The 288358-nt window shown below is 41.6% G+C and overlaps 2 protein-coding genes across 7 annotated transcripts; one reads left to right on the forward strand and one right to left on the reverse strand.

The window, feature by feature from the left end:
* The first annotated feature begins 4182 nt into the window (after positions 1-4182).
* Positions 4183-169273, forward strand: LOC139392740 (Cbl proto-oncogene B, E3 ubiquitin protein ligase). 5 transcript variants are annotated; one of them, XM_071140955.1, is made up of 20 exons: positions 4183-4237; positions 4576-4642; positions 5793-5970; positions 6322-6572; positions 51812-51958; positions 69789-69945; positions 72276-72397; positions 84423-84560; positions 90962-91049; positions 98993-99124; positions 106802-107005; positions 121890-122075; positions 128874-129239; positions 146667-146758; positions 153703-153846; positions 154205-154269; positions 154626-154733; positions 164029-164178; positions 164884-165012; positions 167193-169273. In XM_071140955.1, the coding sequence occupies exons 3-20, from the start codon at positions 5803-5805 to the stop codon at positions 167450-167452; spliced, it is 2907 nt and encodes a 968-aa protein (XP_070997056.1). In that variant the 5' UTR covers positions 4183-4237; positions 4576-4642; positions 5793-5802; the 3' UTR covers positions 167453-169273. The 5 variants fall into 5 exon arrangements, with proteins under 5 accessions (XP_070997056.1, XP_070997054.1, XP_070997059.1 ...); XM_071140953.1 differs by lacking the exon at positions 4183-4237 and having other exon boundaries at positions 4296-4642; positions 121887-122075; XM_071140954.1 differs by lacking the exon at positions 4183-4237 and having other exon boundaries at positions 4399-4642.
* Positions 169274-169465: 192 nt separating this feature from the next.
* On the reverse strand, positions 169466-231969 carry LOC139392499 (activated leukocyte cell adhesion molecule a). Of its 2 annotated transcripts, XM_071140495.1 has the most exons (16): positions 231261-231969; positions 207427-207533; positions 204238-204457; positions 203481-203545; positions 192910-192997; positions 189498-189668; positions 182748-182872; positions 182312-182444; positions 181466-181578; positions 180880-181006; positions 180399-180520; positions 174134-174263; positions 172669-172698; positions 171762-171876; positions 171331-171448; positions 169466-171156 (listed from the first exon to the last, which is right to left on the reverse strand). In XM_071140495.1, the coding sequence occupies exons 1-15, from the start codon at positions 231316-231318 to the stop codon at positions 171364-171366; spliced, it is 1689 nt and encodes a 562-aa protein (XP_070996596.1). In that variant the 5' UTR covers positions 231319-231969; the 3' UTR covers positions 169466-171156; positions 171331-171363. The 2 variants fall into 2 exon arrangements, with proteins under 2 accessions (XP_070996596.1, XP_070996597.1); XM_071140496.1 differs by lacking the exon at positions 169466-171156 and having other exon boundaries at positions 171330-171448; positions 231261-231504.
* Between the last annotated feature and the right edge of the window lie 56389 nt (positions 231970-288358).

The raw sequence follows: 288358 nt of genomic DNA on the forward strand, positions 1-288358 counted from the left end.
GCTACTGTAAATGGATGACGGAGGTAGTAGTTTGTGTACATCTGTGACGAGCCAGCTATTTTTCAGGGTTTTGGCAGCATTGTTGCGAGGGTGTTCACTCCTATCGGCTCTTGACATGTGTACCTTGAAACACAGGGGAAAACAACGTTAGCTAATAGTTAGGACTACAAAACGACCGGTTATATTGTCAGGCAGGGTACACTTAGAATGATGTAACTAGCTAACTAACAGTTACATACCATACGTATCCATTCACTGCTTTGTCGCATCCCTCAACTTTTTAATTACGCTGAGAGACGACACATTGTTGCGCCTTGTGATTTCGGTATATTCCATGCCAGACTGAGATGGGGTCATTGATATGTCGGTTCAAATCCAGCGGCAGTTTAGCTGCTAATCCCATTTTTTTCGCCATTCATGTTTCTCACTTAACCATAAAAGTCCCGTAAAATGACTTTCAGCTCCATTTTGGTTGTATTCACAAACTCACAATGTATCCCTTGTTCGGCGCACCAGTCAGTGAAGCGGGTAAGTGCCCACTTTGTTTGTTTCACAATTCGTTTCGGTTTCTCCAAATTCATTTGAACTTTTATTTTCTACATCGGCATGTGGAACTATTGTTGCTGTAGCCATTTTATCGAGGTGAAAAGGCGCAATGATATCATGGTGACCGTAAACAGTCTCACATACACGCGGCTAAATGCTGTTTTTAGCCAATCAGCATCCAGTATGCAAACTACCCGGTTTATAAAGAGCTCTATACTAAGAATAACGCTTCTGACCGAGAGTGTTGCTTCTGACCTGTAAAGTTTCTGACTGAGGGACCTTTTTATTCAACACCTCAGTTCAGATGTGGACAAGGAGTCATCAGACCGGACATCCTGGTACCTGGTCACATCCAGCTGTGACCTGTCAATCAAGGCAGGTGGGGCGGAGCTCCACCTGTTTTGAGGGAGGCCCAACATGTTTTGCATGTTATTCTGACATTAATACCTGCCACATATCAGTTAAAAAAAAATGTGAATAAAATAATTGACTTAATATAGCCACATACAAACTTGGTCTCTTGTTTGCTTTCTTGAGTAAGGCATCTCCAAAATGCAGGTGTTTTAGCCTAGTTCAGTGCTTTTTGTGGTGGTGGGGCAGCCAGCGGAAAATGCGGAGCGAAGGGGTTGGTAATGTTCTCCAGTTGCGCCGTGATTGGGGAATGTTCTCCAGTTGCGCCGTGATTGGCTCAGTGTTCTGTCTCATGGGGACACGACATCACCGCAAAATCTAAGTACCCATCCAAGTAGGCTCAAGGTTATTGGCCACAGATACAATGACGCCAAATTACATTATATCTACAGTAGCGTGGTTTTCCTATAGGAGGAAGCAGAATGCAGAGTACCTTTAATTTATATATATATATATGTTGAGACTGGTGTTTTGTGGGTACTATTTAATGAAGCTGCCAGTTGAGGATACTAGAGGATACTCTTCTCATACTAGACACTCTAATGTACTTGTCGTCTTCTATTCTGGTTAGAGACAGTTTGCTCTGTTCTGTGAAGGGAGTAGTACACAGCGTTGTACAATATCTTTTTAGTTTCTTTGCAATTTCTCACATGGAATAGCCTTCATTTCTCAGAACAAGAATAGACTGACGAGTTTCAGAAGGAAGTACTTTGTTTCTGCCCATTTTGAGCCTGTTTCAGCTGTGCTAACATAATTGCAAAAGGGATTTCTGATGATCAATTAGCCTTTTAAAATTATAAACTTGGATTAGCTAACACAATGTGCCATTGGAACACAGGAGTGATGGTTGCTGATAATGGGCCTCTGTACGCCTATGTAGATATTCCATAAAAAAATCAGCCGTTTCCAGCTACAATAGTCATTTACAATATTAACAATGTCTACACTGTATTTCTGATCAATTTGATGTTATTTTAATGGACAACATTTTTTGCTATTCTTTCAAAAGCAAGAACATTTCGAAGTGACCCCAATCTTTTCAACGGTTATATATATTCATTCATTATTTCCCCCTAACCCTCCTCTAATTGGAGTAAACTAATGGATAACTACACTTAGGCTTCTACTTCCAGCTTATACATACCATAGACATTTTATGGACACAGTATATTTTACAATAGTTACCTTTTTGTTTGTTTTTAGTCCCCTCCCATCTACAGTATCTCTGAAGACCAGACAGTTTTGATTTCTGGATATTTTTCAACTGTGCTATTTCACAAAAGTTCTGAACCTTTCTATTCTCATAGTTTCCACAGATTGTACATTATTATTTTTTTTGCTATAAGTAATATTATATTATTGATCGATTTGACTTTTTAAATCACCCAGCCATACTATTTACAGAGTTAGCTCCAGGTAAATGTTACAATTCTTCAGCCGTTCCTGAACCTGTGACCAAAAACCAGCTATATATGGACTCAGAACCAAAACAAATGATCTAATGATTCTGTGTCTACGCAGCAAAATTTGCAGATCTGGGATGGTTGTATCCCACATGTATAACATGCGGGATACAACCATGGTTGGACGGGACAGTGCATTTCCTCAAAATCAAGTTGATCCCTGACAGTTGGATGATGGACATGAGTGAGATCTTAGAATCATCCAGCAGCGAGGAGGACACGGAAGGAAAGGAGAGTGAAGAGGAGGTGCTAAGGGTGGTCACACCATTGTGGTTTCCTACCTCCTCAACTACCCCAGCAACATCCTGTTGGTCCCCGAACCAGACCTATTGCAGCTCATACCCCCCTCACATGACACCTCTCAGGTAGGGACCACTGGTTTAATAAAAGACAAACAACTATTGTACAAACATGTTTGTTTATTTGTCTGGATGGAGTTGTATTGACACCACATGTTGATACCAAATATACTTTTGTAATATCTCCTTACATCTTACCTAACCCAAACAGGCTCCACAAATTACATTCCAAGCCCTGGCCATGGTGGTGCCTCGCTATCAGCCAGACAGAGTACCATCCAACATCGCAGCACCTCCACCCATCATCGCAAAAGTTCAGTCCAACAGTAATTATATAGGTCTAACCCTGACCAAGTTGACAACTAGACACCAGCTGACTGCACAAGACATCAAAGCGTTACAGGTCATGTCCACTGTAGGGTAAAGCCTTGGCTGTTGTCTTGTTGGCTGTCAGGCGGCTCCAAGCAGAGGCTAAGCCCACTACCAGGGTGGTAATTCCGTTGCTGCAGATGGTCCAGACTAGAGGTCGACCGATTATGATTTTCCAACGCCGATACCGATTATTGGAGGACCAAAAAAGCCGATACTGATTAATTGGCCGATTTATTTATTTATAATAATGACAATTACAACAATACTGAATTAATACTTATTTTAACTTAATATAATACATCATAAAATCAATTTAGCCTCAAGTAAATAATGAAACATGTTCAATTTGTTTTCAATAATGCAAAAACAAAGTGTTGGAGAAGAAAGTAAAAGTGCAATATGTGCTATGTAAGAAAGCTAACGTTTCAGTTCCTTGCTCAGAACATGAGAACATATGAAAGCTGGTGGTTCCTTTTAACATGAGTCTTCAATATTCCCAGGTAAGAAGTTTTAGGTTGTAGTTATTATAGGAATTATAGGACTATTTCCCTCTATACCATTTGTATTTCATTAACCTTTGATTATTGGATGTTCTTATAGGCACTTTAGTATTGCCAGTATAACAGTATAGCTTCCGTCCCTCTCCTCACTCCTCCCTGGGCTCGAACCAGCAACACACCGACAACAGCCACCATCGCCAGTATAACAGTATAGCTTCCGTCCCTCTCCTCGCGCCTCCCTGGGCTCGAACCAGCAACACAACGACAACAGCCACCATCCGGCGAAATACTTATTTTCCACCATAATTTGCAAATAAATTCATTACAAATCCTACAATGTGATTTTCTGGATTTTTCTCTCTCATTTTGTCTGTCATAGTTGAAGTGTACCTATGATGAAAATTACAGGCCTCTCTCATCTTTTTAAGTGGGACAACTTGCACAATTGGTAGCTGACTAAATACTTTTTTGCCCCACTGTAACTCTCAGCTGTATTCTGGATGTAAATCTGAGCCAGATGCTGGATGTAAATCTGAGCCGGAAACTGGATATAATTCTCAGCTGTATTCTGGATGTAAATCTCAGCCAGATGCTGGATTTAACTCTCAGCAGGATGCTGGATGTAACTCTCAGCCAGATGCTGGATGTAAGTATGTGAATAATGCTGGATGTTAATGTAACTCTGAGCCGGATGCTGAATATTGTAACTCTGATTTGGATGCTATTCTGGATGGAACATCCAGCTAAGTGTTACAGCTCCTACTGGATGTCAGGGCAGAGTGGGACGTATAATAATTTTTGTCGCCCACAACCATTTTACATTTCCACGTAGAGCCAACTGGCTCCTTCAGTTCGGGAAAATTTGATTCGATCTATAAACATTGATTTTGGAAAAGCAAAAAGTGGGATGATTGATAAGCAATGACCGTCACACGCGATCTGTGGTAGTTTCCACGTACATTTCCTCTCCATTTGTCATTTCAGTCGGGTTGTTTATTCCACGAGCCTCGAAACAGGATCATTCCGTCGACATTCTCCTGCGTGGTGCGCAGTAAGTCAATGATTTATTTTTCTGTAGTTTAAAAAAACATTATTATCACGATCATCAATACAAGTCATAGCACTACGCTTTACGAAACCATTGTCTTATGTTGCCTATTTGTATTTATTATAGCCGCACAGGACTCTTTTGTAGTCTTAAAGTTTGATACAGCCTATGCATTTGTGAACGTCAAATGCGCTCATGAATTGGTTGCATATGATAAAGACACAGTCGCCACACTTTTGTCAGAATTGGGAGCTAGCCTACTTTCATTTCGTGTAATAGACTCGTCTACTCTTTCTATATGCTAACGATTTAAAACTTAGGCCTACTCTGTGCCGTTTTTGATCATTTAAATTAGCCTAATGATATACCCATTTTGATTATTGAATAGCATACTAGATAATGCTCGATGATTTTAGCTCAACTGTTTAACCCCACCATTATACATTCCCCATGGTCTTAGTTCACCCCATCATAACCCAAATATTATGGCTTAGAAAAAATAAAAACGAACTACCCACTGGGCTAACACTGGCTGAATCAACGTTGTTTCCATGTCATTTCAATTCAATTACGTTGAACCAACGTGGAATTGAAGTGGATTTGATGTCTGTGCCCAGAGGGTAGTTTCAAAATATGGTTAAAACTTTCATGTTTACCTAATGGACTGCTAGTCCTTGCATTCATAGCCATCTATGAATTTGAGATCGGTTACATTTATTCAGCTCTATCCCTCAGCTTTAAGGCAAATCAAGTGGCGGGGCTGCTCTTTTTTGTTTTTCGAGTTAAGGAGCCGGCCTTATATTGAAGTTTTCAGCAGGAGGTCACTAGTCAGGCATGCCACTTTGTGACCGTGATGATATAATAGCTTTGGCTACTACACATAGACTAATGCATAGCCTACTTGGCCTTCTAATTTGCATGGTTGTCTTGCGTTGTACTTTTGCATTAGTGGCACCTTGCAAAGAGCTAACACTTTTCTTAAAACTATTCTTTATCATTTGTTATAAGCAGTATGAGCCAATTATGATAAGGTTCATGATATGTAAAGTATCTATGTATCAAGACACAGGATTATAACCACATCATAATGCATAATACCTGCAGTAAAATGTCACCATCTTGTAGACCCTAAGATTATTTGTATTTATCTCAGTGTATAGACAATGGCAACTGCTCTAAGTGGCCATAACCCAGGTGGACGCGGACCAAACCAACGCAAAGGTCGGATTTTAGGCATTATTGATGCAATTCAGGATGCAGTCGGACCACCAAAACAGGCTGCTGCTGACCGCCGAACAGTTGAAAAAACTTGGAAACTTATGGACAAAGTGGTACGTTTGTTTCAATTCAATTGCATAATTTATGCTTTGAATGAGCTTATACCTGCAGTAGACTGACTTTTCCTCCCTATTTAATCGAATGCTTTCCAGTTTTAATAACGTAAACCTAAATGGCCTTTCCCCCTATGTGTGCAGGCAAATTAGGGGTTGTTTAATCATTAGGTTTTAAGCATTGGTCAAAATACAATGTTGTTATTTTAGTTAAGATTTAATATATTGGGATGAACATGAGTCAAAAGGAAATTGCAATTGTAACTCAGTTAGGCAGAATGCAACAAACAGAATTAACATGTCTGAACTATCCTCCTAATAACTCATGGTATTGCAAACTTCTCTCTGCAGGTTCGTCTCTGTCAGAACCCTAGACTACAGCTGAAAAACAGCCCCCCATACATCTTGGATATCTTACCTGACACGTACCAGCATCTGCGGCTAATTCAGTGCAAATATGAGGAGAGCCAGAGACTGACTCAGCTCAGCGAGAATGATTACTTTAAGGTCTACATTGAAAGCCTAATGAAGAAATCGAAAAGGGCTATCCGGCTTTTCAAAGAAGGCAAGGAGAGGATGTATGAGGAGCAGTCCCAGGACAGGTAAGGAAAAGAAGGTCTACGTGTGTTTTGAGTATAAGTTTACCATGCCTCTGTTTGGTGAATATCCTATGTTACTGTTGCTATTGGTGTTGTTTCCATCACTTGAGGCAGGCGCACATGGTGTAAATACAGAGCATTCAGAATGTATTTACACACATGGACTTTTTCCACATTTTGTTGCGTTACAAGGTGGGATTAGAATGGATTTAATTGTCATTTTTTCGTCAATGATCTACACAATACTCTAATATCAAAGTCTAAGAAATTCTAACATTTATAAAAAATAATTAAAACACAAATATACAGTATCTTGATTAGATAAGTTGTCAACCCCCTGAGTCAATACATGTTAGAATCACATTTGGCAGCGATTACAGCTGTGAGTCTTTCTGGGTAAGTCTCTTAAGAGCTTTGCATACCTGGATTGTACAATATTTGCACATTATTCATTCAAAAAGTCTTCAAGTTCTGTCTAGTTGGTTGTTGATCATTTCTAGACAGCCATTTTCAAGTCTTGCTGATTTGACTCAAAACTGTAACGAGGCCACTCAGGAACATTCAATTAGGTCTTGGTAAGAAATTCCAGTTTATATTTGGCCTATTTGGTTTTAGGTTATTGTTCTGCTGAGAGGTACATTTGTCTCCCAGTGTCTGTTGGAAAGCAGACTGAATCAGGTTTTCCTCTAGGATTTTCCTGTGCTTAGCTCTATTCCATTTCTTTTTATCATTAAAAAACTCCCTTGTCCTTGTCGATGACAAGCATACCCATAACATGATACAGCCACCACCATGCTTGAAAATATGAAGAGTGGTACTCAGTGATGTGTTGTGTTGGATTTGCTTCATTCATAACGCTTTGTATTCAGGACACAAAGTTCATTTCTTTGCCACTTTTTTTTTACAGTTTTACTTTAGTGACTTATTGCAAACAGGATGCATGTTTTGGAATATTTTTATTCTGTACAGGCTTCCTTCTTTTCACTCTGTCTGTCAATTTGGTTAGTATTGTGGAGTAGCTCCAATGTTGTTGACCCATCCTCAGTTTTCTCCTATCACAGCCATTAAACATTAACCTAATGGTGAAATCCCTGAGAGGTTTCCTTCCTCTACAGCAACTGAGTTAGGGAGGATGCCTGTATAATTGTAGTGACTGGGTGTATTGATACACCATCCAAAGTGTAATTAATGACTTTACCATGCTCAAAGGCATATTCAGTGTTGGCTTATTTTATTTTTTACCAATCTACCAATACAGTAGGTGCCCTTCTTTTCGATATCTAGCATCTGGCTACAACAATATGTAGAAAAAGTCAAGGGGTGTGAATACTTTCTGTAGGCACATTACATGTATGCAGTGTGATTAACACTAGCAGAGCTCGTGCACGTGTTTATATCGTGTGCGCATGCCTCAGATGATAGAAAGAAACCAGTAAGTGCCAGCGTTTTGAAATGTTGGTTTAATTATACTTTCCTGTGGATATTTTGTCTTAAATGTAGAGTAAGTTCTATGGACAGTGACAGGGAATATAGGCCTAAATTGGGAAAGGAAATACTGGTTTGAGCCAGTGGTCCACCACGTATGAGCAGTGTCACCCACTTTAATTGTTCTTATGGTATGTGCTATGCAAAAACAGCTCATTTGTGCATCGCACTGGGCACACATTGGTTTAATCAACGTTGTTTCCACGTAATTTCAATGCAATTATGTTGAATCTATGTGGAATAGACGTTGAATTGACATCTGTGTCAAGTGAGATGTTACCTCCCATAAATACTAAATTATTTAACTGGACTTCACTCCATGATCTGCAGTTACTAGTGAAATAATTGACAATTGTGTGGTGTAGGGATTGACCCGAACACACAGGGACCATAAATAGGCAGGATGATAACTGCACAAATGCTATTGAGACAGGTTTCAGTGAAAATAAAGGCTTTAAATTAAAAACATAGAAATACACTACATGCTCAAAAGTGTGTGGACACCCGCTCGTCGAACTAATTCCAAAATCATGGGCATTAATATGGAGTTGGTACCCCTTTGCTGCTACAACAGCCTCTTATGGGGAGACTTTCCTGTCTTAGGTCTCTCTTTATGTAGTGTTGTGTTGTCTCTCTTGTCGTGATGTATAGATTTTTTTTAAATTCCAGCCCCCGTCCCCACAGGAGGCCTTTTTTCCTTTTGGTAGGCCGTCATTGTCAATAAGAATTTGTTCTTAACTGACTTGCCTAGTTAAATAAAGGTTAAATAAATAAAATAAATGTTGGAACATTCCTGCGGGGACTTGCTTCCATTCAGCCACAAGAGCATTAGTGAGGTCGGCACTGATGTTGGGTGATTTGGCCTGGCTCGCAGTCAGCGTTCAAATTCATCCCAAAGGTATTCGATGGGGTTGAGGTCAGCGCTCTGTGCAGGCCAGTTCTTCCACACCGATCTCGACAAACCATTTCTGTTGGACCTCGCTTTGTGCATGGGGGCATTGTCATGCTGAAACAGGAAAGGGCCTTCCCCAAACTGTTGCCACACAGCATATAGAATTTCATTGAATGCTGTAGCATTAAGATTTCCCTTCACTGGAACTAAGGGGTCTAGCCCGAACCATGAAAAACAGCCCCAGACCATTATTCCTCCTCCACAAACTTTACAGTTGGCACTATGCATTGGGGCAGGTAGAGTTCTCCTGCATCCGCCAAACACAGATTAGTCCATCGGACTGCCTGATGAAGCGTGACTCATCACTCCAGCCGACGCTTGGCATTGCGCATGGTGATCTTAGGCTTGTGTGCAGTTGCTCAGCCCTTGAAACAGTTATTGTGCTGACATTGCTTCCAGAGGCAGTTTGGAACTCGGTAGTGAGTGTTGCAACCAAGGACAGACGATTTTTACGCGCTACGTGCTTCAGCACTCGGCGGTCCGGTTCTGTGAGCTTGTGTGGCCTACCACTTCGTGGCTGAGCCGTTGTTGCTCCTAGATGTTTCCACTTCACAATAACAGCACTTACAGTTGACCGGGGCAGCTCCAGCAGGGCAGACATTTGACAAACTGACTTGTTGGAAAGGTGGCATCCTATGACGGTGCCACGTTGAAAGTCACTGAGCTTTTCAGTACAGGCCATTCCACCGCCATTGCTTGTCTATGGAGATCGCATGGCTGTGTACTCGATTTTATACACCTGTTATACACCTCGGCTGAAATTGCCGAATCCACTAATTTGAAGGGGTGTCCACATACTTCTGTATATATAGTGTACATGATTAAACTTCCCTTAAAAGGCCTAGCTCTGTCTGGGTATAAAATGACTTAATCATCAACACTTGACTCAAACACTAAAGTTAATTGAGCTGTGGAGAGCCTTCAGCAGGCCATGCTAGTGTTCTGGTGCCAAGCTCTCAGTGCTGCACAAGCGCTGCCAACTTAGCCCATAACTAGGTCAGGTGACCTGTAGCACAAAGGATTATGGGAGCTGTAGCTGGTGGCCATCTTTGGTCAGAACCCCCCCTTGTGACACCACAATTGAAAATACTGAGAAAACAAGTGGCTTTTACTATGCACTTCAACCAGTCTTTACATCAAATAGACTTGTATCAATACAATTTATTGCGGAAGAATACAAACTGTGTGATTGTATTGATCATATCGACCCTGATAGTCGTTACATTTTTTGGGGGGAAAACCAGGAGCAATTATTTTGTATCGGGGTCAGTGTGCTGGTAACTGTCCCATATGGCGCTCAAACCAGTGATCCTAAGTTTCACAACACACGTGACCGCCCTCCTTGACAACGTTCCAACTGGTTGAGCCACGCAAATTCTGCTTTGCAATTGTAACACCAGTGTTCCATTCCACTGGGCGGCAAATCTGTATGCAGACAAAAACAGGCCTTTCGCAATATTTCAAATACAATCGCGGGAAAACTAAGGTTGGAAAGCACATGGCTCCTAATGAGAGGGAAGACTCTAATCAGTGTGCTGTAGGCTATCAAAATATTTGGTCAACTTCCAAATATTGTTTTACAAAGTAAAAACAGGAGTGAGAGAGAGAGGCTTTTGTTTCGAGTGCATCGGCCATCACCAGCGAGTGAGCTGTGCATCACTGGAAAGCTTTTTTTAAGACTATAATTTCCTCCTCATATTGTAGCCTACAATGTGTCTCCACACACCTAGGCCTGGGCTATCGATGGATTCAAGGCCACGTCGTTTTCATTGATCTCAGTTTCTTAGTGTCAAAGTTGTCTTGTCATTTCGATGTGGGATATTGAATAAGATTCTGCGAAGGTCTCCAGTCGTGTAATATGACATAGAATTGCATGAAATGTGTTTAAAAAAAGACTTCGAAAAATGTTCCCCGTGGTGTGCAACTTCTGTAAGTGCCACTACTCTATTGCTCTTTGGCACTACGCAAGTTTAATTACATGTATGCAATGTTTTATTATAAAGGCGATTTTTATCATACATTCCGGTACTTCAGAGCTCCCCAGGTCACCCCCTCTCACGCTCACTTTTTGTTCCGGCACCTACCGATTTACAAATTAAGCACTGGCTGGGTGTTTTTTTTTAAACGGTAACATCAACAAGCACTATTGCACACCTGTTCAGACCCATTTAGAAGTGCAACAGTAAGTTAATATTATTTTGTTTTCTGGGGGGGGGGGGGGGGGTGGTTACACCAAGGTGCGCTTTGAAGAAATAGGTTTTCAGACATTTTTGGATGCTACTGTTCAAACCTGCAGCTTTCAAACATACAGCAACCCTGAGTCTGCCTAGTGAGTGCATCATCTTGATCGCTAGGTGCTCCGTTACAGGGACATGAAGTCGGGTCTAGGATATTTTTAACCTCAGCAAACAAGATCCAATCGTGAAACAGGAAGCACCTGGCTGGCTGGGTAGAGAAAACTCCCAGCTAGCACATATCGTTCCGAGAACCATATGTTTCTTAGAGCTTGGTGAAAGCGTGATTGTCGGCTGTCTCATCATTGTTGGTTGTGGGTAATCTATGGTTCTATTTAAAGTCATGTTCTTAAATTGTTCTGAGAACGTTAAGAAACAACATTCTGTGGGAATTTCAGTACTTCCACAGAACATTCCACACAAGTTCCAAAGTAGTTTTAGTTTTATGTCATATTTTACTACATTTTGGGAATGTTCACAAAATGGTGTGACTTAAGCCATGTTCTCAGAATGTTCAGAGGTTGTAGATTCTCTTTAATGTCAGTTGTTGGCAATATTCTGGGAATGTAAAAAATATATATATTCCACACAATTCACTTTAAAACATTTCTCAGAACATGAAGAAAACTTTAATAATGTTCAAAAATGTTTAAGGATGTTATTTAAAAACATATACATTCCATTCTTAGCATCAACAAAACTGTTTCCCTCATGTAATTTCATTCCTTTGTAAGGATCCCCATTCGGCAGCAGCTTCTCATCAAATCAAATTTCATTTTTCACATGTGCCAAATACAATAGGTGTAGACTTTACCGGGAAATGCTTAAGAGCCCATTCCCAACAATGCAAACTTAAAAAGTATAAAAAATGAACCAAAAAGGAAGTAGGAACAAAATAACAATAACGAGATTTTATACAAGGACTACCAGTACCGAGTCAGTGTGCAGAGGTACGAGGTAGTTGAGGTAATTGGTACAAAAGTTTGTACACCTACTCATTAAAGGTTTTTCTTTATTTTTACTATTTTCTACATTGTAGAATAATAGTGAAGACATCAAAACTATGAAATAAGTGTTATAATATATAATTATAATATATAATAAAGAATCTAAAAAATATATTTTAGATTCTTCAAAGTAGCCTCCCTTTGCCTTGATGACAGCTTTGCACACTCTTGGCATTCTCTCAACCAGCTTCACCTGGAATGCTTTTCCAACAGTCTTGAAGGAGTTCCCACATATGCTGAGCACTTGTTGGCTGTTTTTCTTTCACTCTGCGGTCCAACTCATCCCAACCATCTTACTGGGGTTGAAATTGGGTGATTGTGGAGGCCAGGTCATCTGGTGCAGCTCTCCATCACTCTCCTTCTTGGTCAAATAGCCCTTACACAGCCTGGAGGTGTGTTGGGTCATTGTCCTGTTGAGAAACAAATGATAGTCCCACTAGCTGCAAACCAGATGGGATGGCGTATCGCTGCAGAATGCTGTGGTAGCCATACTGGTTAAGTGTGCCTTGAATTCAAAATGAATCACACAGTGTCACCAGCAAAGCACCCCCACACTATCACACCACCTCCTCCGTGCTTCACAGTGGGAACCACACATGCGAAGATTATCTGTTCACCTACTTTGCGTCTCACAAACACACAGCGGAGGGAACCAAAAATCTCTCATTTGGACTCCTCAGTCCAAAGGACATATTTCCACCAGTCTGATGTCCATTGCTCGTGTTTCTTGGCCCAAACACGTCTCTTCTTCTCATTGGTGTCCTTTAGTAGTGGTTTCTTTTCAGCAATTTGGCAATGAAGGCCTGATTCACCCTGTCTCCTCTGAACAGTTGATGTTGAGATGTGTCTGTTACTTGAACTCTGTGAAGCATTTGTTTGGGCTGCAATTTCTGAGCCTGGTAACTCTAATGAACTTATCCTCTGCAGCTGAGGTAACTCTGGGTCTTCCTTTCCTGTGGCGGTCCTCATGAGAGCCAGTTTCATCATAGCGCTTGATGGTTTTTGCGACTGCACTTGAAGAAACCTTCAACGTTCTTGAAATTTTCCGTATTGACTGACCATGTCTTACAGTAATGATGGACTGTCGTTTCTCTTTGCTTATTTGAGCTGTTCTTGCCATACTATGGAATTGGTCTTTTGCCAAATAGGGATATCTACCTTGTCACAACACAACTGATTGGCTCAATTGCATTAAGAAGGAAATAAATGAACTTTTAACAAGGCACACCTGTTTAATTGAAATGCATTCCAGGTGACTGACTACCTCATGAAGCTGGTTGAGAGAATGCCAAGAGTCTGCAAAGCTGTCATCAAGGCAAAGGGTGGCTACTTTGAATAACATAAATATAAAATATATTTAGATTTGTTTAACACTTTTTTGGTTACTACATGATTCCATGTGTGTGTTATTTCATAGTTTTGATGTCTTCACTATAATTCTACAATGTAGAAAATAGTACAAATTAAAAAAAAACTTGAATGAGTAGGTGTGTCCAAAATTTGACTGGTACTGTACATGTAGGTAAGGGTAAAATTGACTTGACAATCATGATAGATAATAAAGAGTAGCAGAAGCGTATGTCAATATGCCTATGTTTGCATGTTCTGTGTGTGGGTTTGTGTGTTGGAGTGTCAGTGTAGCACGTGTGGGTAGAGTCCAGTGAGTGTGCATAGAGCCGGAGCTAGAGAGTCAGTGTAGCCACTTGATTAACTGTTCAGCAGTCTTATGGCTTGGGGGAAGAAGCTGTTCAGTAGCCTTTTGGTCCCAGACATGATTCTCCGGTACTGCTTGCCGTGCGGTAGCAGCGAGAACAGTCTATGACTTGGGTGGCTGGAGTCTGACAATTTTTAGGGCCTTCCTCTGACACCGCCTGGTATAGAGGTCCTGGATGGCAGGGAGCTCAGCCCCAGTGATGTACTGGGCCGTACGCACTACCCTCTGTAGTGCCTTACGGTCGGATGCCAAGGAGTTGCCATTCAAGCGGTGATGCAGCGGTCAAGATGCTCTCAATGGTGCAGCTGTAGAACTTTTTGAGGATCTGAGGGCTAGCCTTGGGCGAAATAATGTTTATACCCTATACCGGTGTATTTCGAAATACCGACGCTATGATTTTCAATACCACAGGCTGTGGGGGTGCGTGCTATGCCACCGCTTCTAATTATATGTTAAATATAACTATAAGAAGTCTAAGATAAATACATTATTTATTTAACCCAGGGCTCCAGCTATGCATTTGGTTTGCTAACTTGCTAGATAAGTGTCTAGATGTCAAAATCAAGCTTCTTGTTTACAGCAGAGACCTTCAGTCCTCTCCTGGATCAAGATCCCTGTTGCTTAAACAGTTTTGTCCATAACAAAAATGGTGAACTTTGTGTGTACATTTGGTAATACCGTATACCTGGTATGGTACAGAAACAGAATGACAATCTGGATACCGCCCAAACCTACTGAGAGTTCATGCCAAGTCTTTTCAGCCTCCTGTCGTTCCCTCTTCTTGACTATGTTGGTATGTTTAGAACATGATACATCCTTAGGGATGTGGACACTAATGACCTTAAAGCTCTCGACCCACTCCACTACAGCCCCTTCAATGTGAATGGGGGCGTGTTTAGTGCTGTTACGGTGACTGTATTTCCGCCACACCGGTGGTCACGGGTCATGATGGCAGTCAAATTCCATGTGACCGTTTAGACACGGTAATTAGTCTTCTCCAAGCTCTGATGCTGCTGATGGTCATTAGTAGACTACCAAACTTGCTAACTGCCTTGTACTCAGCACTCTATTGTCCCTTTAATCACTCTGACATCACTGCAAATGTAATCAAAAATCTAATCAAACACTTCATGAAAGCCCATGAATTCATGTTGCGCAACATTTCTATAGGCTATACAATTGTGTTAGGAAACAGAGCGATGGCCTCTTAAAAATAGGAGGATCCTATCAGCTTTCTATAGGCTAGGCCTACTATATTTATTTCTCAACTTTCCTAATATTAAGCACATTGCTTCTCTTTAAAACAGGAGTATAGCCTACCTGGCTGGTATGAAAATTAACCACGGGAACAGCGTCCTCCTTTCGCTATGGATTACATGTATTTTTTTCCCGCTGCCCCTGATTCGAGATACGTGCATAATAATGGTCCATTCAAAATCAAAACAAACTTCACACACATATTAATTAGTATGTGTAAAGACAAGATTCAATCAAGAATAGTGTAATTGGTGACAATATTAGCCTATCACTTGTGAAGGCAAACAGTGCATGCTTTTTCAAATCATAGTTTCACACCTCATGTCGCCTAGCCCATATATGTTTTGATAAGGTTTGTATCAAGTGGCCAAATAACTTCTTAAAATGAAGCCCATTAATCCGGTTTAGAACGGGTGTAGAGTCTAACTGGCATACATACGCAGCGCGTGAGTTTCAAGTTTGGGCAAGATCATTTTCACCATAACAATGCCCCTTTTACAATAAAAGCATTACATGCATAATCACATTTGTGTTCATGGTGTTTTCCTGCTAATAGAACATTCTCTCTTATTGCTGTGTGGACATTGCTGCGCTTATAATGTGAAGAAATAGCCTATTAGTTTATCAACATTTTAAGCTAAACGTTCCCATCTGTTGCGTCAGGCTCATTGCTTAAAATATTTTTTTTTTATGCTAGTGGTTGTATTAATTCGGGATCTATCGCATCCCACAACTGTCCTGGACTATGTTCAGAATGTTAATTGTGTTCAGCCTGCGCAAAAAGCAAAGCAGAGCTCATGCCTTTCATGCAACTTTCAGATCATCATTAGAGTCGCATCATGCAGCCTTGCAATGTATTAAAAATCAGAAAATATAGCCCAGCGTTTGTAGAACAACTAAAGTTACATGAATAACTCTACATTAAGCATATAGGAGCATATAGCTCAATATACATATATAAAATAATGCCATGGAATTCTAAGCAAATCTGACATAGCCACATCAGGGCCTAACATAAGGACAACTCAGAGTGTTCTGTTCTTCTGAAATAGACTACATTTTCTTCGTATCATGTTTCTTTAGACCTGTCTAAAATAAATCATGGGTTTATTGTGATGGTGTAGGCTATATTACATGGATTTATTAGCCTTTTTAAAATGTAGCTGTTCCAAAGGTCTGTATCAGTGGCTTGTAGGCTATGCGTGGAAGCCAGGAGATGCTAAATGTGTCATGTCCGCCACAGGTCTAGGTGTGCTTCAACCTTCCGTTTCCTGTAGTCCACTATCAGCTCCTTTGTCTTGCTGACATTTAGGGAGAGGTTGTTTTCCTGGCACCACATTGCCAGGTCTCTGACAACCTCTCTATAGGCTGTTTCAGTGTCATTGGGAATCAGGCCTACCACGATTGTGTCATTGGCAAACTTATTGATGATGTTGGAGTTGTGTACGGCCACACAGTCGTGGGAGAACAGGATGGGGCTAAGCAGGCATGTGTTAAGGGTCAGCGTGGCAGATGTGTTGTTGCCTACCCTTACAACCTGGGGACGGCCCGTCAGGAAGTCCAGGATCCAGTTACATAGGGAGGTGTTCAGTCCTAGGGTCCTTAGCTTAGTGATGACCTTGGTGGGCACTATGGTGTTAAATGCTGAGCTGTAGTAAATAAACAGTATTCTAACGTAGGTGTTCCTTTTGTCGAGGTGGGAAAATCCAGTGTGGTTTGCAATAGAGATGCGTCATCTGTGGATCTGTTGGTGCGGTATGCGAATTGGAGTGGGTTCCGGATGTCTGGGATGATGGTGTTGCTGTGAGCCATCACCAACCTTTTAAGCATTTCATGGCTACAGATGTGATCGTCATTTAGACAGGTTACCTTGGTGTTCTTGTGCACAGGAACTATGATGGTCTGCTTGAAACATGTAGGTATTACAGACTGGCAGACTGGGTCAGGGAGGGGTTGAAAATGTCAGTGAAGATACTTGTCAGCTGGTCAGCGCATGCTCTGATTATCCGTCCTGATAATGCGTCTGGCCCTGCGGCCTTGTGAATGTTAACCTGTTTGAATGTCTTACATCCGCTACAGAGAGCACGATCACACAGTCATCCGGAACAGTTGGTGCTCTTATGCATGGTTCAGTGTTGGTAGCCTCAATAAGCCGCCAGCTGAATCTAGTTGATGATCCCTGTCATTGTATGTGGACACCAGTTTATTTTGCATCATTGAAGTAATGAAGTAGAAGTCATACAGTTGAAGTCGGAACTCAGTTTTTCACAATTCCTGACATTTAATCCTAGTAAAAATCCCTGTCTTAGGTCAGTTAGGATCACCACTTTATTTTAAGAATGTTGAATGTCAGAATAATAGTAGAGAGAGATTTATTTCAGCTTTTATTTCTTTCATCACATTCCCGTTGGTCCGAAGTTTACAAACACTGAATTAGTATTTGGTAGCATTGCCTTTAAATTGTTTAACTTGGGTCAAACATTTCGGGTAGCCTTCCACAAGCTTCCTACAATAAGTCAGAGCTGGTGTAACTGAGTCAGGATGTGGACCTCCTTGCTCGCACACGCTTTTTCAGTTCTGCCCACAAATTTTCTATAGACTTGAGGTCAGGGCTTTGTGATGGCCACTCCAATACCTTGACTTTGTTGTCCTTAAGTCATTTTGCCACAACTTTGGAAGTATGCTTGGGGTCATTGTCCATTTGGAAGACCCATTTGCGACCAAGCTTTAACTTCCAGACTGATGTATTGTTGCTTCAATATATCCACTAGAGGTCGACCGATTATGATTCTTCAACACCGATACCGATACCGATTATTGGTGGACCAAAAAAGTCGATACCGATTAATCGGCCGATTTTTAAAGAATATTTGCAAAATGACAATTACAACAATACTGAATAAACACTTATTTTAACTTAATATAATACATCAATAAAATCTATTTAGCCTCAAGTAAATAATGAAACATGTTCAATTTGGTTTAAATAATGCAAAAACAATGTGTTGGATAAGAAAGTTGAAAATTCATGATCGGTCGACCTCTCGTAGAGTGTTGCTAGCCCTGCTATGGCTAGAAAGGAGGATACTTCCTAGCATTTGTACCAATTTGTATTGTAAATTGAAGCCACTGCTGTCTCAGGTAATGCATACTATTATTACATCTCAACGCCAACAGTGACAGATACACAATATATAGGGCGGATTGGGGTCAATTTTGACAATTTAATTTCCATTGCTATGCAGCCTTTGGTTATCAATAATAGGTTGGGAAGTAATGACCCAGCTTTTGTTGACACTCCAGGTGATTTCAAAGCCTGAAAAGCTTTGAAATTCATGCACCTAAATGTTTGCAGCCTTTTTCCAGAAAGGGACTACATCAAGATCTGGGCTGACCAGGGGGATCCAGATATTTGTATTTGATCAGAAACATGGTTTTCTGAGAATTGTGGATTATGAGGATTTACTATTGATGGTTTTAAAGTTTTCAGGGCTGATAGAATGGGCAAAGGTGGTGGTGTTGCTATCTATACTAAAAGTAACCTTTCTGTGTCTCTTTTAAAGGCTTGGTCCAGTCCTAAATAATTAGAATTTATAGCTTTAAGTATTCAACTTGGTTCTAATTCTAAAGTAACTGTTCTGGGAGTCTACAACCCTCCCTCTGCTAAGAAATGTTTGTTAACTAGTTTCACTGACTAAATAGCTTCCTTTTCTACTTCTGAAATGTTGGTCATGGGTGACTTTAACCTGTCCTGGGGAACTCAAGACTCAGACTGTTTAAAATATTTGTGTAATAACCTAAACCTTACTCAGTTGATTACTAAACCCACATGTCCAAATCTGAGGGATTCTACTAAATCAACAATAATTGACCTTGTGTTGTCAAATACTCCAGAGAGATTTGTGGCTAGTGGTGTTTTCTCCCTTGATATTAGTGATCACTGTCCTATTGCTTGTATTAGAGATGTTAGGACTCATAGGGAAAAAAACATGTATTATTACCAGGATACATTTTTAACTATTTTGTAAACAAGCTTTTTTACATGATGTCTACCATTGTGATCTTAATGGTATCTTAGCTATACCTGTAACGATGAGAGTCAGGAAGCAAGTTCAGGGAGTGAGTGATTCAATAAATAAACAATACAAACCACGAACAATGCACAGACGTGAAACAGAAACAATAACGCCTGGGGAAGGAGCCAAAGTGAGTGACATATATAGGGAAGGTAATCAAGGAGGTGATTGAGTCCAGGTTAGTGTCATGAGGCTCTGGTGCGCGTAATGATGGGGACATGATGGATGGATGAGCAGCATGGTGACTTAGAGGCTGGAGAGAGAGCACACATGACAGTACCCCCTCCCAGACGCTTCATCCACAGGACGCCAACCAAGGGACATTCCCTGGGATCAGGGAACCTGTCAATCCGGCTGAGTCTCGCGAGCATGGTGACCTAGAGCGCCGGAGAGAGAACACACATGACAGTACCCCCTCCCAGACGCTTCATCCACAGGACGCCAACCAAGGGACATTCCCTGGGATCAGGGAACCTGTCAATCCGGCTGAGTCTCGTGGTGACCTAGAGCGCCGGATGGTACCCCCTCCCAGACGCTTCATCCACAGGACGTCAACCAAGGGACATTCCCTGGGATCAGAACCTGTCAGGCTTAGTCTCGTGGTGACCTAATGTGACAATACCGGATTCTGAATAGGCTCCAGGTCACTTTAAAACTGTTTTTAACAACATTGTAGATAAGCATGCCCCATTTAAAAAATGGAGAGTTCAAAATAGATTGAATTCTTGGTTCACACCTGAAATATCTGAGTTCATACGCAAAAGAGATGTTGCCTGGGCCATGGCTAGAAGTACTGACTCTGGCCGGGACTGGCAATCCTTACGAAAATTCAGAAATCTATGTGTAAAACTTCTTTGAAAAACCGAAGTCTAATTATTATATTAACACTCTAGCTGACTGTACTGGAAATCCATATAAATTCTGGGAAACTCTCTTCCCTTACAAATAAATGTAGCGTCTGACACTATTACTGATTAAAGTGATATAATTAATTTAATCAACATTTTACTTTTGCAGGCTCTCTCTTTGATATAATTCAAAAACCTACTCACTGTGACAATGTGCTGGATGTTGATGGGGGAATTTTACTGAATAATTTTGAAAATGTCAGATAGGGTTTTTCCTTATGGCTATTCAGACAGACATCCTTGCTGTGATGTTGACATTAGACATTAAGAAATCTCCAGGGGCCGACCATTTGGATCCACGTCTGCTCAAGTGTGCAGCGTTCCTTATTGTTGGTTCAATAACTCACATCTTTAATGTAATATTTATCAGGAAAAGTTCCAAAAGTGTGGAAATCAGCCTATGTGCTGCCCCTACATAAGGGAGGTGATTGTTGTGATCTTGACGACTATCGTCTCATATCAAGGCGTTCTTGTCTAGCTAAGATTCTTGAAACCTTGGTGAATGTGCAACTTCGTTCTGTTTTTATCTGTGAACTGTATGAATTTTGCTGCCCTAGTTATAGATTTTATAATTCTATCTTATTGAGTAAGTTGTCTGTGTTAGGCCTTGGCACTGATGCCTGTTTGTGGTTTCAGAATGATCTTAGTGACAGAACCCAAGCTATTATGATAGACCGGGTTAAATCCACATTTCTTGAAGTACTTAAAGGGGTACCCCAGGGTTGGATTTTGGGGCCATTGTTGTTCACATTGTATATAAATTACATTGGAAATACTGTTAACACCTGTAACATTCATCTCTATGCAGATGACAGATATTTATTCAGTGCGACAGGCCATTGGTGACCTTCAGCATGTGACCTTCAGCATCAATCCTAAAATCACTTACTGATGTTAAATTAGTGTTAAATGCAAATAAAAGCAAGTTTATGCTGTTCTCTAGGTCTTGACCCTGAGGACTTGTGTATTTACACTCCAAATGGAGCCCAAATTGAGCAAGTTTCTCACTATAAGTACTTGGGTATCTGGTTTGAAAACAAGTTGTTTTTTGAAACACACTTTGAAAACTTGACAAAGAATCTGAGATCTATGATGTTTTTTTATCTAGAAATAAATCCAGCCTCAGTTTTGAAAATAGAAGGAACATTGTTCAACACTTCTCCCTGTAATAGACTATGGTGACATGATTTATATGCATGCGGCAGCCTCTGTTTTGAAACCATTGGACTCAGTATTCCATTCAGCAATACGTTTTATCGCTGTGGATGGTTTTTAGACTCCTTTGCGAACATGTGGGATGGACCTCTCTGTCTGTAAGAAGAGCTGTGCTCTCTTTTATTTATTTACAAAGCGGTCTTGCAGAAACCTTCTCTGTACATTACTTCATTGATTCATATTAGACGTACAAATTACCAAACCCGTTCTCAGGGATGGATAACTCTGGAGATCCCACAGAATTGGGAAAATCTGCTTTTAGTTTTTTTGCCCCTTGTGTGGAACAATATGCAGAATTCCTTGTAATTAGATATTCTGGTGCTTTTCAAGCATTTTACATTAATGATTGGAGACTTGTGTTATAGAATAGGATTGCTTTTCTTAAATATATTTAATGTTTTGTATTATGTGTTTTATTATAGTGTGTTAGCACAAACAAACTAAGACTAAAACACATATCTACATATCGACAATACATAATTTATTATACCACCATACATACGTGTGTGTAGAGTGCTTGTGCTAGCGTGTGTGTGCCTGTGTGTTTGTCTCTTCACAGTCCGCGTCGTTCCATAAGGTGTAGTTTTATGTTTTTTTAAATCTGATTTTACTGCTTGCAGGAGTTACTTGATGTGGAATAGACTTCCATTTAGTCATGGCTCTGTGTAGTACTGTGCATTTCCATAGTCTGTTCTGGACTTGGTGACTGTGAAGAGATTTTGTTTTGTGGGGTATGCATGGGTGTCTGAGCTGTCTAAAGTCTAAAGACTGTTGACATTAGTAGAAGCCATAGGAACTGTAATCTGGGAGCTATTTATTTGTATATCCCATTGACAAGCGGTGAAATGGACAGTGAATTAAAAAAAGGAAATTCTGGATGGATTTTCCTTGGGTTTTTGCCTGCAATATCAGTTCTGTTATACTCACAGACATTATTTTAACAGTTTTACAAAACATCAGAGTGTTTTCTATCCAATGCTACCATTATATACATATCCTAGCTTCTGGGCCTGAGTAACAGGCAGTTTACTTTGGGCACATCATTTATCCAAACTTCCGAACACTGCCCCCTAGCCCTGAGCGTAGAAAACCATCTGAGTTCCATTAGATAGCTCTCAATCCATGATACAGCAAAGTTACTCTGGGTTTTCTAATGATCAATTAGCCTTTTAAAATTATAAACATGGATTAGCAAACACAACGTGCCATTGCAACACAGGAGGGATGGTTGCTGATAATGGGCCTCTGTACGCCTATGTAGATTTTCCATAAATAACCTGCCGTTTCCAGCTACAATAGTCATTTACAATATAACAATGTCTACACTGTATTTCTGATCAATTTGATGTTATTTTAATGGACAAAAAAATGTGCTTTTCTTTCATTAACAAGGACCTTTCTAAGTGACCCCAAACTTTTGAACGGTAGTATATGTGTGTATGTGTGTATATCTATCGATCTATCGATCATAAGCATTCCTGTCTATTCTATAGATGTTATATCCTTGTATTGCTGCTGCTGTAGGAATTATCTAAGTGAGTCTCAGAAATTGCTCATATGTTAATGTTATCTAATTTTATCAAGTTATTGATTATGAACCTTATTTCTGAGGCTACATATATTATGAGCTATTTTCAGCCCTTTCCTGGGTAGCTTCTCAGAGATCAACATAATATGGAAAAGAGCAGACAAAACATACATTCAGCAGTCCATTCACCCGTTGGTGTGTGTGTGTGTGTGTGTGTGTGTGTGTGTGTGTGTGTGTGTGTGTGTGTGTGTGTGTGTGTGTGTGTGCACAGCGGGGTTAAAGCTACAAACCCATAGGCTTGGCTCTCTCATCCCTTCCAGGCTTCTGGGAAGGAGGGTGGACAATGAGCCTGTCATATCGGATGTAAGTCTCATGTGGAGATTCTGCAATTCCGTCTACAATCATGTTGTTCCGCCTTGATCTTTCCTCGAGATAATCGAATTACTGTCATTGTCATGTATTCACATACAGAACTGATGTCCTCTCTCAATGACTTACAGATTGCTGTCATCTTTCCGTTCTCCTGTTTAAACTCATTGATATGACCCTGGGAGAACTGCATTCTGTTCTTCAGGTCCTGGACCTCTCTGGTCAGGTCGTCCATTCTTTTATTAGTTGACTCCATCAGTATTTGAACAAAACACTATGTTCTTGTTGTTGTAACAACTGCTTGTAGAATTATTTTTGTTTGTTTAAAAGATCCTTCACCTGTGATAGAGAGACACCCCTGGGTACACACTTTCCTGTAGGCTTAGATTTAAGAGGTGGTAAAATAGTCTGCAGTCATCCTCAGAAATTGTCCATCCAAGTTGTCAGACCCAGTGACTTGTCATTGTTGATGGACAACATTTTTTGGGGCTCTTCCACATTATACAGTGCGTTCGGAAAGTATTCAGACCCCTCAACCTTTTCCACATTATTCAAAAATTGATAAAATCGTTTTTCTCCCCCTCATCAATCTACACACAATACACCATAATGACTGAGCAAAAACAGATTTTCAGAACATTTTGCAAATTTATTCTTATTCTGGTAAAAATACACCTTATGGAACAACAGGGACTGTGAAGAGAGACACATGCATACACATACAATGTGATATTGTTGTATGGTAGTGATGTAATAATGTTGCACTGTTTTATATTTTGTCTTATATGTAATGTAAGTGCTTTATTATGTTTGGACCCCAGGAAGAGTAGCTACTGGCAGGAACTAATGGGGATCCATAATAAATACAAATATGCTATAGGACCACATGGCTGTCACAATCAACATGGATTAGTCTATTTGAAACTTTTTAAATAGCTAAGACAGAGGTTTCATAAGATTTCTGTTTTTACAATTTGTGCTGTTTTTATTCTTCTTTAATATCTCAGAGACAGAAATGGAGTTAATGAAGGGGGGAGTAGAAAAGCCGTAGTTACATCCTGTTCATGTGTTTCCTTTTTGCATTCACTCTCTTAATGATCACATCACAAAGAAGGGGCTGTACTGGGCCTCTGATCTGTCTCTTCTTCTAGAGTCTGAGGGACTGGTGCCTTCCTCCCCTCGCAGACAGAGCCAAACACCTCCCCCCTCCCATCATCAGCCACCCACCCGCTTATTTTTTTTCCCAAAGGGCTATCTGCCTTTTGCGGAAGCCATCTAGATTGACCACAATACAAAAGCTCACACTGTAGACACATTTTGAAGAAGTACATATGTATATCCCGTTAAGTAATGATTTATGTTGAGGTTTATTTGTTTCATGCTGGTGGGTTTTTGAGTGTCATGAACATCGGTTCTCATGTCCTGCCCTCTTCCTTTTCGGGCTTTTCTAGCCGTCTTTCTTTCATTATCTTACTCCCCCCAACCTGCTAATCTATCAATTTCTCTGTGTCCTCAGTTTCAGGTACTCTGGGTTCCTCTTGTATTCATACCTCATGTGGGCGGATGTCATCATTATTTCCGTAGCACTCCAAACGTTCGTCTTTGAAACCTGAGAATACCTTCTTTTGTCTCGTGGGCCTTCGGTTAAAGCATTATCGCGACTTGTGTGCGCTCACTGGAATGTACAGTATGTTGGGGATGAAGAAATATTTTTTTATTACATTTCTAAAAACATAATTCCACTGAGACATTATGAGGTATTGTGTGTAGGCCAGTGACAAAAAAATCTAAATGTAATTTGTTTTAAATTCAAACTGTAACACAACAACATGTGGAAAAAGTCTAGGGTTGCGAATACTTTCTGAGGGCTCTGTTAAATGTTGACTGTGTCATCCATTCTTGTTGTAATTTTGTGGAGGGCTGTGAACCTGATTTATACATATACTTAGGAATTAACAATATGGTCAAAAATACTGCTCAACCTAAATCAAGGTCATGGGGACCAACTGTTGTCAAATAGACGTCCAGATGTGTCTGAGAACAATTAGCTCACTTGTATTTTATGAATGTTTAGGCTTGATGCCTTTATGTTATAGTTTTCTCTCTCTCTATGATGGAATGATACCCAACTAAGATCAGCGTGGCTTTTAGAATGTATCTTTAAAGTCTAAAGCAGGGGTTCCCAACTTTTTATTTTCCCGGGACCGGGATGTCCAGATCACCGTCAAAAGCTCTTGAGGTCCGCCATGCGCAGTTGGAATCGCGGAATCTTTTAAAATAACAAATCTTAAAGGGAGTCAAATTTACCCGTGAATTTACAAGATGAAAGGCCTATTATTACAGATTGATATTTGTTAAATATTTTGCATTGTGATAAGTCATGTATAAAATTGGTCATGATACCATTACTAATCCCAACTTTTATAGTTTTTCACACAAAAAAACTACTAATTTGTGGACCACCTGCAGTAGTGGTCCGCGGACCACAGGTTGGGAACTGCTGGTTTAAACAAAAAGAAACTTGCAACAAGTGGACTACACAAAACGTTTGTCCGACATACACTATATATACAAAAGTATGTGGACACCCCTTCATATTAGTCAATTCGGCTATTTCAGCCACACCCATTGCTGACAGGTGTATAGAATTGAGCATACAGTCATGCAATCTCCATAGATGAACATTGGCAATAGAATGGCCTTACTGAAGAGCTCAGTGACTTTCAACCTGGCACCGTCGTAGGATGCCCTTTCCAACAAGTCAGTTCGTAAAATTTCTGCCCTGTTAGAGCTGCCCCGGTCAACTGTAAGTGCTGTTATTGTGAAGTGGAAATGTCTAGGCCACACAAGCTCACAAAACGGGACAGTCGAGTGCTGAAGCACGTAGCTTTACACTCACTACCGAGTTCCAAACTGCCTCTGGAAGCAACGTCAGCACAAAATCTGTTAGTCGGGTTCATGAAATGGGTTTCCATGGCTGAACACAAGCCTAAGATCACCATGTGCAAAGCGTTGGCTGCAGTGGTGTAAAGCTTGCCTCCATTGGACTCTGGAGCAGTGGAAATGCGTTCTCTGGAATGATGAATAACGCTTTACCATCTGTCAGTCCGACGGGCAAATCTGGGTTTGGCGGATGCCAGAAGAACGCTACCTGCGCTAATGCATAGTGCCAACTGTAATGTTTGGTGGAGGAGGAATAATGGTCTGGGTCTGTTTTTCATGATTCGGGCTAGGCCCCTTAGTTCCAGTGAAGGGAAATCTTAACGCTACAGCATAAAATTACATTCAAGACGATTCTGTGCTTCCAACTTTGTGTCCACAGTTTGGGGAAGGCCCTTTCCTGTTTCAGCATGACAATGCCCCCGTGCACAAAGGGAGGTCCATATAAAAAGGCTTTGTCGAGATCAGTGTGGAAGAACTTGAGTGGCCTGCACAGAACTGACCTCAACCCCATCAAATACCTAGGGGATGATTTTGAACGCTGACTGCGAGCCAGGCCTAATCGCCCAACATCAGTGCCTGACCTCACTAATGCTCTTGTGGCTGAATGGAAGCAACTCCCTGCAGCAATATTCCAGCATCTCGTGGAAAGCCTTCCCAGAAGATTGGAGGCTGTTATAGAATCGTCTGGATTTAAAGTGCTGTGTTTTTGACTGGAAGTAGAATGTTTCTGTGGGGGAACAGGACTTGCTTGTTTTGACCTCTCTCAAGGCTGACTGTGAAATGGCCGTATACAGTATAAACCACCCCCTACTGTGGCTTCAATAGGGAGCCAGTGGAATTCCGGTGTTTTACTGATTAAGTATGGGTCCAGGACTTTGTGTGACTGCGTCTAACTAACACTAGACTTTCGAGTTACAAATACGCTACTTGAAATAGCCTGCTAGGAATAACCCTTTGAAGTCTCGACAAGTTAATCCTTTTATTTTTTAAGTCACTGTCACAAATATAGGCAGTAGCCACATTTAGGAGAATGTCCACAGAGGATAATTTGTCAATTTTAAAGAGAGCTTCCACACTTCCACACCACTCATGAAATAGTAGTGTGGAAGTGATGGCAAAACACTCCTTTTAAGGATATCCCTTACATCAGAATATCCTCAGAATGGATGAATATTACTCTCTTCAGTATACTGGGCTTTCAGATATTCTAATTTGTAATCCTGAGAGGACTGATGTCATTTCCTGTGTTGTATCCAGCTGATTCTCAATTACTTCATTGCAAAGTAGTTTATATTTAAGCTTATTAGCAAAGCTGTGTGCACAAGAGAACACAATATTTTACAGCAGCAAGGATTGTTGTTTGAATGCTGACAAGAATAGTAGGCAGAATGTATTGATGACATTCACCTATCCTAACAGTCTCTTGAAATGTACTTTACCTGTTGCTTCTGGGGAGATATTGTGGGACCAGAAGTGGAAGTGATCGTGCCCAGCCAGGGCCCAGGATGCATAGGGGCGGACACTCTTCTTACTCAATCCCTCCCTCGCACTCTGACTAAGGCCCCACGGTCGCAGTGCACTGTCTCAGAGTAGACAATTGCTCATAAATGCTGCACATAGACATTTTACTCCTACTCTTATGGGTAAAAATAAAAGCTATGTACGAAGCCTCTTTAGTCATAAGAGTCACACCTAGTAGACAGATATTTAGGACATGCCATGAGCTGTTCTAACCAGTTAAGCGTTACCAGCAGGTGTCTTGATTATAGAAAACGACAACGAGTCAGTGGTTCCTGCACCATATACAGGCAATTGCTTTGGAGTTGGAAGAATATTTTGATATTTCTATATGATCAACCCATAATTAATCTAGACCTACATGCAACAGTACCTCTTGCGCTTAGCCTCTTGCGCTTAATTCCTAATTCACATGATATATGCATAGCTACTTATAACCACTAGGCTAACAAATAACTACATTTTTCTTTCAATTATTTCATTAACCTACAGTACATCATGTTATCTTAAGCAGAATATCACCTTGTTAAAAAAGAAGCCTAAATTGGTTATTCCCATAAGTGGGCATTTAAAAGCATTTCATTGTGTTCTGTAAAAATCTTATACCTTTCAAATGTTTTCTGCAACATTATCTGCAAGTAACTACTGTGTCAATTCAAAGTATTTTAGAGTTGCTTAACGGGAGTGATGAGTGTGTGGATATAATGGTAATATTATAAAAATTCTACTGTACGATTCCGTGCAAAATGCAGATCACATTATTCAAAATATCAGAATTGGTAACAAAGGTTATGCATGCCATATTAGGCATGAATTAAGAGTAGGCAAAATAAAAATGATATCCAACGTTTTACCATTGCAATATTTGATTCACCATGGTTGTCTGAAATGTGCTATACATTTCACAGCTGGCGATGCCTCCTTGCGATTGGTTATTCCCCATCATTTGCAACATGTCAATGAGCGTCATCACTATCTTTCCTTTGCGGTACCTCAAATTGTTGTGATTACTAGTTAAGATAAACTTTTATGAGTCGATTTTCACTTCTGGCTCAGTTTGTCTGAGCAGTGTCTTAACGTCATCCTAAAACCTATTCTGAGCTGGGAGTTCTTTTGTTGTCGTCTTAAAACTGGTTTAAACAGGATTCCTAGGACCTTTTCTGAGATGGGAGTTCTTTTGTTGTCGTCTTAAAACTGGTTTAAACAGGATTCCTAGGACCTTTTCTGAGATGCTTTGTGGATACGGGCGCAGGCCTAAGGAATGAGTTTCCCTATTTCCATTACTCCAGCCATGTAGGAAACAGCAGGACTTTACCGAACATTCCCACTTACTCACTCTCACCAAAGCCATCTGATGACAAAGCAGTGGATCACTGCAAGCAGGCAATCCTAGCCTCACTCCCCACTTCACTGCTTTCCACCTCCTCATCCTCCTCTTACCTTTGCACATCATTGCAAATGGTCACCTAGACCAGTGGAGGCTGGTGACTTGAAAAATTGCGGACCATGGGAGACATACGGTATAGGCGCTGAACGCACGGAGACGACAAAGTGTGTTTAAAATAATTTGTCTTTGACAATTTTTTATTCTAAAGCATTTATAGTACAATATCATGGGGACTGGAATGAGAGGGCTACTTACACCGTGTTGGAAAGGGATCACAGCAGTGATTGAATGAGGGTATGAGGCATGAGTTGAGGGGTTCAGAGGCTTGACCAGTGCAGGACAGGATTTGACTGGGAAGACAAAAAACAATAACACAACACACTATACAGTCAGACAAAAGAGCTAAGAATGAGTCCAAACAACGAGTAAAATCATTGACGTGTAATAATGACTGTGTTTGTGATTGACTCTACATACATTAATGAGAGAAAATTGATCGGTGTACTTACAGTGCTTGGAGGGGAAACAGTCAATGTGCCAGTGGATGAGCGGGCACATGAGACGTGGCTTCAGTTCATGTCAGGAGAAAGTTGACAATGGTAGCGGAGGGGAGTAGTCATCACCTCTTAATCAGGAAACAGGATGGGTCTTAGCTGGAAATACAAATAGCAGATACATTCCATTACAGTTGTGCCATCGTAGGTTTGGACAACAATTTTCACTTTGAAGTTAAACTCAAACATCTCAAAATTCATAAAGTCCAACACAGACCTCGCGTCTCGTCCACTTGACACATCAAAGTATCCCTAGAAACGTTCCTGAATAAATCCCTGATCATCCACATACCCGATGATAACTGACAACGGCAAGCAGACTGGTAGCTCCATAGGTCCTAAAGCAATTTTTACCCCCTGGTGTCTGGATGTTTTCTTATGCTAACTAGGAAAACTCTGGACCCTAGAAGGCAGTCATTAATGAATTGTAAAAAGGTTTTGAAAACCCTGTCAAACTACAGCTACCTTATATTTGTTTATATAAATTATATTTAGACTAGATTAGGAGGGGGATTTCCTCTACCAAGACACATAGACAACAACTGACAGACAATAGAACCCACAGGGCTGAGCTTGCTTTATGCATGTTTGCATCATGCAGGCCGATGAAACTTTAGGCCTAATAAAACATTTACTCACATCTGTCATCACTATTATGTTGATTGATTAATTCCAGTTAATAATTTGGTATTAAAAACGTATAGGCAGTCTAGCCAGACCAATTTTGAATATAAATTAAATTTGATCACATTCACGTTTTCTCCTGACACACAAATGGACTATAAATACATAACGTTACCAATTAGTTACCCTGACCGGATGGACAGGGTGCATAGGCTGTATGCAGCTGCTCTTATTAGTAACCTACGGTTGATCAGACTGAAAAAATAGTATTATTTTCAACACATACAGCGCGTCAGATTTCTAATGTTTAGGTGTATCCTAGGCTGCCGTAACATTTATTTTTGCTGGTCTCTGTCCAGAGTGATTGTGTTATCATCTAAATAAATAGCAAAAAAAATGCTCTGCGTCAACCTCTCTCTTTAATCTTTTTTAATTTTTAAATTTGACCCCTTTTTCTCCCCAATTTCGTGGTATCCAATTGTTAGTAGCTACTCTCTTGTCTCATCGCTACAACTCCCGTACGGACTCGGGAGAAACAAAGGTTGAAGGTCATGCGTCCTCCGATACACAACCCAACCAAGCCACACTGCTTCTTAACACAGCGCGCATCCAACCCAGAAGCACCAATGTGTCGGAGGAAACACCGTGCACCTGACAACCTTGGTTAGCGCGCACTGCACCCAGCCCGCCACAGGCGTCGCTGGTGCGCAATGAGACAAGGATATCCCTACTGGCCAAGCCCTCCCTAACCCGAACGATGCTAGGCCAATTGTGCGTCGCCCCACGGAACTCCCGATCGCGGCCGGTTACGACAGAGCCTGGGCGCAAACCCAGAGTCTCTGGTGGCACAGCTGGCGCTGCAGTACAGCACCCTTAACCACTGCGCCATCTTCTCTTTAATCTTTTAATGGATGATGCATGGAAGCTATCAAATCATTCAGAATTGTTTTCGACAGAAAAGGCAGTCAAAAGTTTGATACGTTCAGCAAGTAAAGCATCGTGACGTGCAATTACCTCTGCAAGCTCCTTGTAGTTGCCCTTGTCGGCAGAACTTTCCCTCTCGTCGTGTCCTCTAAAAGCAAATTATTGCATGCACAAAAACGCAGTGGTGTTGATAAGACGCTTGAGAACATCCCTGTTTCTTCTTACTTTCTCGTTGCGCAGTTTGAATACGCAGACCTTCGTCATAATCGATGCAGCTTTTTCCCAGAAGCTTGAATTTGATGTGAGCATTTTTATGCTCCATGCTTTTGTTTTGCCATTTAGCTGAACGATCAATGTTCTTCAGGTCACTGTACCCACCTTTCGACCAAGGCTTTCCAAAAAGCAGGCAAGGCCAGCAATACAGGCGGCTTGATGAAAGGTTCCCTGTTAACCAGATATACCTATATAGTTTTGATACCAGTTGGTATTGAACACCCTCACCTTTTCATCCTTCTTCATGAAACTGATCTCAGGCAGAGGTCGACCCTCGCTTTTAATTCACACCTTTTCCGTGTACCCCAGAGAATGAAAGGGGTTCTTAAACAAAAAGTCCACAACATTTTCGGCAGTGTTGACCATTCTGCCAGAGAAAACTGCACACTCGCACTGGTAGCTAGCTAGCTACTGAAGGTAGCAGGGCAAATTTCAATAAATTGCACTAACTGGACACAAAAATAAAGTTCTAAAACCAAGAAAATAATTTATAATATACCTCCTCCATCTCCTGTAATTTGAAAAAATTAATTTGAATGTCAGAATATCCAAAAAAGGCTAAACTTTCACTCTTAATCTCTATTCAACAATGTAAACAAGCTTCTCAACACATAGAACCCCCATAGTGCTCTGTGGCACAATCCCAATACAACACACTAGGTTCATTCTCTGATCCTAAATAAATGATTGGATGGACAACATATCAGTTCATACTGCAAAAGCTTTGATTGGTTGGAGGACGTCCTCCGGAAGTGGTCCTAATTACCATGTTTCTCTATGGAAGGGGGTCAGGCCTACGAGCCTCCTAGGTTTTGTATTGAAGTCAATGTAGCCAGAGGAGGACGGAAGCTATCTGTCCTCTGGCTACACCATGGTGCTTTCCAAAGACAGTGCTGTTGAAGTTACTGTAGACCTTTAAACCTCTAAACCTGTTGATTCTAGGAGGCACTATTTTCATTTTTGGAAAAATAATATTCCCAAAGTAAACGGGCTATTTTGTCAGGACAAGATGCTAGAATATGCATAGAATTGACAGCTTAGGATAGTAAACACTCTAAAGTTTCCAAAACTGTAAAAATATTGTCTGTGAATATAACAGAATTTATATTGCAGGCGAAAGCCTGAGAAAAATCCAATCAGGAAGGGACTCTTATTTAGATAGCTCTGCGTTCCTATGTGTCCCTATTGAGCAGTGAATGAGATATCAACCAGATTCCTTTTTCTATGGCTTCCCTAATGTGTCTAGTGTCACAATACATAGTTTCAGGCTTTTATTTTAGAAAAATGAGCCTGAACGTCAACATTGCGTCAGTGGTCAGCTGGAGTCTCTCAGAGTGTTTTGTGCGTAAAAGACAAATGCGGCCATTGTTTCTCTCTTTCCTACTAAGAAGCCACCTGTCCCAGTTGATATATTATCGAATAGATAATTGAAAAACACCTTGAGGATTGATTATAAACAGCGTTTGCCATGTTTCTGTCGATATTATGGAGCTAGTTTGGAATATTTTTCGGTGTTGTCGTGACTGCAATTTCCGGTCGAATTCTCAGCCAAACGTGCAGAACTAACGGAGTTATTTTGGCTACAAAAATAATATTTTTGGAAAAAAGGAACATTTCATCAAAGGTAAATGATTTAATTTGATTGCTTTTCTGATTTTCGTGACCAGGTTGCCTGCTGCTAGCTAGGCATAATGCTATGCTAGGCTATCGATAAACTTTACACAAATGCTTGTCTTGCTTTGGCTGTAAAGCATATTTTCAAAATCTGAGATGACAGGGTGATTAACAAAAGGCTATGCTGTGTTTCAATATATTTCACTTGTGATTTCATGAATATGAATATCTTCTAGTAATATTTATGTCCGTTGCGTTATGCTAATTAGTGTCAGTTGATGACAACGCTCCCGGATCCGGGATGGGTAGTTACAAGAGGATCAGACCCTTTTTTTTAAATGTTCGCCTAAAATGACATACCCAAATCTAACTGCCTGTAGCTCAGGACCTGAAGCAAGGATATGCATATTATTGATACCACTTGAAAGGAAATGTAGGAGAATATAACACGTTAAAAAGATAATACAAAGTAAAAAAACATGCGTTTTCAACTTTTTGTTTTCTTCCAGTCATGGCAGCTTCATTAAATAGTACCCGCAAAACACCAGTCTCAACGTCAACAGTGAAGAGGCGACTCTGGGATGCTGGCCTTCTAGGCAGCGTTCCACTGTCCAGTGTCTGTGTTATTTTGCCCATCTTAATCTTTTCTTCTTATTGGCCAGTCTGAGAATGGCTTTTCTTTTTCCTTCCAGGATACCCGGGCCAGGTCGATTAGAAAGGCCTGCTCGCTGAAGTGTTTTAGGGAGCGTTTGACAGTGATGAGGGGTGGTCGTTTGACCGCAAACCCATTACGCACGGAGGCAATGAGGCAGTGATCGCTGAGATCCTGGTCGAAGACAGTAGAGGTGTATTTGGAGGGCAAGTTGGTCAGGATGATATCTAAGAGGTTACGGATTTAGGGTTTGACCTGGTAGGTTCCTTGATAATTTGTATGAGATTGAGGGCATCTAGCTTAGATTGTTGGATGGCCGGGGTGTTAAGCATGTCCCGGTTTAGGTCACCTAACAGTACGATCTCTGAAGATAGATGGGCGCAATCAATTCATATATGGTGTCCAGGGCTAACACAACGTGCTATTGGAACACAGGAGTGATGGTTGCTGATAATGGGCCTCTGTACGCCTATGTAGATATTCCATAACAAATGATCAATTTCCAGCTACAATAGTCATTTACAACATTAACAATGTATACACTGTATATCTGATCAATTGTATGTTATTTTAATGGACAAAAAAGTTGATTTTCTTTCAAAATCAAGGCCATTTCTAAGTGAGAGTGGATTCTCTGCCCTCACTAGTATGAAAACTAAATACAGGCGCAGACTGTGTGGAAAATGATTTAAGACTGAGACTCTCTCCAATACAGCCCAATATTGCAGAGTTACTGTATGTGCATCCTTTCCAGCACACCCTTCTAATTAACCTGTGGTGAGTTGTTCACAAAGGTTTTATATGTAAGATGGCTAAATGAAGAGCAAAAGGATTGATTATTATTATATTATTATTTGTGCCCTGGTCTTATAACAGCTCTTTGTCACTTCCCACGAGCCGGGTTGTGACATAACTCACACTTGTGTTCTTATGTTTAATAAATGTATCATATAGTGTGTGTGGCAGGCTTGCAATGATGGCAAAAACAACATTTGAGAGTGCGCTGACCCTGGTGCTAGAGGGGGTACACAGCTGGAGGTTGAATGTTTGAAGGGGTACGGGACTATAAAAAGTTTGGGAACCACTGTCGTAGAGGTTAATTGCAAAACAGTGTATTTTAATAAATTATTAGGTGACATATGAATATATTTAGTATAGTTTTATCTAAAAAGGATCACTTTTTTAATGTTTCACAATAAAAAATAAAAAAATTGAGTAGGATGGTCCTCCCCTTCCTCCTCTGAGGAGCCTCCACTGCCCTAGACCTTGGCTTTCATGAACTTGGTGAAATAACTAATATTTTTCATATATCATTAATATTGTAACCAAAAATACTATTCATGTATACTATTCAATACTATTTCCCATACATTCTATCAACATGATTATCACATATTTCATGGTCCCATTACGTCACTATATTCTGCACTGTTGTATTGTGCTACACTGGTTGACATGGTATTTGACACCTGGCTTCACTTTTGATTAACTAACCAACTTTATGTTTTTTTTTATTAATGGAGTGAACTACAATTTACCTCCTTCTCAAGGTTATTATGTGTTGGGGTTTTGAAGAGAAAATAATAGTATTGTTTCTAGATCTCTTACGCAACTGAAGACCTACATTACCAAACAATAATTCACAGGTCTTTCTGGCAGGCGCATTATTGCTTTGGAATATGAACAGAAGTTGATTTCCTATCACATCAAGGCAGGTGGAAGTGTTGTTTTCTTTGCGACTTCAAGCTGTGAAAATGATATCCTGTTAATTCCCTACACTTCCTAATGCCCTCTCTCTCTCCTTTGCATTTGCAGTAGTTGCATTTTCTCTTGAAAAGCCATGAAAGCTTCCCCCTCAGTGAACATGAACTGATTCCCTACCCCCCTTCCCTGGAGTATTGTCAGAGGAAGAAGAGACTATATATTGTAGGATCCAGTGGAGCCATTTCTCTTGCAGACAATTAGCCTCCTATAAACAGCCATCCTCTGTGTTTGAATTAGAGGTTTTACAGCTCAGTCACAGATGAATATGTGGATAAAAGAGAGCAATGAATGAATAGTTCTCAATTAATACATAGTCCTGAAGAGTCCTGAATGATTCAAAGACAATAGTCCTAGATTAAAGTATGGAGTGGCACATCCAAGCGGTTAGTGAGGAATAACTCGCTGTCTGATGCTCCTGCAGTTTTTTGATGATTTAAACTCTCACTTTCAAAGAGGTGGTTGAGTCAAATTGCTACTGTAAGCAGTGATGTAGTCAAGTCACTAAACCTCAGGTCCGAGTCGAGTCCTAAGTCCCTAGTGTTTGAGTCCAAGTCCTTTATACTTGAGTGACGAGTCGAGCCATGACTCGCTTGAACCTGCCACATTTGTAGATTCTATATTTCTGTGTGGGTGGCTCTTGAAGGGATACTTTGCTTTTATTAAAATAAAAAAAAATATGAATGCAGCGGATTGGAGGTATGCACCAGGACAACCCATCAATATGGGGATTGTTAGCATTAGCATCAGCTTTTTAGGAAAGGCGTGGAACATAATGAGACGCATGAACATGGCTGAAAATGGTATATGACCTACATCATTGTCCGATTTATTTCCATCAAAAGTATAAGTCAAGTCAACTATTGTTAGATTAGCATACATGAAAAGATGGACCTTTTAAAAAAAAATTGTATGACAATCGTCATTTGTTGTCATTCATCAGGCAACAGATGACTCCCAATAAAGAAAAAATTGTCTCATCCTCTTTAGTCGGAGGTCTGCAATATGACAGCCCCGTGTTTTCTGGGTCCTTATAATTTGGGGGTAAAAGTCAACATGGCCACACATGATGAATACTGGCTTTCTCCTCTTCGTTGCGAAAACAGTAGCCATGTTTTTCTCTTTCTCTCTCTTTCTCTCAAGCTAAGTGGGGTCACCTAACCTAACCACCATGTATTTATTCACCTGAAGTTCATGTTCACATTGACCAAAACAACTGACAGAGGCCCTTGAAGTATATCTGATACAGAACTTTTTAAACCATGCACATCCCCCTGCAGATAGCTAATTGCTGTGGTGGCGTAATGACTTCTCATTAATTATTCATGTATAAAGGCCTTGTTTCTTCATTCACATTGATATTCTCTCATTCACAATTCTCTCTCACCCTTGTCATTCTCTCACAACTGTCGTCACTTCCTGTTGACCGCTGAACGAGGGAGAGCTCGGTTTGTTGTTTTGGGAAGTTTTGAAAGTCTATTGAAAAAGTTTGGTTACTAGCTAGCTACCTTTTGAGTTTGGATCCCGCGACGCTGCCTATCAAGCTGCAGGGTTTTGTGGTGGGACCGTGGACTGTCTCTGGCTTGTGGCTGTCTAGATCCCTGCTGTTTGTTGTTGTTTTCAATCTTCCTTGCGACCTGCCCTGTCTGGAACTGCGAGGAGTAACAGCGTAACCTACATTGTTACCATGACAAAGACCAAAGCTGGGGAGAGTACCGTTGAGGACAGTGGGGTCTCTCGATCACAGGTGAAGGATATTTTAAACAAACAAAAATAGTTCTACAAGCAGTTGTTACAACAACAAGAACATAGTGTTTTGTTCAAATACTGATGGAGTCAACTAATAAAAGAATGGACGACCTGACCAGAGAGGTCCAGGACCTGAAGAACAGAATGCAGTTCTCCCAGGGTCATATCAATGAGTTTAAACAGGAGAACGGAAAGATGACAGCAATCTGTAAGTCATTGAGAGAGGACATCAGTTCTGTATGTGAGTCCATGATAACAATGATGGAGAAATCAGATTATCTCAAGGGATAATCAAGGTGGAATAACATGGTTGTGGACGGAATTGCAGAATCTCCACGAGACCTGGATGGACTCTGAGGACAAAGTGAGGGAAATGATCCGGAGAAACTGAAGAGACCACAGGAAGATTGAGGTGGAGCGAGCCCACAGGACTGGAAAACCCACCACCGGCCCAGGTGACAGGCCCTGGCTGATAGTGGCCAAGTTCCTGAGGTTCAAGGACAAGGTAGCTGTTCTGGAAAGAGCCAAGAATTTGAGAGGAACATATATCCTGAAGCTGTGTGCCGGAAGAGGAGAGAACTAATCTCAGCCATCAAAGCTTCTAGAGCGCATGGGGACATTGCTTACATCCGCTATGACAGGCTCATTGTCCACCCTCCCTCCCAGAAGCCTGGAAGTGATGAGAGAGCCAAGCCTATGGGTTCGTAGCTTAAACCCCACAGCACACACACACACTTACACACACCAGCAAATCTAAAAAGATTTGGCATGGGTCCTGAGATCCTCAAAAGGTTCTACAGCTGCAACATCGAGAGCATCACTGCCTGGTACGGCAATTGCTCGGCCTCCGACCGCAAGGCACTTCAGAGGGTAGTGCGAACGGTCCAGTACATCACTGGGGCAAAGCTGCCTGCCATCCAGGACCTCTATACCAGGCGGTGTCAGAGGAAGGCCCTAAACATTGTCAAAGACCCCAGCCACCCCAGTCATAGACTGTTCTCTCTACTACCGCATGGCAAGCGGTACCGGAGTGCCAAGTCTAAGACAAAAATGCTTCTCAACAGTTTTTACCCCCAAGCCATAAGACTCCTGAACCGGTTACCCGGTCTATTTGACTCCTGAATGGTTACCCGGACTATTTGCATTGTGTGCCCCCTCCCCCAACCCCTCTTTTACGCTGCTGCTACTCTCTGTTTATCTTATATGTGTAGTCGCTTTAACTATACATTCTTGTACATACTACCTCAATTGGCCCGACCAACCAGTGCTCCCGCACATTGGCTAACCGTGCTATCTGCATAATTTGCAAATAAATAAATTAAAAATCCTACAATGTGATTTTCAGGATTTTTCCCCCTCATTTTGTCTGTCATAGTTGAAGTGTACCTATGATGACAATTACAAGCCTCTCTCATCTTTTTAAGTGGGAGAACTTGCACAATTGGTGGCTGACTAAATACTTTTTTGCCCCACTGTATATGTAGCCTTAGAAATAAGGTTAATGAAATCAATAACTTGCTAATATCAGATAACATTCATATATTAGCCATTTTTGAGACTCACTTAGTTAATTTGATGATACAGCAGTAGCAATACAAGGATATAACATCTAAAGAGACAGGAATGCTTATGGGGGAGGTGTGGCTGTATATATTCAGAGCCATATCCCTGTAATGCTTAGAGAAGATCTTATGTCAAGTGTTATTGAAGTGTTGTGGTTGCAGGTTCACCTGGCACATCTAGAGCCTTTTCTTTTGGGGTGTTACTATATGCCACCAAGTGCTAACTGTCAGGATTTGGCCAGGGTTGTTCCGGTTTTGGTCACTAGATGCCCCCATTGTGCTTTTTGACCCTTTTGTTTTCCCTTGTTCCCAGTTATTATTTGCACCTGTGCCTCGTTTCCCTTGATTGTATTTAAACCCTTAGTTTTCCTCAGTTCTTTGCTCTGTGTTTGAATGTTAGCACCCAGCCCCAGTGATGCTGTGAACATTTGTTGCGCCTGGTGGACGCTCTTGTGGTACTCTGTTTTTGTTCTTGTTTGTTTATTTTTGATTATCTTTTGAGGCTTTTTTTCTGCTGTACCTACCACCTTGTGGATTTACCTTTTTGACTTGGAGGATTACCTTTGTTCTCTTGGAATTACTTTTGATGTTTTTGCCTGAACTTTCCTTTTTACTTTATTAAAACACTGTCTCAAGTACTGCTGTGTCTGCCTCATCTTCTGGGTTCTGCCGACTATTCGTGGCTCAGTTTGCTACGTGACTGTTTCTCACACCGGAGACCCGGGTTCGCAACCGGGTCCTGACAGCTAACAGTCAGTATCTAAATAATGTGTGGAATGCTTGATAGGGTGTGTGATTTAAACAGAGGTCTACTTTCTTGGTGACATGAATATTGACTGGTTTTCATCAAACTATCCGCTCAAGAGGAAACTTCTCACTGTAGCCAGTGTCTATAATCTGGTTCAGGTTATTAATCAACCTACCAGGGTGTTTACAAATACTACAGGAACAGGATCATCCACATGTATCGATCACATTTTACTAATACTGTAGAACTTTGTTCTAAAGCTGTATCCATACCCGTTGGATGCAGTGATCACAATATAGTGGCTACATCCAGGAAAGTTCCAACAGCTGGGCCTAAAATAGTGTATAAGAGGTCATACAAAATATTTACTCTTATGTGGATGATGTTAAATATTTGTTGGTGTGATGTGATTAATAAGGAGAATCCAGACGCTGCACTTGATGAATTCATAAAAAAAAATATTCCAATTTTTGGTAAACATGCACCTGTTAAGAAACTGACTGTTAAGGCTCCATGGATGATGAGCAATTTAAAAACTGTATAGTTGAAGGGGATGGGCAAAAGGAGTGGCTAATTATTCTGGCTGCACATCTGACTGGTTGACATACTGAAAATTGACAAATTATGCGACTAAACTCAACAAAAAAGAGGAGCTCTATTATGAAGCCAAGATCAATGATAAAAAGATTGATGGAAAAAACTTTAGAATACTTTAAATGAAATTATGGACAGAAAGACAAAATCAACTCCATCTTTCATCCAATCAGACGGCTTATTCATCACAAAACCATTTGATGTTGCCAATTATTATAATGATTACTTCATTGGCAAAGTGGGCAAACTCAGGCAGGAAATGCCCACAACAAACAGTAAGCAGTCGTACTCATAAAAAAAAATAGAAATTAAAAAAAGCATTGCAAGTTGGAGTTAGTGTGGGAGAGGTGCAAAAAGTATTGTTATCGATCACTAATGACAAACCTCCTGGCATTGACATCTTAGATGGAAAGCTACTGAGGATGGTAGGAGTGCCTATAGAGTCAGCTATCTGTCCTATCTTTAATCTGAGCCTAGAGGAAAGTATTTGTCCTTAGGCCTGGAGGGAAGCCAATGTAATTCCTTTACCCAAGAATGGTAAAGCGGCTTTTACTGGTTCTAACAGCAGATCTATCAGCTTGCTGCCAGCTCTTAGCAAAATTGTGTTTGATCAAATACAATGCTACTTCTCTGTAAACAAATTAACAACAGTCTTTCAACATGCTTATAGAGAAGGGCACTCAACCTGCACTGCACTGACACAAATGACTGTTAGATTTCAGTACAGCCTTTGAAATTATTGACCCTTAACAAGAAGTTGCAGTCAGTTTGGAAATGGGTGGCCAGTAATAAACTGGTCATAAACATCTCTAAAACTAAGAGCATTGTATTTGGTACAAATCATTCTCTAAATTCTAGACCTCAGCTGAATCTGGTAATGAATGGTGTGGCTGTTGAACAAGTTGAGGAGACTAAATTACTTGGTGTTAACTTAGATTGTAAACTGTCATGGTAAAAACATATAGATTCAATGGTTGTAAAGATGGGGTGATGTCTGTGCATAGTAAAGATATGCTCTGCTTTTTTGACACCACACTTCACAAAACAAGTCATGCAGGCTCTAGTTTTGTCTTATCTTGGTTTATTGTCCTGTCATATGGTCAAGTGCTGCAAAGAAAGACCTAGTTAAGCTGCCCAGAACAGAGTGGCACATCTTGCTCTTCATTGTAGTTAGAGGGCTAATATTAATACTATGCATGCCAGTCTCTCTTGGCTAAGAGTTGAGGAAAGACTTACTACATCACTTCTTGTTTTTTTTAAAGAAACATTCATGTGTTGGAAATTCCAAATTTGCATAGTCAACTTACATACAGCTCTGACACACACACTAACCCCACTAGACATGCCACCAGGGGTCTTTTCACAGTCCCCAGGACCAGAACAAATTCAAGGAAACGTACAGTATTATACAGAGCCATGAGTGCATGGAACTCTCTTCCATCGTATAGCTAGCTGTCTCTATTGGCATCAGCTAATAGGGATCCTAATAAATCAAATCAAATATCCTGTTTCCAAGGGTTCCCCAACTGTGTTTTATTTGAGCCCCTCAAGTTCTCTTTCATTGTTGGTCATAAAAGACTGTAAAAATACCAGGAGATCAGCTCCAAGTGATTTTGTTTCCAAGTATTCCCTTGCATAATAGAGAGACGTGAACGTGTACACTGTTCCAAAAGTTGTTCCTAACGGGTTCTTCGGATTTCCCCATAGGAGAACCCTTTTTGTTTCCAGGTAGAACCCTTTTGGGTTACATGTAAAACCCTCTGTGGAAAGGGTCCTACATGGAACCCAAACAGGTTCTATCTGGAACCAAAATGTTATTATAAGGGTTATCTTATGGTGACAGCCGAAGAATCCTTTTTAGGTTCTAGATACACTCTTTGAAAAAGGAGCTGTCAGGTTTTTAAGGTAAGACCCAAATGCAGACTGTTGAAGTAACAATGTTTATTACAGCAACAGGGGCAGGCAAATGACAGGTCAAGGCAGGCAGGGGTCGGTAATCCAGAGTAGTGGGGCAAAGGTACAGGACGGCAGTCAGGGTCAGGGGCAGGCAGAGTGGTCAGGAAGGCGGGCTCAGGGACAGGACAGGCAAGGGTCAAAACCAGGAGGGTGAGAAAAGAGAGACTGGGAAAAGCAGGAGCTGAGACAAAAATGCTGGTTGACTTGACAAACAAACAGAGAACACATGTATAAGTACCCAGGGGATAATGGGGAGATGGGCGACACCTGGAGGGGGGTTGAGACAAGCACAAGGACAGCTGAAACAGATCTGAGTGTACAAATGTAAGCGAGGCTTGAAATAATTATGTTTTAGCCAAACATATATGTTTGGACTTCTTACGGTCAATTTGCAGTCTACAAATGATTTGTAATTATGCTCCGGCCCCCTGACCATCTGCTCAGGAAAATAAATTGGCCTGTGGCTGAATCTAGTTGATGATCCCTGCTCTATCCAATTGCCTCTCAAGACAGTATCGAGAGCACTCCTGATTACATTTGGACAGTATTCAGTTATTTAATCAATAAAGCTATGAGCATGTAGTGTTTATGACATGTCTTCCCCTTTTGTGTTAATGAATGGAGAAGCAAATGAAACGTCAACCAATGTCTAAGAAGGCATACAGTGAGCAGTCCTAAGCATGCCTTTCATAGTTGCGCTCTCTGTCACAGCTTATGTAATGAGCTTGAAATGTCAAACATATGGTGAGTGTTGGACAGGGAGCTGTGGGGCAGCCAGCATCATCCATCCATCCATCGCCCTTGGGGACCATCCTACCTTCTCCACGTCTTCAATTAGGATGGCATGTAGCATGGTTTGGCACAAATAGCTTTAATACAAACACACACATAAGCAAACTAGCCCCATTTTGTTTCAATGTGATTGATTAAGCCGTCTTGCCAAGTGATAGTCATGTTGTTGTGGTTGTTGCAGAATTTGACAGTTAGTATTTGGGATGTGTTTGTATTCAACGTTTTATTTACTGTGACACGGTCGTGACCAAAATGAGGGCATTGTTTTTTAGACAAAACATTGGTGTGTGGATGAATATGTTGAAAGGATTTGCATATTTCTTGATATGCTCTGAGCATCTGAGAGCAAGTTATTTGCACGAGACGGAAATGGGTGAACATATTGTGTTGCCATGTGTCCGTAATCACCCAGATGTCTACATGTTGTCAGAACTCCACAATGATGGACATCTGAAATGCCTGATCTGCCCACCAATAATACACTGTTGATGATAATGCCCATTTGTACTGGATTTCCCTAAAATGCAAGGGTAAGACTTATTTCAAGGTGTATCTATGAGTTATCCAGTTGACATGTGGCACAGTATCACTGAGAGAGGGAGTCTATTTGTCTGGTCTGGTGGAGGTGTATTGTTTCCAGCAAGAGAGAACCCAGGCATTTCCTCTTCATACCCCCATTAATGGTCCAATGGTCCAGGCAGACAATGGAGATAAAAAAAAAACCATTGAAGGTGGGCTCCTCTTGTTTCCATTTCTCCCTCTTTCAAACTTGCTTAATATTTATTACATTGGGGCAAAAAAGTATTTGGTCAAGCCACCAATTGTGCAAGTTCTCCCTCTTAAAAAGATGAGAGAGGCCTGTAATTTTCATCATAGGTACACTTCAACTATGCCAGACAAAATGAGAAAAAAAATCCAGAAAATCACATTGTAGGATTTTTTATGAATTTATTTGCAAATTATGGTGGAAAATAAGTATGGTGGGTTTGGCGACGAGTATGAAGCGAGGGCCAGCCAACGAGAGCGCACAGGTTGCAGTGGTGGGCAGTACAGTGAGGGGGAAAAGTATTTGATCCCCTGCTGATTTTGTACGTTTGCCCACTGACAAATAAATTATCAGTCTATAATTTTAATGGTAGGTTTATTTGAACAGTGAGAGACAGAATAACAACAAAAAAATCCAGAGAAACGCATGCCAAAAATGTTAGAAATTGATTTGCAATTTAATGAGGGAAATAAGTATTTGACCCCTCTGCAAAACACGACTTAGTACTTGGTGGCAAAACCCTTGTTGGCATTGTTGGATTTTTTTGTTGTTATTCTGTCTCTCACTGTTCAAATAAACCTACCATTCAAATTATAGACTGATCATTTCTTTGTCAGTGGACAAATGTACAAAATCAGCAGGGGATCAAATACTTTTTTCCCTCACTGTATATGGGGCTTGAGTGAAAAAACGGATGGCACTGTGATAGACTGCATCCAATTTGTTGAGTAGAGTGTTGGAGGCTATTTTGTAAATGACATTGCCGAAGTCAAGGATCGGTTGGATAGTCAGTTTTACGAGGGTATGTTTGGCAGCATGAGTGAAGGATGCTTTGTTGCGAAATAGTAAGCCGATTCTAGATTTAATTTTGGATTGTAGATGCTTAATGTGAGTCTGGAAGGAGAGTTTACACTCTAATCAGACACCCTGGTAATTGTAGTTGTCCACATATTCTAGGTCAGAACCGTCCAGAGTAGTGATGCTGGACGGGCGGGCAGGTGCGGGCAGCGATCGGTTGAAGAGCATGCATTTAGTTTTACTTGCATTTAAGAGCAGTTGGAGGCCACGGAAGGAGAGTTGTGTGGCATTGACGCTCATCTTGAGGTTAGTTAACACTGTGTCAAAAGAAGGGCCAGATTTATTCAGAATGGTGTCGTCTGCATAGAGGTGGATCAGAGAATCACCAGCAGCAAGAGCGACATCATTGATGTATACAGAGAAGAGAGTCTGCCCGAGAATTGAACCCTGTCTGCCCGAGAATTGAACCCCCCATAGAGACTGCCAGATGTCGATAAGAATGTGGTGATTGACAGAGTCGAAAGCCTTGGCCAGGTCGATGAATATGGCTGGATATCGTTTAGGACCTTGAGCGTGGCTGAGGTGCACCCATGACCAGCTCGGAAGCCAGATTGCATAGCGGAGAATGTACGGTGGGATTCAAAATGTTTGGTGATCTGTTTTGTTAACTCGCCCTTCGAAGACCTTAGAAAGGCAGGGTAGAATAGATATAGGTCTGTAGCAGTTTGGGTCTAGAGTGTCTCTCCCTTTGAAGAGGGGGATGACCGCAGCAGCTTTCCAATCTTTTGGGATCTCATATGATATGAAAGAGAGTTTGAACAGGCTAGTAATAGGGGTTGCAACAATTTCGGCAGATAATTTTAGAAAGAGAGGGTCGAGATTGTCTGTCCCGGCTGATTTGTAGGGGTCCAGATTTTGCAGTTCTTTCAGAACATCAGCTATCTGGATTTGGGTGAAGGACAAATTGGGGAGGCTTGTGCCAGTTGTTGTGGGGGGTGCAGGGCAGTTGACCGGGGCAGGGGTAGCCAGGTGGAATGCATGGCCAGCCGTAGAAAGGTGCTTATTGAAATTCTCATAGACCTTTTGTTTTATTTTGTTCTACTGTATTATTGACTGTATGTTTTGTTTATTCCATGTGCAACTCTGTGTTGTTGTATGTGTCGAATTGCTATGCTTTATCTTGGCCAGGTCGCAGTTGCAAATTAGAACTTGTTCTCAACTAGCCTACCTGGTTAAATAAAGGTGAAATAAATGTTTATGCCCATGTTTACAGATTTGGGGTTGTATCTGGTAGGTTCATTGATAATTTGTGTGAGATTGAGGGCATCAAGCTTAGATTGTAGGATGGCCGGGGTGTTAAGCATGTCTCAGTTTAGGTCACCTAGCAGCACGAGCTCTGAAGATAGACAGACGGGGGGCAATCAGTTCACGTGTGGTGTCCAAGGCACAGCTGGGGGCAGAGGGTGGTCTATAGCAAGCGGCAACGGTGAGAGATTTGTTTCTGGAAAGGTGTCCATGCACTTTGGATATCAAATGTGTATTTGCTGCTGCTGGTATCATATTACAATTTTCAGGAAGAGAAAGTGTGTGCATGGACAGTCATTTGTAAATAAAGTCACTGTGTAAACATTGCTGTGCCATGCTTGATTGGGTTCCAGCCCCTGTTATCATGGGGGGGAATGTATGTCGCAGTGACCTCGTTGGGAACATGCTAGTCACAGAGACTGGGTAGTGTCGTCTCACAGGTGACAGGAAAGCAGGAAAATATCACATCGACTGTTAAGCTACACCAACGCAGGTGTCACCGCGACAGTGATGGTAAAGCGTTGTCTTGTATCGACTTAACTTTTAACCTCCTCTGACTCTCAAACAGAGAGGAACTTTGAGCTTGATCTGTACAACCCAGGTCAATGTGATTTGACTCTGAAAGCTAATTGGGCAGGTGGGACTAGGGCTGTTATGAGTCATGACCGCAGTCAAATTCCATGTGACTTGTCCCGGTAACTAGGCTTCCAAACTTGCTAGCTTCCAGTCAGAAATGGCCTGGTACTCAATGCTTTATTGTCCCTCTAATTACTCTGACATCAATGCAAATCCAATCGAGATTCTTATCAAACACTTGAGAGCCCTGGCATTCAGAGTTTGAGCAGAATAGGATCACCTGTTGCACAACGAGAGACAGCTCCTCATATCTGGTTAATGCATGGATTTTAATACGTGTTCCTGTAAGCCCAATTTGCGCATCATTTCTATAGGATATGCTATAAAATTGTGTGAAAACAGTGATGGCTGCTAATAAAAGGAGGGTGATCCCATCAGCTTTCTACAGGCTAGGCCTACTATATTTATTTCTCAACATTCCTAATATTAAGCACATTGCTTCTCTTCACAACAGGAGTATAGCCTATCTGGCTGTCATCAAAATGAACAACAGGAAGAGCATTCTCCATTCACTATTTAAGTGTGTATTTATGCCCCTGCTCAGAGACAGGTGCATGAAAATGGTCCATTCTAAATCAAAACTAATCTCACATATTTTATTTAGTATATGTAAAAACAACATTCAATTAAGAATGGTCTGACAGGTGACAATATTAGCCTATCACTTGTGAATGATATAGTATCACTTGTGAATGATGTAGTATCCCTTGTGAATGATGTGGTATCACTTGTGAATGATATAGAATCACTTGTGAATGATATTGTATCACTTGTGAATGATGTAGTATCGCTTGCGAATTATGTGGTATCACTTGTGAATGATGTAGAATCCCTTGTGAATGATATAGTATCACTTGTGAATGACTTGTGAATGATGCCCAGCTTGTGTAGTAAGGAAAGAGACAGCTGTGACAATGGAGAAAGAAACAAACAAGCTAAAAGGTACAGTCAATATGATTGAAATTTGGAAGTTAAAAAGGAGAGCATGTTTCTGAGAGAAGCCTACATACAGACTTGATCTATGAGTGAAAATCTGGTACTTTCTGGTATCAAAGAAAAAGAGGGTGAAGATTCTCGAACGTGTACACCGTTTCGGACAGAGGACAGAGATATGAGAGCCCAATCGTTTCCAAATTTGCATTCTTCCATGATAAAATAAAGGTTAAAAGCCTGGGTAAACGACTTGCTGGATCGAAAATAGGGATGAATGATCAGTTCCCGAAGGAAATTACAGAACGTCGCAGAGTTCTATGTTTATAATAGATTCAAATGGAAACGTGTAGCTCTCATAGTCGATAAACTGTATATTGATAACCACATGTTCCTAGACACCAAGACCACTCCATGGCTATTTGAAATAGTGGGGCAAAAAAGTATTTAGTCAGCCACCAATTGTGCAGGTTTTGCCAATTAAAAAGATGAGAGAGGCCTGTAATTTTCATCATAGGTACACTTCAACTATGACAGACAAAATTAGAAAAAAAATCCAGAAAATCACATTGTAGGATTTTTTATGAATTTATTTGCAAATTATGGTGGAAAATAAGTATTTGGTCAATAACAAAAGTTATATATACCCTTTGTTGGCAATGACAGAGGTCAAACGTTTTCTGTAAGTCTTCACAAGGTTTTCACACAAGGTATTTTGGCCCATTCCTCCATGCAGATCTCCTCTAGAGCAGTGATGTTTTGGGGATGTTGCTTGGCAACACGGACTTTCAACTCACTCCAAAGAGTTTCTATGGGGTTGAGATCTGGAGACTGGCTAGGCCACTCCAGGACCTTGAAATGCTTCTTACGAAGCCACTCCTTCGTTGCCCGGGCGGTGTGTTTGGGATCGGCAGGGTAGCCTAGTGGTTAGAGCGTTGGGCTAGAAACCGGAAGGTTGCAAGTTCAAATCCCTGAGCTGACAAGGTACAAATCTGTCGTTCTACCCCTGAACAGGCAGTTAACCCACTGTTCCTAGGCCGTCATTGAAAATAAGAATTTGTTCTTAACTGACTTGCCTAGTTAAATAAAGGTAAAATAAAATAAATACCCTAGAGACCCATACACTAAGGAGAAGTCCTTATCTGTTTTATGGGCCGACTCGGCCTAATCAGAAAGATGAATGTGGTCAGAGGCAGTACTGCCCGCTCAAGATTCTGAGCCTGCCTGGCAGGGTTGGTCCTACAAAGCCAAAGCCCCCTGATGGGAGAGCATAATATACAAGTCACTGCCAACCAGGTAGTGGCAGTGCTGGCAACACTAGCTGCAGTAACCCATGGCTAGGACTTCCTATTGGTTAATCAAATACTTTGCAGGCCTTCTCAAACAGCTGCAACTGTATATGCATTCGCACATCAAGTCTTTTCTTGAGTTGGGCTCGTAGATGGACCTGTTGAACAGCTGAGCTTGTGGTTGTTTTTGGGGGATACGGGTTGTGTGTGTGTGTGTGTGTGTGTGTGTGTGTGTGTGTGTGTGTGTGTGTGTGTGTGTGTGTGTGTGTGTGTGTGTGTGTGTGTGTGTGTGTGTGTGTGTGTGTGTGTGTGTATATATCCCACATCTGTTGCTATGGGGTAATGACTTTAGGGACAATATAGGATGAATCACAATAACTGTTTGCTAATATCATGGTACAGCTATATGGACACTCAATCACTATGGTACTTTTTAATGGTAAGTTTACAAACATATATTATGATAAATAGATTAGAAACTTGAATCTCATTATGGTAAATAGTGAAAGTATAGTCAGTTATAATTGTAATGGCTCAGCAGATAATAAGAAAAGATGACCAGTATTTACTTGGATTAAAAGAGAAGGAATCTGATATCTATTGTTTACAGGAAACTCATTCAACAATTTTAGATTAAGTTGTGTGGAAAAAGGACTGGGGGGTGAAATATATTTCTCCCATGGGCAAAGAAACTCAAAAGGGGTGAATATATTCAATAACAATAATTTTGATCCAAATGTGCAAATTGTCCAACAGATCCTCAAGGTAGATGGATGATTTTAAATATGTTATTGGCCCATAAACAGATATGGCTTATTAACCTATACAGTCCAAATAATGATGATCCAAGCTTCTTTGAAAATAAATAATGTATCAACTCTACAAGCAATACAATACTATTATTATGGTGGGAGATTATAATATGGTTTTAAATACCTCAATGGACCGTAAAGGAAATCACATTAAACTATCACCCTCATGCACTTAAGGAAATCATGAATGTCATGGATATAAAAGAACTAGTGGCTATATGGAGGCTTAAATATAATGACCTAGTTAGATATACATAGCAGAGGCTCAATCAAGCTAGTCATCTTCTTTTGTCATTCTCGCTGGCACCAAAAGTTTAAAAAGTGTTTATATTGGACAAAATGAGGTCGGGTCATCAAATAATAGGCATATACATTACTCTTACAGAATTTCCACGTGTGCGAGGATATTAGAAATGTAATCAAAACCTATTAGATGATAACTTGTTTATAACTAGGACAGAATAATCCATAACTGACTTTTTCCGACAACATAGGAACAACAGATCCCCTTACTGTATGGGACACTTAAATGTGTCTTTAGAGGTCATGCCATTCTGTACTCATCTCTAAAACAAAAGCACTTTAGGTCAAAAGAGGCCGTATTAACAAAGGAAATGGACTAACTGAACAGATAGTTATAAAACTGTAGCATAGAGGCACAGAATAAGTTAGAGGAAAAACAAAAAGAAACGGAGGAACTTATTCAAGAGATCCAGTGTAATATCTTATAAAAATAAAGCCAACTGAATGGAATATGGGGTGGGGGGGGAAATGCACCAATTTTATTTAAAGTTCTTGTTTTTCAATCAACACATACAAGACATTCCACATTCTCATATTGTGACAGACATAAATAATATAATTAAATAAAATATAAAACAAACTTGCAGCAGCACTATCTGTGATCATGTTAGCGTTTTCCAGCTTTAGCTGAGACAACGAGCAAAGAATTCGCTTTTACAGCACCTGACACAACATACAGTTGAAGTCAGAAGTTTACATACACCTTAGCCAAATACATTTAAACTCAGTTTTTCACATTCCTGACATTTAATCCCACAAAAAATTCCCTGTTTTAGGTCAGTTAGAATCAACACTTTATTTTAAGAATGTGAAATGTCAGAATAATAGTAGAGAGAATGATTTCAGCTTTTATTTATTTCATCACATTCCCAGTGGGTCAGAAGTTTACATACACTCAATTAGTATTTAGTAGCATTGCCTTTAAATTGTTTAACTTGGGTCAAACGTTTCGGGTAGCCTTCCACAAGCTTCCCACAATAAGTTGGGTGGATTTTGGCCCATTCCTCCTGACAGAGCTGGCGTAACTGAGTCAGGTTTGTAGGCCTCCTTGCTCGCACACACTTTTTCAGTTGACATGGGTCTAGGGTGTCAGGGAAGATAGAGGTGACACGATCCTTGATTAGTCTCTCAAAGCACATCATGATGACAGAAGTGAGTGCTAAAGGGGCTATAGTCATTTAGTTTAGTTACCTTTGCTTTCTTGGGTACAGGAACAATGGTGGCCATCTTCAAGCATGCGGGGACAGCAGACTGGGATAAGGAGTGATTGAATATGTCTGTAAACACACCAGCCAGCTGGTCTGCGCATGCTTTGAGGACAAGGCTAGAGATGCCATCTGTGCCAACAGCCTTGCTAGGGTTAACACGTTTAAATGTCTTACTCATGTCGGCCACAGAGAGGGAGAGCCCACAGTCCTTGGTAGCGGGCTGCGTCGGTGGCACTGTGTTATCCTTAAAGAGGGCAAAGAGGGTGTTTTAGTTTGTCTGGAAGCAAGACGGTGTCCGTGACATTGCTGGTTTTCTTTTTGTAGTTCGTAATTGCCTGTAGACCCTGCCACATACATCTCGTGTCTGAGCCATTGAATTGTGACTCCACTTTGTCCCCGTACCGACATTTCACTTGTTTGATTACCTTACGGAGGGAATAACTACACTGTTTATATTCGGCCATATTCCCAGTTATCTTTCCATGGAATACATTGTGTATTCCGAGTCACCTTTCCATGGAATACATTATGTGTTACAGTCCTGTTTCAGCTGGTATTTTCTGATATATTGTGTAGAAACAATGGGTACTTTTGGGTATTTACTTTCTGTATTAAGAATTCAATGCAATGAGTTACAACCTAGTAATAGGCCAGCACAGAATTGATTATTTGGTCATTATTATGTCATCATAATTGTACCACGTAAGTTTGACTTTCCGGGTTTCAAGTCTCAGACAAGGTTACTCATGTTAATATTTTACAGGGTTACTCATCTCTCCTTCTCTGTCTCTACTGACAGGCGTAACCTGACCAAGCTCTCACTCATCTTCAGCCACATCCTGGCAGAGATCAAGGCCATCTTTCCTGGGGGTCAGTTCCAGGGTAACACGTTCCGCATCACCAAAGCAGACGCCGGCGAATTCTGGAGGAGATTTTTTGGAGAAAAGTATGTTTCATCCTTATATTATTTTGTGGTTGTACGCAAGTTATCAGTTCAATTACATAAATAAAACATCAAAATCTCCTCCACCATAAATGTGGTGTACCAATGGCAACAATTTTGTGACTGAAATTTTACCATTGGTTGTACCATTGGATTGTTTGTTTACACTAAAGGGTAAAAGAAATATGCTGAGCAAATTAGTGTTATTTAGACAACCCCCCCCCCCCCCCCACACTTGTGCTGTGTCATGACATACCTGGGTGTTGTGTCCAATTTTTGCTGATGGTGGCACAGTGGGCCAACAGGTTGAACCCCCAACATTGCTGCTTGCAACTATATTTATTAGATGTGCTTGCTGAAGGCAACATTTTCATTTTCGTCAAAAAACAACTTTATATTGAACGAGTGTCTTTGATTTGACGGCCTGAACATGCGCAGTTTGGCCCGAGAGGACAGTTAGATCCAATGACGTGTTTCTGCGAATGAGCTTAGCTAGCTAATGTCGCAATGACATCCCTACAAGCGTGAACGGGGATTTCTATTGGAGAAGCAGTTTCTGCATATCTTCATACTGACATTTGTCTACTTCTCTGCTATTCAGATCGGGAATCAGAACAAAATGATCTGCTACCAATCAAAGTTACAGCTGTTTGTTGGAGTTGAGTGACAAAAAGTAGGTAGCTAACGCCAACTAACATCTCTCTCATGTCTCGTCATTCAGCAGTCGAAACGGAGCTGTTGCTATGGATACCAATGCATTTGAGTGTGCAAAAAAGGGCCATAAAATCTTTTTCTTTTTTTATCAAAAGTTCTGCACCTGGGGCCTGAAAAAGGGAAGTTTCTTTTTTGCTGAGTTTATACGGCAACGTGTTCCGATAAGCTTGCGTTGTTAGTGTTTTTATTAATATTGAGGCAGAGATAATCAAAACAAAGTTTGTCACGTGCACCGAATACAACAATGAAATGCTTACTTACAGGCTCTAACCAATTGTGTAAAAAAGGTATTAGGTGAACAATAGGTAGGTAAAGAAATAAAACAGTAAAAGACAGGCTATATACAGTAGCGAGGCTACATACAGATAATGCAGTGCAACTGGAATTTTGCCATCAGCTAGAAGACTGTGCCCCCTTTTCTTAGTGGAGAGAGGGAGAGCGGAAGGACGGTGAGAGGCAGCCTGTTATCTATTACAAGTGTGATCGTATACCGTTTTAAAAAATATATAATTTCAAAATGAGAAAAAATGCATTGGTAGGGCAAATCAAGCACAGCTAATATGCTCTGATAATGTATTGGGCTTATAGCCAATGGCACAAACCTTGTTGCTACAGAACTGTTTTTAATTGGTTAATGTTTCATAGGCGTTGGTTTTTTAAGTCAGGTAAAAATATATTTTGACTCAGAAAGTGATCTTATACCATAGGGCGGCGAACAATTGGCCCAGCGTCGTCCGGGTTAGGGAAGGATTTGGCTTGGCGGGGGGCTTTACAAGTAGGCCGTCATTGTAAATAAGAATTTGTTCTTAACTGACTTGCCTAGTTAAATAAAAGGTTAAAAAAAATTATATCCTCTATTTTCACTACTTAAGCTAGCAACACCAAACCAATGTTAAGATGTTCAGACTGACCTTAGATTTTTTTGTCAAAATATTTTGAATGCTATATATACACTTTTTGAACTATAACCATTTAAAAAGTGTATAAAATGTCTTAGAATCTTTATTCTTGAACCGTTCAAGCTACAGACACCAAACCGACTTTTACAAGTTCAGGCTATCCTAACAAAAATGTTTTTTAAACTTGTATCAATTATAACTATATACAAGATAACCCATCAACAGTAATTCCACTGCTCTCCAAATCAGTGATGCCAACAAGATTTAGGAACTTCAGACTACCCTGGCAACTTTTTTTTCCAAACAGCACCTAGCAACAAATGTAGCTACTTTTAGAAATGTATTTGGAACTTTTAGCATCTTTTGAAAAGTGACTCAAACGCTAAAATGCACGCAATTTCCCTCTAAATGACACAAAAACGATGTTCTCGGTCACACACTCAGTCACAACACATGTGCCTGGCTGCAAAAATGCGTTGTGAGTGACGTCAGCAGCAGGCGCTCAGCTCGTGCACAGGCAGCAGCAGGCCAGCAGCAATTTCAGCAAATTGCAAATCATTGTTGGCTGACTGCAGCAGCAGTACGGGTTCGACGAGCCAAATCCAATGAATATAGTTGCTCACGAATGTTTGATCTTGAACAGAATTTACAACATCAATCAAAATGTCTCAATCAAAATTGTACAGCCAGATATACAGAAAAGAGTGGGAGTCTGTACCTGAACAAATGTCAAATCATATTTTTTGCCAAGCTGGCCAATCAATTTGAGTAACGTTATTGTGTATTCAACTTAATGACATCACAACATCATTTAGCAACAAATCAACCTGCCTCTAGCAACTTAACCTGAAAATTAGTTGGCAACACTGTATCCTATGCTACAAAAATACTTTCAAAGAGCTGAACAAGTCACAAAAATGTTCATGGAAAATCACCATCTAGTTATGATTATATTTCTTCAGCCCACTCTAGAGCTTAAGAAGATTTAAGCTATCAACACGAAACTAACTTCGAAATGTCCAGACTGCCCCAACTTAGATTGCTTGAGAAAATATTTGATTTAATTTATACTTTTTGAACTACAATAATATTTAAATTAGCTCCCAATGCATTTCAGTAGCAAAAAAAGGCCCCTAGGCTTGGTTAAAAATTATAAAAAAATTTGATAATCTATAACCATCTTGTAATGGCCGTTGGTGGAAGAAGGTGAGGACCAAAGCGCAAAACTGAACACTAAATACAAAGTAACAACCGAAACAGCTCCGTTAGGTACAAAACAGAAAGCAACTACCCACAAAACCCATGTGGGTAAGAGCTACCTAAGTATGGTTCTCAATCAGAGACAACCATAGACAGCTGTCCCTGATTGAGAACCATACCCGGCCAAAAACAAAGAAATACAAAAACATAGAAAAAGGAACATAGAATGCCAAACCTAGTCACACCCTGGCCTAACCAAAATAGAGAATAAAAGCCTCTCTATGGCCAGGGCGTGACACATCTCCTCTTTCACCAAACAAACGTTGAGATGTTCAAACTGACCCAATTTAGATTGCTTGCGTTCAGAATTTTGATAACATTTATTTGTTTTTAAGTATAACCATTTTAAATGTTCATAAAAGCTCCATTGGTTTGAATGGGAAGTATTTCAATTTGCTACTGCTCTACACCGTTCAAGCTATTAACACCAAATCAACGTTGACATGTTCAGTTTGACCCAGCTCAGAGTGCTATTAAACAGATTTATAATACTATTTATACTTTTTTAACAATTACCATTTAACATTTGCATAAATTAACATGGGTTAAACAAAATGTTATACATTAGTATAAATTAGCGTAAAATTACCCACCAATAGTAACTATTGAATTGTTCAAGCTTGAGACGCCAAACCAACTTTAACCTGTTCAGGCTATCCTCACTTCAAATTCTTCAAAACCTTTATAAAATATGAACAGTGGTAATTATCATAAATTAGTATAAAAATTCCTGGTTTCAATACCAAAAATAAGAACAAAGTGGTAGACACTTTACATGTGACTGCTCTTCAAACATTTCAGCTACAAACATTAAAACAACGTAAAAAAAATTAAAACTTTTAAAACCATAAATACTTTAAAACAAGCACACTACATTTTTTTTCAGGAAATTCACTTTTCTAGTTTGATTAGCTTTTGTTTAGCCAATTAATCCAGAATGTGTATCAAAATGCCTTTGACATGGTCAGTAAGGCCATGCATGATGTGTTTGGTGTACTACAAAGAAGTGTCTTGGTTAGTAGTGATGATGTGCTTAGTGTGCTGGGTGCAAATCAAATCAGAGTTTATTTGTTGCATACACGGATTAGCAGATGTTAAAGCAGGTGCAGTGAAATGCTTTTGTTTCTATCTCCAGTAGTGCCGTAAATGTCTAACAATACAGTATATATAGTATATATAGTATTTACATATGAAGTGAGTAATCAATTAGTTACATTTTTCAGAGATCAAATTACATTTTAACAGAACAATCTAGCATTGTTTACGGTGAGGAAGCCGGCTAATAACAGATTAACAGTCTGATCGCCTGGAGATAGAAGCTGTTTTTCATTCTCTCTGTCCCAGCTTTGATGCTTAGTACACAAGAGGGTGCCAAAAAACACATAAGAAGCCGATTGAGCGTCTTTTAACGAGAATGCTAACAAAATGAACACATGTAATAACGAATTTCCATGGAGGCTGCTAGCTAAATATGCTAACAAGTGCATAGGAAAAAAGAAAAATTTTGGAAAAAAATGCGAGGAAATCAAAAGATAGCAGTGGCAGCTGTACAGATAACTCATCCAAAGGGCTTTGACTTCTCAAACATAGTAGAAAGCCAACACAATATGATGACCCGTCATTAATTCAGCCACTTACTTAGATAACTAACAAGTTAAACTTAGGGGTCGTGTTAGTGCAGAATTCTTTGTTTTTCACGCAGGAAAAAAAGATAAAAACGCATGATAAATATTTTGCTGCTACAATGCTTCTTATTGTAATTTCTGCTCGGCATCAGACAAATTCTGTGCTTCAGTTGCACTTCTCTACTCGGATGAGAATTCACGAACGGGCATTCAATCAGCAGACAGTAATCTGACTGATGTGTAGCTACTTTTCTTGGTGTAGCCAGCCTGCTTTTCTCTGGTAAAATGCAAGATTATACCCTGATGAAGACAGCTTGTCTGTCGAAACGTTGGACATCACTTTTTTGCATCTGTCTTCTAGGGTATGCGGCTCTCCTTTATTTTTCAAAATGCAAGATTAACTTTAAGAAAAACATTAGGAAATGTAGCTGGCTACCTTCTGTCTATGATTAACATAAATATTATGGCCACGCATAGGTTTTGCAGAAATACCTTGCTTTTTCATTGTAAGCTCATTTAGCCTACTTGTGTGGCTGCCAGCCAAATATTTTGCACTTGTCATCTAATGAAAATGAAGCTATTTTCTGCCGAATGTGTTGCACTAATGTGTTTTCTGTGCAGGAAAACTATAGATGTACGTCCCTGATCAATCTATTGAATATAAAACACTACCCCTGTCAATACACATCTGGAAAGCTCCCACTTTCTCCAGTTGTGCTATTTACAAACAAACATGTGATTGGTTAAATTGTTCTGGGGAACTACGGTAAGCTTCATGACACCAGGTACTGTAGATGTCCTGGAGGGCAGGCAGTGTGCCCCCAGTGATGCGTTGGGGCAACCGCACCACCTTCTGGAGAGCCCTGCGGTTGCGGGCAGTGATACAGCCGACAGAATGCTCTCGATGGTGCATCTGGAGAAGTTTGTGAGGATCTTAGGGGCCAAGCCGTTATACCTTCTTCACCACGGTGTCAGTGTGGAAGGACCATTTCAGGTCCTTAGTGATGTGAAGTTCTTTACCCTCTGAACTTAAAGCTTTTGGTCAATGTGGATCTGGGCATGCTCTCTCTGCTGTCTCCTGTAGTCCACAATCAGCTCCTTCGTGATTGAGTTGGAAACTTGCATAGCCAAGCAATCATGGGTGAACAAGGAGTACAAGAAGGGGCTGAGCATGCACCCCTGTGGGGCCCCCGTGTTGAGGATCAGCGTGGGCTACCTTCACCACCTGGGGTCGGCCCGTCAGGAGGTCTAGGACCCAATTGCACATTGAGGGGTTGAGATCCAGGGCTCTGAGCTTAGAGATGAACTGTGAGGGCACTATGGTGTTGAAGGCTGAGCTGTAGTCGATTAACAGTATTCTCACATAGGTATTCTTCTTGTTCAGGTGGGATAGGGCAGTGTGAAATGCAATGACGATTGCGTCGTCCATGGATCTGTTGAGGCAGTATGCAAATTGTAGTGTATCTAGCGTGTTTGGTAAGGTGGCGGTGATTGGGTCCTTAACTAGCCTCTCAAAGTACTTAATGACAGAAGTGAGTGCTATGGGGAGATAGTCATTTACCCTGAACAAAAATATAAACATAACATGTAAAAGGGTTGGTCCCATGTTTCATGAGCTGAAATAAAATATCCCAGAAATGTTGCCTTCTCTCAAATATTGTTAGTGAGCATTACTCCTATGCCAAGATAATCCATCCACCTGACAGGTGTAGCATGTCAAGAAGCTGATTAAACAGCATGATCATTACATAGGTGCATCTTGTGCTGGGGACAATAAAAGGCCACTCTAAAATATGCAGTTTTGTCACACAACACAATCACGTACTCGCTGATGTACTCACGTGACAACATTCCACAGACCACAATCAACAGCCTGATCAACTTTATGCGAAGGAGATGTGTTACGCTGTATTAGGCAAATGGCGATCACCCCAGTTACTGACTGGTTTTCTGATCCACGCCCCTACTTTATTTTGTATTTTTACGATATCTGTGACCAGGTATCTTTAAGGTATTAAATCCATAGATTAGGGCCTAATTAATTTATTTCAACTGACTGATTTACTTATATGAACTGTAACTCAGTAAAATCTTTGAAAGTGTTGCATGTTGCGTTTATAGTTTTGTTCAGTGTAGTTTAGTAACCTTCACTTTGGTACAGGAACAATGGAGGATGTCTTAAAGCAAGTGTGATCAACTGAATGGGGTGGGGAGTGAATATGTCCATAAACACCCGCTGTTCTGCACATGCTCTGAGGACGCGGCTTGGGATGCAGTCTGGGTCGGCTGCCTTGCGAGGATTAACACGCTTGAATGTCTTAATCACGGCGGCCATGGAGATTGGGAGCACACAGTCCTCATGAGTGGCGGGGGCCCAAGTCGGCGGCTAAGTGTTGTTTTCCTTAAAGCAGGCGAAGAAGGTGATTAGCTTTTCCAGGAGTGAGGCATCGATGTCTCTGACGTGGGCCTTCCCCAAACTGTTGCCACAAAGATGGAAGCACAGAATCATCTGGAATGTCATTGTATGCTGTATGCTGGCCTAGGTTGAACCATTAAAAACAGCCCCAGACCATTACTCCTCCTTCACTAAACTTTACAGTTGGCACTATGCATTGGGGCAGGTAGCGTTCTCCTGAAATCCGCAAAACACAGATTCGTCCGTTACCAGGTGATGAAGCGTGGTTCATCACTCCAGAGAACGCATTTCCACTGTCCGGAGTCCAATGACAATGAGCTTTACAGCCGACGCGTGGCATTGCGCATGGTGATCTTAGGCTTGTGTGTGGCAGCTCAGCCATGGAAACCAGTTTCATGAAGCTCCAGACAAGCAGTTCTTGTGCTGACATTGCTTCCAGAGGCAGTTTGGACCTCGGTATTGAGTGTTGCAACCATGCACAATTTTTACACGCTACACGCTTCAGCATTCGACAATCCCATTCTGTGAGCTTGTGTGGCCTACCACTTCGCAGCTGAGCCGTTTTTGCTCCTACATGTTTCCAACTTCACAATATCAGCACCTACAGTTGACCGGGGCAGCACAAGCAAGGCAGAAATTGTATGAACTGATATGTTGGAAAGGTGGCATCCTATGACCAGGGTTGGGTAGGTTACTTTCTAAATGTAATCTGTTACAGTTACCTGTCCAAAATAGTAATCAGTAACGTAATCTGATTACATTCAGTTACTTTTAGATTACTTTCTCCTTAAGAGGCAGTTGAAGAAGACAAAAATGTATGTTATCAATTGAACGACATCTATTGCAGGATAAATCAATGTTAAAGTTTACATAGCTGGCCATATATGGATGTTAAATTTTACTTTATGGGTTGGTTATGTAGGCATCTTCTAACCCATCGCTTTATACTTCATATAATAATGTAAAGCTCAATGAGTGAGTGGGTGTGGAGTCAGGCGCAGAGAGCAAAGGATGCGGGAAAAAACACGCTTTAATGTCCAAAAACTCACAGGAACAAAATAGTATACCCAACACAGGTGTAACTATAAAACAAAAATAGTACCCTATTGTGAAATACTAGGACAGCGAGAAAACCCAACAAAACACTAACACCTCTCACAAATACAGAAGAACAAGCCCGAACTTAAATAACCCCACCCTAACAACCAACCAATGAACAGGTGAAACCAATTAGACAAAACCAAATGAACATAGTACAAAGGATCGGTGGCAGCTAGTAGACCGGCGACGACGACTGCTATGGACTGCTGATTATGCTCATTCATTCGAGTCTAAAAAAATAAATGCTGCGCTCATGGGATGGCTTGCTTTGAGCACTAATGAAAAGTGCTATTTACACGTGAAAAATGAATGCCATATGCTGCATTTGCTAAAGGCCTATTGTTTACCTTTTTGTTGGCGACACTTTGATATATTGATAATATGCAGCTGTTTAAAGGGCAAATCCTCAGATGAAACAATAACAAAACGGATGCCCCTCCTCTGTTTTGGTAAAAAGCGGAGGGATGGGCCTGGAGAAATGTAACCACTCAGAAACCGAGCTATAGATGCAAGGACTGACCATCCATGATATCAAAATGATTGTTTTAACCATGTTATGAGGCTATACATTGTTTGTTTACATTTATAATGTTTACAAATATTAGAGAAAAACAAGCTTCTATTTTGGGTTCTCATGGAGTGTGACAGTTGAACTAAGCTCATGAGGCATTTATATTCTTCAAGAATCAATGGATATATATATATATATATATATATATATATAAGTCCAAAAATGGATGTAGCAACTACAGATTGCCCCTTTAAGTCTATCGAAAGTGTCTGAGTGTGAGCATGTGTCCATTAGGCATATTGATAAAAAAAAATGTATCACCATGAATTAGATTCAGAAATTAAAGCCCCACTTTTATTATATAGGTTGGTATCCGCACTATGGAGCTGTTCCAAGAGCGCATTTTTCACTTGTTGTCCACTAGTTTCAAAAACAATGACTGATAGGCAGCTTAAACTTCTTGAATTCAACCATTAGTGGGTTCAAATACACATTTAGATTTGTGAACAGCCATCCACAACAAACACAATCCGTAAGGCGCAAATAGCTAAATGAGAGAGCATCAGTGTGATTCACATCAATGCGCTATGTAGATATCAATAATAAGTGATATCCGTATCACAGTAGACTACACCACTGCTGTCATCCTTACCTCCAAGCGTTTAGTCAAGTTGGATAATCTTTGGATGCCGACAGCAGTCGCACCATTGGAAGACATAGCTTGGACTTTAGCCTACAAAAGCCTATTCCTGCTCTTTTCCCGCGATCTATCAAACACATTTAGTGTGTCATCATAGTGGTCTCTGACTTGTGGTCAGACTCGCTCAGGTGGAACAAACTTAAACTTGCGCCTTTTTTCAATGCTGAGTTCAATGTCATTGAGAAAACAAGTGTCAATTACCAGAAACTTAATTTATAAGTAATCCTCAAAGTAATCATCTAGTTTTTCAGAAGTATCTGTAATGTGATTACAATATTTTTTGCTGGTAACATAACAGATTGCTGTTTTTTGTAATCCCTTACATGTTGTTGTTCCCCAACCCTGCCTATGACGATGCCAAGTTAAAAGTCACTGAGCTCTTCAGTAAGGCAATTATACTACTAACGTTTGTACACACCAACTCATTCCAGGGGTTTTCTTTATTTTAATTTTATTTTCAACATTGTAGAATAATAGTGAAGACATCAAAACTATGAAATAACACATATGGAATCATGTAGTAACCAAAATAGTACAAATCTAAATATATTTGATATTTGAGATTTGTCAAAGTAGCCACCCTTTGCCTTGATGACAGCTGTGCACACGCTTGGAATTCTCTCAACCAGCTTCATGAGGTAGTCACCTGGAATGCATTTCAATTAACAGGTGTGTCTTGTTGAAAGTTCATTTGTAGAATGTCTTTACTTCTTAATGCTTTTGAGTTCATCAGTTGTGTTCTGACAAGGTAGGGGTGGTATATAGAAGATAGCCCTATTTAGTAAAAGATAATGCCCATATTATGGCAAGAACAGCTACCATAAGCAAAGAGAAACGACAGTCCATCATTACTTTAAGACATGAAGGACATTCAATCTGGAACATTTCAAGAACTTTGAAAGTTTCTTCAAGTGCAGTCCCTACAATGAAACTGGCTCTAATTAAGAATGCCACAGGACAGGAAGACCCAGAGTTACCTCAGCTACAGAGGATAAGTTACCAGCCTCAGATTGCAGCCCAAATAAATGCTTCACAGAGTTCAAGTAACAGCCAGATGTCAACATGAACTGTTCGGAGGAGACTGCGTGAATCAGACCTTCATGGTCGAATTGCTGCAAAGAAACCATTACTAAAGGACATCAATAAGAAGAAGAGACTTATTTGGGCCAAGAAACACGAGCAATGGACATTAGACCAGTGGAAATCTGTCCTTTACTCCAAATTCGCAATTTTTGGTTCCAAACGCCTTGTCTTTGTGAGACGCAAAGTAGGTGAACGGATGATCTCCGCATTTGTGGTTCCCATCGTGAAGCATGGAGGAGGTGGTGTGATGGTGTGGGGGTGCTTTGCTGGTGACACTGTCAGGGATTTATAATTGAAGGCACACTTAACCAGCATGGCTACCACAGCATTCTCCAGCGATGCACCATCCCATCTGGTTTGTGCTTAGTTGGACTATCATTTGTTTTTCAACAGGACAATGACCCAACACATCTCCAGGCTGTGTAAGGGCTATTTGACCAATTTGACCATTGAGTGCTGCATCAGATGAACTGTCCTCCACAATCACCCGACCTCAACCCTATTGAGATGGTTTGGGATGAGTTGGACTGCGGAGTGAAGGAAAAGCAGCCAACAAGTGCTCAGCATATGTGGGCCCACCTTTAAGTTTTTGTGGTGATTGTGGTGCTGAAATTGTAAATTATATTTTTGTTTGTTTTTATTGTGGTTGGGAAAATATTTATGAAGCGTTGTCCTCGGGGCCCCATTGAAAATGAGACCCTGGTCTCAATGGGTTCCCCTGAATAAATAAAGGTACGAAAATAAAAATGTGCCTGTGAGCCTGCTGTTCATGTAAATTGAGGTTTACAGTAGTATTGACTTGGTTTTAAATTAAACTCTCATGTTTAATGATATAATGCCCTAATGTATGTATTCTAGGCAGTCTGAAAATAGTCTACATCTACAATAAAGTTGTGTTAGTTTCTAAAACAGTCATATGCAGACACAGTAATGTCTGCCCCCACACGCACACCCACATGCACCCCCTAAGAAAACACTGACTGTGGAGAAGTACTCATGAAGTATGAGTCAAAGAAGAAAAAGAACAAAGAGGGTAAATCACCCAAATCTACAATGATGGTTTCACTGTGTACAGTCCCAGTACATAGCTAATATGTTACCATACCATTTCCACCTCCCAAACAAATTCCACTTGGATGAAAAAAGGAAGCAGGTCAACAATTTTGAGCTAATAACTATTTCTCAAGCAAGAATTTTGATAGGACTCTGGGAGTGTCCTGCTGAAAAGTGAATTTGTCTCCCAGTGTCTGTTAGAAGGCAGACTGAACCTGGTTTTCCTCTAGGGTGTTGCCAGTGCTTAGCTCTATTCCTTTTCTTTTTATCCTTAAAAACTCCCTAGTCCTTGCCGATGACAAGCATATACATAACATGATGCAGCCACCACCATGCTTGAAAATATGAAGAGTGCTAGTCAATGATGTGTTGTGTTGGATTTGCCCCAAACATAATGGTTTATATTCAGCACAAAAATGTATTTATTTGCCTTATTTGTATTCTGTATATTGTGGAGTAACTACAATGTTGTTGATCCATCCTCAGTTTTCTCCTATTTCAGTCGTTTAACTCTAACTGGTTTAATATGACTATTGGCCTAATGTTGAAATCCCTGAGCGGTTTCCTCCCTTTCCGTCAACTGAGTTAGGAAGAACATCTGTACCTTTGTAGTGAATGGGTGTATTGATACACCATCCAAAATGTAATTAGTAACTTCACCATGCTCAAAGGGATATGCAGTGTCTGATTTTTACCCATCTACCAATAGGTGTCCTTCTTTGTGAGGCATAGGAAAACCTCACTGGTATTTATTGTTGAATCTGTACCTTACACATAATTTTATGTGTGGGGTACAGAGATGGGGTAGTCATTCAAAAATCATGTTAAATACCATTATTGCACACATAATTAGTCCATACAACTTATTATGTGACTTGTTAAGCAAATGTTTACTCCTGAAGTTTAGGCTTGCCATAAGAAAGGGGTTGTATACTCCATGACTCAAGACATTACATCTTTTCATTTTTAAAATGAATTTCATAATTCCACTTAAAAGGCAAGTCAGTTAAGAACAAATTCTTATTTTCAAACGGCCTAAACAGTGGGTTAACTGCCTGTTCTTTGTACCTTTGTCAGCTCGGGGATTTGAACAACCTTTCGGTTACTAGTCCAATGCTCTAACCACTAGGCTACCCTGCCGTTGTCAACTTTGACATTATGGGGTATTGTGTGTAGATCAGTGACACAACATATAAATTAAATCAATTTTAAATTCAGGCTGTAATGCAACAGAATATGGAAAAAGTCAAAGGGTGTGAATACTTTCTGAAGGCACTACAGTAAACTTAATTACTTCCACATAGCAGGGCCTTGTGTAGGGTGATTTGCCAAATGTGACATAATCCACTATGTCATCATATCCCAAAAAGACTGCTTTATGACAAGTGAAATGTGATGCTGATGGTGACATATGTTACCTAGCTTTATTTAGAAGTTTTCCCAGGGAACATTGACTGAATGAGACCCAGACTATTCAAAGGCATGGGGTTTCATCATCTTAGTGTCCCTCAAAAGCCTGCATGGACTGACTGTGTCACTCAGTGGGTGCCACTCATTTTGAAAATGACACCTGTGATCATAAACATCAGAAAAGACTCCTGGTGACAATTCTGTTGTGACTTTCCCCAATGGCTGCAGCTATCCCTGGCTTAAATATACAGTGGGGCAAAAAAGTATTTAGTCAGCAACCAATTGTGCAAGTTCTCCCACTTAAAAAGATGAGAGAGGCCTGTAATTTTCATCATAGGTACACTTCAACTATGACAGACAAAATTAGAAAGACATTTCTCCAGAAAATCACATTGTAGGGTTTTTAATGAATTTATTTGCAAATTATGGTGGAAAATAAGTATTTGGTCACCTACAAACAAGCAAGATTTCTGGTTCTCACAGACCTGTAACTTCTTCTTTAAGAGGCTCCTCTGTCCTCCACTCGTTACCTGTATTAATGGCACCTGTTTGAACTTGCTATCAGTATAAAAGACCACAACCTCAAACAGTCACACTCCAAACTCCACTATGGCCAAGACCAAAGAGCTGTCAAAGGACACCAGAAACAATATTGTAGACCTGCACCAGGCTGGGAAGACTGCATCTGCAATTGGTAAGCAGCTTGGTTTGAAGAAATCAACTGAAGGAGCAATTATTAGGAAATGGAAGACATACAAGACCACTGATAATCTCCCTCGATCTGGGTCTCCACGCAAGATCTCACCCCGTGGGGTCAAAATGATCACAAGAACGGTGATCAAAAATCCTAGAACCACACGGGGGGACCTAGTGAATGACCTGCAGAGAGCTGGGACCAAAGTAACAAAGCCTACCATCAGTAACACACTACGCCGCCAAGGACTCAAATCCTGCAGTGCCAGACGTGTCCCCCTGCTTAAGCCAGTACATGTCCAGGCCCGTCTAAAGTTTGCTAGAGAGCATTTGGATGATCCAGAAGAAGCTTGGGAGAATGTCATATGGTCAGATGAAACCAAAATAGAACTTTTTGGTAAAAACTCAACTCGTCGTGTTTGGAGGACAAAGAATGGTGAGTTGCATCCAAAGAACACCATACCTACTGTGAAGCATGGGGTTGGAAATATCATGCTTTGGGGCTGTTTTTCTGCAAAGGGACCAGGGTGACTGATCCGTGTAAAGGAAAGAATGAATGGGGCTATGTATCATGAGATTTTGAGTGAAAACCTCCTTCCATCAGCAAGGGCATTGAAGATGAAACGTGGCTGGGTCTTTCAGCATGACAATAGCCTACCACCTATAAAATAATGACATAGATATTGAATTACAGCGATCTGACTTTTTATAATCCACCGTGTAACAGTCGTATAAGCAGGGCTACTCGTGACAAAAGGCTCAGTATAGGTGTAATGTTGTCTTGTTAGCTTCCAATTCCCCTAAAGGGGCCAACCACCGAAACCTCCCTTGAGGGTTGTTTAGGGTGTATTGTGAACTATCTTTCCATGCTCACACAACTCTGTATCTATTACACTGAGAGTTATTTGTCTTGTGACAGGAAGTGCACCTTTCTGTCTGTCTCACAGCACGCAGCCGTTTTACCTCACAGTTTTGATTTTGGTTCCCCTTGTTTTATTGCTGGCTGATTTAGAAAGGTCATGGGTGACTGCCGTCTTTCCATTATGTTGTTCTAAAGTGACAGCCATAGTGTTCAGCACGCCGAATTTTACTGTTAGTTTTTTAGGATGACAACATTCCCACCATTTTGTTTTTGTTAAGCAAAAACTTCAAATATAGAGCCACCCCTCACGGGTGGTGCTGGAGAAATAAAATCACTCTCAAATTCATTGGTGGAGCTTTGGATGCAAGGACTGACTCTATATTTGAAGCTATACACTGTTTGTTTATAACGACATTGTTTAAGTAAAACAAGCTTGGGTTGTGATGGAGCAAGGCAGTTGAACTAAAGCTTGTGAGGCATTTATTTACCAGTTATTTTCTTCAAGAATCAATGTCTATACTATTCATTTAAACGTTTAATAAAAATGGATGATCAAGCCCATTTAATTAGGTTTATGATCAGGGGTGAAAGTAGATTTAATTTCTTAAAGGTACGGGACACCCAAGTGTGTGCATGCATTTTTTTATACTACAAAAATGACAGGGTAGCCTATTCTGCTGACACTGACAAACAGATCAATAAAAACGATGATCCATATATTTGGCTTATGTAAAGGGGAGACTCAAATACAATATGACGTCCATCTAACCTGGAGGAGGAAATGATTGTCCAAAAACAAACAAAACTGGCATTGACCCAATGACAAAAACGGTGAATATGCACACCCACCAGGGATATGGTCGATGTTCTCCGCTGGTTTTAGTCATTTTGATGACTCAAAGAAATATTGGAGTCTTTTCATTTTCATCTCTTTACAGCAATAGCTATTCACTTTACAAACAGTTTTTCCGCGATTGTATAAAAAAAAATGATGATGTGCCTGGCTGAGACTCTGCTTTTCACTGACAGTTGCAACAATCGTGTATTTGGTATTTGCTGTGCGCTACCCAAATTGTGGGTCCTTCCGACTGTAGGTTTAAAACAATTTTCTTTTTTAAGAAGCTAATGATCCTCTGTAGCCAAATCATGCTTTCTGGTGTAGTAGCCTATAATGAATGAAGTTTTCAAAACAATCGGTAATCGTAATTTTTGGACACTGATCATGGCGGATTGCATTGAACTCCACGAGGAGACTGAGTGGCAGGCTGACTACCTGTTATGCGAGTGCAGCAAGGAGTAAGGTGCTAGCTAGCATTAAACATATCTTATAAAAAACAATCAATCTTAGCATAATCACTAGTTAAATACACATGGTTGATGATATTACTAGTTTATCTAGCTTGTCCTGCGTTGCATATAATCGATGCGGTGCCCGTTAATTTATCATTGAATCATAGCCTACTTCCCCAAACGGGTGATTTAACAAGCGCATTCGCGAAAAAAGCACTGTCGTTGCACCACTGTGTACCTAACCATAAACATCAATGCCTTTCTTAAAATCAATGCACAAGTATATATTTTAAACCTGCATATTTAGTTAATATTGCCTGCTAACGTGAATTTCTTTTAACTAGGGAAATTATGTCACTTCTCTTGCGTTCTGTGCAACAGAGTCAGGGTATATGCAGCAGTTTGGGCCGCCTGGCTTGTTGCAAACTGTGAAGACTATTTCTTCCTAACAAAGACAGACAACTTCGCCAAACGGGGGATGATTTAACAAAAGTGCATTTGCGAATAAAGCATAATCGTTGCACGAATGTACCTAAACATAAACATCAATGCCTTTCTTAAAATTAATTCACAGAAGTATATATTTTTAAACCTGCATATTTAGTTAAAATAAATTTATGTTAGCAGGCAATATTAAACTAGAGAAATTGTGTCACTTCTCTTGCATTCATTGCACGCAGAGTCAGGGTATATGCAACAGTTTGGGCCGTCTGTCTCGTTGCGAACTAATTTGCCAGAATTTTACATAACATTGAAGGTTGTGCAGTGTAAAACTGAGGATGGATCAACAACATTGGAGTTACTCCACAATAGCAACCTAAATGACAGAGTGAAAAGAAGGAAGCCTGTACAGATTACAAATATTCCAAAACATGCATCCTGTTTGCAACAAGGCACTAAAGTAATACTACAAAAAATGTGGCAAAGCAATTCACTTTTTGTCCTGAATGCAAAGTGTTATGTTTGGTGCAAATCCAATTCAACAAATTACTGAGAACCACTCTCCATACTTTCAGCATAGCGGCTGCATCATGTTATTGGTATGCTTGTAATCGTTAAGGACTGGGAAGTTTTTCAGGATAAAAAAGGAACGGAATGGAGCTAAGCACAGGCAAAATCCTAGAGGAAAACCTGGTTCAGTCTCCTTTACATGTAACGATTCTCGTTGGTGGAAGAAGGAGTAGACCGAAGCGCAGCGTGGTACGTGTTCATGATGCCTTTAATAAACTGAACACCGAATACAAATGACCAAAAGAATAAAGGAAAACCGAAACAGTCCCGTATGGTGAAAACACTGAAACGGAAAATAATCAACCACAACTCAAAATGGGAAAACAGGCTACCTAAGTATGGCTCTCAATCAGAGACAACGATAGACAGCTGCCTCTGATTGAGAACCATACCAGGCCAAACACATACAAAAAGAAAACCTAGACCTACAACATAGAATACCCACCCACATCACACCCTGACCAAACTTAAAATGGAAACATACAAAGCAATCTACGGTCAGGGCGTGACATTACACCAGACACTGGGAGATGAATTCACCTTTCAGCAGGACAATAACCTAAAACACAAGGTCAGATCTACACTGGAATTGCTTACCAAGAATACAGTGAACGTGGCCGAGTTACAGTTTTGACTTAGATCTATTAGAAAATCTAGCGCAAGACCTGAGCATGGTTGTCTAGCAATGATCAACAACCAATTTGATAGAGCTTGAAGAATTTTTGAATTAATAAATTGCAAATGTTATACAATCCAGGTGTGAAAAACTCAGAGAAAGACTCACAGCTGTAATCACTGCCAAAGGTGCTTACACAAAGTATTGACTCAGGGGTTTGAAGACATATTTCTGTATTTCATTTTCAATACATTTTCAAAAATGTCTAAAAACATGTTTGCACTTAGTCATTATGGGGTATTGTGTGTAGATGGGTGAGAAAATGTAATATATTTAATCCATTTTGAATTCAGGGTGTAACATAACAAAATGTGGAATAAGTCAAGTAGGATGAATACTTTCTGAAGGCACTGCACATAGCATGAAAAGCTCTGTCTTTATTGTGATATTCCACAGAAGGTCATTGCTATCAGTAAAAACTAGAAAACCCCGTTTCTTATTATGAGCTACCACTCGGTTTATTTTGGTGACTTTAGACTGTTGTTTAGCTCCACTGACTTTTGGTTTGTGGTCTGGTTGTGCCCTCCAGGACCATCGTGCCTTGGAAAGTGTTCCGACAGTGCCTTCACGAAGTGCATCACATCAGCTCTAGCCTAGAGGCCATGGCCCTTAAGTCCACCATCGACCTCACCTGCAACGACTACATATCTGTCTTTGAGTTCGACATCTTCACCAGGCTGTTCCAGGTAAATTTCACTTTGTTAATTTTCTCGTGCTTTTTTAATACACCCCCCCCCCCCACCTTCTTTCTCTTTTAGTAGAATTCTGAATGATCCTCCCCCTTTCCTCCTCCTCGGGTTACCCAAATAACACAAATAGACTGTCATAGCCATTTGAGAAAGATGAAAACTGAAATGAGGGTTCACTCCACACTCGCCTCCCCCACCCCATTTCATAAAGCAAGACAATAATGTATATAGATCAAAGCGACAAGCCGGGTGCGTTCAGAGAAACAATGTAGGGCCAATTGTATGCCGCCCTTTGGGACTCTCGGTCATGGCCAGTTGATGACACAGCCTCAAATCATCAAATCAAATGTTACTGGTCACAAACACATGTTTAGCAGATGTTATTGCGGGTGTAGTGAAATGCTTGTGTGTCTAGCTCCAGCAGTCTAAAAATATCTAACAAGTAATATCTAAAAATCTCCCAACAATACACACAATACACACACATTTCGAGTAAAGGAATGGAGTTAAGAATATATAAATATTTGGACGAGCAATGTCAGAGCGGCATAGACTAAGATAGACTAAAATATATACATATGAGATGAGTAGTGTAAAATATGTAAACATTATTAAAGTGACTAGTGTTCCAATTATTAAAGTGGCCAGTGATTTCAAGTCTATGTATACAGGGCAGCAGCCTCTAAGGTGCTAGTGATGGCTATTTAACAGTCTGATGGCCTTGAGATAGAAGCTGTTTTTCAGTCTCTCGGTCCCAGCTTTGATGCACGTGTACTGACCTCACCTTCTGGATGATAGCGGGGTGAACAGGCAGTGGCTCAGGTGGTTGTTGTCCTTCATGATCTTTTTGGCCTTCCTGTGACATCGGGTGCTGTAGGTGTCCTGGAGGGCAGGTAGTTTTCCCCTTGTGATGCGTTGTACAGACCGCACCACCCTCTGGAGAGTCCTGCGGTTGAGGGCGGTGCAGTTGCCGTACCAGGCGGTGATACAGCCAGACTGGATGCTCTCAATTGTGCATCTGTGTAAGTTTGTGAGGGTTTTGTTGCGCCTTCTTCACCACAATGTCTGTGTGAGTGGACCATTTCAGTTTGTCAGTGATGTGTACGCCGAGGAACTTGATGCTGCGGTCCCATCGCTGTGGATAGGGGGCTTCTCCCTCTGCTGTTTCCTGAAGTCCACAATCAGCTCCTTTTTTTTGTTGACGTTGGGGGAGAGGTTACTTTCCTGGCACCACACTCCTAGGGCCCTCGCCTCCTCCCTGTAGGCTTTCTCGTCATTATTGGTAATCAGGCCTACTACTGTTGTGTCGTCTGCAAATTTGATGAATGAGTTGTTGGCGTGCGTGGCCACGCAGTCATGGGTGAACAGGGAGTACAGGAGTGGGCTGAACACCCATCCTTGTGGGGCCCCAGTGTTGAGGATCAGCGGGGTGGAGAGGTTGTTTCCTACCCTTCACCACCTGGGGGAGGCCCGTCAGGAAACCCAGGACCCAGTTGCACAGGGCGGGGTTCAGACCCAGGCCCCAAAGCTTAATGATGAGTTTGGAGGGTACTATGGTGTTTAATGCTGAGCTATAGTCAATGAACAGCATTCTAACATAGGTATTCCTCTTGTCCAGATGGGATAGGGCAGTGTGCAGTGCGATGGCATCGTATGTGGATCTATTGGGGCGGTAAGCAAATTGAAGTGGGTCTAGGGTAAGGTAGAGGTGATATGATCCTTAACTAGTTTCTCAAAGCACTTCATGATGACAAAAGTGAGTGCTACGGGGTGATAGTAATTTAATTCAGTTATCTTTGCTTTCCTGGGTACAGGAATAATGATGGACATCTTGAAGCATGTGGGGACAGCAGATTGGGATTGGCAGAGATTGAATATGTCCGTAAACACTCCAGACAGCTGGTCTGCGCATGTTCTGAGGACGCGGCTACGGATGCCCTCTGGGATAGAACCTGGGTCTGTAGTGACACCTCAAGCACTGAGATGTAGTGACTTAGACCGCTGCGCCACTCGGGAGGCCCTTCTATGCACTATTATTAATAATTTGGCTTTCTCCCGGCTCCAAGAAATAGTGCCCTTGAAGTTGATGCATACTCTGTACAAGTGATCCTGGTTTAGTACACTATAAGAATGGAAGACAGGATGGAATCTGATGCTTCCTCATCACTTAAGTTGTCTTATTTGATAAGTTATTGTGTTATTTGAGTGGACCATCTGTGACCTCCAAGAATTAGGAGTCCTTGCATGCACAATGTTTCATTGTTGATCGAAATGGAAGTATCTGGGTGTGTGTGTGACTCCTCTCCTTATTCTCTCCTCCCTATCAGCCATGGGGCTCCATCCTGAGAAACTGGAACTTCCTGGCTGTGACTCACCCTGGTTACATGGCTTTCTTGACCTATGACGAGGTTAAGGCACGGCTACAGAAATACACCAACAAACCCGGCAGGTATGTACATGCCACAGGAAGGTGTGTTGGTGTGCGTGTGTAAACATGTGTGCTTGCGTGTGTGTTCTTAGGGACATGTGGTGAGGGTAAGTAGGGCTCTTATTGGAAACAGGTTCACACTCTTTTAAATCTATCTGTTTATCCGTGATTGATTCTCCGGGCCTCTTGATTTACTCTCAGACAGACTACTCCTGCCTGAATTTTTGGCCATCAATGGGCAGGTGTGACATGGAAACATTTTATTTTTGTAAAGCTTGGAAGTTTGGACACACCTACTTACTCAAGGGTTTTTCTTTATTTTTACTATTTTCAACATTGTAGAATAATAGTAAAGATATCAACATTTTGGAAGAACACATATGGAATCATGTAGTAACCAAAAAGTGTTAAACAAATATATTTTAGATTTGAGATTCTTCAAAGTAGCCACCCTTTGCCTTGATGACAGCTTTGCACACTCTTGGCATTCTCTAAATCAGCTTTTCCAACAGTCTTGAAGGAGTTCCCACATATGATGAGCACTTGTTGACTGCTTTTCCTTTGCTGTGCGGTCCAACTCATCCCAAACCATCTCAATTGGGTTGAGGTCGGGTGATTGTGGAGGCCAGGTCATCTGATGCAGCACTCCATCACTCTCCTTCTTTGTCAAATAGCAATTTCACACACTGGAGGTGTGTTGGGTCATTGTCCCAGCTAGGTTCAATGTTAGCTAGCTAACATTATGCTATAACTAGCAAAGCAAATGGCTCTGAGATATGAACAACATTACTGCACAGATCATACACGTAACGTTAGCTCGCCAGCTAACAGTACACTTTAACTTGAATTGAAAATTACTTTCTGACCAAATTAGAAACGTTTAATATCTGAAAATGTAGCTAGCTAGACTCTCTCACCCATATACATGGATGGACGATTTTCCCTCTCTGTCACAGATGCTGTGTTTGCCCTTAGTTTGAAGATGTAATCCGGAGACAAGGGTTTTCTCCATCACCTTAGCTATCATAATCTAATTCCACTAATTACAAAACTCGGTCCTCCAGAAAGTGGAGAGCAACACTTATGCAGTTCTACTATGCAATACATATTTTTTAAAACAGTGTTAGACAGGATTACCTACACATGACCAGCTCAAATAGACAGAAGCGTGCTACATGTCAGACCAATCTAAACTCATCTCTCTGCATTTCCAGTCCACTCATTATCTCAGCCAATCATGGCTAGCTGTAAGGCTGCTCTCCTTTTCTGTGGCTTAACCAAGTGGGCAGGGAATTTAATCTATTTTGCCATGTATAAATGTGTTTCTATGGGCTAATATCAGTAAGGCCAGTTTTAATGTTTCATCAAATCATTTTTTAAAATCATTTTTTCATACCTATAGTGGTCTTAAAATGTACATTGCTAAATGGTCCATGGTATGACCATCTTCTGTCTAGTTAAAACAATTCCATATGTTAGCCTATATATCGCCATCTAGTGGCTTAGACTCTAGGCCAGGGATGGGCAGCTCAAATCAAATCAAATTAAATTGTATTGGTCACGTACACATATTTAGCAGATGTTGGTTAAACACAATTTCTTCCCAAAGTTTACCAAGGGTTGGTAACAGGATGATAGGTTGGCTATTTGAGCCAGTAAAGGGGGCTTTACTATTCTTAGGTAGCGGAATGACTTTTGCTTCATTCCAGGCATGATGGCACACACATTCTAGTAGGAGTGGCAATATCATCCGCTATTATCCTCAGTAATTTTCCATCCAAGTTGTAAGACCCCGGTGGCTTGTCATTGTTGATAGACAACAATTGTTTTTTCACCTCTTCCACACTCACTTTACGGAATTCTAAATTACAATGCTCGTCTTTCATAAATTGGTCAGATATAGGCAGAGCTTGTTGCTGGCATGTCATGCCTAAATTGGCTAATCATGCAAATTAAAAAAAATTAAAGTAGCTGCCAATATCAGTGGGCTTTGTGATGAATGAGCCATCTGGTTCAATGAATGATGGAGCTGAGTTAGCTTTTTTGCCCAAAATGTTATTTAAGGTCTTCTAAAGTTTTTACTATCATTGTTTATGTAATTTATCTTTGTTTCATAGTGTAGTTGTTTTTATTTAGTTTTGTCACATGATTTCTAAATTTTCCGTACGTTTGCCAATCAGTTGTGCAGTCAGACTAATTTTCCGTTCCTTTTGCCTTATCCCTCTCAACCATACAATTTTTCAATTCCTCATCAATCTTCAGGGATTTAACAGTTTTTACAGTCATTTTCTTAACCTTTCTGGTGCAGGCATTCCGCTAGCGACCCACCTCGACGAAATTGCAGAGCCCCAAATTCAAAATACAGAAATAGTCATAATAAACATTCATAAAAAATACATGTGTTATTGTCACGGCTGTCGGTGGAAGAAGGTGAGGACCAAAGCGCAGCGTGGTACTTGTTCATATTATTTATTTAAACTGAACAAGATCAAACAAAGAAACAAAAAGCACAGCCGAAAAAGCTCCGTCAGGTGCAAAAACACACTAAACAGAAAGTATAATCACCCACAACTCAAAGGTGAAAACAGGCTGCCTAAGTATGGTTCTCAATCAGGGACAACGATGACAGCTGCCTCTGATTGAGAACCATACCAGGCCAAACACAGAAATACCAAATCATAGAAAAAGGAACATAGACAACCCACCCAACTCACGTCCTGACCATACTAAAACAAAGACGTAACAAAAGAACTAAGGTCAGAACGTGACAGTTATACATCGGCTTAAAGATGAACTTCTTGTTAATCCAGCCGCTTTGTCAGATTTCAAAAAGGCTTTATATGCGAAAGCATACCATGCGATTATCTGAGGACGGCGCCCCACCTACAAAAGCATACAAACATTTTACAACCAAGTAAAGAAATTACAAAAGTCAAAAATAGCGATCAAATAAAATTAATCACTTAGCTTTGAAGATCTTCATATGGTTGCAGTCCCAAGAGTCCCAGCTACACAATAAATGTTCATTTTGTTTGATAAAGTCCCTCTTTATATCCCAAAAACAAAGCATGCAGACGAATACATCCTAATAGTACCGGTTAAGTTCGTCGAAACATGTCAAACGATGTTTATAATTAATCCTCAGGTTGTTAATTGTCTAAATAATCGATAATATTTCAACCGGACAATAGCGTATTCAATAGAAAGGAAAAACAACGAAGGGCGTGCACTCGGTCATGCGCACAAACCAGCACTGCATGATTCTACAGTCCACTGACAGAAAGGTCTCATTCTTTTTAATTTTTCAGAAAACAAGCCTGAAACAATGTCTAAAGACTGTTGACATCTTGTGGAAGCCATAGGAACTGCAATCTGGGTCCTAACCCATTAGCTACTCTATAGGCATTCAATTGAAAATTGCCACATCAAAAAAATCCCACTTTCTGGATCGATTTACCTCAGGTTTTCGCCTGCCATATCAGTTCTGTTATACTCACAGACATTATTTTAACAGTTTCGGTAACTTTAGAGTTTTTTCTATCCAAATCTACCAATTATATGCATACCCTAACTTCTGGGCCTGAGTAACAGGCAGTTTACTTTGGGCACGCTTCTTTTCCAGATGTCAAAATACTGCCCCCAAGCCATAAGAAGTTAATGGGTGCATGCTTATTAGTAACTGGGATAAGCAATTTCATAAATGTGTAAAGTGAAGCGTCTGGTTGGTCCTCATTACGCACCACGAACCAACAAATATTCTTTACATCAGGAATCACTACAGAACTTCTTGTATTGGTTTTCCTAGATATGGCTACTATATTGTGATCACTACATCCAATGGATTTTGATACAGCTTTAAAGCAAATTTCTTCAGCATTAGTAAAGATGTGATCAATACATGTTGATGATTTCCTTCCTGTGCTGTTTGTAACTACCCTGGTAGGTTGACTGATAACCAGAACCAGGTTGCACTAGTTACAGTTTGAAGCTTTGTCTTGAGTGGATTGATGCCCTAATAAAAGCCTGTCAATATTTAAATCACCCAGGAAAATATACTTCTCTCTTGATTTCACAGTGCATTGCGAAAGTATTCGGCCCCCTTGAACTTTGCGACCTTTTGCCACATTTCAGTCTTCAAACATAAAGATATAAAACTGTATTTTTTTTGTGAAGAATCAACAACAAGTGGGACACAATCATGAAGTGGAACGACATTTATTGGATATTTCAAACTTTTTTAACAAATCAAAAACTGAAAAATTGGGCGTGCAAAATTATTCAGCCCCCTTAAGTTAATACTTTGTAGCGCCACCTTTTGCTGCGATTACAGCTGTAAGTCGCTTGGGGTATGTCTCTATCATTTTTTCCCATTCCTCCTTGCAAAACAGCTCAAGCTCAGTGAGGTTGGATGGAGAGCATTTGTGAACAGCAGTTTTCAGTTCTTTCCACAGATTCTCGATTGGATTCAGGTCTGGACTTTGACTTGGCCATTCTAACACCTGGATATGTTTATTTTTGAACCATTCCATTGTAGATTTTGCTTTATGTTTTGGATCATTGTCTTGTTGGAAGACAAATCTCCGTCCCAGTCTCAGGTCTTTTGCAGACTCCATCATTCTTCCAGAATGGTCCTGTATTTGGCTCCATCCATCTTCCCATCAATTTTAACCATCTTCCCTGTCCCTGCTGAAGAAAAGCAGGCCCAAACCATGATGCTGCCACCACCATGTTTGACAGTGGGGATGGTGTGTTCAGGGTGATGAGCTGTGTTGCTTTTACGCCAAACATAACGTCTTGCATTGTTGCCAAAAAGTTCAATTTTGGTTTCATCTGACCAGAGCACTTTCTTCCACATGTTTGGTGTGTCTCCCAGGTGGCTTGTGGCAAACTTTAAACAACACTTTTTATGGATATCTTTAAGAAATGGCTTTCTTCTTGCCACTCTTCCATAAAGGCCAGATTTGTGCAATATACGACTGATTGTTGTCCTATGGACAGAGTCTCCCACCTCAGCTGTAGATCTCTGCAGTTCATCCAGAGTGATCATGGGCCTCTTGGCTGCATCTCTGATCAGTCTTCTCCTTGTATGAGCTGAAAGTTTAGAGGGACGGCCAGGTCTTGGTAGATTTGCAGTGGTCTGATACTCCTTCCATTTCAATAGTATCGCTTGCACAGTGCTCCTTGGGATGTTTAAAGCTTGGGAAATATTTTTGTATCCAAATCCGGCTTTAAACTTCTTCACAACAGTATCTCGGACCTGCCTGGTGTGTTCCTTGTTCTTCATGATGCTCTCTGCGCTTTTAACGGACCTCTGAGACTATCACAGTGCAGGTGCATTTATACGGAGACTTGATTACACACAGGTGGATTGTATTTATCATCATTAGTCATTTAGGTCAACATTGGATCATTCAGAGATCCTCACTGAACTTCTGGAGAGAGTTTGCTGCACTGAAAGTAAAGGGGCTGAATAATTTTGCACACCCAATTTTTCAGTTTTTGATTTGTTAAAAAAGTTTGAAATATCCAATAAATGTTGTTCCACTTCATGATTGTGTCCCACTTGTTGTTGATTCTTCACAAAAAAATACAGTTTTATATCTTTATGTTTGAAACCTGAAATGTGGCAAAAGGTCGCAAAGTTCAAGGGGGCCGAATACTTTCGCAATGCACTGTATATTTTCAAACATGTTATCCAGATACTGACTGTTAGTTCTTGGTGGTCTGTAGCAGCTTCCTATAATGACACAGGGCGAGACCCAGATGCGTTCGTGGGAGGCAGATGGTTTGAGTCTCTGATATTTATTGCAATACAAGGGGCAGGCAATAGACAGGGCAAGGACAGGCAGAAGTTCATTAACTAGATCAGATTCCGAAAGGTACAGGGGGGCAGGCAGGCTCGAGGTCAGGGCAGGCAGAACAGGTCAGAACCGGGAGGGCTAGAAAACAGAGACTAGGAAAAACAGGAGCACGGAAAAACATGCTGGTAGGCTTGACAAGACAAGACAAACTGGCAACAGACAGAGTACACAAGTATAAATACACTGGGGATAATGGGGAAGATTTTTTTTTTTTAACCTTTATTTAACCAGGCAAGTCAGTTAAGAACAAATTCTTATTTTCAATGACGGCCTAGGAACAGTAGGTTAACTGCCTGTTCAGGGGCAGAACGACAGATTTGTACCTTGTCAGTTCGGGGATTCGAACTTGCAACCTTTCGGCTACCCTGCCGCCCCAGGTGGGTGATACATGGAGAGGGGTTGAGGACCACGATCAGAGACAATGTCGACAGGGAGTCCATGGATTCCGAAGACGTGCTGCACCATGAGCTGGTCCGTCTCCTTAGCTGAAGGTAACTTGGGGAGACGGATGAAATGGGCGGCTTTACATAACCTATCCACTACTGTCAGGATAGTGGTGTTGCCATCAGAATATGGAAGCCCAGTGACAAAATCCAGGGATACATAAAACCAGGGGCGATGAGGAACAGGGAGGGATTGAAGGAGGCCAGCCGGAGCTTGCCGCGGAGTCTTATTCTGAGCACACACCGTGCATGCGGCAACAAAGGCTGAGACGTCAGGAACAATAGTGGGCCACCAGAAGCATTGTCCGAGGAAGGCCAGGGTCCGACGGGAGCTGGGATGGCAGGTAAGCTTGGAGGAATGAGCCCATTCCAGGACCTGAGATCGGGCCGAATCAGGGACAAACATTCGGTTAGCCAGGGCTCCCCCCTGACAGACTCTGGGTGGTAGGTGATGGTGAAGTTGAACCTGGTGAATAACAGGGCCCAACGGACCTGCCTAGAATTAAGGTGCATGGCGGTGCGGAGATATTCTAAATACTTATGATCAGTCCACGCCAAAAATTGATATTCCGCCCCTTCCAGCCAGTGCACCCGCTCTTTCAACGCAATCTTGATCCATTAAACATGTCACGGAGCACATCGTTGACCAGAGCCTGGAACACTGCGGGAGCGTTGGTGAGTCCAAACGGCATGACCAGGTACTCATAGTGTTCACTAACTGTGTTGAAAGCCGTCTTCCACTCGTCTCCTTCGCGTATCCGAACTAGGTGGTAGGCATTCCGAAGGTCCAACTTGGAAAACATGGTGGCCCCTGGAGAGGTTTGAAAGACAAGGAGAGGAGTGGTAGAGGGCAGTCTCCATTCTGACTTAAACCTGCTTTAAAAACAGAGACAATGTTTTAATATTGCTGTCCCATCCATAATTCCCAAATTTACTGAGCTTAAGCAATTTTAACAAAAACTATGTATATACTGTACACTGAAGGTATTACACATTAGAAACACCTTCCTGTGCCTGCATGTGAGTCAGAAGGACGAATGCTCCCAGCAGCCAGAGTCCTCAATGTACTCCTCCATGCCCTTGGTTTCAGGGCCAGACAGGGAATATAGCCCCCCACGAGGCGGTGTTGTGCCCGGGAGGAGATCAATAGCACAATCGTTGGGATGGTGCAGAGGGAGGGAGGTGACGCGAGCCTTGTTGAACACCTCCAGGAGGTCCTGGTATTCCGCGGGAATGGGGGAGAAATCCAAGCATTTACCAGAGCCTGCAGGAGAACGTCCTGTGCCGCCTTAAGGCAATGTGAGTGGCAGAACGAGCTCCAAACCAGGAGGGAACCAGTGGTCTTACGGAGACCTTCCATAAGGCTCTGAAGTAGCTCCTCATGTTTTTCAATGGTGGCTCCTTGCAGGGAGACAGCGTTGCGGAGCTGGTCCGAGGCTGCTGGGTCAGTCATGGCCAGTTTCACACTATAACAACACAGGGCGAGACCCAGATGCAGACACAGGAGGCAGATTGTTTGAGCCTCTGATATTTATTAGAATACAAGGGGCAGGCAATAGGCAGGTCGAGGACAGGCAGAAGTTCATTAACCTGTTGAGTGTAGGGGGCAGTATTTTGATGTTTGGATGAAAAACATACCCAAATTAAGCTGCCTATTTCTCAGGCCCAGAAGCTTGAATATGCATATAAGGATATAAGGTCAGATTAGGATAGAAAACACTCTAAAGTTTCCAAAACTGTCAAAATATTGTCTGTGAGTATAACAGAACTGATATTGCAGGCGAAAACCTGAGGAAAATCCAACTTGGAAGTGCCTCTTATTTTGAAACCTCCCTGTTCCATTGCATGCCTTCCCTCCATTTAAAGGGATATCAACCAGATTCCTTTCCCTATGGCTTCCACATGGTGTGAACACTCTTTAGACATAGTTTCAGCCTTTTATTCTGAAAAATGAGCGAGAATGATCACATTGCGTCAGTGGACGGCTGGGTGTCCCCAGAGTTTTACATGCGCCAACAGCTTGGAGCAGACATTTTTTCTCTCTCTCTCCTATTGAAAAAGCTACGGTCCGGTTGAAATATGATCGATTATTTATTGTAAAAACAACCAGAGGTTTGATTATAAAAAACGTTTGACATGTTTCTACGGACTTTACGGATACTATTTGGAATTTCATCTGCCCCGTCGTGACCGCTCGAGCCTGTGGATTACTAAACAAAATGCGCCAACCAAATGGAGGTTTTTGGATATGAAAAGAATCTTTATCGAACAAAAGGAACATTTATTGTGTAACTGAAGATCATCAAAGGTAAGCGATTCATTTTATTGCTTTTCTGACTTTCGTGTCCAATCTACTTTGCTGCTAGCTGTTTGTAATGTTTTGTCTGCTGAGAGAGATGTCCTTACATTAACGCTTGGTTTGCTTTCGCTGTAAAGCTTTTTTGAGATCTGACACGCCAGGTGGATTAACAACGAGCTAAGCTGTGTTTTGCTATATTGCACTTGTGATTTCATGAAAATTAAGTATTTTTAGTAATTTAATTTGAATTTGGCGAGCTGCAATTCAGCGGATGTTGACGAAAATGATCCCGCTAACGGGATGGGTGCTCCAAGAAGTTAACCAGGTCAGAGTCAACAGCCAACAGACTAACAGAGAACACAGGTATAAATACATGGGGAAGATGGGCACCATCTGGAGGGGGGTGGAGACAAGCACAAAGACAGGTGAAACAGTTCAGGGTGTGACAGTTTCCCACCAGAATGGGCTTTAGGTGGGGCAGATGAACCTGTAGCCATATTACTTCAACAGTATTTAACACAAGATCCTCTCTAAGCTTTACAGGAAAGTGGTTCTGAATATGAATGGCCACACCTCCACCTTCTGTCTTTTCGGTAGATCTTATAACCATGTATTGCTACCACTCTATCATCAAAGGTGTTATCTAAGTGAGTTTCAGAGATTATATGAGAGACTATGAATGTCATCTGTTACTAGCAAATGATTGATTTCATGAACTTTCTTAACCTGTTGCGACGACCAAACCCGGATCCGGGATTCTATTTATAGACCTAAGCTCATTACCATAACGCAACGTTAACTCTTCATGAAAATCGCAAATGAAATGAAATAAATATGCTATCTCTCAAGCTTAGCCTTTTGTTAACAACACTGTCATCTCAGATTTTCAAAATATGCTTTTCAACCATAGGAAAACAATCATTTGTGTAACAGTAGCTAGCTAGCGTAGCATTTAGCGTTAGCATTAGCGTTAGCATTTAGCAGGCAACTATCACAAAAACAAGTAAAGCCTTCAAATAAAATAACTTACCTTTGAAGAACTTCTGATGTTTTCAATGAGGAGACTCTCAGTTAGATAGCAGATGCTCAGTTTTTCCAAAAAGATTATTTGTGTATTAGAAATAGCTCCGTTTTGTACATCACATTTGGCTACAAAAAAAAAAAAAAAAAAAAAAGAAAAAAAAAAAAAAATTCAGCCCTCAAAACGCGAACTTTTTTCCAAATTAACTCCATAATATCGACTGAAACATGGCAAACGTGGTTTAGAATCAATCCTCAAGGTGTTTTTCCACATATCTCTTCGATGATATATCCTTCGTGGAAGCCTGGTTTCTCCTTGCTCTCAAATGGAAAAATAATTGCGCCTGGCTTTGCGCTCCAATTTCGACGCAGGGACACCAGGCGGACACTTGGAAAAAGTAGTCTCTTATGGTCAATCTTCCAATGATATGCCTACAAATACGTCACAATGCTGCAAACACCTTGGGGAAACGACAGAAAGTGTAGGCTCATTCCTTGCGCAATCACAGCCATATAAGGAGACAATGGAAAACAGAGCTTCAGAGATTCTGCTCATTTCCTGGTTGACGTATCATCTTGGTTTCGCCTGTAGAATGAGTTCTGGGGCACTTACAGACAATATCTTTGCAGATTCTGAAACTTCAGAGTGTTTTCTTTCCAAAACGGTCAATAATATGCATAGTCGAGCATCTTTTCGTGACAAAATATTGCGCTTAAAACGGGAACGTTTTTTATCCAAAAATGAAATAGCGCCCCTAGAGATCCAAGAGGTTAAGATACATATGTTAACATGGGCTATTTTTAGCACTTTTCTGGGATGCTTGATGGTTTTGTATTGCTTTACTAGGAAGGTAAAAAAGTTATAGGAAAACCCACCTCAGTCTTCTGAAAATCTAACCCTAGGATAGAGTTTTATTTTTCAACGGTTCTATTACCCAAATTGTAATGCCAAAGACACACCAGAATGGCTTTCCAGGAGGTGTTGATTGTTCCAGAATGTTCCAGTCTCCATTCTGACTTAAACCTGCTTTAAAAACAGAGACAATGTTTTAATATTGCTGTCCATCCATAATTCCCAAATTTACTGAGCTTAAGCAATTTTAACAAAAACTATGTATATACTGTACACTGAAGGTATTACACATTAGAAACACCTTCCTAATATTGAGTTGCACTCCGTTGTTGACCTCAGAACAGCCTCCATTGGCCAGGGACTGGACTCTACAAGGTGTCTAAAGCGTTCCACAGGGATGGTGGCCTGCGACCAGCGAACACGTTTCCACTGCTCCAGAGTGCAAAGGTTGCGAGCTTTACACCACTCCAGCCAATGCTTGATATTGCTCATGGTGATCTTAGGCTTTTGTGCGGCTGCTCGGCCAAGGAAACTCATTTCATGAAGCTCCCTAAGAACAGTTATTGTACTGACCTTTCTTCCAGAGGCAGTTTGGAACTCAGTAGTTAGTTTTACAACAGAGAACAGACCATTTTTATGTGCTATGTTCTGTGAGCTTGTGTGTCCTACCACTTCGCGGTTGAGCCGTTGTTTCTCCTAGATGTTTCCACCTCACAATAACAGCACTTACAGTTGAACTGACATGTTGGAAAGGCGCTGAGCTCTTCAGTAAGGCCATTCTACTGCCAATGTTTGTCTATGGAGATTGCATGGCCGTGTGCTCTATATTTTACCCCTGCCAGCAACGGATGTGGCTGAAGTAGCCGAATCCACTCATTTGTATTTATTATGGATCCCCATTAGCTGCTGCTCTTCCTGGGGTCCGGCAAAATTAAGGCAGATATACAATTATAAAAATATTACAATACGTTCATTACAGAATTCAAAGCTGTTTTATTCTGTTTGTGCACACACTAACAGATCAGTCGATAGATGTAATTAATCCTGTGCCAAGGAGAGACGAATTAGGCTATGTGTTCCACCGGTATGCTGTAGTCCATTGGGAGAACGAGCGAAAGAGCAGGGTAAAGTAAGCAGACAAGCTGGGTTTAATTCAGACAAAGTGTGAATCTACACTCATAAAAGATAAATACACATATAAAATAATCTTTCATGCTTGTCAATTAATGGAGAATTAATGCAAATATGGCAATGCGTTCACAGGTTCAGACGCTGCCCGTTCTAATCAATGATAATAAAATCACATATCACCACGTATAATGTGCTCAAAATGTGTAATTCCAATTTAACATAGATTTTTTTTGGTTGAAAACAGCAATGTTTTAGTGACGTGTGAATATCTGACCCAGAATGTTGTCAAATTCTGAACTTTTTGTTGAAATAATGTCTATTTTTTCAGTTCTTTAAAAATGGCCTTTTTGGAGATACAAGGTTTCCATCCGACAGTGACAATATTACTGTTTTAATGTTTGATTTGTCTGACCTCCCTGTTTCCCATCTCTCATTCTAGCTACATCTTCAGACAAAGCTGCACACGACTGGGCCAGTGGGCCATTGGCTACGTCACCAACAACGGGAACATCCTGCAGACCATCCCCCACAACAAGCCCCTCTTCCTGGCCCTCATCGACGGATGCAGGGAAGGCTTGTACGTAAAAACCTGGGAATTAAGTTCTTCACATTGCATTTTTCTGTAGCACAAGTTGCATTCCATCTAAATTCTAATAAAATAAATCTAGCTGAAGCGTTCAAAATATAATGAAAACATCCAAATACATAATCTATACAGCTAAAAACAACAATGTGATGTCAAAACAAGTTTTCATTGAGTTTAAAGAAAGACTGCTTCATCAATTTACCTGATTTTGATAACCGTTACTTTGGACAAAATCAAGACGTGAGTATTCTTGTATAAAAAAAATCTTAAATTACTGCTCAATTTGAGCAAATTTTGAATTTGCGATTATTTATGATTTATCACATCAAATCCTGTGATTAAGTCAATTAAATGTTTTTATCGTTTGACAGACCTAATTTAAAGACATGCATATTTAAGAATTTTATTTTAAATATTTATTTTCTGTGTATTTTTGTATTTTCAAATATATTTTAGTAATTGTATTTATTATGGATCCCCATTAGCTGCTGGGGTCCAGTAAAAATTGTGGTAGTAATACAGTTGAAGTTGGAAGTTTACATGCACCGTAGCCAATTACATTTAAAATCAGTTTTTTTTTTAACAATTCCTGACATTTAATCCTAGTGAAAATTCTCTGTCTTAGGTCAGTTAGGATCAACACTTTATTTTAAGAATGTGAAATGTCAGAATAATTAGTAGAGAGAATGATTTATTTCAGCTTTTCCCAGTGGGTCAGAAATGTACATACACTCAATTAGTATTTGGTAGCATTGCCTTTAAATTGTTTAACTTGAGTCAAACGTTTGGGTAGCCTTCCACAGGCTTCCCACAATAAGTTGGGTGCATTTTGCCCCATTCCTCCTGACAGATCTGGTGTAACTGAGTCAGGTTTGCAGGCCTCCTTGCTCGCACACGCTTTTTCAGTTCTGCCGTCACATTTTCTATAGGATTAAGGTCAGGGCTTTGTGATGGCAACTCCAATACCTTGACTTTGTTGTCCTTAATCCATTTTGCCACAACTTTGGAAGTATGCTTGGGGTCATTGTCCATTTGGATGACCAATTTGCAACCAAGCTTTAACTTCCTGACTGATGTTGTGAGATGTTGCTTCAATATATCCACGTAATTTTCCTACCTCATGATACCATCTATTTTGTGAAGTACACCAGTCCCTCTTGCAGCAAAGCACCCCCAAAACATGATGCTGCCACCCCAGTGCTTCATGGTTGAGATGGTGTTCTTCGACTTGCAAGCCTCCCCCTTTTTCCTCCAAACATAACGATGGTCATTATGGCCAAACAGTTCTATTTTTGTTTCATCAGACCAGAGGACATTTCTCCAAAAAGTACGAGCTTTGTCCCCATGTGCAAACCATAGTCTGGCTTTTTAAGGAGGTTTTGGAGCAGTGGCTTCTTCCTTGCTGAGCGGCCTTTCAGGTTATGTCGATATAGGACTCGTTTTACTGTGGATATAGATACTTGTACCTGTTTCCTCCAGCATCTTCACAAGGTCCCCTGCTGTTGTTCTGGGATTGTTCTGTCCAACCTGACAGAGCTTGAGAGGATCTGCAGAGAAGAATGGGATAAACTCCCCAAATACAGGTGTGCCAAGCTTTTTGCATCATACCCAACGAGACTTGAGGCAGTATTCGCTGCCAAAGGTGCTTCAACAAAGTACTGAGTAAAGGGTCAGAATACTTATGTAAATGTGATATTTCAGTTTTTGTGATTATGGAGTATTGTGTGTAGTTTGATGTGAAAAAAAAAACATTTTATCAATTTTAGAATAAGGCTGTAACATAATGTTGGAGGAAATTATAGTTGAAATGATTAATTATGTATACATTTATTAGAATTCCTCTAACACATAACAAAATGTGGAAAAAGTGAAGGGGTCTGAATACTTTCCAAATGCACTGTATGTTATTTGTGTGTGACTCTTCACAGTCCTCGCTGTTCCATAGTGTGTATTTGTATCGTTTTTTTAAATTTGATTTTATTGCTTGCGTGAGTTACTTGATGTGGATTAGAGTTCCATGTAGCCATGGCTCTGTTTAGTACTGTGCACTTGTCAGCTCAGGGATTTGATCTTGCAACCTTTTGGTTACTAGTCCAAAGTCGCCGCCCATTTTGGAGGTGTTCAGAACAAGGTTAAGGGGAGAGAAAGCTTGTTGGACACTAAGAAAGTTTTGTTGTAGAGCATTTAACACAAAATCCAGGGAGGGGCCAGCTGAGTATAAGACTGTATCACCTGTATATACAGTATATCACAAAAGTGAGTACACCCCTCACATTTTTGTAAATATTTGAGTATATCTTTTCATGTGAGAACACTGAAGAAATGACACTTTGCTACAATGTAAAGTAGTGAGTGTACAGCTTGTATAACAGTGTAAATTTGCTGTCCCCTCAAAATAACTCAACACACAGCCATTAATGCCTAAACCGCTGGCAACAAAAGTGAGTGCACCCCTAAGTGAACGAACGTCACTTCATGTGTACCTTTTGATAGAGGCGCGTAAACCAGAAAAGTAGCGTCAGTTTGTTTTGCTCCTGTATTGAACACAGATCATCCCGTCTTCAATTTGATCGATTATATACATTTAGAAATACCTAAAGTTGTATTACAAAAGTAGTTTGAAATGTTTTGAAGTTTTACAGGTAACTTTTGAGATATTTTGTAATGACGTTGCGTAAGTTGGAAGCAGTGTTTTTCTGGATCAAACGTGCCAAATAAATGGACATTTTGGATAGATAGACGGAATTAATCGAACAAAAGGACCATTTGTGATGTTTATGCGACATGTAGGAGTGCCAACAAAAGAAGCTCGTCAAAGGTAAGACATGATTTATATTTTATTTCTGCATTTTGTGTCGCGCCTGCAGAGTTGAAATACGCTACTCTCTCATTGTTTACTGTTGTGCTATCATCAGATAATAGCATCTTATGCTTTCACCGAAAAGCCTTTTTGAAATCTGACATGATGACTGGATTCACAACGAGTGTAGCTTTAATTTGCTATATTGCATGTGTAATTTAATGAATGTTTGATTTTTATAGATATGTATTTGCATTTTTCCTGGCTATTGGCCATGTGGGACGCAAGCGTCCCGCCTACCCCAGAGAGGTTAAGGCCATGAGGTTAAGAGTTGTAACCTGAGTGAGGTGCACATGTACAGTACATAAACAGATGCATGTGCCATATTTTTATGTGGATGCGCCATATATTTATGTGGTGGACACTTGATACTGTTCTAAGTTCTAATTTTCAGAGTAAATAACTCACGGACACCTAGAAGCTTAACCAAGTTGAATTCTTCCCAAAGGGTTGATACCGCTGGATTCAGACAAACCGACATTTCACACAAGCACTGATATTTAATCCTTTCTCCTAAGCTGAGTCTCCTCCTCCACAACTGAACAGCGAATGCATCTCTGTTGCCAGGCAGAACCTTAGTGATTGATATCTGTTCTTCCTCACTTCATCTAACCTGACCTCTACCCCAAAGTGCTCACTCCTCCCCAACTCAAGGCTTTCATGTTTATTGATACCAGACTGTGTCTCTTCTCCTCCCAGAGTATCCCTGATGGCCAGCAATAACATATCCTGACATAATGTAAACATTATACATCACCCTCTCTCCCTCAGTGACATTGTTAGTTTCTAAGATCTCCACCCGTCTCCCCTTATCAATGCCTGCCACATGTAATCTCTTCCTTGCACTCAACACATTCCAAGCTTAGTGTAACAAACTTCTTCGTCTGATGAGGAGTAGGATAGATCGGACCAAAATGCAGCGTGGTATGTCCATGTTACATTTATTACAACTGAACACAAAATAACAGTTTTGTATGGTGAAAACACAGACACAGAAAACAACTACCCACAACCCATAGTGGGAAAACATGCTGCCTAAGTATGGTTCTCAATCAGAGACAATGACCGACAGCTGTCCCTGATTGAGAACCATACCCGGCCAAAAACACAGAAATACAAAAACATAGAAAAAAGAACATAGAACGCCCACCCTAGTCACACCCTGGCCTAACCAAAATAGAGAATAAAAAGCCTCTCTATGGCCAGGGCGTGACACTTAGTTGCACACACTATATACCTTCCTCCTATAACCCTTAACTTCTGGTGTAGACCCTCAACCTTAGCACTCCATCAGTGACATGAATAAGTATATTTTATATTCTCAGAACCCAACAATATGGTCACATGATATTGTTGTGGTATGTAACAAAATCATGTTATGACCACACATATCAATATTCATTTTATATATCAATATTTTGCTAAGTCTTGCTAAGTGGATGGATCTCTACAGAATGTGTAAATGGTACAGCCAAATGGTTACTTGCATATTAGCAATATCAGAAATAGATAGTGTTAAAATAATACACAGTACAAGAACAATATCAATAACAATATCAGTGATAGATGAGGTAGTTAGTTATATGCATACAGTCAGGGGAAAAGTGGCTGAGCAGCAGGATAAAAAAAATAAAAATAGTAGCAGCAATGTATGGTGTGCATGTTAGGAGAGAGTCATTTGAATAGAGGCACTGCAGATTGTGCTGATGACTGGTCCGTCAGAACCACGCATGAACAAGGCAATCTATATTCGGAGAACCTGTTTCTGTCCTGCCCTTGACTTTGGTGCAGGGCATGTGATGTCCATAGCCTCTTCATCGCAAAACTCCCTGATCTTCTCAAAAAGATAAGTTTGTCTAGCTGTGTCCAGTCCAGGTGGGGCTTGTACAGGCAAACCATCTATTTGGTGAAGAAATGGTGAATGGAGGATCTCCGCATGTGTGGTTCCCACCGTAAAGCATGGAGTTGGAGGTGTGATGGTGTGGGGGTGCTTTGCTGGTGACAGTCAGTGATTTATTTAGAATTCAAGGCACACTTAACCAGCATGGCTACCACAGCATTTTGAAGCGATATGCCATCCCATCTGGTTTGCACTTAGTGGGACTATAATTTGTTTTTCAACAGGACAATGACCCAACACACCTCCAGGCTGTGTAAGGGCTATTTGACCAAGAAGGAGAGTGATGTAGTGCTGCATCAGATGACCTGGCCTCCACAATCACCCAACCTCAACCCAATTGAGATGGTTTGGGATGAGTTTGACCGCAGAGTGAAGGAAAAGCAGCCACAAGTGCTCAGCATATGTGGGAACTCCTTCATGAGTGTTGGAAAAGCATGGTGGCTACTTTGAAGAATCTAAAATCTAAAATACATTTGGTTTGTTTAACACTTTTTTGGTTACTACATGATTCCATATGTGTTATTTCATAGTATTGATGTATTCATTATTCTACAATGTAGAAAATAGTAAAAATGAAAGAAAAACCCTTGAATGAGTAGGAGCATCCAAACTTTTGACTGGTACTGTATGTTTGGACTGCAATTCAGGTTTTATCTGCCAGTGTTGTACACTGTGACATAAACTAAACCTTATTATTTTGCTTCTACTACAAATCTGCAATCATTGACGGGGTAGGGAGGGAATTGGGGCCTGCAATGCAAGTGCACATTTTGGGAGAAAGGTGGGGAATTGGGATGTAGCCATTTACACAGTCTTATTTCCTCTCTGTCTTGACCCCTCAGGCGACGAGGGATGATTACCTCTGTAAATGTAGTTTGATCTCTTTCGCCACACTTGAGTGGTTTCGGTTCAGAGCGCCTTTGGGAGGCGAGCAAAGGTGGCCCACTTCTGCAAATATTCTAATGGAGGATTCCTAGGATACAATTATGCATGAAAGCACATTAGGCTCACTGCCTGTGTGTGTCGGTGGACAAAGCAGTCAGATCATGGGGACTCGATTTGGAGAGAGCACTTCATGACTTCACTCTTCATAGTGCTGTCATAAGAAATGTATTGCGGTAAAATACAAATTGCAGAAACAAACTACCTTGGGCTCCCGAGTGGTGAAGTGGTCTAAGGCACTGCATCTCAGTGCTAGAGGTATCACTAGAGACACCCTGGTTTGAATCCGGGCTATATCACAACCAGACGTGATTGCGAGTCCCATAGGGCGGCGCACAATTGGCCCACTGTCGCCCAGTTTGGCTGGTGTAGGCCGTCATTGTAGAATTTGTTCTTAACTGACTTGCCTAGTTAAATAAAGATCACAAATGCATTCATGTGCCATGCTCCATGAAACAAAAATATTTCTCCCAAAAAGTATTCTGTGTCAGGATAATGTCTCTTTTAAAGTGGTCCTAAATGGAGATGCCATGCAATGTCATTTTTATGACTGTGTTATGAAGATGTTTGATAACAGATGTTAAATTTAGCTTGTTGTGCCTTCTGTGACATCTCTGTGTCGTTCTTAGTTTTTGTCAGCAGTCTGCAAGGAATGCTGGGATATCTAAGCTGTCTATCTTCTGTCCTCAGCTACTTGTTTCCTGACGGACGCAGCTACAACCCTGACCTTAAAGGCTTGTGTGAACCCACCATCCATGATCACATTAAAGTCACACAGGTCAGTGTGTGGGGTGTGTGTGTGTGAGAGAGAGAGAGAGAGAATATTGCATTTTTGCAAATTGCATTTGTGTCCCACCCAGCCGCCGGACAGGCCGTTTTGATTCTGCAACAATTGTTTTCTAAAGCCAGTGTGACATGTTGAATTAGTTTTCTTCCTATGAATTTGGCTCTAGGGTTGGTTTGGGCTATTAGCTATTATGAACCCATCACTGAAAGCTAACACTCTCAGGAACATGTGTTGTGTTCTGTTTTCCTCTAAAACGCTCACAGGTCACACAGTACTCGTTAGAAGGGATAATCACACAAAATGACTGGGGGATATAAATTGAATGCAATTGTGATCTTGTTCCTATGAATTTGGTTATAGCGTTCGAACGGGCTAGTTAAGCAATAAGGCACAAGATGGAGTGATGTATCAGGAAAACAGTCACAGGTAAAATGGTGTTGTGACTGTATTTACCTTTGACTGTATTCATGATGCAGCACTGACTCAAGTGCCTTATTGCTTTTATAAAACATTTACCAACATATTAAAACAACAAAAACCTTATTTTGATAAGTAAATTCATACAATTTCAATCTTCCATCAGAGGAAATAGTCTGGACAGGTCTTTAGTTTGTTTGGTCATGTTGCTGCAGACACGCTCCAGTCATTAATTATTTTAAAATTATTCTTAAAACCTCTCGTCAACAGCCAGTGACGGGGCGCCAAATTAAAAACAACAAAAATTCCATAATTAAAATTCCTCAAACATACAAGTATTTTTCACCATTTTAAAGATGAACTTCTTGTAAATCCAGCCACAGTGTCCGATTTCAAATTGGCTTTACAGCGAAAGCACACCAAACGATTATGTTAGGTCAGCACCTAGTCACAGAAAATCATACAGCCATTTTCCAGCCAAGGAGAGGGCTCATAAAACTCAGAAATAGCGATTAAATTAATCACTAACCTTTCATGATCTTCATAAGATGGCACTCACAGGACTTAATGTTACACAATAAATGTGTGTTTTGTTCGATAAAGTTAATCTTTATGTCCAAAAACCTCATTTGAAATTGGTGTGTTATGTTCAGAAATGCATTGTCTCAAACAAACATCCGGTGAAAGTGCAGAGAGCCACATCAAATTACAGAAATACTCATCATAAACATTGATAAAAGATACAGGTGTTATGCATGGAATTATAGATAAACTTCTCCTTATTGCAACCGCTGTGTCAGATTTCAAAAATGCTTTATGGCGAAAGCACACCTTGCGATTATGTCAGGTCAGCACCTAGCCACAGAAAAACATACAGCTATTTTCCAAAGAAGGAGAGGTGTTACAAAAGTCAGAAATAGCTTTATAAATATTCACTTACCTTTGATGATCTTCATCAGAATGCACTCCCAGGAATCCCAGTTCCACAATAAATGTTTGTTTTGTTCGATAAAGTTCATCATTTATGTTCAAATACCTCCTTTTTGTTCGCACGTTTAGTTCACAAATCCAAACTCACGAGGCGTGGGCAAGTCCAGGCGAAATTTCAGGCGAAAAGTCCAAAAAGTTATATTACAATTCGGAGGAAGATGTCAAACGATGTATAGAATCAATCTTTAGGATGTTTTTATCATAAATCTTCAATAATGTTTCCACCGGACAATTCCTTTGTCTTTAGAAATGAAAAGAAACGCAGCTACCTCTCTCAGCCGTGCGCATGATTTAGCTCATGGCACTCTGCCTGACACCTGACTCAAACAGCTCTCATTCTCTCCCCCTTCACAGAAGAAGCCTGAAACAAGGTTATAAAGACTGTTGACATCTAGTGGAAGCCTTAGGAAGTGCAATATGACCCCATAGACACTGTATATTCAATAGGCAATGACTTGAAATACTACAAACCTCAGATTTCCCACTTCCTATTTTTTTTCTCAGGGTTTTGCCTGCCATATGATTTCTGTTATGCTCACAGACATCATTCAAACAGTTTTAGAAACGTCAGAGTGTTTTATATCCAAATCTACTAATTATATGCATATTCTAGCTTTTGGGCCTAAGTAGCAGGCAGTTTACTCTGGGCACCGTATTATCCAAGCTACTCAATACTGCCCCCCCAGTCCCAAAGAAGTTAAGAACTGTACTTTTTTTTTCAAAATTACATAACCAAATCTAACTGCCTGTAGCTCAGGACCTGAAGCAAGGATATGCATATTATTGATGCCATTTGAAAGGAAGCACTTTGAAGTTTGTGGAAATGTGAAATTAATGTAGGAGAACATAACACATTAGATCTGGTAAACAATAATACAAACAAAAAAAACAGGCGTTTATAATTTTTTTAAATAATCTTTGAAATACAAGAGAAAGTCAATCATGTATAGTTTAGGCACAATTTAGATTTTGGCCACTAGATGGCAGCAGTGTGCGCGCAAAGTTTCAGATTGAGCCAGTGAAGCATGGCAATACTAGTCAATATTTTGTATCAAGTCTGCCCAAATGTGCCGAATTGGTCAATTGATACATTTTCAAGTACGTGACTACAGAGAACATACAAAATTATATGGTAATACAACATTTAAGTTTACACACTCCCAGGAATATCATACATGATGGATCATTAGCTTATACTTAAAATATGTTATATTTTATTTCTGGGACCCTCAGGATGACAAATCAGAGCAATATTACTGAATGTGAGTACATTATTTACCTTCAGAGGTGAATGTATTAAACCAGTTGCCGTGATAAAAGTTCTGCTGTTGTGCACTCTCCTCAAACAATAGCATGGCATTTTTTCACTGTAATAGCTACTGTAAATTGGACAGTGCAGTTAGATTAACAAGAATGTAAGCGTTCTGCCCATATAAGACATGTCTATGTCTTGGAAAGGTTGCTTTTACTTACAACTGTCATGCTAATCACATTAGCTCAACCATCCCGGAATAGGAACACCCATCCTGTAGAGGGCTGGTCTTCCGTTCTAACAAAAGTGGCTGCTATGCAGGCTGACTAACGTTCTTGTCACTCCCAACTTCAGCTAACTCCGTCACGTCAAACATTGCACCTGGAATGACAGCCCACTAGCTGCATTTGTCTGTTTGAGCTTTTTTTTTATTGTCATTTACTTGGATATATCCATAATAATGATGATGATGGGTGATTTCGGGCTGGCTCAGAAAAGGTTTTGTCTTGTCTGGACACCTCTCTATTGTATTTCTATTTGTATTTATTATGGATAACCATTAGCTCCTGCCAAGACTCTTCCCAGGGTCCGGCAAAATTAAGGCAGTTATACAATTTTAAAAACATTACAATACATTAATTACAGAATTCCCAACACACTTAAGTGTGTGCCCTCATGCCCATATTCCACTACCACATATCGCAACACAAAATCCATGTGTACGTGTGTGTATAGTGCGTATGTTATCATGTGTCTGTGCCTATGTTTGTGTTACTTCACAGTCCCTGCTGTTCCATATGGTGTATTTTTACCTGCTTTTTAAATCTGATTCTACTGCTTGCATCAGTTACCTGATGTGGAATAGAGTTCCATGTAGTACTATGCGCCTCCCATTGTCTGTTCTTGACTTGGGGACTGTGAAGAGACCTCTGGTGGCATGGATTGTGGGGTATGCAATGGTGTCCGAGCTGTGTGCTAGTATTTTAAACAGACAGCTCCGTACCTTCTGCTTCTCAACACCTCTTACAAAAACAAGTAACGAGGAAGTCAATCTCTCTTCCACTTTGAGCCATGAGAGATTGACATGCATGCCATTAATGTTAGCTCTCCGTGTACTTTTAAGGACCAGCCGTGCTGCCCTGTTCTGAGCCAACTGCAATTTTCCCAAGTCCCTCTTTGTGGTAACTAGGGCCTGTAGGACCTGCCTTGTTGATAGAGTTGTTAAGAAGGCAGAGCAGTGCTTTATTATGGACAGACTTCTCCCCAGCTTAGCTACTGTTGTGTCAATATGTTTTGACCATGACAGTTTACAATCCAGGGTTACTCCAAGCAGTTTAGTCACCTCAACTTGCTCAATTTTAATTACGAGATGTAGTTGAGGTTTAGGGTTTTGTGAATGATTTGTCGCAAATACAATGCTTTTTAGGTATTGGAAATATTTAGGACTAACTTATTCCTTGTTACCCATTCCGAAACTAACTGCAGATCTTTGTTAAGTGTTGCAGTCATTTCAGTTGCTGTAGTAGCTGACGTGTATAGAGTTGAGTCATCCGCATACATAGACACATTGGCCTTACGCAATGCCAGTCAAATGTCGTTAGTAAAGATTGAAAAAGGCAAGGGGCCTGAACAGCTACCCTGGGGAATTCCTGATTCTGTTGGAGAAGCTCTGTGACCCTCTGTGATCTAGCCTAGTGGTTAGAGCGTTGGACTAGTAACCGAAAGGTTGCAAGTTCAAATCCCTGAGCTGACAAGGTACAAATCTGTCGTTCTGCCCCTGAACAGGCAGTTAACCCAATGTTCCTAGGCCGTCATTGAAAATAAGAATTTGTTCTTATTAACTGACTTGCCTAGTTAAATAAAGGTAAAATGAAAAAGGTCATTCTTTGTCCACATTATAGCAGTGGATGTAAAGCCATAACACATACATTTTTCCAGCAGCAGCCTATGATCGATAATGTCAAAAGCTGCACTGAAGTCTAACAAAACAGCCCCACAACCATTTTATCAATTTCTCTCAGCCAATCATCAGTCATGTGTGTAAGTGCCGTGCTTGTTGAGTGTCATTCCCTATGAGTGCTGAAAGTCTATTGTCAATTTGTTTACTGTATCTGGTCAAACACAAAGTTTACTAAGGGTTAGTAACAGACTGATTGGTCTGCTATTTGAGCCAGTAAAGGGGGCATTACTATTCTTGGGTAGCGGAATGACTTTAGCTTCCCTCCAGGCCTGAGGGCACACACTTTGTGGTAGGGTCCAGGGGAGTTTGCATTTCAAAAGTGAAACAAATCTTCAGAGGTCAGACAGGCAGCCAGCTTATATTACCCCAGCTGTACCAAACTAAATGCTAGGCTACAATCAAGGGGAAATAATGTGCGAGTTGAGATAAATAGAATAGATGCAAATTCTTATGATGGTGAAATTCTGATGGTAGTGCAATGATAATTGATGGAACTGTTAGTAGGCATAGTGTGCCTGTAACAGCCAATACAGCACAGCTTGGAACGCTGCTCCTCCAATCAGCATCTAGGATCCAAACAACCTGTTTTATAATGGCAATTGTGACCGCATTGCAGAAAGCTAAGACTCTCAGGAACATAGTGCCGTGGAAAAAGTATTTGTTCCCTTTCTGATTTGTGCATATTTTTGACACTGAATGTTATCAGATCTTCAACCCAAACCGAATATTAGATAAAAGGAAACTGAGTGAACAAATAACACAAAATGTTGATACTTATTTCATTTACTGAATTAACAAAAGTATGCAACAGTCAATACCCCTGTGTGAAAAAGTAATTGCCCCTTTATACTCAATAACTGATTGTGTCACCTTTAACTGCAATGACTGCAACCAAATGCTTCTTGTAGTTGTTGATCAGTCTCTCACATTGCTGTGGAGGAATTTTGGCCCACTCGTCCATGTGGAACTGCTTTAACTCAGCGACATTTGTGGGTTTCCTGAACTTTCCAATAATTGTCTGATGTATTTCAATCACTTCAAAGCCTACTTCATTTAGACTAATTTAGGCATTACCTGATTTGACATGTCTTTGTGTTATTTATAAGGCCAGATTCAACATTTTCATAAAGTACTTTTTACACATTGGTTTCGGATACCCCCAAGAGTTCTAAAGTAGAGAATAAAATAGTCTGATGGTCCATGTTATCACCAACTTAAAACAAATATGTGTTAAAAGGGTAGTAATATAATAAAGAAAACACTTAGTATTCCGAGGAATTCACTGTACTTCAACATTGTAAAGGTCTGCCACATCTGTTTCTGTCTCTCATCATCCCTAAAAAGTGGTTATCAATCAGAGCTTGTCAAACCTGATAGACCAACATTATCACAAAATGCAGCCTAAATCACATGAATCAGCCAATAAGTCCGTCGATCATATGCTGAGGTTATGAAACAATATCTTGTTCAAGTTGAGCTTTAACCAAAAACTATGGATAGGGGCAAACTCACCATGTTCAAAATTACATGACCAAATCAACTCAATGACTTGGTTTGAAGTTACTTAGAGGTGATTAGGCCATAACTTTTGAACATGGTGAGCTTGCCATGTTAGTTTTTTGGTTATTTTGTCTACAGTTCACTCAAGTTGGCAGTGGATTTTGATACAATCTGAACCATGGATGACTGTCTCTCCTGCCCCCATAGATTACTTTCTGGGTAAATGACAAAACAGGGGAAGAAAGTAAGGCATTTGTCTGTTGGTCCTGCATTAAAGACCATTAAAGACCACGGCTCTGGCCGAACTTTCTGACTTCACAACGGCAGTCAAGCACTCAAGCTAACTGGCTAACATTGGCTAGCTTGCTAGCTACTTCCAGACACAATTGAGAGAACACCCCACTCTGACCATTTTACTCGCCCTAGCAGAGCTGGTTAGGCTGTATTCATGTTAACTGTGTTGCTGGCAACAATTTAGTTACCTTTTTTTGCCAATGTTTACTGACACCGGCCAGATTCAACGGACGTTGAGCGTTTGTAAATTCATCAGTTATTCTGCGCTCTGGCACTCAGAAAGCTTGCTAGCTAGGTAAACAATGTACCTAGCTTGGTAAACAAAGTGTAAGTTCACACATGTCACATAACGCGTTAGCTAACGAGCCAGACAGCTAACGTTAGCTAGTCAAACAACAATGAATAGTGCTAACTATCCATGTTCAATGTTAGCTAGCTAACATTAGGCTCTAGCTAGAACAGCAAACGGCTCTGAGAAACAAATAATAACATCAGCTAGGGAGCCAACCAGCTAACGTTAGCTTGAAATGAAACCACTTTCTGTCAAAATTAGAAAACGTTTAATATCTGAAAATGTAACGTTAGCTAGCTAACGCTAGACTTTCTTACCTGAATGCATCATCGTGCATGGATGTGTCTCCCTGTCAGGAATGCCATATCACGGTTGCCCTTAGTTTGAAGATGAAATATGGAGACAGGTGTTTCCTCCATCTCTTTAGCTATCATGCTATAATTCCACTGATTTCAAAACTTGAACCTCCAGAAAGTGGACGCCACACTTATGCAGCTCCACTACACAATACATTTGTAAAAAAGCCGCGTTCGACTGGATTACCAACACAGACTGACAAGCTTTTATGGCAGACCAATCCGAACTCCTCTCTCGGTATGTCCAGCCCACTCATTATCTCAGCCAATCATGGCTAGTGGGAAGGTCGCTAATGTTTTCTATGGCTAAACCAACAAGGCTTGTAATTTAACAATTGTATTCATATTTACAGATGGCATATGAGTTTGTTAGTAAGGCACATGAACGTTCACATGTTCAAGAAGGCATTTCTGCCCCAAAAACGCATTTTGATTAAAAAAACATTTTTTACGTTCAAACGGCTCTCCTGTTAAGTCGTAACATGCGACATATGCCTAGTTTCCTGAATCGGTGTGTCCAAACTTTTGACTGGTACTGTATGTAAATGTGATATTTCCGTTGTTTTTCTTATTATAATTTCGCAAAAAAGTCCCAATTTTTTTTTTGCTTTGTCATTATGGGGTATTGTGTGTAGATTGATGAGGGGAAAAAACAATTGAATCCATTTTAGTGTACGGCTGTAACGTAACAAAATGTGGAAAAAGTCGAGCAGTCTGAATACTTTCCCGAATGCACTATACATCTCACTTGACTCAAATTCACTTCCTTTAATTCAAATTCAATTAACATTCTGCTTCATGTGTGACCAATTCTTATTTTAATTCATGAGTTGTGTGTGCTGCCTCATAACTGACCCCTCTTTGGTCCTAAAGGAGCAGTACGAGCTCTACTGCGAGATGGGCTCCACCTTCCAGCTGTGCAAGATCTGCGCAGAGAACGACAAGGATGTAAAAATCGAGCCCTGCGGACACCTCATGTGCACCTCCTGCTTGACTGCCTGGCAGGTAATCAAATAAAATGTTGACGGTGCATTGCAGAGTGTATTTTGTCATTGTGAGTAGGGTTTGAATCTCAGGTTTACATGACAGGGATGGATCATGTTACACTAGCACAATCTATCTTGGCATTGCATGCGTGCCAATTGCTAGGCTAGTGCACAGAAAACCAAACAGCCTTTCCCGTATTTGTTCGATTGAGCCACAATTTATTTCAGCATCTGTGGTGCAAACAAGGCATTTCTGTGTTTCCACTGTTAATGCTTTTCCAAAAGTGTTCTTCATGTCTACTTAGTTGTCATGACTTTCCCTTCTGGGTGAGGATCAGAGAGAGCCCCCCCCCCCCCCTCCAACAGAGAGGAAGTTGGGGAAGTAGGGGAAGTTGGCCAATACCTTGCAGGAACTCTCTTTCCCACTTTGCAGAAATGGAAGTTAAAAATCCCATTGTTACAGCAGAGAGATTTTGCAGTAGTGTAACATCAAAAGGTTGGACATTGAAACAATATTTCTTACCTAATTAATGTGGGAAATGGATGGTGGGGTCCAAACAATAATAATGTCAAACCAGTTGTTGTTTGGTGATATCATTAAAAATGTTATAACGGAAACATTGTAACTTTAAGAGCTTTCACAATATACATGTCAGAGTCACATCTAAATGTTATAAAACTTATATGATTAAATATGAAACTATTGTTGAGAAGATGTGATTTTAGCCTTCTAGAAAAGATAATGGTTTTTCATATAGACTTTGCCAAGTTAGTAACCATGCCCACGAGAGCACAGACATTGTGGCAACTTAGCCACCCCGGATCCGGGATCATGAATACAGACTCAAGCTCATTACCATAACGCAACGTTAACTATTCATGAAAATCGCAAATGAAATGAAATAAATATGCTAGCTCTCAAGCTTAGCCTTTTGTTAACAACACTGTCATCTCAGATTTTCAAAATATGCTTCTCAACCATAGGAAAACAATCATTTGTGTAACAGTAGCTAGCTAGCGTAGCATTTAACGTTAGCATTAGCATTAGCATTCAGCAGGCAACATTTTCACAAAAACCAGAAAAGCATTCAAATAAAATAATTTACCTTTGAAGAACTTCAGATGTTTTCAATGAGGAGACTCTGTTAGATAGCAAATGTTCAGTTTTTCCTGAAAGATTATTTGTTTAGGAGAAATGGCTCCGTTTGGTGCGTCACGTTTGGCTACCCAAAAAAACTTTTTCCCAAATTAACTCCATAATATCGACTGAAACATGGCAAACGTTGTTTAGAACCAATCCTCAAGGTGTTTTTCACATATCTCTTCGATGATATATCGTTCGTGGAAGTGTGCTTTCTGTCCTGAATCCCAGGAGAAAATGACCGCAACTGAAGATTACGCACCAATTTAGACAAAGGACACCGGGCGGACCCCTGGAAAATGTAGTCTCTTATGGCCAATCTTCCAATGATATGCCTACAAATACGTCACAATGCTGCAGACATCTTGAAGAAACGACAGAAAGCGCAGGCTCGTTCCTGGTGCATTCACAGCCATATAAGGAGACATTGGAAAACAGAGCTTCAGAAATTCTGCTCATTTCATGTTTGAAGTTTCATCTTGGTTTCGCCTGTAGCATGAGTTCTGTGGCACTCACAGATAATATTTTTGCAGTTTTGGAAACGTTAGACTGTTTTCTTTCCAAAGCTGTCAATTATATGCATAGTCGAGCATCTTTTCGTGACAAAATATTGCGCTTAAAACGGGCACGTTTTTTTATCCAATAATGAAATAGCGCCCCCATAGACTCAACAGGTTAATGGAACCGCCCTCCAAAGCGAGTGCTTAAAAGGACTAGCTGAAGAATTAACATATTAGACCAAAACATGCCGGGTTGCTGCCGGTGAGGACAGTGGTCATAGCTGTAACCTGAATAATCAACCATTTAGACCAGTACATGGCCAGGTTGCTACTGGGGTGTAAAATGGTTAGACTCTACCAAACCAGAAAATGGTAAGACCCTCAAACTCTCGACTTAAGAAGATAAAGACTACATCGGAAAATTCAGTCTGCAGCTGTTTAAGTACTTTAGTCTAGTAAACTCAACTGAGGACCACCGCGTGTGTACCTTTGAAGGATCCATTCTAAGGAAGACGAGAAAATAAGAACATTTTCCGATCAAACGACCATTAGTATATCAGGTGCTTCAGTAGGTGCTAGTGATTAACATGGGTAACCGGAATCCCGGGACTGTCCCGGTAACACTCTTTACATTTCCCGAAAAAATAAAATGACAAGATCTGAGAAATTACAAAAACAATTATCCAATGTCAGCACTAATGCAGGCCCTACACAACATGCGCAACCTCAGATTAGCAACAAATAAAAGAGCACATTATCCAAACAGCTTTTTGCATGGAAACCTTTTACATCACACAAAGTCGCCATAAATTCAAAGCGCATGCATAGTTGACAATGGCGGACTGCACACGCGACCCAAATGCAATTAATAAATCCTACAGGGAACCCCTCTTTGAGCTGTCATTGTGAATCTTCAGGCAGTCACACATTTGATAGGCCTATGCACAATTCACTGTCACATGAAGTCTGTTATCAATTCAGAGAGTCATGAGGGAAAATTCTATCTTCTCCTGTCCTAGAGTCTAGGCTATTTTCCTATCCAGTCCCAAAATCTTGACTCATGTCTCGCATGAAAATCCTGACTTTATTATGTAATCCATAGGTTGCATTATCAGAGCACGTCTCTCGTGTATGCCTGTCAAAATACCGCTATAACTATTTCCACTCTTCATCTCCCAGTTATTCGTGAGCTGATCTGCTATCTGTATAATCATCAACTCGATTTAGCCAAATATAGGAGATATTCTGTAATTCGTTGGAGGTTATCTAGCAAGTTTAGCAACTTTGGTCTTTTCACTTTCGTTTGACTGAGTAAGAATGACTATACAACGCTATACTCGGAGTGCGCTCTTGTGCATTGAGATAGCCTACTGCTGAAATGCGCTGCCGAACAAAGATAGTTACTCTATCATTAGTAAATACTGTTTAATTTGATCTGAAATCTGTACAGCCAAGCCGACAGGGTGGCACAGCGCCCCTCTTATCTGGGGAGAACCCTGGCATAGTGACCATATCTTGATTTTAAACGCTTTAAATGGGCACTTCCAGGATAACTATGAATTATTACCGGTATTGAAACTTGGTAGATTTTCTTGAAAATATTCATCCTTAGTAGGTGGTACATCTGCAGATAAAGCAAAACCCTGCTTGAATGGAACATTGGTGTGTGTGTGTGTGTGTGTGTGTGTGTGTGTGTGTGTGTGTGTGTGTGTGTGTGTGTGTATCAGATGGGACGGCAATGTGTGTATGTTTGTAATTACTGTCCTAATAAGTCTCTATTGGCCTCCTCCCGTAGTGGGACATCTGTGCTGCTTTTCCCAAGTAAACAATCTATTGTGTCATCTTATTGATATTCAGCAGAAACACAGACTTGCTTACAGGAGGTACTGTTTTGCACTGTTGGGTGTCATATATGTGTTATGGATTCATTTGTTTATTTCTTTCAGCGATGTGTGTTAATAACCCTTTCATATTGGAGGTGGTCCTGATATACAGTAATTACAGATACACATCTATAGATACTGTACACATCACAAACAGACAGCTATGTATCATGTGCAAATACTGTAATATAAACCTATGAACTTGGTAATGCAGGAGATACAGAGACACATAAGAAATGATCTTGGGCACAGTTAGTTTTTGTTCTGTTTTAGTACACAAGCCTTACCCATCTCCTCCCTGTATGTAGGGCCCTATAAAAATCCGCTTTACAAAGAATGCGGACAGAATCACGGAATCCAGACATTAAAAACGGAATTCGACAATACTGAAAAATGTATTGAACTCAAAAGTGGTGTCCTGGAGTAGTTTAAGCATTGTTGTGGACTTAGAACATCTAATTTTGTTTTTCTATTAAAAAAGTGTGATTTTGAGAGCGAATATCTGAAAAAACAAAGAGAAACAGAGAAAATATTCACCCAATTTTATAGGGCCCTATGTATGGTTGATGTCAAGTTAGTGATGGTTTTAGAATGGTAGAATGGCTTAGCCCATCCCTTAATATTTCTCTGTCTATTGCTCCACCAGTGATTCCCATGGCTCCATCTGAAGTGGGCCCAAGGGCACGTATCTGTGTGTATGTGTGTGTGTGTGTGTGTCTTTGTCAGCGCAGTGATGTCAGGTGTGGGCCGTGTAAGTCATAGAGGGAACCTCCGTTCTCTCTATTTTATGACTAACTGAAAACCCCAGATATGTTCCAGTTGAGTCAAAAACGGGGGGGTTCCCTCGTCACATTAACCTACTCAACAAGGACTTCTGGTACTACTTATTATTTAAAAAAGTTCAAACATCTGCCATTACTCAAAGATTCTTGATCACATCCTGTTATTTGAACTTAAGAAAGTTTCTTAAGGCAGAAGGGGTGGGCCCTGGGGGGATTTGAATGGCCATTCTGTTTTTTGGAAAGGACGTGTTTGCGGGGCTTCTCTTCTGTTGTGATCAGATGTGGTTGTTTTTGGCCAAGAGCGGTGATGCATATATTTTTACACAGTTACTGTAATGTACAGTATGTACATACATGGCTCTGCAACTCTGAATCTTCTGATTTGATTGATCAGATTAATATCTAACCTAGGACCAAAATGTACATGTCCAATGACTGGGATCGTCTGCATTTACTATACCTAGGGTTGCAAAATTCTGGGAACTTTCAATAAATTCCCTGGTTTTCCAGAAATCGTGATTGGAGGATTCTGGATTTCCTGCTTATTCCCGCCTGATTACTGAATTGTACACCTGATTGGTGTAAAAATTACCCAATTGTTATACTTGAGTAAAAGTAGAGATACCTTAATAGAAAATGACTCAAGTAAAAGTGAAAGTCACGCAGTAAAATCCTACTTGAATAAAAGTCTAAAAGTATTTGGTTTTAAATATACTTAAGTATTAAAAGTAAATGTAATTGCTAAAATATACTAAATTATCAAAGTAATAGTAAAAGTACAAATAATTTCACATTCCTTATGCTAAGCAAATCAGACTGCTCTATTTTCATTTTTTCTTTAAATTTAAGGATAGCCAGGGGCACACTTCAACACTTTGACAATCATTTACAAACAAAGCATGTGTGTTTAGTGAGTCCGCCAGATCAGAGGCAGTAGTGATGACCAGGGATGTTCTGTTGATAAGTGTGTAAATTAGACCATTTTCCGTCCCTGCTAAGCATTCGAAATGTAAGGATTACTTTTGGGTGTCAGAGAAAATGTATGGAGTAAAAAGTACACTATTTTCTTTAGGAATGTAGTGAAATAAAAGTTGTCAAAAATATAAATAGTAAAGTAAAGTACAGATTCTCCCCCCCCCCCCAAATACTTAAGTAGTCCTTTAACCTTTCTAGGGCAGGCGTTACGCTAGCGGAACCCCTCGACGACATTCCGCTGAAAAGGCAGTGCTCGAAATTCAAAAATATATTTTTTGAAATATGTAACTTTCACCCATTAACAAGTCCAATACAGAAAATGAAAGAAACTTCTTGTTAATCTACACATCGTGTCCAATTTCAAAAAGGCTTTACAGCGAAAGCACAACATATTATTTTTTTATTTTCAAGATGTCGATTATGTTAGGTCAGACCACACAGCCATTTTTCCAGCCAAAGATAGGAGTCACAAAAAGAAGAAATATAGATTAAATTAATCACTAACCTTTGATGATCTTCATCAGATGACACTCATAGGACATCATGTTACACAATACATGTATGTTTTGTTCAATAATATGCATATTTATATCCAAAAATCTCAGTTTACATTGGCGCGTTACGTTTAGTAATGTTTTGATTCCAAAACATCCAGTGATTTTATAGAAATACTCATAATAAACATTGATAAAAGTGTTATTCACAGAATTAAAGATAGACTTCTCCTTAATTCAACCGCTGTGTCAGATTTCAGAAAAACTTTAAGGAAAAACATAATCTGAGTACGGTGCTCAGAGCCCAATCCAGCCAAAGAAATATCCGCCATGTTGGAGTCAACAGAAGTTAGAAATAACATTATAAATATTCACTTAACTTTGATGATCTTCATCAGAATGCATTCTCAGGAATCCCAGTTCGACAATAAATGACTGATTTGTTCCATAAAGTTCCATAAAGTCCATAATTTATGTCCAAATAGCCACTTGTTGTTAGCGTGTTCAGCCCAGTAATCCATATTCATGAGGCGTGAGCACTTCGTCCAGACAAAAACTCGAAAAGTTCCGTTACAGGTCGTAGAAACAAGTCAAACGATGTATGGAATCAATCTTTAGGATGTTTTTAACATAAATCATCAAAAAGGTTCCAACCGGAGAATTCCATTGTCTGTAGAAAAGCACTGGAACGAGAGCCAACTCTGTCGGGAGCGCGCTTCACGAGCCTGAGACACTCTGCCAGACCCATGACTCAATCAGCTCCAATCGCCCCCTCCTTTATTGCAAAAGCCTGAAACAAGTTTCTAAAGACGGTTGACATCTAGTGGAAGCCTTAGGAAGTGCAGCTTGACCCCATAGACACTGTGTATTTGGTAGGCCAAGCTTTGAAAAACTACAAACCTTGGATTTTTCTCAGGTTTTCGCCTGCCATATGAGTTCTGTTATACTCACAGACATCATTCAAACAATTTTAGAGACTTCATAGTGTTTTCTATCCAAATATACTAATAATAATATACACATGTTAGCATCTGGGACTGAGTAGGAGGCAGTTCACTCTGGGCACGCTATTCATCCAGAAGTGAAAATGCTACCCCGTATCCCAGAATGGTTAAAGTATTTTTTCTTAAGTACTTACACCACTGGAATCCTCCAACCAGAATTTTGGCAAAACCAGGGAATCTATACTACCAGAAACAATGTGTTGCGTTGTCAGCCAATGCTGAATGTGTCTTTAGGGCTGCCTGCGTGAAATTTGTCCGTGGATGGACAGGCTCACGGGAGGCCAGTTTTTGAGGACAGGGGATTTTTCTGCAGTGTCAGTGAGCCTGACCAGCCTCCCACTCTAATTAGGATTGGTTTCCAAAAATGCTTTGATGCCTTTCGCAAGTCCCCAACCAGATATGTCTGCCACAATCAGGCTTTTGTTCTTGTTCTTCTTTGATTCACTAAAGTTGAAACAGAGGATAACCTCATCATGAAAGATGGAAGCCTTTTATTTATTTATTTTTAGTGCTGATTGTTTTCCTCTGCCATGTGAAATCTGTATTCGGGGCACTGAGGCTTGTAGATTGTCAAAATGGCTTCCTTCTTAATGTGTGTGCATGTCTTCACTTTACTCTGCCAGTGCTCTTTTTAAGGGGGGAATGGAAAGATGTCTTACCAAGGCCTACAGGTTCTTCTGAATGAAACCATGTGTCCCAGCTGTCTACAATTGCCTCTCTTGCTTTAGATCCCACAGTGTCCGTGCGTGTGTGTGTTGTATGCCTGAATGTGTATAGTTTCTGGGCATGTGCATGTGGGATTGCATTTATTTGAATGTTTGATTCATTTACTTACTTACTTATGTATGTAGGCCTATATACTACAGTGCATCTTTTAGCTGCAAATGTACTAAAGCTTGATGTGTGTTTCTCGACAGGAGTCGGACGGACAAGGGTGCCCTTTCTGCCGGTGTGAGATCAAAGGCACAGAGCCTATCATCGTGGACCCTTTTGACCCGCGCAACACAGGGGCTAAGTGCTTCTTCCTGGATGACTTTAGCTTGCCTATGCTCGACCTGGACGACCTGGACGAGGATAGAGAGGACTTTCTGGTCATGAACAGACTGGCCTCCATCAGGAAGGTACTTCACACTCTTAATTTACTATCACTTTTAGTCAATCATTATACTCCGTAATTGTGTGAATTCATTTATTCATTTGAAAAATATAAAATACATATAGAGTTGCCTCAGCCATGTGAGTACAACAAAATACACACATAAAACATTATAGAGGATTTAAAAATCAAGGTAGCGCTTCATAATAATTCCACGTAAATAAAGCATTTATAATGGATTAGTAAATCGTTTCTTTATCATGTATTAATCATTACTCCCACATTGGTAAATGCTAGTAGCGTAGTTATTCACACATAAACAACCTTTAAAGTATTTATGAATGATTCATAAGATCATTAATAAGATGTTTTATATAGGTCCTTACATTATAAACCATTTACTAACTAATCATTAGTCAAGTCTTTTTGTGTGGCCTCATCTAAAGTGTGGGATATTTTTAGTTGATAAATACTTTAAATCAAATCAAATTTTATTGGTCACACACACATGTTTATCAGATGTTTATGCGGGTGTAGCGAAATGCTTGTTTTCAATGACCAGTGTAATTTCATAAAAAAATATGGATATGCCATTGGTAGACATTCAAACAGTAACTGATGCTCCTAAAGGTCTCACAATGTCCCTTTGAACATATCAATGGTTAAACAATAAGCATACAATACAGATGATGTCTTTGTTTTTATTCCTAAACAGTCACACTGTTGTAATAGTGTGATTTGTAACTTCAGACACGCTTAATGCTGAGTAAAACAATGTTTTAGTCCAAAAATGCTAACATAAGTGTTTCTTGACTGTGACTTTTCTACCAAAACCAAAGTGTGGATTGCAGTCACTCTTTAGATCAGTCTAATCTTGGTTAACCCAGAACTAAAATATTGCGTCATTTGGTCAGCTGTATGATTAAGTTCTGGGTCCATACGTGTTAGAAACCTGGAGTTCCAGTTGGCAAAGTCTCCACCCACGCGAAGGGAAACTCGCAGCACCCTCTACCTTAATTGCATATCAGTAGTAATGAAGGAATAGAAATCCACTGGAGAAAACTGTCCAGCCCAGCCAGCTGTTGTGTGTAGGCTACATCTCTTTTCTGCGTTTTATGATCAGTTCAATTAGTTATTTAACTAGGCAAGTCAGTTAAGAACAAATTCTTATTTACAATGACGGCCTACCCCAGCCACACCCTCCACTAAACAAGACGACGCTGGGCAAATTGTGCGCCACCCATATGGAACTCCCAGTCACCGCCAGTTGTGATACAGCCCGGGATCGAACCTGGGTCTGTAGTGACGCCTCTAGCACTGCAATGCAGTGTCTTAGACCGCTGCTCCACTCAGGATCCCACACAGGTTGCTGGCTCGGACTCAGGTAGTACTCAGTAGTCAGGACAGGGCCATAGTAAACACCATTTTATTTATTTATTTATTTATTTATTTCACCTTTATTTAACCAGGTAGGCAAGTTGAGAACAAGTTCTCATTTACAATTGCGACCTGGCCAAGATAAAGCAAAGCAGTTCGACACATACAACGACACAGAGTTACACATGGAGTAAAACAAACATACAGTCAATAATACAGTATAAACAAGTCTATATACGATGTGAGCAAATGAGGTGAGATAAGGGAGGTAAAGGCAAAAAGGCCATGGTGGCAAAGTAAATACAATATAGCAAGTAAAACACTGGAATGGTAGATTTGCAATGGGAGAATGTGCAAAGTAGAAATAAAAATAATGGGGGTGGAAAGGAGCAAAATAAATAAATAAATTAAATACAGCAGGGAAAGAGGTAGTTGTTTGGGCTAAATTATAGGTGGGCTATGTACAGGTGCAGTAATCTGTGAGCTGCTCTGACAGTTGGTGCTTAAAGCTAGTGAGGGAGATAAGTGTTTCCAGTTTCAGAGATTTTTGTAGTTCGTTCCAGTCATTGGCAGCAGAGAACTGGAAGGAGAGGCGGCCAAAGAAAGAATTGGTTTTGGGGGTGACTAGAGAGATATACCTGCTGGAGCGTGTGCTACAGGTGGGAGATGCAATGGTGACCAGCGAGCTGAGATAATGGGGGACTTTACCTAGCAGGGTCTTGTAGATGACATGGAGCCAGTGGGTTTGGCGACGAGTATGAAGCGAGGGCCAGCCAACGAGAGCGTACAGGTCGCAATGGTGGGTTTGGTGACAAAACGGATTGCACTGTGATAGACTGCATCCAATTTGTTGAGTAGGGTATTGGAGGCTATTTTGTAAATGACATCGCCAAAGTCGAGGATTGGTAGAATGGTCAGTTTTACAAGGGTATGTTTGGCAGCATGAGTGAAGGATGCTTTGTTGCGAAATAGGAAGCCAATTCTAGATTTAACTTTGGATTGGAGATGTTTGATATGGGTCTGGAAGGAGAGTTTACAGTCTAACCAGACACCTAAGTATTTGTAGTTGTCCACGTATTCTAAGTCAGAGCCGTCCAGAGTAGTAATGTTGGACAGGCGGGTAGGTACAGGTAGCGATCGGTTGAAGAGCATGCATTTAGTTTTACTTGTATTTAAGAGCAATTGGAGGCCACGGAAGGAGAGTTGTATGGCATTGAAGCTTGCCTGGAGGGTTGTTAACACAGTGTCCAAAGAAGGGCCAGAAGTATACAGAATGGTGTCGTCTGCGTAGAGGTGGATCAGAGACTCACCAGCAGCAAGAGCGACCTCATTGATGTATACAGAGAAGAGAGTCGGTCCAAGAATTGAACCCTGTGGCACCCCCATAGAGACTGCCAGAGGTCTGGACAGCAGACCCTCCGATTTGACACACTGAACTCTATCAGAGAAGTAGTTGGTGAACCAGGCAAGGCAATCATTTGAACCACCCTCCATTGTCGCAATCACTTCAGCTGGTTAGAGGGGATGAGGCTCACACTGTTCTATGTCGATCCCTTCCATAGTTACCATCTGTTGTCACCTTCGCCATAACCTCGAGAGAGGAAAGACCAGAACAACAGCTTAGTTTAGGGCATTTCTGATTCAAGATATCCAGAAGAACTATTCACTGTCTGACAATATTACGTCTACCAATATTCTTAATACAAATGTCTAAGACAAATGTCAAAGAAAATAACAATACACAGTTGAAAATATTTTTGAAAATTGGCTTATATTCCCCTATCATCTTGGCGATCTCAATGCAGAGTTACAGGTCAGGGAGTTAGATGGCTAATCCTTAGGGAGAAATCCTGACCATCCAGCAGACCGAATCTGGTGAGATTTGTACTGAAGCAAGACAAAAAAAAATAAAAACACAACAACAACACAAAAACAAACCACAACAAAACAAACAAAACAATAACAGCAATACAATCATTGCCAAAAGTTTTGAGAATGACACAAATATTAATTTTCACAAAGTTTTCTGCTTCAGTGTCTTTAGATATTTTTGTCAGATGTTACTCCTTAATACTGAAGTATAATTACAAGCATTTCATACGTGTCAAAGGCTTTTATTGACAATTACATGAAGTTGATGCAAAGAGTCAATATTTGCAGTGTTGACCCTTCTTTTTCAAGTCCTCTGCAATCTGCCCTGGCATGCTGTCAATTAACTTCTGGCCCACATCCTGACTGATGGCAGCCCATTCTTGCATAATTAATTCTTGGAGTTTGTCAGAATTTGTGGGTTTTTGTTTGTCCACCCGCCTCTTGAGGATTGACCACAAGTTCTCAATGGGATTAAGGTCTGGGGAGTTTCCTGGCCATAGACCCAAAATATCAATATTTTGTTCCCTGAGTAACTTAGTTATCACTTTTGCCTTATGGCAAGGTGCTCCATCATGCTGGAAAAGGTATTGTTCGTCACCAAACTGTTCCTGGATGGTTGGGAGAAGTTACTCTCGGGGGATGTATTGGTACCATTCTTTATTCATGGCTGTGTTCTTAGGCAAAATTGTGAGTGAGCCTGCTCCCTTGGCTGAGAAGCTACCCGACACATGAATGGTCTCAGGATGCTTTACTGTTGGCATGACACAGGACTGATGGTAGTGCTCACCTTGTCTTCTCCGGACAAGCTTTTTTCTGGATGCCCCAAACAATCGGAAAGGGGATTCATCAGAGAAAATGACTTTACCCCAGTCCTCAGCAGTCCAATCCCTGTACCTTTTGCAGAATATCAGTCTGTCCCTGATGTTTTTCCTAGAGAGAAGTGGCTTCTTTGCTGCCCTTTTTGACACCAAGTCATCCTCCAAAAGTCTTTGCCTCACTGTACGTGCTATTCCTGAGCAAGCTTTTTACTGGTGGTGCCCCGATCCCACAGCTGAATCAACTTTAGGAGACGGTCCTGGTGCTTGCTGGACTTTCTTGGGCGCCCTGAAGCCTTCTTCACAACAATTGAACCACTCTCCTTGAAGTTCTTGATGATCCGATAAATGGTTGATTTAGGTGCAGTCTTACTGGCAGCAATATCCTTGCCTGTGAAGCCCTTTTTGTGCAAAGCAATAATGACGGCATGTGTTTCCTTCCAGGTAACCATGGTTGACAGAGGAAGAACAATGATTCCATGCACCACCCTCCTTTTGAAGCTCTCAGTATGTTATTCGAACTCAATCAGCATGACAGTGTGATCTCCAACCTTGTCCTCGTCAACACTCACACCTGTGTTAACGAGAGAATCACTGACATGATGTCAGCTGGCCCTTTTGTGGCAGGGCTGAAATGCAGTGGAAATGTTTTTTGGGGATTCAGTTAATCTGCATGGCAAAGGGAGACTCTGCAATTAATTGCAAATCATCAGATCAGTCTTCATAACATTCTGGAGTATATGCAAATTGCCATCATACAAACTGAGGCAGCAGACTTCATTCTCAAAACTTTTGGCCACGACTGTACACTTCTTCATATAAAACACGTTATCCTTTAGCCAATCAAGCTCTCTGTCTGTAAGGTTACCTGCTCTTGTCCACATGACATAGTCTCAGCACTGTCTGGTAACAATCCACATACCCAACAATCTGATTCTGTGGTACAGAGACATTACTAGCTATTTGTAAGAAAGTGTTTGACCTGCGGAAAACCTCAATCCATTTGGAGTAACTGTCAACCATTACCAACATATATGTGACCGGTTTCAGGAAACTATTTGTATGTTGCGGGTCACTACTTCACAGGAGAGCAGTTTGAACGTAGCTTTTTTTAAACAAAACATTTTTGGGGGGCAGAAATGCCTTCTCGAACATTTGAACTTCCATGTGTCTTAAAATACCTCATGGCGCACCGATCCCTTTACCCTTCATTTTCGTCAATATCCGCTGAATTGCAGAGCGCCAAATTCAAATTAAATTACTAAAAATATTAAATTTTCATGTAATCACAAGTGCAATATACCAAAACACAGCTTAGCTTGTTGTTAATCCACCAGATTGTCAGATTTCAAAAAAGCTTTACAGCGAAAGCAAACCAAGCGTTTATATGAGCACAACTCTCTCAGCAGACAAAACATTACAAACAGCTAGCAGCAAAGTAGATGCTCACGAAAGTCAGAAAAGCAATAAAATGAATCGCTTACCTTTGATGATCTTCAGATGTTTGCACTCACGAGATTCCCAGTTACACAATAAATGTTTGTTTTGTTCGATAAAGATTATTTTTATATCCAAAAACCTCCATTTGGTTGGTGCGTTTTGTTGAGTAATTCACAGGGGCGTGCAGGCCACGACGGGCAGAGGACAATTCCAAATAGTATCCGTAAAGTTTGTAGAAACATGTAAAACGTTTTTTATAATCAATCCTCAGGTTGTTTTTACAATAAATAATCGATAATATATCAACCGGACCGAAGCTTTTTTAATAGGAGAGAGAGAGAAAATGTCTGCTCCTAGCCCCTCGTCCTCGCAAAACTCTGGGGACACACAGCTATCCACTGACGCGATGTGATCATTCTCGCTAATTTTTCAGAATAAAAGCCTGAAACTATGTCTAAAGACTGTTCACACCATGTGGAAGCCATAGGGAAAGGAATCTGGTTGATATCCCTATAAATGGAGGGTAGGCATGCAATGGAACAGAGGTTTCAAAATAACAGCACTTCCTGGTTGGATTTTCCTCAGGTTTTTGCCTGCAATATCAGTTATGTTATACTCACAGACAATATTTTTACAGTTGTGGTAACTTTAGAGTGTTTTCTATCCTAATCTGCCATTTATATGCATATTCTAGCTTCTGGGCCTGAGAAATAGGCAGTTTCATTTGGGCACGTTTTTCATCCAAACATCAAAATACTGCCCCCTAGTCTCAAGAGGTTAATAACCAACTTGTATGCCATCTGTAAATACAAATAAAATTGTTAAATTACGAGCCTAGTTGGCAACCTTCCCGCTAGCCATGATTGGCTGAGATAATGAGTGGGCTGGACATGCCGAAAGATGAGTTTGGATTGGTCTGCCATATTGCACGCTTCTGTCTATTTGAGCTGGTCAGTATGTGTAGGTAATCCTGTCTAACGCTGCTTTTTTTATGTATCGCGTAGAAAAACTGCGTAAGTGTTGCTCTCCACTTTCTGAATTTTGAAATCAATGGAATTCGAGTACGATAGCTAAGGAGATGGAGAAAACACCTGTCTCCCGATTACATTTTATTTTTCACCTTTCTTTAACCAGGTAGGCTAGTTGAGAACAAGTTCTCATTTACAACTGCGACCTGGCCAAGATAAGACATAGCAGTGTGAACAGACAACAACACAGAGTTACACATGGAGTAAAAAATAAACAAGTCAATAACACAGTAGAAAAAAAAGAAGAAAAAAAGGAGTCTATATACATTGTGTGCAAATGGCATGAGGAGGTAGGCGAATAATTACAATTTAGCAGATTAACACTGGAGTGATAAATGATCAGATGGTCATGTGCAGGTAGAGATACTGGTGTGCAAAATAGCAGAAAAGTAAATAAATAAAAACAGTATGGGGATGAGGTAGGTAAATTGGGTGGGCTATTTATCGATGGACTATGTACAGCTGCAGCGATCGGTTAGCTGCTCAGATAGCAGATGTTTGAAGTTGGTGAGGGAGATAAGAGTCTCCAACTTCAACGATTTTTGCAATTCGTTCCAGTCACAGGCAGCAGAGAACTGGAAGGAAAGGCGGCCAAATGAGGTGTTGGCTTTAGGGATGATCAGTGAGATACACCTGCTGGAGCGCGTGCTACGGGTGGGTGTTGTCATCGTGACCAGTGAACTGAGATAAGGCGGAGCTTTACCTAGCATGGACTTATAGATGACCTGGAGCCAGTGGGTCTGGCGCCGAATATGTAGCGAGGGCCAGCGGACTAGACTGTACAGGTCACAGTGGTGGGTGGTATAAGGTGCTTTAGTAACAAAACGGATGGCACTGTGATAAACTGCATCCAGTTGCTGAGTAGAGTATTGGAAGCTATTTTGTAGACGACATCGCCGAAGTCGAGGATCGGTAGGATAGTCAGTTTTACTAGTGTAAGTTTGGCGGCGTGAGTGAAGGAGGCTTTGTTACGAAATAGAAAGCCGACAACAATTTGATTTTAGACAGATTTTTGTTTCACAACTACTTCAGGAGTTGAGACACGTCCTTCAGGAATTACATTTTCCGAAGAGAATTCGGTCAGAGAATCCACACACACCTGGGGTCCCATTCCCCTGATTAGAGGGACAGAAAGAAGTTGAAAAATAATGATACAAATAAAAGTAGTAACACCAAGAATATAATACACAAGAATGAAATGAAATTGTATTTGTCACATGCATCGTAAGCAACTTGTGTAGACTAAGCAACATGTGGGACTTCCCAACAATGCAGAGAGATAAATAAATAAAAAAATGAAAAAGGAATAAATGCACAACGAAGACTTTCCTATGTACACACCCATCCCAACAACAACTTGCCTATATACACACCCATCCCAACAACAACTTGCCTATGTACACACCCATCCCAACAACAACTTGCATATGTACACACCCATTCCAACGACAACTTGTCTATGTACACACCCATCCCAACGACAACTTGCCTATGTACACACCCATCCCAACGACAATTTGCCTATATACACACCCATCCCAACAACAACTTGCCTATGTACACATCCAACCCAACAACAACTTGCCTATGTACACACCCATTCCAACGACAACTTTCCTATGTACACACCCATTCCAACAACAACTTGCCTATGTACACACCCATCCCAACGACAACTTGCCTATGTACACACCCAACCCAACAACAACTTGCCTAAATACACACCCATTCCAACGGCAAATGGCCTATATACACACCCATCCCAACGACAGCTTGCCTATATACACACCCATCCCAACGACAAATTGCCTATATGCGCACCCATCCCAAAAGAGTTGGTGCAAAAAGAGTAAATTCAGATAGTCAGGGTAGCTATTTAACGAACTGTTCAGCGGTCTTATGGCTTGTGGGTAGAAACTTTTCAAGGTTCTGTTGGTTCCAGACTTGGTGCATCGGTACCCGCTTGCCCTGTGGTAGCAGAGAGAACAGTCTATGACTTGGGTGGCTGGGGTCTTTGACCATTTTTAGCACCTTTCTCTGACACTGATGAATGGAGCTGTATACAGGCAGTACCAGATCACTGTGCAGTGTGTGTGTGTCTATGTGTTGTGTCACTAAGCGTGTGTATGTTGTGCGTGTGTCACGCCCTGACCATAGAGAGCCTTTGTTTTTCTATGGTATAGTAGGTCAGGGCGTGACTGGGGGGTTTTCTAGTTACAGACGTGACAGAATATCCCATCAAACCAGGACCTAGCAGCGTGCCCAAAGAGTGAAGGATTTCTGGACATGGAAAGAAGTGATGGGGAGATGCGAAACCCTTCCTTGGCGACAGACGGAAGGAGATTATGGAGGACAGCGACGACGACAGGGTTCGCGGCTACAGAAAGCCCAAGGACAACCCCAAGTTTTTTTGGGGGGGGGGAATGGAGCTGGCAGCTGAGCAGAGGGAAGAGCCAGAGACTGTCAGGGAGGCAATGGCGTAGTTGGGAGAGAGTGAGGTGAGAGAGATGTTGTGCAAGTGTGTTCTGCTCAACATCTGACCAGAGGATCCAGTTAGCAGTCTGGTGCAACCTGTGCCGGTTCCACGCTTCTGGCCTCAAGTGCACCTCTCCAGTCCGGTACGTCATGTGTCTCCTCCTTGCACTCTCCCTGAAGTGCGTTTCCTCAGTCTGGTATGTCCTATGCCTGCTCCTCGCACTCTCCTTGAAGTGCGTGATCCCAGTCAGGTACGTCCTGTGCCTGCTCCTCGCACTCTCCTAGAAGTGTGTGTTCCCAGTCAGGTACATCCTGTGTCTGCTCCTCGCACTCTCCCTGAAGTGCGTGTCCCCAGTCAGGTACATCCTGTGCCTGCTCCCCGCACTCGCCCTGAAGTGCGTGTCACCAGTCTGGCGCCACCTGTGCTGGCTCCATGCACTAGGCCTCCAGTGCGCCTTCCCAGTCCGGTGCGTCCTGTCCCTGCTCCTCGCACTCGCCCTGAGGTGCGTGTCACCAGTCCGTTGCGACCTGTGCCGGCCCCACGCATCAGGCCTCCAGTGCGCCTCCCCAGTCCAGAGCTTCAAGCGACAGTCCCCAGTCCAGAGCTTCCGGCGACGGTTCCCAGTCCAGAGATTCCGGCGACGGTCCCCAGACCAGAGCTTCCGACGACGGTCCCCAGTCCAGAGCTTCCGGCGACGGTCCCCAGTCCAGAGTCCAGACCTCCTGCGACGGTCAACAGTACGGAACTTCCAGCTCCATGGCCGGAGCCTAACCCTGCGCCGATGCCCAGTCTAAGCCCGGCGTCCAGTCCAGCTCCAAGGTCAGAGTCTTCTTCTGCACCTAGGTCCAGTCCAGGCACAGTTTTCAGCCCGGGTCCATGGCTGGATCCATGGGATGAGCGGGTTCTTCGGCCCGTACCAGAGCCGCCCCCGATGCTGGCGGATCCGCGGGATGAGCGTGTTCTTCGTCCCACACCAGAGCCGCCCCCGATTCTGGCAGATCCGCGAGCTGAGCGGATTCTTCATCCTGCACCAGAGCCGCCCCCGATGCTTGCGGATCTGCCAGCACCAGAGCCGCCACCGATACTAATCACCCCCCTACCCTCCCCATTTGTTTCAGGTTTTGCGGCCGGAGTCCGCACCTTTGGGGGGGGGGCACTGTCACACCCTGACCACAGAATGCCTTTGTTTTTCTATGGTATAGTAGGTCAGGGCGTGACTGGGGGGTTTTCTAGTTATTATTTTCTATGTGGGGTTCTAGTTTAGTTTTTCTATGTTGGTGTTTGGTATGATTCCCAATTAGAGGCAGCTTGCTATCGTTGTCTCTAATCGGGGATCATATTTAAGAAGCATTTTTTCCACCTTTGTTTTATGGGATATGGTTTTGAGTTAGTGCACTAAGCACTTCTGTTGTCACGGTTCGTTGTTTGTTTCGTTCTTTCATTTTTGTTTTGTGCATTTTAAAATAAATATCATGTAGACACCATAACGCGCTGCAGTTTGGTCTGATAATTATTCCAGCGAACGTGACAGCATGTGTGTGGGTTTTGTGTGAGAGTGTGTATATACAGTGCCTTTTCCCAATTTTTTAAATGTACTAAATCTCCAGAAATGTTCAAGTCCAGGCTCTGTCCAGGCCACTCAAGGACATTCAGACACATTCAGGACACTTCTGTCACGCCCTGATCTGTTTCACCTGTTCCTGTGATTGTCTTCACCCCCTCCAGGTGTCGCTTATTTTTCCCAGTGTACTTATCCCTGTGTTACCTGTCTCTCTGTGCCAGTTCGTATTGTATGTTTGTCTTGTCAACCAGCATGTTTTCCCCCTAATCCTGTCGCTATTCTCTTATTTATAGTCTTCCCGGTTATGACCCCTGCCTGACTCTGGACTACTTTCCCAACTGCCTGATCATTCTGCCTGCCCTGACCTTGATTCTGCCTGCCCTTTGGTACCTTTTGGACTCTGAACTGGTTGTGACCCTTTTGCCTGTCCACGTTCATTCTCTTGCCTTACCCTATTGGATTAATACATATTGTAAGACTCCAACCATCTGCCTACTTTGTCTGCATCTGGGTCTCGCCTGTCATGATAACTCCTGCATTGTCTTGGCTGTGTGCTTAGGGTCGTTGTCATTTTGGAAGGTGATCCTTCGCCCCCCAGTCTGAGCGCTCTGGAGCAGGTTTTCATCAAGGATTTCTCTGTACTTTGTTCCGTTCATCTTTGCCTCAATCCTGACTAGTCTTTCAGTCCCTGCCGCTGAAAAACATCCCTACAGCATTATGCTGCCACCACCATGCTTCACCGTAGGGATGGTGCCAGGTTTCCTCCAGACGTGATGCTTGGAATTCAGGCCAAAGTGTTTAATATTGGTTTCATCGGACCAGAGAATCTTATTTCTCATGGTCTGAGAGTGTTTTGGTGCCTTTTGACAAACTCCAAGCGGGCTGTCATGTCAATACTTATTTTCCACCATAATTTGCAAATAAATTCATTAAAAATCCTACAATGTGATATTCTGGATTTGTTTTCTTCTCATTTTGTCTGTCATAGTTGAAGTGTACCTATGATGAAAATTATAGACCTCTCTCATCTTTTTAAGTGGGAGAACATGCACAATTGGTGGCTGACTAAATACTTTTTTGCCCCACTGTATATATTTCCCAAGTTTTCTCCTAGATATATGACAGACACTTCAAAACCTTAGTCCTTATGATTGATTTTTTTTATGTATTTTTTTCCATTCATGAATGTATTATTCAATGTGTTTCTCCAGGATATAGTAGTAAAGGATAAATTCTCAAGAATATAAAATATTTTCTGGGGATACCTAAAGAGGTCCTCCTATCAAATATCTCTATATGATACAGGAGGCTAAGTTCAACTACCAGAGTCAGTTGGAGTGCCAGTATGCACTGCCTTCATAGGCCTGCAGTAGCAAAGCCTAATAATAGCCATACCACACCAAACCTTCACAAAGGTCGCTTAACTTTATTAGGGTAAAAGTAATAAGCACAGCAGGGCCGCGGCAAACGTGTGGCGTGCCGGCATTTGCCCCACCACATTTGACTTGGTTTAATAAAAAATATTGACACAAAAGCGTTGGAAATAGAGACAATAATGTTGTTTAGATTTTTATGTTTTCATCCTTTCCAGGATTTTTTTTTAACCATTAGAACAATTCTGATCCCATCACAGCCTGTATAAAACAGTTTTTTACAGGTGATTTATTCCTATGGCACACTTGGAGTTTTACTTGGTTAGGTTAGGTTCCCAGATAAGGAGAAACTCTGGGCCCCAGGAAAAACATTTCCCCCCACCACTCTGGGACTTGTTGTGCCACCTCTGAAATTACCAGACAATGTTAGAAATTAAAAAACATATTCTATTCTATTGTATTCATATTCAGCATTTTGGCTTACGTATCTAAACATTTTTAGATAGTATCTGCATTTTAAAAAATGGTGGGGGAATATGGGCTTCCATAGTTTTACGTATCTCGGTGAAGCCTACTGACAGCAGCTAGCTACTGTGACAATTTCAGAATGTAACAGGCTGTTACTGCGTCTCTCCAGAACCGATAACTCTCGAGAACCTCTCGAAAATCGCCCTTTGCTATCGCCAATGTGAAACGGTCTAAAAGTGTGATCTTGGACAAAGTCTGTCACGCCCTGACCTTAGAGAGCCTTTTTATGTCTCTATTTGGTTTGGTCAGGGTGTGATTTGGGGTGGGCATTCTATGTTTTTGTTTTCTATGATTGTGTATTTCTATTTTTTGGCCGTGTATGGTTGTCAATCAGGGACAGCTGTCTATCGTTGTCTCTGATTGGGAACCATACTTAGGTATCCCTTTTCCCTCCTTTCAGTGTGGGAAGTTAACTTTGTTTGTGGTACATAGCCCTTAATTAAGCTTCACGGTTGTTTTTGTATTGTTAATTTTTTTTGTCGGCGTCATCCTAATAAAAAGGAATATGTACTCACACCACGCTGCGCATTGGTCTACTCCATTTTACGGCCGTGACAGTGTGACTATGGCCTCTGTGCTCAGTCAACTTAACTCACATGCTGTCAAGTAGAATTACCCAGCGATTAATTAAATGGACTACTGCCATTTATCTACGTATCTACTAACTAAATATGCAGGACGTTGAACTTGTGTGTCAGAATCACAGAAGAGGATAGTTGTGTTTTTTCATGCAGGTCTGGTCAAACTTCGATGAGTTACTAATAAGCATTCTGTCAGTTCAATTGCTGTCTGGTATTAAAAAAATGTAGCGTCAGTTCAATTGCTCTCTGGTATTAAAAAAAAAGTAAAGTCAGCGCAATCTCAGAAATGCCACATTTCAGGATTCAAAACAGTACTTGTCATGTCATGAAACATCATGCTGTGCCAGGAAGGGAAAGAATCCTGTTCAATGCTACAGACTCTGGTGATTAAGTGGCTAATGCTACAATTTGCTGATTAGCCATAGAGTAAGTGTCGTCCAACCCCGGAATGCCGAGTTTGCCTCAGCACTTACAGTACCAGTCAAAAGTTTGGAAACACCTACTCATTCCAGGGTTTTTCTTTATTTTTACTATTTTCTACATTGTAGAATAATAGGGAAGACATCAAAACTATGAAATAACACATATGGAGTCATGTAGTAGCCAAAAAAGTGTTAAACAAATAAAAATATATTTTATATTTGAGATTCTTCAAAGTAGCCACCCTTTACCTTGATGACAACTTTGCACACGCTTGGTTTATTATTATTATTATTTTTAAATTTCACCTTTATTTAACCAGGTAGGCCAGTTGAGAACAAGTTCTCATTTACAATTGCGACCTGGCCAAGATAAAGCAAAGCAGTGCAGCAAAAACAACAACACAGAGTTACACATAAACAAATGTACAGTCAATAACACAATAGAAAAATCTATGTACAGTGTGTGCAAATGTAGAAGATTAGGGAGGTAAGGCAATAAATAGGCCATAGTGGCGAAATAATTACAATTTAGCATTACCACTGGAGTGATAGGTGTACAGATTATGATATGCAAGTAGAGATACTGGATTGCAAAAGAGCAAGAAGATAAATAACAATATGGGGATGAGGTAGTTGGATGTGCGATTTACAGATTGGCTGTGTACAGGTACAGTGATTGGTAAGCTGCTCTGACAGCTGATGCTTAAAGTTAGAGAGGGAGATCCAAGTCTCCAGCTTCAGTGATTTTTGCAATTCGTTACAGTTATTGGCAGCAGAGAACTGGAAGGAAAGGCGGCCAAAGGAAGTGTTGGCTTTGGGGATGACCAGTGAAATATACCTGCTGGAGCGTGTGCTATGGGTGGGTGTTGCTATGGTGACCAGTGAGCTGAGATAAGGTGGAGCTTTTACCTAGCAAAGGCTTATAGATGTCAATGGAGCCAGTGGGTTTGGCGACAAATATGTAGCGAGGTCTAGCCAACGAGAGCATACAGGTCACAGTGGTGGGTAGTATATGGGGCTTTGGTGACAAAACGAATGGCATAAAAGCACATTTCACTCCAGCAGCAAGCTGTAGCAGGAGCTCTCGTGCACATTATATAAACATAACGACTAACGAAAATACACACACACCAATTTAATTCCACTAAATGATGCAAATTAACCTGTAGACCGATAAGCATGACCGGTCAAATGCATTTCCATCAACTGTTATTTCCATCAATAAAAATTATTTTGTAACATGATTTTCCCCTCTTTTTGGGGGACAATTGGCCAGCGGCAGTTTTTTAAAAATCTACTTTTCATCATTTTATAGGCCAAAATCCGGCTACCGGAAACCCTGTTATAAATGTTACATCCATGTATTTCAGTGTCTATGACTGCCACATGGGTATTATTAAAAACCTGAACTTGTTTTGTTCTTTCCATATCAGCAGTGTGCCGAACAGCAGAACTCCCCCGTGATGTCGCCAAACTCCTCCCCGGTGGCCCAGAGGAGGAAAGCCCATGGTGAGGCCCTCAGCATCCAGCACCTCAGCCTGCCCCCCGTACCCCCTCGCCTGGACCTCATCCAGAAGGGCGTCATCCGATCCCCCTCTGCCAGCCCCTCCAGCTCCCCAAAGGTGGGTCAGGGTTGTTAGGTTCTAAATAACAGGGTACAAACCGACGCTCAAACCAAGTTTATTCACCCAAAGGGTCAGACAGCTGAACAGACAAAGAACATATTCACACAAGAACTGGTATTTAACCCTTTCTCTTATGCTGAGCCCTCTCCTTACACATCTGAACAGCCAATACACAGCTGTTGCTATTCAGAACTTTAGTGATATCTGTTCTTCCTCACTTCATCTAACCTGACCTCAGCCCAAATTTCTCACTCCTCCCCAACTCCCGGCTGTCTTGTTGACTTGTACCAGACTGTGGCCATTCTCCTCCCATTGATGGTTAACAATAATATATCCTGGCAGAATGTAAACGTTCTACATTCCCCTCTCTCCCTCAGTGACATGAATAAGGATACTTCATATTTTCAAGTTTAGAACTCAGAACCCATCAGCATGTACCATATGTCTATGGGGTGTACAGCCTAAACCCCCTTTCAAACTGGTTTGGTGTGATCTATTGTTTCTCATTCAGCACACCAAAGAGGTACTGATTCAGATTCAGATTGTTTAATAGTCACATGTACAGGGTTGCAGGTGTGATTGTAGGGCAGAGTGAAAATCTGAAACTGCAGGTTTGCACTCCACATCGACACCCTTTTCATACTATTGTGCTGACCCAAACTCTTTTGGCTCACTTTTGTGTTCACTTTATCAACAGAATTTGACCAGGAAGTAGGAAAAGTTTGGACTGACGATACAGTGCTTCAGTGTTTTATACTTTTTAAAACACTTGAAATCAAGCTTTATTTATAGTGCACATTTCAGACATGAATGCAACGCAATGCACTTCACAGGAAAATACATAAATAAAAAACTGAAATATTTACTACACAAAAAACAAAAGAATAACAATAAAAACTGAAAGACAAAAAAAGCACCCTAACAAAAACAACGCTAAAGAGGTTTGTTTTAAGATCTCTTTTAAAAATGTCCACAGTTTCTGGCCCCCTCAGGTTCTCTGGTAGTCTTGGTCAGTACCCGTGCTGCAGCATTCTGTATGTTTTGTTGTTGACCAATGGCTTTCTTGGGTAGACCAGACAGGAGAGCATTACACGGAACCCAAACCGGCAGCGTGCGTGCGCCACCGTGCATAAATTTGTTTTGTCCCCCCACACCAAACGCGATCACGACACACAGGTTAATATATCAAAGCAAACTCTGAACCAATTACATTAATTTGGGGACAGGTTGAAAAGCATTAAACATGTATGGCAATTTAGCTAGCTAGCTTGCACTTGCTAGCTAATTTGTCCTATTTAGCTAGCTTGCTGTTGCTAGCTAATTTGTCATGGGATATAAACATTGAGTTGTTATTTTACCTGAAATGCACAAGGACCTGTACTCCGACAATTAATCCACACATAAAACGGACAACCGAATTGTTTCTAGTCATCTCTCCTCCTTCCAGGCTTTTTCATATTTGAACTTGTATGGTGATTGGCATCTAAACTTTCATAGTATTGCCACGACGACCGGCAAAACAGTTCGTCTTTCAATCACCCACGTGGGTATAACCAATGAGGAGATGGGAGAGGCAGGACTTGCAGCGCGATCTGCATCAGAAAGAGGAATGGCTTATATTTTAGCCCTTGGCAACGCAGACGTAATAATTGAATAACATGGATTTCTACATTTATTTTGCAATGCTCACGCACGTGACGTGTCCGGTCTGGTCAGCATGTTACAGTAGTCAAGCCTTCTTGTAATAAAAGCATGGATAAGTCTCTCTGTATCAGCCTGAGAGAAACGGCCGAACCTTGGCAATGTTCATCATGTGGTAAAAAGCTATTTTGGTCACATTCCTAATGTGGGATTCGAAATAGAGTTCAGAATCTAAAATGACACCTACGTTTTTGACCTGGTGTTTTATCTTTATTGCCTGTGAATTAAAATCTGCTGCCAGATTCTCTCTCTCTGTGCTTTGGCTACAACAATAAGTACCTCGGCCTTTAGCTGGAGGAAGTGAGACATCCAAGTATTTAGATCACTAATACAGTCTAATAATTTAAGTCTAATAATTTATCCGTGGAGCTGAAAACCTCTGGGGACACAGAAATGTAAAGTTGTGTAGCAGTGAAAGTCAATGTCATGCACGCTGATAACACTGCCAAGGGGTACATTATATAAACTGAACAGTACCGGCCCTAAAATTGAACCTTGCGATACCTTGCCACGTGTAATATCTATTTTCTTTGGGTTATGTTCACAATTGGTGACAAAAAAACTCTTGACCGGTTAAATAGGTCCTAAACCAATTTAGAACTGGACCGTAGAGGCCAACCCACCTCTCCAGTCTGTCCAGAAGGACACCACGGTCAACGGTGTTGAATGCAGCACTTAAATCAAAGAGAACAGGGACAGAGAGCTGTTTGGCATCTGTGTTGGCTTAAAGATAATTTACCACTTTGGACATGAAACCCAGATTGGAATTTTTCACTTAGCTATATATTTTATATTTCTAACACTCATACCTGTATACACGTTGAAAATGGCAGATTTGGGCACTTTTAAATTTGAACGTAGTGGCTGTACAGTAACATCTATACGTGACGTCAGAGCTCTGGCTCTGCGCATCATCAGCGCTGTATGGGTTTTGACTGACACCCGTTCTGAACTTGAGCACCGCGCAGGACAACACTATACCCCATCCTTTGCGGTAATTGAGGACATTTTGAAAAATGTTTGTTGTCTGAATGAGGGAAATGCTGTAAATGTAGATGACATGATGTATTTTGTAAGATGAGACGTTGAGGATTATAAATGCTGCTTTGATCTCATACATACAAGAAAGCCAAACACCCGTCAGTCCAGATGTGCACTTCACATTTCCAAATCATAAAACTCATGTCATATACAGTGTTAATGTTTATTATCACTATGTTTTATGTACAGTTACATGATGACATGGCATCATACCCTGATGTTCTGAATAGAATGAGCCTGTTTTTTTTTTATTGTGAAGTAAATTCACCCGAATGCACTCATGACTCCTTTCTATGCACACAAAAATTCCCATCTGTTTCTCTGAACTGTAATATCTGTAATATCATATTTTACAACTTAGCTAGTCGTGTGGCAATAGAACACGATTTGCAATTATGCCCACCTGACCCAAATTGTGATTTATAATGGACTTTTTGCGGATTAAGTAAACAAAAACAGTGATTGTGTGCTGGCGGGGATAGAGGGTTGTGTTCCAAACAGAACAACTACAAGTGTGCTTGCTCTATTTTCTTAACAGCACAGTTAGGAGCTCTCAAAAAAGTAGATTAGTAGATAGTTTGTCTTCTACTCAAATGTCTTTGTCTTATGTTGTTGCACCTACCCCACATTTTCCAGAAATAGTCTTATCATGTTACTGAATGTATCCTGAGTATTTTCAGATTTCGTTATCAACAAATGTGGAGAACAGTACAGTAAATGTCAAACAGTGCAATGTTTGGATTCAGTCTTGTTTCAGGTGAATTGTTGTGTCACTCACCTTTGATCGAATCATTTCCCCATTATTCCCAAACTGTTCCTTTCAGTTGCTACCATGGTTATGTGTATGCATATCCTATTTATTCTGTAAGAAACTTTTCAATTTAGCCCTATCCGTATAGGCCAATTCCCACAAGTGTAAAGGGAAAAAGTGATTCAGGTAAAACTAATTATATGTTATTTTTCAAAAAGCTTAAACATTTATCTAATGATTTATGCTTATGTATATTGGATTGATTGTGTCCCTGCTTATACATATCTGGGTATCTGGATTGACGAAAAGCTATCTTTCAAAAAGCATATTGATGAGTTAGTTAACAAGTGGCCTTCCTTTTATAGGAAAAGTTTATCACATTTTATTACGTGTGATAGGTTCATTACACATCACTGCATTCTGTATCAGAAAGTATGTTGGCCCTCTTCAATATCATAGATCAATGCAGGTGGTATCAGGAATTCCCCAGGGCAGCCAGGCCCCTTACTTTTCTCAATCTTTACTAATGACATGCCTACTGGCCTTGAGTAAAGCCAGTGTGTCTATGTCTGAGGATGACTCAACACTACACACGTCAGCTACTACAGAGAGTGAAATCACTGGAACACTTAACAAAGACCTGCAGTTAGTTTCACAATGGGTGGCATTGTATTTGAGACAAATCATTCACTAAACCCTAAACCTCGACTAAATATTGTAATAAATCATGTGGAAAGTTGAAGTGACTAAACTGCTTGGAGCAACCTTGGATTGTAAAACTGTCACGGTCAAAACATATTGATACAGCAGTAGCTAAGATGGGGAGAAGTCTGTCCATAATAAAGTGCTGCTCTACCTTCTTAACAACACTATCAACAAGGCAGGTCCTGCAGCTGGACACTGTTCAGTTGTGTGGTCAGGTGCCACAAAGAGATACTTAGGAAAATTAAAATTGGTTTAGAACAGAGCAGCACGGCTAGCCCCTAAATGTACACAGAGAGGTAACATGAATAATATTCATGTCGATGGCTCAAATTGGACGAGAGATTGACTTTATCACTACTGAGGATCCTTAAATACAAATATAAATACAAATGCTCTGCTCTATTTTTGTTTATAAAGCCCTCTTGTGCAAACTTCAGACATATGCGTCACCTGACCCGATCATAGGGATGGCTAACTCTGGAGATCCCTTCAGTCTCCACTAAGTCTGCGTTATGTTTTTTTGCAACTTGTGGAATGATCTCCAGAAATCTCTAAAGTTGAATGTTTTGGTGCTGGTTGATGCCATCCCTCAGAGCCTGGTTCCTCTCTAGGTTTCTTCCTAGGTACCTGCCTTCTAGGGAGTTTTTCCTAGCCAGTGAGCTTCTTCCTCTGCATTGCTTGCTCTTTGGGGTTTCAGGCTGGGTATCCCCTAGAATCGATGTGTGCGCCCGGGCAGACATTGAATTAGTATAATAAAAAATGTCCAGAAAAATCTGTCTTTTAAAACTAGTGATATCTGTTTTGTTTTTTTTTCAATCTACCGCATCCGCCGATATCGGCCTTGCAAATTTGCGGTGGAAGGTGGCAAGGCTACAGCCGTGGTTGCCATACCAGGAGACATCACACAAATGGTCCTTCCCACCTCAGACAGAGGACTGACACTTTAAAACATACTTCCTTTTGATGTATTTTTGGACTATCTGTTTTTCCATGTATGAATCTGTTATTCAGTGTGTTTCTATGGGCTAATAGCAGTAAGGCTAAATCAATGTTTCATCCCTAAAATGTTTTTTTTTTTAACCTGTTGCGTCGACCAAACCCGGATCCGGGATTCTATTTACAGACTTAAGCTCATTACCATAACGCAACGTTAACTATTCATGAAAATCGCAAATGAAATGAAATAAATATGCCATCTCTCAAGCTTAGCCTTTTGTAAACAACACTGTCATCTCAGATTTTCAAAATATGCTTCTCAACCATAGGAAAACAATAATTTGTGTAAAAGTGGCTAGCTAGCGTAGCATTTAGTGTTAGCATCCAGCACACAAGATTTCAACAAAAACATAAAAGCCTTCAAATAAAATCATTTACCTTTGAAGAACTTCGGATGTTTTCAATGAGGAGACTCTCAGTTAGATAGCAGATGCTCAGTTTTTCCAAAAAAGATTATTTGTGTATTAGAAATAGCTCCGTTTTGTACATCACATTTGGCTACCAAAAACAAAACGAAAATTCAGTCAGTTCAAACTTTTTTCCAAATTAACTCCATAATATCGACTGAAAACATGGCAAACGTTGTTTAGAATCAATCCTCAAGGTGTTTTTCACATATCTCTTCAATGATATATCGTTCGTGGAAGCATGGTTTCTCCCCTCAATCAAATGGAAAAGTACAAGCAGCTGGCGTTTGCGCACCGAATTCCACGCAGGACACAAGGCGGACACTTGGAAAATGTAGTCTCTTATGGTCAATCTTCCAATGATATGCCTACAAATACGTCACAATGCTGTAAACACCTTGGGGAAACGACAGAAAGTGTAGGCTCATTCCTTGCGCAATCACAGCCATATAAGGAGACAATGGAAAACAGAGCTTCAGAGATTCTGCTCATTTCCTGCTTGACGCATCATCTTGGTTTCGCCTGTAGAATAGGTTCTGGGGCACTTACAGACAATATCTTTGCAGATTCTGAAACTTCAGAGTGTTTTCTTTCAAAAACTGTCAAGAATATGCATAATCGAGCATCTTTTCGTGACAAAATATCGCGCTTAAAACGGGAACGTTTTTTATCCAAAAATGAAATAGCGCCCCTAGAGATCCAACAGGTTAACCTAAAGGTGTCCTAAAATTGTAAATCAATAGCTAAATGATCCATGGTATGATTTTTTCAAATCAATTCCATATGTTAGCTTAGTAGAACACCCCCCGCCCCCCCCCCCCATACTTTTTGGGGTTAGCACTTTGAGATAACTGCTGATATAAAAAGGCTTTATTTAAACAGGCAAGTCAGTTAAGAACAGATTTGTATTTACAATGATGGTCTAGCAAGAGGCAAAAGGCCTCCTGTGGGAACAGGCGCTGATATAAAAACGTCAAAAAACAATGTAAGACAGAAATAACATAGACAGAAGACACTAGCAACAGCACAAATACAACAGTAGACAGTCAAAGGATGTGCGTGTTTGTGCAGGCATGTGTGTGTGTGAAGTAAAACATGCTTCCTTCATAAAATGCATTTGATTGATATGTCAGCCTGCTTCAACACAGTTTATTTCTGTGTAGTGTAAAACGAACACATGCCCTCCTCCCCAAGTCCTCTCCAGGGTTGGCCAGAAAACAAGACAAGCCTTTGCCTGCTCCCCCGCCCCCCAAGAGGGACCCTCCACCCCCACCACCTCCTGAGCGCCCACCACCCATCCCACCAGATGGATGTGTCTCCTTGGTCCCCTCGTCCACCAACGGTGTGCCCTGTGACCCCGCGCTACCCCCTGAGGCCTGGTGTCCCAAAGAGAGCCCCCTGGTGGACCCCCACAAAACGGGGACAGGGGCTGACCGCTTCTCCAAGCTGGCCCACTCTGCCCCCTCTGATGGCAACGGTAGACCACTCAGCTGGCCCTTGGCGGATGCAGGCATTGGCGGCTCGCATCCTAGAATAGAGGCCCTCATGGAGAACCCCAAGGTAAGAATCACTAGGGTTCTGTTAGCGCACATGTTATACAGCATTTTTAAAACATTACAATACATTCACAACACATTTCACGCAACACATTAAGTGTGTGCCCCCAGGCCACTACTCTACTACCACATATCTACAACACAAAATCCATGTGTACGTGTGTGTATAGTGCAAATGTTATCGTGGGGTTGTGTGCATGTGTCTGTGCCTGTGTTCGTGTCTCTTTACAGTCCCCGCTGTTCCATAATGTGTAATTGTAATCTGTAATCTGTTTTTTTAAATCAAATTTTACTGCTTGCATCAGTTACTTGATGTGGAATAGAGCTCCATGTTGTCATGGCTCTATGTAGTACTGTGCGCCATTCACCACAACAGTGACTGTTCTTGCAAGTGTTGGGGTTTGTGAGATGATTGAGTTGATTTATGCATTTGCAACATAACAAAGTGGTTTGCTGAATATTAGCTGATTTTCACATTTGTTCTGTGTGTCTCTCGCTCACTCATTTGAACTCTCGTTCTCAAATACACCCACTGCCTCTGATTGAGAACCATATCAGGCCAGACATAGAAATAGACAAACAAGACATCCAACATAGAATGCCCACCCAGTTCACGTCCTGACCAACACTAAAACAAGGAAAACACACAAGAACGATGGTCAGAACGTGACAGTACCCCCCCTCCAAGGTGCGGACTCCGGACGCACAACTTAAACCTATAGGGGAGGGTGTGGGTGGGCATCTGTCCGCGGTGGCGGCTCTGGCGCTGGACGTGGACCCCACTCCATAATAGTCTTTGTCCACCTCCTTAGCGTCCCTAGATAGGTGACCCTCCTAAGAGACAGCTCGGGACAGAGGGGAAGCTCGGAACAGAAGGACAGCTCGGGACAGAGGTAGCTCGGGACTGATGGGTAGCTCAGCACTGAGAGGAAGCTCAGCACTGAGAGGAAGCTCAGGCAGGTGGTTGAATCCGGCAGATCCTGGCTGGCTGGCGGTTCTGGAAGATCCTGGCTGACTGGCGGATCCGGAAGAGTCTGGTCGACTGGCAGATCTGGAAGAGTCTGGTCGACTGGCAGATCTGGAAGAGTCTGGTCGACTGGCAGATCTGGAAGAGTCTGGTCGACTGGCAGATCTGGAAGAGTCTGGTCGACTGGCAGATCTGGAAGAGTCCGGTCGACTGGCAGCTCTGGCTGCTCCATGCTGACTGGCTGCTCCATGATGACTGGCAGCTCTGGCTGCTCCATGCTGACTGGCTGCTCCATGCTGACTGGCAGCTCTGGCTGCTCCATGCTGACTGGCTGCTCCATGCTGACTGGCTGCTCTGGCTGCTCCATGCTGACTGGCTGCTCCATGCTGACTGGCAGCTCTGGCTGCTCCATGCTGACTGGCTGCTCCATGCTGACTGGCTGCTCTGGCTGCTCCATGCTGACTGGCTGCTCCATGCTGACTGGCAGCTCTGGCTGCTCCATGCTGACTGGCTGCTCTGGCTGCTCCATGCTGACTGGCTGCTCTGGCTGCTCCATGCTGACTGGCGGCCCTGGCTGCTCCATGCTGACTGGCGGCCCTGGCTGCTCCATACTGACTGGCGGCCCTGGCTGCTCCATGCTAACTGGCAGCTCTGGCGGCTCCTTGCAGACTGGCGGCTCCTTGCAGACTGGCGGCTCCTTGCAGACTGGCAGCTTTGGCGGCATCCTGCAGACAGGCAGCTCTGGCGGCTCCTTGCAGACTGGCAGCTCCTTGCAGACTGGCAGCTCTATGCAGACTGGCAGCTCCTTGCAGACTGGCAGCTTCTTGCAGACTGGCAGCTCCTTGCAGACTGGCAGCTCTATGCAGACTGGCAGCTCCTTGCAAACTGGCTGCTCTATGCAGACTGGCAGTTCTGAACAGGCGGGAGACTCCGGCAGCGCTGTAGAGAAGGAAGGCTCTAACAGCGCTAAACAGGCGGGAGACTCCGACAGCGCTGGAGAGGAGGAGGGCTCCGACAGCGCTGGACAGGCGAGGCGCACTGTAGGCCTGATGCGTGGTGCTGGCACTGGTGGTACTGGGCCGAGGACACACACAGGAAGCCTGGTGCGGGGAGCTGCTACCGGAGGGCTGGGGTGTGGAGGTGGTACTGGAAAGACCGGACCGTGCAGGCGTACTGGAGCTCTTGAGCACCGAGCCTGCCCAACCTTACCTGGTTGAATGCTCACGGTCGCCCTGCCAGTGCGGCGAGGTGGAATAGCCCGCACTGGGCTATGCAGGCGAACCGGAGACACCGAGCGCAAAGCTGGTGCCATGTAAGCCGGCCCAAGGAGACGCACTGGGGACCAGATGCGTAGAGCCGGCTTCATGGCATTAGGCTCGACGCTCAATCTAGCCCGGCCGACACGCGGAGCTGGAATATACCGCACCGGGCTATGCACCCGCACTGGAGACACCGTGCGCACCACTGCATAACACGGTGCCTGTCCGGTCTCTCTAGCCCCCCGGTAAGCACAGGGAGTCTGCCCAGGTCTCCTACCTGGCGTAGCCATACTCCCTGTTAGCCCCCCTCCAAGAAATGTTTGGGGCTGCCTCTCAGGCTTCCATCCGCTACGTCGTGCTGCCTCCTCATATCTGCGCCTCTCAGCTTTCGCCGCCTCCAGTTCTTCTTTGGGGCGGCGATATTCTCCTGGCTGAGCCCAGGGTCCTCTTCCTTCTAATTTGTCCTCCCATGTCCATACCTCCTCTTTGGGCTGCTCCTGTTGCCTCTTCTCCTGCTGCACCTTTGGGCGGCTACACTCCCCTGGTTTAGCCCAGGGTCCTCTCCCGTCGAGGATTTCCTCCCATGTCCAGAAATCCTTATTGCGCATCTCCTCGCGCTGCTCCTGCCTGTTGACACGCTGCTTGGTCCTTTTGTGGTGGGTGATTCTGTAACGGTTTTCTTGATGAGAAGGAGAGTCGGACCAAAATGCAGCGTGATTATTGCAATCCATGTTTAATGAAGAAACAAACTAAACACAAACACTACCAAAACAATAAACTTAACGAAAACCGAAACAGCCTATACTTGTGTAACCTAACAAAGAACAATGACATCAGGACACTAAGGACAATCACCCACCAACACACAGTGAAACCCAGGCTACCTAAATATGGTTCCCAATCAGAGACAATGACTAACACCTGCCTCTGATTGAGAACCATATCAGGCCAGACATAGAAATAGACAAACAAGACATCCAACATAGAATGCCCACCCAGTTCACGTCCTGACCAACACTAAAACAAGGAAAACACACACGAACGATGGTCAGAACGTGACACCCACAAACAAACACACACATCAGAGGGGCATATTGTTGTTATTCTATCAATAGGTAACACTTTATATTAACTCCACATAATTAGTAAATAGTGGGTTATTGTAAAAAAATTCACTTGATCCCTTTTTGCAGCAGCTTTCTGCCCCAATTATTGCAGAATCATTAACCTATATTTTTTAACTCCATTGTTTTCTGGGGTTATCCTTAAGATCTGAAAAACGGATAAGACCTAGGTTCTATCAGGTGGGACTTATATATAGATGAGTGGCAGTAGTGGAGAAGGGGGTGTATGGGTAGCATGCCTACAGGACACTGTATGTGTATCATGATGAGTCAGTACGCCCATGAACGATATAGGGGTAAGATATACCATGAGACTGTATATGTACTAGAGGTCGACCGATTAATCGGAATGGCCGATTAATTAGGGCCGATTTCAAGTTTTCATAACAATCGGAAATCGGTATTTTTGGACACAGATTTTTGCAGATAATCTTTAATTATTATTATTATTTTTTTACACCTTTAATTCATCTTTATTTAACTAGGCAAGTCAGTTAAAAACACATTCTTATTTTCAATGACGGCCTAGGAACGGTGGGTTAACTACCTCGTTCAGGGGCAGAACAACAGATTTTCACCTTGTCAGCTAGGGCGATTCAATCTTGCAACCTTACAGTTAACTAGTCCAATGCTCTAACCACCTGCCTCTCATTGAACTCCACGGGGAGACTGCCTGTTACGCGAATGCAGTAAGCCTGTTATGCGAATGCAGTAAGCCAAGGTAAGTTTCTAGCTAGCATTAAACTTATATTATAAAAAACAATTAATCAATCATAATCACTAGTTAACTACACATGGTTGATGATATTCCTAGTTTATCTAGCGTGTCCTGCGTTGCATATAATTGATGCGGTGCGTATCGTTGCTCCAATATGTACCTAACCATGAACATCAATGCCTTTCTTAAAATCAATACACAGTATATATTTTTAAACCTGAATATTTAGCTAAAATAAATCCAGGTTAGCAGGCAATATTAACCAGGTGAAATTGTGTCACTTCTCTTGTGTTTGCCAGAATTGTACGTAATTATGACATAACATTGACGGTTGTGCAATGTAACAAGTATATTTAGACTAATGGATGCCACCCCTTAGATAAAATACGGAACGGTTCCGTATTTCACTGAAAGAATAAACGTCTTGTTTTCGACCTAAGGCTCATATTTCTGTGTGTTATTATGTTATAACTAAGTCTATGATTTGATAGAGCAGTCTGACCGAGCGATGGTAGGCAGCAGCAGGCTCAGCACTTTCGTGTGTTTTGCCAGCAGCTCTTCGTTGTGCGTCTAGCATTGAGCTGTTTATGACTTCAAGCCTATCAACTCCAGAGATTAGGCTCGTGTAACCAATGTGAAATGGCTAGCTAGTTAGCGGGGTGCGCGCTAATAGCGTTTCAAACGTCACTCGCTCTGAGACTTGGAGTGGTTATTCCCCTTGCTCTGCATGGGTAACGCTGCTTCGAGGGTGGCTGTTGTCATTGTGTTCCTGGTTCGAGCCCAGGAAGGAGCGAGGAGAGGGACGGAAGTAATACTGTTACACTGGCAATACTAAAGTGCCTATAAGAACATCCAATAGTCAAAGGTATATGAAATACAAATGGTATAGAGGGAAATAGTCCTATAATAACTACAACCTAAAACTTCTTACCTGGGAATATTGAAGACTCGTGTTAAAAGGAACCACCAGCTTTCATATGTTCTCATGTTCTGAATGTAAAAGTAAAAAATTTAAGAACATAGCAATTATCAAAAAGGACAAAGAACCACCAGAGGACCACAGAATAATACTGGAGCTAATAAAACCTGAGATGAATTGTAAACGGTATAATGTTGAAATCAAAAAATGTGAAAATGACTCGAATAAGACATACACTAAAATAACACATCCTAGATCTGAATGAATGAAATATTCTTATTAAATACTTTTTTCATTACATAGTTGAATGTGTTGACAACAAAATCACACAAAAATTATCAATGGAAATCAAATGTATCAACCCATGGAGGTCTGGATTAGGAGTGACACTCAAAATTAAAGTGGAAAACCACACTACAGGCTGATCCAACTTTGATGTAATGTCCTTAAAACAAGCCAAAATGAGGCTCAGTAGTGTGTGTGGCCTCCACGTGCCTGTATGACCTCCCTACAACACCTGGGCATGCTCCTGATGAGGTGGCGGATGGTCTCCTGAGGGATCTCCTCCTAGACCTGGACTAAAGCATCCGCCAACTCCTGGACAGTCTGTGGTGCAATGTGGCGTTGTTGGATGGAGCGAGACATGATGTCCCAGATGTACTCAATTGGATTCAGGTCTGGGGAACGGGCAGACCAGTCCATAGCATCAATGCCTTCCTCTTGCAGGAACTGCTGACACACTCCAGTCACATGAGGTCTAGCATGGTCTTGCATTAGGAGGAACCCAGGGCCAACCGCACCAGCATATAGTTTCACAAGGGGTCTGAGGATCTCATCTCGGTACCTAATGGCAGTCAGGCTACCTCTGGCGATCACATGGAGGGTTGTGCGGCCCCCCAAAGAAATGCCACCCCACACCATGACTGACCCACCGCCAAACCGGTCATGCTGGAGGATGTTGCAGGCACGTGCTCAGTGTGAACCTGCTTTCATCTGTGAAGAGCACAGGGCGCCAGTGGCGAATTTGCCAATCTTGGTGTTCTCTGGCAAATGCCAAACGTCCTGCACAGTGTTGGGCTGTAAGCACAACCCCCACCTGTGGACGTCAGGCCCTCATACCACCCTCATGGAGTCTGTTTCTGACCGTTTGAGCAGACACACGCACATTTGTGGCCTGCTGGAGGTCATTTTGCAGGGCTCTGGCAGTGCTCCTCCTGCTCCTCCTTGCACAAAGGAGGAGGTAGCGGTCCTGCTGCTGGGTTGTTGCCCTCCTACGGCCTCCTCCACGTCTCCTGCTGTACTGGCCTGTCTCCTGGTAGCGCCTCCATGCTCTGGACACTACGCTGACAGACACAGCAAACCTTCTTGCCACAGCTCGCATTGATGTGCCATCCTGGATGAGCTGCACTACCTGAGCCACTTGTGTGGGTTGTAGACTCCGTCTCATGCTACCACTAGAGTGAAAGCACCGCCAGCATTCAAAAGTGACCAAAACATCAGCCAGGAAGCATAGGAACTGAGAAGTGGTCTGTGGTCGCCACCTGCAGAACCACTCCTTTATTGGGGGTGTCTTGCTAATTGCCTATAATTTCCACCTGTTGTCTATTCCATTTGCACAACAGCATGTGAAATGTATTGTCAATCAGTGTTGCTTCCTAAGTGGACAGTTTGATTTCACAGAAGTGTGATTGACTTGGAGTTACATTGTGTTTAAAGATCTGTGCGCATTCTTTCAACTTTTGGATAAAAAGCGTGCAAAATTTCAACGTCCTGCTACTCATGCCAGGAATATAGCATATGCATATGATTAGTATGTGTGGATAGAAAACACTCTGAAGTTTATAAAACTGGTTAAATCATGTCTGTGACTATAACAGAACGTGTGTAGCAGGCGAAACCCCAAGGAAAAACTGGTCAAAAAAAATAAAAATAAAATCCCTCTGCCAGTTCAATGTATTGTCTATGGCAAGGGAAAATAGATGGCGAGCAGTTTTCAGTTCCTACAGCTTCACACGATGTCGCCAGTGTTGGAAATTGGGTTGAAGTTTATCCTTGGTGAAATGAAGAATAGGCACTGTCAGTGAGTACACGCTGGATGGATATGAAAGAGAGAAAATCGTCCATGCTTTGTTGACTTGTAGCTATTGAATACAGATCGCCCCGTGATCAATTTGATCGATTATTAACGTTTATAAATACCTAAAGTTGGATTACAAAAGTAGTTTGAAGGTTTTTGGCAAAGTTTATAGGCAACTTTTTGAATTTAAAAAAATGACGTTGCGTTTTGGAAAGTTGTTTTTTTCTGGATCAGACGGGCTATACAAATGGACATTTTGGGTATACATGGACGGATTTAATCGAAAAAAAGAACCAATTGTGATGTTTATGGGACATATTGGAGTGCCAACAAAGAAGCTCGTCAAAGGTAATGCATGTTTTATATTTTATTTCTGCGTTTTGTGTAGCGCCGGCTACGCTAATTCTTTTGTTTACACCTCCTTCAGGTATTTCGGAGGGGTGCATGCTATCAGATAATAGCTTCTCATGCTTTCGCCGAAAAGCATTTTTAAAATCTGACATGTTGGCTAGATTCACAAGGAGTGTAGCTTTAATTGAGTACCCTGCATGTGTGATTTAATGAAAGTTTGAGTTTTAGCGAGTACTATTAGCATTTGGCGCTACGCATTTCCATTTCCTGTTGGCTAGGTGAGACGCTGGCGTCTCGGCTGTTCCCTTTATTTTTTTGAGCAGTGTATATCAACCGGGACAGCTGTATTTTCAGTTAGACCGGGAGGAAAAATACTACCTCTGTCTATTACGCAATAATTACTCTGAGAGCCCTCAGCCGGGCACTTACGCAATGTAGTCGTTTATGCTCATTCTTCAACATAAAGGCGTGAAACTACGTCAAAATGCTATAGAAACCTTGGGGAATACGTCGAAAAGGGAATCTGGTTGATAGCCCATTCACTGCTCAATAGGGACACATCGGAACGCAGAGCTTTCAAAACATGAGTCACTTCCTGATTGGATTTTTCTCAGGCCTGCAATATCAGTTCTGTTATACTCACAGACAATATTTTTACAGTTTTGGAAACTTTAGAGTTTTCTATCCTAAGCTGTCAATTATATGCATATTCTAGCATCTTGTCCTGACAAAATAGCCCGTTTACTTTGGGAACGTTATTTTTCCAAAAATGAAAATAGTGCTGCCTAGTTTTGTTCGAATCATAGTCACGCACCTCATATAGCCTAGCCCATAGGCCTATATGTTTTAATAAGGTTTGTATCACAACTAAAGTTGCCAAATACCTTCTTAAAATTAAGCACATTCATCCGCTTTACCAAGGGTGTAGAGTCTAACTGGCAGAATGTAAGTTTCAGGTTTGGGGAAGATCATTTTCACCATAAAAATGCACCTTTATAATAAAACCATTGCATGCATAGTCGCATTTCCGATCACTTTTGATAATGGTGTTAATCCGCTAATAGCCTACTACCATGTGCGCATTGCTGCTCTTATCATGTGAATAAATATCCTAATCGTTTTATCAACATTTTAAGCTAAAAGTTCTGATCTGTTGCATCAGCCACATTGCATAAAAAAGTTATTTTGATGCTAGTGGTAATATTAATTTGGGATCTATCGCATGCCACAACTGTCCCAGAGTGGAATATTTTGGAATATTTATTTCTCAGAATAGAATAGGATGACTATTGTACTATGGGGGATAGTAGGTTGACATAGCTAGTGCTTTTGCTGTTCATTAGGCCTACTCATCTTGTTGGCTGACGAAAAGTAAATGTGGACGGTTCACCTCGGAATTACTCCAAGATAGCGTAGCAGTGCAGACGTGGTTTGTCGTCCTCTCGTTTACTTTTGGTGTTTTTCATCTTTTTTGTATACATTTCCATTTTTTTCATTTTTAAATTAAATATGCCTTCCAGTAACCCGCCGCACCCAATGTGGCACGGATCCGCAATTCTTTTTTAGACCTTATAGCCAGAACCTCCATTAGAAGCTAGCCATCAGAAGCTAACCATCTAATTAGCTACTAGCTATTTAGTCATTGTTAGCCACTGCTGGACCCTATGATCACTTGGCTACATAGCTGATGCCTGCAGGACTGTTCATTAATCACGGTACTCCATTTTGTTTATTTTTTGTTTATCTGTCGGCCCCAGCCTCGAACTCAGGCCATGTGTGTAGTTAACTGACCCTCTGCCCATTCATCACCATTTTACCTGTTGTTGTTGTCGTGGTGATTAGCTGTTGTTGTCTTAGCCGTTGTTGTCTTAGCTTTCCCAATCAACACCTGTGATTGCTTTATGCCTCCCTTTATGTCTCTCTCAAATGTCAATATGCCTTGAACACTGTTGTTTAGGATAGTTATCATTGTTTTAGTTTACTGCGGAGCCCCTAGTCCCACTCAACATGCCTCAGATACCTCCTTTGTCCCACCTCCCACACATGCGGCGACCTCACCCAGCTTAACTAGCCCATCCAGAGATGCAACCTCTCTTATCATCACTCAGTGCCTGGGCTTGCCTCCACTGTAACCGCACCCCACCATACCCCTGTCTATACATTATGTTCTGAATCTATTCTACCACACCCAGAAATTTGCTCCTTTTATTATCTGACCCCAATGCACCACACGACCAGTTTTGATAGCCTTTAGCTGTACCCTCATCCTACTCCCCCTTGTTCCTCTGGTGATGTGGAGATTAACCCAGGCCCTGCGTGCCCCCAGGCACTGTCATTTGTTGACTTCTGTAACTGAAAAAGCCTTGGTTTCATGCATGTTAACATCAGAAGCCTTCTCCCTAAGTTTGTTTTACTCACTGCTTTAGCACACTCTGCCAACCCTGATGTCCTTGCTGTGTCTTAATCCTGGTTTAGGGAGGCCACCAAAAATTCTGAGATTTACATTCCCAACTACAACATTTTCCGTCAAGATAGAACTGCCAAAGGGCGAGGAGTTGCAATCTACTGCAGAGATAGCCTGCAAAGTTCTGTCATACTTAACAGGTCTATTCCCAAAGTTCGAGCTCATAATTAAAAAAATGAATCTCTCCAGAAATAAGTCTCTCACTGTTTCCGCCTGTTATAGACCCCCCCTCAGTTACCAGCTGTGCCCTGGACAACATATGTGAATTGATTGCCCCCCATCTATCTTCAGAGTTCGTTCTGTTAGGTGACCTAAACTGGGATATGCTTAACACTCAGTTCTACAATCTAAAATAGATGCCCTCAATCTCACACAAATTATCAACGAACATGGGCCTCCTCATAGATATTATCCTGACCAACTTGTCCTCCAAATACACCTCTGCTATTTTCAATCAGGATCTCAGCGATCACTGCCTCATTGCCTGCATCCGCTATGGGTCCGCGGTCAAACACCCACCCCTCATCATTGTCAAAGGCTCCTTAAAACACTTCTGCGAGCAGGCCTTTCTAATCGACCTGGCCCGGGTATCCTAGAAGGATATTGACCTCATCCCGTCAGTCAAGGATGCCTGGTCGTTCTTTAAAAGTAATTTCCTCACCATCTTAAATAAGCATGCCCCTTTCAAAATATTTAGATCTAAGGACAGATATAGCCCTTGGTTCACTACAGACGTGACAGCCCTCGACCAGCACAAAAACATCCTGTGGCGGACTGCACTATCATCGAATAGTCCCCGCGATATGCAACTTTTCAGGGAAGTCAGGAACCAATACACTCAGTCAGGCTAGCTTTTTCAAACAGAAATTTGCATCCTCTAGCTCTTCCTCCAAAGGTTTTGGGACACTGTAAAGTCCATGGAGAATAAGAGCACCTCCTCCCAGCTGCCCATTGGACTGAGGCTAGGTAACACTGTCACCACCGATAAATCCATGATAATCGAGAATTTCAATAAGCATTTCTCTACGGCTGGCCATGCCTTCCTCCTGGCTAGCCCAACCTCCTCACCCCCCGCAGCTACTTGCCCAAGTCTCCCCAGCTTCTCCAGATAGCAGATGTTCTGAAAGAGCTGCAAAACCTGGACCCGTACAAATCAGCCGGGCTAGACATTCTGGACCCTCTCTTTCTAAAATGATCCACCGTAATTGTTGCAACCCCTATTACCAGTCTGTTCAACCTCTCTTTCGTATCGTCAGAGATCCCTAAAGAATGGAAAACTGCCTCGATCATCTCCCTCTTCAAAGGGGGAGACAATCTAGACCCAAACTGTTATAGACCTATATCCATCCTGCCCTGCCTTTCTAAAGTCTTTGAAAGCCAAGTTAATAAACAGATAACTGACCATTTCGAATCCCACCATACCTTCTCTGCTGTGCAATCCGGTTTTCGAGCTGGTCATGGGTGCACCTCAGCCATGCTCAAGGTCCTAAACGATATCATAACCGCCATCGATAAAAGACAGTACTTTGCAGCCGTCTTCATCGACCTGGCCAAGGCTTTCGACTGTCAATCACCGTATTCTTATCGGCAGACTCAACAGCCTTGGTTTCTCAAATGACCGCTAACTAAGCTAGCCGTTTCACATCCGTTACACTCACCCCCCTTTTGACCTTCCTCCTTTTCCGCAGCAACCAGTGATCCGGGTCAACAGCATCAATGTAACAGTATAATTTTAAACCGTCCCCTCGCCCATACCCGGGCGCGAACCAGGGACTCTCTGCACACATCAACAGTCACCCTCGAAGCATCGTTACCCATCGCTCCACAAAAGCCGCGGCCCTTGCAGAGCAAGGGGAACTACTACTTCAAGGTCTCAGAGCAAGTGACGTCACCGATTGAAACGCTATTTAGCGCGCACCGCTAACTAAGCTAGCCGTTTCACATCCGTTACATACATCTAACCCTTCTTTGGACACTGTGTTACCAAACCTCCAAACGAGCCTCAATGCCGCACAACACTTCTTCCATGGCCTCTAACTGCTCTTAAACGCTAGTAAAACCAAATGCATGCTTTCAACCGATCGCTGCCCGCAACCGCCCACCCGACTAGCATCACTACTCTGGACGGTTCTGACTTAGAATATGTGAACAACTACAAATACCTAGGTGTCTGGCTAGACTGTAAAGTCCTTCCAGACTCATATTAAACATCTCCAATCCTAGAATCTGCTTCCTATTTTGCAACAAATCCTCCTTCACTCACGCCGCCAAACATATACCCTCGTAAAACTGACTATCCTACTGATCCTCGACTTCGGCGATGTCGTTTACAAAATAGCTTCCAATCTGGATGCAGTCTATCACAGTGCCATCCGTCTTGTCACCAAAGCCCCTTATACCACCCACCACTGCGACCTGTATGCTCTAGTCGGCTGGCCCTCGCTACATATTTGTCGCCAGTTTCACTGGCTCCAAGTCATCTATAAGTCTATGCTAGGTAAAGCTCCGCCTTATCTCAGCTCACTGATCACGATAACACCCACCCGTAGCACGTGCTCCAGCAGGTATATCTCACTGGTCATCCTTAAAGCCAACACTCTTTTGGCCGCCTTTCCTTCCAGTTCTCTGCTGCCAATGACTGGAACGAATTGCAAAAATCGATGAAGCTGGAGAGTTATATTTCCCTCAATAACTTTAAACATCAGCTATCTGAGCAGTTAACCAATCACTGCAGCTGTACATAGCCCATCTGTAAATAGCCCACCCAATCTACCTACCTCATCCCCATATTGTTTTTATTTACTTTTTTGCTCTTTTGCACACCAGTATTTCTACTTGCACATCATCTGCACATCTATCACTCCAGTGTTAATTTGCTAAATTGTAATTACTTTGCTACTATGGCCTATTTATTGCCTTACCTCCTTACGCCATTTCCACACACTGTATATAGACTTTTTCTATTGTATTATTGACTATATGTTTGTTTATTCCATGTATATCTCTGTGTTGTTTTTGTCACACTGCTTTGCTTTATCTTGGCCAGGTCGCAGTTGTAAATGAGAACTTGTTCTCAACTAGTTACCTGGTTAAATAAAGGTGAAATAAAAATAAGGACGCATGCAGTCCCCGATGTGTCTGTCTTAACTTGTAGCCTGTGAGAAAGACCCGATCACTTGAAGGATATCCGTGTGAGTGAGAGACACTTCGGATTGTGCAGCACTCAGGGAGAAGGGCACAACGCATGCCCACAAAAGACATGGATCCCACTGTGAAATTTGAGGCATTATCAAGTGCTTGTCAAATTGTGAATGAGAGACTATTGGAGTGTGTAAAGCCTGCGCAAAAAAAACATGTTTTCAAATCATCATTAGAATCTCATGCAGCTTTACAATGTATTAAAAATCCAAACATATAGCCCAGCGTTTGTAGAATAACTGAAGTTACATTAACTCTACATTAAGCATATAGGAATACCTATTTCTTTGTTCACCGCATATGCGCATTCCCTCAAATCGTTTGGAGAAAATATTTATATTTTATTCAGCTTTGTTCAATTGTATTCTTCATACTGTAAAATAATGCTATGGAATTATACGCTAATCTTGTCTGCTAAATGAACTAGTGTAGCCCACAGCCAATTGGCGTAGCCACATCAGGACCTAACATAAGGACAACTCAGAGTATGCTATTCTTTTCTTCTGAAATAGACTACATTTTCTTTATATCATGCTGTCTAAAATAAATTATGGATTTATTGGGAAAGTATAGGTGTTACAGTTTTCTGTTGAAAGAGAGGACCAAAATGCAGCGTGGTTATTTATAAACATCTTTATTAAAGATGAAAATACAAACAATATACAAAGACAATAAACGTGAAAAACCGAAACAGCCCTATCTGGTGCAACAGAGACAGGAACAATCACCCACGAAATACCCAAAGAATATGGCTGCCTAAATATGGTTCCCAATCAGATAAACACCTGCCTCTGATTGAGAACCACTCCAGGCAACCATAGACTTTCCTAGACTACTTCACTAACCACAATCCCATAACCTACAAAAAAAACCTAGACAAAACACACGTCATAAATACCCATGTCACACCCTGGCCTGACCAAAATAATAAAGAAAACACAAAATACTAAGGCCAGGGCGTGACAGTAGGCTATATCACATGGATTTATAATACTTTTTAAAATGGCTTGTAGGCTATGTGTGGAAGGCAGGAGATGCTAATTGTGTTTATGTTAATTAGTGATCAATTACCGTGAGACAGACAGTTATTTGCTTGACAATCACCGGCTGACGAAATTCCGTGATCGCCACAGCCCTTCTTCACATCACAATGTATGTGGACGAGGACAGCCTGTTGAAACGGTTTTGAATGGGATGTGTTTTGGGGGCCTGGGTTGAATTCCAACATTGTAATCAAACTGGTAGGGGGTAGGTTTAGGCCTCCTAGATCATTCACTGGTCCAGTGGGGAATCAACCAGCAGTTGTTTGGACTTCACGGAGCCTTGGAAGTTAGTAAAAAATGTAAATAAAATGTTGGTGCAATTTGGTTACATATTCAATCTAAGTATCTGCTTTTCAAAAAGGGTCATATGGGGGAAGGAATGTTGTCACCTCCAGGTAGGTGTTTGTCCCCCTGTGTGCTGAGGGTGTCAAGTTCTTGTCTAGTTCTGGCATTTAGGTCACCACAGACTAGTACATGTCCCTGCGCCTGGAAATTGTTGATCTCCCCCTCTAGGATGGAGAAGCTGTCATCGGTAAAGTATGGTAATTCTATTGGGGGGATATAGGTAGCAGACATGAGGACATTTTTCTCTGTTGAGATCATTTCTTTATTAATTTCTAGCCAGATGTAAAATGTTCCTGTTTTGACTAATTTAATAGAGTGGGTTAGGTCTGCTCAAAACCATATTAGCATACCCCCTGAGTATCTTCCCAGTTTCACACCTGGTAGTTTGGTGGATGGGACTACCAGCTCTCTGTAACCTAGAGGGCAACCAGTGGGTCCGTCTCCTTTATACCATGTTTCTTGTAGGATGACAATGTCTGTATTTCTAATGTATTTGATAAGGTCTGGGTTCCTGCTCTTTAGGGCAAAGGCAGATGACCTCAGACCTTGTATATTCCAGGATGAGATAGTGAAAACTTTGTGTTCCATAGTGTCCATAGTGTTTTTGTGTTGTTTAGGCCCGGACCATTACTGTAAGTGTGAGCAGAGCATGTTGAGCATCTGATACATACCTCTTAGGTCGCAGGACGGGGCTTTGGCGGATGTAATAGTGGGGGTTGGGCCTGTTGCTCTTCTCACGGCCTGGTCATATGTCCTGCTGTCATAGAGGTCCTCGCCACAGGGGCGGGGGGCGTGGGGTGGGAAGAAGGGGCATAGGTCTGATATGTCTCTCTCTCTCTCTCTCTCTCTCACGCTCATATTATCTCTATTTACTGCCCTCATAGCCCCGCTCTGCTAGCCTTGCCCTAACTGAACCGGTGTGGATGGCAGCCAGATACTGCCTTATCCATGCAGGTTATGCCAGAGTGACTGAAGTCCACCTCCAACCAATTTTGCAGTGTAGAGTTCTGGCATCATTCGCAGAACGGTTGGTCAATTTAGACCAGGGTTGGTCAATTTGATTGTCGTCGGGTCCATTTGGGTTCGGATCTGATTATTCTCAGGTCTGTTTTGGTCCTGGTCTGATTGTCCTCTGGTCTGTTCGGGTTTCACTTTTTAGACCCAAGAAGATCTCTAGGTCAATTCAATTTGAACTATGATAAATTCATCAATTGAAAAAACCTCATAGAAAATAATGGCATAATATCAATTTGAAAATATAATTGTAATGATTCAACATTGACTCCAACCCATGTAAGCACACGCCAGATGGGTTACTCAGAACCCATGGATGGAAAATAGCGTCCTCTGGGGTAGTGTGGGATATGTGTGGGATATGAGGTGGGCACAGTGTCCAAGTGGTTGTCTGCAGGGGGCATGCCAACCTCTGCCCAATGTGGAAAGGATTGGCAGGTTGGAATTTATTGGGAGGACAGCTCTGCAGGGTAGTCACTAGCTGGCACAGACAAAGTCATAAAATCTTTTAACCCTTAACCACACTGCTAACCTTATGCCTTACACAAACCTTAAATTAACACCAAAAAGCAAATTTTTGTTGTCATTCATTTTGACGAGGGACTGTGGCTTGCAGTTTAAGGCCGGGATTCAATTCGGAGATCTCATTCCTGGTAAATTCTGCATATGTCAGCTCAATCACATATGGTCTTTCAAAGCCGCAATGGTTATAACCTGCAATGGGATTGAATCCTGGCTGAGTAGGTTTGGAAGCTAAAGTGGTGTCGACAGTACATGACCAAAAGTATGTGGACACCTGCTCGTGGAACATCTCATTCCAAAATCATGGGCATTAATATGGAGTTGGTCCCCCCCTTTGCTGCTATAACAGCCTCCAGTTTTCTGGGAAGGCTTTTTGCTAGATGTTGTAACATTGCTGCGGCGACTTGCTTCTATTCAGCCATAAGAGCATTAGAGAGGTCAGGCAAGGATGTTGGGCAATTAGGCTTAGCTCGCAGTCGGCATTCCAATTCAAAGGTGTTTGATGGGGTCTGTCCTCGGTTAAGGTCAGAGCTCTGTGCCGACCAATCAAGTTCTTCCACACCGATCTCGACAAATCATTTCTGTATGGACCTCGCTTTGTGCACAGGGGCATTGTCATGCTGAAAGAGGAAAAGACTTTCCCCAAACTGTTGCCACAAAGTTGGAAGCACAGAATCGTCTAGAATGTCATTGTATGATGTAGCGTTAAGATTTCCCTTCACTGGAATTAAGGGGCTTACCCTGAACCATTATTCCTCCTCCACAAAACTTGACAGTCAGCATTACGCATTGGGGCAGGTGGTGTTCTCCTGGCATCTGCCAAACCCTGATTTGTCTGTCAGACTGCCAAATGGTGAAACGTGATTCATCACTCCAGTGAACGCGTTTCCACTGCTCCATAGTCCAATGGCAGCAGGCTTTACACTACTCCAGCCGATGCTTGGCATTGCACATGGTGATCTTAGGCTTGTGCGCGGCTGCTTGGCCATGGAAACCCATTTCATGAAGCTCCGGACAACAGTTCTTGTGCTGACGGTAGTGAGTGTTGCAACTGAGGACAGACGATTTTTACGTGCTACGCGCTTCAGCACTTGGCGGTCCCGTTCTGTAAACTTGTGTGGCCTACCACTTCGCGGCTGAGCCATTGTTGCTCCTAGGCATTTCCACTTCACAATAACAGCACTTACAGTTGACCGGGGCAGCTCTAGCAGGGCAGAAATTTGACGAACTGACTTGTTGGATGGTGCCAAGTTGAAAGTCACTGAGCTCTTCAGTAAGGCCATTCTAATGCCAATGTTTGTCTATGGAGATTGCTTGTATGAATGAAAATAAGTGGATTACCGTAGACTTTGTTCTTGTGCACTTTTGTATACTGATGTTTCCTCCTTGTCAGTCTGTGTGTCTCTCTTGGTCTGTATGTCTGTCTGCAGCCTTACTCAAATGGTCTCCATGTCAGTGATGAGTACGACATTCCTCCTCTCCGACACTCCGCTCCCTTGCCCGCTCTCAACAGCAGCCACAAGTGAGTCTCTCCCGCAATACTGTCACACACACACATTCGTTGAAAGATGGACTATTGATTTTCTGTTAGTCTGTTAATTGTTGCGGGCAAGCTTTATGAATGGGTGTACAATATGTGTTTTATATATATTTTCACACTATGAGGTTGGAATAATACTATAAAATAATGCCCTTTTAGTGTAAGAGCTGTTTGAAACACCGCCTGAAATTTCTGCCTGTTTTGGTGGGATGAAGTTTTGGCCTGCCTGCTGACATCACCAGGTGGTAAATTTGTTAATATACCAATAAGAAAAAGAGTTCCAAACCTCTGCCAATAACAGCTAGTTTTCAGTTTTCCCCTCCTAGACCACTACCAGACAGTTCTAGCAAAATTATTGCTTGAGAAATTGCTCTTTGTTAAGAAGCTAAACAGGTGTAAACTAACAATGAAATGCTTACTTACAGGACCATCCCAACAAGGCAGAGAGAGAAACACATAGTTATAACACAAGGAATAAATACACAATTGGTAACAATAACTTGATTATATACAGGGAGGGTGTACTAGTACTGAGTCGATGTACAGGGGTACAAGATAATTGAGGTAGATATGCCTTTTGTTAGTTAGCGTTATTCTACAATTTATTCAATATTTATTTCCTCATCAATCTACACACAATACCCCATAATGACAAAGCAAAAACAGTTTAAAATTATTTGGCAGATTTATAAATTCATTTATAATAAATTATAAAACCTGGAAATATCACATTTACACAAGTATTCAGACCATTTACTCAGTACTTTGTTTAAGCATCTTTGGTAGCGATTACAGCCTCGAGTCTTCTTGGGTATGACGCCACAAGCTTGGCACACCTGTATTTGGGGAGTTTCTCCCATTCTTCTCTGCAGATCAGGCTGCACAGCTATTTTCAGGTCTCTCCAGAGATGTTCAATCGGATTCAAGCTCTGGCTTGGCCACTCAAGGACATTCAGAGACCTGTCCCGAAGCCACTTCTGTGTTCTGGAGCAGGTTTTCATCAAGGATCTCTCTGTACTTTGCTCCGTTAATCTTCCCTCGATCCTGGCCAAAGAGTTCAATCTTGCTTTCATCAGATCAGAGAATATTGTTTCTCATGGTCTGAGAGTCCTCTAGGTGCCTTTTGGCAAACTCCAAGCGGGCTGTCATGTGCCCTTTATTGAGGAGTGGTTTCCGTCTGGCCTCTCTACCATAAAGGCCTGAATGGTGGAGTGCTGCAGAGATGGTTGTTCTTCTGGAAGGTTTTCCCCATCTCCACAGAGGAACTCTAGAGCTCTGTCAGTGTCCATCGGGTTCTTGGTCACCTCCCTGACCAAGGCACTTTTCCTCCGATTGCTCAGTTTGGCCGGGTGGCCAGCTCTTGGTGGTTCCAAACTTCTTCCATTCAATAATGATGGAGGCCACTGTGTTCTTGGGGACCTTCAATGCTGCAGACATTTACTGGTACCCTTCTCCAGATCTGTGCCTCAAGACAATCCTGTCTCGGAGCTCTACGGATAATTCATAAAACACTCAATGGTGCAGCTGCAGAGCTTTTTGAGGGCCCATGCCGAATCTATTCAGCCTCCTGAAGGGGAAGTGGCGTTGTCTTGCCCTATTCATGACTGTTGATGTGTGTGGACCATGATAGTTCCTTAGTGATGTGGACACTAAGGAACTTGATACTCTTAACCTGTTCCACAACATCCCTGTTGATGTGTGTGCGAGCATGCTCAGCCCTCCGTTCCCTGTAGTCCACAATCATCGTCGTTGGTGATCAGTTCTACTACCGTTGTGTTATCTGCAAACTTAATGATGGTGTTTCACAAATGCCCGGCCTCTCAGTCGTGGTACATTCTCACATAGGTGTTCCTTTAGTCACTTAGAAAGGTTACCTTGGCGTTCTTGGGCACAGGGAGTATGATGGGAGTATGATGGTCTGCTTGAAACATGTACTGTAGGTATTACAGACTGGGTCAGGGAGAGGTTGAAAATGTCAGTGAAGACACTTGCCAGCTGGTCAGCGCATGCTCTGAGTACGCGTCCTGGAAATCCGTCTGGCCATGCAGCCTTGTGAATGTTAACCGATGAATAGGTCTTGCTCACATTGGCTATGCAGAGCGTGATGGTCTGGAAGAGCTGGTGCTCTCATGCACAGTTCAGTGTTGCTAGCCTCAAAGCGCACATGCAAGATATTTAGCTCGTCTGGTAGGCTCATGTCACTGGACAGCTCGCGGTTGGGTTTCCCTTTGTAATCCATGAAAGTTTGCAAGCCCTGCCACATCCAACGAGCTTCAGAGCCGATGTATGATTCTATCTTGGATCTGTATTGACACTTTGCTTGTTTGATGGTTTGTCGGAGGGCGTATCGGGATGTCTTATAAGTGTCCGGATTAGTGTCCCGTTCCTTGAAAGCGGCAGCTCTAGCCTATAGCTCGATGCGGATGTTGCCTGTAATCCATGGCTTCTGGTTGGGATATGTACGTACGGTCACTGTGGGGACAATGTCATCAATGCACTTATTAATGAAGCCAGTGATTGATGTGGTAAACTCCTCAATGCCATCGGATGAATCCCAGAACAAATTCCAGTCTGTTCTAGTGGCCTTACTGAAGAACTCACTGGCTTTCAACGTGGCACCGTCATAGGATGCCAACTTTCCAACAAGTCAGTTCATCAAATTTCTTCCCCGATAGAGCTGCACCGGTCAACTGTAAGTGCTGTTATAGTGAAGTGGAAACGTCTAGGTGCAACAACGGCTCAGACGCGAAATGGTAGGCCACACAAGCTCACAGAAAGGACCGCTGAGTGCTGAAGCACGTAGCGAGTAAAAATTGTCTGTCCTCAGTTGCAAAAACTCACTACCAAGTTCCAAACTGCCTTGGAAACAACGTCAGCACAAGAACTGAATCTTAATGAAATCTTAATGAAATCTTACTGAATCTTAATGAAATGGGTTTCCATGGCCGAGCAGCCGCACACAAGCCTAAGATCATCATGCACAATGGCAGGCTCGCCGCTATTGGACTATGGAGCTGTGGAAACACGTTCTCTGGAGTGATGAATCACACTTCACCATCTGGCAGTCCGATGGACAAATCTGGGTTTAGCGGATGCAAGGAGAACGCTACCTGACCAATGTCTAGCGGCAACTGTAAAGTTTGGTGGAGGAGGAATATGGCCTGGGTTGTTTTTCATGGTCGGGCTATGCCCCTTAGTTCCAGTGAAAGGAAATCTTAACGCTAAAGCATACAATAACATTCTAGATGATTCTGTGCTTCCAACTTTGTGGCAACAGATTGGGGCAGATCCTTTCCTGTTTCAGCATGACAATGCCCTTGTGCACAATGCTAGGTCCAAACAGAAATGGTTTGTCGAGATCGGTGTGACGCATGGTTCTAAGGCACTTGCAGTGCTTGAGGCGTCACTACAGATCCAGGTTCGATCCAGGGCTGTGTTGCAGCTGGCTGCGAACGGGAAATCCATAAGGCAATGTACAATTGACCCAGCGTCGTCCGAGTTAGGAGAGGGTTTTGCTGGCCTCGATGGCCTTGTCCCATTGCGCTCTAGCGACTCCTGTGTGGGCCGGCACATGCATGCTGACACGGTCGCCAGTTGTACGGTGTTTCCTCCGACACATTCGTGCTTCTGGGTTAAGTGAGCAGTGTGTCAAGAAGCAGTGCGGCTTGGCAGGGTCGTGTTTCAGAGGACAGATGGCTCTCAACCTTCGCCTCTCCCAAATCCGTGCGGGAGTTGCAGCTATGGGACAAGACTGTAACTACCAATTTGGATATCATGAAATTGGGGAGAAAAGGGGGTAAAAAAAGTACCTTTAAAATAAACTTGACTGGCATGCATAGAGCCCTAACCTCAACCCTATCGAACACCTTTGGAACGAATTGGAATGCTGACTGCGAGCCAGGCCTAATCGCCAAACATCAGTGCCCGACCTCACTAATGCTCGTGGCTGAATGGAAAGCAAGACCCCATAGCAATGTTCCAACATCTAGTGGAAAGCCTTCCCAGAAGAGTTGAGGCTGTTATAGCAGCAAAGGGGGGGACCAACTCCAAATTAATAATGCCCATGATTTTGAAATGAGATGTTGGACGAGTAGGTGTCCACATACTTTGGTCATGTAGTGTATGTCGGGAAAACTTGATCCTAATCGAGGAGTCAGGAAATCCATCAAATTCCAGGCCTTTTCTCTTACATCCTCTTCCCCTCCACTCTTAGTGTTTTGCAGCTGAAACACATGGCCTTGTACCAATAATGTAATATGGTTGCTGAAGGGTCCTGTCATGATTGAGAGTGGTTCTGTGAACGTTGGCTGCAGATTATCTAATTACCTTTTAGCTGACAAAGACATTTGATTTGGTATTTTTCTATTGTGTTGCACAGTGGATGTTATGGGCAATAGTGCAGTGAAGCTATAATGGCAACTGCTGGACACTGAACAGTGAGGCCACAGGGTGAAGCTTTGTCTCCCTCCACATCTGTGCACACAAAACACTCACTCACACACACACACACACAGCCATGGAACTGTTGAGGTCATTTCCCAAATAAGCAGCAATAAAAGCTGACACAGCAGGTTTAAGTCGTGAAGTTTAGTACCTGCAAAACACCAGTCTCAATGTCAACAGTGAAGAGGTGACTCAGAGTTGCAAAGGAAAGGCCATATCTCAGACTGGCCAATAAAAATAAAATATTAAGATGGGCAAAAGAACATAGACATTGGACAGGGGAACTCTCATCCCAGAGTCACCTCTTCACTGTTGACGTTGAGACTGGTGTTTTGCGGGTACTATTTAATGAAACTGCCAGTTGAGGACTTGTGAGGCATCTGTTTCTCAAACCAGATACTCTATTGTACTTGTCCTCTTGCTCAGTTGTGCACTGGGGCCTCCCACTCCTCTTTCTATTCTGGTTAGAGACAGTTTTCGCTGTTCTGTGAAGGGAGTAGTACACAGCTTTGTACGAGATCCTCAGTTTCTTGGCAATTTCTTGCATAGTCATCATTTCTCAGAACAAGAATAGACTGATGAGTCTAAAGTTCTTTGTTTCTGGCCATTTTGAGCCTGTAATCGGACCCACAAATGCTGATGCTCCAGATACTCAAGTAGTCTAAAGAAGTCCAGTTTTATTGCTTCTTTAATCAGAACAACAGTTTTCAGCTGTGCTAACATAATTGCAAAAGAGTTTTCTAATGATCAATTCGCCTTTTAAAATGATAAACTTGGATTAGCTAACACAATGTGCTATTGGAACACAGGAGTGGTGGTTGCTGATAATGGGCATCTGTATGCCAATGTAAATATTCCATAAAAAAATCTGCCATTTCCAGCTACAATAGTCATTTACAACATTAGCAATGCCTACACTGTATTTCTGATCAATTTGGTGTTATTTTAAATGGACAAAAAATGCTTTCTTTCAAAAATAAGGACATTTGTAACTGACCCCAAACTTTTGAACTGTAGTGTATATATTTGAGATTCTTCAAAGTAGCCACCCTTTGCCTTGATGACAGCTTTGCACACTCTTGGCATTCTCTCAACCAGCTTCATGAGGTAGTCACCTGGAATGCATTTAAATCAACAGATGTGCCTTGTTACAAGTTAATTTGTGGAATGTCTTTCCTTCTTTTTGCATTTGAGCCAATCAGTTGTGTTGTGACAAGGTAGGGGTGGTATACAGAAGAGCCAGCCCTATTTTGTAAAAGACCAAGTCCATATTATGGCAAGAACAGCTCAAATAATCAAAGAGAAACAACAGTCCATCATTACTTTAAGACATGAAGGTCGGTCAATCCAGAACATTTCAAGAACCTTGAAAGTTTCTTCAAGTGCGGTCTCAAAAACCATCAAGCGCTATAAATGAAACTGGCTCTCCCAAAGTTACCTCTGCTGCAGAGCATAGGTTATTTTAGTTAAATGCACCTCAGATTGCAGCCCAAATGCTTCACAGAGTTCAAGTAACAGACACATCTCAACATCAACTTTTTAGAGGAGACAGCGTGAATCAGGCATTCATGGTCGAATTGCTGCAAAGAACCTACTATTAAAGGACACCAATAAGAAGAAGAGACTTGCTTGGGCCAAGGAACACGAACAATGGACATTAGACCGATGGAAATCTGTCTTTGGTCTGAGTCCAAATTTGAGATTTTTTGTTAGACACAGAGTAAGTGAACGGAGGATCTCTGCATTTGTGGTTCCCGTCGTGAAGCATAGAGGAGGAGGTGTGATGGTGTGGGGTTGCTTTGCTGGTGACACTGTCAATGATTTATTTAGAATTCAAGGCACACTTAACCAACATGGCTACCACAGCATTCTGCAGCGATACGTCATCCCATCTGGTTTGCGCCTAGTGGGACTATCATTAGTTTTTCAACGGGACATTGACCCAACACGCCTCTAGGCTGTGTAAGGGCTATTTGACCAAGAAGGACAGTGATGGAGTGCTGCATCAGATGACCTGGCCTCCACAATCACCTGACCAATTGAGATGGTTTGGGATGAGTTGTAACGCAGAGTGAAGGAAAAGCATCCATCAAGTGCTCAGCATTTGTGAGAACTCCTTCAAGACTGTTGGAAAAGCATTCCTCATGAAGCTGGTTGAGAGAGTGCCAAGAGCGTGCAAGGCTTTCATCAAGGCAAAGGGTGGCTACTTTGAAGAATATTAAATATATTTTGATTTGTTTAAAAAAAAAAGGTTACTACATGATTCCATATGTGTTATTTCATAGTTTTGATGTCTTCACTATTATTCTACAATGTAGAAAATAGTACAAATAAAGATAAAAACCCTTGAATGAGTAGGTGTGTCCAAACTTTTGACTGATACTATATTTGTAGCACAATGGAAGTTTGCTTGGAAAAATCTATACTTTATCGTTAAAACCTGTGTGGTCTAAAAATGTAAAAATGGTTGCTTTGTCTTCCAGACACCTCAATCCTTTCACCACACCTGGTGTTGGGAGAGCAAGAGGAACAACCGAGCATGTTGAAGACGAGTATCAGATCCCTTCATCCTACCCGGTGTGCCTATCCCATTCCCCAGTCTGTGTCTCCGTCCGGATCCCTAACAGGTACCAGCACAGACGATGCATCCCAAGTGGAACCCTATTCCCTAAATAATGTACTACTTTTGCCCAGGGCCCATAGGGAATAGTGTGCCATTTGGGATGTAACTTTTTATTCTGTAATAGAGATACAATAAATAAGTGAAAAAGCTGCCAAATGTAGATTTGGTCAAACTTGTAGGAGTTGCATGAAAGGGAAGAATGAATTCCTGGATCAAGCTGGATTTCAACTGTTACTCAGCAAAGCGCAACCTGCGGGTGCTGTGCAGTATAAACAGTCTTGAGTTGGTAAAAACCCCAAAATATATGGACAAATGTATGGACAAATGTTATATCTCTCTATGTTTTGCCTTTTTTTAATCAGAAATCTGGAGAATGGGTCCTCGGAGTCCTCTGCAGGGGAAAACAAGCACAAGCCCTTTGAGTATGGTAAGGCTGAAGTGGTGATGTCACGTTCTGGACCTGATCTACCAGTAGTTGGCTCTGCTTGTTACTGGAAGTGTTCTGTGTGAAAGAAATCAAAGCTGACACTGTTGTTAATACTTAGGGCTCAGTGTCATCTTCATTATCATCATCATCCCCACGAGTGTGTGCATGTGTGTGCGATCCACGAATGCGTTCTTGTGTTCATACATTGGCCAATACCCCCACAGAGTACAATCTTAAACATAGAAAGAGGAGGTACTGGCCTAAAATAGTTTTGCTGCAGTGTGCTTTCGGTTTAGGAGCAGTTGGTGCCTAGCCTGCCATTCCCGATCACGTTAACCTGTCCTTGTGATTCTCAGGTGGGCATTTTGAATCGGGGGTGTTGCTCTCTGGGGCAGCTCGTGCCGCCCTCTGTCCCTTCCACAACAGGACGCCCTCAGACTACGATATTCTACTTCCCCCTCAAGGTAAGCTGAGGGCAAACTTGAACATTATGAAAATTCTGTGCAACTTCCAGCGCGCGTATTTACGGTGAACCCTGAGGCTGTACACAATTTAAGTTACAGTTTTAACAGTGGCCAAGTAGGCTTCTGTGGCTATTTGATCATCATGTAGGTCTACCAGTGGCCTACCATCAAAAACAAAGGAGAAAATGCATCTCATAACATTTATCATGGAAATAGCTGTTCTGTCATTCAGCCTACAGTAGCAGCCAATGTATGGTGTTCAGTATGGGCCTACATTCCATGACACTTTTGAAAAAAAAAACATGCAGGGCTTCACATTAACCTGTTTATCCACTTGTCCTTCAGACACAGAGGTGACTGAAAATGTTGTGTTGTTTGATGCAAGAAACTACTTACAAATGTAAATGCATTATTATTCCCATACTATTACTACAGAGAATCAGACAATTATGCCCCCATTTGCATATTGGCTACTTAGCTTATTCAAGCCTGTCTCAAAATACAACACTGTCCCTTTAAGACAAAACAAAGCTATTTACCTTCCTTGCTTTTTAAAAGTCTAGAAATGTACACGTTTTGTGCTTTTGTAAGAAGCAATCACTCCCCTGTTGCTGACTACAAATGATCTATGACTGGGCTAATAACTCACTAACTAGTAAAAGGATATTAACAAAATGTACACACCTGGCTTCATGCAGCCCTCACTTTGATCTCAAAACAAGCACATCTACTCATGACCGCCCATGCTGTAGTGGAAACACAGTCCAGTTCAAAGTAAATGGCACAGATCCATACTGTATATGGCAATGGTTAATTTGCATATAGGCCTACTACAGCTCGGATTGGTTAAATCTGTCCTTCAATGGAATAGAATCCTACTTCAATGTGTTCTGCCTACAACAAAATATCTTACGTAGTTCGTTTTGTTTCGTGTATTTTGCATTGAAAGTGGTTGAAAGTGGTTGTGTTGATTTGATCACAATTGCCACAGTAAAGGGAAGCACTGATAGGGTTAACTAACAGGGAAAACTCTAGAAAATTGAGTGAAGTTCAATCTGGTGCTTCTCTCCATGGGCTGATATTGGGAGCTGCACTGCAGCCTCAGGCTACTGCGCGCTCGCACACTCGCTCAGCTTAGAGGGGGACATTGATCACAATATATGTTAAATGCCTCCGGAATTTTTTTAATTTATCCACATATTTGGTAAATATATTTTAAAATGTATTTGAAATGTTTTGTACACTATATTCCAATATGCTTTTAAATGTATTTGTAAGAAATATATTTTAGTTTTATGAAACTGTATGGCAAATATAAAACATAGCTGTTAGCAGCAATGATCGGGGTTCAGTTGGATAACAAAGCAGGCACTCTATCATGTATCTTCCTTTATGTGCCATCAGTAAAAGCCTTGCCATGTTGATTAGTGTTCCAAAATACATAAATCTCACAGCTGTAATAAGCTGTGCAAGTGGCAGGACGTACGATTTCTAATTTTAAAATATCCTCTTTTTACTACGTTCAGACCACACAATAGGGCAACAATATGTGATTATACAGATATACTAATCACATCAAATGTTATTTGTTACACGCCGAATACAACAATGTAGACCTTACCGTGAAATGCTTAATTATGTAACGCCATTCCTCCTCCGAGGAGTAGCGAGAAGGATCGGAGGACCAATGCGAAGCGTGGTAAATGTCCATAACGTTTATTATAAGATATAAACAGAACACTATGAAATACAAAACAATAAACATGAACGAAAACCGAAACAGTACTGTGTGGCAACAAACACTCACACGGAAACAAACACCCACAACTCAAAATTGAAACCCAGGCTACCTAAGTATGATTCTCAATCAGAGACAACTAACGACACCTGCCTCTGATTGAGAACCATACTAGGCCGAAACAGAAACCAAACATAGAAAAACACACATAGACTGCCCACCCCAACTCACGCCCTGACCATACTAAATAAAGACAAAACAAAGGAAATAAAGGTCAGAACGTGACAAATTACAAGCTTTTAACCAACAATGCAGTTCAAGAAATAGTTCAGAAAATATTTACAAAATATACTAAAGTTTAAAATATATATAAAAATGTAACAATAAAATAACGAAGCTATATACAGGGGGTACCGGTACCGAGTCAATGTGCGAGGGGAAAGGTTAGTCGAGGTAGGGGCACATGTAGGTCGGGGTAAAGTGACTATGCATAGATAATAAACAGCAATGTAAAAACAAAGTCAAAATCAATGTAAATAGTCTGGGTGGCCATTTGATTAATTGTTCAGCAGTTTTATGGCTTGGGGGTAGAAGCTGTTAAGAAGCCTTTTGGTCCTAGACTTGACGCTCCGGTACCGCTTGCCATGCGGTAGCATAGAGAACAGTCTATGACTTGGGTGATGGGAGTCTTTGACAGTTTTTTTGGGCCTTCCTCTGACACCGCCTAGTATATAGGTCCTGGATGGCGGGAATCTTAGCTCCAGTGATGTACTGGGCCATACGCACTAGCATTTGTAGTGCCTTACAGTCAGATGCCGAGCAGTTGCCATACCAGGCGGTGATGCAACTGGTCAAGATGCTCTCGATGGTGCAGCTGTAGAACTTTTTGAGGATCTGGGGACCCAGGCCAAATCTTTTCAGTCTCCAGAGGGGGAAAAGGTGGTGTTGTGCCCTCGTCACGACAGTCTTGGTGTGTTTGGACCGTGATAGTTTGTTGGTGATGTGGACACAAAGGAACTTGAAACTCTTGACCCGCTCCCCTACAACCCCATCGATGTTAATGGGGGCCTGTTAGGCACGCCTTTTCCTGTAGTCCACGATCAGCTCCTTTGTCTTGCTCACATTGAGGAAGAGGTTGTTGTCCTGGCACCACACTTCCAGGTCTCTGACCTCCTCGATATAGGCTCTCAGATCAGGCCTACCACTGTTGTGTCGTCAGCAAACTTAATGATGGTGTTGGAGTTGTGATTGACCACGCAGTCCTGGGTGAACATGGAGTACAGGAGGGGACTAAGCACGCACCCCTGAGTGGCCCCAGTGTTGAGGATCAGCGTGGCAGATGTGATGTTGCCTACCCTTACCACCTGGGGGTGGCCGGTCAGGAAGTCCAGGATCCAAGGTCTCTTTTCCAGATGAGCGCTGTATAGCACCAAAATACACATCAAAATACAATAAACACATTAAACTACACATTTATATACACATTCAAATACACGTTATTATGCACAACAATACGCAAAACAAAATGATAAAAAATGATTCAGTAAAAAGGTCTCCTAACCGTCTGAAATGCCCTAGATGCACTAATTCCTCCAGTTTAAAAGTGCATTGTAGATCATTCCACATGCAAGGCACAAGGAAACCAAAGGCTGTCCTGAGCTGCCGGAGTCGCCCGTCTGTCCTGAGCTGCCGGAGTCGCCCGTCTGCCCTGAGCTGCCGGAGTCGCCCGTCTGCCCTGAGCTGCCGGAGTCGCCCGTCTGCCCTGAGCTGCCGGAGTCGCCCGTCTGCCCTGAGCTGCCGGAGTCGCCCGTCTGCCCTGAGCTGCCGGAGTCGCCCGTCTGCCCTGAGCTGCCGGAGTCGCCCGTCTGCCCTGAGCTGCCGGAGTCGCCCGTCTGCCCTGAGCTGCCGGAGTCGCCCGTCTGCCCTGAGCTGCCGGAGTCGCCCGTCTGCCCTGAGCTGCCGGAGTCGCCCGTCTGCCCTGAGCTGCCGGAGTCGCCCGTCTGCCCTGAGCTGCCGGAGTCGCCCGTCTGTCAGGTGCTGCCGGAGCCGCCGGTCAGTCAGGAGCTGCCGGAGCCGTCCGTTACTCCGGAGCTGCCGGAATCGCCCCTCACTCCGGCGCTGCCGGAATCGCCCTTCACTCCGGAGCTGCCGGAGTCTCCCGCCTGTCTGGTGCTGCCGGAATCTCCCTTCCATTCGGGACCCGTTTCTAGGGTCCCCAGTCCGAGGTCGGCGGCGAGGGTCGCCCCTCTAAAGAGGCCAAGGAGGCGGGTAAAGAGGCGGGCAAGGACTATGGTGGAGTGGGGTCCACGTCCTGCGCCAGAGCTGCCACCGCGGACAGACGCCCACCCAGACCCTCCCCTATAGGTTCAGGTTTTGCGGCCGGAGTCCGCACCTTTGGGGAGGGGTACTGTCACGTTCTGACCTTAGTTCCTTTGTTTTGTCTTTGTTTTATTATGGTCAGGGTGTGAGTTGGGGTGGGCAGTCTATGTTATTTTCTCTATAATTTGGGATTTCTGTGTTTGGCCTGGTATGGTTCTCAATCAGAGGTAGCTGTCAATCGTTTTCCCTGATTGAGAACAATACATAGGTAGTCTGGTTTCACCTTTGAGTTGTGGGTGATTATTTTCTGTTCAGTGTTTTTTGTATTCACCGTTCAGGACTGTTTCGTTTCGTTCTCGTTATTTTGTTTTGTGTTCATGATAATAAATTATCAATATGGACACTTACCACGCTGCGTTACAGTAATGGAGCTAAGCACAGGCAAAATCCTAGAAGAAAACCACGTTCAGGTTTCAGTAGGACAATGACCTAAAACACAAGGCCAAATCAATAGTGCAGTAATATCTAACAACTTATACCTAACAATTTCACAATAATACACATAGCACACACAAATCTAAAGTAATGCAATGGAGTTAAGAATATATAAATATTTGGGTGAGCAATGTCAGAGCGACAAATCAAATGTATTTATATAGCCCTTCTTACATCAGCTGATATCTCAAAGTGCTGTACAGAAACCCAGCCTAAAACCCCAAACAGCAAGCAATGCAGGTGTAGAAGCACAGTGGCTAGGAAAAACTCCCTAGAAAGGCCAGAACCTAGGAAGAAACCTAGAGAGGAACCAGGCTCTGAGGGGTGGCCAGTCCTCTTCTGGCTGTGTCGGGTGGAGATTATAACAGCACATGGCCAAGACGTTCAAGTGTTCATAGATGACCAGCAGGGTAAAATAATAATAATCACAGTGGTTGTCGAGGGTGCAACAGGTCAGCACCTCAGGAGTAAATGTCAATTGGCTTTTCATAGCCGATCATTCAGAGTATCTCTACCATTCCTGCTGTCTGTAGAGAGTTGAAAACAGCAGGTCTGGGACAGGTAGCACGTCCGGTGAACAGGTCAGGGTTCCATAGCCGCAGGCAGAACAGTTGAAACAGCAGCATGGCCAGGTGGATTGGGGACAGCAAGGAGTCATCATAACAGGTAGTCCTGAGGCATGGTCCTAGGGCTCAGGTCCTCCTCCGAGAGAGAAAGAAAGATAGAATTTCTAAATTAATTTACTTACTGACTTTAACTGTCCCCATGGGGAAATTTTGTTGCAGTGTCATGTACACGTTTAAAGTGGCGTTAAAATACAAAACAAAATTAGAAAACATCGCAAAATTCATTTGGCCTATGTCATTTCATTTAGTCTCATTATGATACGAAAAATGTAGGCTAGTTCAAAAGAACATATCATATTTTGAGTTGACTGTAAAGGATATTATACTTAAGATTCAACTTTAAGTCACGAGCATCTTTTAAAACTATTTTGATACTCACCTCATGTTTTTATGAATGAGAATTTAGTCCATTTTGCTTTGAAATCAGTATTTGTCCATCTCACCCATTTGTTCCCATTTTCAATCAAAAAATATGATATGCATGAGAGATTCACAAGACTATGACATTGGAATGTCGTAAAATGCTGCCCTTTCCGGACACTCACATTCAAATGATTTTCACCTCTCATTGCTCCCATTGCAAAAACATGTCCGCCTAAGGAAATCCAAGGCTTGTCCAACGGATTTGGTTTGGCGCCGGCTCTGATGTATATCTAGTAATGATATTATATCAACAATATGAGTAATGTAATTATTATGAGAACAGCAGATAACTGCACAGCTAGAAATGTTTGAACGGCCTTCAGATTTGTAAAGGAAAATATCATGTGTAGTGAATAGGGTTGCAAAGGGTCGGAAACTTTCCAGTAAAGTTCCGGAAATTTTCCGGATATATTCCATGGGAAGTTAATCTAGACGCTACCCATCCCGTTAGCGGGATCATTTTCGTCAGTAACCGCTGAATAGCATAGCGCCACAGTCAAATAATATTACTAAAAAATATTCATATTCATGAAATCACAAGTGCAATATTGCAAAACACAGTTTAGCCTTTTGTTAATCCACCTGTTGTCTCAGATTTTGAAATTGTGCTTTACAGCGAAAGCATTCCAAGCGTTTGTGTAAGTTTAACGATAGCATAACAAAACATTATGTACACTAAGCATTAAGTAGCTAGGTTACAAAAATCAGAAAAGCAATCAAATGAATCGTTTACCTTTGATCTTCGGATGTTTTCACTCACAAGACTCCCAGTTACACAACAAATACCTCTGTTTGTTTGTCGCGTTATGTTCAGAAATCCACAGGAAAGAGCGGTCACGACAACGCAGACGTATATTCCAAATAATATCCATAATGTCCACAGAAACATGTCAAACGTTTTTTATAATCAATCCTCAGGTTGTTTTTAAAATATATATTCGATAATATATCAACCGGGTGTGTAGGTTTTTCAATAACACCGGGAGAAACAATGGCCGCTTTACTCTATAGCGCAAAACTCACTCTGAGAGCCCCCACCTATCCACTTACGCAATGTGATCTTTCACGCTCATTTTTAAAATAAAAGCCTGAAACTATGTCTAAAGACTGTTGACACCTTAGGGAAGCCATAGGAATCTGGAATCTGGTTGATATCCCTTTAAATGGAGGATGGGCATGCATAGGAACAGAGAGGTTTCAAAATAAGAGGCACTTCCTGATTGGATTTTCCTCAGGTTTTCGCCTGTGATATCAGTTCTGTTATACTCACAGACAATATTTTTTTATAGTTTTGGAAACTTTAGAGTGTTTTCTATCCTAATCTGACAATTATATGCATATTCTAGTTTCTGGGGCTGAGAAATAGGCAGTTTCAAATGGGTACGTTTTGTAGCCAAAAACAAAAATACTGCCCCCTACACGCAAAAGGTTAAGCCCTGGAATTTGGGGACAGTGAACCTTTTTTGTGGGATATACATGTCTTGCGGCATATTTTGGTTCAACTGACCCCAATTCAATGGAATTGCCACCCTCTGCAGGCACAGTGCATTCTTCCATCACATATGCAGTGCATTCTTCCATCACATGTACAGCTGATTGTCAAGATCTTTCACAGGAACCAGATGCTATTGAGCACACGGTATTGAGCACACACTTTTACACTGTCTGATCCACTACATGCCTTCTGGTAAGTTTTGATTACAATACTGGTTGGGGTGAATATATTTTACAGGACATACATTTTTTTTTAAATCAATACACAGAATAATATTTTTTTAAACCTGCATATGTTAGCAGGCAATATTAAACTAGGGAAATTGTGTCACTTCTCTTGCGTTCATTGCACGCAGTCAGGGTATATGCAACAGTTTGGGCCCCCTGGCTCGTTGCAAACAAATTTTCCAGAATTTTATGGAATTATGACATAACATTGAAGGTTGTGCAATGTAACAAAAATATTTAGACTTATGGATTCCACACGTTAGATAAAATACGGAATGAATCTGTATTTCACTGAAAGAATAAACGTTTTATTTTCGAAATTATAGTTTCTCGATTTTACCATATTAATGACCTAAGGCTCATATTTCTGTGTGTTATTATATTATAATTAAGTCTATGATTTAATAAAGCAGTCTGACTAAGCGGTGGTAGGCAGCAGCAGGCTCGTAAGCATTCATTCAAACAGCACTTTACTGCGTTTGCCAGCAGCTCTACGCAATGCTTCAAGCATTGCTCTGTTTATGACTTCAAGCCTATCAACTCCCGAGATTAGGCTGGTAATACTTAAGTACCTATTAGAACATCCAATAGCCAAAGGTATATGAAATACAAATGGTATAGAGGGAAATAGTCCTATAATTCCTATAATAACTACAACCTAAAACTTCTTACCTGGGAATATTGAAGATTCATGTTAAAAGGAACCACCTGCTTTCATATGTTCTCATGTTCTGAGCAAGGAACTTAAACGTTAGCTTTTTTACATGGCACATATTGCACTTTTACTTTCTTCTCCAACACTTTGTTTTTGCATTATTTAAACCAAATTGAATATGTTTTATTATTTATTTGAGACTAACTAGATTTTATTGATGTATTATATTAAGTTAAAATAAGTGTTCATTGTTCATTCAGTATTGTTGTAATTGTCATTATTACAAATATATATATATATACAAATCGGCCGATTAATCGGGATCGGCTTTTTTGGTCCTCCAATAATTGGTATCGGTATCAGCGTTGAAAAATCATAATCGGTCGACCTCTAGTGGACATTGAGGAGGTCCAGGGAGAAGACATGGAAGCCTGAGTGAAATACAACCAAAGGTTTAGTTTCTAAACTATCATTTTACAGATGTATGTTAAATGTTTTTGGGAGATGCGATGGATCATTGGGGATCATTCAATATTCTCTTTCTTTTGTTGTTCAGTGAAATCATCCCATGTAAAGAGTCAACTTATTTAGTTAAATTTTTGTAACTAAATGTTTTATTTGATTTTTATTGTAAGGATTTAATCATTTGCAATTATGTCTAATTATGATAAGGTAAAAGGTTTATGTTTCTGTCTCCATATGATATGGTAAAATATCCAATGCAAAAGACATCAACATTTAAATGCTATTAATTCACATATATTCCCGTTAATTCCCTTGGAAAGTTTCCACCTCTGAATATTCCCCAAAATGTGCTTCCATAGTAGTGAATGTATCTGTGACAGTAAATGTGTAAAATTGGGAAATCTATTAATTACCCCCGGGAAATCTTTAGATTATCTGTCACACTTGTGTACATTTCCCTTCTCATTGGTAAAACTAAATTTATCTAAGGTCTGAACAAGCCTTCACTGGAAAGTAACGCCATAAACCAAGGGTGTCAAACTGATGTCTCAGCGAGTCGGGTTTTCGCTCCTTGTTTGTTTTTTCAATTGAGGTAATTGATTAGTAAGGAACTCCCCTCATCTGGTTGTCTAGGTCTTAATTTACATTAATGGGAGGAAATAACAAAAACAGCAGACAGACGGCCCTCCAGGAATTAAGTTTGGCCGATTCAATACGATCTCGCTTTGTCGTCTATGCTCCTTTTAAAGGTAATTTCCGATTAAGCCAACATATGCAGTGTTTACCAAGATGGTAACATTACCTTTTAACCCTAGCCCATTATCTGCTTGTCCTCTCACTATTGTGTCTCAGCACCAGAGGAGCTGTTCAACAACCTGCCTCCCTCACAGCCCTCGCCCCCTGCACTCGTCAGACACAGCTTCACAGGCCTCTCCTCGTCACCCTCCTGCTCACGAGCTCCCCGGCCTGCCTCCGGACATGACCATTTCCTGTTAACCCCCGGTGAGCTGTTTCTTCCCTCCAAACTCGAGAATAGCAATAGAAAAGCAGTTTGAGTGCCAGAATCTGGTCTAGTGATACAACTACCAACTCTGAACCACATATACCCTCAGTGGCAAGGGTTAGATCCATCAGATGGCCACAAATCTGCTACCTCCCTATTCCACTGTCCTTTAAAAAAGCTTGATTCTACAAAATGCATATCTCTGATACCAAACTCGGAAGTTCTCCTGACTTCAGAGTCTAGGGAGTTAGTTTTGATGTTGTCGGCACGAAGCCCCAATAATGAATGGGGCTCTGCTTGTACTGGTTGGTTCTTCCCTGTCTTTCTCACTCAAACACCCACACACAGACACACACAGCAGCCCCCCGTTCATTACAACTGTTTGATTTTCAAATCTAAACAACCAGCGTTCTCAACTCCCCAGGAAAAAAATAACATTTGAGAGAACCAATATATGCATTCGCTTTGGATGAGAACGAAATATGGAATTATAGCGACAGCATGTCCAGACCAGTGGGTCACAGCTCCTCTCGCTGTGCCACCTGGTCTGCACATCTGCCAGGTCTGTGCATCTATCACTCTCATACACTGTAATTTAAAAAATGAAAGTCCACAATTCTACGTGAATAGATGACAAACATGCAGTTATTGTTTGAAGTGTAGACAATCTTTTCCCCTCACAGTTGTAAATGGTTTGGTTTCAGATACTGTGTTTGATATGTTGAGCGCTGTGGCCCCTCTGCCCCCTGTGAGGAGACAAACGGGGGACAACATGAAGAGCCCTATCCGGACATCACAGTCCCAGGAGTACGACCCATTACCCCCCACCCAAGGTACAATTTAATACTGTAGGATTTTTATTATTTAATAGTTTCACTTTTTGAATGATTTAAAATACAACAAACAATAATATATGAAAAAAAACAGTTAAATATCTGTGGATTGATGAGGAATTGTTAGAAAATGTTATGGGTGAGAGGGATGAGGCAAAAGGAATGGCAAATAAGTCTGGCTGCATAACCTACTGCACATTTTGAAATCATGTGACTAAACAGAACAAAAAGAAGAAGAAACTATACTATGAAACAAAGATACATTATATAAAGATTGATAGTACAAATCTTTGAAGCACCTTAAATACAATTTTGGTCAAAAAGGCAAACTCAGCTCCATCATTTATTGAATCAGATGGCTCATTCATCACAAAAAACACTGATATTGCCAATTACTTTAATGATTTGTTCATTGGCAACTTAGACATGACATGCCAGCAACAGACGCCGAACCAACACATCCAAGTATAACTGACCAGATAATGAAAGACAAGCACTGTCGTTTTGAATTCAATAAAGTGAGTGTGGAAGAGGTGAACTAATTTTTGTGATCTGTCAACAATGAAAAACCACCGGGGTCTGACAACTTGGATGGAAAATTACTGAGGATGATAGCGGATGATCCTATTTGCCATCTCTTCAATCTAAGCCTACTAGAGAGCGTGTGCCCTCAGGCCTGGAGGGAAGCACAAGTCATTCCGCTACCCAATAATAGTACAGCCCCCTTTACTGGCTCAAATAGCTGACCAATAAAGCATGTTACCAAACCTTTGTAAACTTTTAAGCTTTCAGCCTGATTATAGGGAAGGGTATTCAACATGCACGGCACTCACACAAATGACTGATGATTGGCTGAGAGAAATTGATAATAAAAAGATTGTGGGAGCTGTTTTGTTAGACTTCAGTGTGGCTTTTGACATTATCGATCATAGTATGCTGCTGGAAAAACGTAGATGTTATGGCTTTACACCCCCTTCTTATATTGTGGATTGAGATGTATCTGTCTAACAAAACACAGAGGGTGTTCTTCAATGGTAGCTTCTCCAACATAAGCCAGGTAGAATCAGACATTCCCCAGGGCAGCTGTCTAGGCCCCTTACTTTCAAAAAATCTTTACTAATGACCTGCCACTGGCCTTGAGTAAAGCCAGTGTGTCTACGTATGCAGATGACTCAACACTATACACGTCAGCTACTACAGAGACTGAATTGATTGCAAAGAGCTGCAGTTAGTTTCAGAATGGGTGGCAAGAAATACGCCAGTCCTAAATATTTCAAAAACTTAAAGCATTGTATTTGGGACAAATCATTCACTAAACCCTAAACCTCAACTACATCTCGTAATGAATAATAATGTGGGAAATTGAGCAAGTTTAGGTGACTAAACTGCTTGGAGTTACCCTGGATTGTAAACTGTCATGGTCAAAACATATTGATACAACAGTAGCTAAGATGGGGAGAAGTCGGTCCATAATAAAGCACTGCTCTCCTTTCATAACAACAATATCAACAAGTCAGGTCCTACATGACCTAGTTTAGTCACATGTGTGGTCAGGTGCCACAAAGAAGGACTTGGGAAAATTACAACTGGACCAGAACATGGCAGCACGGCTAGCCCTTAAATGTTCAGAGAGCTAACATTAATAATATGCATGTCAATCTCTCATGGCTCAAACTACTTGTTTTCGTCAAAAATATTGACATGTTGATACTTCTTAAACTAATAAACTGTCTGTTTAAACTACTAGCACACAGGTCAGACACCCATGCATAACCCACAAGATATGTCACCCGATTAAAAATACACCATATGGAACAGTGAGGGCTGTGAAACACACACATACAAACACACATAACATACAGACTATACACACGTGTACACCTGGATTGTGTTGTAGTAGGGTAGTGGCCAGAGGGCGCGCACACACTTAATGTATTGTGAAATCATTTGTAAAATGTATTTTAATGTTTCAAAATTGTATTATAGCGTATATTACTGCCGAGGAAGAGAAGCTGCTGCCTTGGCATAGTAAATAATAAATGCATATGCATGAATCCATTATTGATAATTATTTAAACTTTTTTGAATAGCTCTTAAAACCACTTATGCTAAAAGCCACTTGAAAGAAGCTTTTTACCTACCATTCATCCATTGACTTATCCATTCAATTTTCTTTGCAGTGGACGTAGATTATTTGCAGGCACCTGCCAGGCCGCCTAAGCCGCTCCCTCGGAAGACCCCTCCGGACATCCATCAGAGGAAGAATCATGGGCAGGACTCAGCCAGTGAGAGTACAGACGCCAAAATCGCCAAACTCATGGGAGAGGGCTATTCTTTCGAGGATGTGAAGAGGGCACTCATGATTGCTCAGAACAAAGTGGACGTGGCAAGGAACATTCTCAGAGAGTTTGCCTTAGTGGCCCCTAGACTCAAACTATAACTCTGAGAAGGGGACCCAAATAGGAGACAACTTGTGCCTCTGTGTGCGCTAGGGTAGAAGGAAAGGGCTTATTTTACCTTGTTATCCCTCGCTAGCTCGTTCTGACCAAAAAAAAGATGGTAAGCTTGGAAAACGCTGATCCGTGGACTGCATTTTTCCACAGATCGGAGTCCATCCACAACTATCTGTTCGAAGCTAAATCGAATCAGAGAGACAGAGAACAGAGTTTGTCTACCAGCATGTTAATCCTGTGAAGGAAAGAATTCAGGCGAGCTTTGCCAGTGCTGGCCTCTGCGTTACCCTTCTGCTCCTGCCACCACTGCTGCTGATCCCCCTCCCCACCTCCCAGCCTTTCATAATCAGCCAATCAGGGGTGGGGTGTCTGTAACAAACTGGCCTTGGCTTATGTTCTTCTATGTTTATTGCCATTGTTGCCTATGGTCCTTATTCCATCTGTCTCAAACACACCTAAAGACCCGTCCATCTCTCTCAATCCCCTAATTCTCTCTATCCTTCTCTCTCCATCTCTCTGAGAGGTATTCTAGTGTGCAGTCCAGTAAAGATGGTGTTCCTGGTGCCCTAGCTGAATTCTCTCCCTTAATGAGCTGCTGCAGTTGTTGTTGTTGTAGGAAGAGGCTGGGAGAGGGAGGCTTTTGAGTGTTGTTATTGACTCCCAGAAGCTCCCAGGTCGGTAGCAGAGGCACCATTAAGCCACTCTGGAGGTCAACTATTACCTTCTCCACTTCCTTCCTCCAGAAGCAACCTGGCGAATATACAATAAGGAACGGGGTGGGACAGTAACATGACCCTTAACGGTTCCTCTCGTCTCAGAACCACAGGTGAAACCAGATGCAGCCTTGTGTGCGTGCATGTGCATACGTGTGTGTTTGTTTTGATTTCTTCAGTGAAAGACAACAACCTCACTGAAAGTATGTTAACTTGAGGGGGCACATGCATTCCCGAGACATTCCGCTCAAGGCACAAACCGTTATCAGTACACTTTTGCTCTTAGATTATTAAAAAACGTATTTGTTTTTTTATGTGAAAAAAATTAAGATAATGATACCACCGAGCCAATACCTTTGCGTTGACTGGTTCTACAAATGAATATACATTGTGTTGTTAGTGTTAGTCAATATTATTTTGAAATCCCGTTGTCCTTTTGTTGCCTAGTTATTGTACGCTGAAATATGTAGACGCATTCCCACACAACCGGAGACAAACTGTACGTCCGAATTCCAGGGTGCATTGCTTTGACAAGGGTGTCTTTCAGAGAAAACCTCTGAGCAACTACGCTGCTCCTAATGTGACTCTTGCGTCGTTAGCCACAATCAGGAATTTTAAAGGGCTTCAATTCGATATCAAGAGGAATGCCCCAAAAATCCGTTAATAACAAAGGAGGCATTTTCCCTTCACTCCCCTGTGTCAACTACCTATTACAGTACCAACCCTGGCTTTGTCAGTTTCCATACAATAACTGCATTATTTCTCCTCGCCTCTTCGAAGCTTCATTTTGCACTGGTCTAATTATTTTTTCATCTTTAAACTTGAAAGTCTCAAACTGAACATGTTTTATTCCATCTGGCTTCTAAAAATGGATAGGGGAAGTGAAGTGGCCTTCATTAGGTTAGATGGGGAGGTTCTCTCATTCTGTTTCTCTCTCTCTCCTGCCATGAATTTTGTTTGATGAAAATGAATTGTGGAACGTGTTAAGCATTGTGATGTGTGCAATTAACTTATACATTATGAAAGCCTTCACTTCATGATTATTGTCATTGTTCAGTAATTAAAGTAACCAGTGATTTGTTTTGTTTAAAAAAAGTTTTTTTCATAAAAGCCAGTATTAACATGAGTCTTTCATTTTTTACATTTAACTGGGCAAGTCAGTTAAGAACAAATTCTTATTTACAATGACGGCCTACCCGGCCAAACCCTAACCCGGACGACGCTGGCATAATATTGGAAGGTCTGACTTGAAGCTTAAATTTGCTGTGATTGTCTGACTTGAACATATATGAAACGTGAAACCAGTGTAGCTTTAATACATTTAATTTGCATAGCGCTTTTCATTACAGCAAGAATCTCAAACAACAAAACATGATGGAAATGTGGTTTTGTTTAAATTGGTGCTGACATACCTTGGAGAGAAAAAACACTACTTAAAAATGTACACTTTATTCTCAACAAAAGTACAAAAACAAAATTCAGTATTCACAATACTTTTATGGCCTTCTCATCTTACCCTCTTTGGTTTCACTGTTGACCTGATTATACTAAATTAACTAAATGCATGGAAACACAACTTTCCTATCATACTTTCCTATCATCATCCTCACCGTTTCAATTACAGTCCTTCAGACCCTAAAAAGAAAACCAAAACACACAAATCTCTACTGTTTTATACGCCCCTCTTTCCATGTAACTCTCATTCCACCATACAGTACATTTTCAACCGTTTAAATAATGCACGTTTGAGGTTGAAATCAGAATGTGGTGGTTCTAGTAAGCCGAAGTGCAGCTAACCTGACATGTCTCACACAGTATAAATAGAGCACAACACAAGCTGGACATTCACACCTGACGTATTTACAGTGAACCCCTTCATACGGCAAAACAGAAACATGAATAAATACACTAGTAAATGGCCTTTCACTACAGTATGACACCGGAGACAACACCGTTTTAACTGACATCTGAGAGAGATGCACAATAAAACATATATTAGTGTTATGACTATATCTGATTTAACAGCTAAAAGAGGGGGCAATGTCAGCAGATTCATATGAATGTTCCATTTCTCACATTTATAACAACAGTTCACAACAACATGTGTAACTCAAGTCAGGCAAAACTTTTCAGAAAAACAAAAAAGGTAGCTACATTTTTGTGCAGAACGGCTGGCAAATCTGACTTGCAATTTGTGGAGATGTTTGAGGCTAGCGTCATTCAGTTTGTTGGTTCCAAACTTACACCGACAACCAACAGTCATAATATATATATTATTCTGTATCTTAGAAATTGGGATGAGACATTTTCCTCACCTTATTTAGTTTGTAGCTAGTAAGTGAGACCCAATGGCTTACGCTAAGACAAGTTGCTCTAAAATAAAACTCGTAATTGTGATTCAGCCAATTTCTGATTGTCCAGCACAACAAAAAGTGTAACCCCAATAATTGAATTGGTGAGACTTGCAATTGGCCGCCACACTAAAAGAAGAATGTCCAGATATTTCCATTTGCCACTTTCCCCCAGGGGGATAACAAAGAACATTTAGGGGAGTAACAAAAAAAGGTGCAGCTTCAAAAAAAATTGAGTGCAAAGATTTGAAATGTAACCTCGAGGAACAGAAGGGTAACCGCAGTGTAGAGCAGCTAGCTCACCTAAAAAGTGTACAGTGAATTTGACATTATTTTACTAAATTAAAACAGGAAAAAAAAGAGAAGACATAAACCCACCACACCATCACAATACGCTAAACAATTGAGCATTCACCAGGAACACAAAAAGAAAATGAGAAGCAATCTTCAGTGCTGACTGAAAATCAATGAACACAAAATGTTTATATTTTTTTCCTCTGAGACTGTGGGTGGGACTGTTAATCTGGATTAGGAAGCATTCTGCAATACATGCTGCTCATTTGGAAGCCAATCAAATGCCTGCGTTTCGGTGTCGTTCCAAAAGTCTAGGGCTCTTCTACTTATTTCCTGAAACAGAAATCAATGCACTCATTTTTAACAGGAAAATAATCAAGCATCAAACTGTATATTTGAGTCCTATAAAAACAAGATTTCTTATCAAAACAGAAAAACTTGTCTCGCCACCAACAAGGCATGGTAAATGTCAAATTATATTTAAAAAATGATCAAGTCAGTGCATACCTTCTTCGTCTCTCGAGTACAGCCCGGCTGTCCCTACACCTTAGCATTGCACTCCTCCAGTTTCTTGCTCTCTTCGGACGTTCCGGCTTCCTTCTCTCCTGTTTTCCAGGTCCCTCGTCTGAAGAAGAGATTCACTTTACTTAAAACTCCTATTTTTATGTAATTCTTCCCTGATTGTAATATACTTATTACACTTTGGGCTAGACTTACTAAGCCAATGCACCAGGAGCAAAGTTTGCATTTACTTCAATGTCTTATACGTTCTCAATCTTTAATATACCTTTTTATTCTGCCCTCAACGTTTACGTCCCTCAAGATTTAGGTTTGTAAAAGATAAGTGCATATGCTTAATAAATCTGTCCCTTTTTGTTTTGGGCAGGAATATGATCATACTATACAACTAAAATATAATGATACGTGTAAGTGTGTACCTTGATTTCATAATGTAAAGCCAATAGAACAGCCCAACAAAAGCAGCAGCTATGATGAGCCCAACAATAATGAACACAATCAGTAAAGCCTGGTCCGAACTGTCATCCTGTGCCCCTACAAACAAAAACAACATGTCAAACAGTGCACCAGCAAAAACACTGTCTACTCTCTCTTTCTCACACACACAAAGATGAATAGTACTGTATGAGTGAGCAAGCAAAACTAAATGAAGATGTGGGAGCCATGTTTGTATGAGCACTACTGCTGTTAGTTTGGTTGTTTATGGGGATGACATTTGAGAAGGGTTTGTCATGCCGGGCTGTTCAATCCCCAAGAGCGTCAAAAAAGCCATCCAAGGCTCCCGAGTGGCGCAGCGGTCTAAGGCACTGCATCTCAGTGCTAGAGGCGTCACTACAGACCCTGGTTTGATTCCAGGTGGTATCACAACTGGCCGTGATTGGGATCCCATAAATAAGAATTTGTTCTTAAGTGACTTGCCTAGTTAAATAAAAGGTTAAATCAATAAATAAAAGGCTCTCGGGAGTCTAGGTATCAGAAGATACAGTGTAATCCAGTACCAGATGCTTTCACCTCTACACAATAGTCAACAGGGTTGTTATCGCTTCAAATTAAGTAATACTCATAGAAAATGATGGGCTTTAAAAGGAAAATATATATAATTCACACCAACCCTGGTAGTTGGTGGCCCTGTATGGTTCAGTTTGTGGATTGTGGGTTCGATTCCCAGGGCCACCCATTTGTAAAATGTATGTATGCATGAATGACTAAGTCGCTTTGGATAACAGCGTCTGCTAAACGGTACCTATTATTATTATTTATTATATTAGTTGGGCAGCCATTTTCAAGCCAAATAATTCAAATTGGAGGGTTAGGGGGATATCTTACCTTTTCCTGGTATTTTTTCGTCCTTAATTACTGAAATCAGATATAAAATGAAATTAACTTCCAATGAATAATATACATTATTAATTATATATAGAAATTAAACTGGGTACTGTTTCCATGAGTTGAAAAGCAGAAAAACTGTAACAGCTGAAATTGCTATAAAAAAAAGTCAAACAAACCCTAACCATTCCAAATCAGCCAGAAGAGTGTAGATTTGGTGAGCAAGCAAGTGGAAATTAGGCACTTTTATTTTGCTTTGTATACTCTAACAGTAGTCCATTTTGTCAGAAGTAGTGAGAAGGAAATGTAATGCAGCTTGACCCCGAGAGGAAGAGATAAGGGGGGACAGTCCAGCACCTTGACACCATAGAGATAGATAGAGGACTCATCTATTTATACAGTATGGGCAGTGCCATTGAGGTTACAACTCATAGGAATCCCCACCCAGTTGACTACATTGACTATTTTAAAATGGTGGAAGCCCTCAATGGCACTGCCCATGCTAAAACTGTCTTTTGGCCACTAGAGGCCTCTATCATTCTCTATGCTCGACAAAGACAAACCAAACCAAACTAAACCGATGCAGAGCAGAAAGAGAGACAGTGAAGGAAAGAGAGAGAAGGGATGAGAAAGGAACAGCCAATGGCACAATGTTCAGTGGATGAAGTTAATCTGTAAAGTCCAGCATTAGCCTTCAGCATACCTACCATGGTGACATTAATCTAATCATCTATGTTTAAAGAGCAAAAAAACAAAACATTTAAATTATCCTTCGCTTTACTTGGCGGTTGTTGATTGGTTTTTACTTGTTTACCCTCTGTATAGGCCAATGCATCTACAAATTGACAACCAAGGTAAGTGGAAAGTCATGTGACTTTTTCCACTTCTATCATCCCCAAATATCTAACATCATAAGGCCCCATAAAGCCCCCTTTACATAGGACTAGTATTACTATAGAACATTGGTTATGTAATTATTACCCCAGCATGTCCGTTTTTCAAATGGACGATTCCCATGTGATTAGTTTCACTAAACTTTCACGTCACTAGCCTTCATTATGGATAAAGTCAAAATAAGAATGCATATCAATAAGAACCATGAACAGTTTACAGGCATTGAATTAACTGATGTATTATACTCTTTTAAAAGAGAAGTAGCCACGGGGAAAGTTGACATTCATCTGTAGGCTTGCACTAGTCAAGTGGGAAGGGTGTTGTGTAGGCAACTGTAAGTTAGCAGTTAAGAGGGAAGTGGGCTGTGATTAAGTGTTAGAGAGAAGTGACCAGGAGTTAGTGTAGGTACAGTACGCTACTGTAGGTTAGCAGTTAAGAGGGAAGTGGGCTGTAATTTAGTGTTAGAGAGAAGCAGTTACAGACAAGTGACCAGGAGTTAGTGTAGGTACAGTACGCTACTGTAGGTTAGCGTTTGGCACTTGTTAGCTGCAGTCGCCATAGGTGCACTCACAGGAGGAGACGTTGAGGGCCATGAAGTGATTTCCCAGCTTGTTGGTCGCAATGCAGGTGATGGTCAGGTTTCCTGTGGGCACCACCGTGATCTTGTGAGTTGCCTTGCCATTGATATAGGAATTCTCCTCCTGATAGAACAAAGCCATTTGGGGCGTTTAGAAGGAGCACACACAGGCATATGAACAAAAGTCCAACAATAGACCCTCGGTCACGCTTTTTCTAACATGTACACACGTATGCCTACACCACATTAAAACATACAAATTTAAACTTTTAACAAATGTCTAAATCTACAGCTGTGGTCAAATATATTGGCACCACAAATTAATAAAAAATGAAAAGCTTGAGTCAATAAGTATTCAACCCCTTTGTTATGGCAAGCCTAAAATAAGTTCTGGAGTAAAAATGTGCTTCACAAGTCATGACTACCTACATGACTACCTCAACTCTGTACCCCACACATACAATTATAAGTAAGGTCCCTCAGTCGAACAGTGATTTTCAAGAAAAGTTTCAACCACAAAGACTAGTGATGTTTCCCAATGCTTTGCAAAGAAGGGCTCAAATTTAAAAAGCAGACATTGAATATCTATTTGAGCATAGTGAAGTTATTAATTACACTTTGCATGGTGTATCAATACACCCAGTCACTACAAAGATACAGGAGTCCTTACTAACTCAGTTGCTGGAGAGCAAGGAAACTGCTCTGGGATTTCACCATGCTTGGCTTGGCTCCATTCCGTTTCTTTTTTTTATCCTGAAAAAGTCACTACCTTGGAAAATAGTTAATAGAAGGTGTCTATTAGAGACGGGAGTGAAGAAATCTAAAACACCCTGGACACCGATGAGAGAGGTTTGGGAATAATAACTACTGATATGGTGACATATGGCCCGATTCTCCAAGCGGAGCTAGAGGATTTTAATAAAGCCATGGGAGCGCTGAAAGAAGCGCACAAGTATTCTACCAATTCGGCTCGAATATGGGTAATTAATAGATGTACTGAGATACAAAAAGACTGGGTACAGGAGTACATTGATAGAATTCGCACTTCGGCTTTGATGGCAGGTTTGAAACCTGTGATCAAATCGACAATGTGGGGGTTGTGGATGAAACGGAGAAAAATGTTTTGAGAGTGGAATATAACTCCGGTCACGTCGCAGACGTGCGAGGGGTTAATACTGCCACAGTGAAAATCACTATCAGTGGTTTCAATGGCCAAGGTAAGACGAAGAAACATAGCAACAAAAAAAACATAAAAACGTAGGGAGATAATTCCCTGTTTTAGATGTGGGACTATCGGATATTGGAGGAATGAGTGTAAGGTGGAATTAGTGAACATAAAAGTTCAATCAGGAGAAACAACAGGGATTATCCAGTCGCAGTACATTTCAATGACCTGAAGCATGACATTTCTACCTTTAGATTTTGTGGCGTAGAGAAAGTTAAGATATCGGACGGACGGACGGACGGACGGACGGACGGACGGACGGGGGGGTGATATTAATAATACTCTGAGTAACAGAGAATGTTTTGGGATTTCCACCCTCCTGACATTATTTCCTAAAAGACTTAATGATGAAATGCCTATGTATATGTTATGTTGTGAATTTGAACATGAATTATGTGCCTATTTAAGATTACTCTGATGTTTTTCGTACGATGTACCCAATGATTTATGAAAACTTGCTATGTCCTCATTGTGTTTAATACGTCTTATTTATACACTTTTGTAATATTTATGAAATACATATTGTTATATTTGGGAGCACTTATTTGTTTTTCCTTTGCCTCCAACCCCCTCCGACGTGTGGAACGGATGTGGGTGGGGCCAGGTCTACATAAGGGTGCACATTTCAAAGAATTCACAAAGCTCTGACGAAGGCTTATTAAATATTAGTGATACTATCAAGAGCTTTGGGTAAATTTACAAATGTACTTTGTTCAGTCTGCATATAGAGGGAAAAATACATGTTAATAAGGGATGACAGTTACTCCAAATGGATTGTGATGTGTATTGCTGATTTCATTTTTTGGTTTTGTTTCAATACAAAGTTCACCAGATTGGGACTACTGGAGTGTGGGATTCCCCGAGGGGAACTCCCTGATCTGGTAATTCTTCACCAGTAAAATAAGGGAGTATGAACCAAGTTTGAAAATGGTTTCAACAGTAACCGTATGTTGTTATGCTCTTTGACATTTGTCGTAGAGATAATGTTATTAAGACAATTGGGAATGTAATCATTTGTCATATAGTCAATGCTTGTCTGGATTTCCTGAAACAGAAATGAATTGAACTAAACTGTTGTTCTGATCTATCCTCTCTTGAGGTTATCATGGAAGGTGATGTCAGATCGTGTCTTAATGCATGGTAGGAATAATTTGACCACAAACAAACAGTGTATGTGAACCTCAAAACCCTCCCTAACCGGCTGAAGAAAGAGCAACAAAGGCATTCAATGCGACAGTGACTTTTAACTCTCCCATCTGAGTCTGAGCCAAAACTGGGTACGGTCGGCAGTAGTGCTGAGACCGAGCGTATGGAGTTAGCGTGGAGAGAGATAATGGCTCAGGTGAGAGACTTGTGTACGTGGGAGAAACGGATGTATCTATTTGGATATTGAAATCGGGACATGATCAAGGGCCATCAAATGTGACGGGCAAAAGCTATATGTGTCGTTGGGAAGATGAACTGTAACGCTATCCGAAGAAGACACGCTAGAAAGATAAGTGCTGGGAGAAGGGGGGGGGGGGGGGGGGGGGGTTGGTCTACACACGGCAAACAATTTAGACTAAGAATGCATTGAGATACCGATCTTTCATTACCAGGCCACTCGCGACCGGATAACAGGGACAAAGGGGGGTTGTAATGAGAAGAGTTATTGCTTTTATAAAAGGTTCCTTTTATAAATGTACCTTCTAACCGGGATGATGTGTGCTAGGTTGAGAAGCGGGAATTTGAGTCATACTCAAAATAAGCACTAAGGACTGGCATTCTAAATTTGGGTTGGATCATTTATAAAATGTTTTAGTTATGATTCGGATACAGTAAGAGAGACTTGCTTTCATACGGTGAGGGGTGGGGGCACTGCTAAAAGTTATTAGGCCTAGGGAGGCTCCAGAAACCTTATCTCTATCTCTCCTCCAACACGGAGGTTATTAGAGAACTCACTGGATGATAGCTTGGGTCAACCATGAAGGTTTTATTTTGTTCTCTTTTGTTTTACTATGTCATCAGAATGTTTATGTTAAATCACATCGATGCATAGAGATGGCTGGATGATGCGGTATAATTCATTGCATACACGGCTCATAGTCTGTGTTTTGTAACAACACCCAAGGATGAAAATGAAGGAGACGGCATGGGAGACCAGCATAACATGGGTATAGAACATAACGGATGGACGGTTCTTTCCCAGTTTTAGTTGCATCAAGGGTGGTGTGAAGTTACTAAAACATGTACTTTTGTTCTCTTTCCTTTTCAAGTGAATATGTTTTTAGGTTCCGTGGAACATCAGAGTGATCATTGTTCCAGAGGAGGGGCTGATGTATGTTGACTAACTGATTTGAGAATGTGTTAGTATGTTTATAACTGTAGAAGTGCATTAGGAGTAGTGACTAGTGTGTTATGGGTTAGATGGAGGTGAGGTACACATGAGGCCTGTGTTTGAGACAGAATGTTTACATAAGGTTGTTACGTGGGATGGAACGTGACTGCGGTGGAGATCTGTGGGGGCTCATAAATTAAGGTTGTGGTGATAGTCTGGGAATGATACCACTATGTATATAGTTACAGGAGATAGCTCATAGGAGAGGGAGGACAGCTAACTGTGCACAATATAGGGACTATTATAAAGTGAAATTGAACATTACTCATACCCAGATCATGGTGAGTAGAAGAGATAGTGGTGGCATTTCAGACACTATGATAAGATTTTAAGACAACTGTGACTCAGAGTTTTGTTAGGTTGGATATTCTTCCAATTTCTAACAGCCAGCGAACACTTGACAGATTACATGCAGTAGTTATTCTCATGGCAGTCGCTGTAGGGACAGTAATTGAAGGAGGTTATAGTCATGGGCCATGTTAGTAGTAGCAGGGGTTACTTTAGTAGCATTGTAGGGATATCAGTTTATGAGGACTCATGCCACATGGATGGGTAAGGGTTGGAGAGAAGGAGGAGTGCATCTAAATTGGAGTATATATACTTGTGTTGGTGGAAACATGTTTTGTCTGGGAGAATAAACTTGGTTAAACTTTCATAGTGCCCGTTGAGGTTTTTACTCTGAAAATTAGAACCTAACAGTACCTTGTTGCAAACAGGATGCATGTTTTGGAATATTTATATTCTGTACAGGCTTCCTTCTTTTCACTCTGTCAATTAGGTTAGTATTGTACAGTAACTACAAAGTTTTGATCCATCCGCAATTTTCTCCTATAACAGCCTTTAAACTTTGTAACTGTTTTAGTCACCTCTTTGGCAACTGAGTTAGGAAGGACACCTGTATCTTTGTAGTGACTACCAATAGGTGCCCTTCTTTGGGGCGGCTGGTAGCCTAGTGGTTAGAGCATTGGGCCAGCGATCAAAAGGTTGTTAGATTGGAGATTCTGCCCATGAAGAAGGCAGTTAACCCACTGTTCATAGGCAGTCATTGTAAATAACAAATTGTTCTTAACTGACTTGCCTAAGGTTAAAAAAAAGGTTTTAACAAAAATTGCGAGGCATTGGAAAACCTCCCAGGGATTTGTGGTTGAATCTATGTTTAAAATTCACTGCTCGACTGAGGGACATTACGGATAAATGTATGTGGCGGGCACAGAGATGAAAAAATCATGTTAAACACTATTACACAGTGAGTCCATGCAACTTAATATGTGACTTGTTAAGCAAATTGTTAGCCTAAATAAGTTCAGGAGTAAGGGGTTGAATACTCATTCACTCAAGATTTGAGCTTTTCGTTTTATATTAATATGTAAAAATTAAGAAAAACATCATTCCACTTTGACATTACAGTGTTTTGTGTGTAGGCCAGTGACAAAAAAATCTAAATGTAATTCATTTTAAATTCAAGCTGTAACACAACAAAATGTGAAAAACATTAAGGGGTGGGTATACTTCTGGGGGCACTGTATTTCATTTTTGTCAGTAATGATACCAGAGTCTGACACATCTTGCTTATCATATCATATACACTGAAAAATATATAAACACAACATGTAAAGTGTTGGTCCCATGTTACAAGAGCTGATATAAAGATCCCAGAAATTGTCCATATGCACAAAAAGCTTATTTCTCTCAAATGTTGTGCACAAATTTGTGGTCCATGCACCTGAGAGGTGTGGCATTTCAAGAAGCGGACTAAACAGCATGATCATTACACAATTGCACCTTGTGCTAGGGACAATAAAATGTGCAGTTTTGTCACCCAACACAATGCCACAGATGTCTCAAGTTTTGAGGTAGCATGCAATTGGCAAGCTGACTGCAGGAATGTCCACCAGAGCTGTTGCCAGAGAGGTTAATGTTCATTTCTCTACCATAAGCCTCCTCCAATGTCCTTGTATAGAATTTGGCAGTACGTTCAACCAGCCTCACAACCGCCATGTATGGCTTCGTGTGGGCGAGCGGTTTGCTGATGTCAACGTTGTGAACTAAGTGCCCCATGGTGGCGGTGGGGTTATGGTATGGGCAGGCATAAGCTACGGACCATGAACACAATTACATTTTCTCGATGGCAATTTGAATGCACAGAGATATCGTGACTCGATCATGAGGCCCATTGTGAGGCCCATTTCTTCTGTGACCAACATATGCATATCTGTATTCCCAGTCATGTGAAATCCATTGATTTATTTCAATTGACTTATTTCCTTATATGACCTGTAACTCAGTAAAATCTTTGAAATTGTTGCATGTTGAATTTATATTTTTGTACAGTATGTATATATGATATATAATAAGTGAGTTGTCTCAGACTCTGTGGCCTTGTGGTTAGAGTGTATGTCCAGAGATTGAAAAGTTGGGGATACGATCCCCGGCCGAGTCGTACCAAAGACTTTAAAAATGGGACCTGATGCCTCTTTTCTTGGCACTAGCGGTCCTGTACATCAAGCTGCCTCATGCTACAGAAACAAGAGATAGGCTCCTGCCCCTATGGGCCGTTTTGTCTCAGACAAGGCTTCCTTACCGGCTTCACTTAGTGGGACGTCACTACAGTGGCACAAGCGTGTCTGTAAATTACAAAACACACACAGCAGACTTACATTTGTGCCGTTGACGCTCCACTGGACACTGGGCCGGGGCACACCCTCGGCCTCGCAGGTCAGAACTTTGTGTCTGCCATCCTCGCTATGGTGCTCGGTCATCTTCTTGATGACTGGTGTGCCTGTTGGACACACAGCACCAGGTTGGTTGTGCACAGCTTACTGAATGACTTGCTTTCAGTTCAGTCCCAGAAAGTGGTTAAATGTTGAGATGTCACCACAAGTTCTGTTGTGTAAATTGACTTACAGCATATGGCTCATTTACATGACAATAACATTTTAGACACCATAGCATTTCTATAATTTTCAATAGTGCCTATCTTTCCATTTTTGGCACTGAGGCATACAGTTGAAACTACATAACAGATTGACATTAGGCCACCTTTGAGGCCTGAAAACGTGTGAGAGATCAATCACTCAAACTGGAGGCAATGTCAACCTGGGAACCAATATCAAAGAGGGAGAGAAAAGGGATGCGCACCTTCTACTACCAGTTGGAAGGACTGGCTGCGCTTGATGCCTGCAACGGACACCTCACAAACGTAGAACCCTGCATCAGCGTACGTCACATTGTCAAACCTAGGCGTTTCGTCCAGCTTTCTGTTGTCCTGGTAGAGTGAAGTGAACACAGACTCATTAGATCAAGCAACAGTCATCCTGGCTTATACACACATTTACTTCATATATGCAGTATGTCGCTGGGCATAATCATGGGTAGTATTCGAAACTCACTGCGTTGTCTTTTTGTTTTAAATGTTAGTTAGGGCTCGATTCAATCCATATCGCAGAAGATCCGTGCTATAGGGTGATTGAAATTTAAAGGCAATATTCCCAAGCATTCACGGTAACGCTGTATATGTCAGCTCAATCAGAAAGGACCTTTTCGTTTCAATCACACTATACCGTGGATCTTCCGCGACACAGATTGAATGAAGCCCTTTTTTGGGGGGCAATTTGAATACTGCAAAGGTTATTTTGTCAACAGAAGATGCCACTGTTAGTATGATGTTATTGGATTTCAGTAACTATTCAGCCTTCTAGCAAAATGTTTTTTGTTTTTGTTTTACCTTGGTCCATGACACTTTAGCATCGCCGGAGGCGTCCTGCTCCATTTTCACCAGCAAGGTGTCCCTGACCATCTTAAGGACCTTTCCTGTTGGGCTGAGACTGAGATCCAAGTCTAGGGGAGAGGAGAGAGAGAGAAGGATTGTTCAGAGTTCCTGTACACTAATTTTTTTGTGTGCCTATCACTGGTAACAAAGCCCCCACAAAACCGCAGAGGTTATGGGTTCACGTCCCAGTGCCATGAGCAGTCCCGCAACTTGGTGACTTTGTGATTCAGGGAGGACACGTTCCCTCAGAACCCTCTTCTCCCAGGACCCCTTCCAGCAAAGTTATTGTCTCTCCCTCACACACTCAATTTAGTTGTTAGGAGCGGGACATAAGCTTTTGCTCAAGATGAGTGAAATGTGGCGAGACGGGGATGTGGCTATATTCACAAGACAGTCTTAGCCGGGGCCCTTTTGAACTAAGAACTAAACACACCTCAGAAGAAGTGAGTGAGTGAGTGAGTGTCTAACTATTCTTGTGGGGACCAGAAGTCACAAAATTTGACCAACTGGGGATATTTTGTTGGTCCCCACAAGGTCACATGCTATTTCTAGGGGGTTTAAAGTTAAGGTTAGAATTAGTATTAGAATTAGGTTTAGGGTTAATTTTAGGGTTAAGGTTTGGCGCTAGGGTTAGGTTTAGGGTTAAGGTTATTAGTTCTTCCCACTGCCCACCCAAACTGCACTCCCCTCCCAGCTAATCCTCTTGAAGATATATTTGATTACCTTCCCTTGCTCCTGTGACTTCATTTACAGTGGATAAAGGAGCTTGTTAAGAAAGTGCAAAATGTTGTCTATACTCACAGCTCACGACAACCTTTTCCGAGGCCTCCATTTTGTCATCGTCGACCAGCGAGCACTTGTAGTCTCCGGTGCTGTTGCGCGTAACGGCAGTCAGAGTGAAGGTGTCGGAATCTTTCACCGTCACTTTCTGGCCCTGTTGAGGGTAGGGGGAAAGGTTTGCATTGTGTTACCACACCAAAATTGACAGGCAGACAGCCACTAGTGAAAGAAAGTAGAGGGACAAGGAGTGGTGAGGGAAAGAGGGAGAAGGAGTGGAGAGATACATGGAGAGGTGGGTGAAGGATGGTTAAGGTAACGGTGACAGATTCTGTCACGAACAGTGGGGTACTGTCCACATGGCTTGGCCCCACAGAATTAAATTGAACCCAGAGATTTTCTATATAAATATTGGTATCTCAATCCTTGATTCCCCCAGACACTACAGAGGGAAACCTGCCTTGATGCTGAAGTAGAAGCTGGTTGGAGGAGGGTTGCCGTCCGCATTGCACTTCAACGTCACGTTGTCGCCCTCTCTGATGGGAGCCTTCGCCAGCACCTGGAGGCTCAACTTCTCTGTTGGATCTAAAAGCCAGATTCAGAGAGGTATAAAGGGAGTGGAGAGACCAGAGAGAGAGAAAAAAGAGAGATAGACAGAGTAAGGATAGAGAAAGAGAGAGGGGAAGAGAAAGATAGATTGAATAGCCCCCGCGATATGCAACTTTTCAGGGAAGTCAGGAACCAATATACAGTCAGTTAGGACCGCCAAGGCTAGCTTTTTCAAACAGAAATTTGCATCATGTAGCACTAATTCCAAAGAGATTTGGGACACCGTAAAGTCCATGGAGAATAAGAGCACCTCCTCCCAGCTGCCCACTGCACTGAAGTTAGGAAATACTGTCACCACCGATAAATCTACGATAATCGAGAATTTCAAGAAGTATTTTTCTACGGATGGCCATGCTTTCAACCTGGCTACCCCTATCCCGACCAACAGCTCTGCACCCACCGCAGCAACTTGCCCAAGACCCCTGCTTCTCCTTCACCCAAATCCAGATAGCTGATGTTCTGAAAGAGCTGGAAAATATGGATCCCTACAAATCAGCTGGGCTAGACAATCAGGACCATCTCTTTCTAAAATTATCCGCCAAAATTGTTGCAACCCCTATTACTAGCCTGTTCAACCTCTCTTTCGTATCGTCTGAGATTCCCAAAGATTGGAAAGCTGCGCGGTCATCCCCCTCTTCAAAGGGGGAGACAATCTAGACCCAAACTGTTGCAGACCTATATCCCTCGCTACATAGTCGTCGCCAAACCCACTGGCTCCAGGTCATCTAAGTTTTTGCTAGGTAAAGTCCCGCCTTAGCTCACTGGTCTCCTTAGCAACACCCACCCGTAGCACGCGCTCCAGCAGGTATATTTCACTTGTCATCCCCAAAGCAAACACTTTCTTTGGCCGCCTTTCTTTCCAGTTCTCTGCTGACAATGACTGGAAAGAATTGCAAAAATCACTGAAGCTGGAGAATTATATCTCCCTCGCTAACTTTAAGCATCAGCAGTCAGAGCAGCTTACCGAATACTGTACCTGTACACAGCCCATTAACAAATAGCACACCCAACTACCTCATCCCCATATTGCTATTTTTTGTTGTTGTTGCTCTTTTGCACTCCAGTATCTCTACTTGCACATTATTATCTGCACATCCATCACTTCAGTGTTAATGCTATATTGTAATTATTTTGCCACTTTGGCCTATTTATTGCCTTACCGCCCTAACCTTACTACATTTGCACACACTGTACATAGATTATTCTATTGTGTTTTTGACTGTACGTTTGTTTATCCCATGTGTAACTGTGTTGTTTTTGTCGCACTGCTTTGCTTTAACTTGGCCAGGTTGCAGTTGTAAATTAGAACTTGTTCTCAACTGGCCTACCTTGTTAAATAAAGGTGAAAAAAAAAAATCATCAATGTAAGCCTACTAGAAAGTGTGTGCCCTCAGGCCTGGAGGGAAGCAAAAGTAATTCCTCTACCGAAGAATAGTAAAGCCCCCTTTACTGGCTCAAATAGCCGACCAATCGGCTTGTTACCAACCCTTAGTAAACTTCTGGAAAAAATGGTGTTTGAACAGATACAATTTCACAGTAAACAAATTGACACCAGACTTTCAGCAAGCTTATAGGGAAGGACAATCAACAAGCACAGAACTTACACAAATGACTGATGATTGTCTGAGAGAAATTGATGATAAAACTATTGTGGGGGCTCTTGTTAGACTTCATGGCGGCTTTTGACATTATCGATAATAGTCTGCTGTTGGAAAAACATATATGTTATGGCTTTACACCGCTTGCTATAATGTGGATAAAGAGTTACTTGTCTAACAGAACACAGAGGGTGTTTTTTAATGGAAGCCTCTCAAACATAATCCAGGTAGAATCAGAAATTCCCCAGGGTAGCTGTTCAGGCCACTTGCTTTTTCAATCTTTTCTAACGACATTCGACTGGCATTGAGTAAGGCCAGTGTGTCTATGTATGTGGATGACTCACCACTATACATGTCAGCTACTACAACAACTGAAATGACTGCAACACTTAACAAAGAGCTGCAGTTAGTTTCAGAATGTGTAGCGAGGAATAAGCTAGTCCTTAATATCTCCAAAACTAAAAGCATTGTATTTGGCCTAAATCATTCACTAAACCCTAAACCTCAACTACGTCTCGTAATTGTTAATGTGGAAAATGTGCAAGTTGAGGTGACTAAACTGCTTGGAGTAACCCTGGATTGTAAACTGTCATGGTCAAAACATATTAATACAACAGTAGCTAAGATGGGGAGAAGTCTTTCCATAATAAAGCGCTACTATGCCTTCTTAACAGCACTATCAACAAGGCAGGTCCTACAGGCTCTAGTTTTGTCACACCTGGACTACTGTTCAGTCGTGTGGTCAGGTGCCACAAAGAGGGACTTGGGAAAATTGCAGTTGGCTCAGAACAGGGCAGCACTGCTGGCCCTTAAAAGTACACGGAGAGCTAACAATGATATGATTAAAATACTAGCACACATGCATACCCCACAAGACGTCTCTTCCCAGTACCCAAGTCTAGAACAGACTATGGGAGGCGCACAGTACTAAACTCAGCAAAAAAAATGACATCCCTTTTTCAGGACCCTGTCTTTCAAAGATAATTCGTAAAATTAAAATAACTTCACAGATCTTCATTGTAAAAGGGTATAAATATTGTTTCCGATGCTAGTTCAATGAACCATAAACAATTAATGAACATGCACCTGTGGAACGGTCGCTAAGACACTAACAGCTTACAGACGGTAGGCAATTAAGGTCACAGTTATGATAACTTAGGACACTAAAAGAGGCCTTTCTACTGACTCTGAAAAACACTAAAAGAAAGATGCCCACGGTCCCTGCTCATCTGCGTGAACGTGCCTTAAGCATGCTGCAACGAGGCATGAGGACTGCAGATGTGGCCAGGGCAATAAATTGCAATGTCCGTACTGTGAGACGCCTAAGACAGCGCTACTGGGAGACAGGACGGACAGCTGATCGTCCTCGCAGTGGCAGACCACATGTAACAACACCTGCGCAGGATCGGTACATCTGAGCATCACACCTGCGGGACAGGTACAGGATGGCAACAACAACTGCCGAGTTACACCAGGAACGCAGAATCCCTCCATCAGTGCTCAGACTGTCCGGAATAGGCTGAGAGAGGCTGGACTGGCTTGTAGGCCTGTTGTAAGGCAGGTCTTCACCAGACATCACCGACAACAACGTCGCCTATGGTCACAAACCCACCGTCGCTGGACCAGACAGGACTGGCGAAAAAGTGCTTTTCACTGACGAGTCGCGGTTTTGTCTCACCAGGGGTGATGATCGGATTCACGTTTATCATCGAAGGAATGAGCATTACACCGAGGCCTGTTCTCTGGAGCGGGATCGATTTGGAGGTGGAGGGTCCGTCATTGTCTGGGGCGGTGTGTCACAGCATCATAAGACTGAGCTTGTTGTCATTGCAGGCAATCTCAACCCTGTGCGTTACAGGGAAGACATCTTCCTCCCTCATAGGGTACCCTTCCTGCAGGTTCATCCTGACATGACCCTACAGCATCACAATGCCACCAGCCATACTACTCGTTCTGTGCGTGATTTCCTGCAAGACAGGAATGTCAATGATCTGCCATGGCCAGTGAAGGGCCCGGATCTCAATCCCATTGATCATGTCTGGGACCTGTTGGATCGGAGGGTGAGGGTTAGGGCCATTCCCTCCAGAAATGTCCGGGAACTTGCAGGTGCCTTGGTGGAAGAGTGGGGTAACATCTCACAGCAAGAACTGCAATACTTAATGCAGCTGGTGGCCACACCAGATACTGACTGTTACTTTTGATTTTGAATCCCCCTTCTTTGTTCAGGGACACATTATTCCATTTCTGTTAGTCACATGTCTGTGGAACTTGTTCAGTTTATGTCTCAGTTGTTGAATCTTGTTATGTTCATACAAATATTTACACATGTTAAGTTTGCTGAAAATAAACGCAGTTGACAGTGAGGACGTTTCTTTTTTTGCTGAGTTTACATAGAGCAATGACTACATCGAACTCTATTCCACATCAGGTAATTGATGCAAGCAGTAGAATCAGATTTTAAAAAGCAGGTAAAAATACATACACCTTATGGAACAGCGGGGACTGTGAAGAGACACACACAGGTATGGACACATGCATACACATACAATGTGATATTGTTGTATGGTGGTATTGAACATTTTGTGTTGTGGACATGTGGTGGTGTAAGGATGTTATATGATGGACTGTTTTATCTTTAGCTCATTCAGTAAAAACATAGTTCACTGTTTTTTCTTTTGTTTTATATTTAATGTGGGTGCTTTGGTGTGTTTGGACCACCAGGAAGAGTAGCTGCTGGGGATTCCTAATAAATAGAAATACTTGACAAGACTGAATCCAAACATTACACTGTTGATTTTATGTGCATTTTACATGTACTGTACTTTTCACACACAACAAGCACACATTTGTTTATTTTATTCTTAAAACATGTCTAGTCTATCCATTCGATGTGTATACAGGATGTGTTATGGCGCCAGAGAACTGCCACAAAGAGTAGAACCAGCTTTTTTTACTTTTGACCATTAGATGTTCAATGTGTCTTTTGAAATAAATATTTAAGAAGGAATAGTTTCACCATATTAAAACAGTTTAGTTCAAGTTTACGGGTTGACCTTAAAATGAGGGACATGAATCACTAATAAATCATGATCTTGAGAAATAACTTAGTCAAAGCAATGAAATAGTATTTTGGGGGGGTTAGTGGCTTAAAATCTTCCTGTAAGTCACAGAGAATGCACAAAAATGTATTGAATTTTCCATGTGGTCTATATTAAAGGGTAGTTACATTTCATATAACAGGATTTTAAAATGCAATATTGGTGCATAATTTCTACTTAACATATCAAAAGGTATGCAAAGGCGCTCATTTCATGGAACAACCCAGTACACGTAAAGTTCTGCCCATTGGACGTTGGTTGCAATGCTCATAATATGACAAATGAATAAACAAACTTGACGAGAGCATGCACATGAAAGACATGGGGTCACTACATGATGTAGGGGCCACTACTGATAATGTATCATGTTTGTAGTCATTGTTGTAGTCATTTAAATGCATGTTAGTACTTTTGGTATGTGCCAAGTACAATAAAAAGGCATTTTGGCAAAATATATTGTTGCGGCGGCAGCAGCATATTAAAGGCCTTGGATGCGTGGCTTGTTGGGGAGCGTGGCTTTATCTTAGTGCTTTTTGGCATCCCATGAGACGGATTGTCTCGCCAGTTAATGTGTAATGTTGTGTTCTGAGGTTAAAGTTCAAGGTTGTACACTGACAGTTCTGTACTCTTAAATTGTATTTATTAACTAGGCAAGTCAGTTAAGAACAAATTCTTATTTAGAATGACAACCCACTGTTCCTAGGCTAAGTTCCTTCTTCAGGGGCAGAAAGTCAGATTTTTACCTTGTCTGCTTGGGGATTCGATCTAGCAACCATTTGGTTACTGGCTCATTGCTCTAACCACTAGACTACCTACCGCCCCTAATGTACTTGTCCTCTTGCTCAGTTGTGCACCGGGGCCTCCCACTCCTCTTTCTATTCTGGTTAGAGACAGTTTGCGCTGTTCTGTGACGGGAGTGGTACACAGCGTTGTACGAGATATTCAGTTTCTTGGCAATTACTCACATGAAATGGCCTTCATTTCTCAGAACAAGAATAGACTGAAGAGTTTCAGAAGAAAGTTTTGTTTCTGGCCATTATGAGCCTGTAATCGAACCCACAAATTCTGATGCTCCAGATACTCAACTAGTCTAAAGAAGGCCAGTTGTATTGCTTCTTTAATCAGAACAATAGTGTTTTCAGCTGTGCTAACATAATTGCAAAAATATTTTCTAGTGATCAATTAGCCTTTTAAAATGATAAACTTGGATTAGCTAACACAACGTGCCATTGGAACACAGGAGTGATGGTTGCTGATTATGGGCCTCTACACCTATGTAGATATTCCATAAAAAAATCAGCCGTTTCCAGCTACAATAGTCATTTACAACATGAACAATGTCTACACTGTATTTCTGATCAATTTGGTGTTATTTTAAAAATGGACAAAAAAATGGCTTTTCTTTCAAAAACAAGGACATTTCTAAGTAAACCCAAACTTTTTAACGGTAGTGTATATTGATAAATACATGTGAAAATATATTCTTTAATGCATTTCAGAATACATTTTTGAAATACATTAAATACTTTTTGGGATGCAGTTAACATATACTGTGATATAAATTGTACGTACAATTATGTATTTTAAATACATTCAATAATGTATTAAATAGTTTTGAAAAGATACATTATCTGTCCGATTTTAAATACTTCACATGTAACCTAAAGACATTAATCTAAACATATATTTTTTTTTCTTCTACCGTATGGGTCTTTTCCCATTATACTCAATTTTCGTCCATTTTGTTCCTACTGGATACGCCCAAGGGCTGTAGGTTTGATTAAAGCATGTGCTGAATATCCTAAAACAGACTATATTAATATATGATTATCACTCATTCTGTGACAGGTTCATGTACATCTACTGCAGGTCAAAGACCTCCAGGGGGCAGTGTGGTCCACTCACAGTGAATGATGAAGGTCTCGGGAGCGGACACCTGTGTTTCCAGGCTGTGTTTGGCGGTGCAAGTGAATTTGGCTCCCACGTCGCTTTTCACCGCTGTGTACTGCAGACCGGACGTGGTAGTGGACAGGCCCGTCGACGGATCCATCTTCACACTGGGCGTGATGATGATGGCTGAGAGTGCAAACAAACATAGAAAACAAATAAGAGGATGAGTCACTGGTGGTAAGAGTTGTCACGGTCAGAAGAGGAGAGACAGATGAAGCACATGACAGTCTAAAGGTGAAGTGTAACAATATGGGATAGCCTGAATCCAGACAGATTTACGACTGTCAATAGGTGGTGAATATTTTATCCTATTAATTTCGTATGTACAGTGCATTCGGAAAAGTATTCAGACCCCTTGACATTTTCCACCTCATTCCAACAAGAAGAATTGGGTCATATTTGGTTGATATGTTGATCAATGAGATTACAATCTATTTTCACCCCCTCAAAAAGACAGTTAAAAGTTTGTTGAATTTCTGAAGTGTTATCACTATGCTTTCAACCATCTAAAAGCATAACCAAATTCTAATGGAAAATCAACGTCAGATGTTTGTTTAATTTATTTTACTTAGCTAGGCAAGTCAGTTTAGAACAAATTCTTATTTTACAATGACAGCCACCCTATACAGCCTGCAGTCAGCATGCCAACTGCACACTCCCTCAAAACTTGAGACATCTGTGGCATTGTGTTATAATACAAAACTGCACATTTTAGAGTGGCCAGCACAAGGTGAACCCGTTTAATAATCATGCTGTTTAATCAGCTTCTTGATACGCCACACCTGTCAGGGGGATGGATTATCTTGGCAAAGGAGAAATGCACCCTATCAGGGATGTACATTTTTTTTAAATTTAATCAGGAAAGTCCGTTAAGAACAAATTCTTACTTTCAATGACAGCCTAGGAACATTGTGTTAACTGCCTTGTTCTATGGCAAAACAACAGATTTTTAGCTTGTCAGCTCGGGGATTTGATCTTGCAACCTTTCAGTTACTAGTCCAACGATCTAACCACTAGGCTACCTGCCGCATGCACAGAATTTGAGAGAAATTAGCTTTTTGTGTGTATGGAACATTTCTGCTATCTTTTATTTCAGCTCATGAAACCTGGGACGAACACTACATGTTGAGTTTATATTTTTGTTCAGTGTACGTATGGTGCCTTCGGAAAGTATTCATACCCCTTGACTCATTTTGTTGTGCTACAGCCTGAATTCAAAATGAATTAAAGCATTTTTCCCCCTCACCCATCTACAAACAATACCCCATAATGACAGTGAAAACGCATTTTTTTGTAATGTTTGCAGATGTATTGGAAATTAAATACAAACATCTAATTTACATAATTATTCACACCCCTGTCAATACTTTGTAGAAGCCCCTTTGGCAGTGATTAAAGCTGTGAATATTTAGAGGTAAGTCTATAATAGCTTTCCATACTTGGATTGTGCAACATTTGTCCATTATACTTTTCAAAATCTCTGTCAAATTGTTTGTTGATCATTGCTAGACAACTTTCAGGTCTTGCCATAGATTTTCAAGTAGATTTAACTCAAAACTCAACCACATTCACTGTCTTCTTGGTAAGCAGATCTAGTGTAGATTTGGCCTTGTGTTGTAGGTTATATTCCTGCTGAAAGGATAATACATCTCTCAGTTTCTGGTGGAAAGCATACTCAACCAGGTTTTCCCCTAGGATTTTGCCTGTGTTTAGATACATTACGTTAATTTTTTGTCCTGAAAAACTCCCCAGTCTTTAACGATTACAAGCATACCCATAACATGATGCAGCCACCACTATGCTTGAAAATATGGAGAGTGGTACTCAGTAATATTTTGTATTGTATTTGCCCAAACATAATACTTTGAGACAAAAAGTCAATTGGCAATTTTTTTTGCCCTATTACTTTAGCGCCTTATTGAAAACAGGATGCATGTTTTGGAATATTTTTATTTTTTACAGGCTTACTTCTTCCCACTCTGTCAATTAGGTTAGTATTGAGTAACTACAATGTTGTTGATAAATCCTCAGTTTTCTCCTATCATAGCTATTAAACTCCGTAACTTTTTTAAAGTCAGCATTGGCCTCATGGTAAGTCCCTGAGCGGTTTCCTTTCTCTCCGGCAACTGAGTTAGGAAGGATGCCTATATCTTTGTAGTGAGTGGGTTTATTGATACACCATCCAAAGTGAAAGTAATAACTTCACCATGCTCAAAGGTTTATTCAATGTCTGTTTCTTTTGTAAAACTTTTTTTTTTTTACCTCTCCACCAATAGGTGCCCTTCTTTGCGAGGCATTGGAAAACCTCCCTGGTCGATGTGGCTGAATCTGTGTTTGAAATGCACTGCTCGACTGATGGACCTTACAGATAATTGCCTATGTTAAAACACTATTATTGCACACAGTGAGTCCATGCAAGCTATTTACATCGTTTGTCCTGTAATTATTTAGGCTTGCCATAACAAAGGGATTGAAGACTTATTGACTCAAGACATGTCAGCTTTCCATTTGTGATGAATTTTTTTACGTTTCTAAAAACATGACTCCAGTTTGACATTATGGGGTGGGGTATTGCGTGTAGGCCAGTGACATTATTTTAAACATTTAATCCATTTTAAATTCAGGCTGTAACACAACACCATTTTGAAAAAGTAAATGGGTCTGAATACTTTCTGAAAGCACTGTCATGCATAAATCATCAGATAAATGTTTGTGATTTGGAAAATAACATATACTTAGTTTTACCTGCATTAAGTACCAATTTCAGTTCAACAAAAGGCTTTGACAGAGCCTGGTCAGCTGTGGGGGCAATATCATAGTATGACACCCTTTGTTATGTCCAGAATTAAGAAATAAGTCATTTGTGATCCACAGAGTCGAAGGCTTTAGACAGGTCAATAAAAAGGTCTGCACGGTGATTCTTCTTATCCAAACAATTAAGAACATCATTTTCAACCAAAGTAGCCGCCGAGATGGTGCTATGAAATGGTCTGAAACCGGACTGGTGTACATTTAGAATACATTTCGTAGTTAAAAAAGGATCTAAGTTAAGTATTTACCAAGGATTCTAGAATCTTTACTAGGCAAGAGAGTTTGGAAATGGGGCGATAATTATTTAGGTCACACTGGTACCAGAAATAATTGAAAGGTTAAACAGATGTTTTAAAGATACTACAATCAGAGGAGCAGAAAGCTGCAGCAAGAAAGGATCAAGCAAATCAGCCCCAGTGGATATTTCTACATAAATCTAGCAAAAGGTGTCACAAGTAGGGAGTTGTTGAAATGAAAACAAAGATTCAAAGACTGTTGTCTGACTGTTGTTTAACTGTTTGTGCGGCTGTTGGTGGGACAAGACGTGATGACATACTCTTTCCATCAGCCACCAGCAGCTTGCCGTTTTTGGACCACATGATTACGGCGGCAGGGTTTGCATCTGCGGCCGTACACACGCCTAGCTGAAAGAGACAAAAAACAACATAACAAATCAAACCAAAAGCAGCTCCGTTATTAAGAACTGGTTCCCTAGACACAGATTATTTTGGAGATCTTTTGGAGATTGAGAATGCTTTTTTAATCCAGGACAAGGCTACTACATTTGTGTCCGGGGAACCAGCCCTAAGAGACTAAAGTGAAAGTGTACAGTCTATATATGGATGCACTGAGAGTTCATTGCTGAATCTCTATTCCTGGAGCCCAGTGGTTACTGTATGACGGTCAGAGTAAACAGCATTCAGGGGCATGACTAGAGAAACCGAGAGAACAAAGGAGACTAGTGCCCTTTAAATACTGGTGTCATGTGTCATTTCCTACCACACTGATAAAAGCTGAGTCATTGGTCCAGATAGACAGATTCTTTCCACGTTATATGGTTGTTATATATCAGTCTATAATCTGCATATACCTGTGTAGAACCTGTGTATCTGCCCATTGAAATGTTTGTAGTACTTTGGAACATTTCCTGGTAATCGACCAAGGTAGGAATGTTGATTATGACTGTATGCATTTATACAGTGAGCCCCAAAAGTATTGGGACAGTGAATTTTGTTGTTGTTGTCTTGGCTCTGTACTCCAGAACTTTAGATTTTAAATTATACAATGACTATGAGGTAAACAACATTTTAAAAATGATTTAACCTTTATTTAACTAGGCTAGTCAGTTAAGAACAAGGTCTTACTTACAATAACGGCCTACTCCGGCCAAACCCTAACCCGGATGATGCTGGCCCAATTGTGCGCTGCCTTATGGGACTCCCAATCACGGCCGGTTGTAATACAGCCTGGAATCGAACCAGGATCTGTAGTGACACCTCTAGCACTGAGATGCAGTGCCTTAGACAGCTGTGCCACTCATTAAAGTGCAGACTGTCAGCTTTAATTTGAGGATTTTTTCATCCATATCGGGTGAACCGCTTAGAAATTTACAGCTCTTTTAGAGTATTGGGACAAATTCACTTATATTCACTTATATGTGTAATAAAAAGTTAAGTATTTGATCCCATATAGCACACATCAAGCTTGTTACTCTAAAAATGTGTTGGATGCCATTCCTGTTTGTTTTGGTTGTGTTTCAGATTATTTTGTGCCCAATAGAATAGAATAGTAAATAATCTTTTGTGCCATTTTGGAGTCACTTTCATTGTAAATAAGAATATGTTTCGAAACACTTCTACATTAATGTGGATGCTACCATGATCACGGATAATCCTCAATGAATCATGAATAATAATGAGTGAGAAAGTTAGACGCACAAATATCATGCCCAAGACATGCTAACCTCTCACCATTACAATGACAGGGGAGATTAGCATTTTTTTTACTTATGATATATAAACGTTTTGCTACTTTAATACACATATAAGTGGTCCCTTAAAATGGGGGGGACGATGGGCAAAAAGTGCTGTAATTTCTAAACGGGTCATCCGATGTAAGACAATAACTTCAAATTAAAGCTGACAAATCCAAAAACAAATGGTCACTGTCCCAATACTTTTGGAGCTCACTGTAGATCTATAATAACAATCCTTATCGTTATCATGACAACATAAGGCTGTGATTACCTTTTCGATCGACTCCCCTACTATTTACATTCCATTTTGGAAGAAAGTGGCCTGTCGGACTGATCTGAGGACATGTCATTTCCTGGAAATGGGATGGGCTGTATACCTGACAGGTACAGCTAGCTCCGGTCTAACCATGAAGGTTCTAAAAGTTCCACCGTGACAGTTGGCACCGGACTGCAGAGGCCTTATTTTAGCAACGCATCCCCAAACAAACACTGCCAACCTGGATCGGATGGAGAAAAATGAAAGCGCAAAAAGTCCATCACAGGAAAAGCGTGAGCCTCATCAATAAAGATGTGACACGATTAGGTGATGTGCAGGCAACCGTGTGTGTGCGTGCATCCGCTAGGCAGGGGGATAAAGCTCAAAGTGGGTTGAGGAGTATTTGCAGGCTGTGTGAGCCACAGGCAGTGTAGGTATGTCGGATGATGCATAGTTTCGGGCGTGTGGGGTGGCATGCGGAATCGAACCCCCCTCCAGAGGAGCGAGGCAGAAGGATGGAAGCGGGGGGCCCACTGGGCGGGCCGTCAACAGCAGATAATGGACAAGGCCCTAGGAAATAATCCTGCTACAATACATCATGCCACACCCCCCACCACTGGTGGCAGAGCTGCTGTTCACAACTTCATGAAATGTGTCTGTCTGTCCTAAAGAAACCCACACAAAGCAGACACTAACAAATAACAGACATTATACAGGGCAGTGGGGATCTCCGTCTTCTGTGACACTAAAAAACGATCGGTTTTTAGACAGCAATAAGTCAAGGCTGTGAACCCTCACATGGCAGTCATCTTTTGATGACACGCACGCACGCACAGAGTAACACCGTATATCAAGTCTGAAACTGGAATGTTTTGGCTTTGAAGTGACTCACTGCTCTCGAAGTGAGCTGTCTGAGAAGGCGCTCCATTCCGTATGCATGTGCATGTTAGAGAGAGCGAGAGAGAGAGAGAGAGAACGAGAGTGTGAAAGCAAGTGAAAGAAAGAGCGTGAGAGAGAGAGAGCCCTTTGAACATGACATACCTCAGTGGGCGTTGTCTCAAAACAGAGTCCCCCCCACCTTTTCCTCTCCTTGGATACCATCCCTCAGTCTCTGCTAATACAAACACTGCAAGAAGTGGAACTACAACGAAAAAGAGTCTGGAACCAGTAAGCCTCCGCAACCAAATGGAAACCTCCAACACCACTGAAACCAGACACAAATCTCACAGGCACATGCACATTATAATATTATCTATTCTTATTAGACATAGTAACTAGGCACTACAATTTCATTCCATTCTTAAGTTTCTTAGACAAAAGGACAACCTCTTTTAATTCAGGTGTTGCGAAGTACAGTACCTATTTCTACATCATTCAAAGTCCTATTTTGACTCTAACTTCTGTAATTAGATTGGTGTATGAACCACGCATTCCTCACCTCATCCCTTTCACGGGCTATCAGTGTAGACGTCTTTCTCGCTTTCCGTCTCTCACACACAGACCAAAAGTGCAATAAGCTCTTCAATAATGTTTCAATTGTTAGGCGAGAATAGTAATAAAAAAGGCGACTCGAGATCCAAAATAAATGTACATTGCATTCTGGTGGATTGACTCCCAACAGTTTACATCTACACTGAACAAAAATAAACGCAACATGCAAAAATGTCAAAGATTTTACTGAGTTACAGTTCATATAAGGATATCAGTCAATTTAAATAAATTCATTAGGCCCTAATCTATAGGTTTCACAAGACTGGGAATACAGATATGCATCTGTTGGACACAGATACCTTTTTTAAAATGTAGGAGCGTGGATCAGAAAACCACCATTGACTCAAGCAGCGCGACACATCTCCTTCGCATACAGTTGATCAGGCTGTTGATTGTGGTCTGAGGAATGTTGTCCCACTCCTCTTCGATGTCTGTGCAAAGTTGCTGGATATTGACGGGAACTGGAACACGCTGTCGTACACGTCAATCCAGAGCATCACAAACATGCTCGTCCTAGAATTGCAGGAAGTGTAATTGCTGCCTCACCATTGTGTTCCTGTCTCTGTCATTTCAGGTCACAACTTGTAGACTTGTTGACGTGCTGCTGTGCGGTTTGTTGCTAATGTTTCTTTGCTACCTGCCAACTTTACGGTTTTAACTTTTTAATTATTGTTTTATATGTTTTATTTTTCCCCTCGCTCAACCTTTTTCATTCAACTTTTTCATTCCGGATGCTTTATCTGGACATGGTTCGTCAGGACCTCCAACAGCCGAAGCTAAGTAGTAACATTAACATGATGCCTTCTAATTCGCGGTACTCATAGTATACAGGAGAACGATCGCCTTACAGCGAGGATAGCTGTGCTGCAAGCCCAGCTTCAGACGCAATCGTTAGGCAAGGGTAATTTCAGTGTAGGAAAGGATGAAACAGTGTCTGTGCCACCAGTACAGATTAGTAGTATAAATCCCCTCGCACGGTCCCCGCAGCCAGACAACTTTCTCATGGCTTCTGGAAGGAACTGCTGTAGGAATGCTCAACCTGTGTCGCTCATTCAGCCGACAAAAACTTTCAACCGGTTCTCCCCATTAAGCAATGAGTCGGAGTCAGAGTCAGAGTCTTCTCTGGTCTCTCCTCCTCCCGTTACGGGGTCTGAGCCTCCCACCATTAGCTCTGACAAATTGAACACCCTAGTCATTGGTGACTCCATTACCCGCAGTATTAGACATAAAACGAATCATCCAGCAATCATACACTGTTTGCCAGGGGGCAGGGATACCGACGTTAAGGCTAATATGAAGATGGTGCTGGCTAAAGCTAAAACTGGCAAGTATAGAGAGTATAGAGATATTGTTATCCACGTCGGCACCAACAATGTTAGGATGAAACAGTCAGAGGTCACCAAGCTCAACATAGCTTCAGCGTGTAAATCAGCTAGAAAGATGTGTCGGCATCGAGTAATAGTCTCTGGCCCCCTCCCAGTTAGGGGGAGTGATGAGCTCTACAGCAGAGTCTCACAACTCAATCGCTGGTTGAAAACTGTTTTCTGCCCCTCCCAAAATATATAATTTGTAGATAATTGGCCCTCTTTCTCTTTCCCACAAATAGGACCAAGCCTGGCCTGTTGAGGAGTGACGGACTCCATCCTAGCTGGAGGGGTGCTCTCATCTTATCTATGAACATAGACAGGGTTCTAACTCCCCTAGCTCCACAATGGAATAGGGTGCAGGCCAGGTAGCCAGCCTGCCAGCTGAGTGGAGTCTGCCACAAGCACAGTCAGTGTAGTCAGCTCAGCTATCCCCATTGAGACTGTGTCCGTGCCTCGATCTAGGTTGGGCAAAACTAAACATGGCAGTGTTTGCCTTAGCAATCTCACTGGAATAAAGACCTCCTCCATTCCTGTCATTATTGAAAGAGATTGTGATACCTCACATCTCAAAATAGGGCTACGTAATGTTAGATCCCTCACTTCGAAGGCAGTTATAGTCAATGAACTAATCACTGATCATAATCTTGATGTGATTGGCCTGACTGAAACATGGCTTAAGCCTGCTGAATTTACTGTGTTACATGAGGCCTCTTCTCCTACACCAGGAGACCCTATCCCCCGTACATCCCGCAAAGGCAGGGTTGCTAACATTTATGATAGCACATTTCAATAAAACATTTTTTTTAAATGACTGTATTTCGTCTTTTGAGCTTCTAGTCATGAAATCTATGCATCCTACTCAATCACTTTGTATAGCTACTGTTTACAGGCCTTCTGGGCCATATACAGCGTTCCTCGCCGAGTTCCCTGAATTCCTATCGGACCTTGTAGTCATGGCAGATAATATTCTACTATTCTCTGACAACCCAAAGATTCCTAGATGCCCTTCCAGATTCCCTCCACCTACCCAAGGACATCGGAGTACAAACATCAGTTAACCACCTAACTGAAGAACTCAATTTAACCTTGCGCAATACCCTAGATGCAGTCGCTTCCTAAAAACAAAAAACATTTGTCATAAGAAACTAGCTCCCTGGTATACAGAAAATACCCGAGCTCTGAAGCTTCCAGAAAATTCGAACAGAAATGGCGCCACACCAAACTGGAAGTCTTCCAACTAGCTTGGAAAGACAGTACCGTGCAGTACCGAAGAGCCTTCACTGCTGCTCCATCATCCTATTTTTCTAACTTAATTGAGGAGAATAAGAGCAATCCCAAATGTATTATTGACACTGTCAGAAAGCTAACTAAAAAGCAGCATTCCCCAAGAGAGGGTGGCTTTCACTTCAGCAGTGTTAAATTCATGAACTTCTTTGACGAAAAGATCATGATCATTAGAAGGCAAATTACGGACTCCTCTTTAAATATGCGTATTTCTCCAAAGCTCAGTTGTCCTGAGTCTGCACAATACTGCCAGGACCTAGGATCAAGAGAGACGCTCAAGTGTTTTAGTACTATATCTCTTGACATATGATGAAAATAGTCTTGGCCTCTAAACCTTCAAGCTGCATACTGGACCTTATTCCAACTAAATTATTGAAAGAGCTGCTTCCTGTGCTTGGCCCTCCTATGTTGAATGTAATAAATGGCTCTCTATTTATCAGATGTGTACCAACCTCACTAAAAGTGTCAGTAATAAAGCCTCTCCTGAAAAAGCCAAACATTGACCAAGAAAATATAAAAAAACTAAAATCGGCCTATATCAAATCTCCCATTCCTCTCCCAAAAAATTTAAGAAGCTGTTGCGCAACAACTCACTGCCTTCTTGAAGACGATGTATACAAAAACGCTTCAGTCTGGTTTTAGACCCCATCATAGCACTGAGACTGCACTTGGTCTACATGGACAAGTTCTGGCCTGGTTTAGATCTTATCTGTCAGAAAGATATAATTTTGTCTCTGTGGATGATTTGTGTTCTGACATATCAACTGTAAATTCCGATGTTCCTCAAGGCTCCGTTTTAGGACCACTATTGTTTTCAATATATATTTTACCTCTTGGTGACGTCAGTCGGAAACATAATGTTAACTTTCACTGCTATTTGGATGATACACAGCTGTACATTGATGAAAGACCCAAAATTGCCCTCCCTGGAAGCCTGTGTTCAAACATAAGGAAGTGGATGGCGGCAAATGTTGTACTTTTAAACTCGGACAAAACAGAGACGCTAGTTCTAGGTCCCAAGAAACAATGAGATCTTCTGTTGGATCTGACAATTAATCTTGATGGTTGTACAGTCATCTCAAATAAAACCTTGGCGCTACTCTGGACCCTGATATCTCTTTTGCCGAACATATCAAGAATATTTCAAGGACAGCATTTTTCCATCGTCGTATCATTGCAAAAATCTGTCCAAAAATTATGCAGAATAATTCATCCATGCTTTTGTCACTTCTAGATTAGACTACTGCAATGCTCTACTTTCCGGTTACCCGGATAAAGCACTAAATAAATACAGCTGCTAGAATCTTGACTTGAACCAAAAGATTGGATCATATTACTCCAGTGCTAGCCTCCCTACACTGGCTTCCTGTTGAGGGCTGATGTCAAGGTTTTATTGCTAACCTACAAAGCACTACATGGGTTTGCTCCTACCCATCTTTACGATTTGGTCCTGCCGTACACACCTACACGTACGCTACGGTCACAAGACGCAGGCCTCCTTACTGTCCCTAGAATTTCTAAGCAAACAGCTGGAGGCAGAGCTCAATTTTTATGGAATGGCCTGCCTATCCATGTGAGACGCAGACTCGGTCTCAACCTTTAAGTCTTTATTGAAGACTCATCTCTTCAGTAGGTCCTATGATTGAGTGTAGTCTGGCCCAGGGGTGTGAAGGTGAACGGAACCGCCCTTGCTGTCTCTGCCTGGCCAGTTCCTCTCTCTCCACTGAGATTCTCTGCCTCTAATCCTATTACAGGGGCTGAGTCACTGGCTTACTGGTGCTCTTCCATGCCGTCCCTAGAGGGGTGCGTCACTTGAGTGGGTTGAGTCACTGACGTGATCTTCCTGTCTGGGTTGGTGCCCCCCTCGGGTTTGTGCTGTGGGGGAGGTCTTCGTGTGTCATTCTCTGCCTTGTCAAAGAATAGTAGGTTGGTGGTTGAAGATATTCTTCATGTGGTGTGAGGGCTGTGCCTTGGCAAAATGGGTGGGGTTATATCCTGCCTTTGGCCCTGTCCGAGGCTATCATCGGGTGGGCCACAGTGTCTCCCAACCCCTCCTGTCTTAGCCTCCAGTATTTATGCTGCAATAGTTTGTGTCGGGGGACTAGGGTCAGTCTGCTATATCTGGAATATTTCTCATGTCTTATCCGGTGTCCTGTGTGAATTTAAGTATGCTCCCTCTAATTCTCTCTCTCCATCTCTCGGAGGACCTGAGCCCTAGGACCATGCCTCAGGACTAACTGGCCTGATGACTCCTTGCTGTCCCCAGTCCACCTGGTCGTGCTGCTGCTATGAACGTTTGAACATCTTGGCCATGTTCTGTTATAAGCTCCACCCGGCACAGCCAGAGAGGACTGGCCACCCCTCAGAGCCTGATTCCTCTCTAGGTTTCTTCCTAGGTTCTGGCCTTTCTAGGGAGTTTTTCCTAGCCACCGTGCTTCTACATCTGCATTGCTTGCTGTTTGGGTTTTTAGACTGGGTTTCTGTACAGCACTTTGTGACATCGGCTGATGTAAAAAGGTCTTTATAAATACATTTGATTGATTGATTGCTCAATGGGTGACATGCCTGGTGAGTATGTAGGCCATGCTAACCACTGGGCCATTTTCTGTGCATTATGCTGAAACATGAGATGAGGGCGGCGGATGAATGGCAAGACAGAGAGGAAGTGGATAGAGTCAAAGTTGCAGGACCATTATCATATTCTGAGAGAGCAACTTGGCATATATAACAAGTCAATTAGAAATGCCAGACGGGCTCATTTTTCTAACTTGATCACTATTAATCAGAATCATTTGAGAGTGCTCTTCTCGACCATTGATGATCTGATAAATCCTACCCCATATTTCAGAGATAAGATAACAAACATTATGCTGGGTATCAGTCAAGCAAGACCTGATGAGAAGTTTGATGATATGTGCCCTAGCCTACCACGCAAAGGCGCTATGGATTTATTGTCCCTGGTTGACACAAACATGTTCGGGAAAGTGATATCACATTCACAACTTAAGCCTTCTAACTGCCTTCTCGATCCGATCCCCACCACCTTCTTCAAAACAGTTTTTACATATCTAAATAAGTGCAAGCTATTGTTAATCATTCCCTGTTCACAGGCACTTTGCCCACAGCACTAAAAACTGCTAACTTGAAACCCCTTCTGAAGAAAATTAATCTTGATTCTTCAGCTCTTAGCAATTTTCAGCCAATCTCCAACCTTCCATTCTTAAGCAAAATTCTGGAGAACTTGGTTTTCATACAGCAAAATTATTTTTTAAGTGCCAACTGTATTTTTTTTAAATTCCCAATCTGGTTTTCAGGCCCACCACAGCACAGAGACAGCCTTAGTTAAAGTAGTCAATTATCTTTAAGCCAACACAGATACCAAACAGCTCTATGTCCTTGTGCTTCATTTGACACTGTTGACCATGATGTCCATCTGGACAGACTGGAGAGGTGGGTTGGTCTAAATTGGTTTAGGACCTATTTAACAGGTTGAGTCTTTTGTCACCTTTGGTGAACATAACTCAGAGAAAATGCATATCACATGTGGCATTCCATAAGGTTTGATTTTGGTTTGGGTACTGTTCAGTTTATATATGTTACCCCTTTTCAGTGTTATCAGAAAGCACAGCATTGATTTTCACTGCTACGCAGATGATACACAACTTTACGTTTCTGTGTCTCCTGAGGATTTTAGCGCCACGGATAAATGATTAGATTTAAATACATGGATGGCTCACAACTTCCTCCAGCTAAATCAAGACAAGGCCGAGGTACTTATTGTTGGAGCCAAAGCACATTTTAATTCCAGGGCAATAAAGATAAAACACCAGGTAAAAAAACTAGGTGTTATTTTAGAACATTTTAGAACTACATTAGGAATGTGACCAAAATAGCTTTTTACCACCTGAGAAACATTGCCTGGGTGCGGTCATTTCTCTCTCAGGCTGACACAGAGAAACTCCTCCATGCTTTTATTACAGCAGGCTTGACTACTATAATGCTCTCCTGTCTGGTCTACTCAAGAAAGCCATTGGTCAACTGCAAAACATACAGAATACTGCAGCAAGGGTACTGATCAAGAACAGAAGGAGAGCACACATTACAGTTTGTGCAGAAATTTTTCGGTTGTGCAAACCCAGTTTCATCAGCGAGACGGGTGGCTGGTCTCAGACCATCCCGTAGGTGAAGAAGCTGGATGTGGAGGTCCCTGGGCTGGCGTGGTTTCATGTGGTCTGCAGTTGTGAGGCCGGTTGGACATACTGCCTTATTCAATAAAACAACTTTGGATGCAGCTTATGGTAGAGATATTAACATTAAATTCTCTGGCAACAGCTCTGGTAGACATTCCTGCAGTCAGCATGCCAATTACACACTCACTCAAAACTTGAGACATCTGTGGCACTGTGTTGTGTGACAAAACTGCACATCTTAGAGTGGCCTTTTATTGTCCCCAGCACAAGGTGCACCTGTGTAATGATCATGCTGTTTAATCAGCTTCTGGATATGCCACACCTGTCAGGTGGATGGATTATCTTGGCAAAAGAGAAATGCTCACTAACAGATGTAAACAAATTTGTTTACATTTTAGGGAAATAGCTTTTGTGCGTATGGAACATCTCTGGGATCTTTTATTTCAGCTCATGAAACATGGGACCAACACTTTTAATGTTGTGTTGATATTTCGTTCAGTATTTATAGTTGGTGAGTTGGGGAAAAAAGTCTGCTATGTTCTGTGTTAAATGTGTTCTACTTACCGACGTCAGTTTGCCGTTCTCCAGCTCTTTGGCTTTGTCTTTTATCTGTGGTGGCAACGGCTTCTCTGCAAAAACGATAAACAATAAACCCGTGAATAATGTAAATGCTCTACTCAATGCTCAAATTTAACCAGTAATACTACTACATAGTGTAATGAGTGGATGACGTAGGCTGGACTTATGGTTGGTTGGCAATATGGCAACAAGTTGCATAGAATTAGTACTACATTCTCTATGGAAATAAATCCATCTATACACTCTCATCCTGCCTTCAGTGTGGTGTCTGACAACCCCATGAAACCAGGCCTGAAGGTTCCCTTGACAAAGGTAATGTCCCTAACTCTGTAATGCTCCCCTGTGATTCACTGAGACACACACATAAGACAATGTTTCGATCAGGATCGTATATATTTGGTTTTTCTGCCTGCGCCTATAGGCTATCCCCGAAGCAGGAGTGACCTCCCAAGGGAGAACAGGTTTGTCTAAGTGAAGCGAAACCTTGTACCTGTGCATCTCCATCAAAAAGTTTGTAACTTTTCTAGACTTTGAATATGTCATCCAGTGCCTAGGGAGACATGTTTTTACATTAAGTGTCATCACAGCTTCCACTTTAGGTCTGAGATGAAATGTTGATTTCAATCCACCCACTATTTTGAATCTTTTCAAAGGCTTCTCAAGCTCGCCACAACAAGGGGAAGCTTTAAGATACATCCATTTTATTTTGTACCTAATGAACCCAGATGTAGCTACTACTTACTGTGGACCAAGACGTCGACAGGGTGCTCGTCCAGGTTGGAGCCGTACACAACCATGCAGGTGAAGGTCCTCTGGTCCACCAGGGAACCCCCCTGGATCATGAGGCTGGAGTTGGCCGCGATGGTCACTCGGTCCTTGTAGCCGTCCATGGCCTGGATCTGGGCCTGCTCCTTGTGCGCCTGCTTAACCAAGAGGTCTCCGGAGGTGCCGTCATCCATCTTCTGATTTGAGCAAAGCCACAGAGGACCGTCACGTTAAGTTTCACAGTCAGACTTCAGCAATTCATCAGACACTTTCATCTTGAGCCAGATTTGTACACAGATTTGTGTTGACCTTGAGTCAAGAGTAGCCTTCACTGTAATTGTTTTAATGTATTTTATGTACAGTACCAGTCCAAAGTTTGGACACCTACTCATTCTAGTTTTTTTTAACGTTTACTATTTTCTACATTGTAGAATAATAGCGAAGACATCAAAGCTATCAAATAACCCATATGGAATCATGTAGTAACCAAAAAGGTGTTAAACACATAAAAAAATATTTCATATTTGAGATTATTCAAAGTAGCTAGCCTTTGCCTTGATGACAGCTTTGCACACTCTTGGCATTCTCTCAACCAGCTTCATGAGAGAGTCACATGGAATGCATTTCAATTAACAGGTGTGCCTTGTTAAAAGATCATTTGTGGAATTCCTTGCCTTTTTAATGCGTTTGAGCCAATCAGTTAGGTAGGGGTGGTATACAGAAGATTGCCCTATTTGGTAAAAGACCAAGTCCATATTATGGCAAGAACAGCTCAAATAAGCAAAGAGAAACGACAGTACATCATTACTTTAAGACATGAAGGTCAGTCAATCTGAAAAATGTCAAGAACTTTGAAAGTTTCTTCAAGTACAGACTCAAAACCATCAACTGTCTCTCATGAGGACCGCCCCAGGAAAGGAAGACCCAGAGTTACCTCTGCTGCAGAGGATAAGTTCATTAAGAGTTACCATTAAGAGTTACCAGCCTCAGAAATTGCAGCCCAAATAAATGCTTCACAGACAATCAATCAGATTCCAATGGGCTACAAGACCATCGCCAAGCAGCTTGGTGAGAAGGTGACAACAGTTGGTGCGATTATTCGCAAATGGAAGAAACACAAAATAACTGTCAATCTCCCTCTGCCTGGGGCTCCATGCAAGATCTCACCTCGTGGAGTTAAAATGATCATGAGGACAGTGAGGAATCAGCCCAGAACTACACGGGAGGATCAGCTGGGATTAGACCAAAGTCACCAAGAAAACAATTGGTAACACAGTATGCCGTGAAGGACTGAAATCCTGCAGCCCCCGCAAGGTCCCCCTGAAAGCACATATACATGCCCATCTGAAGTTTGCCGATTAACATCTGAATGATTCAGAGGACAACCGGGCGAAAGTGTTGTGGACAGATGAGACCAAAATGGAGCTCTTTGGCATCAACTCAACTCGCCGTGTTTGGAGGAGGAGGAATGCTGCCTATATGACCCCAAGAACATCATCCCCACCGTCAAAAATGGAGGTGGAAACATTATGCTTTGGGGGTGTTTTTCTGCTAAGGGGACAGGACAACTTCACCGCATCAAAGGGACGATGGACGGGGCCATGTACCGTCAAATCTCGGGTGAGAACCTCCTTCCCTCAGCCAGGGCATTGAAAATGGGTCGTGGATGGGTATTCCAGCATGACAATGACCCAAAACACACGGCCAAGGCAACAAAGGAGTGGCTCAAAAAGAAGCACATTAAGGTCCTGGAGTGGCCTAGCTAGTCTCCAGACCTTAATCGCATAGAAAATCTGTGGAGGGAGCTGAAGGTTCGATTTGCCAAACGTCAGCCTCGAAACCTTAATGACTTGATGAAGATCTCCAAAGAGAGGATTGGACAAAATCCCTCCTGCGATGTGTGCAAACCTGGTGGCCAACTACAAGAAATGTCTGACCTCTGTGATTGCCAACAAGGGTTTTGCCACCAAGTACTAAGTCATGTTTTGCAGAGGGGTCAAATACTTATTTCCCTCATTAAAATGCAAATCAATGTTTAACATTTTTGACATGCGGTTTTCTGGATTTTTTTGTTGTTATTCTGTCTCTCACTGTTCAAATAAACCTACCATTAAAATTATAGACTGATCATTTCTTTGTCAGTGGGCAAACGTACAAAATCAGCAGGGGATCAAATATTTTTTTCCCTGACTGTAGATGGATATAATTACTTTTAGCACAGACATTGCCATTTAGGTCTTCCAATATTTAAAAGTCAACTGGGTGGGGATTCCTATGGGCTGGAACTGCTCAGACAATGCACTCAGAGAGCATAGGGGATTAGGGGATTTATTTAATCCGCAATTAAATTTAAAGGCAGACTGCATTCACAATAAACACTGCATGTCGGCTAAATCGGAAATGATCTTCACATTTCTATCACGGAATCTAACACTTCAAGACCAAGATTTATACCAGGATATTGGTCCCAAAATACAAACCCAGACTCAGTGAGTTGAGACCATGACAAGTTAAATACCAAATTGATGTGGTCTCAAGAGTCCATTGGCCCTTTCTTCAATTGTAAGAAACTCAAGTAGAGTAAACTTGAGTATAATACAGTACAGCACAGTAAAGCACAGCATTTTTTTGAGAAAGATGTTTAAAAATAAACTACCTATTAGATCATTATCATTCAATGTAATAATAGAAGAACTCAAGATGTTCTATTGAAATAAAAAAAAAATATATATATATATATATAATGAATTGATTCATTCTCAATTATGAATTTAAGGAGTTAGGGTTTGGGACAGCCACTTCTCAATATAAATAGGCGTATAAAAAATTACTTTGGATGAATTGTTTTAAAATAATATGTATGTTATTGCCTTGGATTGAATTACAACATATGAGATTTAACCGTTTTTTAAAATAGTTTTTTGGGGAGTGGAACAGGGTTTCAACCACCAAAAACGTGTTCCGTCTCTAGGCGCTGTCTAGACCGCCTCATTAATGATTCATTACGGTTGTTGTCATGTTCTCTTGGATAATAATCATGTGGAATGTGTGTGTGTGTTAAATGTGCTGATTTAAAATCTGTTTGTTTGACTTCAGCTTTTAGATGACCTACATCTGTATCTGGAACAGACAATGGGAGACAAATGACAGTAAAAAGAAGACTTACATATTTCCATTTAGTGAAGATAAGATCCACTGGCTTGGCAGCTCCATTATTGCACGGCACTTCGATCGTCTCTCCGTACAAGCCTAGCACAGTTACTGTGCTACGAACTGAAAAACAAAAAATTTAAGAATATGTTGAAAGTGCAACACAGGATTTTCCACAAAAAATGGCATTGTAATTTCAGAAAATGTCCATAATATACATACACTATATATACAAAAGCATGTGGGGACCCCTTCAAATTAGCTGATTCAGCTATTTCAGCCACACTCCTTGCTGACAGGTGTATAACATAGAGCACAAAGCCATGCAATCTCCATAGACAAACATTGGCAATAGAATGGCCTTACTGAAGAGCTCAGTCACTAACCAACGTGGCACCGTCATAGGTTTCCAAAAATTTAATTTGTAAAATTTCTGCCCTGCTAGAGCTACCCCGGTCAACTGTAGGTGCTGTTATTTGTGAAGTGTAAACGTCTAGGAGCAACAGCAGCTCAGCCTCGAAGTGGTAAGCCACACAAGCTCACAGAACAGGACCACCACGTAGTGCGTAAAACATTGTCTGTCCCCCGTTGCAACACTCACTACGAAGTTCCAAACTGTCTCTGGAAGCAACGTCAGCATAATAACTGTTTGTAGGGAGCTTAATGAAATGGGTTTCCATGGCCAAGTAGCCACACACAAGCCTAAGATCACGATGCGCAATGCCAACTGTCAGCTGGGGTGGTGTAAAGCTTGCCTCCATTGGACTCTGGAGCAGTGAAAACGCATTCTTTGGAGTGATGAATTGTGCTTCATCAGCTGGCAGTCTGACGGACAAATCTGAGTTTTGCATAATGGCAATTGTAAAGTTAAGAGGAGGAATAATGGTCTGCGTCTATTTTTGATGGTTCGGGCTAGGCCCCTTACTTCCAGTGAAGGGAAATCTTAACACAATTCTGTGCTTCCAACTTTGTGGCAACAGTTTGGGGAAAGCCCTTTCCTGTTTCAGCAGGACAATGCACCCGTACACAAAGCGAGGTCTATACAAAAATGGTTTGTTGAGATCGGTGTGGAAGAACTTGACTGGTATGCACAGAGCCCTGACCTCAACCCCATCGGGATTAATTGGAAAGCAGACTGCAAGCTAGGCCTAATCACCTAAATCAGTGCCCAACTTCATTAATGCTCTTGTGGCTGAATGGAAGCAAGTCCCTGCAGCAATGTTCCAACATCCAGAGGAAAGCTTTCCCAGAAGAGAGGAGGCTGTTATAGCAGCAAAAGGGGGACCAACTCCATATTAATGTCCATGACTTTGGAATGAGATGTTCGACAAGCAGGTGTCCACATACTTTTGGTCATGTAGCGTATCTGGCGCGAATAGTGGAATGATAGTGTTTCACAGTATTACTTACCCACCAGTGTTGTGATTGGCTGTGATATTCGCCTATTGATTTATCCTGTTCGCTCAATTTCAGTTTATGTGAAAAAACAAGCACTGAATAGTGAAGGGAATCATTGTACCATCTAGATTCCTGTAAAATATCTTTACAATAACAAATATAGTTTTAACAGCTGTTTGAAGCTGGTGGACAAAAACCACTGTGGAAGCTGGTGGACCTAAACCGAAAGTAACTTTCGTTTTGCTCCCAGATTGACAACAGATGCCACTCCAGCGGTAGAAATCAATAGGCAAATATCACAGTCAAACAGTACACTGGCTGGTAAGTATTACTGTGAAACAATATAATTTAATGCAAAAATTGTGTGTGCAAATCCTATGTGTAGCACCTTCCCAACCAAACAGTTTCCATTTCAAAGTGCTTCTCTGTGAGTAATATGTGACAGTGGTAAGCTAGGGTCCAACACCCTGACGAGGCAGCTGAGCCACACTGCCATCCGTAACCATTTCTTTCCAGGAAAACAGCAGGCCCTATGGTAGAGGTTGCCATGGTGACAATGAGGCCCCGCCAGGCAGTGAGTTGGACAGCTTTAGGAGAGGAGATGAATGGCGCAGGTCACAGGGAGCAGGACTGGAGGGATCTTCTCGCTCCAACCACTTCTATAGGTTCCTTGCTGTCTTTGAGCTTTTATGCCAAAGAAGCAGAGCAAATTCAGAGTTCAAATTCTGGTCATACCAAAGCAATAAGCTATTGGAAATCCCAACACAAATCAACAGTACACAGACAAAGTGGCATTTGCCCTTGCCTAAGTAGCCTCATGTTCCCATTCTATTTACACTCTCAATATCCCATGCGTAAGTGTATTACGGTGCTGATGAAGAAAATAGGCGCATGTGATTTTGGTCACTTAATATAAGACACGAGGTACAAGACAATTCAGCACAGAGCTTATAGTTAAGAGTACTCTAAATATAACTGCTAAAATGCACAAGAGTCAATTGAGGAAGTGGTGTGAGTGTCTGACTCAAGGTCCCTTCAATAAGTTCATTGTTTGAGTCAAAGATATACATCAAACTTTATTGCTTGGAATTTGAGAAGACGCTAACCTTTCAAAGTGAGAATGTGAGAGGGACTCAAAATGGATTCTAACCAACTGTTTTTCTCCTAATTCCACTTACACAAAATAAAACGTATTTCACAAAATAGTAAACCTTGACATTTTCCAGACCTGGCTCAAAATGTTCTTTCAAAATACTTTAGGTGCACTTGATGAATGTAGCGAACCGGGAATGCTGGTCTGGTTTGAACAGCCCAGTCTCATCCGAGAATTAAATGAAGCTGCCCTCTGATAACCCCATGCTGAGCTGTCTGGAATTGGAGGGAAAAATCTCCAAGTATGATAGGAGCAGCTTGTGCAGTCAGCCTAGTGCTCCATGTAAGCCCATGAAAGTGTGTGCATTCAAATAAAAATAAAATACTCTCCGACTAGTAACTGCCCTTCCTCAAAAACAAACCCTGGCAACTCATTCTGACCTGCAGCAATGGGGTTGTTCCCACTGGTTTAAAACGGGTTGAATCAATGTTGCTTCCACGTCATTTCCACGTGTGATGACGTTAAATCAACGTGGGAAACTAATAGGATTTGTAAATACTCAAAACGTAAGGGCATTTGTCTTTTTTTTTTTAACCAACGTTTAACTAAATCCAATGACCTGGTGAAGTGTTTTGTTCATTTCACGTTGAACTCACGTTAGTTGACAACTCAACCAAATGTAAATCAAAACTAGACGTTGAACTGATTGATGTCTGTGCCCAACGGATTTGCTCTGGCTGAGAAGTGCTATGGTTTTTATCTTGTACAGGTGATTGAATGCTTTTGACCAGGGAACAGATGTTTATTTGCATGGCCTATACCCTTTAAACTATTTCCTCAAGCGCATACTATACTTGTACTATGAGGAAAGTGTCGGTGGACAATCTTTCTTTGCTGTCAAATTACAAGTAAACTATATGGATTTGTATAAAGAACTAGAGTTTAACTCATTCCATGCTTCACGCACATCTAATATTAATGTTTCGTGATTTCTTAGAACTTATTCAGAATGACGATACTGAGAAATGTACTTTGACAGCTTTTGAATAATTTAATTACAGGCTCAAAATATGATGGAAGTTTGCCTTCATGTGGTTGTACAGGTGTGCGAATAACTAAAAACAAATCCAATGATTTCACCTGTCAAAATAAAAATATGTCTCTATGTGGAATAAGGGATTAGCTGCACAAGGGAGGCAATCTTCCCACTAGCCATGATTGGCTGAGATAATGAGTGGGCTGGACATGCCGAGAAAGGAGTTCGGATTGGTATGCCATATAAACTCAGCAAAAAAAGGTCAATATTTGTATGAACATAACAAGATTCAACAACTGAGACATAAACTGAACAAGTTCCACAGACATGTGACTAACAGAAATGGAATAATGTGCCCGCAGAGCTGGTTAGGCTGTTTTCGTGTTATCCATAGGTACACAAATCAAGTGTGCGCTCTGAACGCTCCGAGGGCGAAACGAGATGGGTGGGGCTAAAGCTTAAGAGGGTGTGAACGATGCTGAATGAGTGTAGACAACGAAGAGCTCTTCAGCAGATCCCAAAACATTCAAAGGCCATTTTCTCAAAAGTGAGTTTACAAATTTATCAACCTTCAAAGCAGAATTACTTTCCCATTGTTCCTCAACAATGCAGTGCATTATATTCCATTTTGTAGCTCTGAGTCTCTACTTTTATATAATGTAAAAAGCACCATTTCAAATTGTACTACATAAGACCGAATCCAGGTGGTGAGTCACATATGTAAATAAAATGTAAATTTCTAAGGGGTTTTCCCTGTCCTCCAACACTCAAAGTAGTTTCAATCACTTTCCTTTGCATGCCGCCAATAGACTCACAGAATGCCCTCTATAATGCTGGGTCAAACCGTTCCACAAAGATAAATCTTTCAGCAAAGGTTGCAAGACCATTACCGACATAAAGACCCTCTTCCCTGCCATGCTTTTGTTGATCAAACTAAGAGAGAGGAGGATTGCTAAGGTTGGTCACAAAATAAAAGAAACATGAGTAAATTATGGATACAAAGTATATTGAAAGCAGGTGCTTCCAAACAGGTGGGATCTTGAGTTAATTAAGCAATTAACATCTCATCAACAAGGGACATTTATAAACATTTCCAGTCCCCATTATTTTGGCTACCATGATTAGAAGAGATCTCAGTGATGTTGAAAGAGGGTTCTCAAAGGAGCATATGGGGTTTAAATGGTGTGTGTGTCAGTCACCAGATCTCAACGCAACTGAACATTTATGGGAGATTATGGAGCGGGGCCTGAGACAGCATTTTCCACCACCATCTCTCCAATAGTGTTCTAGACACTTGTAGAATCTATTGAAGCTGTTCTGGCAGGTCGTGGTGGCCCAACGCCCTTAAGACACTTGATGCTGGTCTTTCCTTTCTTTTGATAGTTACCTGTATTTCCACATTTCAGTGTCCTGACACTAGTTCGGATAGACTCTAGCAAGTCAGTCAACCATCTAGCCTGCAGTCCTCTCTGTAATTACTCATATCTAACACTCAATCCAAATTAACTTCAGAAGATCTGAAAATCCTCCTCTGGCCCCCATTTGACCATTGGCATAATGACAGCAACAAGCACCAAGCGGGTGCAGGCAGCGAACGGTTGAAATGCATGCATTTGGTTTTACTAGCGTTTAAGAGCAGTTGGAGGCCACGGAAGGAGTGTTGTATGTCATTGAAGCTCGTTTGGAGGTTAGATAGCACAGTGTCCAAGGAAGGGCCAGAAGTATACAGAATGGTGTTGTCTGCGTAGAGGTGGATCAGGGAATCGCCCGCATCAAGACCAACATCATTGATATATACAGCAAAAAGAGTCGGCCCGAGAATTGAACCCTGTGGCACCCCCATAGAGACTGCCAGAGGACCGGACAACATGCCCTCCGATTTGACACACTGAACTCTGTCTGCAAAGTAGTTGGTGAACCAGGCAAGGCAGTCATTAGAAAAACCGAGGCTACTGAGTCTGCCGATAAGAATGTGGTGATTGACAGAGTCGAAAGCCTTGGCCAGGTCGATGAAGACGGCTGCACAGTACTGTCTTTTATCGAAGGCGGTTATGATATCGTTTAGTACCTTGAGCGTGGCTGAGGTGCACCCGTGACCGGCTCGGAAACCAGATTGCACAGAGGAGAAGGTACGGTGGGATTCGAGATGGTCAGTGACCTGTTTGTTGACTTGGCTTTCGAAGACCTTAGACAGGGCAGGATGGATATAGGTCTGTAACAGTTTGGGTCCAGGGTGTCTCCCCTTTGAAGAGGGGGATGACTGCGGCAGCTTTCCAATCCTTGGGGATCTCAGACGATATGAAAGAGAGGTTGAACAGGCTGGTAATAGGGGTTGTGACAATGGCGGCGGATAGTTTCAGAAATAGAGGGTCCAGATTGTCAAGCCCAGCCTTCCAGGAGGAAGGCATGGCCAGCCGTTGAGAAATGCTTGTTGAAGTTTTCGATAATCATGGATTTATCGGTGGTGACCGTGCTAACTAGCCTCTGTGCAGTGGGCAGCTGGGAGGAGGTGCTCTTGTTCTCCATGGACTTTACAGTGTCTCAGAACTTTTTGGAGTTAGAGCTACAGGAATGCACTATTTCTGCCTGAAGAAGCTGGCCTTTGCTTTCCTGACTGACTGTGTGTATTGGTTCCTGACTTCCCTGAACAGTTGCATATCGCGGGGACTATTTGATGCTATTGCAGTCTGCCACAGGATGTTTTTGTGCTGGTCAAGGGCAGTCAGGTCTGGAGTGAACAAAGGGCTATATCTGTTCTTAGTTCTGCATTTTTTGAACGGAGCATGCATATCTAAAATGGTGAGGAAGTTACTTTTAAAGAATGACCAGGCATCCTCAATTGTGTGTGGGCACCATCTGAAGAAGACTGCCTTGCAAGTGATCAAGCCCCGACTTATTGCTGGTAGCCGAATGGCACAGAAGGTCATGATCCCCACTGTTTGTTTAGTCTAGCCCTCATAACCAGAGACAGGGGAGGAAAAATAACAAGGTCTATATCACAAGGGTAAGAATGTTACATTTCCTCCCTCCAAATGCACAGAACCTGCCCGGTGCCCTGCATAGTGTCTGGTATTTGTCTTTTAATATGTGCACTTAGCAATGTGGATGCTCATGCACACACACATGCTCACAAGCACACACAAACACACAAAATGAACATGCATGTCTTAACTTATGGGCCATGGATTTTCTGAATTCAAAATGTAGGCTTTAACACTTAAACTGCTGGGCCTCACTACAACCCTTACTACTACATCAATGAGCAGCCATTTGACTGCAACATTCTAAAAGTCAAACAATTATTTTATATCTGCTATCAGAAAAATTGTCCTTTGGTTGTGTTTATGAAAGACTTCGGTAAAAATAGCTTTCAAAGAACACAATAGTATTTCAATTAGTTTATGTCACTGTAGGTGATGCTGCTGCGTGCTCACGCATGGGTCGCAAAGGTGGTTGTGATATTTTGACAGAGCTTATCTCTTCCATTTTCATTTGGCAAAGGTACGTGTTTTGGAGACCTCAAAATCTGCTCTTTTTGATACTACACTGAACAATAATATAAAAGCAACATGCAACAATTTGAAAGATTTTACAGAGTTTCAGTTCATATAAGGAAATCAGTCAATTTAAGTAAATTCATTACATCCTAATCTATGCATTTCACATGACTGGGAATACAGATATGCATCGGTTGGTTACAAATACCTGGGAAAAAAAAGGTAGGGGAGTGGATCAGAAAACCAGTCAGTATCTGAGGTGACCACCATTTGCCACATGCAGCGCAACACATCTCCTTCACATAATGTTGTCAGACTGTTGCTTGTGGCCTGTGGAATGTTGTCCCACTCCTCTTCCATGGCTGTACGAAGTTGCTGGATATCAATGGCTGTGCGAGGTTGCTGGATCTTGGTATTTATTATGGATCCCCATTGGCTGCTGCCAATGGTGCAGCTACTCTTCCTGTGGTTCAGCCATATTAAGGCAGTTACACAATTTTAAAAAACATTACAATACAGTGGAATGCAGGGTGGTGCTGCTGACTTTTCTCACAGAAAAACTGTGGATGGAAACGTAGTTATTGAGAAAGAAAAAAAAACATGTTTTGGGTCAGTAGGTAGGTGCCCAACATACCAACAGGTGGTGGTGTGTTGGACAGTCACTCACATAGATAATAGAACTCTATAGAGCCTGTCTGCATTGCTTATTTCTGTAACCATTAGCTTACCTGTGTAATACTGGCATAAGCTCAGAACCACTTGTTTTGTAAACATGGTCCTGTTTTATCAATTGCCAGTTCATTACCTCTGTCAAATGAATATGTAGTCTAAACTTTGGTTTGTAATTGTTTTTGCAAAATAGATGGTGATGCTACATCAATACACATTTAAAATAGGCCTACAGTATTTTACTGTAAGAATATAACGTAATAAAATAGAACGGATATTTTCCCCAAATGGCTATTGCTGATTGTAGCCAGTACTCACATGAGGAACACATGGAGCCACAGTTATTCTAGGAAAAAGTTATATTTTGTTCATTGGCAAAACTAGGTTCATTAGGAACCTTAAAGCCTGCAATCAAAACGTTTGGCCTCCATGGACCTCTGTAGGATGCTTTTTGGTAAGCTCCGTTCCCTTCTTTACCAACGCACGGCTGGTCATCAGTCTCTTCATTCTCAATTAACAAGTCACCCATCAGACTATTATCAATTTTATATTTTATTTAGGCCACATCTATTCTTATTATTTGTGTGAAATTAGTTTCCATAGGCTATAATTTAGGTGTAGTTTGGAGTTGGAAGGGAAGCTCGATTGTGATTACTATTATATGACCATGCTGGTTATTTATGAACATCTGAACATCTTGGCCGTGTTCAGTTATAATCTCCACCCGGCACAGCCAGAAGAGGAATGGTGTTTGCTGTAGACTCGTACCAAGCACTAGAAAGGGCTGAGTCATATAGGGTCACTGCATCAGCGCCACTCTGTCTCTACCTTTCGCCATAAATTAGGATAATGGTGAACTACTGTCAGCCACCCCCATTACCAGGACCACAATGGCTCCTGAATGATTTTCTGTTTGTTAGCTACGGATACTCCTCGTATGTTTTGAGAGGGGGTTTGATTGGTATACCACCCCCCTGGTTTGGTGCTTTACCCGTCAACAGGCACACGCACAGATAAGGGTATTATATAGTTTATCATCTTCTCTAGGGTAGGGGGCAGCATTCGGAATTTTGGATGAAAAGCATGCCCAAATTAAAACGGCCTGCTACTCGAGCCGTTATATGCATATATGGATAGAAAATTCTAAAGTTTCCAAAACTGTTAAAAAAAAGTGTCTGAGTACAACCGAACTGATTTGGTAGGCGAAACCCTGAGAAAAAGCCATTCAGGAAGTATTTTCTTTTGTTGGTTTTGTAGTTTTCTATTCAATGCCATTACAGTATCCATTGATTTAGGACTAAATTTTCAGTTCCTATGCCTTCCACTAGATGTCAACAGTCTTTAGAAATTGTTTCAGGCTTGTATTCTTATGAGGGAGTAAGACCAGTCTGAATGAGTGGACCCTGACTTGTCACAGAGCTTTTTCATGCGCAACCCCGAGAGAGTGCATTTATTGTTTACCTTTTATATTGACAACGTTATTGTCCGGTTGAAATATTATAGATCATTTAGGCTAAAAACAACCTGAGGATTGAATATAAACATAGTTTGACATGTTTCTATGAACTTTACAGATACAATTTGGATTTTTTTGTCTGCGTTTGAGCCTGTGGATTACTGAACAAAACAGAGGTTTTTGGATATAAAGAGAGTTTATCGAACAAAAGGAACATTTGAGTAAATGAATGTCTTGAGTGCAACCATATTAAGATCAGCTTGGCTGGTTACTGTTTGTAATAATTTGTCAACTGGGCTATGTTCTCAAATAATGGTAAGGTATGCTTTCGCCGTAAAGCATTTTTTAAATCTGACACCGTGGTTGGATTCACAAGAAGTTCATCTTTAAACCCATGTAAAATGTGTTTTGTTTTCTGATTTTTTATAATGAGTATTTCTGTATTTGAATTTGGCGCTCTGCAATCTCACTGGATGTTGGCCAGATGGGACGCTAGCGTCCCACATACCCTAGAGAGGTTATAGTAATATATAGTTTGCCAACTGCCCTGTACGGAGCTTGCGTGCAGCCGGTTGTGCCTATTTCCCAGTCTACCCTGTATGGAGATTACGCCAGCCCGGTATCCAAACATGCACGCTACCTAGTTTAAATATGAACATTACTACCACTTCAGAATAACATTTGATTAACATGTGATTTACATCATCAATATTCTGTCTGGTTGGCCTACGTGCAGCAACACTATCATTTATTTTCTTATAGAATCACAGCACCCTTTAAAATGTAAATACATTTGCTGAAGTTACAGAACTACTGCTGTCTGTTAAAAAAAAATGCAGAGCTGTGGATTGCGTGTATAGCCAATAAGACAGCCTACAGTCGGGAACGTGCAGAAAATCTGTAAGTGAACAGCATGCAGACAAAACCAGGCTTTTGCCATATTTAAAATATAATAGCCAGAAAACACAGGTTGGAAAGCAAAACGCCCCTGATGAAAAGTGAAGACTAAATATTTTTACATACTTCCAAATAGGCCGATTGCGCAAAAATAAGTAGGCTTTTGGCACGAGCGCATTGCCAGAGAGTGAGCTGCGTATCATTGGGTGAGTCAGTGAAACTGGGAAGCTTTTCGGTGTGACAGTGTCAAATTAGCCTGTCATTTTGATCATAAGTGCGATATTTAAAAAAATCAGCAGTCATGTAAAATTACGCAGAATTGCATGAAATGCATTTATAAAAAGGGAGAAAAAAAATTACTGAGATACAGTTTAGAAAACAGCTGGCGCGTTGAATGCTCTGACGAAGCGTGTTAGCATGCCTGGACGAAAATAAAAAGGTGAATGAGGTCACATCTTTCAGTGTTATTATTATTATTTTTTTCATTTTGAAATGCCGCCGTTTCCCAATGTTCTTGAACTTGGGATTTAATTTAAAGTTGGCGTGTTACCTTTCCCAGGACATATAAAACAACAAGGTCAACAATAAAAAAAATAACCAACGGCAGCAGTGAAGTGCCCCTGTCTGACAGTGTTTTCAACAAGCATCTACTCAGACAACATCAGCTCACCCTCCTTATTTTCCATCTGGTTGGCAATACAGATGGGGGGGGGGACTTTAAGGCAGTCCTTTTCTCCACCGCCAGGAACATCGAGAAGGTGCTGCTATGTATGACTAATCGGTGTGTAACAGGATATGCAAATGTGCACACATACAAACATGAATGAAGTAGGAATGCTGCGGTTACTTTCACCACACCTTAAGAGAACACACACAGATGTGACCTCCTCGGTCCTTTCCCCCTGCCCTGAGGAGTAGTAGAATACCCAGGAGATGGCACGTTCATTTATACTCTGCCAAGTGCAAGTTGCCTTCAAATGTCTAGGCACCAAAATGTCTGGACACTAATGCGGATCTGCAATGGGACACGTTCTGCACTTCATTTACTAGAAGAAAAAAAAGAAAGTGAAACCTGAATGCTCTCTAATTACCATTCGGAGAGATGAAACGGCCTCTTATTTCTTCAATGAGTGTTTGAAACTGACACAAAGGAGGATAGGAGAGAGGAGTAGACAGGAGAGGGGAAAACAAGGTTGAACACACTGAGCATTTATTTTGGTTTATCACCTCGAGACACAGGGACATGCAAACACTCATGGCACCATGCAGTTCGCAGATTTGTCAGGATAGTTCGAAGCAGAGGAGCCCATATCAGGATGTGATTAATATATACCGTCCAGGTGGTGTAGAGAAAGCCGTGAGTGCCTCGATCTGGAGCTATAATTATGAACTCGATACCCAGCTACATAACCTTCCTACTATCTACCTTAGAAGCCACCCAAACAGTCTAAGGAGAGCCATATATAATGTCTCTTTGGTGACTTCTAATTAGTCATATACAGTGCCTTGCGAAAGTATTCGGCCCCCTTGAACTTTGCGACCTTTGGCCACATTTCAGGCTTCAAACATAAAGATATAAAACTGTATTTTTTTGTGAAGAATCAACAACAAGTGGGACACAATCATGAAGTGGAACGACATTTATTGGATATTTCAAACTTTTTTAACAAATCAAAAACTGAAAAATTGGGCGTGCAAAATTATTCAGCCCCCTTAAGTTAATACTTTGTAGCGCCACCTTTTGCTGCGATTACAGCTGTAAGTCGCTTGGGGTATGTCTCTATCAGTTTTGCACATCGAGAGACTGAAATGTTTTCCCATTCCTCCTTGCAAAACAGCTTGAGCTCAGTGAGGTTGGATGGAGAGCATTTGTGAACAGCAGTTCAGTTCTTTCCACAGATTCTCGATTGGATTCAGGTCTGGACTTTGACTTGGCCATTCTAACACCTGGATATGTTTATTTTTGAACCATTCCATTGTAGATTTTGCTTTATGTTTTGGATCATTGTCTTGTTGGAAGACAAATCTCCGTCCCAGTCTCAGGTCTTTTGCAGACTCCATCAGGTTCTTCCAGAATGGTCCTGTATTTGGCTCCATCCATCTTCCCATCAATTTTAACCATCTTCCCTGTCCCTGCTGAAGAAAACCCAAACCATGATGCTGCCACCACCATGTTTGACAGTGGGGATGGTGTGTTCAGGGTGAGCTGTGTTGCTTTTACGCCAAACATAACGTCTTGCATTGTTGCCAAAAAGTTCAATTTTGGTTTCATCTGACCAGAGCACCTTCTTCCACATGTTTGGTGTGTCTCCCAGGTGGCTTGTGGCAAACTTTAAACAACACTTTTTATGGATATCTTTAAGAAATGGCTTTCTTCTTGCCACTCTTCCATAAAGGCCAGATTTGTGCAATATACGACTGATTGTTGTCCTATGGACAGAGTCTCCCACCTCAGCTGTAGATCTCTGCAGTTCATCCAGAGTGATCATGGGCCTCTTGGCTGCATCTCTGATTGTATGAGCTGAAAGTTTAGAGGGACGGCCAGGTCTTGGTAGATTTGCAGTGGTCTGATACTCCTTCCATTTCAATATTATCGCTTGCACAGTGCTCCTTGGGATGTTTAAAGCTTGGGAAATCTTTTTGTATCCAAATCTGGCTTTAAACTTCTTCACAACAGTATCTCGGACCTGCCTGGTGTGTTCCTTGTTCTTCATGATGCTCTCTGCGCTTTTAAACGGACCTCTGAGACTATCACAGTGCAGGTGCATTTATACGGAGACTTGATTACACACAGGTGGATTGTATTTATCATCATTAGTCATTTAGGTCAACATTGGATCATTCAGAGATCCTCACTGAACTTCTGGAGAGAGTTTGCTGCACTGAAAGTAAAGAGGCTGAATAATTTTGCACGCCTAATTTTTCAGTTTTTGATTTGTTAAAAAAGTTTGAAATATCCAATAAATGTCGTTCCAATTCATGATTGTGTCCCACTTGTTGTTGATTCTTCACAAAAAAATACAGTTTTATATCTTTATGTTTGAAGCCTGAAATGTGGCAAAAGGTCGCAAAGTTCAAGGGGGCCGAATACTTTCGCAAGGCACTGTATACACCCTGGAAACTTCTCCTCAGGGAACACTAGGGTTAGTTTGTTTGTGTGCATGCATTTAAGTGTGTGTATGTGTTTGTATGTGTGCGCATGGGCATCCGCCCAGGGGAGGGGCCATTACAGGAAGGGGAGAGGGAGAGCGCATCGAGGGGGCCAAAGCACTCACGCTAGCGCTCCATGTTAATCTGAGTGGATATTAATGGGCAATGGGCTGCCAAGTGATGCTTTCCAGCAAACGAGCAAGAGGTGAAAGTGCTTCCTGCACTGGCGGAGCGCTGAAGCCGCTGACATGTTCATCGTCAGAGACACTGGGCCCCTGGCCAGAAGGAGGGAGATACGGGGGAGCTCAAACAGTCTACTTGACCTATCTGAGCTGTGTACAGTTGTTAAAGAGCCTAAACAGAGCCTACATGTTGAGGAACAAGCGCTTGTCATTGCGGACAGGACTGTGGATGGTTCTCCTCAGAACTCCCACTCAGACTTCAAATCAACTCGGCAAGAAGCTCCAGCACTTAGGACCTGACAACCGATAACAAACAAGGGACTTGAAAGACTACGGGGGGGGGGGGGAAATGTGTCTGTTGGTTTCTTTTATTTTTATACCAAATTGGGTGTGGAGGGTTAACTTTGAGAAATCTTACCCTGGAGACCACATCAATCTTAGCAGAATGAAAAGTCCTGCAGAGAGAACAGCAGTCTTTTCCCTGCTTCCCTAGTAGAAGATTAGCATCGATGACCATGTCAGAATGAGATCCCACCCTGACAAAATGTACGAGCAACGATATCACTCAGTCCCCACAGTTAACGATTCCAAAAGCCAACCCCTATGATCGTGCGGCCAAGGTCAAAAATCCGGACTCACACCAACGTTGAGATGAGAACCACAGATTAATCAGATGACTCCCTGTATCAAATTAACTAATGGAGCTGGGGAAAAAGCAGACAATATTCGTATCTATACCCAGAAATGCAATCTCAATCTATTTCAGGGTGCGTTTGTCTGTTCACACCTCAATCTAAAAGCAAGGGCATGCTTACAGTGAGAGGTCAAATGGGAGAGGGAGGGTGTAGTGACGAGGGGAATATGACCTTGCCCCAGACAGTGCTGTCACTGAGGCCCATAAAGGAGCCTTTGAGAGGGACGGATAAGACAAGGACGGAACAATGAGAGGTGTGTGACTGACGGAGGCCTTGCCTGGACGCCATGAATGAAATCAGTATTTGGAGGTGAGCGGGGTTGTCAGGGCCAGCTGATAGTTGTCCAGGCTTCAGTTCTAAGTTCAGATGCCCACCTCTGTCTGGACAAGGGGCGTTGAGGGGACAGGTGTGACTGACACTGGCCAGAGCAGCCCTGTGTGTGTGTGTGCGCACATGTTGATGACAGAGGTCATCCAATCGCCAAAGTACCGGCACCCACCTCCCTGAATCCCCATAACCTCACACCCAACCCAAGTATACAAATCCCCTACCCCAGTAACACTGACGATAACTTATCAGGGGATAGAGGTCCATCAGAATGGGCCATCTGCTCACGCTGACAAAGACAAACCCATGGAGGCCTGGGAAAAGACCCTGGGGGACCCGGGGACCCTGGGAAAAGAGCCTCTGTTACCACCCAATGCAAACTTCACAACCACATTTTAGTCATTTAGCAAAGGCTCTTATCCAGAGTGACTTGCTTTTTTCGTACTGGTTCCCCATGGGAATTGCAAGCGCCATGCTCTACCAACCGAGCCACACGGGGCTGTACTTGAGAACACAGGGAGAAAAAGCTCTACCAACCGAGCCACACGGGACTGTACTTGAGAACATGGGGAGAAAAAGCTCTGCCAACGCCCAATGAAATGGCGTTAAGGCAAAGTGGAGAGAGTTGGTGTTTCTGGTAACGAGGGGTGGGTTTATATTTGAGCTACCACTCTTGAATGACTCAGGGTCTATGCAAAGGCACTCCCCCAAATATAATAAAAATATGCTAATGAGATGTTTATATCAAACATGCCTGAGTCAATTAAAAGAAGGACTGTTTCCCCTACAGCCTGCGATAAATTGCAACAGGACTCACTCAAAAGTGTTGCATTTATTAAATTAGAGTGCACATTCAAAAATGAAAAGCAGAGGAAGGTGACTATTGCCATACTTGGCCTTCAGGCCTAAACAGTCTTCATTATGGGGCATTTGTCATTGGACATTTAGCCTCAGATGCATTGACTACGTTTACATGCACACTAATAACTCAATATTAAACTGATTATGGCTGAAGGCCAAGTATGGCAATAGTCACCTTCCTCTGCTTTTCTTAATTGGTGTTAAGGTCATAATCGAAGTAAGCATACACCAATTAAAACACCTGATTTCCTGAGCAATCTTTAAAAAAAATTGGGCATATTTTTTATTTTTATTTTACCTTTATTTAACTAGGCAAGTCAGTTAAGAACAAATTCTTATTTTCAATGACTGCCTAGGAACAGTGGGTTAACTGCCTGTTCAGGGGCAGAACGACAGATTTGTACCTTGTCAGCTCGGGGATTTGCAACCTTTTGGGTACTAGTCCAACGCTCTAACCACTAGGCTACCCTGCCGCCCCTATAAACAGCTTAAACAGCCTTTAATCAAAAGTCCCTTCAGTAGCCTGATTTGAGATGTGTCCATGGAAACAGGATTATTAGGGAAATCCTTCTTCTTGCAAAGCATGTAAACGTTTTAAACAAACTATTATATTAACCTGACTAATCACATTATCGTGTGCAAGTAACAGTACTCATTGAGTCCAAGATAAAAATCCTAAAAGACACCTATACCTGATACAGGTGAGCGTCATTCCCAATGAAAGATTGTGAAAGTGAGAAGCGACATATGAATCAACCCTCGGGAAGCTGTGGGGGGAAAAAAAAAAAACACTAGTCATTGTTAGTTGACGGGAACACGTTTTAAATTCTAGGTCTGCAAACAGGATTTAGCGACGGAGCACCAGGGAGTGTCTGCTGCTGACCTGCCAGTGAAGAAAAACTCCCTGGAATCTTACAATGCGAGTCAAGGACAGGGAGAGCTGGGAAGATATCCTCGGAGTGTGATAACATGAGTAGTGAAGTGGCATTGAGTTCATTAATAAAACTGGTGGCATACCAACATAGATCCAAGGTAGAGCTATATTTGATATGAAGACAATGACACTGGATCAAAAGAGGTACTATTGGCATGAATAAATTATTGCTAACATTTTTAGAGGAAATACAAGCCTTCACTAGCAGTAGTTCATACTTACTTTAGAACCATGCACAAACACACACACTCACTGTTACGTTCCCCAGTTTATGTGTTGTAGTTTGTGTATTTGCATGTGTTTTATTTCAGGAAATGGCTTCCTGAAATCCCTCAAGCAGCTGATTGGTCGACTCCAGGGCTAATTGGAGAGCTGACCCCGCCCCCTCGTCAAGACACAGCTGTCTCCAGTTACATTCATTCTGAAGCTATATAAAAGCCAGTGTTCTGTTCAGGAGAGAGAGATTTTGGAGGTAGGGATTGCTGAGAGAGATTTGCTGGGAGGTCATTGCATAGAGAGATTTTGCTAGAGAGATTTGCTGGAGGTTGATTTGCTGGGAGGTCATTGCAGAGCGATTGTTTGTGATAGAGAGATTTGCTGGGAGTTCATTGCTGGGAAGTTGGTATGTTTTGTGAGTTTGTTGCTCAGATAGAGCTTATTTGATGTCCTTTGTTTCTTAGTTTGTTTGTGAAATTGTTTAATATTCTGTTTCATTTGTTCCCAGGGGGAGAAGGGGAAGGCACCTTGGGAGTGTTTAGGCAAGAGGCCCGCGGGCATACATATACCCGTAGTATATTCACTGTCTAGGCACACTAGGTAAGACCTGGGCGGACCACTGACACGAGTCATTCTTACTCGCACCTACAGTCCATACCTTTTTCACTTCACAGAGTTTAGTTGTAGCAGGGTGTTGCGTTCCCTCTTCATAGAGGCGTGCGTAACACTCACCAATAATCCCCCTTTGACCATCCATCACCTTATCTCATCCCAGAACCCGCTCTTCATTCATGCATGTCCTCAAACTGATTGCAGTATCTCCCCACAACAACAAGGCCATGTCGATTTGGTGCAACAAAGGATTAGGTCACAGATAAAAAGGTGTAAAAAATAACAGAGCGCCTCGGCCTTTGATATGGGACTCAAACATTCTTACGCTGACCAGAATATTATTCCACGACAGGAGCTGGCTCTCCCACGTCAATGTGTGTGAAGACATCTGAAAGCATGAGTGTTTGGCTTTCCAATGTGTGATGACTAACACACACACACTACAGTTTGATGTATTGCCTCTGCCAGGACTATTTATAAGCAAACTAGCTTGGGAAGACAGGCAGAGGGGTATACTACAAAGCAAGATCAATGAGTTAGTCAACTAACTTTGATAAACCAGAAATAAACTATTGATTTTCTGGTTCATTAAGAAAGATCAACTTTGATATGCGTTTTGGTTGTTGAGTCAATTAGAACATCCCCAGTTCAATCTTATCTTTAAAAAAAAAAAAATATTTCAGAATATTTGGGCAATTTAGCTGGCTAACGCATAAGTCCAGCTTTGTAGTATTCCTCTTTGGAGAAAAGCAGAGCCAGTTCACAGCTCTGCTCATCACTCCAGGATTCTTTGGAAAAAGATGAGGAAAACCAATGAGACTTATTTCACTGGGAGGATATTTCATGTTAAATAATCCACAAAGATAATCAAACCCCTCACTTGGAATGAAATGTGCAACGGTGGAGGTATCTATGAATCAGACAGTTTATTGCCCACAATTTCTCCTCCAGCCTTAAGCAACAGGAAAGACGGGAAAAGGAATGATTTTGTAATGGCTCGTGGCACATCCAATACTCAATATGAAATGCCCAAAGGTTTATTAGGTGTGCTTGCTGAGTAATCAATCGATCATTCCATCCATCTATTCTTTGCCATTTAAGCTACAAGACCGACATTCATACGTTTAGGTATCCTAACTTCCAATTCTTTAAAACCTTAACCATCTTTTTCATCTACCTACTTTTTCCAACTATAAAAATCAGTCACTACCATTACAACTTATTTCACAACCATAAATACTTTAAAAACAAGCTAGCAAGCATACCTCAATTTCTTCAGGAAATGTACTTTTCTAGATTTATGCTGTGCTCTCTTTCATATTGAGCTGCCATTTCCTATGCACCAAAATGTATTCAGTGGAATGTTGTGTGGAGCAACATGTTCCTTCCAATTTGTTATCCCACGGTCGGGGCTGAACCGAGGTTATGGCATTGGCGTGAGTCTTTTGCGGCACCCAGGCACTCCGATAAGAGGGCAACACAGTCAATAGCGGAGTTAATGGTTGCCAAGGCCCGAAGTGGGATTGAGATCGGCAAAAGGCACATCTAATTTTCCGCATTGCAAATAAGGTGCCAGTCATCGTATCCAGAACACGTCCCTTTTGGCCCTGCATTTAATAACTCTGTCAGTCATTTCTCTAATAGCACTGGTACTTAAACATTCTAACAAAGACCATTTTAGTCAGAAAGTGAGAGAGGACCAGTGGCATGTAAAATGTGCAACAAGATAGGAGTGCATGGCTACGATGGCAAGAATGTAGCAGTACAGGTATTTCTGGTTAGAGAACACATTTAAAGCATGACTCATGACAGGAAAGTGAAGACAATGAGGGAATCCAAGGTACTTCCAGAAGGGTTCTGAGGTGACGACACTTATTTCAAAATGCCTCTTCTGCGTGACAGGTTTACAAAACTTAAGGGTTTGCTCAAAAACAGCTTAGAAACAAAAAATTGTGCTCAAGGCAAATGTCTGACAATGTAGACTTGTTTCAAGACTTGTGGCTGAATGTGCCTGGCTGCAACCCTATAGAGACTTTGGCAACAGTAATATGACAGGATAATGAGTCACACACAGCCTCTGATAAAAAACGCTCGTTTCAGTCCAGCTATTTACAGAGACAGGACTGAGACAGGAGTTCTGAGAAAATTATGCAGCAACGATTCATCAAATTTCATGAATAATTGACAAGAAATTCACGAGTAAAGAATTTCTGACTTTGGTGAATGTTTAACACACTCATAATGAGGCCGTAACAAGCATGTGGTGTAAAAGGTGCCCACTTCATTGGCTTTCCGGTCTTACAGACATATGGTCTCTTGCTCAGAGAAGCGGATGTGGACAGTGTGTATAATTTATGATGTGTCCGACCATGTAAAAATCAAGCAATCAAAAGTAATCTCATTTTAACAGTCATAAAGAGTGGAACAAAAACAATTGTGTTCTAAGGTGACTTCAGACATGTTGAATTGTACTGTCTAGTCCAATCGCACCATGACTAATTACCACGCCGATGTAAATACATTTTCTTTAAAATGAGAGGTGGAGTGGTGGATGAGTGGTGGAGTCCTACCCTCACATCACACTCATTGGCTGTGCTGCTCATGCATTGAATCTGCTCCTCAATGACATCATGACACTGAAAACAATGGATACACTATAAGAGAGCCAAGGAAATGGTTAGGTAAAATAGCAAACAGCCGGTACCAGAGGGTCATTGAGTTGATTAATGGTAATCCTCCAACCCAACCACATCAATACATTTATATTACCTGGCCTGTAATGAGCTAAAATATGCTTTTAAAAGCCTGTATGCAGGGCACTTTAAGTATGTAGCCACTGACTAGAAATTTCCATGTAGGAAGCTTTCAACTGAACTCCAGTCCTGAGTCTGGAAACGTGTGCGTCGCTGGCCTGCTGAGACTGACAACATGACATGGAACACAGAGAGAGCAATACTGTTGACTGCCTGTCAGTCTCTCATTATGATCCGTGTGTGGCAGGTGCCTCATTAATCCCACTCAGTTCAAGAACAGCTCATAGCAAGCTCACCCGTTGATTGACGTCTAAGACTGTGATAATCACCACTTTTTTCACTCCAGGAAGTAGTAAACGCCCTTTCCCTCCCCGACAGCACGGGAGTCCATGTCCAGTTTAGATTTCGTTGATGGCTATTGATTTCCTTTTAAGTGCGTTGACAGGTCGCCCTGAGGTTTTCACAATCCAATTCTAATAACAGCAGTCCGAGAAGGTGTGTGGTGACAGCTGCAAGTAGGAAGGCTGCAAACTTTATAAACTTCTGTCATTGATGGCCATTGATGACCTGATAAAGCACTGCGTGTGTAGGACTCAGGTGAGTCTTGCTCCCATTTAAAGCTCATCTATCCAAATATTGCAACACACTTCTGTCCATTGTGTGATTTGAGGAGCCATGGATGAACAACCTTGCACCTTCAGAGTTCGAGAACAATACTCAGCAAACGCTGACTCTCGGTTAAAATGCTCCACCAAGAAGCACTATTAATCCAATCGCCCCCAAGAACTATTTCTAAGCCTCTTCCGTACAACAGCAATGGACTCTGTGAAGAAAAAGTATTATAAACTTTGAAAACATTGTTTTAATTGCCAGGTTGGCCGTTGATGGAAACGGAGAGGGGGGGGGGGTACCGGTTGAGCATCACCGCAGATGAGTGTGTGACATGGCCAAAGAAATTCACTATAAAAGCCTTTGATGGCCAGGGGTTTCACTCCATGTCCCTTTTTGCCCAGAAGCAATTCAATACTCAAATCAAAATGAGGTGGCATGAAAACATGAGTACATTCCACTGCCTTCATTCTGCTGCTGGAGCCTGTATTTCCCCACGGAGTCGCTTCTTGGCATGGTGGACTTAAGCAAAGCTTAGTCTCCAGAGACATGAGCAAACAAAGTGTTTCACTTCCCCACTTTGATACAATCACATGTTCCCAGGCAGTCAAATTACATTTTACCCATGACATCACCGAAAGTAAACTTTATGTCGCTCTGAATGGAAGACCAAAGTGCATTCCTAGTTTGCTACTGGTGAATCATGCATTTGCTCACATGAAGGGAAGGGAAGAGGGAGGGTTGCCCATGCCTCTAGTTATTCCCCATTCTTACCAGGAACATGACATCAATAGTGGTGTTTCGACAAGATAGTGGTCAAGTTGGTTGTGGTTCCCCAATTGTTTAAGAACATGGAACAATTTGAGAGGCCAGAAACTATTATTTCTAAGTCCTGTGACAGACAGGAGGGTGCTTCAAAAAGACACTAAACTTTCCTAGAGGTGCTGGGAGTTTAAGGTAAAATACCAGCAACACCATCACATGAACTGCCCCAGTGATTGATGGAAACTCCCCCACTGTCCTGTTTAGCATTAATACTCAGTCATTGAATTCATCAATAAGTACATCGATGACGTCGTCCCCACAGTGACTGTACGTACATACCCCAACCAGAAGCCATGGATTAGAGGCGACATCCGAACTGAGCTAAAGACTAGTGCTGCCGCTTTCAAGGAGCGGGACTAACCCGGCATATATAAGAAATCCCACTATGCCCTCCGACGAACCATCAAACAAATCGTCAATACAGGACTAAGATTGAATCGCACTACACCAGCTCTGACACTCGTCAGATGTGGCAGGGCTTGCAAACCATTACAGACTACAAAGGGAAGCCACCGCACATTGACTATGTACCAGTAACTCCCTGTATATATTCTCACTAAGCATTTCACTGTAAGGTTGTATTCAGCGCGTGTGACTAATACTATTTGATTTTATTTAACGGAAAACCAATGCCATTTTACATGTCTGGGCGAGGTGGCTGGCGTTACCAGCACTCTTTCCACCTGAGGCTAAAGCAATTGGCGGTACAGTAAAACGCAGCCGGATAACACACCCATTATCTTGTCAGCTACAACATATCACCAGCAGCCTTGTCAAGTGAAGTTTTATTCCATTACATTCAACGAGACACATCTGTGACGGTTATGTAACATATTTCCACTAACACACATCCCAAAGGAATTGTAGTTATACTTTTTCCAGTTTCAATGGAAAATGCAACCACCTCAGTGTAACATAAAATGTCATGTCAGTCAAATGTCATTTGAACTTAGAAATACTGTAAGGCACTACGCAACTCTGTAACTTAACAGATCAGGCCAGTATGCCATGAAACTTCTCAGCAACAACAACAAAAAAGAAAGTACAATGACTTGACAATTTTTCTATTACTATTCTTGAGAGGCTCGACTTCAAACAACTTCAAACATCATCCATCGTGTCATCAGTGGCCTGGTGTGGCTTTCAGCATAGCTTAAATCAAACCAAAATACTTCTGGTGCCCACCTTTCATGGGTCAGTTGGTTAACCTGATAAGTCAAATGTCCAGACAACCCCCTCTCCCTTTAACAAAGAGCAGTGCTGTTAACAGCAGGAGTGTGGAATGACAGATGATGCCAATGATAAGGGATGGAAAATAGGTGCTGTAACTCTTTTTTTCACAAAACAAATGGGTTAGGGCTAACGTATTCAAATGAATTCGTCTCCGTGACACACTATGTTGCTGTAGTAACGTATATTCTTAAGCATTGCATTTCAATTACATCACATGCCATTTTATTCAATTCATATTGAATGCTATTATAAAAATATATATCCTCCTTTCCAAAAACACGCACACAATGGAGATATGAACACGCACAAGTGGTCGCAACCAAAAATAGCCACACTTAATAAAATGTATAAATAACGATAAATTATCGACAGATTGAAATAAAGTTCTAAATTACTTGTTGATTTGCTCACATCAACATCCCAAAGTAGGCTTGCGTTAGAACAGGGTGCGCCTATATACAAGTCTGATTGTAAAACCTTAAATTTCATTATAACGTCATTGTTTTATCAAGGCGTATCAAGGTGATTCGCTTATAAATGAACGTATGTTAGGCCAACTCGCTTCACTACAGTGGTGACTGACAGCCCCGCTTCCCTGCGGTATCGGGTTACACATGTACAGCCATGGGAGGCTCGGGAGTCCATACATTTGTGGCGAAACGGTACATATCAGGAAAACAAGCTGCAAAGGCAAGAGTCAACACAGCGATATGGAAGACGTCCCTTCGTTTTATTTCGAATTTAAAAAATAAAAAACGCACACAATTTTAAGATGTGAAACAAAACCCGTGTTCATTACAGGAGGGAAAAACTTGATATTAGATGAAAGCTGAGATCGAGACGAATCAGTAGATTCGCTAGCCAACTCGTGTACGTTCACAGAGCGATAGACAACAATGAATGAGAGCAGTCCACCAGGAATTAAGTCGCATTAGGCATTACTAGGTACTGTTCATGGCCCTCTAACGTAACATTTAACATTCAGTCCACTTAACGGTAACGTTCAACAATTAGACCCCACCACAAAATGTGACGAGTGTGTCTCGTTTCAGAAGTTTATTTCATCAGTCGACTGTAGCCTAGTGTACATAGGCTTCCTATACAGGCAACACACGTGCACTCCCGCTGGTGTTCAATTGTGGTCGACTTTCTGCTATGTATCACTTTGTCTATTATAATCATCGTTATTAGGCCAAAAACAATGTTTCATTTAAAAGTTCAGAAACGAATGTGAATTTTTTTTTAATGTCAATTCAAATTTATATTGCAATATTTTTTAATGGTCCGACTATAAAACGTTGATTCAATGTGTGATGTGTCACTTTGGACAAAAACGTATTACACCATGTTGTTTGTGTTCAAATAGGCTACATCAAATATGAAACTTGTGTAAGTCGCTCTACATACCTTGTAGAAAAGTAGCAGCAGTGACGAGGGAAAGCAAGAACCGGCCAGTCGAATCCATCCTTCGAAAGATTTCTTCCTCTCGAATTTACCTGTTTGTGATAAGCTTGACGCTATAATAGTAATAAGACTAGGTTTTTCGTCGCTTAGGATCGGTTTTCTCTACACCCGAAAAGAGAAGCGCTTGATACACGTATGAATGAGCAGGTGAGAGTACGAGGGCTGTGTGTTTTGGGAGGGCTGGCTCCCATGACGAAATTGACGCTAGATAGATGTCTTCAGCCAAGTAGTCTGACAAAAATACTAGCATGGAAGGAAACGTACCTGTTTATAACGTCGTAACGAGTCCTGCAAAACATGTTAGTTCATGATGAAGCATATGTTTTTGAAAATCCTTATTTAGCAAGCTAGCTGACTAGCTAAAATTAGCCAGCTATCTAGCTTTATGGGTGTTGTGACACGAGTATGAACTTGTAATTCGTGCTGTTTCATGTTTTTGGGACTCCTCAGAAAACCAGGCTGTTGTCTTGTGAAATAGTGGATGTGAAGAATCTAGCTAGCTAAAGCATTTACTGCAAATGTAAGGTACAATTTTGTGATCTTGCTTTGCTGATATTTGCCATGCAATGCAGATAGATGAAGTAACGTAGCTAGGTACTGTAACTATTTTCTTGCTTATTGTGTAGTGGAGGATAGGCTAGCCTGTATGCCTATGGGTGTGGTGTGTAGCTAACGTTAGCTATGTAGCCGATCTGTGTAAAACGTTTGGCATACATATTAGTTCAGAACCTAGTTATGAACCTCAGCTATCATAGCCAGTTGTATCGACTTCAAACCTGTGAATGGCATTAATGAAGCCTATGGATTGAGTAGAATATAATATAACTTTGTGCGAAGGATGCAACTCGTAGTTATTACCAAGCATACCCACATTGTAGCCAGTACATTTAATATAGTCACTGATCATGTACTCTACTTTGGTAAATAAAGGTGCAGTTCAGATATTAATGTCTTTGAGACATTATTTTTCAGTCATATCCAATATTAGGAGTAGAGGTTGACCGATTATGATTTTTCAACTCCGAGATACCTATTATAGGAGGACCAAAAAAGCCGATACCGATTATTCATCCGATTTATTTTATTTGTAATAATGACAATTACAACAATACTTGAACACTTATTTTAACTTAATATAATACATCAATAAAATCAATTTAGCCTCAAATAAATAATGAAACATGTTCAATTTGGTTTAAATAATGCAAAAAAAGTGTTGGAGAAGAAAGTAAAAGTGCAATATGTAAGAAAGCTAACATTTCAGTTCCTTGCTCAGAACATGAGAACATATGAAAGTTGGTGGTTCCTTTTAACATGAGTCTTCAATATTCCCAGGTAAGAAGTTTTAGTTATTATAGGAATTATAGGACTATTTCTCTCTATACCATTTATTTCATATACCTTTGACTATTGGATGTTCTTATAGGCACTTTAGTATTGCCAGTGTAATTTAGCTTCCGTCCCTCTCCTCGCTCCTCCCTGGGCTCGAACCAGCAACAACAGCCACCATCGAAGCAGCTTTACCCATGCAGAGCAAGGGGAACAACCACTGCAAGGCTCAGAGCGAGTGATGTTTGAAACGCTATTAGCACGCGCTAACTAGCTAGCCATTTCACTCCAGTTACACCAGCCTCATCTCGGGAGTTGATAGGCTTGAAGTCATAAACAGCGCAATGCTTGACGCACAACAAAGAGCTGCTGGCAAACCGCACGAAAGTGCTGTTTGAATGAATGTTTACGCGCTGCGCCTGCTTCTGCCTACCACCACTCAGTCAGATACTTGTATGCTCAGTCAGATTATATGCAAAGCACGACACGCTAGATAATATCTAGTAATATCAACCATGTGAAGTTAACTCGTGATTATGATTGATTGATTTTATAAGACAAGTTTAATGCTAGCTAGCTAGCTAGCTAGCAACTTACCTTGGCTTACTGCATTCGCGTAACAGGCAGTCAGTCTCCTTGTGGAGTGCAGTGCAACAAGAGGCAGGTCGTTATTGCGTTGGACTAGTTAACTGTAAGGTTGCAAGATTGGATCCCCCGAGCTGACAAGGTGAAAATCTGTCGTCCTGCCCCTGAACGAGGCAGTTAACCCTCTGTTCTTAGGTCGTCATTGAAAATAAAAATGTGTTCTTAACTGACTTGCCTAGTTAAATATAGATGAAATAAAGGTGTAAAAAAAAAAAAAAAAAAAGATTTATGATTGTTATGAAAACTTGAAATCGGCCATTCCGATTAATCGGTCGACCTCTAATCAGGAGTATCAAACACCATTCTTTGAAATGATGCTGCTGCGTGTATGTATTACAATTATACACTTAAACGGTGTTTACCAATCCTGGCCCTGGGACATTAATGGTTACACATTGTAACTATGCAATAGACTAGAAACAGGATTGAACTAGTTAAAGGCTGATTTGTAATTCATATATACAGAAATATAATTTTAAAACAGTACACTACACTTCCTATGTATCATGTAAATACTCTAAAACCGGTTCATCTCAATATCTAACTCCATCTGCATTGATGAGGCTCCCAAGTGAGGCAGCAGTCTAAGGCACTGCATCTGTGCTAGAGGCGTCACTACAGACACCCTGGTTCGAATCCAGGCTCTATCACAACCGGTCGTGACTGGGAGTCCCATAGGGCGGTTCACAATTGGCCAGTGTAGGCCGTCATTGTAAATAAGAATGTGTTTCTGGATGACCAGGGCCATCTGGGACTGCTTCCTGGGGGAATTCAGGCATGTGAAGGCTACCTGTGTCCTGCATAACTTCATGATGGACACGAGGACCAGGAGGGGTTCTGCAGCTTTCTGCAGTGTGCCAGAGGAGAAGTCTGCAACTCTGCAGGATGTTTCAAGGATGGCGTCCAACAATGCAGCAAGAGAGGCAATCCATGCGATCTTCACCTCCTACTTCTTCGAAGAGGGTGCTGTTCCCTGGCAACACCATAGACAACACTATGCTATCCAAGGACCTCTATACCAGAGGAAGGCCCTAAAAATTGTCAAAGACTCCAGCCACCCTAGTCATGGACTGTTCTCTTTGCTACCGCACTGGAGCAGTAGCAGGTACTGGAGTGCCAAGTCTAGGTCCAAAAGGCTTCTTAACAGCTTCTACCAAGCCATAAGACAGCTAATCAAAGGGCTATCCAGACCCCTCTTTTACGCTGCTGCTACTCTGTTTATTATCTATGCATATTCACTTTAACTCTACCTACCTACATGTACATATTACCTCAACTAACCGGTTCTCCCGCACATTGACTCTGTACCGGTACCCCCTGTATATAGCCTTGCTAGTGTTATTTTACTGCTGCTATTTAAATATGTTACTTTTATTTTCTATTTTTTACTTAAAGGTTAAGGGCGTGTAAGTAAGCATTTCACTGTAAGGTAATACCGGTTGTATTTGGCTCATGTGACTAATAACATTTGATTTGACTCTTCCATTTACTTAGCTCTGTCAACTGCAGTTATTCAATTCCCAGTTTCTCTCCCTTTAATTTCTACTTCTCAGGTGAGGGTGCTGTTTAGGTAAGGATGTGATGTCTGTCCAAAAACAAAACAGGCTCTTAAGATTCACCCATATTGAATAAATGTAGAACAATTAGACACCCTATAACCCACACACTCATGTATCAATCTGATTGATGGATTGTGTTGTGCAGGTTCAGGTGTATAACTGTGGCTCCTTCCACCTTCAAAGAATATGCAAGAGGGTCAACTATGGAGAATAGTAAGACACTTCATTATTTTTATAACTACGCTATATTGTTTGTCCTCGTGTGTCTGTGCATGTTTTCCGCAAAAAAATACTCACATTCCTGTTTAACACTCTCTTTAACTACCTTTATTTCTAAAGAACAGTCTCCTTCACTTCATCCCTCTCTCCCCCTCTCCCTAAATCCTCTAGGTTGTCGGTGAACAGCATCAACTCCCGAAAATCAGCAGTGGTGTTAGCTTTGCTGGCTGAACACCAGCAATTAAACTGTCCCTTGCAAACTCAACAAACATACAGTGAGGTTTTTTTTGTGGTTCCTGAAGCACTGCCTATAAGCTTCAGGCACCAACTCATAAGCCCAAAACATGGTAGTTTTAACTTTATCGTAGTGTAAACCGTCTTTCCCAGCTACTACCTCCTGGACTTTTCCAGACAATTTACATTACAACAGGAGCTGCCAAACCTCGAGTGGCCAATGCAGCGCAGTGGCAGCGCAGTGGCAGCGCAGCGCGCTCAAACGCAGAGAAATAGGAATCAACTCCCGGAATGGATGGACTAAAGCTATATTTTTACTCACATCGAAGTGGGCTTGATGAGCAGGTTGTGGAGTCGCACTGGAGCCAGCGGCTAGCTCCAGTTGTCAGATCCTAACCTCCTTGTCGATTTCCATTTTCCTCATTTCTAGATCAAACTGCATCTGTCTATCTTTTTGCTCCATTTCTAAAGGGGCCAGCCTCACCTTCAGCCTAGCGGTCCTGTCTGACTTCACAAATCAAAATCAAATCAAATGTACCCTTCGTACATCAGCAGAAGATAAAGGGTCAAATCGGGGCAATGTAAAGGGGCTATGTGGGGTGGCCAGTCCTCTTCTGGCTGTGCCGGGTGGAGATTATAACAAAACATGGTCAAGATGTTCAAATGTTCTAAATGACCAGCATGGTCCAGAATAGTTGAAACCCTGTCCTCCGACTTGGCATCAGAAGGTCTATCAGTCTCCTCTCCTGAAGCCTCCCTCATCTTTCAACGGGAGAATTCATTATCTCACTAAACCCTCCCTGACTAGCACCAAAAGCTCAGCCTTTAGGGCTTTCGCAGGGACGAAGAGTCCATAATGGTCAGCTATAGCGACAAGGTCTACTTTCCGCAACCCCACCAAACGATCAACAGATGGCGCTTCAATAAATTTGGAGATGGCCGAGGCAGCCATTTTGTACACTGCAGTCTACTGAACACAAACTATACAAGTCATCCAAACTCACAACCTACCATCCCACCTCAATCACTAACCACAGAGAGCTCAGAGCAGCAGGGTCCGGTGGGTTTAAAGGAATTATCCCGGATGAGCCCCCATTATGTTACATATGCCTCTAGGAAGAGGGTACGCAACACCCTGCTACAACACAACTCCCCGTGGCGTGGAAGAGGTATAGGACTGTAGGTGCGAGTAAGGATGACAAAGGCAGAGAATGTACCGCTTACAGGGAATTTATTGATTCCTTCACATGGTAAATTTGGGGGAAAGGGGCTGGACGGAACCAAAGCAAAGAAACTAAATGTCAAAGCCCCCGCTCCTACCTTACCTGCCTACCCACTACTTACCTAACTCAGCACCACCTGGTGCACTAACCAAAATACACGGGGTGGTCCGCCCAGGCCTTACCTAGTGTGCATAGACAGTGAATACTACAGGTTATGTATGCCCACAGGCCTCTTGCCTAAGCACTCCCTAGGTGCCTTCCCCCCTAGGAACAAAAGCAGAATACTTACTAATCATAAGAGTCCTTTTGGCATACACATACCTTTGCAGAACCGGCTACAAAATACTATACACAAACTATTTGAGCAACAACCAACACAAGATAACAATAAGCTCTTTCTAAGAAAGAACCAACACAGGCTATCACCCTCAGCTCTCTTAATAACAACAATCAACACAGAACACACTAATCATCGCTCTTCTAAGCAACAGAACACTGGCTTATATAGCTTCAGAAGGAGTCGGTAATTGAAGACAGCTGTTTCTGACAAGAGGGCGGGGTCAGCGCCAATCATCAATGGGGCTGACCAATCAGCTGCTTGGGGGAATTTCAGGAAGCCATCCTGAAACACACACATACAAACAAAACCACAACACAGAAACTGGGGTACGTAACAAAGATCAATGCAGATGAAGGAAATTAGATATTGAGATGAACCGGTTTTAGAGTATTTACATGACGCATAGGAAGTGTAGTGTACTGTTTTTTAAGTTACATTTCTGTATATATGAATTACAAATCAGCCTTAAACTAGTTAAATCATATTTCTTGTCTCTATTGCAGTTACAATGTGTAACCATTGATGTCCCAGGACCAAGATTGGTAAACACTGTTGAAGTGTTTAATTGTAATACAGACATGCAGATACAGCATCAAAGACTGGAATTTGATACTCCTGGTATTGGATATGACTGAAAAATAATCTCATTCACACCTGAACTGCACCTTTATTTACCAAAGTAGAGTACATGATCAGTGAATTTATAAAATATACAGGCTACAATATGGGGATGCTTGGTAATAACTACATGTATATACGAGTTGCATCCTTGGCACAACGTTATATTATATTCTACTTAATCCATAGGCTTCAGTAATGCCATTCAGACAGGTTTGAAGTCGATACAACTGGCTATGATAGCTGAGGTTCATAACTAGGTTCTGATGCCAAACGTTTTACGGTCCATACAAAGATCGGCTACATAGCTAACGTTAGCTACACACCACACCCATAGGAATACAGGCATTTGTATCCTCTAATGCACAATAAGCAAGAAAAAAGTTACAGTAGCTAGCTACGTTACTTCATCTATCTGCATTGCATGGCAAATATCAGCAAAGCAAGATCACTAAATTGTACCTTACATTTGCAGTAAATACTTTAGCTAGCTAGATTCTTCACATCCACTATTTCACAACAGCTTGGGTTGCTGGTTGTTTCAGGAGTCCCTAAAACAACCAGAATTACAATTTCATACTCATGTCACAACACCCATTAAGCTAGCTGGCTATCTAGTCAGCTAGCTTGCTAAATCGCGATTTTCCTAAATTAACTTCATGACAACAAAATATGCGTAATCGTTTGTCTCCACATTAACTAACATATTCCTGTCACGTTTTGCCTGATTCGTTATAACGTTGTAATCACTTACACTTGCCCCCGTCCCAGTATTTCGTCATGGGAATCACTCGATATGATTGGTCGTCGCCGCTGGTGATTTTTATTTTTATTATGAACACAAATACAACAAAAAACAGAAATATACAAACAAGAGTACATAAACCTAACAGACATATCCAGATTCATTTTCAATTTGTTAAATACTTTTATGGTGCGTAATTGCTTTTTTCATTTACTGAGAATTTAAAAAAATATTTCAATTCTTTCTTAAATAATGTGAAAAGGGGTTTGTTCTCTGCCCACTGCATATTATGGACAAAGAATCTTCCATGAAAGATAAACACATTAACAATGAAAGTTAAATCAGGGTCCATATCATTTGGTTCAAAATAAACACAATATCTAGTCTTTCAAATTGTCTTTCAAATTAACATTAATAGTTGTTTCTTTTAAAATAAAATATTCAAACTCGCACAAATCTTCTGACATAAGAGCAGTCCCAAAATAAATGGCCAAGAGTCTCTGGGTCACAATCACAAAATACACATTTGTTATCAATAGCTATTTTAAATCTGTGTATAATAAAGGTCATTTCAGGGTAGATTCTATGAATGAGTTTGTATGATACCTCTTTCACCTTATTAGATGTACAATATTTACCAGATAACGAAACTGTTCCAGTTCACTTGTCCGATGGCTGCATTCCAGTACATTTTAGCAGAGGGAATAGTAACATTGACATAGTTTCCTTATATACATGTTATTACATTTGATACTCCCCTGGAGTGAATGTAACATTGTGTGTTCTAATAAATTCTGGATAATCATATAGTTGTCCAAAGTTTGTATTTTTCACCGCTTCCCGCCGACATTTGCAATGGAATGCAGCTGAAGTAACGTAGCTAGCTAACTAATTTCTAGCTTATTCCCCTCAGGAACAAAAACAAGGTCCATTTACAATGCCAGACCTGCCGTGTGGTACTGGCACATGACGTGGGGCGCTATTGAGTCTCGGCAGCTAACCAAGCGAGGGTCATTATATACAACAGTTAGATCGATGGATATGTTCCCATGACCAATTATAACGATGAACAAAATGTTATGATTGTTTACGGTTGAAAATTTGGAACCGGCTCCAGTGTAGGCCCTTTGCGATTTGATATAGCGCTGAGCGTCTATTTAAACAATGAGGCCCAATAGGGTGTGGTATATGGGTTATATACCAAGGCTACGGGTTGTTCTTCCTACGACGCAACGCGGACTGCCTGCATACAGCCCTTAGCCGTGGTACATAGGCCATATACCACTAACCCCCCAAGTGCCTTATTGCTTTTATAAACCGGTTGCCAACACAGTAAGGCAAGAAACTACACATCTATATTGAAAATGTTGCTTTTATAAATACATTCACAATAAATACATACTGCCAGAAAAAGTAGTCCGGACAAAAGTATCAACGCTAAACTGGTTGCTATGCAACATAACCACAGGCAAGATGGCAAACTTGCATCATGTATGCAAAAACCGAGCATTAGCGCCCATTTGTAGAATGACTAACACATGACAATTATTTATTAACATTGATCTGAATGTTGTCATTTATTGTGCACAAATGAAAAAATTGTTCCATGTTTGTTGGCTCCACGCTACTGTAAATGGATGACGGAGGTAGTAGTTTGTGTACATCTGTGACGAGCCAGCTATTTTTCAGGATTTTGGCAGCATTGTTACGAGGGTGTTCACTCCTATCGGCTCTTGACATGTGTACCTTGAAACACAGGGGAAAACGTTAGCTAATAGTTAGGACTACAAAACGACCGGTTATATTGTCAGGGTACATTTGGAATGTTGTAACTAGCTAACTAACAGTTACATACCATACGTATCCATTCACTGCTTTGTCGCATCCCTCGACTTTTTAATTACGCTGAGAGACGACACATTGTTGCGCGTTGTGATTTCGGTGTCCTGTATATTCCATGCCAGACTGAGAGGGGGTCATTGATATGTCGGTTCAAATCCAGCGGCAGTTTAGCTGCTAATCCCATCTTTTTCGCCATTCATGTTTCTCACTTAACCATAAAAGTCCCGTAAAATGACTTTCAGCTCCATTTTGGTTGTATTCACAAACTCACAATGTATCCCTTGTTCGGCGCACCAGTCAGTGAAGCGGGTAAGTGCCCACTTTGTTTCACAATTCGTTTCGGTTTCCCTCAAATTCATTTTAACTTTTATTTTCTACATCGGCATGTGGAACTATTATTGCTGTAGCCATTTTATAGAGGTGAAAAGGCGCAATGATATCATGGTGACCGTATACAGTCTCACATACACACGGCTAAATGCTGTTTTTAGCCAATCAGCATCCAGTATGCAAACTACCCGGTTTATAAAGAGCTCTATACTAAGAATAACGATTCTGACCGAGTGTGTCGCTTCTGACCTGTAAAGTTTCTGACTGAGGGTCCCTTTTATTCAACACCTCAGTTCAGATGAGGACAAGGAGCCATCCTTCAGTGAAGATGAGAGGACGATCGGGACAGACCGGACATCCTGGTACCTGGTCACATCCAGCTGTGACCTGTCAATCAAGGCAGGTGGGGCAGAGCTCCACCTGTTTTGAGGGAGGCCCAACATGTTTTGCATGTTATTCTGACATCAATACCTGTCACATATCAGCTTTTAAAAAAGTGAATAAAATAATTGACTTAATATAGCCACATACAAACTTGGTCTCTTTTTTGCTTTCTTGAGTAAGGCAGCTCCAAAATGCAGGCGTTTCAGCCTAGTTCAGTGCTTTTTGTGGTGGTGGGGCAGCCAGCGGAAAATGCAAACCTTTACATGATATTGTATACACATTACTACATGATAGGAATACCGTTTGATACACTGTATCCCTCATGGGACCTTTAGTGACCAGAGGTGGGCCAACCGTTTAAAATCTTCTTACATTTTTATCGAGGAACAGTCCATTGTTAGAGTACTTCAACATTATTACAATGAAATTAATGTTGTAAAAGTGTATGGTGTAAATTAAAGTGATCCGTCTTTGAATTTACTTCATTCTGGTTCATTTCAGCAGCATATTCCTCTTTGGCGTTTGTTTGTCTTTTCCCCATTGGTGTTCATATGTCTTTGTGCCCACAACTTGAAATGAAAGGCCATAGTATGAGTCAAAATACCCATAAAACCTAACGGCCAAACAAGAATATCGTTCCAATCTTTTTTCCACCATTAATTTTTCCCATAGGTTTTTTTTAGAAACACTTAAAGGGCTGTGTTTTGTGTAGGCTTACCCTGACGTGACGTTTTGTTAACCGTCTAACTCTTTAAGACAAGGTAACTTTTATCAATATCCGGGGGCTCTGGGTACCAGAACACATTGAGAAAAAAAAAAAAAGTGTCAAACACAACATAGCAGCCAAGTAGCCTACTACAGTGGGGAGAACAAGTATTTGTAACACTGCTGATTTTGCAGGTTTTCCTACTTACAAAGCAAGTAGAGGTCTAATTTTTTATCATAGGTACACGTCAACTGTGAGAGACGGAATCTAAAACAAAAATCCTGAAAATCACATTGTATAATTTAAGTAATTAATATGCATTTTATTGCATGACATAAGTATTTGATCACCTACCAACCAGTAAGAATTCCAGCTCACAGACCTGTAAGTCTTTCTTTAAGAAGCCCTTGTAACGGTTTTCTTGCAGTGAAGGAGAGGCGGACCAAAACGCAGCGTGGTGGTTATTCATGGTACTTTAATAAAGACACTATACATGAATAAACTAACAAAACAAGAACTGTGAAAACCCAAACCAGCCCTATCTGGTGCAAACACAGAGACAGGAACCATCATCATCATCATCACCCCCCCCCCCCCCCCCCCCAAAACACTCAAAGAATATGGCTGCCTAAATATGGTTCCCAATCAGAGACAACGATAAACACCTGCCTCTGATTGAGAACCACTCCAGACAGCCATAGACTATGCTAGATGCCCCTACTATAATACAAACCCAATACCTAACAAAAAACCCAAGACAAAACACACCACATACAAAACCCATGTCACACCCTGGCCTGACCAAATTAATAAAGAAAACACAAAATACTAAGACCAGGGCGTGACATCCCTCCGGTTCTCCACTCATTACCTGTATTAACTACACCTGTTTGAACTCGTTACCTGTATAAAAGACACCTGTCCACACATATTCTTCTGTGGGCACTGTTAGTAGTAGCAGGGGTTACCTTTGTAGCACTGTTGGGATATCGGCTTCTGAGGGCAGTGTTAGTAGTAGCAGGGGTTACCTTTGTAGCACTGTTGGGATATCGGCTTCTGAGGGCAGTGTTAGTAGTAGCAGGGGTTACCTTTGTAGCACTGTTGGGATATCGGCTTCTGAGGGCAGTGTTAGTAGTAGCAGGGGTTACCTTTGTAGCACTGTTGGGATATCGGCTTCTGAGGGCAGTGTTAGTAGTAGCAGGGGTTACCTTGGTAGCACTGTTGGGATATCATCTTCTGAAGGCAGTGTTAGTAGTAGCAGGGGTTACCTTGGTAGTACTGTTGGGATATCATCTTCTGAGGGCAGTGTTAGTAGTAGTGTAACAGATGTGAAATGGCTAGCTTAGTTAGCGTGGGCGCTAAATAGCGTTTCAATCAGTGACGTCACTTGCTCTGAGACCTTGAAGTAGTAGTTCCCCTTGCTCTGCAAGGGCCGCGGCTTTTGTGGAGCGATGGGTAACGATGCTTCGAGGGTGACTGTTGATGTGTGCAGAAGGTCCCTGGTTCGCGCCCGGGTATGGGCGAGGGGACGGTTTAAATTTATACTGTTACATTGGTGCCGTGACCCGGATTACTGGTTGCTGTGGAAAAAGGAGGAAGGTCAAAATGGGGGGTGAGTGTAACAGATGTGAAACGGCTAGCTTAGTTAGCGTGGGCGCTAAATAGCGTTTCAATCAGTGACGTCACTTGCTCTGAGACCTTGAAGTAGTAGTTCCCCTTGCTCTGCAAGGGCCGCGGCTTTTGTGGAGCGATGGGTAACGATGCTTCGAGGGTGACTGTTGATGTGTGCAGAAGGTCCCTGGTTCGCGCCCGGGTATGGGCGAGGGGACGGTTTAAATTTATACTGTTACAGTAGCAGGGGTTACCTTGGTAGCACTGTTGGGATATCATCTTCTGAGGGCACTGTTAGTAGTAGCAGGGGTTCCCTTTGTAGCACTGTTGGGATATCATCTTCTGAGGGCACTGTTAGTAGTAGCAGGGGTTACCTTGGTAGCACTGTTGGGATATCATCTTCTGAGGGCACTGTTAGTAGTAGCAGGGGTTACCTTTGTAGCACTGTTGGGATATCATCTTCAGAGGGCAGTGTTAGTAATAGCAGGGGTTACCTTGGTAACACTGAGATATCATCTTCTGAGGGCATTGATGTGAAACATATATACAGTGTTGAGTTACCTCAAGATGAGGTGAAGTTGATTAAAGCCACCGCACGTGGCTATGGAGGAAGAAGGAGAAAGGGAACAAAGTGAAAATTATATGGCTTGGGAACACCTCTTGGAAACTGTGGCCTGACAGGGGCAATACTGGGTGAATGCATGAGGAGGTTTTTTTAGGGCCTTCATGTTTTTTGAACCCAGCAGAAAAAGTATCCTGAAGGCATAGAGTAAAGTGAAGAGAGAGTGAGAATCGTCATGTCATCAAACTTTTTTTTCGTTGCATATATAATTATGCATAACTTAACACATTATTAATACTCGTTATGTTTTGTATTTCTTTTTGTTTTTCAAGTTTTGTGCTTTCAATCTCTTAGGAACCCGATGGAGGAAATGTCAAAAGCTCCAGCTGAAATGGAGGTAGTCAAAAGCTCCAGCTGAAATGTCATTATCAGTTGTCTGACGAGAGATGGAAATAAGAGTGTACATAGTGTGATTATAGATAATCAACGGTGAATATTAATCATATTTTATTTCTTCATGCTTTATTTTTTTTGTTTATTTATTAGTAATTTCCAAGTTTATATAATGTTGAACAGCATGGAGTTAATGTTCAAAGGGGGAACTGATGAGTTCTAAACTTGAAATATCCTTATTCATGTTACTGAGGGAGAGAGGGGATTGTAGAATGTTTACGTTCCGTCAGAACATGTTATTGTTAGACATCAGGTATCCTATGGAAAGGAGAAGGGTCACAGTCTGGTACAAGGACAGCCGTGAGTTGGGGAGGAGTGGGGAATTTGGGCAGAGGTCAGGTTAGATGAAGTGAGAAAGAACAGGCATCACTAAAGTTCTGTCTAGCAACAGAGATATAGTGGCTATCCCGATGTGTAAGGAGGAGACTCAGCATAGGAGGTAGGTTTAAACACCAGTGCTTGTGTAAATATGTTTTTGTCTTACGCAACTATGTGACCCAGTGGGTGAATAAACTTGGTTTGCGTTTTTACTCTGTTTAATGAAGACATAAAAATGATGCAATAACTCATAGAATCATGTAGTAACCAGAAAAAAAGTAAAGCCTCTGAATTAGCAGTGAGTGATCAATAGTATGGAAAGCCTTTGACAGGTCAATGAAGGCAGCATAATGTTTTATCCATAAAGTTAACCACATCCCTAATTATAATTAAGGATGAGGCAGAGATATTGCTATGGCCTGGTCGAAAACTCGACTGATGTACATTTAGAAAAAAATTCACAGATAAGAAAGCTCTTAGTTCAGAATTAATCAAAAATTCTAATATTTTTAGCTAGGAAAGAAAGCTTCTAAAATAGGCCAATAATTATTTAGGTCACAAGGGTCACCACCTTTGTGAAGGGGGAGTACATTGGCCGCTTTCCAAACTTGGGGATAGTACCAATTAATGATGCCTGTTATATTTTATATTGTATAGGCTTAGGCCTATTTATTTTATTGATTTTTGTATTTGTCATTGTCATGTATTTATTTTCTGTCTCTCTAGACGATACAGACTGGTCTCTTATCGGATGACTCTGGAGTGGATGCTGAGGCGAGAACGTCTAAGTCGAGGCCAAAGACGGGTACTCCCAGCCTGTTTGGTGGCAGCAATTAGATCTAACTACCCTGATCCCAACTACAGCTATGTTGGATTCCAGGAAGTTGAGGAGGCTCATAGCATCTTATATGAATAACATTTTCAAGAAATAACGTTATTTCTTTAGTATTTTTTATTATAAACACTTAATGTTATTATAAACACAACAATTACACAGTTACTATGCCAATCACACTTTTACTCGGCATTAGTTAGACCAGGGATTTACAAACTTGTTCCTGGAGAGCTACAGTCTTGTAGGTTTTCACTCCAACAGCTTGTTTAGGGTTGGGTTGGAGTGAAAACCTATGGGACGGTAGAGCTCTAGGTTTAAGGTTTGAGAACCGTGGGGTCATAGAGATAGAGTGGGCTGATTCGAATATGCTGAGCCAGGGCACCGGAATATGGCAGCAGCATGGTGCATCATCCAGAAACATATTTTCCATAAAATATATGTTTGAATTTTCAAAATACTTTTCATTGGGAAAGCAGATCAAGCTTTTTAATAAAAAGTAGGGCTGTGGCGGTCACAACATTTCGTCAGCCAGTGTTTGTCAAGCAATTATAGTGCTGCGTTGTGCCCTTCTCCCTGAATGTGCTGCGCAATCTGATACGTCTCTCACTCACACAGCTCTCTGTCAGGTTTTTCTTACAGGCTACAAGTGAAGACAGACACATCAGGGACGCAACTGCGCACGTCCTTATCCAATTCCGAGGTGCATATTGAAGATATTGGAAGAACCGTCCACATTTTACTTTTTGTCAGCCAACAAGATGAGTAGGCCTAACGAACAGCAAAAGCACTAGCCAATGTCAATCTACTATCCCCCGTAGTACAAAAGTCAACCAAAAGTCAAGTATTCCAAACATAGTCTGGGACAGTTGTGGGATGTGATAGATCCCAAATTAACACAACCACTAGCATGCAATGTGGCTGACACAACAGTTCAGAACATTTAGCTTAAAATGTTGATAAACTATTAAACTATTTCTTCACATTATAAGCGCAGCAAAGCGCTATAAGCACAAATGTTCCATTAGCGTACAACACCGTTATCAAAAGTGAATGCAATTATGCATGTAATGATTTTATTATAATGTGCATTTTTATGGTGAAAATTATCTTCCCCAAACTTGAAACTCACACGCTGCTTATATATTTGGGCTCCCGAGTGGGGCAGCGGTCTTAGGCACTGGATATCAGTGCTAGATTCTTCACTACAGACCCTGGTTCGATCACGGGCTGTATCACAACCGGCAGTGATCGGAAGTCCTATACGGTGGCGCACAATTGGACCAGCGCTGTCTGGTATCGGGGAGGGTTTGGCCGTCATTGTAAAAAAAAAAAAAGTTATTAACTGACTTGTGTAGTTAAATGAAGGTTAAATAAGAAAAATTAAGGTGCATTTTTAGGTGAAAATGATCTTCCCGAAACTTGAATCTCACGCGCTGTGTAGGTATGCCAGTTAGGCTCTACACCCCTTGTAATACTGATTAATGTGCTTAATTTTAAGAAGTTATTTGGCCAATTTAGTTGTGATACAAACCTTATTAAAACATATAGGCCTATAGGCTAGGCTACATGAGGTGTGCAAATGATTTGTACAAGTCGCAAAAAAACCCATTGTTTCTTATTCTGGGCATCATTCACAAGTGATAATATATAATTCACAAGTGATAGGCTAATATTGTCACCCATCAGACTATTCTTCATTTAATCTTTTCTTTACATATACAAAATAATATAGGTGTGACATTTGTTTTGTTTAGAATGGACCATTATCATGCACGAAACCGGGACAGAGGAAAAAAAATACATGTCATCTATGCACTTAAATAGCGAACGGAGGACGCTTTTCTACTTGGTTTATTTTCATGCCAGCCAGGCAGGCTATACTCCTGTTGTAAATATGAGCAATGTGCTTAATATTATGAAAGTTAAGAAATAAATAGACAGTTGAAGTCGGAAGTTTACATACACTTAGGTTGGAGTAATTAAAAAACGTTTTTCAACCACTCCACAAATGTCTTGTTAACAAACTGTTTTATGCAAGACGGTTAGGACATCTACTTTGTGCATGACACAAGTAATTTTTCCAACAATTGTTTACAGACAGATTATTTAACTTTTAATTCACTGTATCACAATTCCAGTGGGTCAGAAGCTTACATACACTAAGTTGTCTGTGCCTTTAAACAGCTTGGAAAATTCCAGAAAATTATGTCATGGCATTAGCTTCTGATAGGCTAATTGACATCATTTGAGTCAATTGGAGGTGTGCCCGTGGATGTATTTCAAGGCCTACCTTCAAACTCAGTGCCTCTTTGCTTGACATCATGGGAAAATCAAAAGAAATCAGCCAAGACCTCAGAAAAAGAATTGTAGACCTCCACAAGTCTGGTTCATCCTTGGGAGCAACTTCAAAATGCCTGTAGGTACCGCGTTCATCTGTACAAACAATAGTACGCAAGTATAAACACCATGGGACCACGCAGCCGTCATACCGCTCAGGAAGGAGACACGTTCTGTCTCCAAGAGATTCATGTACTTTGGTGCTAAAAGTGCAAATCAATCCCAGAACAACAGCAAAGGACCTTGTGAAGATGCTGGAGGAAACAGGTACAAAAGTAAGAGTCCTATATCGACGTAACCTGAAAGGCCGCTCAGCAAGGAAGAAGCCACTGCTCCAAAACCACCATTAAAAAAAGCCAGACTACGGTTTGCAACTGCACATGGGGACAAAGATCATACTTTTTGGACAAATGTCCTCTGGTCTGATGAAACAAAAATAGAACTGTTTGGCCATAATGACCATTGTTATGTTTGGAGGAAAAAGGGTGAAGCTTACAGGCCAAAGAACACCATCTCAACTGTGAATCACGGGGGTGGCAGCATCATTTTGTGGGAGTGCTTTGCTGCAGAAGGGACTGGTGCACTTCACAAAATAGATGGCATCATGAGGCTGGAAAATTGTGTGGATATATTGAAGCAACATCTCGAGACATCAGTCAGGAAGTTAAAGCTTGGTTGCAAACGGGTCTTCCAAATGGACAATGATCCCAAGCATACTTCCAAAGTTGTGGCAAAATGGCTTAAGGACAACAAAGTCAAGGTATTGGAGTGGCCATCACAAAGCCCTGACCTCAATCCCATAGAAAATGTGTGGGCAGAACTGAAAAGGCGTGTGCGAGCAAGGAGGCCTACAAAGATGACTCAGTTACGCCAGCTCTGTCAGGAAGAATGGGCCAAAATTCACCCAACGTATTGTGGGAAACTTGTGGAAGGCTACCTGAAATGTTTGACCCAAGTTAAACAATTTAAAGGCAATGCTACCAAATACTAATTTAGTGTACGTTAACTTCTGACCCACTGGGAATGTGATGAATAAATAATTCTCTCTACTATTATTCTGACATTCCACATTTTTTAAAGTGGTGATCCTAACTGGCCTAAGACAGGGCATTTTTACTCGTATTAAATGTCAGGAATTGTGAAAAACTGAGTTTAAATGTATTTGGCTAAGGTGTATGTAAACTTCCGACTTCAACTGTAGTAGGCTTAGCCTATAGAAAGCTGATGGGATCCTCTTTTTATTAACAGCCCTGACTCTGTTTTCTACCGCTTTTGAATAGCCTATAGAAATGCTGCGCAACATGAGCTCATGGGCTCTCATGAAGAGTTTGACTAGATTTTCGAGTTTGATTAGAAAAAAAGCAATGCTGTCCTCAGAACGCAACTCAGCCTAGTGCGGCACCCCCAATGTAGCGTTGTGGACTGCTCCACTGACAATTAATAACATCCGCCGGAATGCAGAGAATGCACATCAGACCGTTTCCAGGATGGTCTGGAAAAGTGTAAATGTGCAGTTTATTTGTATCTGACCGCAACATTATTGGCCCCGGGTACAAGGCACTTCATTTTGGCCAACATTACTCAGCTACTCGACTACTAACGTTATTTGCCTTTCTTTTCTTCAGCGATTACTAACCGCTAGTCTAGCTAGTTATCATCTCTTTGTTTGCGTTCTTTCATTCTGACTTTTTTTCTTGAAGACCAATAGTAAGATGTTCCTCCTTTGTCCCACCTCCTGTAATGATCAATCTTAGAAGCACGAAGAACAGTATCTACCGGATTACAGACGATTTGGAAAACTTAAAGGTCTTTGTTTAAAAAAACTTATTTGGAAATTCAGTGGCAAGACACCAATTGTTGTTTATGCAACAATAAGTACATTGTTTTTAATACATTTTAGGTCATTTCAGAAAGTCAGCATTTTTATATAAAAATACAGAAATCTAAAAACTCAAACAATGGACCTAAAAACTGTCAGGGGTACTGACAAACGGCCAGGGAAGTGTTATAAAGGGCTCATAAGTGTTTTGGGGTTAACTTCCCATTTAAAGTTACTTGAATGTTTCTCATAAGGATGCATGAAGTAAACAAAACATATTTCAATTTTTATTTAGAAGATTTCTACAAACCCACACACACACACAAGATTACACAATTAAATATGAACAATTAACACATTTCTAATTTTAGATATCTTTAATCTGATTGGCACACAACACACGTTGTTTCGCTCACTCAGAAGCTTTATTGTCATGAGCTTGAATACCTCCTGCGCCTCGACCTGTTGTTTCAGCCTGTTGTTTCTGAAGTTTTAGTTGTATATTGTTCATAATTGTTTGTGTCAACACCTGCTACCAACTAGCTAGCTAGTTTGTCCAGGAAAATATTGACAATCCGGAGTGCCAATGCGGCAATGCTTGCGGAGGATTACAGGAATGAGGTGGCTTTCCTCAGCAAGCAAATTTCAATTCTGCGCAAACTTATGGGGAAAACGCAAATTGGAAGTTTATCGTCCTCATCTGCTGTGGCTGGACGCCGTGCGGGCTTGATGGATTTACAGTGCCCGTCAAAAGCTTGGACACACCTACTCATTCAAGGGTTTTTCTTTATTTTTACTATTTTCAACGTTGTAGAAAAATAGAAGACATCAAAACTATGAAATAGTACATATGGAATCACCAAAAAAGTGTTGAACAAATCAAAAAATATTTTTTATTTGAGATTCTTCAAAGAAACCAACCTTTGCCATGATGACAGCTTTGGACACTCTTGGCATTCGCTCAATCAGCTTCTTGAGGTAGTCACCTGGAATGCATTTCAATTAACTGGTGTGCCTTGTTAAAAGTTAATTTGTGGAATTTCTTTCCTTCTTAATTTGTTTGAGCCAATCAGTTGTGTTGTGACAAGGTAGGGGTGGTAGACATAAGATAGCCCTATTTGGCAAAAGACCAAGTCCATATTATGGCAAGAACAGCTCAAATAATCAAAGAGAAATGACAGTCCATCATTACTTTAAGACATGAAGGTCAGTCAATCCGGAACATTTCAAAAACTTTGAAAGTTTCTACATGTGCAGTCGCAAAAATCCAACAAGCGCTATGAGGACTGCCACAGGAAAGGAAGACCCAGAGTTACCTCTGCTGCAGAGGATAACTTCATTAGAGTTAACTGCACCTCAGATTGCAGCCCAAATAAATGCTTAACAGACACATCTCAACATCAACTGTTCAGAGGAGACAGGGTGAATTAGGCCTTCATGGTCGAATTGCTGCTAAGAAACCATTACTAAAGGACACCAATAAGAAGAAGATACTTGTTTGGCCTAAGAAACATGAGCAATGGACGTTAGACCGGCGGAAATCTGTTTGATTTTTGGTTCCAACCGCTATGTCTTTGTGAGACGCAGAGCGGAACGGACAATCTCTGCATGTGTGGTTCCCACTGTGAAGCATGGAGGAGGAGGTGTGATGGTGTGGGGGTGCTTCATGGTGACACTGTATGGTGGCAAAATTACAAACTTTGTAATAGACGTGCACTGTATAAGCCTTAAAACTGTGCATTTCTACTGTCTGTTTCTGTCAAGCTAGTATTTTTCCTCTCTTGTCTTTATGTAACTTGGTCACGCGACCCAAGACAGAGAGCCTCTGAGAGTTACCAGTTTTTGGTCCATCCTGTTATGTTTGTATCTTTCAAGGGCACAGAGCTGTGTGGAGATATGAAGAGAACAGAGGCTAGCTTGAGCAGCAGTGACATTTCTATCAGCAGAAAGGAGTGACAAAACTAGCATTATCACTTCTTTGTACACTATGATCTTACACACCTGCTAAACTGCCTCATAGACAGAGGTTGTATTTTCCAATAAAGGCTGAGATCCATCTCTTGTTAGTTGGGCTCTTAACACTGCACTGTTTGACTGATTGTTAACTTCTTTGTGGTAGGGGGCAGTATTTTCACGTCCGGATGAAAAGCATGCCCAGAATAAACGGCCTGCTACAAAGCCATAAAAGCTAGAATATGCATATCATTAGATTTGGATAGAAAACACTGAAGTTTCTAAAACTGTTTGAATGATGTCTGTGAGTATAACAGAACTCATATGGCAGGCAAAAACCTGAGAAAAAAATCCAACCAGGAAGTGGGAAATCTGAGGTTGGTCGATTTTCAACTCAGCTCCTATTGAATATACAGTGGGGTATTGGTAATGTTGCACTTCCTAAGGCTTCCACTAGACGTCAACAGTCTTTAGAGCCTTGTCTGATGCTTCTACTGTGAAGTGAGGCCAAAGGAGAAGGAAATGAGTAAGGTCTGCCATGAGCTGACCATGCTCTGACCATGCACGTTCACATGAGAGGGACCTCTGTTCCATCGCACTTCTGATGACAATGGAATTCTCTGGTTGGAACGTTATTGAAGATTTACGTTAAAAACATCCTAAAGATTGATTAAATACATCGTTTGACATGTTTCTACTGACTGTTACGGAACTTTTTGACATTTTGTCTGCTTTTAGTGAACGCGCTTCGTGACTTTGGATTTGTTTACCAAACGAGCTAACAAAAGTAACTATTTGGACATAAATGATGGACATTCCCGAACAAAACAAAAATTTCTTGTGGAAGTGGGCATCCTGGGTGTGCATTTCGACGAAGATCAGCAAAGGTAAGTAAAGATTTATAATGCTATGTATGACTTTTGTTGACTGCATAATATGGCGGATATATTTGTGTCTTGATTGGGCTCTGAGCGCCGACTCAGATTATTGCATGGTTTGCTTTTTCCGTAAAGCTTTTTTGAAATCTGATACAGCGGATGCATTAAGGAGAAGTGGATTTAAAATTCCATGCATAACAGTTGTATCGTTTAGCAATGTTTATTATGAGTATTCCTGTAAATTGATGTGGCTCTCTACAAAATCAAAGGATGTTTTGGAACTTCTGAACGTTAGGCGCCAATGTAAACTCAGATTTTTGGATAGAAATATGAACTTTACTAAACAAAACATACATGTATTGTGTAACATGAAGTCCTATGAGTGTCATCTGATGAAGATCATCAAAAATTAGTGATTCATTTTATCTATATTTCTGCTTTTTGTGAATCCTCACTTTGGCTAGAAAAATGGCTGTGTTATTCTGTGAATAGGCACTCACCTAACATAATCGTTTGGTTTGCTTTCGTCGTAAAGCCTTTTTGAAATCGGACACTGTGGCTGGATTTACAACAAGTGTATCTTTAAAATGGTGTAAAATACATGTATGTTTGAGGAATTTTAATTATAGGATTTCTGTTGTTTTGAATTTGGCGCCCTGCAGTTTCACTGGCTGTTGGAGAGGTGGGACGCTACCGTCTCACGTACCCTAGAGAGGTTAACCAGCTCCAGATTTGCACATCTTATAATAAAAAGTTGTTGTATTGAAGAATCTGCAGTCTCTCTTCCTTTTGATTAGAATTTCCACGACAATTCTTGGTGACGAGGATGGGATGGCTAAGTTCGCTTTCTGATTGATCTCGGGGACACTGAGGTTAACTGTGCACAGGGGCTACATTATGCGTGACTCAGGGGGCCCACACTCCACTCAAAGGTGCAGAAGGGACCCGACTAGGACCCGGCAGGGAGTGTCAGTGTACGGATACACCATTCCAAACAGACAAAATAAAATAAGGGTGAGACTGATTTTCTTTCAAACATTATAGAAAATCCTGTTCTGGGAACAGGTTGTGCACACTAGGTCTTTGTTGAAGCAAAGACACCCCTAGTTAGTAACTTTGTTGTAGCAGAGTTATTTCTGATACGGGAAACTCTGTTGGAACAGGGATATCTTTTATTAACTTGTTGTAATTCCCATCCCGTGAACGGGATTATTGTCATCATCTGACACTAATTAGCATAATGCAACGGACATAAATATTACTAGAAAATATTCCTATTCATGAAAATCACAAGTGAAATATATTGAAACACAGTTGTTGATCACCCTGTCATCTCAGATTTTCAAAATATGCTTTACAGCCAAAGCAAGACAAGCATTTGTGTAAGTTTATCGATAGCCTAGCATAGCATTATGTTCAGCTAGCAGCAGGTAACTTGGTCACGAAAATCAGAAAAGCAATCAAATTAAATCGTTTACCTTTGATGAGCTTCGGATGTTTCACTCACGAGACTCCCAGTTAGATAGCAAATGTTCCTTTTTTCCAAAAATATTATTTTTGTAGGCGAAATAGCTCCGTTTGGTCTTCACGTTTGGCTGTGAAATCGATCGGTCAACATAAAGGCGTGAAACTACGTCACAATGCTCTAGACACCTTGGGGAATACGTAGAAAAAGGAATCTGGTTGATAGCCCATTCACTGCTCAATAGGGACGCATCGGAACGCAGAGCATTCAAAACATGAGTCACTTCCGGATTGGATTTTTCTCAGGCTTTCGCTTGCAATATCAGTTCTGTTATACTCACAGACAATATTTTTACAGTTTTGGAAACTTTAGAGTGTTTTCTATCCTAAGCTGTAAATTATATGCATATTCTAGCATCTTGTCCTGACAAAATATCCTGTTTACTTTGGGAACGTTATTTTTCCAAAAATGAAAATACTGCCCCCTAGTCACAACAGGTTAAACGAGAAATTCTGGGATGAGTTGCCCTGTTGGGGCAGGGACATCTCTGACTAGGATCTTTGTAGGGGCAGGGATAATCTTGTCAGAGACAGGGGTGAATTTTCACTGTGCGTGAAGAAGACCTTGTATTAGTGACAAGGAGGGCTCTACTGTGTGTGGAGGAGAATTCACTGTGTGTGAGTTTCACTGTGTGTCAATAGAAACCAGGTCCAGAGTATGGCCGCGGGTATGGGTGGGGCCAGTACAATATTGGAAAAAGTCCAAAGAGCACAGAATGTTCATACATTCAATGGCCTTGGAGTCAGTCTCTTTGTCAACATTAATATTTAAATCTCCCAACACAATGATTTTATCATACTGTAGTTCTCAAGTGCAAAAGATAATAGTTCATATAAATCAGTAATGAAAGTGGGGCAGTGCTTCAGGGCTATGGCCAGCAATGGTGGCTGACATTTAAACAGTATAGCATGATGCTCAAAAGACCAAATGAAATGACCTTACAGCTGAGAGCATTAGTTAAAATAAAGGCTGTCCCCTAACCCTTTTTCCATTTTCTGAGCTGTAGTCCGGGGGTGGCTTCAATAAGAGTAGGGCTTTGTTAACAAAAAGGAGGTAATTAATTGATCTATGGGAGGGGTTCTTCTAAGCTAACATATGGAATTGTTTTAAGATGGTCATACCAAGGATCACTTAGGCATTTGAGTTAGAGTTTTTGGAACCTTTTAAGGTACAAAAAAAACAATATGTATATATTCTTTGATGAAGCATTGAATTTGGCCTTATTGCTATTAGTCCATAGAAACGCACTGAATAACAGATTCATACATGGAAAAACAGAAAGTACAAAAATAAATCAAAAGGAAGTATGTTTTAAAGTGTCTGTACTATATCTGAGAGATATAAGAAAGATCAGGAAATATATATTATTATAATTCTTTGCCCATATATAAAAAAATATATTTGACACCAAATGACTTCCATTCACTAAAATACATACTTCCATTCCTTTTTTCTTAACTAGTACCGGGCTACCTTCAAACGAGTCTTGTGAGGCTTATGGGTGTCCTGGAGCAATTGTACGTGTTTGTGAGAGTTTTACCCTTCCATAGACTGGTCATATTAGTTTGTAGGCCAACCTGTTCCGACGCTACAGACATTTTCGTGAGAAGACCAATTTACGGGATGTCTCATGTTCTGACCTGTAGCTCGGCCACCTTCCACCGCAGATGGGGTTAAAGTGGATAGAGACTGAGCCATGCAAAAAACAGAAATCTCTAGTTCATACAGACGGATTGTTTTATTATGCTAATTAGATTTCAGCGGGGGAGTGGACATTGGCTCAAAGCGTTTTTAAATGTCTTATTCTCCAGAACCGCTAGACCGATCGATGGATGCATATCTTCAAACTCAATATTTCCCAAGACTCTAGCTCAAACAATATGGCCGCTATGAGCTTTATGAATGTTTTTTCCTGTCCAACAGGCCACCATGTGGCCAAAATTAACCATACTATACATATTAGCTACACTCAAATAACTGAGCTTGCGTGGCAAATTTCAATATATCAAGAGATATAAACATGTGCCCGTTATAGTGCCCCCGTGTGGACGATCTGAATGTGCTTGCATATGTTGAGGCTTAACAGTGTTTGAACATGTGTACCAAGTTTTGTTACAATATGAAAATCCGTGACTGATTTAAATGCATTTATATGGAGGCCACGCCCACGTGAATGCTTTTTTATTTTTTATTATTTACAAAAAAAATTGAGGATAGAGTGCAGTGATGTGTCCTATAGGGAGCATTGATGGTAAATCTGATGGCTGAATGGTAAAGAACATCTAGAAGCTCGAGAGCACCCTTACCTGCCGATCTATAAATGATGTCTCTGTAATCTAGCATGGGTAGGATGGTCATCTGAATCAGGGTTAGTTTGGCAGCTGGAGTGAATGATGAGTGATTATGATAGAGGAAACCAAGTCTAGATTTAACTTTAGCCTACAGTTTTGATATGTGCTGAGAAAAGGACAGTGCACCGTCTAGCCATACTCCCAAGTACTTGTATGAGGTGACTACCTCAAGTTCTAAACCCTCAGAGGTAGTAATAACACATGTGGGAAGAGGGGAATTCTTATTACCAAACCACATTACCTTTGTTTTGGAGGTGTTCCGAACAAGGTTAAGGGTAGAGAAAGCTTGTTGGACACTAAGGAAGCTTTGTTATAGAGCATTTAACACAAAATCCGGGGAGGGGCCAGCTGAGTATAAGACTGTATCATCTGCATATAAATGGATGAGAGAGCTTCCTACTGCCTGAGCTATGTTGTTGATTTAAATTTAGAAGAGCGTGGGGCCTAGGATTGAGCCTTGGGGTTCTCCCTTGGTGACAGGCAGCGGCTGAGACAGCAGATTTTCTGACTTTATACACTACACTCTTTGAGAGAGGTAGTTAGCAAACCAGGCCAAAGACCCCTCAGAGACAGCAATACTCCTTAGCCGGCCCACAAGTATGGAATGGTCTAGCTTTGGCCAAGTCAATAAAAATAGCAGCACAATATTGCTTAGAATCAAGGGCAATGGTGACATCATTGAGGACCTTTAAGGTTGCAGTGACACATCCATAACCTGAGCGTAAACCAGAGTGCATACCCGAGAGAATACTATAGACATCAAGAAAGCCAGTCAGTTGATTATTGACAAGTTTTCCAACACTTTTGATAAACAGGACAAAATACAAATAGGCCTATAACAGTTAGGATCAGCTTGTTCTCCCCCTTTAACTAAAGGACGAACTGTGACTGCCTTCCAAGCAATGGGAACCTCCCCAGAAAGGAGAGACAGGCTTGGCGATGATAGGGGCAGCAACCTTAATGAAGAAAGGGTGTAAACCATCTGACCAGATGTTTTTTTGGGGTCAAGTTTAAGGAGCTCCTTGAGCACCTCGGACTCAGTGACTGCCTGCAGGGGGAAACTTTGAGTGGGGCAGGGGAAAAAGAGGGAGAAGCATCGAGGATAGTCGCATTAGAAGGGGTGAAGGATGAGGAAATGTTGGATGGGCAGGGAGGCATGGCTCAGTCAAATAGGAATCCTGACTTAATTAAGTGGTGATTAAAGAGCTCAGCCATATGTTTCTTGTCAGTAACAACCATCATCAACATTAAGTGACATGGGCAGCTGTGAGGAGGAGGGTTTATTCTCCAGGTCTTTAACTGTTTTCCAGACCTTCTTGGGGTTATTTGAGATACTAGCGTGGAACATATTGCGTTGATATATAGCTATGGATCAAGGACTCTCAAGTTTTATACAGATTGTCACAGTGGTTCCAGAGGAGATGTGTTTTACACCAAATTCAAAATGGTGGAAAATCTATCACAGCGGGTCCTGGAGGCAAATTTGTTTCTCGTGAGGAGAGGGACCTATGTAATTTGTTTACTCTAGGCACAGGGGTGAGGGGTGTGAACTATCAAAGTTTGCATTTTAAATCAACTGTTATGGGGCTAACATGTGGCCACTTGGCATGGAATTGCCCATAAGCGCCACCATCATGAAAAATTGGATACATTGCCCTAGGATGAGCTTCTCCTGTATTCCTCACCACGATTGCCAAATATTAGAACTTTGAACAGATTAAGCAATATGCTTTTTTAAAAATGTATTTTGGACCATTTTCAATGCTGTGGACTATTTTAAATGTCTTCTTCTCCAGAACCGCTGGACCAATTGGTATCAAATTTGGCATATGCTGCTGAACCCCTAATAATCAATGCCAACAAACACAACAGGGTTTCACCAGCTTCGCTCCTAAACCCCTAATAAATGAATAAATAAATATATTTAAAAACAGAACTGCACCGTTGGGTCTGGTCCCTTATAAGTCAATTAAATTGTAAGCTGTGACCATTTCTCCCATATTGTGGAAATGATTTCTCATTTTGGGTCTCCCATTCTATTAAAAGGCTATTACTTCAGCCAATGACAAAGAGTACTTCACACTTTCACTGAGTGGAGAAAACATTAGGAACACCTTCCTAATATTGAGTTGCACCCATTTTTCCCTCAGAACAGCCTCAATTTGTTGGGTCATGGACTCTCCAAGGTGTCAATGTCGACTCCAATGCTTCCCACAGTGTCAAGTCAGCTGGTTGTGGTGGACCATTCTTGATACACACTGGAAACTGTTGAGCGTGAAAATCCCAGTAGCGTTGCAGTTCTTGACACACTCAAACCGGTGCGCCTGGCACCTACTACCATTCAAAGGCACTTAAATATTTTGCCTTGCCCATTCACCATCTGAATGGCACACATATACAATCCATGTCTCAATTGTTTCAAAGCTTAAAAATCCTTCTTTAACCCGTCTCCTCCCCTTCATCTACACTGATTGAAGTGGATTTAACAGGTGACATCAATAAGGGATCATAGCTTTCACAAGGATTCACCTGGTCAGTTTGTCATGGAAAGAGCAGGTATTCATAATGTTTCCTACACTCAGTACATATTATTTGTTGGTCCTTCCTTCCGGGAACCAAGTTTATATTCATGGCTGGAACATTTTCCCATGCAGTTAGTTGCATTGTTTCAAATAACATAGATACAACTTCACCACTTTCCTGAAGAGCCTCAGAAGTTACAAATCAATGAGCTGAAATCAAGGAGATCGTGCAATGGGTAAAATGTTGGTAATTATAACATTTCCCAATCAATTCCAGCAGTCTGATTACATTCACAAGGGTTTGGCAGCCAGTTTATTTAGCTCATATTAAATCTGGCCATCTCATCACGCCACACAGCTTACCTGCCGATGTGTGGTTTGTCATCTCATCTTGTATGCCACTGTATTAATTTCCTCAACCCCTCTCTGAAAATAGATCTCTATGGGCCTTGTTTTTGATTAGATGACTAATTAAAAACAGAGCTCTCATCTCTCCCCCACAGCGGAGAGACTCAGGAAAGAGAGGAGGGTTTGAAGAGTAGTTAGTCTGGTCCACTATGGTTGATTAATGGCCCTACTGTAGCTATACTCGCTCTCTCTCTGCAAATTCCTTCTGATATTTAGCAGGCGTGTTAGGGAATACAGAAGCAGCTCATCCTAGGGCAATGTGGCCAATTTTTCCCATCAAAGCTTAAACCCTGTTGTCTCAGCTGTCAGCCAGGGGTATTTAGGGTGTCTGTGTGTTGGTGTGTTGTTTGAACAAATTGTCTCCCCATATACCATGAAAACCAGTGTGTGTGTGCGTGGGGGTGTGTGAGAGACTATCAGGGTGAAGGGGTCTGCTTGCTGGTCACAGGATCCATGGTTTGGATACAAACCTGGGGCGTTGTCATATTTGATAAGAGACAGCAGTGCTTAGACATGGACTGGAATGCAGAAGAGGCAAGTTGCCGTTTTCGACTTAGCTAAAGGTCAGCCCGTGCTGCTCTGTGATTTGGTGAGTGGGAGGATGACAGAACTTGCCTTATACAGTCAAGTGTATTTCACAAAGGGAGATGGGAGGCAAAAAGGGTGAGCTGAGGAATGTGTGACTCCTGGCTTTGTTTCCATGAGGCTTAATGACACACAAGTGGATTCATTGTAGAACTAGTTAATTACTCTAACAGCAAAAGGCTTATGTTAATTAAATCTGGTCAGCCCATTTGTAGGGGGTCCGGTTATTTTAACATTGGTGAGGCTATTTACTGCTCCGGCCCTCTGTGACTTCTTTTTTAAACGTGTACCAAGGCGTCTGTGGATATAATGGAAAACCAGCAGCAAGAATGCGGCAAGGAGGTCAGAGTGCTGCTGTTAGGTCACACAGAGGTAAGCTGTGGGGCTATTGGTTTTTATGTCACATGCACAAATACAATGAAATGCCTTTCTTGCTAACTCAAAGCCCAACAATGCAATAATCAATAACAACGTATTAATAGAAGAAAACAAATACGAGAAATAAGAATAAGAAATGCACAATAAAGTGAAATAAGCATACTATATAAAGGAAATATTTAAAAAGTCAGTTCCAATACCATATTTACATGTGCAGGGATACTGGAGTGATGGAGGTAGGTATGTATGTAAGGTGACAAGGCTATATATCCTATACAAGATATAAGACAGAGTAGCAGCAGCTTGTATGTGAGTGGGTGTGTAGAGTCAATATAAATGTATGTGCATATTATGTGTGAGTGAGCAAATGATGGAGTGAATGTTTGTGTGTGTGTTGGCGTGACAGTGTGTGTGTGTGTGTAGGGCCCTGTGAGTTTGCATAGAGAAATAAAAGGTCAATAGAGATACAAGGTAAACTGGGTCCGTGTATCTAATTTGTTAGCTATTTATCAGTCGTATTGCTTGGGGATAGAAGGTGTTCAAGAGCCTGTTGTTGTCAGACCTGATGCACCGGCACCTTTTGCCTTGCGGCAGCAAAAAAAAGAGTCTTTGTCTTTGGGTGGTTGGGGTCTTTGACTATTTTCCGGGCCTTCTTTTCACACCGCCTGATATAGAGGTCCTGGATGGCTCGGCCCCAGTAATGTACTGAGCTGTCCGCACAACCCTCAGTAGCGCCATGCGATCGAGGACAGTGCTATTGCCATACCAAGCAGTGATGCAGCCAGTCAATATGCTCTCAATGGTACAGCTGTGGAACCTTTTCAGGATTTGAGGGCCCATGCCAAAATTCAACTTCCTGAGGTGGAAGAGGCTTCTTCACGACTGTTTGGACAATTTTAAGTGTTTAGTAATTTGGACACAGAGGAACTTGAAGCTATATACCTGCTCCACTGCCGCCCCATCGATGTGGCCGCCCCGTTTTCTTTAGTCCACGATCAGGTCCTTGATCTTTCTGACATTTGAGGGAGAGGTTGTTGCTCCGGCACCACACTGTCAGGTCACTGACCTCCACAATTTGGAGCCCTCCACAGAGGATCTAGATACTTTTTCTAACCTCTCTGGATTACAACCAAATTATGATGAATGTACTATATTACGTATTGGATCACAAAAAAAATACAACTTTTACATTACAATGACGGTGATGTGGACACGTGAAAAATACCTGTCCATTTGTGGAAAAATCCCCCTAACGAACTCTTTAGTCATATCCCAGTTTACCTATTTGCTTATGGTCTTGCCCACATCTGTTTTGAAAAATGATATGAGTAAAGAATATGACATTCATTTGGAACGGCAAGGCAGACAAAATTAAACGGCCCTATTTGTGAAATAAATATTAATTCGTAGGGCAGAAATGATGAAATATTTAAGCATTGGACCTCTCACTAAAGGCGTCTATATATCAATCCAAACTGGTTTCAGAGCAGATTAGTAAGAATGTCTCACCCCATGTTCAAGAATGGCCCTTTCCCTTTAGTCAGATTACAACCTATCACTTTCGGTTATTTGAAAATGAAATCATCTCCAAAGTATAGCTATTATTAAAACAAGCCATAGAAAATTGGTTGCAATTTCAGTTTAATCCACCAGAAAAGACAGAACAAATAATATCACAAATATTGTGGTTAACTTCTTATGGCTGGGGGCAGTATTGAGTAGCTTAGATGAATAAGGTGCCCAGAGTAAACTGCCTGCTATTCAGTCACAGAAGCTAAGATATGCATATTATCAGTATATTTGGATAGGAAACACTCTGAAGTTTCTACAACTGTTTGAATGATGTCTGTGAGTATAGCAGAACTCATATGGCAGGCAAAAACCTGAGAAAAAATCCAACCAGGAAGTGGGAAATCTGAGGTTTGTAGGTTTTCAACTCTTGGCCTACCGAATACACAGTGGGATATTGGTCATATTGCACTTCCTAAGGCTTCCACTAGATGTCAACAGTCTTTAGAACCTTGTTTGATGCTTCTACTGTGAGGTGGGGGGGGTGAGTCAGGGCTCTGGAAGAGTGCCATGAGCGGACCACGCTCGTTCACGTGAGAGCGAGCTCTGTTCCATTTAATTTCTACAGACAAAGGAATTATCCGGTTGGAACATTATTGAAGATTTATGTTAAAAACATCCTAAAGATTGATTCTATACATTGTTTGACATGTTTCTACGGACTGTAACGGAACGTTTTGACTTTTCGTCTGCTCCTAGTGAATGCGCGTCATGAATTTTGATTTGTGAACTGAATGCGCTAACAAAAGATATTTGGACATAAATGGACATAATCGAACAAAACAAACATTTATTGTGAAACTGGGATTCCTGGGATTGCATTCTGATGAAGATCAATAGGGTAGGTGAATATTTATAATGCTATTTCTTACTTCTGTTGACTCCAACATGGCGGATATCTGTTTGTGTTGTTTTGGTCTCTGAGCGCCGTACTCAGATGGTGTGCTTGTTGTGCTTTTAAAAAAAATCTGACACAGGGGTTGCATTAAGGAGAAGTTCATCTATAATTCGGTGCATAATAGTTGTATCTTTTATCAATGTTTATTATGAGTATTGCTGTAAAATGATGTGGCTCTCTGCAAAATCACCGGATGTTTTGGAACTACTGAACGTTACGTGCCAATGTTTTTTTTAAATATAAATATGAACTTTATCGAACAAAACATACATATATTGTGTAACATGAAGTCCTATGAGTGTCATCTGATGAAGATCATCAAAGGTTAGTGATTAACTTTATCTATATTTCTGCTTTTTGTGACTCCTCTCTCTGGCTGGAAAAATGGCTGTGTTTTCTGTGACTTGGCTCTGACCTAACATAATCGTTTGGTTTGCTTTCTCTGTAAAGCCTTTTTGAAATTGGACACTGTGATGGGATTAACAAGAAGTGTATCTTTAAAATGGTGTAAAATACTTGTATGTTTGAGGAATTTTAATTATGGGATTTCTGTTGTTTTGAATTTGGCGCACTGCACTTTCACTGGCTGTTGTCATATCGATCCCGTTAGCGGGATCTCAGCCAAAAGAGTTTTAAACTCAAATATACTAATTGAAAAGAAACCGTTATATAAATAATAATAATAATAATAATAATGATCTTTGTAAACTATATCATAAATAGGACTGGTGGAGTTGTCACACATACAGCTAACAGAAATATATGGAAATGTCTGCGTTACCCAAAATGATAACCAACTAATTGCAGCATTACTGCAAAAATGTAAGAGGCAAGTGGAAGTGGGAAAAAGTAAGGATGTTGTCTTTCGGTTCTGCATTAAAGACCAAAATTGGTCAAAGAAAATTGTGATAAATAAAAAAGTACACCAGTTTCATTTAAGGACCAAAGAATTGATAGCTCTACCATATAGATTGCAAAAAAATAGTTGGAGATTTTCGATGTTCCGATTCCATGGCATATGGTTTATGAACTGATACGCAAAACAACGCCGGGCTCAAAATGTAGAATTTTTCAAATTAAATTATACAAAATTCTTGCAACCAATAGAATGTTGTATATGGGGGATACAACCATCCCAGCTCTGCAGATTTTGCTGCAAAGATACAGAATCATTGGATCATTTGTTCTGGTACTGTCCATATGTAGCTTGTTTTTGGTCACAGGTCCAGGAATGGCTGAAGAAGTGGAACATTTACCTGAAAATAACTCTGCAGATAACACTACTGGGTGATTTGAAAAGTCACAGTCAGCCAATCAGTAACATAATAATACTTTTAGCAAGAATGTTTATCTTTAATTTACAATCTGTAGAAACTATGAGATTAGAAATGCGCCAGCTGTGCCACCAGAGGCTCTGGGTTCGCGCCCAGGCTCTGTCGTAACCGGCCGCGACCGGGAGGTCCGTGGGGGCGACGCACAATTGGCCTAGCGTTGTCCGGGTTAGGGAGGGTTTGGCCGGTAGGGATATCCTTGTCTCATCGCGCACCAGCGACTCCTGTGGTAGGCCGGGCGCAGTGCGCGCTAACCAAGGTTGCCAGGTGCACGGTGATTCCTCCGACACATTGGTGCGGCTGGCTTCCAGGTTGGATGCGCGCTGTGTTAAGAAGCAGTGCGGCTTGGTTGGGAAGCAGTGCGGTTGGGAAGCAGAAGTCATGGATTACAGGCAACATTCGCACTGAGCTAAAGGGTAGAGCTGCCGCTTTCAAGGTGCGGGAGGGACTCTTACCCGGAAGCTTACAAGAAATCCCACTATGCCCTTTGACAAACCATCAAACAAGTAAAGCTTCAATACAGGATTAAGATTGAATCCTACTACACCGGCTCTGACGCTCGTCGGATGTGGCAGGGCTTGAAAACTATTACAGACTACTAAGGGAAACTCAGCCGCGAGCTACCCAGTGACGTGAGCCCACCAGACAAGCTAAATGCCTTTTATGCTTGCTTCGAGGCAAGCAACACTGAAGCATGCACGAGAGCACCAGCTGTTCTGGACGACTGTGTGATCACGCTCTCGGTAGACAATGTGAGCAAGACCTTTAAACAGGTCAACATTCACAAAGTCGCGGGGCCAGATGGATTACCGGACCAACTGACCAGTGTCTTCACTGACATTTTCAACCTCTCCCTGACCGAGTCTGCAATACCTACATGTTTCAAGCAGACCACCATTGTCCCTGTGCACAAGGAAGCGAAGGTTACCTGCCTAAATTATTATCGCCCAGTAGTACTCACGTCGGTAGTCATGAAATGCTTTGAAAGGCTGGTCAAAGCTGAGATCAACAGCATCCTCCCGGAAACCCTAGACCCACTCCAATTCGCACACCACCCCAACAGATCCACAGATGATGGAATCTCTATTGCACTCCACACTGCCCTTTCCCACCTGGACAAAAGGAACACCTATGTGAGAATACTATTCATTCACTACAGCTCAGCGTTCAACACCATAGTACCCTCAAAGCTCATCACTAAGCTAAGGAACCTGGGACTAAACACCTCCCTCTGCAACTGGATACTGGACTTCCTGACTGGCCGCCCCCAGGTGGTGAGGGTAGGTAGCAACACATCTCCCAAGCTGATCCTCAACACTGAAGCTCCTCAGGGGTACGTGCTCAGTCCCCTCCTGTACTCCCTGCACGACTCCAACACCATCATTAAGTTTGCAGACGACACAACAGTGGTAGGCCTGATCACCGACAACGACGAGACAGCCTCTGTGTGTGGAGTAAAGGTGGTCTAGAGTTGTTTTTCCCCTCTGGTTGTACATGTGACATTTTGGTAGAAATGAGGTAAAACGGATTTAAGTTTGCCTGCATTAAAGTCCCCGGCCACTAGGAGTGCCTGCTTCTGGATGAGCATTTTCTTGTTTGCTTGTGACCTTATAGAGTTGGTTGAGTGCGGTCTTAGTGCCAGTGTCGGTTTATGGTGGTAAATAGATTGCTACGAATAATATAGATGAGAATTCTCTTCGTAGATAGTGTGGTCTACAACTTATCATAAGGTCCTCTACCTCAGGTGAGCAATACCTCCAAACTTCTTTAATATTAGACATTGCGCAACAGCTGTTACTGAAAAATAGACTCACACCCCCACCCCTCGTCTACCAGACGTAGCTTCTCTGTTCTGCCGGTGCATGGAAAATTCCCAGAATATCTGTGTCGTAGTTTAGCCACAACCTGAAGAAACAAAAGATATTACAGTATGTCCCGTTGGTAGGATAATTCTTGATCGTAGGTCATCGATTTTATTTTCCAATGATTGCATGTTGGCCAATAGAACGGACGGCAGTGGGAGTTTACTCGCTCGCCTACGATTCTCAGAAGGCTGCCCACATTTTTTCTTCATGCAAATGACGGGGATTTGGGCCTGCTCCCAGTAGTATATCCATCTCGTCGGGCTCGTTAAAGGAAAAAGCTTCTTCCAGTTCGAGGTGATTAATCGCTGTTCTCTCCTCCATGCTACATGGTGGGAACCACACATGTGGAGATCATCTGTTCACCTACTGCGTGTCTCACAAAGAGGCGGAGGTTTGAACCAAAAAATCTAAATTTTTGACTAAAGGACCGATTTCCACAGGTCCATTTCTCATGTTTCTTGGCACAAGCAAGTCTCTTCCTCTTTTTGGTGTCCCGTAGTAGTGGTTTCTTTGCAACAATTCAACCATGAAGGCCTGTTTCACGCAGTCTCCTCTGAACATGTAACGTCCGTCGTTAAATGAAGTCCAAGGTGTGGCGTGGTAGGTGTACATTTTCTTTTAATTATAAATGTTCCACCAAAAACAATAAACAACTTAACGAACGTAAAGCTAGGAGTGCAAACACATGCAACAACCAAAGACAAGATCCCAAAACTGAAGGTGGGAAAAAGGGCTGCCTAAGTATGATCCCCAATCAGAGACAACGATAGACAGCTGCCTCTGATTGGGAACCATACTCGGCCAACAAAGAAATATAAACAACGATTTCCCACCCAAGTCACACCCTGACCTACCAAATAGAGAATTTAAAGGATCTCTAAGTCAGGGCGTGACAGAACAGTTGATGTTGCAACGAGTCTATTACTTGAACTCTGTGAAGCATTTATTTGGGCTGCCATTTCTGAGGCTGGTAAGTCTAATTAACTTTATCCTCTGCAGCAGAGGTAACTCTTTCCTGTTGTGGTCCTCATGAGAGCCGGTTTCATCATAGCGCTTGATTGTTTTTGCGACTGCACCTGAAGAAACGTTCAAACGTCTTGAAATTTTCCGGATTGACTGACTTCTTGTCTTAAAGTAAGGATGGACTGTCATTTCTCTTTGCTTATTTGAGTGGTTCTTGCCATAATATGGACTTGGACTTTTACCAAATATGGCTATCTTTTGTATACCACCCCTACCTTGTCACAGCACAACTGATTGGCTCAAATGCATTAAGAAGGAAAGAAATTCCACAAATTAACTTTTAACAAGGCACTCCTGTTAATTGAATTGGTTGAGAGAATGCCAAGAGTGTGCAAAGCTGTCATCATTGCAAAGGGTGGCTACTTGGAAGAATCTAAAGCAGTTTTTTGTTTACTACATGATTCTATATGTATTATTTCATAGTTTTGATGTCTTCACTATTGTTCTACAATGTAGAAAATAGTAAAAATAAAGAAAAACCCTTGAATGAGTAGGTGTGTACAAACTTTTGACTGGTACTGTATATGTTTAACGCAAAACTCACCACACAGCAATTTTGCGGATGTTAAAATCTCTGTGTTGAAAAGCGTTGTGAGTGTTATATCTGAGTGTTGATTCTAATGGAGTTAACACCTGCGGGATTGAAATTCACTCCACCAGGGGTGAATAAACAAAGTGTTTATCAGTGGTTGTTATTACTCTACTATGTTGCGTTAATTTCTGTTCACTTTCTGAGAGTGAAAAAGACATGGGTGGGGCCTCATTATCATATTTCCCAGCATTAACTGTTGCAGGTTTGTTTTTATGTCTATGTTTCTGCATGCACATTGATCAATGAATTGATCGTTAACTACTCAAAGATAAATAACATAAACTAATCCAATCTTTAAGTGGTTGGACTTATTTCAGTCATTATTGAGATGGTTGTGCCAGTTTAGGTGTTCGATGGGGTTGAGGTCAGGGCTCTGTGTAAGCCAGTCAAGTTCTTCCACACCGATCTCGACAAACTATTTCTGTATGGACCTCACTTTGTGGATGGGGGCATTGTCATGCTGAAACAAGAAAGGGCCTTCCCCAAACAGTTTCCACAAAGTTGGAGGCATAGAACTGTCTAGAATGTTATTGTATGCTGTACCGTTAAGAGTTCTCTTCACTGGAACTAAGGACGCTGAACCATGAAAACAGCCTCAGACCATTATTCCTGCTCCACTGAACTTTACAGTTGGCACTATGCATTGTGGCAGGTAGCGTTCTCCTGGCATCCACCAAACCCAGATTCGTCCGCCGGACTGCCAGATGGTGAAGCATGATTCATCACTCCAGAGAACCTGTTTCCACTGCTCCAGAGTCCAATAGCGGCGAGCTTTACACCACTCCAGCCAATGCTTGGCGTTGCGTATAGTGATCTTAGGCTTGTGTGCGGCTGCTCGGCTGCTTACACCAAAAGGTACTTGTTACATTTCTAATGCATAGACAGGACAGAATTATGGTCCAATTCCCGCACCTATCAATATAACGCTTTGTCATCCCTACTGCCTCTGATCTGACGGACTCACTAAACACAACAACTGTGTGTGTAAATGATGTCTGAGTGTTGGGGTTTGCCCGTCTCTGTTTGTAAATGAACATTTTAAACAAGAAAATCGTGCTGTCTGGTTTGCTTAATGTAAGACATTTGATGTATAGCATTTCCCTTTTACTTATACTATGACAATTGAGTACTTTTTCCACCACAGATTGCGGGTAATTCATTGTTGGATATCTATCTATACTCTGGCTGGATTCCAATAGGAATTATAGAACACTTTTCAAGCCAGCATAAAATGACTTGTTGATGTGGCCTGCAAACCAGGAATTTCAGACCACTGTGTTAGGCTGTTGAAGTATGGTAGTGTCAGTTTACTCCCGCTCCCCCTCTCCGGCGCTCACACCGGCCACCATCGTTACCTGCGCCTCATGACACTCACCCGACTCTGTCACCTTCCTGATTACCTCCCCTATATCTGTCACTCCCCTTGGTTCTTTCCTCAGGCATTTCTGTTCCTGTGTTTCATGTCTGTACACTACTTGTGTCTTTTTTTGTTCTGTTATTTATTAAATTCACTCCCTGTAATTGCTTCCTGATTCTTAGCGTACACGTTGCAGGTATTTATAAAAAAAGTTATGTATTGTCATAAATAATTCAATTTTATGATAAAATATTTACTTAGGCACTCAGTTGGTGAAGGCTACAGGACTGAAAGCCATCAAATGCAACTACCATGTGTCACACCCGTCTTCACTTTGGAACAAATATCTCTCTACTCAGACCTAAGTGTGACATTCCAAACAGTACAATTGGCTAGCCCAAGGATCCTTTGCCATCTCATATATTCTAACTCTCCATCATCATTGAACTATCATAGGCTTTAGAAAGTCAGTTACTATGGTGTCCTGTATGTCACGAATGGAATCCTCTCCATACTTCCATAAATCAGTGCTGCAAACTGTACCGAGGGTTAGAAAAAAGGACTGAGGACCTGTGTGTTGCAGTAGATGATTAAGGGGATTAGATTGATTTTGAGATATGCTTTGAATCTGTCCTCTCTAGTGTAACAGAGAGCCCCAAAATCAAAGGAGAGCAAAGGACAATTACATTTTTTTTCTCTTCTGTGCCAATACAATTTAGAGTGGAGCACCAACATGCACTGCCACTGAAATTATATATTTAATCAAACAAGGTCTTATCTGAAGTTATGGTCTGCCTCAGGCCGTTAGAACCAAACTATATCAAGGAGTGCAGAGGACTCAGTTGGTTGGACTTTAATTTCTTCTAAAATGCAGTTTATTGGCCTCCCGAGTGGCACAGCGGTCTAAGGCACTACATTGCAGTGCTTGAGGTTTCGCTATAGACCCGGGTTTGATCCCAGGCTGTGTCACAGCCGGCCGTGACCGGGAGACCCATAAGGCGGCGCACAATTGGCCCAGCGTCGTCTGGGTTAGGGGAGGGTTTGGCCTGCCGGGATGTCCTTGTCCCATCATGCTCTAGCGACTCCTTGCGGAAGGACGGGTGCCTGTAGGCTGACTTCAGTCGCCAGTTGTACAGTGTTTCCTCTGACACATTGGTGCAGCTGGCTTCCGGGTTAAGAGAGCAGTGTGTCAAGGAGCAGTGTGACTTGGCAGGGTCGTGTTTCAGAAGACACATAGCTCTTGACATTCGCCTCTCCCGAGTCCTTACAGGAGTTGCAGCGATTGGACAAGACTGTAACTACCAATTCAGGGGAGAAAAAGGGGTAAAAGTACAAAAAAACTAAAAACTATGCTGTTTATAAATACTTTCCCAAGGATAATCTGAAAAACACACAAGTGATGGTGGAGTTGTCTTTCGAAGCAGTTGCTTTTGGGAATTCTGCACATTGTGCGTCCTCATATTTGGATATAGGCTGTTTTACAAACAGTAGGATTCCTTTCATATCATGGAGATAACTATTGGTAATTGAAGGATGGATGCACATTAATTACAGGGCAGCTCAGCTGTTTACTAAAACAGTGATTGGGTAATGGCTTTGTTATTGTTCCAACTACAGATTGCCACTTGAATTAAACAATTCAGATACTACGTTCAATGAATTTCAATATCTGCCAGACCCATGAGGCGACAGGAGTGACCGTTTTCTCTTTCTCTCCTGTCATTCCCCCACCCCCTCTCACTGGGGATCACTCACTATGTACTGTTCTGGAGAGGCTTCTTATTAAAACACCCTTTTAGAGGCCATGGGTCCATCTGCATGAGTGCCATGCGCACGCTATATGGCAGGTCACTTCACTCCATAAAGACAGTGAGTATCAGATATGAAGGTAAGACCCAGATGCAGACCACGTCAGATAACCAATTGTTTAATAATCCAACAGAGGCAGGCAAATAGACAGGTCAAGGTAAGTCGGGGTCAATAGTCCAGAGAAGGATGGTTCAGGGTCAGGTCAGGCAGAGGTCGGTAATCCAGAGGTAGGGCAAAGGTACAGGACAGCAGGCAGGCTCAGGGGCAGACAGAGTGGTCCGGCAGGTGGGCTAGTAGACAGGACAGGCAAAGGGCAAAACCAGGAGGGCGAGAAAAAGAGAGACTGGGGAAAGGCAGGAGCTGAGACAAACCGCTGGTAGGCTTGAACAAACAGGTATAAATACACAGGAAAATGGGGAAGATGGGTGACACCTGGAGGGGGGTGGAGACAATCACGTAGACAGGTGAAACAGATCAGGGTGTGACAGTGAGAGCACAAACTAGATGCTGTCATGCTGACACGCTCTCTGAGCTCCCTCGGGCATGGCTACTTACTGGAAAAGTATTATCAAAACTATGATCTCGTTCGAAAACTGAAATCACATTCCTATCTTAACAGAAATATTCTCATCATCCTTGATATTTCCTAAACAACGTAAAGGATGTGAACCTGACATGCACAGTGTGAAAGCTCTTCAAGTTACAATATTATTGTTATATCACTTTTATAGCATTTTTAATGACATCACAAAATAGACACTTTGGATCCTCAAAGGAGAGCCATGACACACCTGAATGCACTCATGACTCCTTTCTATGTGCACCAAAATTATGATCGATATCCCTGAATTGCATTGTGAAAGTCTAACACTGTAATATTGTACTTTATAACTTAGCTAGTCATGAAAGGAATGAAATCATCAACATGCGTCGATCACATGCTTTAAAGCTGTATCCAAATCCATTGATCACAATATAGATCACAAGTAGCCATACCTAGGAAAACCAAAGTTCCAAAGGCTCTGCCCAATATAGTGTATAAGAGGTCATACAAGTAGTTTTGTAGTGATTCCTATGTTCTTGATGTAAATAATATTTGTTGTTCTGTGGTGTGTAATGAGGAGCAACCAGACGCTGCACTTGACACGTTTATGAAATTGCTTATTCCAGTTACTAATAAGTATGCACCCATTAAGAAAATGTCTGTAAAACATTTAAATCCCCATGGATTGATGAGGAATATTATGGTTGAGAGGGATGAGGGAAAAGGAATGGCAAATATGTCTGGCTGCACAACTGATTGGCAAACATACTGCAAATTGAGAAATCACGTCATTAAACGGAATAAAAATAAGAAACTATACTATGAAACAAAGATGAATGATAGTAAAAAGCTTTGGAGCACGTTAAATTACATTTGAGGAAAAACTCAGGTCGATCATTCAATGAATCAAAACCCACTGATATTGCCAATTACTTTCATAATTTTTTTAATTGGCAAGATTAGCAAACTTAAGCATAACATGCCAGCAACAAACACTGACACTACACATCCAAGTATAACTGATCAAATTGTGAAAGACGAGCATTGTAAATTTGAATTCCACAAAGTGAGTGTGGAATAGGTGTATTTTTTATGTCTATCAACAATGACAAGCCACCAGGGTCTGACAACTTGGATGGAAAATTACTGAGGATAATAGTGGACGATATTGCCAATCCTATTTGACATATATTCTTAGCCTACTAGAAAGTGTTTGCCCTCAAGATAAGTGGGACGCAAAAATCATTCCTCTACTCAAGAATAGTGAAGCCTCCTTTACTGGCTCAAATAGCCGACCAACCATTAGTAAACTTTTTGGAAAAAATAGTGTTTGACCACATACAATGCTATTTCACTGTAAACAAATCGACAACAGATTTTCAATACGCTTACAGGGAAGGATATTCAACAAGCACGGCACACAAATGACCGATGAATGGCTGAGAGAAAATGATGATAAAAAGATTGTGGGAGCTGTTTTGTTAGACTTCAGTGCAGCCTTTGACATTATCAGTCAGTCTGCTTATGGAAAAACGTATGTGTTATGGCTTTACACCCCCTGCTATAATGTGGATAAAAAATGACCTGTCTTTAATGGAAGCCTCTCCTACATAATCCAGGTAGAATCAGGAATTCCCCAGGGCAGCTGTCTAGGCCTCTTCATTTATCAATCTTTACTAATGACATGCCACTGGCCTTGAGTAAAGCCCACCTGCTCATTCAAGGGTTTTTCTTCATTTTTACTATTTTCTACATTGTAAAATAATAGTGAAAAAGATATCAAAACTATGAAATAACACATATCATGTAGTAACCAAAAAAATATATTTTTGATTTTAGATTCTTCAAAGTAACCACCCTTTGCCTTGATGACAGCTTTGTACACTCTTGGCTTTCTCTCAACCAGCTTCATGAGGAATGCTTTTCAAACAGTATTGAAGGAGTTCCCACATATGCTGAGCACTTGTTCACTGCTTTTCCTTCACTCTGCGGTCCAACTCATCCCAAACCATCTCAAGTGTGTTGAGGTCGGGTGATTGTGGAGACCAGGTCATCTGATGCAGCACCATCATTCTCCTTCCTGGTCAAATAACCCATACACAGCCTGGAGGTGTGTTGGTTCATTGTCCTGTGGAAAAAACAAATGATAGTCCCACTAAGCGCAAACTAGATGGGATGGTGTATCACTGCAAAATACTGTGGTAGCCATGTTGGTTAAGTATGCCTTGAATTCTAAATAAATCCCAGACAGTGTCACCAGCAAAGCACCCCCACACCTACTCCTCCATGCTTCACGGTGGGAACCACACATGCATAGATATTCCATTCACCTACTCTGAGTCTTACAGCGGTTGGAACCAAAAATATAAAATGTGGACTCAAACCAAACGACAGATTTCCACTGGTCTAATGGTCCATTGCTCATGTTTCTTGTCCCAAGCAAGTCTCTTCTTCTTATTGATGTCCTTTAGTAATGGTTTCTTTGCAGCAATTCGACCATGAAGGCCTGATTCACGCAGTCTCCTCTAAACAGTTGATTTTGAGATGTGTCTGTTACTTGAACTCTGTGAAGCATGTATTTGGGCTGCAATTTCTGAGTCTCTAATGAACTTGTCCTCTGCAGCAGAGGTAATTCTGGGTCTTCCTTTCCTGTGGCGGTCCTCATGAGAGCCAGTTTCATTATAGCGCTTGATGGTTTTTGTGACTGCACTTGAAGTCCACCCACCAACCCCCCTTTTACACTACTGCTACTCTCTGTTCATCATATATGCATAGTCACTTTAACCATATCTGCATGTACATACTACCTCAATCAGCCTGTTTAACCGGTGTCTGTATGTAGCCTCACTACTTTTATAGCCTCGCTACTGTATATAGCCTGTCTTTTTACTGTTGTTTTATTTCTTTACCTACCTATTGTTCACCTAATACCTTTTTACACTATTGATTAGAGCCTGTAAGTAAGCATTTCACTGTAAGTTCTACACCTGTTGTATTCGGCGCATGTGACAAATAAACTTGAACTTTGATTTGGAGTATATTTGAAGAATCATCAGCTGACCTGAACGAGTTGACTAACGTAATATCTGGCTATATTGAATTCTGTGTTGGTTTGGTGATCTCCAAAAAAACATGTAAGATATTTCCTAACAAACCATGGGTGACCAAAGAATTGTAAGTGGTGCTTAATAAGAAGAAACAGAAGCCTCCGGGAATCCACTGGAAAGAAAAGAGGTACAGAGAGATGTGAACAAAGGGATAAAAAAGGCGAGATGCCAGTACAAGGATAAGGTGCAACAGATAATGTTACAGGGAGACTCTCGGTCTGCCAGGTTAGGAATTAAGAATATGACAAACAACCCCTTCAAAAGGTAGGCAACGTATCGATCCCTGCCTGGATGGGGTGGTGCCTCCCTTCAGCCAATGAACTAAATGAGTTCTAAACCCGCTTTGAAACATTGGTCGCCCCCGCTCCCCTGGTCTGTCTGGAGGAGGATGTCATGGCAACCAAGAGCGTGCTTGTCATCAATGAGGAAGTGGTACAACGAGTGTTCAAAAGCACTAGAGCACGAAAGAGCCCGCGGCCTGATAACATCAGTGGTCGTGTCTTGAAACACTGTTCCACTCAGCTGAGAGGTGTCTTCTGATCTCTCTTTCAGCGGTCCCTGGATACATTGGAAAGGACATCTTTATGGAAAAAATCTATTGTTGTACCTGTCCCAAAAACCTCTCATCCATCTGCATCAAATGATTACAGACCTGTCACTCTTACCTCTCTCTTGATTAAATCTCTTGAAACTATCATCAAGGCATACATTATCAACACCACCAGACACCTTCTTGACCACCTGCAATTTGCATACTGATCAGAGAGAGGGACAGATGATGCCATCCTCTCGCTCTTACATCTGCTGTACATGCATTTGGAGGGCAGTAAGACCCATGTGCGTATCATGTTCACAGATTTCTCCTCAGCATTTAACACAATCAATCCGTTGGTCCTCGCGGACAGAGAAAGGAGACTTGGGACTTGATGCTATGCTTATCACATGGGACACCAACCGCCTAACTGATAGGTCTCAGCAGGTACAAGTTGGCAACACTCTCTCAGTTGGAACCCCACAGGGCAGTGTTCTTTCATCAGTACTATACATACTGTATACAGACAGCTGCCGGAGCCAGGTTCCCAGGGACCTGATCAAATATGCTGACCATACTGCTTTGGGCAGTCGTCTTGAAGGGGATGAGACAGAGCACGGACTGGCTCTGAATGATTTTACTGTCTGGTGTCAGTCATCCCATCTAATATTAAGTATATCAAAAACAAAAACAAAAGACATGGTGATTGACTTTGGAAAGAACACTACCATGCACACACCATCACTGATAAAAGGTGAGCCCATTGAAATAGAGGAGGAGTACAAATACCTTGGGCTAGTCATTGACAACAAGCTGTCCTGGGATCAGTGCACTGACACTATTTTTAAGAAAGGCCAACAGAGACTGTATTTCCTACAGAAACTGCACTTTTTTATATTGATCTAACCATCATGGTTCTCTTTTATAAATCATTCATTGAGAGCATTCTGTCCTACTACTTGACCTGCTGGTTTGGGAATATCAAGGTAGCACAGAAAAATAGGTTGGGCAAGATAGTCAGGACTTGTGGAAAAATCATGGGGCAGCAACAGCAAGGGAAAGGGGGATATCTAGTCAGTTGTCCAACTTAAGAAGAGTTGTGCCTGAATGAACATGCATACTGGCACAGAGATTACATTTACAACATTATCTAGCCAAATAGAAAGAGATAACCCTCAACTGTTGCACAGTGACCAGACCTTACAAATGAGCCTATGTAGGTAAGCAGACAGTATCTACCTACAGCCATGTCTATCAGGAATGCTTAGGCAAATATTTGTATAGTAAAAAATCTTCAGTTTTAGAGATTTACAACACTAAATTGTTGCACCATTGTTTCACACTCTTTGGTAGTAAACTTAGCTAGCTAGATTGCTTGTTATTTACATCTGTTTGGAATACTATATTACTTAATGCCTATAATTTTGTGAGATTGATGATAACCAATGTCAACCCTCAATTATGTTACGTAGCTAGCTAGTACAATGATTTACAGTTTCTGATGTTACACTTGTTTGCTAACAAGTTAAAAGTGCAAGGTGTGGCACATAACAAGTTAGCATGCGCATAACTCCAGTTATGTGCTAATGTTTGCTGGTAAGCCTACATTTAGGTGGCTGGTTGTAATATTGTAATATTGCTTGCTGTTTAGTAGCTAAAAATCAAATCAAATCAAATGTTATTTGTCACATACACATGGTTAGCAGATGTTAATGCGAGTGTAGCGAAATGCTTGTGCTTCTAGCATCCGCCAGGATGCTCTCGATTGTGCATCTGTAGAAGTTTGTGAGGGCTTTTGGTGACAAGCCGAATTTCTTCAGCCTCCTGAGGTTGAAGAGGCGCTGCTGCGCCTTCTTCACGATGCTGTCTGTGTGAGTGGACCAATTCAGTTTGTCTGTGATGTGTACGCAGAGGAACTTAAAACTTACTACCCTCTCCACTACTGTTCCATCGATGTGGATAGGGGGGTGTTCCCTCTGCTGTTTCCTGAAGTCCACAATCATCTCCTTAGTTTTGTTGACGTTGAGTGTGAGGTTATTTTCATGACACCACACTCCGAGGGCCCTCACCTCCTCCCTGTAGGCCGTCTCGTCGTTGTTGGTAATCAAGCCTACCACTGTTGTGTCGTCCGCAAACTTGATGATTGAGTTGGAGGCGTGCGTGGCCACGCAGTCGTGGGTGAACAGGGAGTACAGGAGAGGGCTCAGAACGCACCCTTGTGGGGCCCCAGTGTTGAGGATCAGCGGGGTGGAGATGTTGTTGCCTACCCTCACCACCTGGGGGCGGCCCGTCAGGAAGTCCAGTACCCAGTTGCACAGGGCGGGGTCGAGACCCAGGGTCTCGAGCTTGATGACGAGCTTGGAGGGTACTATGGTGTTGAATGCCGAGCTGTAGTCGATGAACAGCATTCTCACATAGGTATTCCTCTTGTCCAGATGGGTTAGGGCAGTGTGCAGTGTGGTTGAGATTGCATCGTCTGTGGACCTATTTGGGCGGTAAGCAAATTGGAGTGGGTCTAGGGTGTTAGGTAGGGTGGAGGTGATATGGTCCTTGACTAGTCTCTCAAAGCACTTCATGATGACGGAAGTGAGTGCTAGTCGTAGTCGTTTAGCTCAGTTACCTTAGCTTTCTTGGGAACAGGAACATTGGTGGCCCTCTTGAAGCATGTGGGAACAGCAGACTGGTATAGGGATTGATTGAATATGTCCGTAAACACACCGGCCAGCTGGTCTGCGCATGCTCTGAGGGCGCGGCTGGGGATGCCGTCTGGGCCTGCAGCCTTGCGAGGGTTAACACGTTTAAATGTTTTACTCACCTCGGCTGCAGTGAAGGAGAGTCCGCATGTTTTCGTTGCAGGCCGTGTCAGTGGCACTGTATTGTCCTCAAAGCGGGCAAAAAAGTGATTTAGTCTGCCTGGGAGCAAGACATCCTGGTCCGTGGCTGGGCTGGTTTTCTTCTTGTAGTCCGTGATTGACTGTAGACCCTGCCACATACCTCTTGTGTCTGAGCCATTGAATTGAGATTCTACTTTGTCTCTATACTGACGCTTAGCTTGTTTGATAGCCTTGCGGAGGGAATAGCTGCACTGTTTGTATTCGGTCATGTTACCAGTCACCTTGCCCTGATTAAAAGCAGTGGTTCGCGCTTTCAGTTTCACGCGAAGGCTGCCATCAATCAACGGTTTCTGGTTAGGGAATGTTTTAATCGTTGCTATGGGAACGACATCTTCAACGCACGTTCTAATGAGCTCGCACACCGAATCAGCGTATTCGTCAATGTTGTTATCTGACGCAATACGAAACATATCCCAGTCCACGTGATGGAAGCAGTCTTGGAGTGTGGAATTAGCTTTGGACAGACCTCAGTGTGGGAGCTTCTTGTTTTAGTTTCTGTCTGTAGGCAGGGATCAGCAAAATGGAGTCGTGGTCAGCTTTTCCGAAAGGAGGGCGGGGCAGGGCCTTATATGCGTCGCGGAAGTTAGAATAACAATGATCCAAGGTTTTTCCAGCCCTGGTTGCGCAATCGATATGTTGATACAATTTCGGGTAGCCATGTATACAACTAAAAAGATAAGAGGTTTTACAATTGAGATACAAAAGATCTCAGATTGTAAAACCTTTTCTATTTTTAGTCATAGATATGGCTACCAGTAGTTGTTTAGCTAGCTAACTTATGGGTTGGGGTTGAGGTCAGGTCTCTGTTCAGGCCAGTCAATTTCTTCCACACCGATCTCAACAAACCATTTTTGTACGAATCTCACTTAGTGCATGGGGCATTGTCATACTGAAACAGGAAAGGGCCTTCCTCAAACTGTTGCCACAAAGATGTAAGCACATAATAGTCTAGAATGTCACTGTATGCTGTAGTGTTAAGATTTCCCTTCACTGGAACATACTTCACTGGAACATAGCCCAAACCATTAAAAACAGCCCCAGAGGATTATTCCTCCTCCACCAAACTTTACAGTTGGCACTATGGGTTGGGGTAGGTAGCATTCTCCTCGCATCCGCCAAACACAAATTTGTCCGTCAGACTGCCAGATGCTGAAGCGTGATTAATCACTCCAGAGAACGCGTTTCCACTGCTCCAGTAGTAATATAAAAAATCTGGCTTAAAGGACCATTGAAAGATTATTGGAATCTGTGTGGGTAGCTGGACAGATAGGATGACTGACAGTCAAGATGAATAGGTGGTCATGGCTCAGGTGACAGAGGAATGGAGGAGATTTAGGCAGGAATTCCTTTAACCGCTCTTGGGTAGGGGGCAGTATTTTCACATCCGGATGAAAAGCGTACCCAAATTAAACTGCCTGCTACTCAGTCCCAGAAGATAGGATATGCATATAATTAGTAGATTTGGATAGAAAAACCATTAAAATAATGTCTGTGAGTATAACCGAACTGATATGGCAGGCAAAAACCTGAGGAATATCCAACCAGGAAGTACTATTATTTTGAAAGGCTATTTTTCCATTGAAAGCCTATCCACCATACAAAGACTTAGGACCCAGTTCACTATCTCTATGGCTTCCTCTACATGTGGCCAGTTTCTAGGCATTATTTCAGGCTTTTACTCTGAAAAATGAGGAAGATAGCATTTCAATGAGTGGACAGTGGAAATTTCTAGACATGAGCCAAGCGCGTGATCGGGGGCGCGCCTTTCTTGTTTCTCCTTTTCTATTGACGAAGCTTTTGTCCAGTTGAAATATTCTTGATTATTTATGACAAAAACAATCTTAGGATTGATTTTAAACATCGTTTGACATGTTTCTACAAACTTTTATTGTACTTTTTCAAAACTTTTCATCTGGACTTAGTGCCCGCAACTGGTGCATTTGGATTACTGGACTAAACGCGAGAAGAAGAAGGAGGTTTTTGTTCATAAAGAGGGACATTATCGAACAAAACAAACATTTATTGTCTAACATGGAGACCTGGGAGTGCCACCAGATGAAGATCATCAAAGGTAAGTGATTAATTTTAACGCTATTTCTGACTTTTGTGACACCTCTCCTTGGTTGGAAAATGGCTGTATGGTTTTCTGTGGCTAGGCGCTGACCCTAACATAATCGCAAAGTGTGCTTTCGCCGTAAAGCCTTTTTGAAATCTGACACAGGGGTTGCATTAAGGAGAAGTTTATCTTTAATCGTATGTTTAACACTTGTATCTTTTATCAATGTTTATGATGAGTATTTCTGTAATTTGATGTGGCTCTCTGCACTTTCACTGGATGTTTGTTTATGATAATGCATTTCTGAACATAATGCATGAGGTTTTTGGACATAAAGATGAACTTAATCAAACAAAACACACTTTTATTGTGTAACATGAAGTTCTGTGAGTGCCATCTGATGAAGACATTCAAAGGTTTGTGATTAATTTAATCGCTATTTCTGACTTTTGTGAGCCCTCTCCTTGGCTGGAAAATGGCTGTATGATTTTCTGTGACTAGGCGCTGACCTAACATAATCATTTGGTGTGCTTTCGCCATAAAGCCTTTTTGAAATCAGATACTGTGGTTGGATTTACAAGACGTTTATCTTTAAAATGGTGTATAATACTTGTATGTTTGAGGAATTTTAATCATGGGATTTCTGTTGTTTTGAATTTGGCGCCCTGCAATTTCACTGGCTGTTGTTGAGCCTTATTTTTTAAAAAGCCTGACTTTGGGGAGGGACTGGGCCAGAGCATGAAGCACTACCCAACACAAGTTGTAGTCTTTCAGAGACAGGAAAAAAATGCATCTGCTTGTATATTTACCATTGAATCCGTTGATAGGAAAGACGTCCAATGGCTCTATCGAACAAGGACAACCATATCTACACACAAAGACCTGTAGTTTGATCAGTATAACATAGAGCCTTCACGAAATGTCACAAAGCAGGACTACATGTATTTTTAGACCCCCCCCCCTTCCAAGTTACCTGCTGCTGGCTGGACAAAATGCTATGCTAGGCTATCGATAAACTTACACAAATGCTTGTCTAGCTTTGGCTGTAAAGCATATTTTGAAAATCTGCGACAACAGGGTGATAACAAAACAAAAGGCTAAGCTGTGTCCCAATATATTTCACTTGTGATTTTCATGAATAGGAATATTTTCTAGGAATATTTATGTCCGTTGCGTTATGCTAATTAGTGTCAGTCGATGATTACGCCCCCTCATGCGGGATGGGGAGTCACTAGAGGTTAAAGAGCAGCAGTAAAATAACAACAGCGAGACTATATACAGGGGGCTACCGGTACAGAGTCAATGTGTGAGGGCACCAGTTAGTTGAGGTAATATGTACATGTAGGTAGAGTTATTAAAGTGACTATGTATAGATGATAACAACAGAGAGTAGCAGTGGTTGTGGGAGCTAAACTCATGACTATGATAACATTTCCGTTATTAGCAGCATCTAGACTGTCCACTGTAAAGTGCTGAGACAGAATGGCTATATAAGGAATGGAACATATAGGACCAGGGCCCCGCTACCATTATAACCTATACAGATGTCAGATGTGGGCGTTAACAAGCAAGAACTGAGACTGAAAGACAATGGTGGCGAAAGGTCAAGGGGAGTTATTTTCATATAGAGGGAGGGGACTCTATACGTTATGCAAAGACAGAATACTATAAAGGCAGGGCTCTGTGACAAGAGATTTTAGCTGTTTCATGAAATTGCTCGGCTCTGTGCAAATATTTGACTAAAGATTTTCCACAAAATGGTGTTAAAGAGGGGGGACAATGCAAATAGTCTGGCTAGCCATTTGATTAGATGTTCAGGAATCTTATGGCTTGGGGGTAGAAGCTGTTTAGAAGCCTCTTGGACCTAGACTTGGCGCTCCAGTACCGTTTGCCGTGCGGTAGCAGAGAGAACAGTCTATGACTAGGGTGGCTGGAGTCGTTGACAATTTGTAGGGCCTTCCTCTGACACCGCCTGGTAAAGAGGTCCTGGATGGCAGGAAGCTTGGCCCCGGTGATGTACTGGTCAGTTCGCACTATCCTCAGTAGTGCCTTGCGGTCAGAGGCCGAGCAGGTGTCATACCAGGCAGTGATGCAACCAGTCGGATGCTCTTGATGGCTTTTTCTTATCAACTCTACCTAGAAGGCCAGCATCCCGGAGTCACCTCTTCACTGTTGACGTTGAGAGTGGTGTTTTAAGGGTACTATTTAATGAAGCTGCCAGTTGAGGACTTGTGAGGCGTCGGTTTCTCAAACTAGACACACTAATGTACTTGTCCTATTGCAAAAGGGTCTTATAATGATACATTTGTCTTTTAAAATGATAAACTTGGATTAGCTAGCACAACGTTCCATTGGAACACAGGAGTGATGGTTGCTCATAATGGGCCTCTGTACACCTATGTAGATATTCCATAAAAAAATCACTGGTGCTTTCCAGCTACAATAATCATTTACAACATGAACAATGTCTACACTGTATTTCTGATCAATTTGAGGTTATTTTAATGGACAAAACATGTGCTGTTTTTTAAAAAACAAGGACATTTCTAAGTGACCCCAAACTGTTGAACGGTAGTGTAGGATTAGGAAGATATAATTATGGTCAGATTTGCCAAATGGAGGGCGAGGGAGAGCTTTGAATGCGTCCCTGTGTGTGGAGTAAAGGTGGTCCAGAGTTTTTTCCCTCTGGTTGCACATTTAACATGCTGATAGAAATTTGGTAAGACAGATTTAAGTTTCCCTGCATTAAAGTTCCCGGCTACTAGCAGCACCGCCTCTGGGTGAGCATTTTCTTGTTTGCTATGGCGGAATACATTCAATGCGATCTTAGTGCCAGCCTCAGTCTGCGGTTGTATGTAAACAGCTAGGAAAAATACAGATGCAACCTCTAACAATGCCGCTTCCGGAAATCCTCAGGGTTTGTATTACCTTCTTATGTGCTGATGTTTTCTTCAGGGTATAATTATACCCTTTTTAAAGTGCATGCTGGTCATTTTGTTATGAAGTATATGTTTGTGATGTTACATTGAAATTGGTCTTCTTTTTAGAAGAGGATTAATTGTCAACTAGAAGGGGATTTTCCGTTTTGCTTTGTCCAAACCCCTCTGAGACACACAGAGAGGTTGGAGCAACAAAGTCAGATTTGAACCAGCAACCAAGCTCTCTAACCTCAGGCTACTTGCCACACCTTGGAGGTTTGGTTTGATGTATAATTGTGTGATGTCGTCTTGCAGTCTGACTCAGGGCTTCTATGACTGTCTTCCTGGCGAAAGAAGATGATGTGTCATCCGTCCATACAAAGACCAATCATGTAATTATTCTCAGTTTCTTTAACATAGCTTAATGCCACCAAGTTTAAAAATGGTTTCTTTTAAGTTCATCTCTGCACTTCACTGCGAATTTCATGTTGTAGAAGCCAGGCAAAGGAGTGTGTGGCATGTTAGACTGGACAGCGGCCTAAGAGACGTCAGGAACATCATCTGCCAATGGAGACGAGGAAGGCCTTGAGATAGCAGTTTGCCAACACGGCATGCTCCTCAAGGCCGTCAACATGTACAGGGGCAACATACATGCCCCTTGCATGTCTAATATAAATACTCCTTCTCTGTTGTTAGGCAGAAACTCAGTCTGTTCCTCTAACTGGCATTGTCATGGCCTGCCTAAGTCTAGGACCCTCATGGGCGTGGAAGTGTGTGAATATGGGATAGGACTGTAGTCAGATGGTCTTCAGGGTGGACCCCTATGGCCCCCCTCCCAGCAGTGTCTTCTCTCTTCAACTGTTGACTTATCTTGAGTTGAGTTCCACATCCCTCATTGTCGTAGTTCCACAGAAGCTGGCCTGCCTTATCAGGAACTGAAACCAGACTGCTACCCTTTGCCTCCTTCCTTAGAAATATTAATCAATAAAATGTTTGAACAGAATATGAACTTTCTGCACTTCCCCTTGTCTCACTCAATAACTTTCCATACCCAAAGTTCATATTCACCCTTCATTGACCCCTAACATATACATTTCTTATACATGTAAAGTAATCAATACGTTCTAAAATAATGACAGGAATAAGTATATTTCAAGCCAGAATCCAAAAGGTAGAAAATAATAATGTTTCTATGTCTCTCAACTTCGTAATTGCATTGATGTCATTGGAGTCATGTTTGTAACTTGCCCTATGTTTGACAGCCACACTTCAGGATAGTCAGACAGGGCATCTCCAGAAGAAGATTGAGGGGCTTTACCTCAGTGTGAAACAGAGGAAACACTACCTCTACCATTAGACAGGATAGTCAGATAGGACAGACAGGTCTTTACCTCAGTGTGAAACAGAGGAAACACTGCCTCTACCATGAGACAGGATATTCAGACAGGACAGACAGGTCTTTGCCTCAGTGTGAAACAGAGGAAACACTTCCTCTACTGTTGACAGGTAAGACCCAACCACAATATGACCTCAAACACATTATTAATCAAGCAGTAAAACTAATTTGTGAAAGAAAATGCATTAGTCATAAATAGGATTGCACATTCTGGGGAATATTCAGAGGTGGAAACCTTCCGTGGGAATTAACCGGAATATATGGGAATTAACATGAATATACAGTTGAAGTCGGAAGTTTACACACACCTTAACCAAATACATTTAAACTCAGATTTTCACAATTCCTGACATTTAATCCTAGTTCAAATTCCCTGTTTTAGGTCAGTTAGGATCACCACTTTATTTAAAAAATGTGAAATGTCAGAATAATAGAGAATGATTTATTTCAGCTTTTATTCCTTTCATCACGTTCCCAGTGGGTCAGAAGTTTACACACTCAATTAGTATTTGGTAGCATTGCCTTTAAATTGTTTAACTTGGGTCAAACATTTTGGGTAGCCTTCCACAAGCTTCCCACAATAAGTTGGGTGAATGTTGGCCCATTTCTCCTGACAGAGCTGGTGTAAATGAGTCAGGTTTGGAGGCCTCCTTGCCCTCACACACTTTTTCAGTTCTGCCCCAAATTTCTCTATGGAATTGAGGTCAGGGCTTTGTGTTGGCCACTCCAATACCTTGGGTTTGTTGTCCTTAAGCCATTTTGCCACAACTTTGGAAGTATTGGGGTCATTGTCCATTTGGAAGACCCATTTGCGACCAAGCTTTAACTTCCTGACTGATGTCTTGAGATGTTGCTTCAATATATCCACATAATGTCCTTCCTCATGACGCCATCTATTTTGTGAAGTACACCAGTCCCTCCTGCAGCAAAGCACCCCCACAACATGATGCTGCCACCCCCGTGCTTCACGGTTGGGAAAGTGTTCTTCAGCTTGCAAGCCTCCCCCTTTTTGTTCCAAACATAACGATGGTCATTATGGCCAAACAGTTAAAATATTTGTTTCATCAGACCAGAGGCCATTTCTCCAAAAAGTATGATCTTTGTCCCCATGTGCAGTTGCAAACCTTAGTCTGGCTTTTTTATGGAGGTTTTGGAGCAGTGGCTTCTTCCTTGCTGGGCAGCCTTTCAAGTTATGTTGATATAGTACTCGTTTTATTGTGGATATAGATACTTTTGTACCCGTTTCCTCCAGCATCTTCACAAGGTCCTTTGCTGTTGTTCTGGGATCGATTTGCACGTTTCGCAACAAAGTACATTAATCTCTAGAAGACAGAACGTGTCTCCTTCCTGAGCGGTATGATGGCTGCTTGGTCCCATGGTGTTTATACTTTTATACTATTGTTTGTACAGATGAACGTGGTACCTATAGGCATTTGGAAATTGCTCCCAAGGATGAACCAGACTTGTGGAGATATACCATTTTTTTTCTGAGGTCTTGGCTGATTTCATTTGAATTTCCCATGATGTCAAGCAAGAGGCACTGAGTTTGAAGGTAGGCCTTGAAATTCATCCACAGGTACACCTCCAATTGACTCAAATGATGTCAATTAGCCTATCAGAAGCACAGTCAACTTTGTGTATGTAAACTTCTGACCCACTGGAATTGTGATACAGTTAATTTTAAGTGAAATAATCTGTCTGTAAACAATAGTTGGAAAAATATCTTGTGTCATGCACAAAGTAGATGTCCTAACCGACTTGCCAAAACTATAGTTCTTAACAACAAATTTGTGGAGCGGGTGAATTTTTTTTTTTTAATTACTCCAAGTGTATGTAATCTTCTGACTTCAACAGTATGTGAATTAACAGAAATATATGCAAATTAATTTTAATACCATTTAAATGTAGATGTTTTTTGCATTGGATATATTTACCATATCATATGGTGACAGAAACATTAACCTTTTACCTTATGATAAGTAGGCATGATTGCAAATGATTAAATCCTTCCAATAGAAATAAAAAAAACTATTTGGTTACGATTTGAACTTTAATTAAGTGAGTTGACTCTTCACATGGGATGATTTCACTGAACAACAAAATAAAGGGAATATTGAATAATCCCCAAAGATCCATCACATCTCCCAAAAACCTTTTCAACTTACATCTGTAAAATGATAGTCTAGAAACTAAAGCTTTAGTTGTCTTCCTCTCAGGCTTCCATGTCTTCTCACTGGACCTCCTCAATGTCCACCTCTTGAACATCAGACTCTGAGGACACATGTTCACTGTCACTTTTCAACCTTGTTGAGGATGGCTCGTTGTCAGGCTCGAAAAGACTCAAATTTGCCCGGACGGCCACCAATTTTTCAACCCTTGTATTGGTCAGCCTGTTGTGTGCTTTGGTGTGTGTGTTCCCAAACAAGGACCAGTCGCGCTCTGAGGTGGTTGATGTTGGTGGGATTTGGAGGATGATGGAGGCAACAGGGGAAAGAGCCTCAGATCCACAAAGTCCCTTCCATTAGGTGGCTATTGAGATGTTTTCTGCCCCTCCCAAAATATATAATTTGTAGATAATTGGCCCTCTTTCTGGGACTCACCCACAAACAGGACCAAGCCTGGCCTGCTGAGGAGTGACGGACTCCATCCTAGCTGGAGGGGTGCTCTCCACTTATCTACCAACATAGACAGGGCTCTAACTCCTCTATAGCCACAATGAAATAGGGTGCAGGCCAGGCAGCAGGCTGTTAGCCAGCCTGCCAGCTTAGTGGAGTCGGCCACTAGCACAGTCAGTGTAGTCAGCTCAGCTATCCCCATTGAGACCGTGTCTGTGCCTCGACCTAGGTTGGGCAAAACTTAACATGGCGGTGTTCGCCTTAGCAATCTCACTAGGATAAAGACCTCCTCCATTCCTGCCATTATTGAAAGAGATCGTGATACCTCACATCTCAAAATAGGGCTACTTAATGTTAGGTCCCTCACTTCAAAGGCAGTTATAGTCAATGAACTAATCACTGATCATAATCTTGATGTGATTGGCCTGACTAAAACATGGCTTAAGCCTGATGAATTTACTGTGTTAAATGAGGCCTCACCTCCTGGTTACACTAGTGACCATATCCCCCATGCATTCCACAAATGTGTTGCTAACATTTACGATAGCAAATTTCAATTTACAAAAAAAAAGAAGACATTTTCGTCTTTTGAGCTTCTAGTCATGAAATCTATGCAGCCTACTCAATCACTTTTTATAGCTACTGTTTACAGGCCTCCTGGGCCATATACAGCGTTCCTCACTACTCACTGTCACAGTCATACTCTGGACCTAGTTTTGTCCCATGTAATAAATGTTGTGGATCTTAATGTTTTTCCTCATAATCCTGGACTATCGGACCAGCATTTTATTACGTTTGCAAACTCAACAAATAATCTGCCAGACCCCAACCAAGGAGCATCAAAAGTCGTGCTATACATTTTCAGACAACCCAAAGATTCCTTGATGCCCTTCCAGACTCCCTCTGCCTACCCAAGGACGTCAGAGGACAAAAATCAGTTAACCACCTAACTGAGGAACTCAATTTAACCTTGAGCAAAACCCTAGATGCAGTTGCACCCCTAAAAACTAAAAAACATTTGTCATAAGAAACTTGCTCCCTTGTATACAGAAAATACCCGAGCTCTGAAGCAAGCTTCCAGAAAATTGGAACGGAAATGGCGCCACACCAAACTGGAAGTCTTCCGACTATCTTGGAAAGACAGTACCCTGCAGTATCGAAGAGCCCTCACTGCTGCTCGATCATCCTATTGTTCCAACTTAATTGAGGAAAATAAGAACAATCTGAAATACATTTTTGATACTGTCGCAAAGCTAACTAAACAGCAGCATTCCCCAAGGGAGGATGGCTTTCACTTCAGCAGTAATAAGTTCATGAACTTCTTTGAGGAAAAGATCATGATCATTAGAAAGCAAATTACGGACTCCTGTTTAAATCTGCGTATTCCTCCAAAGCTCAGTTGTCCTGAGTCTGCACAACTCTGCCAGGACCTAGGATCAAGAGAGACACTCAAGTGTTTTAGTACTATATCTCTTGACACAATGATGAAAATAATCATGGCCTCTAAACCTTCAAGCTGCATACTGGATCCTATTCCAACTAAACTACTGAAAGAGCTGCTTCCAGTGCTTGGCCCTCCTATGTTGAACATAATAAACGGCTCTCTATCCATCGGATGTGTACCAAACTCCCTAAAAGTGGCAGTAATAAAGCCTCTGGGTCATCACAAACCATGACCCAGAAAATATAAAATACAATTGGCCTTTATCGAATCTTCCATTCCGCTCAAAAGTTTTAGAAAAAGCTGTTGCGCAGCAGCTCACTGCCTTCCTGAAGACAAACAATACATACAAAATGCTTCAGTCTGGTTTTATAGACCCCATCAT

The sequence above is a fragment of the Oncorhynchus clarkii genome, chromosome 33 (assembly GCF_045791955.1).
Source record: "Oncorhynchus clarkii lewisi isolate Uvic-CL-2024 chromosome 33, UVic_Ocla_1.0, whole genome shotgun sequence".
NCBI lineage: Eukaryota > Metazoa > Chordata > Actinopteri > Salmoniformes > Salmonidae > Oncorhynchus > Oncorhynchus clarkii.

Excerpts from the sequence above, each read along its gene's own strand:
- LOC139392740 (XM_071140953.1), top strand. The coding sequence starts at position 5,803 with ATGGCAACTGCTCTAAGTGGCCATAACCCAGGTGGACGCGGACCAAAC. Across the intron at positions 84,561-90,961 it reads GACGGATGCAGGGAAGGCTT|CTACTTGTTTCCTGACGGAC; the intron begins GTACGTAAAAAC and ends TTCTGTCCTCAG. Across the intron at positions 146,759-153,702 it reads GCTCTCAACAGCAGCCACAA|ACACCTCAATCCTTTCACCA; the intron begins GTGAGTCTCTCC and ends TTTGTCTTCCAG.
- LOC139392499 (XM_071140495.1), bottom strand. The coding sequence starts at position 231,318 with ATGGATTCGACTGGCCGGTTCTTGCTTTCCCTCGTCACTGCTGCTACT. Across the intron at positions 204,458-207,426 it reads TCTTCACTAAATGGAAATAT|AAGATGGATGACGGCACCTC; the intron begins GTAAGTCTTCTT and ends TGCTCAAATCAG. Across the intron at positions 182,445-182,747 it reads GCTTCTACTTCAGCATCAAG|GGCCAGAAAGTGACGGTGAA; the intron begins GCAGGTTTCCCT and ends TACCCTCAACAG.